At 35.8% G+C, this 288,358-nt stretch overlaps 7 protein-coding genes and 1 long non-coding RNA gene across 10 annotated transcripts; 4 read left to right on the top strand and 4 right to left on the bottom strand.

Annotated features, from left to right (window-relative positions):
• Positions 1–24,763: 24,763 nt before the first annotated feature.
• On the top strand, positions 24,764–28,560 carry LOC123307479. Its single transcript, XR_006536978.1, has 2 exons — positions 24,764–25,248; positions 28,343–28,560. It is a non-coding gene; the product is annotated as an uncharacterized LOC123307479 (long non-coding RNA).
• A 1,062-nt stretch (positions 28,561–29,622) lies between these two features.
• LOC123307342 (G-protein coupled receptor Mth2-like) lies at positions 29,623–93,105 on the bottom strand. Of its 2 annotated transcripts, none has more exons than XM_044889604.1 (8): positions 92,934–93,105; positions 46,973–47,207; positions 46,743–46,911; positions 45,488–45,672; positions 36,743–36,909; positions 36,045–36,189; positions 33,150–33,248; positions 29,623–29,924 (listed from the first exon to the last, which is right to left on the bottom strand). In XM_044889604.1, the coding sequence occupies exons 2-8, from the start codon at positions 47,203–47,205 to the stop codon at positions 29,714–29,716; spliced, it is 1,209 nt and encodes a 402-aa protein (XP_044745539.1). In that variant the 5' UTR covers positions 47,206–47,207; positions 92,934–93,105; the 3' UTR covers positions 29,623–29,713. The 2 variants fall into 2 exon arrangements, with proteins under 2 accessions (XP_044745539.1, XP_044745540.1); XM_044889605.1 differs by lacking the exon at positions 92,934–93,105 and adding an exon at positions 57,778–57,896.
• A 23,933-nt stretch (positions 93,106–117,038) lies between these two features.
• Positions 117,039–151,563, top strand: LOC123307623. Its single transcript, XM_044890009.1, has 9 exons — positions 117,039–117,783; positions 119,792–120,007; positions 122,267–122,497; positions 127,941–128,065; positions 133,868–134,059; positions 139,157–139,344; positions 141,940–142,344; positions 147,626–147,774; positions 151,207–151,563. The coding sequence occupies exons 1-9, from the start codon at positions 117,267–117,269 to the stop codon at positions 151,308–151,310; spliced, it is 2,127 nt and encodes a 708-aa protein (XP_044745944.1). The 5' UTR covers positions 117,039–117,266; the 3' UTR covers positions 151,311–151,563.
• Positions 151,564–154,170: 2,607 nt separating this feature from the next.
• Positions 154,171–155,932, bottom strand: LOC123307812 (m-AAA protease-interacting protein 1, mitochondrial). 2 transcript variants are annotated; one of them, XM_044890255.1, is made up of 4 exons: positions 155,450–155,932; positions 155,240–155,398; positions 154,400–154,496; positions 154,171–154,320 (listed from the first exon to the last, which is right to left on the bottom strand). In XM_044890255.1, exons 1-4 carry the CDS (start codon positions 155,789–155,791, stop codon positions 154,274–154,276), a joined length of 645 nt encoding a protein of 214 aa, XP_044746190.1. In that variant the 5' UTR covers positions 155,792–155,932; the 3' UTR covers positions 154,171–154,273. The 2 variants fall into 2 exon arrangements, with proteins under 2 accessions (XP_044746190.1, XP_044746188.1); XM_044890253.1 differs by having other exon boundaries at positions 154,171–154,496.
• A 145-nt stretch (positions 155,933–156,077) lies between these two features.
• LOC123307811 (probable G-protein coupled receptor Mth-like 5) lies at positions 156,078–176,214 on the top strand. The gene is made up of 7 exons (XM_044890252.1): positions 156,078–156,490; positions 156,572–156,791; positions 156,886–157,177; positions 160,800–160,878; positions 162,215–162,387; positions 167,068–167,203; positions 175,927–176,214. The coding sequence occupies exons 1-7, from the start codon at positions 156,237–156,239 to the stop codon at positions 176,207–176,209; spliced, it is 1,437 nt and encodes a 478-aa protein (XP_044746187.1). The 5' UTR covers positions 156,078–156,236; the 3' UTR covers positions 176,210–176,214.
• Positions 176,215–202,661: 26,447 nt separating this feature from the next.
• LOC123307007 lies at positions 202,662–205,649 on the top strand. The gene is made up of 8 exons (XM_044889208.1): positions 202,662–202,863; positions 202,932–203,081; positions 203,368–203,447; positions 204,437–204,530; positions 204,741–204,776; positions 204,886–205,091; positions 205,219–205,390; positions 205,489–205,649. Exons 1-8 carry the CDS (start codon positions 202,662–202,664, stop codon positions 205,605–205,607), a joined length of 1,059 nt encoding a protein of 352 aa, XP_044745143.1. The 3' UTR covers positions 205,608–205,649.
• A 2,552-nt stretch (positions 205,650–208,201) lies between these two features.
• Positions 208,202–209,834, bottom strand: LOC123308148 (WD repeat-containing protein 20). Its single transcript, XM_044890697.1, has one exon. It carries the CDS (start codon positions 209,698–209,700, stop codon positions 208,402–208,404), a length of 1,299 nt encoding a protein of 432 aa, XP_044746632.1. The 5' UTR covers positions 209,701–209,834; the 3' UTR covers positions 208,202–208,401.
• A 72,286-nt stretch (positions 209,835–282,120) lies between these two features.
• Positions 282,121–287,193, bottom strand: LOC123307008. Its single transcript, XM_044889210.1, has 4 exons — positions 287,148–287,193; positions 285,936–286,900; positions 282,548–282,602; positions 282,121–282,446 (listed from the first exon to the last, which is right to left on the bottom strand). Exons 1-4 carry the CDS (start codon positions 287,191–287,193, stop codon positions 282,121–282,123), a joined length of 1,392 nt encoding a protein of 463 aa, XP_044745145.1.
• Between the last annotated feature and the right edge of the window lie 1,165 nt (positions 287,194–288,358).

A 288,358-nucleotide genomic window follows, 5' to 3' on the forward strand; every position in this document is an offset into this window, starting at 1 on the left:
GCATTATTTTTATCTCTGAATGTGTGCCTGAATGGAACTATTTCTTGGTGAAGAGAGTCCGAGAGGACCGAGAGGTCCGAAGGATAAACTTCGGTTAGATATTCTGGTAGACCTACCAGCTCAGTCTCAGTATCACAGCAACTTTTCAGAGTCGAAGGAAATGTGACTTGAAATATTTGTACGGTTTTCTCAAATCCTCTGAACCGATGTTCTATAGCATTGAATATTAATACTCAATGTCTATAGTCATTCAAAACTGATGTCCTCACAATTAAATTGAAGTTTAAATGAAACACATTAAACACAGCACAGACCATTTCTCGATGCGGATATCTCAGAGTTCTTTGTCAATAATTTGAACACGTTTGCGTGAGGGAAAAAAACAAAAAACCGAAAACATGGGGTAAAAGTATAATATACCGATGAGGAATCCAAAAATCACAGATGGCAAAGCCCAGTACGGCAAAGCGGGTAGATAAAGAAAAATAATAAATAAATAAAATCGGACTAGCTTCTTTGGGACGTAGACGTCCCCGTGTATAGTGCAATAATGAAAGTAATCATTTTGAAAGGGATACTAAACTCATAAATCCTAAAAGAGTCCGATTTCAAGGAAGAATAAAAAGTTAACTGGTTCATTTCTGTAGAAAAATTTTCGTTCTTCGTCTTGGCGAGAAATAGGTAGGTACTGTTACTATCCATTGTACTCAATTTTCATTTATATATTATCTTTTTATTTCCACCAACAGAATCGTAACTTATAAAAAGCAAATTATTTCAATTATTCTATTCAAGGAGTGACTTTTCTCAAAAAATTCTGGCTGATTATCCATTTGTTCTGTTACCATAACATCGTAAATAAAAAAAAACCAAGCATCTATGATACTACCCTAAATAATTATTATAACTAACAACGCAAATATCTTCTAATTTCTCCTACTGATTAATCAAACTAACTAAATTATATTAAAACTCGGACCATAATACCATAACAGTACCTACTGATAAAAATTATGATCGCTCTGTTATTTTTCATATTTATGAATTTTTCGTATGCATGAATTAAATGAATGCTAATTCTCCCATGCTGAAAGGTCACGCCGGACCCCAGAAGGGCCCTGGTGCACGACACCCCTTGCGGCCCCTGTAGCTACGTCCCTGCCATCGATAATGAAATAACAGCGAAAATAGTAAAAGAGGCAATGTGGAATTTATCCCGAGAATATTATTCGTATCCGACGCATTTCAAAGGTATTTTAGTAGTTTGTTGTTAATTTGTGAAAACCCATAGTGGTAGTCATAGTGGGGATGAATTAAAGGTCTTAATCCACTATTTTAATGATAAAATATGTTTTATTTGAAGGCTTCCAATAAAACATATTTTATCGTTCCTTTAAAGAATTTAGACCTTTAATTCATGCCCAGTTATGTTGTTGATTTTTGGTTAAAAAAAGTATTAATTTTTTGCCCAAAAAAGTAGACGGGCCATTTTTTGCCATTTATTTTAGTCTATCGTGAATTTTTAAGAACTTTACACGTGTGTCAAAGCGATTGAAATTTGTAGTGGAATCAAAATGGTGTACCTATTCCGCACTTCGTACCCAAGAAGAAAGGGTGGAAATGATAAGATTATTGTTTAGAAATAACGCGAACAACAGCGGGTTTATTCAAAAAATGTATTCGCTGCTTACGTTGTGCAACTGGTTGCCAAATTTGAGTCGGAAACAAAAAGAGGGAGCATGAGAGAACGAAGCGAGGGACGTGGCTGTCTTAGGTCACGTAGCAATGGATCCCACCTTTAGTACTATGAAATTGTCCGATGTATTTGATGTTTCACGCACAACAATCATGAGAATCCTTAAACAACATGAATTCCATCTTTAAACGATTGGTTCAGGAACTGAATGAGGATGATCCCGATCGCCGACTCCAGTTCTGTGAAGTGGTCAGTGAAATGATAAATGGTGATTAAAACTTCGATATCTGTTTTTCGGACGAGTGTTCATTTCACCTTAATTAACTGCATTGTAAACCGGCGTAAGTTTCGGTATTGGTCAGATGAAATACCAGACTATTTGAGGTGCATACTCAGCTTCCGCCAAAATTGAATGTTTGTTTGGGCGGGTATTTAAGGAAATCACATAATCGGCCCTTTTTTATAGTCGGTAGTCGGTAATTCACTGAGCAAGTTAATTTAGATCTTTTGGAGAACGATAGCTATCCAGCTCTCGAGCAAGTATTGGAGAGTGATGAAAACCATCAAACGATCATTTTCCAACAAGATAGCATATCACCTCATTTCGTTAAACCGGGTGCGTCATTTCTTAGATGAAAATTTTCCACACTCCTGGACGTATTGAGTGGCCACCTAGATCACCTGATCTGGCTCCACTGGACTTTTTTCTATGAGGTCACCTGAAATCCAAGATTTGCATTACTCAACCTAAATCACTGGATGATTTGCGAACTCGTATCGTTGCCGTCAAATAACACCAGAAATCTTGAGTAATGTCTTTGAGTATTCAACCCCCACTATTTTGAGAATTAAAAATACTCAAGGGTAATGTAGAGGGTGGGCAAAATTTGTGAGACCTGAACTACAACTTTTTTAACCAATGAGATAGAAGAAAATGAATGTGCCATTCATGTCGGCTTTTTTCGAGAAACTAATAATGCCATCAACTGCATTCCTATTCCTCTATCTTCAGGGCCAAAATTGAAATTTGGGTGATTTCAACTCCGTTCCTGTTTGTTCTAGGATGTGAAATGAAAACATTATACAGACACTTTTTTATAGCAATCCAGTGGCGTACTATGATTTTTTCCAATAGGTATATTTGCTGAGCTATAACATAAAGTTGTGTTTTTTCTTATAGAAACGGTCGTTTAAAATGACCTAGAAAGAATCGCCATTTTTTTCCCGTTTCAGAAATATATAGTCCATTTAAGAATGATGGACATCCCAGTAGGTCTTGAAAATCCAGACGCGGCTTAATATCTGATCACAAAATATCTTCAATAATTTCTGTTGGTTCACTCACAGAACGGGAATATGCAAATATAACCTAGACAAGTATTTGAAAAGAAGAAATATTTGAATTCAGGGCATATTAATCAGCATTAAAAATTGAAACACTTATGTTTCCAATTTGTACGAATTAAGAACATAAATAGCAGTACAAAATTCAAATTATCGTCGGTCAGTGCATAGAGTCACACATAATAGGACTATAGATCACTGTTTATTCACAATACCAACCTGAATTTCGCAAAACAAAATCTCAAATTATGAGCTATTACCAACTTAAATTCGATTTTCCATAGCCACCGGAGATGTCAATCATTCTTGAATGGACTATATCATAAATCATACTTCGCCCTCAGATTCTTTCAGATGTTATGAGAAATATAGTTTCTATGTGAATTTTAAATGATTGTGTAGGCCGAATCACAGAATAATATGTCTCTACGCATGGTTTAGTTATTATTTTGCGTTTGACTACTTGATTCAATCCATCTCTACCTATAATTCAGCTTACATAATACTCTCCATTTTAAATTCAACATAGATACAAACTGTATTTTTCATAATATCTGAACGAATATTTCCTCGAACGTGGCTTTTGAAAGAACCAAATGCAACCAAACTTATCTGCTAACTGTTTGAAATACCTAACATTCGGTTGATTACGTTCGGGGTAAAGATGGAAATATGCATCACTTGCTACCCTATTATATATATTTCTCGTAATTTTCGAATATTTCGATAATGCCGCCAATGGCGCCAATAATGACTAACGGCCGTTTTCAATAACCCTATCTATCCATTGTTTCAGTTACTGAAGATACAAAATGCATGTGATTTCGTTTCTATGATCTATCTGCAGATATATTTTAGAATGGTTACCAATGGTTACCAATCGTCAGTAAGTGAAGTGATGGATAGATAGAAGATAGGTTTATTGAAAACTGCCGTAAATGTTCTAAACCGAGATCAAACCATGGAGGATTGAATCAAGTATTCAAACGCAAAATAATAATTGAACCATGCTTAGAGAGATATTATTCTGTGATTCAGCCTACTCAATCTGTTAAAAAATCGAGGGTGTTATGATTTTGTAATTAAAGAGTAGTGGAATGTATGAAAAGATAATTGAGTTGGAGATGGTATAAAAACATTTATTGAGTATCGTTCACAATCATAAAATGAATATGTCACCTGCATGAAGCTAATACAGTAAAAGCAACTAATATTAACCACATCTATAAACTCAGAGAGACAATATCCAACTAAAAACAAGAGATGGTCCAGAGCAGTTCAAATGAGAAGTCACTTGATGTCAGACTTAGACGTTGAGGAGTTCAATAAATTGAATATCAACACAACGGTTACACAGTGATAGGGCAATCAATTGAAAATTGATTTCGAGAGCCTCCTTTTTCTATCAGAAAACGCGAAGATTAGAATACTGAATTTTAAAGAGAAGACGCGAGAGTACAGATAAATAGGCCCGAGGTGAAACTGCAATGTCTAAGTCTGATCATCAACGAGAAATCGATACATTAAATTTGAGTTGATCAATAATGTTAATGTAAGTATGAGCAGAACAAGAGTTGCACAAGTTAAATGAGAAGCACAGAATTAATGAATTTGAGAAGCAATAGAATATTTAAACTAATATGAAAAGGGCAATAAATTCTAATGAAATGAGAAGTTCAATAATAATTAATTAAATGAAAAGGACAATCATAATTAATCTGAGAAGAACATAGTATAATTCATATACATTGAGATGATCTTGAAGAGTGCAAAAATCTATCAATGAATTCAACATTTACAGAGACGAACTGCTTACAAGTAAGCACGATTAGAACGTTCATCAGAAAAATAGAAGAAACAATTGATAAATTAAGAGAAGTCATGAGTACTGAGTTGAATAAATCTCTAATCGTAGATTTTGAGATGTGCTGAAGGCTGAGAAAACTAATATGTATGTTGAGTCCGATGAATGAATATAGAACAGAACCAACGAGAATACACATTATAAAGAGTAGACCATACCAAATGAGTAGACATGAGTATTCGAGCAGACTTTCCAGGGTGGAGCCTAGGTCGAGGTGTATCGAGCATTATCATTGATCGCTTAACTGCCAATTCACAATGATGTTAATGGTAATGGTAATGTTAAAAGTGAGCTACGATGTTAACGCTTAAATAATAATAAATTCAAGAAATATTTATCATTATCATTAACATTACGCTTGACATTAACATTGATGTGAACAGTATCGTAGAAGCTCTATTATTTATTATTATTTAAGCGTTTACATGTAGTTCACCGTTAACATTACCATAACCATTAACATCATTGTGAATTGGCAGTAACGAACGTTGAGGTGTTCATCCTGTTCTGAGAAAAACAGCTACATCCAGGGTCCACCCTGGAGAATATGAGGATTCATTCATCTGAAACTCAACACCAGTAATTAGTCATATGTATAACGAGGTGATCATAAGAGTTGTTTTTCAAAAAATGATTAAACTGATTCTAATAATAAAGAATATTACGAGAAGACAATGAATCAGATATCAATTTTATGGAGATGAACTTGAGAAGTCTCAATCCTGGTGCTACATACCCATTTTCATGTGAGAAGATCTAGAGATGTCTGAAAATCTATATAAATTATGAAATATGATAAAATATATAGGTCTGAGACGACAATGGTTCGAGTTGACTTGAGTAGACATTTCAATTGAGCAGTGCTCGCAAGGATTCGGAATCTATTTCTAGATTCTGAATCTCTTGCACGTGGACTTAATTTCTTCAGAATGAAATGGTCATGAAAATGGTGTAATTTATAATTTTGAGCAGTCTGAGAGTACTTTACCTTATGAGATGAACAATTGAGCACCAGGATTGTGCGAGAAGACTTGAAAATTAAGAATTAGAAGAGGTGAACGTGAAAATGAGGTGTTAGAAAAGCACTATGAAAGCAAAGAGAGGTTACTTCTACAGAGCTAACAAGGAGAATCTTAAGAAAATGTGTAATTGTGTAGTTTTTCACTTCGGAAAAACACTGAGAGTGGGGCCGCTGCGTCGTTCAACCAGCGCACCGCAGAATCGAGGTACCATACGTGGCCACCGGAGCTGGTCAGGAGCGTCGACAAGAGAGAGGTCGGAGGGGGGCTTCGCTCAATTTTTAACACAATCATTTAAAATTCACATACAAACTATATTTTTTAATAATCTGAACGAATCTGAGGGCGATAACTTTATGTTATAGCTCAGCAAATATACCTATTGGAAAAAATCATAGTACGCCACTAGATGGCTATAAAAAAAGTGTCTGTATAATGTTTTCATTTCAACATCCTAGCACAAACAGGAACGGAGAAAATTTCCAAAGTTGAAATCGTCCATATTTCAATTTTGGCCTATATCTCTAAAACAAAAGAAGATTATTATTATTATTATTATTATTTAATTGATAAGAGCAAAGAAAATCTCTATAAAGCTCATTTTACAGAAAAATATACACACACAAAAACATGATCAGCAATAACTGAATGGAAAAAAAAAAGTAAAGTTCATTCTCGCAAAATCATGTCCAGTCTGGCCTTGAACATATTCACATTCCCCGACATGACCACCTCCCCGGGTAACTGGTTCTAGTGGTGAAACACTCTATTTGGCAGGAAAAACTCTCGGCAGGTGCTTCTGAACAACTCTCTCTTCAGCTTTAGTTCGTGTCCCCTAAGACGATTCTCGCCAGCCAAGGAAAATAGGTGCTTGGTTGAAGTTGAGATGCCATGGAGTGCCTTATAGGTTGTGATAAGGTCACCTCTCAACTGCCTTTGGCTAACTGTCGGTATCTTCATCAAACGAAGACGCTCCTCGTAACTGGGGCGAACACGACCGAAGGGGATCCGGGTTGCTCTACGTTGTACCACAGTATAGACACCAACCAACCACACCAAGTTGGTGTCTATACTGTGGTTGTACGGACTCCAGACTCCAGTAAATTCCTGTCTCTGATGAGAACAGGATACCAAACACTGCTCGCGAACTCGAGAGTGGGGCGAACATACGACTAGTACAGCCTACACAATGTAGCCGGGTCAGGTCTTTGGAATGCAGTTAATGGCATTATTAGTTTCTCGAAAAAAGACCACATGAATGGCACATTCATTTTCCTTTATCTAGTGGGGTAAAAAAGTTGTAGTTCAGGTATCACCAATTTTGCTTACCAAGTACGTGAAGGTTTTCAACAAAACTTACATAACTGCATGGAAGTGAATGATGCTCATTTTCAGCATTTAATAGACAAATCACAAAAGTAAGTACTCTCCCACTATTTAACCTGTCATTTCGTTATCTATGAAAATTTTGAGGCGAAATTTCAGAAGCAGATAGTACTTCAACATGAGGTATCGCAACACCCCTCATCCCTATTCAAAATCAAGGGGTTATGCTCACCTCCGTTAGGAGATTGCAGTTACTGGGATGCAAAGAGCGGAAAAGTTGGCCGCCCTCGAATAAAAATTGACGGGTCCGAGCAATTTTCCACATTTTCCTTTCAAAGCCGAAAATTTGAGGTGTTCAGTTTTAGTTAGAACACACTGTATATATTGAATGCTATCATAAAGTTAAGTTTTGGCCCAATATATGGAAAAGAGTTCAGACTTCTTCATAACTCCTTCTATATAGTATAGACTGCGCTGACTGCGAAACGTTATACGAAGTTTTATCATTAAGTTTCATTTTTCTTTCATTATTGTCAGGAAACAATTCTGATTATTTGATCCTGACAAATTAGTGCAAGAATATACGCAGGAGCCAATCGATTATTTCAATTTTTTATTTGATTTTGTTTCAGAGACTGGGAGTGAAAACCCTAAAAAAAAATTCGGAAGATACAGAATCATTTCAATCGATATTAGCAAAGTCAGTCGATCGATCTGCTGAATAAAATAATGATAAGGGCTCAGCTTTCTCCATCAAATCATTAGGTATCACTCAAATGATAAGCAAGTTATAGGAACTAGAACACGAAAAACGTTCTATTGTAGTTTTCATTCCCAGAAATCTATCGTTCAGTTGCCGAATTAAAATATCCTCTGTGGAAATGGATACATTAATTTCAAAAATTTTCTCTGGGCAGCTATGAATTTCGCATCGATGATGATCAATAATCAATACGAATTTGAAAGAAATTTAACGATCATGCTCTGCGGCCAACTCATACTCCTCCAAACAGAGTATATGGTTCATTTTCCACCAGCAACTATATAAACAAGTTATTAGAAAAATCCCCATCTCCGCATTGAATAAAAAAAATTATAATTCGAAATTGGGATTTCGCAAACGATTAATTTTTATTCTAATATCCGTACCCACCCGGCAACTACATTCACTTCCCATCTTGTTCCAAAATTTCCTCCAATACTAGTATGCCATTCTAGCAAAATAGCGAAAATCATATTATTAAAATTGTCGAAGAACATTTGAGAATGAAAAATAGAAAACGCGCACAATATTAAAAACAGCAAAGTTATTAATTATAAAACTTACCTGCAATAATACAATTCGAAGTACAGAAATCCAAATAAACTAAAAAAATCAGAAAATATTGAACACTTAGACTTTGAACTCACCCTCAACGTGGTTTCGAATTCTTTAGAATGGAAATACAAATGGAAATATTCTGAAATATTATTTTCCTTCACGAAAAGAAAACCTGATTGGAGATGGGTAATCATTTTTGAAATATAGAAGATGCCGAGCCGCCTGAAGAATCCCACATCAAAAGAGCCACCAGTGGCGTAACTATACCATCTGGGGCCCGTGGCAAATTCTTTTGATGGGGCCCTATGAGTAAAAACGTCACATTTTACTTAGTTTAATATAAATAAACCACTCAAGTATTATAATTATCCATCACTAATAATATTTTCCAGAGTTTGTACATTTATATTCATTCACAATCACCAGTGGGTAGGTATACGTCCGACTGCTGGGCATAGGTCTCCTCTCTTATGGTGAGTTTATGCAGAGGTACTATAAACTAATACCTAAGAAAGGGACCAATCTAATGGCCAGATGCAAAACACGTGCACGTCATCTGTCAATTAGGTCTGTCCCTTTCTTAGGTATTATTTCTCAGTAACTCTGTATAAACTCACCATTAGGCGGGAGTTTAGAGAGGACTTTTCTATTTCGTCTCTGAAAGTGGACCGACAACTGAGAAAAATTTCCCTGGCAAATGAATCAGATATGTTTTTTTCATATATATATCAACAAATTCTAGAGCTTTTTTCAATAGATCAATTCAATAGAAGGCTGCAAAATAATGAAATTTGAAACAATTTCATTCATCGAAAGGAAACGCGATTTCAGTTGATTAATAATGATGTCCAATACTCGACAAAATATGTTCACTCGCTCATCTTCGCAAAGCTCGTCAAAATGGCGTTTTTCCTTCCTCTGCCGACTTTTAGAAAATTAGGGGTGATGGACCATGTTTCTGCTACACTATTTGTACGATTTTTAAATTTTCAAATTCATGTTGACATGGTACCTTTCCAATTCTTCTAGACAAATTTTCAAACGTTTTAAGGCATTAGCAAGATCGGTGGCCTTAGACTGAAGTGCTTTAGAGGCTGCATCGGTAGTTTGTAGAATTTCGCAATAGAAAACCAATAACATAATAAAATTGTAGTTTTCGATCTTCTTCTTGAGTGAATCAGCTTCATTTTTTTCATCTGATTTGCAATTTAACAGAATTGTTTTCGTTAGCGCTTTCTGGATTTCAATAAACCGAACTATTAAAGAAAAAACAGCATCATAACGTAAGGTACAATTCTTCACTTTTGGAGCACTGTTCACTCGAGTTTCCACTATTAAAGTCATCATTCTTCAAGTATTGGCTAATTTTAGATAGCTTTTTATTTTTTTCTACAGTCTCCCTCTTTCTCTTTCTTTTTTCACTCCCACTTAAATATGGAATGGGAACTTTCACAACCAACTTTACTTTGCTACCAACCAACAAATACGAAAAATCAGAGATACAAATGACCAATTGTCGAAACAATCACACAATGAATATGCAATCAGTAGAGCCCACAAGGCCCTCATAAAAAAATAGGGGATTCCCTTAAGTGTTGCTCATCCGCGTTGCCAACGTACCGCGACAAAAAATGTAGAAACCAATATGGATGCGTTCTAAAATTGATCAACATCTTTTATTTTAGGATGTGTTGAAATGCTCAACGATTGAGTTGAAATTGTATTATGGTCTTCACTTGTCTCACTTTATGGATTCTAAGCAGAACTATGAAAAAAAAAATTTTTCAAGTAGACTTAAATACTCAGGTACCAGGTTAAAAAATTATTTTTGAGCTCGCGGCTTCTTAGGCCGCCTGGGCCCTTTTGAGTCGGGGGCCCGTGGCATTTGGCCAGCCCTGCCACCCTATAGTTACGCCACTGGGAGCCACCTACTAATAAAACTATCATCTGGTGACGTTTAAAGACAATGCAGACACGCTTGATGAACATATAAAGAGCTGAAATTGAAAATTGACTTGCCCACTATATTTTTAAATGGAATTTTTGAAGGTTAATTCGGCTCTGGGCCCTTTGTTTGTTTATAGATGATACATTTTTTATTATAGGTTATTATCGGTCCTCTGCAGGAAAAACTTATCGTCCAGGGAAATAAAGGAGAATAGAAATAAAAACAGATCAACGGAGAGCAGAATAGGAGACTGAAGCAACCTATGAGAAAAAATAATATACTGAAAGCGCTTCTTCTCAAGAAGAATGAGAAGTTGCGTGTCTTTCATCAAAAACTTCGAAGAATGGAATCAAGAAGATGATCCATCCAATCGCCGATTAATATCTAATTGGCGAAAGCTCTGAAGGAGTTGAACTCCGCACGAAATGGTACGCAGCGGAGGGAAAAATTGGTCGATGTGCCTCCCTGTCTTTTTAATTATTTGCTGAATATACTTTGTTTTTATTCAGTGAATACTTTGAGGAGTTGCATTTGGATGATCAACCTGAGGACAGGGTTTGATACAGTTTAAAAAAAAAAAATTAAAATATAAGATGGGAACTATGGAAATATTAGAAAAGAAATGCGTGATTCTGATACAAAAAATTTCTCTGAAAAAACGATCAGACTGCGATGAAAACCTGGATTTATTAGAGGGCTTTGAAGACTACGCAAATGAAGGAGGTAGATCACAAAAAAGCCTCCTGTGCCATAGTTTTTATGGCCAGAGGATTATTCCACACCTCTCAGTTATTAGAAAATTAGAAAAGACCTTATAGTCAGTGAAAAGTATAAATAATATATGTTTCTTGGCGGGATATAAAAGCAACTTATATATCGACTCAAAAAATGCTCTTTCCCACACTCTTTTGAAGATCACCGAGAGTCATGTAAAAATCCTAAAGCATTCGAGAAAATGAAAGTCAAATTAGGTACGCAAATATTTAGCAGAACATTTGATTCCGCCATGATGAATGTTATTAACACGGGCGAACTGAAATTTGTGACTGCTGAATCAACTGCAGTTGACGCTTGGACGTTTCGAAGGAAACCAAGAGGTTTTTTCAGAAACTGGTGTCAATATGGATAACAATCCATATTGACAAAGATACCCTCGGTGAAAGAGGTTTATATATATAGGGTTAGAACTATTTAGACTATTTAGAGGGGGACTATTGGGATATCGAAAACCGTTAGAAATACAGGGTAGCGTAAATTACGAAAAAGTTGTGTTATTCAAGGATGAGTGGGTGGGTGTAAACAGTTCCCAAATATCTCTGATGGTTCTTCTTCATAACTCATTTGTTTTCGGAGATAACTACACGAAATTTGGTGTGTAGTCATAATCCTATATAGCGATTATACTGGTGTACTACTTTTTTGTAATTTAAGCCACCCTTTATTTTTAACGGTTTTCGATATTCCTATAGTCAGCCTCTAAATATTTCTAACCCTTTGTAATTATACCGAAATAATCCTCAATCCTAGCAAAAAATATAATTATATACAGGGTGTTTCATCATTAACTGGTCAAACATATATGGTGTGTAAATACACCGGGAGAATCATTTTTGCCCTATGACATATACCCCTTGCATAAGCAAGATACAGGGTGTTCAGCGTCGTCTTTGAGCAATATTCTAATGAGTGTGGTCAGTTATAAACCTCAAAGTAACGGTGTCTGGTCACATGTGAGTATTTTTTAGTGCTCAATTCAGAAAAGATGAAGAACTCCGAAAAAAATTTTACCATAATGGCGGAAAACTTGAAATGTTCGTAATTTTTTTTTTGGTTGCCAAATTGAATTTCATTTTCTGAATTAAAACAATTTTCGAATAATTTCCGTGAAGAAATTTTTTCATAAATCCAATACAACTTTTTTTCACATGTCTACAGCGAAAAAAAAATTTCATCCGAAATTGTTCAACTGTTTCCCTATTGTATTTCGTTTTATACCTAACACAAATGATTGCATGTTATTTGATTAGATTCAAATTTTGCATCACTTTGCGCATGCTTGGTTGCGCGAGTGACGGGAATCGATTCATTCAATCGATAGAGACAATCACGTAGATTACGAATTTTCCACGAGTTTCAACTTTTACGAGATTTCCTTATTTATTTTCAAAATATTGGGATTGTGTGCTGGAGGTGAATCTTCAGGCAGAAAGGGAATCCCCAGGACCACATCATTTCCATCGAGGGTAAGTGCCAGAAGGGTTATGATGATGCCTTATTGTCATTCTTTGTGTTAGCGATATTTCCAACTATCAAATACAGTCCACTAAATTTCACAGAAGCGCTAACACCGTTATTAAGGTAGTTTTTCCTGAAGTGTACGATCTGAAAGATGGACAGGGTAAGAAGGTTACCAACATCCATATTAAAGATTTAAAACCGTTTGACTCATAATAGAAGTGTTCTCACCGTTAATCCGTTAATTTAACAGGACTGTCCCACTACGACACGATGCCGTTGTCCCACACCGTTGATTCACTTTTATTTTAGCAGTCGGTTGGCCATGGAAATTTGACTCATTTCACTCTGGATAGTACGAAAATGTGGGATTATGGCGATTGTCAAAACATTTTTGGGTGTTAAATCAACGCTATGTTGCCCGTTCTACGTAAAAGTTTCTGTTATTACGTATTTTATCACAATGTAGAATCTCTTCGGAAAATATGTGACGAACATAATTGAAGTTTATACAAACTGATTGAAGGTATACCAAATCCAGTTATTTGCATGGAAAATACAAGAGATCAGTATAATATCATAATATGCACTAGCTTGAGGCAGGCCCGGATCTACGATTTTTTCTGGCCGGGGCAAAAATTCATGATGGCGCCCCACTCTAAGGTTCTCAGGAAACATATAATTGCATATTCGTCATTGCGATTTCAACCCGAGTTATTTTTTTCACTAATTCGAGGTCGTTGATTACGAATATGCAATTAGATTTTTCCTAAAATGAGTACTTTAGGAAAAAATTCACTCTTATTTTTTCCCATTGTTCCATTAAAAGTTATTTTTTTACCATCTCATCTTAGGACAAATCTAATTGCTTAGTCGTAATCTTCGACCACGAATTAGTAGAAAAAATGACTCGGGTTGAAATCGTTAGAAAAATAAAAAAGTTTGTTTTTACAAGAATGTCGTTTGCAACCTCACCTATCGTTTTTACCCGCGCTTTACGAACGAAATTATTCCGAACGAAAATAAATTTTTTCAGCGACATATATCGACCCGGGTCATTTTACTTATTAATTCGAGGTTGTAGATCACGAATATGCAATTTGATTTTTTGTAGGATCAGTATTTTGAGAAATAAATCAAAATTTCGAAGAAATTGGTCAACTTTGAGGAGGTGTAGCGGCCAGAAAAAAGCACTAGTCATATGCTGATTTTTTTGTGATAGATTGGTTCTTCGCAAATAGAAAAAATCACACTTCATTCATCTACCGCTAACAGTTTAGATTTTATAATTTTTTCCGCGAAGGTCCAAAATTTACGATTTTCCATCGACCATAACTTTTTAATGAATATCTGTTTGCATATTCGTGTACTACGCCCTCGTATTAGTGTACAGTAAGAATTTGGTTTTGATCGGAGATCAAAAATATTTTTCAAAAAATCCATACAGAATGGAAAATTTGAAAAATTTTCGATCTCTGCGATTTCCACCAATATTGGAGTATTTACTAAATCGAGGGCGTAGATTACGAATATGCGAACAGAAAAAATCTGAAATTTTGGCCCTTAGTTCCAGATGAAATGGGGAGTCGGTAATTCCCCAGGCAAAGAAATTACTGGCTCTATGCTTGCGACACATTGTAGGCATATCCTATCTTTTAACCTATTTCACCCAAGTGTGGCGGTCATTCCTAGACATTGAACTAAAGAAACTTTCTTTAGTTCAATGTTCCTAGATGACTGAATAATACATATAGGTACATATAGGCGCCCAGCTTGCCCCTCCCTTGATCCGGGCCTGGCTTGAGGAGAGTTAATGTTCGTTATCTTCTTTGGCTAAAGTTTGAATACGTAACATCAGTAGTAGATTTCAAAAATATTAACCCGAAGATGAAATGCATATGTTGCAGTGGTTGGGAATGGGTATCTCCCGAAGAAATGTACAGATAATTACAAGAATGTTAAATTCCATTAATGATAATTACCAATTCTTCAACTTAAATCTTGCATCAATATAAGTAAAAGGAATTAAAGGAAGTTTCAATCAAGATGAACTTCACCTTTGAACAAAAATTTCACATGAATAAACAATTAGTAGGACAACTGGCGCGTATTTGTGGCTGTTCATCTTAATACATTGATATAATAATAATAATAATTAGGTATTTATTGGTACCTTAAGACATTTACAATGTATAGGACAAGTCAAATGAAAAATCAATTTTCGGGAACTTATTCCATAACTTATTCTACGATGACATTCATCGAAAATCCTGTAGTAAACTTTTCGCATTAATTCACTCAAACATAAAATTCTCAAATGCCACCACTTTTTTGGGTGTCCCAATAGAATGAAATTCTTTGTCATCCTCTTCATTCACAATCTTTCTGATTGTGGAAATATTCAGCTGAAATATAAGTCGTTTAGATTCAGATGAAACATTATATAAATTCTCTTACATTGAATATGTTCGCTACCGTCTGACGTATTGTGGATTTTTGAATTTCAGGGTATAACTATTTGAATGAGCGGACCTGAATTCTAAATAGCACTTTCTACTTTCTGAAACCCAGTATCTTTTTTTAATCACTTTCGGCATTTTCTTAATATTAATTGATATAAGTTGTGGCAACGGCGTTATGACAATAACGACATTTCATGAGTGCCAACCTTACTCCGTTCTAGTTACAAAAACTTGAGAAAATTATTTCATGGCCAACCGACTGCTAAAATAAATGTGAATGCAGTATACGTCCATTTCCTTCCACCGTACAGTCAATCAGAACTATTGTTGTCCTCTAATCCGTATGTATGGCTGTATAGCAAACCGTTTCAGATGACAACTTTCCACCGTCGAGGTTGACCGGAAGCTGGCCGAAGGCCGAAGGGGGGTTTGGCCGGGTCTTCCAGAACCGGCGGAGGGGCCGGGAAGAGACGTCGCAGTAAAGATGATGCCCTTCAGCGCGGATGCGTTCAGGGTGGTAAAGCTCCTGGAGGGCATCACTCACCCAAATATGGTGAGACTGACCGAGGCCTAGGTGTCCCCACGGTCATATATATGGTGATACCACTATACCAAGGCCACCTCTGGGACCTGATTAAAGAAAAAGGACCAAGGGCGACGGTGTCGGGGGTTTACCGTATATTGCGTCAGGTGGCGAAGGAGATGGCCGCCTGTCACCGAGAGCACATTGTTCACCGAGATCTGAAACCGGAAAATGTACTCCACCGGGACGGCCGATACGTGGTGGCTGATCTGGGACAGGCCTGTAAGCTAGAACCGGGACAGGGTCTCCTAACTGATCTGGTCGGAACCAGCATATACTGTATGGAGAAGGGGTGGATATTTGGGCACTCGGGTTGGTGGACGATATGTGGACACCGATCTGATCCTACAATCAGAAGACCGATACTTCGGTGCGGAGCTAGTGAACTTAAGCTCCCCTGTCCGGTAGTTCATAGGAGGATTACTTATAACCGTTCCGATTCTTCGGCGACCCGCGGGACAATGGGATTTGGCTGCAGCCCACTGCGTATGGAGGTCCGGAAAGGCCCAGCCTCATCTCCACCGTTGGATTCCATGCCACCACCTGTAACCACTTTAGTGTTTTTCCTCTCTTCAGAGATCAAATTTTTACTAGCTTCAGTCGGAGAGGTGGTCTGGGTAAATAATAGGATATAGCTAGCTTGGGTCTTATTCAATATATTATATAAAAAATGAGTTTGAAGGCCTTGGTTATCACACAAAAACACGTTCATCCACCTTCAGAGCTTTATTCTGCCGTCCTAACATGAAAGGTCCTATCTGCAAAATTCAGGTTTTGAGAAAATCCGAGGTTTTTGTTTCTTTTCACTGTACAACACATAGTAGTTTAACAAACTCTTCATGTTTTATTTTATATATTATGTCGAAGAATAAAACTTGATTGCAAAAATTAATTTAGATTTATCTCTTCCCGGTTAGTAGATGTTTGATTATATTATATTACATTCATCACATTTTGCAGATAGGACCTTTGTTGTTAGCAAGGCAGTATTTATAAAAAATTGAATGTACGTCCAAATTGACCAGGTCTCAACTTTGAATTCATAATAATAATAATTAGTAGTGAAATAATGAAAAATAGCTGTTTACAATAGAATAACAATTATGGAAAGACTGAATAGCTTCGAAGCGAAAAGGCTTAATTCAAAAATGAAAAAGATATTACGAAATTATGAGAAATGAATATCAAAGTAGAATAATAAAGTAGCAAAATACTTCCATGAACAATCAAAATCCAGATTGTTTGCTTCTATGCAGAAAGAACCATCCAATGCCACAGCACCATACAAGGATTTCCAGAGTCTGACTGAAGATGAAATCGATCACGTTCTCAGGTGTGATGGACTCCTGGCAGATGCACACCGGCTACAGAAACTCAATCGTGGAAATTGAAAATTCCGGGCTTCACCCAAAAACTAGAAAATTAATTTCCTTCAGAGACTTGCCAGTATTGTATTGTTTCACATAGAAAGTTGTGTACTTGAGTATAAAAAATTACATATGGAAATCGACAGCCATTGTCCAAAAAAAAATTAAGAAATAAGATTGACACTGATATTAACTGTTTTACTGAATTTGAATATGAAATTGAATTGAAACGAAGTAATAATGATAAATTCAGATGCATACCACCCGATATACGATATGAATATCGACAAGTGTTACGATCTGAATTGAACTAGCCAATTTGCCATCGTCGAGGACAAGGATAAAGAAATAATTTAATTTAATAATTTCGAAGTTGAACCATTGAAAATTTCTTTGCCGGGCAAAGAGGTTGTAAACAAAAATTATATTTTAAACTATGTATTCTTCACACCTCAATATTCAATTGAGTTTTCACCACTAATAGAAACTATGAAATTTAACTAAATCTCAAAAATCAACGAATTCAATACCAAAAATATCAAGAACTTAACTCTGATGACTGATCTTGTTCTCCAGACAAAGCAGAAAGAAAGAATCAAATGTTCGAATAACCGATCAATTATCTAATCTGATTGAAAACATGCGCGAATCTTAAAATCAATAATTTGTTCAATACATGAATAAGTGCAGTGGCTGTACCCAAAGACAATTATTTAATTTATTAATTTGAAATTAAAAAAAATAGTAACGATTGTATCGTTATACACCGTTGGTGCCTCTGCCACCACTGTCCGTGTCTCCGTCTTCCCCGCTGACAACCCTGGCCGTCATAGGGCATGTGTCTAAGCCGATCTCACTAACCACCTGCGTGAAGTAACAGATTTATTACTTTACCCAGGGGTATTAACAAATCCCTTTTGTCTTCTCAGATTGACCACCGCTGGTGAGTATGGAGCTGGGATGGAAAGAACCGAAGGACTCCCTCCAAAGGACTGCACCGAAACCTATACCAAATCCATTAGGACCTTAGATTAGGGTCTAGTCTAAGGTTAGGACCCTTAGTAAGACGCACCACGAAATTTGTACCGCCGCGCCGCCACCTGATGTGTCAGCCCGACTACCGACGCCGTCGGCTAATTGGCGGAAACCTCCCTCTCCCCTACAACCGAGGTCAAGAGACCAGCCTACGAACAGGGCATTGAGAGTCTGACCAGACGACAACCTGCCCAGCGTACCGTGGGAACCATGGACCTAAATGTCTATCTGGAAATCCGTCCAGGTTTGCGCTGGCGGTGTCGACAATAGGACGGAATATACCGGTATGACAGTCTTATTTTGCAGTAGGTGCGGACGCCTAGATACTTTATCTAAAAATTTCTCCTGCCACTCAGACAACCGGACCGACCAAACCCCGTGGAAAGATCCGTCCACAACTTTTCCGACCAGTCGACTGAAGAACTGCCACTGACGTTGGAGAGATTAGGAGGCCGTTTGCCAACGAGTGAGGGGTTGGCGCTCCGCCCCTGTCACCGCTGCGGACCCAAAGCGAGACCCTGTAATAAGGAGAAAACAGACTAATATCAAAATAAACCGTTAAAATCAGAAACATGTTTTATTCCGTAACCCAACACCGTACTAAAATCAAAGCCGTAATAATAATACCGTAAAGATAATTTGTTTCTGAAAATACTGTCACCGTATATCATTTGATATCCTAATCAGTTCCCTGAACAAATCAATACCTAACCGTGTGTAATCTGACTAGAAACAGTACTTTTTTCCTATATTTTGTTCAGTGGATTGAATATAGATCCTTTCTACCGTTCAAGCTTTGCAAGTACAGTTGGAAAGAAAAAATTATTAATTGGTTGAATTCATTCAGATATTGCCAATCCGTTCAGCAACACCGACATGTCGAAATGATATAAATTGTAATATGTCTGTGTTTCTGAAAGGTACGTCCTGTAGACATGGACCTATAATACCAACTTTAGTTGTTTAGTTAGTTAGTTTAGCTTAGGTTAGTATTATACATCTAATCCTGTAGAGAGAGAAAAGCTCAGCTTGAAATCCTTCTTCTTCTTCTTCCTTTATTGTGTGCATGGCAGCGGGGCCATCTACATATAGCTTGAAATCCGTTCCATTAAGTATTCTGTGAATTCACAATGAACCGGGACAAACCGTTGCTTTAAATATGGTATTCCGAATAGTTAAGATGAATAACTATCTATTAACGAATACTAACCGTACTACATTGAAAACTTGTGAAATAATCTTAGATAGTCTGAATTGTATATAGTTCTCTACTGTTCTCCTGTGTAATTTTATATATTGAAATTTGTTCACCTACATATTGTTCTATTTTCATTTATATTGTATATTATTTATGGTGAATAAATATTATTATTATAATTGTAACACCGAAATCAGTGAAAGTGCATATCCGTGATCTGTTCAATTAATTCTACCGAAGAAAACTGGAGAAAAGCTCTGTATACTGTCTATGTTCTACTGTTATAACATAACCTATGTGGCCAATTAAGTCTGTTCTAGATTATCAATTACTCCATCAAGGTTCAGATGGAAGTTTCAGCTGTTAACCTACCTATAGTGGGGTCTATCGGATCAGGGACTCCGAATAATATTCTGGCCCATGGTGAATATCCATACCCACCTCCACTGTTATGGGATGGTCCAATTCACCGCCAATAGCCAGGCTACAGGTGTATGGTTCTTCTCACCTGAAGTACTCATCGGAAGAACTCTGGTTTGATGAAAGCTTCAATTTTTCTGAAGGAGAGGGAATGTAACGATACTTGATTTTTTTTAGCAAAGATCAAGCTTCGTTTTGGATGTCCGTTTCCTTCAATTTTCCGGATGAAACAATGCAACACCGTCTGATGGAAAGTTCACTTTCAATTTTGATATTCCGTAAAATATAATATCACTTCATTTCAGAAATATTTTTCCGAATCCTGAAAAATTATATTCAAATTCCATTAAATGAAAATTTCCATCAGTAATCCGCTGAAATAATTCAAAACAAAGAAAAAGTGTCTTTCTGCATTCGGCGTTGTTTTTCCGTCCACAAAAACACCGTTGATTCAATGGATTCAACATAAAAAAACGTCGATTGCAGATAACGACAGTTTCTTTTACCGATAAAGAGATATCCGCAACCGAGAATATTTCTTCTTGGAAGAAAATTCGAGGATACCGTGTAACGGGTTTTCCTCGGTGTACTCGAGCGCCAGCTATTCTTTAAGGGAGAAAAGCAAACCTACCCTGGTAGCTACTAGCTGAAGACAAGGTTCCGTGGTGTCTAGGGTGTTAGCGACGCCCAATGATAGTTAAAATCAACGTACACAACCTTTATTTGTCGACTCGTAAAAAGGGAACACAAATGGCACTATTATAAAATTCGTACAGTGAAAGACTCGAAATCAGTGAATTTACAGGGAAAAACGGACGGAATGAAACGGGATCCGATCTCAAAAGTTATACGGGGGTTTACGGACTTGTTCGCCAGCCAGAACCTAAGACGCACACTTAACGGACAGATATCGGACTTCAGCCAGGTTAGGGGATGAAAAATTACAACACAGAGTCACGGCGGCTCATCCTTAGACTCGTTCGGCACTCCCCGGGTATCCACACCAGCAGAATGCCTCCCTAACCGTAGGGGTGAACACAGGAACGAGGTAAAAGACGGGAACTGAGGAAAGGGTGCGCCACCCCAAAGTGTCCTCGGTACCCCCCGGGTATCCACACCAGCAGGGTACTTTAACGACAGTAGGGGTGGAACTAAGAAAGACGGGAAGGGTGAGCCACCCTAGAGTGCCTTCGGTACCCCCCGGGTATCCACACCAGCAGGGTACGTTAATGACAGTAGGGGTGGAACTCAGACTCGGGTATAAGGGGGATGTAGACGGAGACTGAAGTTCCAATGATATATAAAAAAACAGAGTGTCGTCTTATCTATCGGTCATACATACATAGTATCAACTAAAACTCTTTCTAAAATTTCCCCCAGAAAAAAACTAAAAAAATGGTAAATTTCGGCGATTATTTGAAAGTGAGTGAACACTCGGTGAATTAATCGTAAGTGAAGTGGCCTGCGGGGGAACATCTGATTTTATACCCACAGGGGGGGTGCTGAAATCAGATGTGCCCTGACAGTCGAAATTCGGTAAAATATGCGTCGATGAAGACGTCTTAATTTCGACTTATCTGTGCTAGCGAACAAAAAAAACTCGGTTATCTTCCAATTCAGGATATTTTATACGGTGCGACATCGTTTTTAGGAAATAAAAAAGGAATAAAAACGGTGCGGTATGTTTACAATTCCGAACGATGTCGGAATCCTGAATTGGAAATTGAAAATATTTTTCTCCAAAATTAATTCGAAAATAAAATTACTTAAAAATGAAAACTAAAAGATTCTTCTAAAATGAGGGGGTAGGTTTGAAAAATGATTCTCTCATTACAACCGAATTTTTGGATGCAATTGTGGTCACATGACCGTCCACATGCTGAAAAGTTAATAAATAGGGCCGCACCACCAGACGACCGTCATTCATTTGTAACGTGGTTACCTCGGAGAAAACTTATCTCGAGCGCCAGCTGTTCTTTTCACTAGGAAGAATAGCAAACCTACCAGAGTAGCTGCTAGTCGGAGACAGAGTTCGCTGTTATCTAGGGTGGTAGCGATAACGAAGTAGTCAAAATCAAATTATGTACCAGTTTATTCACACCTTCGGAAACTGATTATATATACAACGGAAATATGTGTAGGTATGAAATATAAGCGAATCTAACAGCAAACATACATTCTGGAAATTCTATCCGATCACGAGCATTTTGTAAAGTTTATACCGGGTACAGTGAAAAATCAAAGGTTGTTCAATAAAATGCGCCAACCAGAACTGATGAAATGTATACTAAGGATGACCTCGCGAAGTGAAATGACTTGCTATAAGGTATCGGGATGTAATTGATTATATTTCTCCAGAAATGAAAAGAAACACAACCGGGGCGGATCTATTCGAGCCTTTTATTCGCTACCCCAAGGGCTAACGCTCCATGACTGATAGAAAAGAAGAGATTTCGGATTCAACACTTATGACGCGGAACGCGAACAGGGGGGTTGATGGGACTTTCCCTTCAGTACCCCAAGGGCTTACGCACCATGACTGATAGCGAAGGGAAAAGTTAGACTCGCGAAACAGGGTAAAGTACGATAAAATACAGTACAGCAGTGTCAAAGAAGTAACCGGTGTAGGTCTAATTAAGAAACTGAACGGTAAAGACGGGGAACTACCTCCTTTATTTCAGGCACTCGCGGAAAACAAACGAAAACTAAAAACTCTATTACATTTAGTGGGCTGTGGGGACAGTAGGTTATTAAAACACTGATATTCTATTGCCAACGTTTCGAAATTAATTTATTTTTTTCTCAAGGCTGAAATAAAGTACGATTTTTATAGGTTAGGTGGATCTACAGTTCCAGAAAACTCTCACCTCTAAAATTTATCGTGATTTAATAAAATTCGGATGAATAAGATATTCTGACGCCTACACATTTAATACCATCATCATCTCAAACATAACAAGAAAATCCATATGACGAAAACCAACACAGAAACAAATATCAGTTCCGAACAAACACAGATCTATGATTCAAAATACAAACTTCTTGATCTTTATGTTGCAAACCTTTGAAAACAGATATACTCGCCACTTGCAACAAAATCATCTTACAATATGTCTTATAATATTAGTGTAATTTTGACTTAGGTTTTTTACGTCTGTCCTGAAATTAACACAATCTAAACTTTTTTTCATGAATATAATCTCACTAATGTTTCTCTTCCACCAATTTTGTTCATAGTCTGGTATAATTGTTTCATCAAACTTAAATGAATGTCCCGTAGAAAAATGATGCACAGCTAAAGCAGTTTTTTCTTGTTTCTCACCACTCCTACAGTCCCATTTATGCTGTGCAACACGCTTCTTAAGATATTGTCTTGTTTGTCCTATGTACTGTTCCACTGTGTGGAAAACAGTATAAAACCGTGTATTGTTGCAATGTGTTTCACCTGAATTAACCCCGTCCTCTTTAATTGAATATTTTCAATTCTGATCGGCTTGTACAGTGCATACCATTTTGGGTGAGACAGCCAGGTTTCTCGCTCGCTATTCAAGATAGAGCCTTGCAGTTTTCACGTTCCTGTCCTACTTTTTCGTGAAATTAAAGTTGGCCTAATCATATGTTGCATAACTGTGTCCGTTTATGAGATACAGGGTGATTTTGGAAATCGATACTTTTCGGACCCCTCTTTTATCTCCGAAGTTATTAAACATAATGCTGAGCTAAAAATTACCTCTGGTTCAAGATTTTGCGTAGAATCCAGTGGCGTACTCAATTTTTTTCGGGGATGGTTTTGAAGATACGACACAAACATATATTTTTTTCGATGAAACACCCTGTATTTTATTACTTCGTTGAATTCGTTTTTTTTCCCTCCAAAATGATGTATAATCTATATATGTTGGATGTTCAGAAATGCTAAAAAACACTAAAACATCACATAATGATGATTTTTCGCCTCTGTTGATGCGCGAAGTTTTTCGGGACTGTTGTGTCTGAAAGACAATAATAATTCATAGCGATGACAGCTATATCAGATATAATAATATTGTTTAATTCATTAATTTCCCTGTGTTAATTTTGAATTACTGACCGCCGTAATAGTTTAATTGTTTTATTTCTGGTTTCCTCATTTTGAACTACTGTCATAAATTCGGTTTTAAAGTAGGTACTTGTTTTCGCTACCATCTTAGATAACCCCGAACTCTGTGTCCGACTAGTAGATACCTGGGTGGGTTTTCTATTTTTCCCTTATTGAAAGAATAGCTGGCGCTCGAGATTAAACCCTTGAAAACTAAACCCGGTACAATATACTTTTGGTTTTGTGAATAGGTATGTCTGATTTCATTTGTCATTTGCGGGAAGTGCTGGTTTTCTTCTTTCATTCGAAGAAAACGGCGGCTGAAGCGCATCTAGAGCTCCAAAATGTCTACGGAGATTCTGCTCTAAGTGAAACAGCGTGCCGTGATTGGTTTCGTCGCTTCAAAGATGTTGACGACCTTCCGCGTGAAGGCAGGCCAAAAACCTTCGAAGGCGCTAAATTGGAGGTATTGCTCGATGAGGATCCATGCCAAACGCAAGAAGAGCTTTCTTCAGCATTAGGAGTTACCGGCCATGCCATTTCTAAGCGACTCTATGCGTTGGGAATGAATCAAAAAGAGGGAACTTGGGTTCCTTATGAATTTAAGCTAAGGGACGTTGGACGTCGTTCTTTTCAATCTGCGAAGGATGTGGTGTGTATTTGGTGGGACCTGGTCGGTGTTATTCATTATGAGCTATTGGAGCCGAGTGAAACCATTACTGGGGAACGGTATCGACTTCAATAAAATCGATGTGATTGAGCTGAGCACTGCGCGAAAAACGTACACAATACGGGCAGAAGCACGATAAAGTGATTTTACAACATGACAACGCTCGGCCTCACGTTGCTAAACCTGTTAAAACCATAGACAAAGGAAGGAAAGACAGACAACTCTCATTGGTCGTTTAAAACGTTGCTGGTGGCGCCTCGATGGGCAGTAGATAGAACTATTTGTTTGAAATAGCTATATAGTAGAAAAGGATGAAACATGTTTTCGTTTCGGCATAACATAACATAACCTAAGTTTTTACGCGCTTTTAGTTGTATTTTCAGCAGTGGTAAGTCATGTTGTCCTCATAGTTTTGTAATGTTTTTTAATAAATTCAACATTTGTTGTGTTTTAAATGCATCATACGTGGATTTGTTCTCTGCAGTGAATACATAATTTCTGCATCAGTTATATCAACAAGTTTTATTCATTTATTATTGGATTATAAAGGCAAACATCTTTCTTTGGGTTGAGGCACACATTCTTTGTAACATTTTAATTCAAATATGAATTTTTTAGTGCAATCGTGGAGTCTAGAAGTGGATAGGGACTGGATACAAGATACAACTTCCGTCAGTGAAAGGTAAGTATAGTTTAAGGTAAGTATTAATTCTGTAAACCTATTGTCATAATTGATTAGTATGGCATCATTAAAATTTCAATTTTCATGTTGCATCCCAAATTGTGCTAACAAAAATTACTCGGGGTCGATCTCCTCCAAGTAGAATTTCAGAATGGGAGAATGCAATCAAATCAGTTCATTCTAATTGTAGTTTTAATAAGAACAGTAGAATATGTGAGGACCATTTCAGTGTAAAAAATTTTCACAATACATTTAAATCTAGACTTCTACCTTTAGCTCTACCAGATTTTCCAAATTTTTCACTGCATTCTGATCAGGATAATTTAATTATCAACAATAATAATAATAATGATTTCGAAGTTGGAGGTTCAAATTCATCTAGTGCTTGGAGAAGATCAGATTTTCCAAATTTAAATAACAATAGTTTGCCAAGTACTAGTTCATTAAACATAAACTCAAATTCACCCAGTACAGTGACTGTTCCCTCTTTTGTGGAAAAAAGGTCAGGCATTTTAAATAATATTAATATTAAGCGTAGGAATCAGTTATCACATAGAGAAAAATATTTGTATGATATTACTAAAAACCAAAAAGAGCAGCTGTCTAGATTGAAAAAAACCATTGAAAAGTCTAAACATAAATTAAAATTAGCTGAGAAGATCAGTTCTTCAAAATTTTTTTTACAACTCGAGCAATCAATTAATAGTAATGGGGTTCAATTTATATCTTCTCAGTTCAGAAATGCTAAACAAAAAAAACATGGGGAGCGTTGGACATCCGAAGACAAAATTTTTGCATTAGCTTTATATAAACGAGGTCCGCGTTCATACAGATTTTTGTCCAGATTTTTACGATTGCCAAGTAAATCAACGTTAAATTCCGTTTTAAGTTCCTTTTCTTTTGATACTGGCATCAATAAACAAATTTTTGAGAAATTAGCTGTCAAATTTTCAAAATTAAAAACCCTTGATAAATTTTGTTGTTTAATGTTCGATGAAATGTCTTTATCTCACGACTTACATTATGACCATGCCTTAAGTAAAGTAGTAGGACATGTAGATTTAGGTTCAAATCTTGGACGATTCAAAGAAATCGAAAGTCATGCTTTAGTTTTTATGATTTCCGGACTTCATACGTCTTGGAAACAGCCAATAGCCTACTATTTTACTAAAGATCAGATAAAGACAACTCATCTCAAAATTCTTATTAAAGAAGTAATAGTTGCTTTGCAGGAAATTGGTCTTCGGGCGATTTGTACAGTTTGTGATCAAGGCACTACCAACGCAGCTGCCATTAAACAGTTGATCGATGAATGCCATACTAATCAACCAGGACCTTACTTCATTGTAAATGATCAAAAAGTTGTTGTGTTACATGATCCTCCACATTTATTGAAAAACACACGTAATGCCTTAAAGTCTTACAATATCAAATTTGAGGACAACAAAATTGCCAAATGGGAGCATATTATTCAAGGTCACAAATTAGACAATAGTAGAAGATTTCGAACCATGCCTAAAATTGATTTAGATTATGTAACTCTGCAACACTCGCATTTAAAAATGAAAGTCTCTCTGGCTGCTAAAACTATGAGCCACACAGTTGCGGCAGCATTGGAGATGATGTCATCCAATCCTGATTTCCCTTCTTCGGCAGTTCATACAGCAGAATTCATAGGGGATATTGATCAACTCTTTGACTCTTTGAATTCTGTGTGTAACTCTCGATTTGGGGGTAAGGAGTTAAGGCGATGTGTTAGTAGAAAGAGTAGACATGTCCAATTTTGGTATGCCATTTTGCAGAGGATCAAAAAATGGCAGTTTTTGCACCCTGAAACGGGATTAGAATCAAAGGCTCCCAGATGTAAGGAAGGTTGGATTACCACACTTGAAGGTATAATTATGGTGTGGGATGAATGTCGTAAAGCTGGTTTCAAATACCTGCGTACAAGAACGCTGAACCAAGATCCTGTTGAGAATCTGTGCGAATACTAATCCCACTCCATATCAATTTATATCAGCACTTAAGACCTGCATTTTGAATCGCCTTGTTACACCTAGGAGCCGTGGAAAAAATTGTGAAGACGATGGCATAGACATTCTTGAAGATTTGAAAAATTTTTTGGATTTTAAATTTGACAAAAATCAAAATTATCATAATAATTCAGTTGACCTTTCAAAATTTCAAATTATAAAGCCTACCAACAATATTGCTGAAATTGATGACCAAGCTCTTGTTTATGTAAGTGGGTATTTTATTAAAAAAATTTTTGGTATATTGTGTCATCAATGCAAAGAATGTCTTTTAAGTACTCAAGTTTTAGAGTTTCATACATTTACAATGTTTAAGGAATACGGTGATGACAAAAGGTGTTTACATTATGTATCTGAGCAATTGTGTATATACGTTGCTCATATGCATGATGTAATCGTTGCAATTTTAGAAAGTCATGGTCATTTGTTCAATATATATGAGGAAATTCTTCGGTTCGTGACAGAAAATGTTTCATTTTCATTTTTCACATGTTTTGAACATTATGAAAATGTGCAAAATATGTTGAACAAAATAATTTTGGATCTAATTTGTAATAAGTATTTCAATGATGTCAAAAAAAATTTGCGAAAAAAATATGTAACAGTAAAGTCAGTTCCAAAGAAATTTCTTCATATATAGATTTATATTATTTTTTCGTCTGTGATAGAAGTTTTATTTGTTTTTAGAAGTTGCTGTTGTTTTATCAGAGTTTTTTTTTATTTATTGTTGAATATATATTTATTTACAAACCTTTAACCTTATCTGTGATAGAAATGTGATTTTCAGTTACTAAAGAATATTTTTGTTGAATGCATTTATTTTAATTTATTTATAAGTCATTAGAACATCTTTATTTTATTTAGAATATATCTTAATTTTTTTACAATTTTAATTTTTTTTCAGTTCTGCATACATGTTTATGCTCACAGCAAATTTAGGTGTGAAACTTACAGAACTATATATTTTCACTTGAAATTGTTCTAGTTTTATAACCTTACATACATATTTCTTTCAATAAAAATCTATTCAGTATCGATTCCGATTTTTCACTCTGTTCCAGATTACGTGAATCAGATGGCTTATGCTGAAGTTCTGCCAATGAATCGAAGAATACAATTAATTATGTGTAGTCTTCACACTGGATGTTCTTTTCTTCAATAATTTGGTTATACAAAACAATATTTGATCTGACATTACTAAATTATTTCATTACTTTTTGTTTGAAAAAAATCAATATGTATTTAATTAATATAATGTTTAATAAAAAGTATTTTAATATTTGTCGAGTATCATTTCTGAAAACAAGTATTTCAAGAAGAAAACCTCACTGAAGATTGATAATAAACTGTAACTTCCAGTTTATTATCAATTTTCAGTGAAGTATTAATTCAAATTGTTTGATTGTATGATTTGTGGCGCCAAAATGCGAATTCAAAACGATCAATGCGCCACCTGGTGCCAATTTTCGTAACATGTTAGTTCGCGTCTACTGCCGATAAGGGCGCTACAATCGCGTAATTTATTTTACCACTGAGTCGGCACTCTTTTCCTTCTTTCTCTATGGTTAAAACCTATCTGGAAACGCTCACATGGGACGTCCTACCCCACCCGCTGTATTCCCCCCAGATTATCACTTGTTTCGGTCGATGGCACATGGGCTGGCTCATCAGCAGTTCTCATATGAAGACACCAGAAAATGGCTTGATTCTTGGATAGCCTCAAAAGATGAATACTTTTACCGTAACGGTATTCAAGCTCTACCAGAAAGATGAGAAAGAGTTGTAGCTAACAAGGGGCGATACACTTTGTATGATTCATTTGTGGCCTTTTTCACAATAAAGTTTTATTTTCATCAAAAAACAGCGGGAACTTAATTGCGTCCGTAATACCTACTGAAAGTTATCCACCTTTACTGAAGAGTTTTCATGTGAGTGAATACGAGGTATTAATTATGATTTTCTGAATTTCATGACATAACAAGGTTATTCCATGACAATAACACTCCATGGGCGTAGGTGATGTTAAGTCATGGACCTTATAATAATACCATCAAGTATATAGCCAAGCAGTGTTGAATTTCCGCTTTGATTATCAATTTGAACGAGCGTGAAAAAACTTCTTACTTTACGTCAGTGCTTTCCTAATTTTTTTGATTAATCAGAATCAACTGACTATTGAAGTTAGTTTTTTGGAAACTTCATACGCCACTGTTGAAACGGAAATATAAGTCGCCAATATTTCTCCTCTATTCCGGTCAAATTGAAATGACTCCTTCCTGTTATTCTATATTCTAAGGGCTCAATCGAAATAGTCATTTGTTTGGTTGCTGTACAGATACGATTATATTCAACATGATTTATTCGAAATTTTGGTAATATATTTACAAAAATTATGACTAGATTTTTGCGACATTAATTCGAAGTGTTTTTAATCATTCATCAATCACTGAGTCCAGTTTCATGTCATTAACATCTGTGCATTCTTCATCGTCCTCTTCTCCTCCTCCGATGGATCTCCAGGTTGAGGGCAAACACTGGCAGTAGGATTTTTCCGCCAGTAGACGGTATACTCGTTTGCGTAAAACAACCATTACCAGAAATATCAGGAGACCTTGTAGCGAATTAATTGTGTCGGTTATTTTCCTAGAAAAAATTTTAACATGAATGAATCAATTCGAAGTTCCCTAACTCTGGTGAGTAATAAGTAAGTAAGTAATCATGATACTGCTCAAACAAAATATATGGGTACTGCCCAGAATTTTAAGCGTACTTGTAACAATTCGGGGTGGTCTTTTGAAAACGAAACAGACGAGATAACAGGTGGAATTACCTTATTTCGAAAAAATGCTCCAGCACGTCTATTTTTGACCAACTTCTAAGATAAAATTTGAAACCGTATCGCTTCAACCCTTATTATAGATACAACCTCAATCCCTAAATTTCGAATAGGACAGATAGGCTATGTAATACCCCATTTGGAAAGCTTGACTTCTGCACGTAGAATTTTTTGTCATTTAATCTATTCGCTTTCGAAATATTCACACCGTTTTTTTCCCCTTCAAGTATGTTGTTTAGATCAATCGAATTTTTAATCATTTACTCTGTAATTTTGATTACAAATCTGCTGTACGATTTTCGAACAATAAAAAAATTATTTCAGTTTTTTCTGCCAATGAATAAACTATTTTTACCTTGATTGTTAGTAAGAAACAAACGTTAACCCTCTAATACCTAAGTCCGCCTTGAGACTGGTTGCATATAAGTGGATAAAAAATTATTCTGCCCATGTCCGCCTTCAGTATAGGTTCATTTTGTGAGTATACATGTAAATCAGTTAACTATTTGCGAAAAAAAGATGTAGATTATATAAGCTAATTTGAAACTATACGGAAATAATTTTAAAAAGGAAAAAAAAACTTGGGCATTAGAGGGTTAATTTTTCCATAACTGGTGAATGGCAGTTAACGATTATTATCGAAACCATATAATAAATTTCTGAAAAGTTGATTGATTCACACAATATAAATCGGACTGGCGGAAATCTACACTTTCAGTATACCATGGAGTACGTGTCGACATCGATGGTGAGTAGTCATGTTTGTTTCAGCTGGTCAGTATCACATAACTCAACCGAACGATGCCGACTGAATGAAGCAGAGGACCTGTTGTTGGAAGCTAATGGCGGCATCGAAGTAATAAATAAATCAATGCGACATCTGGCGTTGCACGACCTAACCTTTCTCATACATGGCTACTCAAAAGTAGCGAGCGATCCTCGCTTAAACCGGACGTTTTTCTGTAATCTGGATTGTGTGTGCTTATATATGCAAAATTTTCTTTGTGTACTTAATTCTTCTATTTTTTTCATTGTATCTGTGAATTTTACGTTCATAGACATTTTGAAATGTTGACGTTTTCTATAACATTTGTAATATGTGGTCAAATGAAAATAAAGTTATCTATCTATTTTAAAAATTGAGCGAAGCCTCCCTCCGACCTTTCTCTTGTCGACGTTCCTGACCAGCTACGGATGGCCATGTATAGTACCTCAATACGGCGGTGCGCTAATTGACCGAAGAAGCAGCCCTACTCTCAGTGTACTCTGTTGTAGTAACTTCTCATTGTTCTCATTTAGATTATCGTAACCTCTTTAACTGTTCACCTCATCAAAGTTATATTCTTTCGAGTCTTCTCAGTCAATTTTGGAGTTAATTTGTTCAATCCAAAAGGTAACGTAATCATTGTCTCCTCAAAATTATTAATTTAACCATTTTTATGTTTTTTTCATTCTGATGAAATGTGCAAGATAATTTTTCGAGACAACTCTGATGTTCACTTCCTACGTACATATGACTAATTACTGTTGTCGAGTTTTAGATGAATGAATCCTCATGTTCATAAGTAGTTTTCTTTCAGAACAAGATGAACTTCTCAAATATGGTTCAACGATCAGTGGTAAGCTATAATACTGGTTGACAGTCTCTCGTCTTGGTTCCACCCTGGAAGGTCTGCTCTGGTTATCGTGCACACTCAATTCTTACCTATGATCTACTCATTATACTTTATACTTTCATTGATACATTCCTATATTCATTCATCGTGCTCGATATACATGTTAGTTTTCAGCCTTTTGATCTTCTCGAAACCAACGATTAGTGGTTTCCCTCATTAGTACTCACGATTTGTACTTCTCATAATTTATCAATTGTAGGTACCTTCTATCTTTCTGATGGACGTTCAAATCTCTTGACTTATAAGCTGTCCGTCTCTGTAAATGTTGTATTCATTGATTTTTGCACTCTTCAAGACGTTATGTATATTAATTATAATATTTTTGCTCTTCTCAGATTAATTATTCTGGCTCTTCCCATTTAATTATAGTCAGATAGAAGAAATAACCCCTCCGCTCGTTGCGCAGACAAACGCTCATTACGAAAAATAATGCTTTTCCCAACTGGTTGCACAAATAACTACATTTTCACGTTCATTTGGTTCAATTGGTTCTGTATCACATGAAAATGATCATTCTGCATTAGTTAAAAACTATCATGTTTGATAAAAGTGGGAATATATTGAATTTACTGAAGAATTGATTTCGAAAGAATCAATTAGGTACATATTTAGTTTTTCTCATTTTGAATAATATTTTTTTCATAGAAAAAAAATTTTTTTTTTCTGCAAGCGTGCGCGTTCAACCTTTTTCCCACACGCATTTCAAGTTGCAAAGAGTCACTTTCTCAAAGGGTGCGGGAAAAACGCCTGCTATTTTAATTTTGGATTAGCAGGGGTTTTTTCCGCACGCAAATATTATAGAGTAAATTAAATTCTATCATTTCTCTATGCACAGAACGTCAACGATGAAAAACCCATAGTAACGACATGCAGAATTACGTATGTCATTATATATGAATTAATAAAATGAGATATGATCTGTTTCGTGAAATGGATATATTTATATATTTCAAGCGCTTGTAGAAAAAATATTGTTCCTAACTCTTGCGGAAAGTGTCTTGCCCGCACTCAACTGCTTACCCGAACTCTGCTTCGCATCGTTCGGGCAACGGCAGTTTCGTGCGGGCAAGTATCACTTTCCGCACTTGATAGGAAAATAACTATTCTGTCATTGCACCTGGTTTGTCAGGAGTGGTGATCTCGCTATTTTGCCTTTTATGGGAATTCTATTAAAAACCAGAATAGTTTCCCTTTTGTGTCTGTGTTTTCCTGGAAAACGACGAAGGTATCTCCACAGCGATACATAGTGCGTGGCATTAATCGAAAGAAGGGAAATTATTTTGTTCAATATCATCGAATGTTCCAAAGTTCCAATGATAATGACTGGGCCTGGTTTTTTTTGCCTTTTGTACTTACCATACGATTGATGGATGCTTATGTTCAAAAGCTGCAGAAAGTACTTCGAAGATCCATGAAATCCCCATTACAAAGAACATTTTGAAACACAACGACAACCTGAAAAATTAAGAAATGGTTCTCAAATATGTGGTGTTGCGCCGAAAATTCAACGGGTTAGATAGATATGAAGATATCATGAGTCTTTCAACAAAAAATTTTGATAATATCGAGGAAGCATTGGTTGCAATATGTGCGTTGAAAGAAACCTCCGTCAAAGCCATAACATTACCAACTTACTACATGTATTGCAGGTATATCAAGTTTGGGCAGAAAAGTGCCATTTATGATTCACCAGATTCAATCGAATTGTTGATAGTATACAAATTACATTACGTAGGTACTGATATGGTCCAGTTTCCTTTGAAATTTGATAGAAGTAATTTTTTACATAATCTAATCAAACATATATTCTTATATGAATGTTATTAGTATTCATTCAGTTATAGGCATACTAGATCAAAAAGGTTTCTCAGCTGGAAAAATTGTTTTTGTTTAGTTAAGTTTCAAAGATTATTATTGAATTGCATATAGAAAAATCTATGTGTGTGTATATATCAAAAATTGATAGTTACTTAGGCCGGTCACTCACGTACAGTTTTATCATTCAATTTGTTCCTTTAATTCGAGCAGGTCCGACGATTTGCCCGTTCTCGGTTTACTTTTGGCAATTTTATACCAAGAAGAATAAAAAGACAAAGCGTGGTGCAAGAAGTGTCTGCAAAAAGGAAATTTATCTTCGCACATAAACTTGTTAAAACAGTTAGGGGAGGGACCATTAGATTTTCTCAATTATTTGCGCATGACTCAACCAGTACGGTATACCAAAATTACTAGAGTTGGTTTCTCCTTTGATTGTGAAAAAAGATACACACATATGAAAAATTTCACATTTCTCAGTAAACTGTAGATACAGGGTGGGCAAAATTCGATGGGATTGAATGGCAGCTCTGTATCCGTAAGAGCTAGGGAAAAATGGATGGCACGTTTCCGACCTCGATTTGCCAAAACCGCATCCCTGCATCTTCTTTTGTTTTCAAGTTATAGGTGAAAACTCATTTTTCGGCTCTTCCTATGGGTGCCTCTATTTCGTAATGTTTCAGTGATATCGAAAAACAAACGTTACATTCTATAGATACTTTTTTATGTAGAATGCCATTGGCGTAGTCAAAGATTTTTTGCAGTCCGCCACTTCGGATATATATCTAGTGATAACTTTAATTTTTTCAAATATTAACCTTTTATTATTTTTACAAATTCCAGTTCCATATTATTTTCTGATTCAGAATATAATATATAATTTACGTCTCCAATTGTTCTTCCAATGAAAAAAACTCCAAAACTTGTGTGGACAAGTTTGCAAATCATTTTCATTGAAAAGTTGATAATGAACTTTATGCTTCTATATTGTGTTCAGATATTAATATTCTTAAAACTTCGTAGATTTCAAAGAATAATAAATCTCATATTATTACTAATATGAGAGACTTTGAAGATCACTTTCATTCCGGATTATATTTAAAAAAGGACGAAAAATTTTCCAGTATGGAATGCATTACTTACAGAAAATTTTGTAAACCTGAATTCAAATGAATAAATATGTTCCTAAACCTTTTCAACTAAGTAGTCGGTATTCTCAATACTAGTACTACAGCCTTTTCAAATACTTTCACAAATAAAGACGGCTGTGTTAGTACTAGTTTAGGTAAATATGAAGTAGTCATGGAAATTCTCGTAATTTTTTCCTTTTCCGAAAATCCGGACAAAAAATGACCTTCGAAGTCTCTCATAACCTGACACATCAGAGCAGCATAAAGTTCAATATCAAATTATCAATGAGAATAACCTGCCAACTTGACCGAACTTTTTTTTGAGTCGTTTCTATTGGAAAAACAATTAGATTCACGTCGTATATTATACAGGGTGTTCCTAAATTGAACGTACAAACGAAAAGGGGAGATTCCTTAAGTAAGTTTAAGGAAAAAAAGATACGACAAACTACAAGAGAGCGAACAGTTTAGTATAAGAACAAAGCTTCTTTTCACATTTTTTCAAATTAACAGTTGCTCACCAAAAAAAAATTTCTGCAGAAGAACAGGTGGCAGTGTTCCAGAAAAAATATCACCCTGTAGATCTTCTATCGAAATTGCCATGTCACGTGGTGAGAACTCTAAAATGTAATATATATGCCAAATTTCAGTTGAATATCTTGTGAAGTGTAGATAGTATGAGAAAAAAAAACTTGAAAAAAATTCAAACTTCAACACTCTGTATCTCGAAAACGAAACGTTTGCGACCCCACGTTTATGGGACTTTTTTTTCTTAAACTCACTTAAGAAATCTTCCCTTTTCGTTTGTACGTTCAATTTAGGAACACCCTGTATATTCCGAAACGTACAGTTTCAACTGTCAGTTTTAATTGTACAGTTAAAACTGTCAGTAGAAACTGACAAAACCAAAGTAAAGGAAGTGTACATGGACAAAGTGCTATAACAAACAAGACAGTGAGTAAAACTGAAAAGGACCATATTTATTAGAATAGGCCAGTTAAGTCTCTCTGAGAGTATCGGGAAATTCTGAATTGATATTGACAATTAGAGTTTTTATGTTTTTGATTATTTTCTTTTACTAAATTTATATTTAAACTAAGATAAGGAATCATTGAAATATAGTAAACGGACTCTTATAGTACCTACCTATATATCTGCGGGTAAACCTAATTTTTATTAGGCAAAAATACATCGAGAAGGGAAATCTTTCGTTTTTTAGTCAAAATCTTTTAAAATTTTTAATTCTCCACATTTTTCGCAGACTTGGCAACCTATGATAAATGAAAAGACTTGAAGATATCCTCACCTGTATCTTATTATTTTTATCCTCTTTCCATCGTATTGTTGAATTTCCTTCCACAATGCATATATTGTTAAGAAGAAGAATATAATATTGAGGGATAGCAATAGAGAAATCGGTACATACATGTAGACGAAAGAAGCTTCTAGAGCTGAAATACAAGAAATATGATCGATTATAATTGGTAAACATTTTGGATACAAACAATTCAAAAACATTCATTTAATCCCAATGAATAATAAAGAAAAATTTTATTTAAAAGTTTAAAAATTTTCAGTTAAACCATGACTATATACTATTATATATTGCAAAGCCCACTGTGATGTTGAAATCATTTATAAACACCTTTACTTTGGTTGTTTCGATTATTGAGGTAATAATAATTTTCGAAAAAGTACCTAATATATTTGTTTTCAGAAAATATTTGTCTTCTTGATGCTCCTCGTATTACAGACAAGAACTTAAATGCTGTTATTATGCTTTGGAAAAACATAGGGGGCGCCAGGCGCCGAAAATTCCCTTGACCAGGGCGCCTTCAGTGATACTAAGGCCGGCCCTGTACACAGGTACAATCAGAATTAACTTTCGCATAAAGAATAAGTATATTCGATAAAATTCGGATGAACTGATTTCTTTGGACATCATTAATTAATTATTATAATCTATTAATTTCCCACAACCCATAAGTAAAAGGAAAAACTTACTTCCGAACCAGCATATCGATTCTTCAGCCATTCTTGGGTGGGTGTATATATATAAGTTTGAAACTTGGGAAAAACAGACTACAATCAGTAATATAAGGGGACAGCCACAACTATAAAAGTGATAAATTGATTTCCAATGATTTATATTCGCGAATATCCTCGGTTGACTGAAAAAAACAATTAGTTTATAATTAATGGTTACACAAGTATTCTTAGGCCCAGTTGTTCAGTTCGGGATTAAAGTTGATCCTCGATTTCTAGATTAATTTCGACATTTCAGTTCAGTTCTGTCAGGTTAATCTAGGATCATCTTAAATCTCGGCTTAATCCTGAACTAAACAACCGGGCCTCAATAAAATAATCATGCACAAGTTCATTTCGATTAGTGATGCCCACATCGAGATAGAATAGAGAGGAGACGCTATGACATTCAATAGTGCTAAAAAAAAACGGTACCACTAGGCGTGGCTAAGTCTGGGACCAATATGGCGGATAACACAGGGTCGGATTAAGTAAACTTTCAATGAGATGTATAGGTATTTTCTTGAAAGTGAGCAGCCAAACAAAGTTTTTGAGAAATCTTAATCAAATTTGACAATATTTACTAGTATTATACCCAGATGAACAAGAGGGAAATAATAAAGATTTGTGAAAATAAATGATTTATTGGCCTTTAAACAAAATAATTTTATTATTATAATGCCTCATACTAATTTTTTCATTTCGCTTTTCTTTCATTAAATATGTCATTCTCACATTAATATATTTATAAACAACACTTTTAATTGATAAATATCTGTGACTATCAAGTACAGATTGGTTTAAACTATGTACAAGTAAATCTAAGAATACATTTGTGTTGGTGAATTCTCTCAGTATTCTGTTTGTTGAAACATCGAGTGAGATGTTCAAACCAGCAGAGGAAACATAATTTTTCAATTCCTTCTCCGTCTGCATGCAAATCCAAATAACATCTTTAGATGGATATTGCAGACCTTTTTTATTTTTTAGATCAATGAAGGAATACAAAAATGAATCTTTTTCATCACTAATTAGTGATTGAAAACATTGTTCACAAACTATTGTTTTTTTCAAATAATACACAACATATCCTGCCATGTAAGTTATGATATATTTAGCGTATGGTGACGTTAAATCTGGTAAATATTCATGATCATTTTCATTGCCTTCAGTCTGAAACGTATTTACATCAGCACCATACACCAAATATTCACTTGATGTTATGTTGATTTGATGAACAGGATTGCATTTTAAAATAGTAAGTTCTTCAAGAGGTATACAATTTCCTCTGAAGCTGTCACGTACTTCCACATGCACTAGTAATTTTTTATATGCAGACTGAAATTGCCTGGCAGTAGGATTATTATTATGCCCTCCATGGGAGCGGATTGAGCAAAAAAACAATTCTAAACTATCTTGTGACACCTTATACATAGGTAAAAATTTGAGTCTTTCATCCTTGCTGATCAAATGATTGTACAAAAATTTAGTACTTTGTATACATATTTTTAGTCCTAAAAATCCAGTGTGTCGATTACTCTCTAACATCAATGGACCATTTGCACATGTTTTCAGCCCACTAATATATGCATCTGCCCTGTCCAAAAAACTCGAAATTTTGGAAAAATTATTTTTCGAAAGTGGTTTTTTGAAGTTACATTGTAGAAGATTTCTTGAATTTAAAATATCAAATAAATTATTCATGACTTCTATGAATTCAATAGTGGCACTTGCATCCTTGAAAGTTTCCAAGAATAATACCTCTCTACAAAACTTCATAGCAGTTGCTACACTTTCACTGAAAACTTGAGTAGCAAGTCGAACCTTCATTTTCTGCTTGAAGAAGTTGATATGTCCTGCCCTCAATTTATTAGCCAGATGAAATGACTCCTCTTGTTGTAACTCATGTAGCTGCTTGAAATACCTCCATTCAATCAGTTCATTTTGACCATTCACTAATGATAATTTTTCTCCCAGTGTGTTACGTACTAACTTTATCATATGTGAAGGATCTAAAAACACAACCACCTCTTGGTCACATGAAGGGTGTTTGAAATTTGTTTTCAAACAATTATATTTTAATTTCGAACCCAATCGATTTGCCATTGTTATATTAGCTGGAGCACCATCAAATGTCAGACTCACAACATTTACTCCCACTTCAAAACACTTTTTTAGGCATTCAAGAACTAAACCTTTTTTTTGTTCCGAATTTATACCTGCTATTAAAAAATATCCAACTGGTATTTTCCAATTGGCATTTATAGCATTCAGCAAAAAAACTAAGGATTCCTTAGCTAGAATATTTTCTTGTGAACCCGTTCCCATGTCCACGTATCCGAAAGCTTTACCTTGGCTAGCTACCCATTCTTCATGTTGACGAATTGCCATTTCATCAATTATGAGTGAGCATATAATGTTACCTGAAGTACTGGCTTTCATACGTAAAGCATCAAACGCTTCTTTTGTAAAACCAGGTAAACCATTTATGCTCTGATACCATCGAGAAATGGTTCGGGTGTGAGGTAGACATGTATTGAAAGTTTTTCTCACATACTTGTAAGCAGCAGAGGAATAATAATGAAGTGTTAAGGCAAACACCTTCAGTTCCTCTGAATATTGTTTTGGTAAGGCTTTGTTGCCACTCTTCTTATACTGTCGGAGATAAAACTCCTGAGGGCCTCCTAATCTTGAAATTACTTCCAAGTTTTCTTCGTCCATGAATTTTTTTTTCTGCAAACCCCTTATTATTGCCGACATACTTGATATTTTTTTTTCCTTTCGTGCAATTTTTCTTCTCAATAAATTAAGTTTTTGTTTTCTTCTTTCACTAATTCTTTCAGATCGTTGGAGTTTTGCGAGTAGTTTTCTCTTCCTGGGAGAATTCTCTATAAGAGAGCTCATTTTTTTTGAAGTTCTTGGTGAATCGTCAGATTTTTGTTTACTAGTTTCAATAGTTGGTAGAGCAGATGTGTTTACTACTGCGTCAATAATCTCCGTTGGGGGTGAAATCACAATATTAGAAAGAATTCTTATTTTTGCTGGTCGAACTGCTTCATCCTATAATGGAAAGAAATTTAAGTATATTCCTATACAAAAGCTAGTATATATAAGTGAAATAGTAGTAATAGCCTTTACAAAAAAAGGTAGAATTCCTCATTTTCCTTACTTTCAGGCTTCAGGAAAAATTAAAATTTCACAACAACAAATTACTTCCTCAAAATCAATCATCATATAAACGTGTAGGTATTTTTCATACCTACCTCATATATTGTGGGAACCGCATTTCGTTGCAAACGAACTAAGCTTTGTGATGTCCGATCAAAACATTCTGCTGTGAAATGTTTGGAACAAAGCACCGCATAATTCGAAGGCTGCCAGGTTCCTCTGTCAACAAATTTCACCCAAGATATACGTCTTGCCGGGTCTTTAGGAAATCTGTTAAAATAAATTTAATCGAATATCAAATAAACAGTTTTAATTCATACGATAATAATATACATTACTATCAGATTATCAAGATAGAAATGAAAGAATTACGAATACGGATCTGTTTATTACTCATTCTCACCTATGAAATATTATTCCTGCGATTTTCTTTTTATCAACCTCGTCTCTGCTGGAACAACTGCGTAGAGCACATGACACCATTTTATTGTCCAATATAAATCAGAAACTAGAACGCAATTTTGAAGATTTTAACAAAATTGAACTCTTAAAAACGCAAAACTGACAGAAAATTCATGAATGTCAAAGTCTCGTACCAATATGGCGGATCTGATACCATTTAAGTGAATTAATGACTTCTCTCTATTATTCTATCTCGATGGATGCCCACGAGACGAGACTTTACTGTAGTCTCGTCTCGTTCCGCCTATAAGATCTCGTCTCATAGGCTCCGAGTCTGGTCTCGTCTCGAGTCTCGTTCGAGAGTCTCGTAAAAGCCTCGTGGTCTCGTCGTTGATAACATTTTTTTTTAAAGCGGAATATTTAAATCTAATGATTATATCGCATATTCTAGTTTATCTACCGAGTAATTATTTCCAATTATTTGCCTTTGGAAGTATAATTATAATATTATATGAAATTTATTTATTGGTTGTTGTACTTGTTTCAAGACCTATACAAGTAAATGAAGCAAAAACTTCCGTCTATCGTTCAGTATCAGAAATCAAATATCTAATTATACTTCTTTTAAATCTGGTGAATGAATCGAGTGCTTCCCGGAGCAGATTTTCGGCCTCATTCGACATATTCTGAAGTTGAAGTCTTTTATATCTTTTCACACATTGAATTTTAAACCGGTGTGAAAACAGCCGAATGAGATAGCAGAATTTGACCTTGAATTCGTCGTACGCCAAAATTGTCTTCCAAAATATCTAACTCGATCCGTAGAGTGTCCACAAATTCCAGGCTGGCATTTTACAATCTGAAGAGTGTCAGATCTCTCTTTTCCAAGTTGAAAGACAGAACTGGGACTCTTGATCGTTCTAATGTGGTGTACAAGATTCCCTGCTCAGGTTGTAATAGATGCTATATAGGACAGACGAAACAATTGCTCTCAAGTAGGGTCAGGTAACATAAAAATGATTGCCATGAGAAGTTCAGAGATAAAGAAGGTAAAACAGCACTGGCTTTGCACTCTTTCAGTACAGGACATCAATTCGACTTCCAGCAGATTTCAGTTTTGGATGGGGAGAAAAACTAAATGAAAAGAAATTTAAGCGAGATGATACATATTAATTTGCACGATACCGTCAATCATAGGAGTGATACTCAGGGATTACACCAATCTTATAATAATTTGATTTCCTTGTTCAGACAATTCAAGTGCCGTTAAGATGAACTACTGTTTAGTAGTTGTTTTGATTGATCGTTTGTGCGTCAGATGCGTGACATTGTATCTACCGTCATCCGTGTGTTATTGTTTTCTTGCGCTGTGTTATCTATGGAGAGTAGAGAGAAGGAGAACGATCGCTGCTTTGAGACCACAGATTTTTTGTCCCCTAAAATATGTACCAATATGGTAGTTCATGCTTTTGCCAACAGGCGCGCTGGCCATCACGAGAGTGCGAAATTTTGATTTACACGAATCAAATTGTAGTTGGCTCGTTGGCTGAGTGAACTGTTTCCCTGGTGACAGATGATAGGAATATTATTATTTTCGATTTTTAATAAGAGAACAACATATGACCATGGTGAAATGTTGAAGCGTGCGCTAGTATAAGAGTGTTTTGGCATCGGAAAGAAAAGGAGAAGAGATAAAATTTCCGAGAGCATTTTTGAGAGAAAATTGAAAAAAACCTTATCTCAAGAATCGACTCCGAATCAATTTGTGTGTCAAGTGCACTTTTGCGATGAAGATATCAAAAAGATGATGGATTCATTATAAACGAAATCGAAATTGTCATCCCTCGTGAGAAGTTGACTCTTCTGAATAAGAATATCTAACCAATAAAACTACATGGTTCAGAAGAGAATATTCTTGAAGAATTTTGTTGGCATAACATAATATATGGTTTATATCGGTTCTCAGCTGAGTATTGGCAACAGAATCTACTCCAATACCTGAGTGATAAATCTGAGACTGTTACCTTTTGTTGTCTTGATGTGTACTACGCCTTACTTCGGATTTATATAATTTTGACGATTACGGTAAACCAACTAACATAGCTGCTTTCAATAAACAATGATAAACAAAAGTAGGTACAATTCTTTTGTTCAGTGATTTCTTTTGAATTTCATTGATTTCGACTTGCATTTTATTGCATATAATTCAGAGAACTCATATTTAATATAGATTTGAAGAAAGGTATTTGAAAAATCATCAGAAAAACCACGATGACACATAACCTAAAATAAAATGAAGGCTGTTCATTTCAAATCATTGAACTAGTTCAATGTTTCAAATTGACGCTTGAATCCCCACCCCTTATCGACACCCGCTTTAATCGCAGCGACACCTATCCTACGTTTCCTGTTTTCGGGGACACATTTTTAGTACGTCGATAGTTCTCCTTCTCTCTACTCTCCATAGTGTTATCCTAGATGCTATGTATCAGAGTTCTTAGGATTGTTTTATTCATTGACTGTTGTTTTGAGTAAAGGTAGTTCACTTCTACTTCCTGCATATACTATGATTTTTATATATATTTTAAACAACTAACAAAACTAGGTAAGATGCAGCTTTAATAATTTGTTTGTGTTCTCGTTTCTATTATTCCTGTCTCAATTTTTAGTCTCGAGAAAGTCGAAATATATCGACGAAACGTCGACTTTGTTTTAAAAAAGTTGTTATTATTCAGTCCTAAACCCGTGAATATCCCCTGAACATTTTTATTTGACATTTCTCCAATAATAACTTTTTCCATTAATACTATCACTTTCCCATCTAGTAACTAGATAACTCATATATTACAACACACACGTCGCTCTCTATGTTTTTTTTTCATATTGCTGATAGATGCGACATTAGGATGTAAGGTTTGAAAAGATGAGGGGAGGGGATCCGAACCAGCTCATCTCGTTCTGAAATTCAATTTGAAAACACAGAAATTTATAAGTATTCAACAATATTGTTTGAAAAAACTTCTAATGACGAAAACCGCAATTACTACATACGCAGGAGCATTTCTTTCTCTAACAATTTTCGATTATTATTCTCTCAGATACTGGGAGAGAAAACCCACAGAAAGTTTCAGCTTTCAAATTATATTCTTCAACAAAAGTACTTTTATGTTCATCTTAATTTTTTTTTGTGTGAATATATGATCTTGAGTACTTCTTCCTCTAATGAACCCGCTTTGTGCCTCGTCTAGGGATTTCTCTTCATGTGCTCTCAGTGGCTGTTCGAGTATCGATTCATACACCTTCAACGCAGTATTCATTAATGTTATCCCTCTGTAATTACTACATTCTTTTTTATCTCCGCTCTTATAGATAGGAACAATCAAAGCCCTCCTCCAGTCCTCCGGTATTTCTTTCTCGTTCCACGCTTTCTGACAGATCACTCTGAAAATTTCTCTACCGATATTCCCCATATTTTTCATCATCTCTGGTGCTATCAGATCATATCCAGCTGATTTTCCACTTTTCAACTTATTTAGCGCTTCGTTAATTTCCTCTATACTTATATAAGTATATATTATATATTGATAATTGAGAAAATAAGGAAAAACAAAAGGACTGCCTATTTTGTGTTTATAGATTTGGTCAAGGCTTTCGATAAGGTCAGAAGAAAGAAGCTGTGGGAAATACTAAAGAAGCGTGGTGTTGACTCGGGAATGTTGCAGTCGATCCAGAGTATTTACAAGAGAAATGTTAACTTTGTCATAAGGCAAAACATGAGATCAGCAGAATTTGAAACAAGGGATGGACTGAGGCAGGGGGGAACACTCAGCCCTCTGCTGTTTATAATATTCTTGGATGAAATTATAAAAGAATGCAAGGAAAATATGTCTAAATTGTTTGTAGGACACTGGAGGATGGAGAGGATAGAGATATCAGAATGTGCGTTTGCAGATGATGTGGTGCTGATGTCGGGAAGTAAGAGGGGAATACAGAAAAATGTGGATATCTGGTATGAAACATTGAAAAAGTATGGTATGGAAATCAATAGAAAGAAGACAAAAATACTAAGAGTTTCAGAGGAGGAGGATGAAGTGAGGGTGGAAATAGAGGGAGAGGTGATACAGCAGGTAGAACAGTTCATCTACTTGGGGGTCAGTATCGATAGGAGGGGAAATCAGGAAGGAGAGTTGAATGATAGAATAGAAAAGACCAGCAAACTTTACCACGCCATGAATAAGAACTTCATCAGGAAGAGAGAAATAGCCGAGAAAAATAAGATGATGGTGTACAAGACAGTTATTAGACCAGTGCTAACATATGGATGCGAAACCTGGACAACAACCCTGAGAGAGAAGAGTCGATTGCAGGCTATGGAGATGAAAATTTTGAGAGGAATAAAGGGGGTGACCAGGAGAGACAGGTGGAGGAATGAAGAAGTCAGAAGTCAGTTGAGGGTGGAATCACTGAATGATTATATCGGGGAGAGACAGTTGGGTTGGTGGGGACATTTACAACGGATGGGAATAAATAGACAAGTAAGACGCATTTGGGAGGCAAGGCAAAAGTGGAGACGAAACCTAGAAGAGGAAGACCACATCTAACATGGATGGATAGCGTTAAAAAAGAGGTGAACCGGAGAAGAAAAAGTGTGGAAGAGGCCAAAGTGCTAACAGTAGATAGAAAACAATGGAAGGAATTTATTAAGAGTGTTTATTCAATCAATAATTGAAAAATTGAATTACATATACCGATTGTGAAATTGTACTGCAAGGATAACCCATACACCGCAAGGTAATTTGGGATAATGATTATATATATATATTAATTTTTTTACCGTCATCGTAATGGAAGTTCTTTGCAAAAATCCTGTTAGAAAAAACAACACGAAGGAAGCTCCATAATTATTTCTAGAGTTCGTTTTCAACAGCCGAAAATTCTCTAGAGAATTTACTCGTGAATTCATGCACCCTGAATTCTCTGCAGTTACATACGTACTTTCGGTAGAATTCAGTGTTTAGTGGCATTCAAAATAATTTCTACCGTTTTCTTGCTTTTCTGAAGAGGATTCTCCAGACAATTTTCGGCTGTTACAAGCGATCTTTAGAGTAACCGATCATTTGCTCGAAACAAAATAACTTCATTTTAGGTACTCACGTTGTAGTTCTCCATATGTGGAAGGAGTAAGTGTTCAGCCAAAAGAATGCGTAGAGAAAACAGAAGTACAATGAGTAGGCAAAGAAATGGCAGACAAATCTGGATGCTTCATCGCTCAAACGATTAACTCCCATGATAACAAATCCAAAAGCTAATCCTAAAACGGAATGGACAACACATAAGCCCTGAAAAGTTTCAAATTATTTCATTTATATTAAACTGGGAGGAAAACTTCAACATCTGTTCCTAAGCGGCGTAATTTAAATAAGATTGTTCTTCTACTGCATTATTTTTAAACAATTTTTCTTAGTATGGAGACAAAAATCTAATCGCCCAATAAACTTGTGAAATGGGTATTTATAATTCCTGAGACCCTTTACGGAATTTCAATTAATGAAAAAAGGCGACTCCAAGGTGGCAACTGATGAGTCAAGGGTCTTACAAAACTTTGATCATCTGTGTAATCTGTGACTTTGATTATATGTTTTGAAATGTCTAAAAACATGGTGTGCGCACTCGTAAATTTTTTTTTGACCAAATCGAGAATAATTGCGTCGCGGCGCAACCATGCAATTTCCTTCGTTTTATCTTTGTTATATCTAAGGAAGTCTCTCGTTTTATTTTGTTCTACAACTGGCAACTGATCTGTGATCGATAGATCACAGATAACAGTAATATGTGATCTCGATCGATCAACCAGATAGATAAGTTTTCTCAGCCGTTGATGAATATTAAATTTAAAATTAACAATTTTGTTCAAGCTGCAAATAAGCAGATTCTTATGAATAAATAGTTTGACATAGTCAGATATGTTTGAATTTTACGGTTTTTTGTTGTTGCTTTTATAATGACAATTTTCTTTTCCAACTGAATGCAACAATTTACACAGTTAACTAATTTTGGAAAAATTGGCATTTTTCTATATTGTGGAAATATTAATTTCAGACAATTTTATTGGTTTCTTCTAATTTCACATACCCTCATACCTACATCATGATAATACCTAATATTACCCTTATATTTCGGACTTAGGAATCTAAGGAATGGAGAATATCATTGCTCGCTATTAGAAAACTGGTGTACCAAATTGATCATTCTGAACATACGGAATATTTCACGAGAGAGAAAGGAGAGAAGAACGGGATGAAAATGGTGTCCTATGTGAATGGACAAAAATTATTTCTTGTCGCATACTCACAGATTAAATTCAATTATTGAAATTATTTTATCGGATTGGTTTCTTCGATATGCTTACCTGTAAATCTAGCAGTTTAGGAAGTGAAATATAAATTGCGGCAGTGATGAAAAGGAACAACGACGACATGAATCCTATGAAGATAAACACTTTCGAAGGTTCTTCAAGATCCTCTGGGTTGTAACAAACAATAAACACTTCAGAATTGTTCACATTGGTTCTACAAAAACTGGCCAAAGAAAGAAGACATTATGAGTTCAATTTACAGAGTTAATGTGGTAAATTCATACCCTTCGTTTTCTTGCACGACTTCCCCAAAGCTAATCTTTCCATTGATTTCGTCTACTTTATCAAGATCTTCAGGGTTCAAAAGGAATCTATTGGCACATTCAAGCACATTATTTATTGATCCTTCCAGACATTTTTTCGCCAACAAGATGTTCCCACCCTCGCAACAGTTTTTTATCGAACAGTTTCCGACCTGTAGAAGTGCACATATTGCGATTATCCACTGGAAGTTCATCCCTGAAAGAAAAATATAGGTGTTGTTTTTTTATGATTTCCAACAAAAAATTGAGTTTGAAAATTAAACTATACCTTCAGTTTAAATTCAATCATTTCGAAAACAATTCATTTAAAACATGGCTAAGCTTTTACGTTCATAAAACTTAGGAAACCGGTAAATTAATGAACAAATGAGTGTTTTTTTAAATGGATCACCCCTTATATTTTTGCATATTTTCAATGCTCTTCAATACCTCTACCATGATGCAAAATATTAGGAATATTTTTTCAACGGTACGGATCTTATTCAGAGAAAACTGCAAAATTTCGACGGAACAGTTAGTAGTTCGATAAAAGCCCTTTACCGATTTCCGGAAGCGATAGAATCATGAATTTGATCAGGATTTCTTTTAACTTTGCCTAGTTATCGTTCCTAAATGATCAACATCTCTTATACAGGCTGTCCGTAATCAATGTCCAAATATGAAGAATTTCAAATTTTTTTTCTCAATTTTTTCAAATGTAACACCCTGTATTTTTTTCCATTTTTTCAGAAGTAACCTTAGGATTTTTTCCACTCCTGTGTCCAGCAGAAACGAAAAATGACATTTCAACCAAAAATTTCAATCAGGAATAATGAACATAATATCTAAAGGATCCGTTATGATTATGATTATATCGATATCAAGGAGATATAGGAAAGGAGGTGCAGGTCTGACGTCATTGGACGCTTATGTCAAGCTAAATTGTCAGAACTGGTGTCGTTAGCAGTGGCGTAGATTATCCGCACGTAAATTGTTTTAGAATAAGCGAATCCAACTACCGATTCGATATATCTATGAAGGTAGTGAATAATTATGGGATTATTGATTGTGCTCGAGTTCCTCCAAAACTTTCCTGAACATGTTGGTGTCGTTTGATGAAGATTTTACAAGAACTTATGTCTAGAAAATTTCATTCTATCATCTCACTTACATGAATAATGTAATTTGTGGAAATAAATGAATGTAAATATTGGAGATAATTTATTTGGATGAAAACATATTATGCAGCTCAAAATGCCAACACAGAAAGTATTTTCCAGCAATTTTTCATTTAATGAGAAGTTACAATTGGGTTGGTATGGTTACTTTGGTTCACGTTCATTTCTGTTATCTCTCTTAATTAACCCATTTAATGATAAGCTTCTGTTTTGTCAGAAATCATCATCTAAGATACTACAGTTTTTTTTCTTTAGGTGTTCATTATGACGTTGGTCTAATATCAAACCCACTTATAGAACTGTGAAAGTTTTTCCCCGAGCCATATGATAATTTTTTCCTACTCAACATATCCATATTGATTTAAATTATAACTGCACCATTTTTTTTCTTTCACAAAGCTCATTAATGGTACTTTTCTACTAAAGTTCTAGTCGAGACACTTCTTTTGGAAGTTCCAATAATAGTTAGCCATTACAGGAATAATATTCTCCATAAACTAGCTGGCACTTCATGGGGTGCTGATGCAGCCACTCTTCGAACGGCAGCTCTAGCTTTGGTTTTTTCGGCTGCTGAATATTGTTGCCCCGTTTGGATTAATAGTGCTCATGTGCAGAAAATTGATGCACAACTGAATCTTTCCATGAGAACCATAACTGGAACTATTAGATCTTCACCTATTCAATGGTTACCAGTTCTTTCAAACATTTTACCGCCTCATATTCGTAGACAGACTGCGGTTATGAATTCCTGGAAAAAATTCCAATCCTATCCAGACTCGTTCCCAATTCTATCCTATATTCCCGAAAATACCATTCCAAGACTGAAGTCGCGTAAACCTTTATGGTCCAACTCTTTTCTTAATTCGAATATAAGGGACAAAGACCTTTGGCAGTCTGAATGGAATAGGTGCACTATTTTCAACAAAGAATTAGTAACTGATCCTTCGAATAGAGTTCCTGGTTTTGATCTTCCCAGGAAAATATGGTGTATTCTGAATCGTATAAGAACAGGTCACGGACGTTGCAATAGCATGCTTTTCAGGTGGAATTCAGTTGAAAGCCCTAGTTGTGAATGCGGGGAACCAGAAGAAACCATAAATCATCTAGTTAATCATTGTCCAATTTATAAATTTCAGGATGGTTTTAGAGCTATACATGCAGTTTCCGAATCTTTTTTGAATTGGGTTGTCAATTTTAGGTCAATCTGACATATTGAATCTAATTTTATTATTTTACGTTTCTCTGCTTTTGTTTTCTCTTTATTTCAGATAACAGTTTCTGGTATCTTGGAGAAGACCTTCTGGATTTTCCTTTTTGTTGGAGAAAGAATCAATTTTTGCAGTGCGAGATGCCCTTCAATATGGAATATTTCAGCTTATTTCGTGAACAATTACAATCCACTACACTCACGGGGAGAAAGGGTTTTTTTACTGAGGTTTTTCCCTAAGCTCTTGTATCATACACCAATTTGTATGGTACCCCGTTACGCTAACCTCTGCTAAAACTGTATCTCATACACATGCTATAATTATTGTTTGGTGTTCAAGATTGTAATGCTCTATATCAAAAGAATATATATATTACAGGATAGTGTTTTTCTAGATTATCTGGTATTGAACTCTTTCTCCAGAAACAATATACCTAAAAACAAAAATTAATTGAAAGAAATTTTCTACTAATTTTAACAATGAGAAAACATCCTTGAAACACTTTGATAAGAGAACAGGCTTGAATTATGTTGATGAACCTTTTGGATATTGTCCCCTTTTCTAGAGTGTCCTTATTTTAGAAAGTACATGCAGGTATTTGATGTGCTTCAAGTTAATTGTTGACAAATACACCAACTACGTATGTGAATTTTCTTTTGCTAAATCTTCTAGGGTATGTGTTAAACATTTCAATGGGAACTGATTATGTTACGAGATAAGTTAACAAGGAGCACATGTAGTAATGGACAATTATTTTATATACCCAGCCTTCCTGAGTTATTGAAATAATAGATTGGTTTTTATCACATTTCTGACAAGTTCCTAATATCATACTTACGAAAAACTGAATTGCTTTACACTATCATACTTGTTCATCAATTAGACATCTTATGTTTATACTAATACAGTCCTCCCACATATTTCCTGAAAGTTCATCTTTACTCATCTGTCTTTCCTATATAAATCATGATATTCAATTAATCTTTTATATTGTCATGCAGTTTTCGTTATCTCACTGCATTCATTTCCACAGGTATATTTCGGTCGGATAATCATATAGCGAAATTTTTTCTTCCTATCATATAGATCATATGCCTTCAGTACTGAACTTGCTGTTGGTTTAAATGCCCGCACTAAAACTGTTCTCGTATACTGTATCAGATATTTTTGTAATAAATTCGATTTCATAACTGGATGTAAGAGTTTCTGATCCGATATATTAAAAACCAACGTTTTCTCTACAAATCACATCATTTTGCCTAAAAATGTACATCTAACCTCTTACCTCCCATTTTGCACGCTTTCTACTAGTTTGTACTATCAAAGAGGAATATTTGATGCTATCTACGCCAATGCGCGCTAGTGTGACGTCATTGGACGCAGCCGATCCGCACTTGCGCCTCCTTTCCTATATCTCCTTGATCGATATCATCATCATGGAAAAAAATACAGGGTTGAAAAAATCGAGAAAAAACAATTTGAAATTCTTCATATTTGGACATTGATAACGGACATAAGCCTGTATAAGAGAGGTTGATCATTTAGGAACGATGACTAGGCAAATTCTTAAGTCAAAAGAAATCCTGATCAAATTCATGTTTCTATCGCTTCTGGAAATCGGTAAAGGGCTTTTACCGAACTACTGTTTCGTCGAAATTTTGCAGTGTTTTCTGAATAAGATCCATACCGTTGAAAAAATATCCCTAACAATTTGCATCATGGTAGAGATATTGAAGAGCATTGAAAATATGCAAAAATATAAGGAGTATTCCATTTAACAAATCACTCATTTGTTGAATAATTTTATTTGGGAACACCCTTTATATCAGAAAATAATTTCCTGAGATGCAGAATTGAAAGTACAAAGGGAATGCTTTTCAACTAAATTTCTAAAACGTCTGGTTTGGCAGCTATGGAAGCCTAACACACTATTGCAGGACCCTGTATGTACCTATAAGTTTTCGATTAATAAGATCACTTAGATCATAAAAATCTCTCCTCAGTTGAATCAAACTTTTTTCTAAAGCAGTTAAATGAGAGTGTCAAACAAAACTTCTTGATTACTTTGATAGTAGTCGCCAGTAAGAGGATTTCTTCTAATTTAAATATTGATACTAAATTTATTTTTCTATAAATTTTTTTACGATTAGGTTACTATCAACAGCGCACATTTTAAAACTCTTTTTAAGTAGGTATAAAACGAAGATAATGAGGGAACAATTTGAAACAAATAGAAGAAATTCAATGGACGTAACCCTCTGAGAAATATTAACCGTTTCGGGCTCTTGGACCTCATCAGTACAGTGAAAAAATGCAAAGATGAACAACACCTGGTGAAAATCACAAAAATCAACGGAGTCAAGAAACAGAACCTGCATTCTAGGTCAACAGCCAGACGTTGGCTGTTGACGATGTCTATTTGTTTCAAAATGTTTCCTCATTATCCTTCGTTTTATGTTTATAATTCTGGCCTTGGATGTCACGCAAGTAGTTATAGCTGCTTCCGTGGTAACGTTAACCGAAACCGCAAATATGCTGCTGGCTTTTTGTTTGTTGACTCCGTTCACCTCCGATGATATTTATGAGATTTTCCACAAGTGTTGTTCATCTTTGCACTTTTTCACCGTATTGATGAGGGCCAAAAGCCCGGAACACTAGTCTGCGGTTAATAATTCTCAGAAAATTACGTCCATTGATTTCTTCTCTTTTTAAATAGGCACTTCAATATTATATTATATAATTATAATTATATATATATATTATATATTGATATTGATGCAATTCTATGAAAACATTGATTGATGGGTGAGTTGATTGGAATATTTGGAATTAAGAAGTAAGTACCCATATAGAATTACTTTCCCTTGGTCGACATGAAACAATTTGTGATGGTCAATTGGTTGTGAAATATAATACACAGGGTGTTTCAACAAGAACTTTGTTTTGTAAATCAAAATAAAACAATAAATTCAGATGACAATTATTCAAACTTTTATTTTATTCAGAAAAGGATGGTTTGGCAATTATGAATGGAATATGATATCTTATAAATGTCCACCACGACCACGGCTACATCGGTGTTAAATCGCATGATCTAGCTAGCCCTTTAACGGCTGAATTTCGTGAAATTATGCGATCAGGAAATTTGGTTTGCAATAAATCCATTGTTTCGGTAGTGTGTGACTTGTGGCACCGTCTTGTTGAAACCACATATTTGTGATATCCATATCTTCAACGACAGGCCAAAATTTAGTTGCTAACATCTCTCGATTATGTTGACCGATCTGTAAAACTTTTACAGATCCACCATTTTCATAGTGAATTTTTATTATTTTGAAACGATTTTTGAGTGAAATGGAATTCATTGTAACAATTGCCCAAGTTTCTACCACAGATATGTCAAAAACCAAATGTCAAAACTTTCATGTAGTTCCGGTGGGGCCATAGTGTAAAACAAAGTTCTTGTTGAAAAACCCTATATTTGGTTATTTCTATAATATCTACAATGTTTCGGCAAGCATTCGCCCGACATCTTCAGGGATTTTCTTGTTTATAACTGCAGTTATTTATAAGTAAACATCTTTCGGAAAAAGTTCTTGAGGAGAACCTTTAGCTTCAACCGGGAATAACTCGAAATGTATTAGTTCATAAAAAAAATGCGACAACGCGTGCTCTATCTAGTAGTGTAATGCAATTAAATTATTCCTTACATCATTTAGAATATTTAGATGGTACAGCAATGAAGTGATATTTTGTGAGGTGTTTTTCTCGTCAAGGAGGTTGTCACTATACGGATAAATTTCTCCTGAAAAAATTCGTCCTGCAAAGCGGGCGCGTATAGCTAGTTTTCCTTTAAAATGCAGATATATTCTTACTATCGTATTTTACAGTCTCACAACATCAGACATACAGTAGTTATATTATTCCACTTTAATTGATAGAATAAATAAAAAAAAGTTGAATTTCCTCGAAATCATTGCAACCTAAATTCTTACCTGATTCGGAATTCCATTTATTGACCTTTCAAATTCTCTGTGGTTATTTATTCACATTCAGAATTATATCGAATAAAGCAAAGATTGATGAAAATATGAATATTCAAGGTTCATCCTCAACAGATAAGTTATGTTAATATAGAATTAATTATACTCGTATAAGTAATGGGAAACATCCACAATTGTAAAAATAAAGGAAGATCCGTGATCCGTAGTCTGTTGTGTATCTGTTTTATAAACGGATTTCCGCCCTGTTCATATGTTATATCTATATTTGGAATAAAATATCACAAGAGATATCTAATTATTAATTAATATCTTTAGTCATAATACAGAGGGATCGAATAACAAACAACGCACAAAATTCATATTTTCGTCATTCCCTTCTTTCCAGAAAAATATACAATTCTTATATTCGAATTTCGAATTACTTAACATTTCATGTATAATTGACACACCTCAAAATTTTCCGAAACTTTTTAGGGTTTTCACTCTCAATCTCTGGAACAAAATCAATTAAAAAAATTGAAATAAAAGATTTGCTCCTGGGTAAATTCTTGCACTAACTTGTCTGGAGTAAATCAAGTAGAAATATTGTTGCCTGACAATGAACTAAAAAAAAGAACTTTGAAATTATAATTATATATATAGTAACGTTTCGGAGTCTGTATCAGACTCAGATGAATTTTTTTTATTGATTTTGTTCCAGAGATTGGGAGTGAAAAACCTAAAAAGTTTCAGGAAATGCAGAATCCTCCCAGAATGAATTTCAATCGATATCTCAAAATTTTACCAATTTTTCAGAACAATGAGAAATATTCGTTGCAACGCCGGACGTAAAGTAAATCAATACGAAAAGTAGACGCCTTCAAAAATAGTCGACTTTTCTTTCGGAAATTAGAACATAAATGTCATTTTTTGTTTGCGCTTTTAGTTCGGGGGCCCAAGTAGGATATTCGGGATTTATTCGAGCTTGTCAGATTAATATAAGGGGAGATACCCTGGACCTTGTAGAGTATCTCTACCAAAAATTAGACCTGTATATAGGTGGAATTGTCTAGGACAGCCTGACAGAAGGGTCAAAAAAACGATAATTGTACATTTGTGCGTGAATAGGTAATTTAACACGCATTGAAATAAATAGAGGAATAAAGAGAGAAAGAGTACAGAGTGAAGTGATTTGCAACATTCCCAATATAACACCTCGTAGCTTGTTGGTAAAAACGTTCCTTTCAATATACCTGCATCCCTTTGCACAATAATTGTGGGCCATAAAAAAATGAAGGAATTCACAAGGAGGGACACATACGAGAAATGAAAAATAAACTTATTTTCACAAAGACCTGTTACAGAAACAACCTACCACTCTGAAGTACATTCCTTCGATATTATGAATAAATTGAACAAATCCTAATTGTAATAAGAAGGGACACATGCTAATCATGGAAGAATATCCAACCCTCCTGCGCAATATACATATATGTATACCTAACACATAATTTATTGATAAAAGTGAGAAATGTTTGAAATCGGTGAAAATTCAGAAGATTCCATCGTTTTTCCAAAAATCCTGGAAAAATCTTTCCGCTTCGGTAATACAAGCCTCAAATCAGTAGCGAAAAATATGTCGATTCGAGATCACAGGTCATCAGGATGGCTATGACTACGAGAAGGGAAGAGAGCCCAGAAAAAATAACTAGAGTGAGTTGACGAGGTCTCCCAATGTGTCCTTAAAGATAGGGAGAGAAGGAGACTAAGGAGAGATGACCAGATGAGAATCAGAAGCCACAATATAACAAATTCACTGAAGGATTTCTTTCTATAATTAGCGTAGATTGAAATTTTTTAGTTTATCTCTTTATTCTATTGCCATGATGTCAGTTCAGTCAAAATAGTAAAGCATGTTGTGAAATTGTGAAAAAGTTCTTAATATCTACTCTTAACTTTGGGTTCACGTGAGTTTATATATTTTAAATTACCACATCTCACTTTTCCATCGATGTTAAGCATGAGTAATCCAATTTCAGAATTTGATTTTTTTTTGAATAGGTGGTACAAGAAAACAACTTCGATCCTATTCGACGCAGAATTCAATGCCCAATATCTTTATAGAATTCACTAACAGGTCATTTTTGTTGATCTTTTCAGAAACCTTGTGTTAAAACAGATATTTTTCTTTATTCTGAAATAGTTTGAGGACATGGGCGCCCGCAGAAATTTTTCTCAGGGGGGGCAAAATATCATCTACGGTTAGTTCTACTGAAGAAAAATTCCTCTAACGGTGACTATCGAAAAATTTCCAAAAAGATGGAATCAATTAAATGATCGTCAAGAACGAACGGCTGCATCGAGCTCCATAAAATCTTCAGATTTTTAACTAGAGGAGTTGCTCTTTCAGAATATGTTTCACATTTCTATGTACGGTTAGTTTTATTGAAAGAAAAATTACTCTAACGGTGACTATCGAAAAATTTCCAAAAAGATGGAATCAATTAAATGATCGTCAAGAACGAACGGCTGCATCGAGCTCCATAAAATCTTCAGATTTTTAACTAGAGGAGTTGCTCTTTCAAAATATGTATCACATTTTCATTTACGGTTTGTTTTATTGAACACTTACGGTGACTATCGAAAAATTTTCAAAAAGATGGAATCAATTAAACGATCGTCAAGACCGAACGGCTGCATCGAGCTCCATAAAATCTTTAATGTTATAAATATGGCCGAACTTAGATGCGAAAGATTAAATTTCAATAATTTTGAATTCTTGGGCAAAATATTGAACAAAGAAGAAAGCATTTCATGTTCTTTTGAGAATCTCGTTTCAAGGGCTGAAATCAGATGATCTAAATATTGGATGAATATAGATTTTTTGAAGTAATCTTCAGCTGAAGATGCTTCATAATTAGATATGTACAGGGTGGGCAAAATTGGTGATACCTGAACTACAACTGTTTAACCCAACCAGATAGAGAAAAATGAATGTCTTCTTTTTTCTAGAAACTAATAATGCCATCAACTGCATTCCTCTATCTTCTTTTGTTTTTGAGTTATAGGCCAAAATTTAAATTTGGGCGATTTCAGGTCATTATCTCCGTTTCAGAAATATATTATACATCACCCTCAGTCTTCCTAAGTCATTTAAACTACTGTTTTCATAAAAAAAAATTCATCTATATGTTATAGATCAGCAAATATACCTGTTGGCAAAACTCATAGTATGCCACTGGATTGCTATCAAAAAAGTGTCTCTATAATGTTTTCATTTCAACATCCTAGCTTAAACAGAAACGGAGATAATGACCAAAGTTGAATTTTCAATTTTGACCTATAACTCGAGAACAAAAGAAGATAGAGTAATGAAGTTGATGGCATTATTAGTTTCTCGAAAAAAGACGACCGCAATGTGCCATGCATTTTCCTCTATCTCGTTGAGTTGAAAAAGTTGTAATTCAGGTATAACCAATTTTGCCCACCCTGTTCATTTGTCTACCGCAAATTCGTGGTTTTCCAATCTCTATATTTGAGCCTCTGAGCAGAAAATTATGCTTTGGAAAAAATTTCTGTGAAGCATGCATCATCGGAACGATATTTTTCACAAATATCTATAATAAAATTTATGTGACGTTGAACATCTACAAAATTGATAAAAACATCTTTTAGTGTATTTGCTATTGGTTCCTATATATTTGAATATTTACTTGCTACCGTTAAACAAACCACAAAAGTGAAAGAGTTTATTGCAGCCCATAACTGAGAAGCTCTTTTTGTTGTTGAAGAATTTATTGAAAGTTTTCAGCGAAAACTCGCAAAGATTTATATCTAGCTGACCAATGAGTTTCACAAAACAAAGGAAGGTGTGAAGATGTTTTGTGCTGAAAAAAAATAAGGCGATCAGAATCTCAGGGGGGCCATGCCCCCCCCCCCCTGCGGGCGCCCATGTTTGAGGACCTGTATAACAAAAAGTGGCAGTCCAAATTACATGTGTCTAGTCGCATTGGAAGCATAATTTAATGTTAACTCTCATCATAATAAACACTTTTTTGAAACTTTCAGTCCCACAGGAGATATGCGAAATACCTCTTCAGAGAGCACATTTAACCCCTTCTATAGCAAAACTAAGCCGAGGAGGAAGACCTAGAATATCCAACAAAATCCGTCTAATGGAACAGAAAATAAGATTGGTGATAAATAAAAATTTTGTGCCCGCTTATGCTAATGTGTTTGGACACACAGATTATCAGACAACAATGATATGCATTGGTACACCGGGTATAATTAATTCAGATCCTCTATTAAGAATGAACAATGAAAAAACTGTGGTTTGCAGTGAACTAATAATTAATAATGGCTTATTAGCTTACTATAGTACCTACTAGTTTGCGGAAAGACTTTTACTTACTTATTTTTACTCTTCTTCCACAGATTTGACACTCGCTACCATCGTCATCGCGTTAAATTTCGTGCGATTTTAAAGTTCAGACTCTGTGAATCCAAATCTGAATTCACGTCACCGCAACCTCTTCGATTTATAATCAGTCTTCATTAATATGCTTCCCATTATAGTTCTGTTTTATTATGGTAATAATAATGATGGGAGAAATAGTCAGCGAGATTGGCCGAAATCAATTACGAGTGGAAAAAATTAACATGGAATTTCCGAATTATTCAAACTAAATCTATGGATATGCATGCGGGTAAAAAAACTTGAATTGAAAAACTGAAGGTCTGTTCTCTCCAACTCATACGGAAATATCTTTCCGTAATTGTTTCTTATGTGAAACATTTTTAACCTTGAATTCATTAAGGAAACTAAGGAAATAAACAGGTCCCATAACGAAGAATTTTAGTTCCCACAGTGAAAAGAATCAGATTGAATAATACTGAAAAGATTGTCACTTTGTGAAGTGGGCTATTCTAAGAGAACACTCAAAAATTAAAGCGGCGTTACACTAGCAGGGCACCTCAAAGAATTTTTACAATTTTAATGCCCTCTCGTTTTGCTTCGTTTTGCTCACCACTCAGTTTATTTGGCTCACGTATATTGAGCTATAGACAATTCAAAGTGCCCTGATGGTGTCATATTACACTAGCAGGGCACCTCAACGGATCTTTCTAATATTGGTATTATTCGAAAGCTCTCGTTTTTCTCATGAGTCCGTTCATTTTGCTCATTTATAGTTTACGAGATTTAGGAGAAATTTTTTTCACCCTAGCGTGTGGGATATCTCCTCTCATTTAGCTCTTTTCAAATCTCCAATTAGTTTTTCTCTACCACTTACCGTTACCGAGATATAGATAATTCGAAGTGCCCTCTTGGTGTAATAAGTAGTACCCAACAAAATGTCCAATGGCTGTTGAATACACTCCTTGTTATGCAACAAAACCTCTGATATAGAGGATTTGTTTTGATCCTGCTCTTAAGGATTTGTGTAAATCACAGAGCTTTGTTGTTTGGAAGGGAAGCACTTCAAAGATAAGTTGTTTTTTTAACGTTATTGTCATTGAAACATTTTTGTATCTCTTCACGCCCAAAAATGGACTGAACAGTTGAAATATATGTGTATCTTCATTGTAGAAAAACTGCGTAAAGTATTCGATCGCCTTAGAGCAGCGAAGTTGAAAATCCAAATGGACAAATCAGAGTGTTTAAGAAAAAAGTTCAATTTTTTGGTCTTAAATCCAACCCACTGAAAATTGATGCAATTTTACGCTACCCAGTTCCCAAAACATCAACCGAGTTGAAGGGATTTCTGGGACTCACAAGATACTACCGCAAATTCATAAAAGATTGGGCCAAAATTGCAAAACCTTTGAGAAAACTTCATGAAATCATTTCACAAAGTTGAGCAAAAGGGAACAAAACGAGGGCTTTCGATTCAAACCAATATCGGAAAGATCCGTTGAGGTGCCCTGCTAGTGTGGTATTACAACAGCAGGGCACTTCGAATTATCTATATCTCAGTCTCAGTAACGGTAAGTATTAGAGAAAAACTAATTGCTGATTTAAAAAGAGCAAATGAGAGCAAAACGCAGATGTTCCATACGCTAAGGTGAAAAGAAAAAAAAATTTCTCCGAAAACTCGTAAAGTATAAATAAGCAAAATGAACGGACTATCAGCAAAACGGACCTAAACGAGAGCTTTCGAATGAAACCAATATTGGAATTATTCGTTGAGGTGCCCTGCTTGTGTAATATTACACCAGCAGGGCACTTTGAATTCTATAACTCAATGTACATAGAATTCAACGTCGACAATAAGATCTCACACTGCGTCATATGTACTGATGCTCTTGGTGCTATTCAAGCGATTACAGATCTTTTCTCCAACAACCCCATACTTAATCATGCAAAAGATCTTATAGCATGTATACAACTCCAACAACATTCATGCTCGATACTCTGGATCCCCTCACATTGTGGCATCGAAGGCAATGAGAAGGCGGACCAAGCTGCTAAGGAAGCAATTATTTCAGGACAGCCCTTTGAGCTGATCACCAACTATGACCTAGGAAATAAATATAAAAAGCAACAAGAGACAAATGGAAAAACTTTCGGCGATCCCAGTGTTCTAAACTCAACCAGATTGATTCCTCAATAACCAACTCACCACCTATAACCCTGAAAAGAAGAGAATTAGTAACCCTAAGGAGGTTGAGAATTGGTCATTGCCTATAGCCACCCACCAACATTTGATAACTAAGGAAATCATACCGAAATGTACCACATGTGACACTACAATTACTGTTCAGCTTCAGCATATTTTAATGGACTGTCAAACCTATCAGACACAAAGAACAAAATTTAATATTAGCAACACGATGAAAGAAGCCCTGGAAATCAGGACAATAGTCCGGGAGGTGGCGTCATTTTTGAACTAGTGATCGATCTTCACACGAATTTTTTAGCATGAGTAGTTCTCCACTTGTACAGGGTGGGCAAATTTCGATGTTTTAGCACTACAGTTTTTAAACCAGAGGAGATACACAAAATCTGATACCCCATTCTCGTTCTCTTTTTCTGAGAAACTAACAATAGTAGTAGTCATTTTTGGCCACTTTCTTTTGTTTTCGAGTTATAAGCAAAAATTGGAAAAATGGCGATATCGAAATAAATTTATATCTCCGCTAATACTGACGATAGAGCTCTGAAATTGAAACATTATACAGGCACTTTTTTATGTAGAATCCAGTGGCGTGCTCGCCTTTTAAGCAGGATTTTTAATTACGAAGCTATGACCCAAAGTTATGTTTTTTTAAATGGGAACACTAGTTTTCTGTGCAATTTTTTGAAAGCTTAAATTTTACTGATTTCAAAAATATATAACATCATATGGTTTGTATCAATATAAATAATAAAAAATGGTCAAAAACCTTTTTTCTCAATATTTCTATGGTTTCAACTTTTGATGAGCATAGACAAATATAGCATCGTATGATTACTAGTGTCTCCTTCTATAAGTCCTTTCATTATTATGAAAATTTATAAAATATATCTTGATTCAAATTCTGTGAAAATTGGTAAAAAGCATAGAAAGAATGACATTGCCGGAAGGAGACTGCTTTTGATATAGGAAACTCTATTTTTCTGTGCCCGTCAAAAGTTGAAACCATAGAAATATTGGGAAAAAGTGTTTTTGTCCATTTTCTAATATTTATATTGTTACAAACCATATGATGTTATATATTTTTGAAATCAGTGAAAATTAAGCTTTCAAAAAATTGCACAGAAAACTAGTGTTCCCATTTAAAAAAACATAACTTTGGGTCATAGCTTCGTAATTAAAAATCCTGCTAAAAAGGCGAACACGCCACTGGATTCTACGTAAAAAAGTGCCTGTATAATGTTTCAATTACAGAGCTCTATCATCAGTATTAGCGGAGATATAAATTTATTTCGAAATCGCAATTTTTCCAATTTTTGCATATAATTCGAAAACAAAAGAAAGTGGCCAAAAATTACTACTACTATTGTAAGTTTCTCAGAAAAAGAGAACGAGAATGGGGTATCAGATTTTGTCTATCTCCTCTGGTTTAAAAGCTGTAGTGCTAAAACATCGAAATTTGCCCACCCTGTACATATGAGGTCCGCGCGTCAGTCAGTACAATAGCGGTGAGTGGGGGCATGGGAGGCGGTGAAACTCGTCGGAAAAATCTCGCAAAAAAGTGATTCCCACGTTAAACTTTATAATAATAGAAATTATACATGATTATGAGTGAAAATGGGCGTCACTCACGTTCCCGATGGTGGAAACATCGTCAGTCAGGCGTTTGAAGTGGTCGGAAAAATCTGAAAATTGAAGTGACCGATCTTCACTTGAAATTTTGAAAAATGATTATTTTAATCCAATTGAACGTAAAAATGGCCGTCAGTCACGTTTATAGTGGTGGATTCTGCGTCAGTCAGGCTTCCAAAGTCAAGGGCAGTGACCAGCTTCCTTTGGCGAGCTGCATCTTATGCAGTTAGACTGACTCATGTTCCACCGGCATCGTGCCGGCTGACGATTTATTTATCGAGTGTACATAACAATTACTTGTTTATATATTATTTTAAGGTGATATAAATCACTATATCCAACTTTCGAATAGTGATTATCACTATTTTCTCAATAATTAATTGCTTAGTAATCAAATCGAAAATTAATGTTTCAGCACAGACTATTCATATTCATCTCGGATACCTGGACCCTCTGGACGCCAAAGGAAGTTAGTCACTGCCCTTGACTTTGGAAGCCTGACTGACTGTCTGATCTTTTTTTACGATGGAGACATAATTGAAATCTTGTATGCAAAAATTAAATAGTTTCGCAGATCAGAAGTCTATTTTCTCTGTAGTCTATATAACACTATCAGCCGTTTTCAATAAACCTATCTATCTTTCGTTTCACTTAGTGACGGTTGGAAACCATTCTAAAATATATCTACAGATAGATGATAGAAACGAAATCAGATGGTTTTTCTATCTTCAGTAACTGAAACAATGGATAGATAGGTTTATTGAAAACGGACGTATATGGTTTACTATCACTCTTAGATGTGTACTACTGCACAGCTTGCTATCTGGCGCATAGTATTCTTATGTGGGTTTGTGTCTGAACTAGATGAAGAAAAAAAAAATTAATCTATTTCACCTTCACGTTCTTCGTTCTTATTCAACCTCGAACAAGATGATGAGCCATACTTGTTTGAATATATTTCTTCTGTGGTCGTCCCGAAAATGAAACTTCCGGTATGATTAACTAAAGCAAAAGCAACATTTTACACAAACATTACTGAAAGTAGCATTTTCTGCAAGTTTTTTTCCACTTTTGGAACATTTGTGAAACCAGTAATGAAAGTAAGGCTGCAGAAAAAATATTTTTTTCTAATATGTGATACCTACTTTTTAAAATTCATTGACGTTTTGAAACTTTTGACTTTTCGTAACTGGTTACGATTTAGCAACTGATGATGAACAGATACTTGCTTTCATAGCAACGAAGTAAAAACTTAATATTTTTCTTATTTTGACATATCAGTTGACACTTTTTTTAATATAATTAAAATATTTAGCAACTAATGATGAACAGATACTTGCTTCCATAGTAACGGAGTGAAAAATTAAATATTTCCGTCACTAGACGATTTATAGAGAATCTGTGAGGCACGCTATTCAAAATAAAAAAATATTTTATTGGGAAACACTATTTTTCGTGTTCATTACGCTCATTACGAAAAATAATGCTTTTCCCAACTGGTTTCATAAATAACTTTTTTGTAACACATTCCAAAAGTAATTATACGGGACTCGCCTACGGTTCGCCTTCAGAAATCCTGCGAGTGTGTTACGTACAATATTTTTCGCTATTCCTTTCCTTTCCTTTTTTTGGATGTAAAAAGAGAAGAAATAAACACCAATGTTACATGACAAGCGCTGTCATAATTAAATACTAACTTCCAGTTTCATAATCAAATTTAAAGTCACTTTAAGCTTAAAGCCTCCTTTAATGTCATTTTTAGTAGGGTTAAAGGAAGCTTTAAAGTTAAAGCGGCTTTAGGTTTGATTATGAAACCGGCCGTAAAACTATGATGCTATGGTTATGTTAACAAGTTGTTTTGGTATATTTGTAAATAATGATACTACATACATCTAAGTGGCATTACATAAAAAACTTCACTAATTTAAGTAAGAATGATTTTTTGACTTTGGTTAACTTATGCTTCGACGGTGGTTGTTTTTCTTTTAACAATGTTCATTATAAACAAATTGAAGGTACAGCAATGGGTTCTCCAGAAAGTACCACTTTCGCAAATTTGATAATGCATGCTTTGTTTGATTTTGCGGTCTCAAGATTGGATTTTACAGTTCCACTGATTAAATTATATGTTGACGATACCTTAATCTTGGTTCCCAAAAACAAAATTGAAGAAACTTTAGACGTATTTAACTCATTTCACAGAAACATTGTGTTTACCTTAGAAAAGGAAACAAATTTTAGCATTTCCTTCTTGGACATAGTAATAATCAGAGATAAAAATGAACTCAAAACTAACTGGTACATAAAACCCATGAATTCAAATAGATGTATTAACTACTTTTCCAACCACAGTGCCTCACAAAAGAAAAACATTGCAATGAATTTAATAAACAGAGCAGTGGTGTTGATTAATGAAGAATATCATTTTGAAAATCTCCAAAAAGTCACAAAAATACTGACAAGTGATAACTATCCAATACATTATGTAAAAACATGTATCAATAACTATCGACAAACAAGAAGACCAAATATGACAACAAATGCTGACACTCAGGACAATACAGACAGACCACACCAACAAACATCATCATCACAGACCACATTGAAAAAATTTTCCAAGTTAGTATTCTACCCAATTTTGTCATATAAAATTAATAACATTTTCAGAGAACACAATTGTACTGCTGCGTTCTATAACAAAATGGATAATAAAAGATTGTTTTACACCAAATTAAAGGACAAAACACCTCTTTTGAAACAATCAGAACTGGTCTATAAGATTGAATGCTCTAATTGCCAAAAATGCTACATAGGTCAAACAAAACAACTTCTACAAGAACGAATCAGACAACATACTATTGACTCAAAGAGATTTGACAATACACAAAAGACGGCACTGACGGCACACACTCACACAGAAGGACACAGATTTGACTTTGGCGGGGTTACAATATTGGACGTAGAACAACATTACAACAGAAGGTTAATTAGTGAAATGATTCACATCAGAGCACACAATACAGTTAACTTCAGAGAGGATACTCAACACCTTAGCAAAATTTATGATAGTTCAATGAACACAAATGGTAGAACTTAGAGTAATGGTTGGTGGATGGTGTTTTGACTATATTTCTCATCAAAAGTGAAATTGTTTAAAACTAATATTCTTTAATCTTTGGAAGGTTGTAGTGCTGTAATATATTTTTTAATATTTTTAATATATATATAATAACTCCGCCTGCAGTATCGTCGGGTGGATTGAGTAACTCGATGGTACTGTTGCCGGTCCCAAGCCCGGATAAAGGAGGAGGGTTGTAGCAGCAGGCTAGCTCCCTGCTATATGTGAAAAACTCAACTTGCTAAAAAGCCTAAACATCGCCTCGGAAACATGGACGGATTCACTGGTAAACGACAAAAGCAGAAAAAAAGGATAATGAATATGGGAACATGGAACGTACAGGGAGTAAAACACAAAATCGACATGGTTGTATCAGAAGTGGAAAAACTTGGAATAGATGTGGTTACTCTCACTGAGACAAAGAAAAAAGGCAGTGGTACAGAACGAATTGGTAAATACCTTCATATTTACAGCGGTGTACCGAAAGAAGAACGAGCCAAGAGAGGAGTATCCGTTCTATTAAAGGCAACACTTAAGAACAAAGTAACCAACTACGAAATGATCAATGAGAATATATTGACGGTAAACATCAGGATTCATCAACACGATCTTACCCTGATTGCGGTATACGCTCCTTCCGATGATGAATCTATCGCTAACAAGGATTCATTTTTCGAGATCCTCAATGAAGTTATCAACAAAATTGGGAATTCAAGAGAAATTATTATGATGGGTGATTTCAACAGCCGAACAGGACGAGTATTCAACAGTGATATTGTAGGCCCATTCGGAGAAGATCAAATGAACGATAATGGACATAGACTCATACAATTATGTGAAACTAACAACATGAAAATTACCAACGGCTTTTTTCAACATAAACATATACATCGGTACACCTGGGAACAACCTACACGTAATCTTAAGTCGATAATCGATTACTTTATCATCAAACAAAATTCAAACATACAGATGAATGACGTCAGAGTACTAAGGGGAGCTTTTGGTGGCGGATCAGACCATTTTTTAGTACGGGCCAAAGTATTTTTTCCAGCAAGGCGTCAGGTAAGGAGTAGAGATGATGAATTTATTGGCTTACATAAACTGTCACATACCGAATATAATCTCGATAGCTTTATGCACGACAGCACAGTGTTATTATACCAACAACGACTAAATAGTAAGCTAGTAACAGACATTCAAAAACGAACATTCCGCGAAACCTATGATAATATCATTTCAAGTATACACGAAGCTGCTCAAGAATCGCTAGGAACAAGAAAACAATATGAAAGCAATAAATTATGGTGGAATGAAAAAATTGCCGATTTAGTAAAACTAAAGAAAGACTTATATCTGAAATGGTTAACAACAAAAAACCCTAATGATCTCGAACAGTACAGGATAATAAAACGTGAGGCAAGAAAATTAATACAAAAAGAAAAAAATCAGCTTTGGGATAAAAAATGTAATGATGTCAATGCTTACATTGGAGGACGGAAAAATGCGGAAGCTTGGAGATTTTTAAAGTCGGTTCGAACATCACATAAAGAAAAAGCCCCTCTGCAGGTAATAAAGACTGAAGCTTGGGTAAATCACTATAAAAGGTTGCTGACCGAGGACAGACAGGAATATTTGAGCAGATCAACCCCTGAAGAAATATCTATACAGGGTGAAACGATTGAAATCACGGAGGATATGGTCAAAAAGGCCATCAAAGGTTTGAAAAATGGGAGAGCTTGTGGACCTGAAGGCATATACACTGAACTCCTTAAGAATGGAACAGAGAAGTTATTCAGAATGATAACATATATATTCAACTTATGCATTAATGGACATCCTGTACCTGAGCAATGGAAATCGGCCTATATAACATCCATATATAAGAAAGGTGATAGAAAACGATGCGAAAACTACAGAGGACTATCAGTAACTAGCACATTCAGTAGACTGTACGGAAAAGTATTACGAGATCTAATAGAGGAAGAATTTAAGGATGAGGAGGAAGAAGAGCAAAGTGGATTTCGTGCAGGAAGAACATGTAATGATAATATATTCTGCCTCAAGCAGATTATTGAGAAGAAAACAGGAACTAACAGAGAAGTACACATTACATTCGTAGATTTACACCAAGCCTACGATACAATTCCAACAGAAAAACTTTGGGAAGTACTGAAAAGCACAAACATCAACCACACTCTGATTACAGCTCTACAGAATCTATACAATGGTATAAAATCGTGCATAAAAATAGGAAGATATGTTACTGATGAATTCACTGTCACTAAAGGTTTGAGGCAGGGTTGTTGTATATCACAGACATTGTTCAAAGTATATGTGGCAGCGGCCTTGAAACAATGGAAAAGAAAAGTTCATGGCATGGGAATAGAACTTAACAACACAACCCTCTATACCCTGCAGTTTGCCGATGATCAGGCAATAATATCCAATGATAAGGAAGATATGGAATATATGGTACGCAAACTAATTGAAGAGTACGAGATTTGGGGTTTGAAGGTCAACATTCAAAAAACCAAGTATCTGTGTGTCGGCGGAGAAGCAAGTGATCTCACGATGAATGATGGAAAAATAATAACACACTGCCAGAACTACAACTATCTGGGAGTTATTTTTGACTCGACCGGAACGGACAATCATGAAATAGAGAGAAGAATAACCACAGCAAAAAAGGCAATATCCTGTCTCAACGGCATATTATGGAATAAAAATATAACTAAAAGAAGAAAGTTCAACATTTATGAAACCTTAGTGAAAAGCAGTCTATTTTATGGGTCAGAGAATTGGAGACTAACTGAAAAATATAAGAGAAAATTGGAAGCAGTTGAAATGGACGCAATGAGAAGATCGCTCAGGATATCAAGGAGGGAAAGAATCAGAAATGAGACCGTTAAAGAAATGATGGGTATTGAAGGAACCCTAATGGATGACATCGAGAAAAGACAGCTGATATGGTACGGCCACATACAACGTATGTCAGAAACGAGACTCCCAAAGCAAGTAATGAACTGGCAGCCCGCAGAACGTAGGAAGAGAGGAAGACCAAAGACCAGTTGGAAACAGGGCGTCGTTAAAGCTATGAGCACAAGAAACTTGCAAGAACTGGACTGGGAAGATAGAAGAAGATGGAGGCAGGGCGTCGGACAACGTCGGAAGACGTTCTGAACCGGCATATATATATATATATATATTTTTAATATTCGAAAAACTTTGAAATGCTCGAATAACTGTGATCTGTCGAAATTATATTTGAAGATTTATGTAACATCATTGTATTTGTATTGTTGCCCAATTGATTGCTTATGTGTGTTATATTGATTTGTGGATTGTTTGTCAAATTCTTTTAGTTTCTACATTACAATGTTTTAATCATGTTGATGCAGATGGCGCTTGGAAGGGCAGGATTCGGATACCTACCCGGATCACAAACCTTGAGAAAGGAAAAAGCAAAAAAACATTATTCTATGCTCCAACCTAAAACTTTTTTGTCCGTTCACATGTTCACGTACTTCCGAAAGAAAGAGAAAAATTTCACCAAATGCGTTGCAAAGTTTTAAAATTAATGATTATTCTTCCAAAAGTTCATATGTTAAATTAATGAAAATTCGAGGTGGGTACCTGTTTGGTGCTCTTCCGGGTGAACTCTGTAATTTATACTTTGTTACATTTTAGCCTTGATAAAGGAACAAGTTTTGTGTCCGAAACGTCGGCGAAGATTTAAAGTAATTTAACATCCACAATAAAAGTCCAAATTCCCGATAATTGTTTTTTTTGTTTTTTTTTTGTTTTTTTTTGTTTTTTTTTTTTTTGTCATGTTTTAAGTTGTGACTGTAAAACACTGCTCGCGCATCGAACATATACGAACATCCACCTTCTTACCAAGCAGAAAAACAAGTAAAAGGTAAATCAGAACTACATTGTTCTATATACACTATATGAAGATCGAGAAACAATATCAACTGACCACTGGTTCAGACAAATATGTTTTATGTTTAGTAAAAGTCCTTTGGCTTTCGAAATATTGGAGATTTTCGAAAATTCAAGAAAATTACCCCCATTTGCCTCTTGTTTTGGAGGCAAGCTCCCAATGAAGGAATTTTTTCAATCTGTTTTTTGGTATTCCTGAAATTCTATCGACTGTAATTTATGATTGTTTGGACGCATGCATAGTTTTTTTTTAACAAAATCTAACTTAAATTTTCTGTTTCACTGATTTCTCACATAATATGGAAATATAAAAATGACTGTCAGCTGCGTGTCTAGCAGGGGAAAGACCGTCAGTCATAGCAAAAATGTATGAGCGCGCTCATGCATTTATACGGCGCGCGGAATTTTCAATGGCCTGACTGACGGTCTTTCCTTCGCTAGACACGCAGCTGACTTTCATTTTTATATTTCCATATATGTAAGAAATCATATGGAGGTGTTTTCATTCGAGATGAAATCACTTGATTTTCAAATTTTTTTCCCAAGTTCACGCGCTCGAGTGACGTATTTTCCACCCTCCGCCGATCGGCTGACTTCACTATTATGTTTATAATTAACATCAATATTACATATAGAAAATTTCAGCCGGGATAAAATCACTTGAAATTTTGCATTTTTTCCCAAGTTCCGCCGCCTCCCACGCCCGCACTCAACGCTTCTTGACCAGCTGACGGTCAGTTTCGTCATTTGCAATGTGACTACAACATACAGTATTAAATTCAGCCGGGATGAAATTCCTTGAAAAAAAAAGCCACTGCCTCCCAGACTATAATGTCCAAAAATTATAGAGTTAGGTATAATCTTTGATAACGTCCTTTGCCGGCAGGTATCATATTTTCCAATTTCCATTCAATACGACAATCTCTGTGCAAACTTTCGGATGCAAGTTGAGCTATCGGAGGTCCGGAAGCGATCTAGAGGGCCGTGCCATTCTCACAGCCTAGAAATGATAAATATCCGCCAGTGACACACACATCACAATGTTCTTTTTACTCTGTAATCTGTGACAATGTTCACGGTTACACGGATGGAGAACCTGTCGCAGTATCTGATAATAAACTGATTTTTTATTAATTCTAACCTACCGATCTACCAGTAGAGTAAAGGATCCAATTGTACACTGTGTGCCATTTTGGTTGAGACTGCACTATATCTCAGCTATTATTAAACATGGAGACTTGCTGTTCTCGCGACCCTGGATAACATTTTTGTAAAACTTTTAAAGCCAAAAACAGAAATATTCTAACTACTTTTGTTCCTGAAATACAGGAAGAAAACGAATATGTTCACTTTTGGAGTTATTATTTCTCCGGCCCTGTATAAGATAGAAAAAAAATGAGAACTGCTTATAATATATATTTTGACATAGAAGTCAGTGGCGTAATGAAAAATTTTTTTAGAGCACTGTTTTCAACATTGGGCATAAACTTGGTAATTTTTAAGGCCCGGTTGTTCAGTGCAGGATTAAAGTTAATTAATTTAGGGATTAATTTTGACACTTCCGTTCAATTCTGTCTTAAATCTCGGCTTAATCCTGCACTGAACAACCGGGTCTAATTGAAACACCCTGTATATTTTTGGAATTTTTTCTGAATAAATTGATATATCACAACCTAATATTTAATAAATTTTAGCTTCATAAATAGGAAAAATCCATATTCATGTTTGTTTTCAAATAGTAGGCCATGAATTCGTTCACACAATTATCACTTTCCTCAAAACGCTATATTGTTTAAACCTATTCATTTAATTATATTTCAAACATTTTTAAATTTATGTTGAAGAATGATATTTTAGTTTATGTTTGAAATATATTTAAATAAATAGGTTAAAATCACATGGCGTTTTGAAAAAGTAATAATTTAATGCATGTGAGGGAATTCATGGCCTACTATTGGAAAAACAAACAAAAATATGGATTTTTCTGATTTTTGAAGCTAATGTTCATTAGAAATTAGGTTGTGAGACATCAATGTATTCAGAAAAAAAATTACAATAATTTGACGTTAAAATAACATGGCGTTTTATTTAAAAAATACTAACTTTGTGACCAATCTGTGCTCTAAAAAAAATTCAATTATGCTGACTTTAATGTAAAAGCATATATTATACACAGTTTTCATTTTTTTCCATCTTATACAAGGCCTCAGAAATAGGTAATAACATCTCCATTGTACATTTTCGTTTTCGCCCTCTATTTCAGGAACAAAAGTAGTTATAATATTTCTATTTGTGGCTTAAAAAGTTTTACAAAAACGTGATACAGAGTCACGAGCACCGCATGTATATATCTTTTATAATAGATGAGATACATTGCAGTCCCAACTAAAATGGGACAGTGTACATATATGTACACAGAAAATTTTGATTGAAGAATGCGAAATATATTACCGAATTATTACATTTTTATTTGTTTCTTGAAAATAATAGAAATTGATATGTTCAAATATTAGATATTGGGCCATAGGTATGCATAAAGAAGTAGTAAATGCTTTCACTTCAGTTTATTGAAAGGAAATTATACATCTTATAAGCAACTGACAAAGATAGTATTATAGTAAAAGCAAATACTCTTCTTTATGCATACGACTCATTGGCTTTCAGTATCAATTCATACTCATACTTCATGTCTCACTTCAGAGTAAGAATAAGGTTGATCTGTTCCTTTATCAAACTAGGTAAATTTATATCTGTCGCAGTCTTATCACAATATCAGTCTTATTATAATACGCCTAGGCTTTTTCAATATGACTAGGCGTACTGTAAAACTATCGAAGTTAATGAAAATCGGACAATATGACTGATTTATTTGAGACGTGTTATAATACGCCTGACGCTTCTTAGTCTTATTGTTCAAGAGAATCTGTACGCGATGTTTTTAGAATTTGACTGTATAAAATACGTCGTATATTATAATATGACTGGCAGTGTACCAGGCAAATCATAGAAATCGCTTATAGGACAAAAAAAATAAATATTTATAGAATTGGATTATTTATTACAACATTGTCCACTCTTATGACATTTGCTTGAACATTTCATATTCATTCATTCATTCATTGCTGTATCCCGTTGCCGGGAATGAATCTACAAAAAGACGACAAAAGGGAAAAAACAAAAAGAAAAAAAACAAGAAAGGAAAAAAAAAGGTGCGAACAGACTTATAATTTTTCAGGGCTAATTGCGACTGTGTGCTCTCCTGTGACTGTAGAGACCCAACCGTGACTTATATATCCTACCACACTCCGGGCATGGATAGTCACCAACCAGATCTGGCCGCCGCTGTATCCTTCTCGAGTCTCCATTATAACTGTGTACCGAAGACCTCCACTGTGACCTGTCTAACGCTAGTTGTTCCCAGTTATGATTGGCATTAACTGATTTTAGGGATTGATGTAGTGTATCCTTAGAACCGCTTCTACTGGCCTCCTGGTTTCCAGGCTCCCTCAGTGAATTCGCCATATAGAGCTATTTTGGGGAGTCTTGTGTCTTGCATCCTCAGAATGTGGCCGCTCCATCTGAGTCGGGCCCTCGTTACTTGAGTCTCAATTGTTGTACAACTCGCGCGTTGCAAGACTTCTGCATTCGAAACTTTGTGGCCGCACTGGGATTCAGGTAATAGCTTTTCTAAAAGTGGAACCAGACGATTAGCCATAATCTTCGAGAGAATTTTACCGGCCACACTGAGCAACGATATACCCCTGTAGTTGTTGCAATTCGACGTATCGCCTTTGTTCTTATAGAGGTTGATAACTAAAGCGTCTCTGAAGTCTTGTGGCACATCTCCCTGTTCCCATATCTTGCGGAATAGTGTTAGGAGACTATTGACAATGTCTTCATCCAAGGTCCTGAATATCTCCGCTGGAATGCCGTCTAGACCAGGTGACTTATCATTTTTCATATTTTTAATCGCACTTATGATTTCCGATATTGAGATTTCGTCATCAAGCGATGTCATCGGACTATACGCGGGGAGCAGGTCTAAAATGGACAAATCCGAGTCGTTATTTTGATTCAAGACCTGTGAGTAATGCTCCTTCCATCTTTCGAGAATTTTTCTATCATCAATTAGAATAGCTCCATTAGTATTCTTATTTCTTGACGGACCTCGTTTTATGTTATTAAAACATTTTTGGGCTGCAACATCGCCAGGCTTGTTAATTGCTGTTTTCATCGTCATCGCTTTGTGTTTTGCCTCCAGAAGGGGTGCGATATGAGTTTCTTTCTCGGCGAACCAGTCTGGGGATTTTCGGGAGCGTTCTGTGCCCAGTATTTCTTTCGCTGAATTTGTAAGAGATGATTTGAAGCGAAGCCAATGACTCTCAATGTCGTCGTCATAATCCGGTGGTGTTAGGCTACCTTTGACGGCAGCTGTGAAGCTTTCCTTTGTAGAAGGGTTTTGTAGTTTGGAGATTTGAAGGCGCTCTCTTAGTAACTTTGGCCTGCGTTGGTATTTTGGAAGCATTGAGATCTTCATTGTCGAGATTACCAGCCTATGATCAGTCCAGTACTCCAGATCTGCTCTGGGTTTTCATATGGAATTTGAAACGTAGGCATTTATTGTTACGACACTGTGACTGGTGCTTGGTTTGCAAGAACACTTTTTGAATCCCTGTCCTTCGAATTTTGAAAGTAATAAACCTAAAGCTTCTCTTAAGGAAATTACTTTATCCTCTGGAATAAGTGGAATATTAATCACTTCATTACTGTGGCAATCAGTCATTTCATCACTCGAAAACCATCGGCTCAATAGTCCATCTATGGTACCAATTTGGTAAACATCATTGAAGATTTTTACTACCGTTCCTGAGATATTTTTGAAACCCCAGAGATCCTCTATCTACTTTAGGAACTCTGATTGCTACAGCTTAACCCATCTCAATTTCTTATTACTCACGTTCAGCATTTTTTCTTAAGATCTTTTCTTTGGTTCATGACTATTTCTTCATTTTTAAATAGATTGCACAATTAGCCTGATAAGCCGTCAGTCGTATTACCATACGGCGAGTATAACCAATCAGAATGCAGAGTACTCGCGCGCTTTTGAATTTTGTCAATAACTAATAATAAGCCTGATGAGCATCAGGCGTATTATGATACGCCTCAAATTGTCAGTCAAATTGTCAGATCCTGGATTATTTCGGTGATAGTGCAATATGCCTAGTCGTATTGAAAAAGCCTAGGCGTATTATAATATTTCTTGATTTCATTTTTAATTGATTTTGTTTCAGAGATTGGGAGTGAAAACCCTAAAAAGTTTATTAAGAAATGCAGAATCCTCCCAGAATAAATTTGAATCGACATCTGTATTATAATATGACTGATTTTACAAAAAGACTACGACATATCTACTATATTGTCAGTATCCTTACAAATGTAAAGCCTGATGTTCAGTCTTCTCATCATTATTCCTTAATAACTTGGAACTTCCGTGAAAAATACCAAAAATTTATGGTTTTTCATAATCGTTTTGGGTTTTATGATTTCCAGAAATGCAGAATATATCACTCCAAGGGCGGATGGGACCACCGGGAAACCGGGAAGATTCCCGGTGGACCGGTCGATTGTTGGGCCAGAAGGCTGGTCAGTTCGTACAAATTTTTTGTCTTCGGCGGAACATATTTGACGTCGATATTTTTATTTTTACAAATATTGAAAACCAATTCAAAATGAATGTTGGGAAAACTTCCAATAAATATATACATGTATTTCAATAAGTTTTGAAAATAATATTGATAAAAATAAATTATTCCTGAACCACTGTCATAAACAGGGTGGCTTGAAACGTAATGAAATACAGAAGCTGCAAAATACTCTACACGTGATTGTATGATTATTATGCTGAACTTGCCTTATACGAATGTTTTAAGTTGCCAGTCCATGAGACACGGGGTGTGAAAGTAAAGTTTATTAAACCTCTGTTTTTAATATCACACTACCAAACTTTACTTTATTACGTTATTTAATATTATTTGACAGAAGCTTACTCGCTATAGGAAATACAAAATCTATGTCGGCCAACAACAACAATTCAATTATGTAAAACGAAAATCTCCTAAAAAAGGTTAAGGTTATTGAGGAAATATATATTTTCTAACAGGATAGGTCTCTTCTTTGAGATCTAGCTCCTTATATAATCTACACTGAAACGAGTTATATAAGTATTCTTATTTCTCTACAAAAAACTCCTACAACTCAATTTTCTTGTTTCTACAGTCAAAATTATCATTATTATAAATTTTTGTGTTTTCCACATCACTAAACTAGCAACATTAGGCGTGTTTAGCTTAATGGCCATTTAATAGTTGCAGTATCAATAGTTTATAGATTTTATTGAAGTTTTGAATGATATGTATGAGTGTTTCTTCAAAATTTATGTAGGTACAGTGGGTGTCTTACGTAAGTGGGTCACTTGATTCGTGAATAATTAATATGATGATATTTCAAGGTATATAAAAATATGATATCGAAAAAACTATCTAACATAATCATGGAAAGGTATTATGGTAAAAAACCTGAAAACCATTTTTCAAATTAGTAAAAATTCTTCAGTGTCGCCTGACTTAGAAATTAATGGTATATATATACCTTTTTTTTTTCATTTAAGATTCCACCAATTTCACTCAAAATTACCCTAAGGAAATTTGAAATCGAAATTTGGAAACTATGCATCCATGTTGTGTATGGTTCAAGAAAGATGTCAAATGTAAGAAAATTTGAAAATTTTAACTTTTCCAACCATACCTATAGACAACATAATAGATACATTTTCCGTTGATTCTATTTACTCAGAGTTGTTTTGAATCGAATGGATTGAAATAAATATAAAACTAACATAATGCAGATTGTAAAGGAGTAGTTAATTTAAGGGTCGATTTATAGTCGAAAAACAGTGGGTGTTTCATATAATTTTTTTTTTTTTGAGTAGCCCATGTTTATATACAGCTTCCTGAAGAAGGCATATGAAAAGAAATGTTCAATTTTTTTCTTAGAAACCAGAAATCGGACAAAAATAAAATTGAGTAGTTGTTCTATATAGGGAATAAATGTGTTTCCCTATAATGTCTGCATGCTATCCGCCAACTAGGTGAAAACTTTCACTTAAAGCTTAAAGCAGGAAATCAAAAATTAATTTCTCGAAATTATTATATGAATAAGAAGAAAAAATTCTGGCGAAACGATTTTAGAGGTGGTGTTTTTTAATATCCCTTGCAATTATATGGGAACATGGCCCAATTTTTTCATCGCCTTCTCGCTCCCACAAAATGTCTGCTCAATTTTTTGACAGTTTTCTGAATTGTAAAAAAACATTTGAAAATTGCTTTTAAGGTGCCATCTTTAGTCGCTGCTCATCAAAATTTTTTTTTTCATGGCAACTGATACTACTCCACTGAACCCCCACCTTAAAAGTACTTTTTTCGTTCTTGAAGTGGGCCGGTCTGGAAGAAAATTCCCGGGCCGGTTCGAGGTAGCCCATCCGCCCCTGTATCACTCAAATATTTTGCATTATGATGAAATCTTCTCACTTCTCAACTTTCACTTTTCGATAGAGTTCTTCCTTAGCACGTGTTGAGATAAATTCATCAGAGTAAAGCAAAACCAAATCCCTTACTCATTCAGAATTCTCGACAAATATAAATATGTCAAATGCGATTGGTTTATTAGTCAACAATATTAGTGCTGGCGGTAAAAGTGTTGAATAACATACCCCAGCAGTTTTCGACTGTGATAACCATATTATGTACTTTGCTATTGGAGCCTATATACTGTATATAAGCATCTTTTAGGAATAAGATATTTCTCTCCGTTTCAGTTAGTTCTTGTTTGATATTCATTGAGAGTATAGATCGACCTCCGTTAAATCGATTGAATCAATATACAGATTGTTTCACAAAGTGCGTTTCATTGAAGAAGAATTTATCCTAAACCAACCTAATTTCCAACAGGTTATCGGCCCAGCTTGCTCTGTTAAAAATAAATTCGCCGCTGTTAATTGCGAATAAATAAAGTTAATCAGTGAGATAATAAGAAGTTTCCTTCTACTATATTGAGCATGAAAAATTTGGTAGTGAGTGAAGTGAAGTGAACTCGGTTGAAAAGCAATATGTGCGTAGTTAGCTGATGATCAACGATGAGTCCTACGAAAGACCACGAAGGTTTTTCAGTCAGTAGCAGAGTTGGATCAAGATGCAACATTCCATCACAAGGGGAATCAAGGAGCTAGAGAATGGGCATCTTCTCTTTTATATTGATCAACAGCCTGTAGGGTTTTTCAGATAAGTAAAACGAAAGCTCGTTGAATCTAGACAAAATTAATTTGTCTGTGACTGTTATAAAATTTCGTAAAAAGGAATTTTCTCAATGATAGTTATCATTGAAAGGCATTATTATTGAATTTTGATTTGAAATTCCCTAATTAAAATTCAATTGAAAAGGATTTGAATTTCGAAATTGAATTAGGTACTCAAGCGAAATATAAATCGGACTCAACCAACTTAGAGGACATTTCATCAGGTAGACAAAAAAAAAAAATCCGTTTGAATATATCTCAAGAGTAGTTTATGAACTATCTGGATATAAAATAGAATATGGAATATGGAATCAAAACACAGTAAAGATGACATTTAAGGAATTTTAAATTTTTTCTTTTTGAGGTCAGTTACATTTATATAATATGACTGATAAAAAAAAAAAAAAAAAAAAAATTCAATTCTTGTATTCTTGAAATGAAGAGCCTGAACCATAATTTATAATTTCATAAGTAATAATTGATAGTTTTCCGAAATCGGGACATTCCTTGTATATTTGAATTAAATGTTTTGAATGCATACATCGTTGCCAATATTAGATTTCGAACCAAAAATTTGTGAAATTGAGTATCATTCAATATAGGAACCAGATTCCGCATTTGCCTAAGCAAAAATATCATTTCAGGAGAAGCTGACATAAGTTGAAGTTATTTTCTTTGATTGTTGAAAGAAAAAAGTAGAAGTTCTGTTCAAGGGCATAAAAATAGGAGTTCATGATCATTATCGGAAATATAGCTTGAAAATGAATTGAGTATTCAATTTATTTTGAAATGTTCTGAAGGCTTCATAAAAAAAAAAATATTTCAATTGAGTCTTCAATTATCTGAATAAGAATTGAAATACATATATAACTTTCATGACCTAATCTACATATTATTCACACTATGATATGCTACTTTAGAAGTTCGAAAGCCAATCTCTTTAATGGTGAAAATATTATAGATTGCTGGAATAGCAAAATACCTGAATATGTCTGTCTTCTAAATTGGTTGTTGAAGTCTGATTGTTGAGGAATTTGATTTATATTTCATTACTTGGCTGTTTCGAAGAATCTGATTCTCGATGAAAAAAAAAAAAAACTATTCTTACAAAAAAGGAATTCAATTGAGTCTTGCTCATTTAAAATTATGATTCGAAATAATTATAATCATTTCAATACCCTGAAGAATAATGAAGTTGTTGAATAAAAAAAAAAAATTTGAATAATAAAGGTACTTTTCGAATGAACTAAAATCACAGCTGATGAAAAGGTGATGATGATTACTGAATTTATGAAAAAGGTGGAGTGACTCATTTCGTATCCAAATATAAATTAGAGATGTGATGATTATAAATTACAATATCATATCCACATTGACGATTCTCTCTAATATTCTATTGAATTTGAATTTTATTAAACTTTGAATAATTGCTAGTCAAGAGCTGATTAAAAAAAAAAAAATCAGTTATCTACCTTTCTGGAAAAAAAAAATCTGATAGTGAACTAAAATCCAAAATATAATGCAATAACAAACTGTTATGAACTCTATTGAATTGAAACCAGTAGGTGGTTTAAAAGAAAATATACAGCAGTCATGGAAAGTCATATAGTTTATGCAATAAGACGCAGGTACGGACTTTATTGAGTTGATAGCATGGCTTCATGTAGGAATCTGATAGTGATTGAAAATCAGATATTCGGTGAAGTGAGAAACTGGTGTGTTTGATTTTGTATCAAAACCAGTAGGTAAACCTGATAACGATAAATCAGGTAACTCGAAGGTAATTGAGAATGAAACTGGTGAGTTTGATTTCGTATCAAAACCAGTAGGTAAATCTGATAACGTTAAATCAGGTAACTCAAAGATAATTGAGAATGAAACTAGTGAGTTTGATTTTGTATCAAATCCAGTAAGTAAATCTGATAACGAGAAATCAGGTAACTCAAAGGTAACTGATAATGAAACTGGTGAATCTGATTTTGTATCAAAACCAGTAGGTAAATCTGATAATGGTAAATCAGGTGAATGAATCGATAATAATGGAGAAAGAAACTGGTGTACCAAAACCAGTAGGTAAATTTGATATCAACACTTTGTCGAAAGCGAAAGAACGTGAAAATTTATGAAATGAAATTGGTACAGTTAGTATATGAGAACAAAGTGATTGTGATGAATTGGCAATTTAAGGTGGAGGTTAATATGAATCTCACAAGAGTGAATTGGGTTGAATTTACCCAAAATAAGGACAAAGTGAAAGAATGTCCAGAGTATCGATCATGAAAATTATTAAGTTATATGTGCTTAATATGATATAGCATTCCTAAATATTTCTAGGCAATAAATGAAATGTTGAATAGACATCATTGGTATAAAGAAATAAAGTTATTATTATTGTTGATGAATAAATAATGATCTTTATTGAAGAGAATGAAAATATTGTTAATTGCAAATGGATAACAAGAATTAAAAATGATGCAATTTTTGGAAATCCATTTAAATATAAAAGCGATTTGTTTCCCGAGGCTTCAAGTAGCGATAGTTGATTAGATAACGCTCAAACTTTTGAATCGGTCGTCAGAATTTCAAGCTTCAGATACATAGTAACTCTTGCAATCGATTTAATTCATTGATACATCATATAATATTTAGATGTCTAAACTTTCCCTTCAAATAGCTGATTAGTTAAATAGTTTTCTTAGAGCAAGAAATTCTTAGGAAGGTCCCGTGAGAAAACGATTGTCAATTTCGTCAATTGAGTAAAGCCCTATACGTAGGAGTTAAAACAAACAAAAATTCGAAAAGGATCTAAAATGATTTCGGTTTTCGAAATTCATATACTCATTGATGCATATCTTATAGGTAGGCAAAATATATCGCAAAATATATAATTATGAGGTGCTTTATCCGGATGATATATTGTAGTAGTTATACAACGAATGATGAAACATTGATAAGTTCTAATTGATGGATTTTCTATGACAAAAGCAATCAAGTTTTTTTTTAGGAATCAAAGTTTATAGAAAACAAAATGAAATTATTTCTGATGAAAAAAAAAAAGAATTATTACATTATATAAGTGTTTTCAAAAGAAGATTATGAAGTACTGTGTAAAAAAAAAAAAAAAAAATCTCATAGTATAATTAAAATGGATCTATATATTTTAAGTAGATTTTTTTTAATAAAAGAAGAACAGAAGAGCTTTGGATGTTCTCACGGAGTTATCAATTAATTTAAGATTATAAAATATGTTCGAATTATTTGAATTCTAATTTTTGGAAAATAATAAGTACAATTTATTAAAAAAAAAAAAATGCAAACTTTAATCGCTGCCTCATCCACAGAAAAAGATTATATACAACATGGTTCTATAAAAAGCCGTCAGAATACGTGAGTTAAGACTATAAAAAAAAAAGGGTTTTAATTTGACTATTATGATGTCTATCATTATTATTATGAAGATAGAAATAATGGTTGTTGTAGCTTGTATTAGTTTTGGAACTAGTAGGTACTGCAAATCATACGAGATCAGAACAGATTGACATCGAATATCTTTTCTCCCGAAATAAAAAATTAGGATATATTATAAAACTCAAAAAAAAAAATTGCAGAGGTTATCAGCTCTCCGATATTTAAATCAAACCATTACCAGACTAATGTCTGTTATTTCATAGCAGGTTTAGGTTTAGTAAATTGAAGTGTTAAATGTTTATTTACTAGGTATTACTATATTTAATACTGAAGGTATTATAATATGTATCTATACAATTTCTAATAGAAATGGTCTGGTGTGGTTTTTCTGGGTTTCCCACATCCTTGCAATGAATATTGGACCATACTTATATTATATTGCCCCAGATAACAAATGGAGGGTCTTTCTATACTCAGGAATATTTTATTTTTGCATGCAATTTTGATATGTAATGATATGTATAGGTAATTGAGCATTGTATTATAAAAGATAAGAAGAGATTTGATTTTGAGGCGGCGTGTTGAGATAAATTCATCAGAGTAAAGCAAAACCAAATCCCTTACTCATTCAGAATTCTCGACAAATATAAATATGTCAAATGCGATTGGTTTATTAGTCAACAATATTAGTGCTGGCGGTAAAAGTGTTGAATAACATACCCCAGCAGTTTTCGACTGTGATAACCATATTATGTACTTTGCTATTGGAGCCTATATACTGTATATAAGCATCTTTTAGGAATAAGATATTTCTCTCCGTTTCAGTTAGTTCTTGTTTGATATTCATTGAGAGTATAGATCGACCTCCGTTAAATCGATTGAATCAATATACAGATTGTTTCACAAAGTGCGTTTCATTGAAGAAGAATTTATCCTAAACCAACCTAATTTCCAACAGCACGAAACGCTAAGGACGATTTCAGTGTCAATGGTGGAAGGGCACATAAAATTCTGAGGGGTGGTTCCAACTTATCTACGCACATGAGTTTCGTAGAAATTTAATAGTACTTATTACTATATAATGAACATATATCGCACTGTCTGCAATGTCCAAGTATCAAGGAAATAGTGCGCTAGTGCACATCCGTTATCAACACCATGTCGTGGTGGTAAAAATTAATAAATAATGTTGTTGACTAAATGAGTAAATGACTAACGTTTGACCCATCTTCTGAAAAAGTATATTGATGATGTCTTATGCATAATCACGATTCCATATTAACTAATTTATACGATTCTAGTAGGTCCTCTTTCTATAAAATATAACAAAATAGGAATGAATGCGATCAAAGACTTGGATTCGAATGCATTGATGATAAATATCTAACTATTCTTCAATTTTCCTTCTTATTTTTGTCACGAGGTCGCTTACAGATACAGGAACATACTCTCCTTCGGCATTGATCACATCTTTTTCTCCAATGCATAATGTAAAGAGGTCATTCAAAACATCTTCTACGTCTGAGATAAATATGATGTCACGGCTGATTTGGAATTTTTATCTGAACAGAATGAACTTAATTTAAAATGAATTCAAAACATGTAGTTCTGATTTAGCAAAGGTCAATGAAGTTTCCGTCAAGTTCAAAATTGTTTTCGTTGCATTCCTCTAAAAACCAATGTTATATCGCTACGGCGTGCTGGAATGAAACCAAACGAGTAAAAATAATCATTCTTTAGGCGCATAATATCAACGAAACATTTTTAGCTCGTTCTTTGGGAAAAATGCTTCATCATTTTGTTATTTTTGGATTTTATCCGAAAATAGTCTATTGGGTTTGACGTTTGATCATTGATGAACACACATAATCGAAAGGAGCACGAAAACAATAGCTTTACATATTTATCCATGCTTTTTCTCTTTCCCACTCTCTTTACGAATTGTCGAATTGGAATTTAGTTTAGAGCGAATTGAGAAGCGTCTAAATCAGCAATAATTTTGTTTTTTGAAACTCGTTACTCGTTATAGGTTTTCCTCTCAACATCTGGAAATCAATGAATAAGGATTAAAAATTGTTGTACAAATTGCTTCAAATTTCAATTTATGTCCGCGGAACGAGTCTGATATGCATATCAGACAGAAGGGATTAAGTATCGAATATCTTTGAAACTAAAGTGGCTCCCAGTACTTGAAAAATCAAGTACAGAATAGAAATTATCGACTAAACCAATGAAGTTGAAAAGGCTTTTTATAGGTCAATATACCGACAAAAACCCTGCAAAATTTCAAATTGATTCGTCCAACCGTCCATTTTTAAACAATTCAAACAGACTAAATATGAGTTTTTACTTATTACTTGAAAAAAGAAGAAGCTAGAGGAATGAGGTTTTGGTCAATATCCATCTTTTGAAATTCGAGTTCGAAAACGTGTCATCAAGTATTTCCTTTCCAAGTTCTCGCGGTTACAGAGCTTCTATTCAATCCCATCGAATTTTGCCCGCCCTGCAAATATATTTTTAAACTGTAATAATTTTCATGAATGAAATAAGAAAAAATCATTTTAAAACGCCTGGACTAGATATTCGGATGAAAATCACACCATTCAAACTCGTGAAACTTTAACATTACATCTAGCGGTCGTGGTACTATACTTCCATACTATAGGTAGATGCAGGGTGTCCCAGTTAAAGTGTCCCTATACCTTATTGTGGAGCAAGAAGAAAAAGTTGAATACAAAACTTTTCTGTAATCGATTGAACTTTGTTATGACAACCATGGTCCAATAACTTTTTCCTAAAATTTTGACAGCTGTAGGTGCTCACTAAAATAGCGGATACTAGTTTTCTAATGAATGTATCGCAACCAAATTTTGCAAAGCTCTTGTCAACATCTTGGATCATACATTACATCTCTATTTTTGGTAATCTGATATAAAGGATCTTCAAGAATTGAAGTTAAAAATTCAAACAGAAGTTCAATCAAAACTCAATTTTTTCAAATGGAAATCTATATTATTTTCTTGTTCATCATGTAGAGCAAGTTAAAATGAGCAAAAAATATATTTAAACTTTTTCTGTAAAGTGAATAGTTTCAGAAATATGGACGGAAAAGTGCATTTTCCTGTAAAAACCAACGATTACAGACAAGTTTTGTTTTCAACTTTTTCTTCTAGCTCCTTTACCTTCCACAATAAGGTGTAGACCAGTATAGGGACACTTTAACTCGGACACCCTGTACTTCATTACTAGCGTAACTCACTCGTTCGTTCACAGTTCTTCACTGCCGTCTATAGAGAGTACTTCAGAAGGTTGTGAAGCTACCGAATTAAGGAATCCAGCTGACTGATCGGGAATATCCGAACTTTCATCAAGGAGGAACCAAAGAGGATCCTCTTTGATTTCATTAGGGTCAACGGAGGCTGAGTTCCGATGGTTATACCACATTTTTAGTAGTCGAAATCATTTCCTTCGTGTCGAATTTGAATATATGTATGCACTTTTTTGATTTCCGAGAGGGATGATTTTCGCGTTGATTTCAATTTAAATTCAACGGCTTCTTAGACAACTCCAATTTTGGAATCTTTGGGATTTTGTTGTCAAGAGGTTCCTTCCTCCTCCCTGGTGGTTCAGAAACTAAAGGTAAATAAGACACACTTTCATTTAGAAGAGGTATTGATGAAATTCTTATTTCAATTCAAAATAATGCTTGGATATAGGCATTATATGTGGAATGCAACATGATGACTCGTAGGCAAATTTCGGTCAATATCTCACCAATAACTTGACGGATATTGATTTTCAGATCGCCAATGGTCTGAGGATTAACCCTACGAAAAAGAGAGCGGGTTATGCATCTGGTATGTCTTGTTGTACCATCTTGCTGGATCCACATTTCTTCCGATTCCATATTATCAATTTCAGGCTAAAAAAATCGGTAATTATTTGGCCTTAGCGATGGGAATGGAATGTATGGATTTTCAACCGCAATATTTTCGGTCGAGCGTGCATTTCGATATTGTATGGACTACCAGTAACAGATCAAGTCTCTTCGAATTTTACCAATTTAACTCTTACCAATTTTATTCTCAGATGAACCACAATCTGCCCATAATGCACGAAACGTAGGTACTTTACTATACAATCATTATTTTTATGCTTTTTCAAATCCAATCGAGAATTTTTTAAAAGAAGCGGCTCTTCCACAAAATAATCCATTGATGGCATTCAAAGTCCGAAAGCTCAGTGACAAGTGATCGCAACTAAGTCTTTAAGAGAAGAAATTGAAGATGAAAGTTTTCTGGTTCACATAGAGGTTAAAGTTAAGCTAAAAATATTTTCAAAAGTTCGTAGACAAAAAAAAAATAAAAGTGTTTAAACCTTTTGTGGCTGTATTCTCGCGAAATGCCTCCTCCGAAACCGCTAATGCTAAAAATACTGATCCAGTAACTGGACACTACAATTTCCCATTTTTTAATTTTCTTTACGACCATTTTTCTTCAAGTAACAACCTGTTGAAAATTTTCTATTTTTTTGGTGTCTTATTTTTTATCGTTAGTTTCGTGTCGTATGCTGGAATTATTTTCGACCTCAATTTATACTTTAAGCGGATTTCAAGTTGACAGTTTTATTGAGAATGTCAAAAAAGAAACATTCATCGATTATAATAATTGTTTTACTTCCGATACATATTTCTTTCTTGCTATTTGTGATCATATTGAATGTTCAAAGTAATCACTTTCGGCCGCTACACAAGAGATTAGACGTCGCGGGTCGGCCCTTAGATTTGCTTCCCCTGTCAAAAAATTTATGAATATTTTGATTAACCCTACATGAAAAAACAATGCGGTTTTGGAAGTCTTCCATATCTTGAACAGAAGTATTGTAAACCAGTGTTTTTAAATGGCCCCAGAAAGGAAAATCTGGAGGTTTTAAATCTGGGGATCGGGCAGACTAGATCGGAGGTCCCTCGATTTGGATATCTATGATTCAAATGCTTACATGCTCCAATACTGAAATGTGCGGGGGATTTATCCATAAAATATGTACATTGTCCTTCGTCTTCGGACTCGCAAACGAAGTACAGGAATTTCTTCTTCTGAAATTGAACGTATGTATTTCCATTCTATCTAGGTGGAAATTTTTTTTGACTAATTAACTGATCCCCTAATATATCTAAACCAGACAATCAGAAAAAATTGTTCTTGCTGATGAGCTACAGTGATTGGCTCATATAAGGTTATTATGAAAATTAAATAGTTATTGGAGTTCCAGAAAAATTTACTTCGTCTGCGAATATGGCCTTTTTAAGAATTGAGGATATTATTCAATTATTCCCATTGGAGATGGAGACGATTCAGAAACCCCATGGTGAGAGAGCCTATACAATTTGAATTTGATATGACTGATATGAGTGATATGGATATGAAAGTTCTTCCTTTAAGATCGCAAACACTGTCATATGGTGAATTTGTAATTGCTGAGCAGCTTTCCTAGTAATGATGTCAGGTTGCTCGTCAACAAGATTTAGTACTGCTTCTTCTACTGCTGGAATGCTAATCCCGCACTAGCGACTACAATAATTTTCATTTATTTTAAATGTACCATTTTCTTACGAAGGGGTAAAAGGGCTAAGGAATTATTTTATTTTCAATCCCGACTTATAAGTCGGTATCTCGAGATCCCGAAATATAAGTCGGGATTATATCCTATAACTTTTGAGTTCAACTTACGGCCGTTTTCAATAATCCTATCTATCCATTGTTTCAGTTACTGGAGATAGAAAATTCATGTGATTTCGTTTCTCTGATCTATCTGTAGATATATTTTAGAATGGTTACCAATGGTTACTAATCGTCAGTAAGTGAAACGATGGATAGATAGGTTTATTGAAAACGGCCGTTAGTCGTATCATGTTCGAGGTTCAATAATATAGCTATCATGAGACAGACTTGAATATATGGATTCTTTTGGGAAATGGGAGAAATATAACAGATGAAATCTAATAATCAGTCGTGTAATTTTAATTACATTGTAATTAATTTAATTCTTTTCTTCAAGAGAACTTAGTTCAAGTTTGTACGGTTCTATTGATGAGAATCTGTGCATACAGATATTCTGTATTGCAATTTCATCAAAAAATTGGTGACTTTCTTTGGAATTCACCAATATTGGATTTCCTCAACTTAATCGATGTGAAAAAATTGAATCATCAATTACTTACCAATTACCATCAGGTAAATTTATTGTATTGTATTTGGCTATTTTCATCAGTTTAGAACATTCACTACAAAGTTTCGAAAAGCATTCGCTAGGCGTATTCATCGCTGTTCTGTTATTAATTGAAGAAGTTACTCAATCACTCATCATTTGGAGATCATACGATTTTCATAAAATGAGTTTTTAAATCACGATACGTGTTTCGCTATCACAATAGCTCGAGCCTCTACACATATGGCATTTATTTTAGAATGTTCTATGTTCTATTCATAATTGTTGCAGACTGATTTTTACTTTAAACTTGAATGATGGCACTGAACAGTTTTTGGTGAAAAATTCTATATTAATTCCATCATAATCTGACTCGGCAGTCGGGGAAAATATCTTTCCCAGAATTTTCGCATATTTCTTTTTCCTCTTATTTTACCTAATACCTACACAATTCCTAATTTGAAAAATCAACATTACGGAAAACAAAGTTCTTTGGTAGGGTTGGGAACAAAAATCAAATTTCGTCCAATAACTTGAAAATCATTAATAAAAACAAACGTGGTATTCATATTCTTGGTCATTTTAAACCTTTAGGAAATGGAATCACCATTCTTCCTTCGAAATGAAATTATTTCAAACTTATAAAGTATAAGTAATTAACTCTTCATTATTTATCAGAATGCTATTCGACTACAAAATTTCTGACGATTTTTTTCTAGGTCCTTTTCCGATAGGTTCAATCGGAAATGTGAAATAACTTTTCGCGTGTTTTGTTGTGTTCATAACTTCAAGAAATGACCACTGATCGAATGTTATAGGTCATTATCCCGACTTATATCTCGGGAATTCGTGTTCCCGACTTATAACTCGGGATCTCGAGATCCTAACTTATAAGTCGGGATTGAAAATAAAATAATTCCTGGGTCCTTCTACGCCTTCGTACTTTCTCATAGTAGCTCAACTTGTTTCGAGCTAATAATAGCTCATCTTCAGGAGCCGTATCAAATAAATGAAGCTTTAATTGAAACACTATATAGAAAGAGAACACAAATGTGTTTGGATAAAAGAACTATGTCTAGAGAATAAAATGCACAAACAGACTATACTACACTACTATACAATTTGGTATTATATTATGAATGATATTGAGTCCAGAAAATAAACAAAATTACACAAACTAAACTCGGGCAAAAGTTGAACAAGTAAAAAGGTCAAAATTATTGCAATTTTATTTTAGTTTCACTTATTTGATACGTCTCCTGAAGATGAGCTATTATTAGTTCGAAACATGTTGAGCAATTAAAATATCAAGTTAGTATGTCTCTGGTATAGTTTATTGAACCTTGAGATTTATACAATGTTATTATCATTATAATAGCACTAGCTGACTCGTTCGTTTCTAAACTCGCCCACTAGCAACTTGTAAACTTACACAAAAATCGACCCTGTATACTGTCCGGTGTGAACTTCTAAACGCGGCATAAGACAATAATGATATATAGGTATTTAGGTATACATATATTTCAGAAAAGAATATGATGGCATCATTCCCATAACATCGACGAAAAGATATAAATTAATTAGTTCCGTTGTGTTTGAGAAAATAGAAAAAAAAACAATGAGTACTATTTTAATTCCTCCTGGATATATTTGATGGAAAAAATTGAATAAACAGCTGTAGAATTATGATTAGATGTCTACGGTATGTGGGAATTTCTAAGCAAGTCAATTCCAACGACGCTCTAACTACATGAAATAAATATTTATTTATCTGAAATAAAATAAATATATTTGGATGATCTGGCGAAAACTTCATTTATTTATGAGAATCTGGAAACACTCTGAACTGTTATTTTTTCTTGTCTTGATCTTATTATGAAGACAGCATTACAGATAATATTATAGCGTTTTCGACTGGCTGCTCAGTGCGCCATTTATTCGAGATTTTATCGGAATCTTTCGTATTCAACTGGAGGGTAGCCACTTACAGGCCCGGATCTAGGGGGGGGCAAGCGGGGCGCTTGCCCCGGGCGTCAGCTTAAGGGGGCGCCAAAATCAACCAGAGGTCAAAATTTTTTTTTTTTTAGTTTCTCGGAAAAAATTAATTTTTCAGTGCTAAAATCGAAACTGTAGAATGGAAACATGATAAACCATCACTATGCCAAAAATCTTCAAAATCAATAAGGGATCAATTAATTGTATATGTATTATTCAGTCATCTAGGAATGACCGCCACACATGGGTGAAATAGGTTGAGAGATAGGATATTCGTAATCTACGCCCTCGATTTAGTAAATACACCAATATTGGTGGAAATCGCAGAGATCGAAAATTTAAAAATTTTCGATACTGTATGGATTTTTTGAAAAATATTTTTGGTCTCCGATCAAAACCAAATTCGTACTGTACACTAATACGAGGGCGTAGAACACGAATATGTAAACAGATATTCTTTAAAAATTAAGTTTTCAAGTTATGGTCGATGGAAAATCGGAAATTTTGGACCTTCGCGGAAAAAATTATAAAATCTAAACTGTTAGCGGTAGATGAATGAAGTGTGGTTTTTTCTATTCGCAAAGAACCAATCTATCACAAAAGAATCAGCATATGACTAGTGCTTCTTTTCTGGCTGCTACACCTCCTCAAAGTTGACCAATTTCTTGAAAATTTTGCACTAAAAGTGATTTATTTCTCAAAATAGTGATCCTACAAAAAATCAAATTGCATATTCGCGATCTACGACCTCGAATTAATGAGTAAAATGATCCGGGTCGATATATTATGTCACTGAAAAAATTTATTTTCGTTCGGAATAATTTCGTTCGTAAAGCGCGGGTAAAAAAGATAGGTAAGCGAGGGTTGCAAACGACATTCTTGTAAAAACAAACTTTTTTATTTTTCGAACGATTTCAACCCAAGTCATTTTATCTACTAATTCGTGGTCGAAGATTACGAATAAGCAATTAGATTTTTCCTAAGATGAGTACTTTGGGAAAAAAATATGTTTTAATGGAACAATGGGAAAAAAATAAGAGTGATTTTTTTCCTAAAGTACTCATTTTAGGAGAAATCTAATTGCATATTCGTAATCAACGACCTCGAATTAGTGAAAAAATTAACTCGGGTTGAAATCGCGATGACGAATATGCAATTATATGTTTCCTAAGAACCTTAGAGGAGAGGGGGGGCGCCATAGTGAATTTTTGCCCCGGTCAGAAAAAATCGTAGATCCGGGCCTGGCCACTTATGGTATACTATACTGCTTAAAGTATACTTAAGCATTGATTGAAGTATACTAATACTTCAATCAACGAATAGAGCATATGCTCAAGGAAGTATTGTGTCATCTCAATTCAGTTGAGTTGGTTTTATCTCCAAATTCAGTTTATTTTATTTCTCTAGGTTCTTGAGATATTATAACTTCCTTTACTGGCATTCCTCTACAACGAAAAAATAAATGATCTTCTAGTGTTGTGGTTCATCACAATAGTGCCGATAGTGGTTCTATAGACTCGAAGAATACTCTCTACCCTAGTACCCTAGGCTTAACTTGATCAGAATCACGAAAATTTGGTTTGTGCAATTCGTAATTCTTATTGAGAAAATACATATCTTATAATCATCAAACATATTTTCGCTGCAAATGAACTGATGGGATATCTTTGATTGCCCGATCAACGATTTGACAGTGACAGTAACTAGATTTCCAAAATGAAATCACTGAAACCTTTTCATTTTTGAAAATATTCTGAAATCATTGACTGATGAAAGAATGATATTTTGAATGTTTATATGAGTAAATTATCGATTGAAAACAAATTGACGTTTATCCATCAATCAAGTGTTGATTATTTTTAAATGGTCTCCATGATTATAGAAAAATTAACTATTGAAGTAAAGTGTGTAAGGGAGTCACTGGATTTTGCAAAAAGTGCATTCTGCAGATTCGACTGGTTTTCGAGATTAAATGGTATATATAAAGGCAATTTCTGACCATTTTTATTATCATTTCAGCATCCGTTTTTCTCAAAAGGGTAGGTCCGAGGGAGATGGCCGTACTGGAGAGATGGCCACTTGAATTTTTTTCGAAACCAATAGGATCTAGATGCTAGATGGTGGTAGTTAAATATTAAAAAAACAGTATTCTCTCCAATTGAATATTTTTCATTTAATATTTAACACAAAACATAATATTGTAAAAATATGCCAAACACATTATACATATGTGTGTGAATTAAATTAATGTGAATGTATATAAACGAACACTATACAGGTGGGATTGTAAACAACGTCCGTAGTCCACAGCATGGACTGGAGAATAATAATCAAATACTTAATAATAATAAATTATTAAGATATAGTCCACACCATCAGTCTGAAAACAGAATGCGTCGTCACAGCCTTCTAAAGAACGTCTCTATTGACGGCTGTGGATACGCATAACAACCAACGCGATAACAAAGGCCATGTCGAGATCTACTTACAAAAAAACTGCCGAAACCTTAGCCGATTAGGGTATTTCCTTCAGAACATAGACAAAAATAGCTCCTGGAGAACTGGAAAGCTGGTAAATTATCACAGAAGAGGAAAAGAGAAGAAAAATAAAATAGCCTGGAGGAGAAGCTGATGTTGAAACATTTCAATTTCGACTAGAAGAATAAGCTGAAAAAGGACCTCATTCAAGTATTGAACTATATTTCAGTGCAACTCGAATAAAGATTCAGTGTTTTGCCAGAAGTTTCTGAAGACAGCTTTCTCGAGAGAATATGTTTGCAAGGCTTTCTACTTGGCGAATTAAACAAGAAAGCATTGAAGTATAGTCCCGATTCAGATCCATACAAATTTGTCTCCACTCAAAATATTCTTGACTTTATCAGTAACTACAGCTGCCGCAGCTACATATTAACGTTCTTTCAACAAATTGAAATTATAGTGAAAACCTATTTAAGGTCTTTAACTGGACAGGAAAAGCTGACTTATTTAGCATAGCATTCCCATCAATAGAAAAGAAAAAGAATCACGACATCATTGATATTCTTGCAGAAACCAAAGCAAGAAAAGTCAAATTATAGTTCATTTTGAATGCATGTTATTGTTATTTCGTATCCCTTTTATTTTGATTTTATTTGTATTAATTTCTTTAAAATAGGAAAGATTTTTCCGAGCAAAAAAAGCTAGGTATTCGATTATGAAAGATAAATACAAATCAACATAGGAAAGAGAATTTCTTAGGGGCGCATTATGAGAATTCGCCACAGGCGCCAGAATCCTAGTTCCGGCTCTGTAATATTGTATAAAAATAGGGGAAGTTTGATATTTATCTCACCAATTTTATTCAAAAATTACCAGGCGGATATTTAAAATCCACAATCCTAAATACTACTTCTGTCAACATCTACAACATGAATGAAAGCACTGAACCATTTACTGTTGAATATAATTCAGTGGATAAAACATCCCCAATTTCGATTTTGAATTTCCCGAGGCTAATTTCGAATAAAATTGCTGAATCAATAATCAATTATAAAAATAAATGATGCATTATGTTTATTAAATATGTATCCATGTAGGTACTGTCACGAACTTGTTGAATCCAATTTTTATTTTTATATCATTTCGTTAGTTCCACCAACAGAATCCAAAAGTTAAAATGAAAATGAACTTTTTCTTGAAAAACTGTTTTTTCCTCATATAACTGTTCATGCTCATGCGCAATAGTTTTTCCGATAGCATATTCGTATAGCCCGTTAAAACTATTATGCTAGTGATGACTTACTTTTTAATTTCGCTCAATGAATACCTAAGTCACAAAACCCAGTGACCCGCTTACGTGAAACACACTGTATAATAATTTAGTATAGAACCTCTAGGTATTACACATCTAGGTGTATCAAAGGAGAATACTCTTGGTAAATTTTGTACCTAATATTTTTCATTAATTTGTGACTCATTATTATTATGGTGAATACATAATGTTTATTTTCACTGAATGAAATTTCAATCGAAGAGCGAAATCATTCCTGCAACTATTTTTAGGTTTTCAAACATTAATTATTATGCAGAAAGTCTGGGAAAATTGTATTATTGCAATTGAATTACTATCATAAGAATCTTGAATTCGTATTATATGGTTAGTAATGCATCCCAGTATTCAATGAAAATAGAACATATTGTTATCGAAATTACTGAAAAAAGCCACAAAAATTCCAGAATTTCAACATTCATCATTGAAAATGATGTATTTATAAATATAAAAGGAGAATTTTAATCTCATAGATCGATCGTTTCTCAACATACCTGTCTATTTTAAGAATGCTCAAATTTTCACTAACTGAGACAAATAACTAAACAGAACAACAACAAGCACTTCTATTGATAAGATGCGCTAATTTGCTGATTTCTTCGGCTATCACTGTTAACCCACTCGCGATGTATCGCGCGTCTGCTGAACGAATGTTATGCATGCGTACATCCGAAATGAGTTCTAGTTCTAGTGATGAGAAATTCTGATCAAGGTCGTTATTGAAATAGGGCAGGGGTGATATTTGATTTCAATGCAAAATATCTTGTCTCTGAAATGAGAATATTGTATTTCACATGATAGAGGTAGCTTATCATATCACTCCCAAAATATACGGGATGAGTCTATAAGTTTCATATTATGATATGAAAACCTGATCTATTCTCTAATTCTATGATAAAGCTGAATTATCTCCTTTACATGGTTGATTTGAAACTTTTTCCATCAAGTAAAAACCAAATGCAACAGATACTGAAAATGGTAGCAGAATTCTCTGAAGATATAAAAATGGAGTAAAGCTTGGAAAATGTCGTCTTCTCACTAGAACGAGAGGTAAAATAGAAGAGGGTAATTCAAACAAGGAAGGTGCGGAAATCGAAGCATTGAAAGAGGGAGACATGTACAAGTATCTATAGGGATCAAACAGGCTAGAAGCTTCAATCAGAGCCAGATGAAGAAAGTATTAGCTGAGAAGTTCACTAGAAGACTGAGAAAGATAATGAAGCCTGGTCTAAACAGCAAAAATCTGATCAAATCGATTAATGCCTACGCTTGCTCGGCACTGAACTACTCATTTGGACTCATCACTTGGATCACCACCGATTTTACCTTTAAAAAAAAATCCCCCTAAAAGCTCAATAGAATGGACAGAGCTACCACAACATCTTGAGGGTCGAGATATTATTGCTTTTTCCAACCGTATGTTGAATTCCAGAACAAGGCTTCCTGATCAAGACTTCATCAAGCAGTTTGTCATGCCGATAATTTTACTCCCTTAAAGGTGTAAAAGGATTGCATAAAAATCGTTGAACACTCTTCAGAAAGCAAAATGCAGAAACTGATTGGCAAGCCTTTGCATGGGAGACACCAGAATGAGGTCAACCATTATTATGTCGACATATCTGCGTCGAACTACTGGTTGACTTCCGGAGAGTTGTTTCCTGAGACAGAGGGATTCCTCATTGCCATCCGAGATCAAGTGACTCCAACAAGGAACTATATAAAATATATCAAGGATACCTCAGTGGCGGACGATAGTTGTCGTTATGGCTGTGCGCCACATGAAACCATCCAGCACAACACCGGGGGATGGAAATTCGCAGGCACGGAGTACAAAGGAATAGACATTATGCTGTTGTCAAGATTTTACATCAAAAATTGGCTATAAAATAGAAACTTATAAGGTCACGAAAAGTCCCTTATTACAATTACCACCCATATTCTGTATTGGAAAATGAACATCAAAAACTCTACTAGGATCGCACGGTTCTCACAGATCGGAAAATTACGCACAATAGACCTGATCTCATATTACCTTTGAGTATTCAAGGATATTACTGAATAAAGATAAGAATAGAGCACTGTTCATCAACGTGGCGATTCCAAATAATAACAACCAACTAGATAGGCACATCGAAAAAATTTCAAAATACAGAGACCTCGAGGAACAAACCAGGAGACAATGGAAGTTGAAAGATATCAAGACCATTCCTATTCTCATTTCATCAACAGGCCTGATACGGAGGAAACTGGCAGAGAATCTGAAGAAACTTGAATTGGACGAAACCATCTATAGAGAGTTATGCAGAAGGCGGTACTGCTTAGATATCTGGGATAAGTGAATGTTCCTCTGGAGAGGAGTATGAAAGCCGCAAGGCTAAAGTTATTTTCTTCATCCTTTGAGACAAAATACATTTGTATAGGACAAGTTACCGAAAACCAATTGAAAAAAAATATAACAAAACCCAGTAAATTAAATGAAATAAGTAAACAGAAAAGCAGAAAAAACTGCATATTAATTTATGGCGACTGCTGAAATGCGGTGTTTTGGAATACAGAGAGTCTCTTTATGCCGTGTGTCATATTGGTGGTACTCGGAACATTTATTATTATTATTAATATTTATTGAAGATTAGAGTCAAGATTAAAAATCTATAGGACTCATGAAACACATAAGCGGAAAACTTAACTTAATAAAAAGTATGTTCCTACGACTACGAGTGTACAAGAGGCAGGCAAGACACATGATTTTATTCTGTATGAAAGTAGATTGTTGTAGACCCTACAACACTCCCCGGGCTTCAAGTTAAAAATCAAACGGATTATCCCTTCTTCTGTGCAACAAAAACATCATTACTGAATGACGAATCTCCCCAAAGTACAACATTATTGTTGAGACGGGTATACATAAGTAATCAGGGCATCTTGAGGTAATATAAGCTTTATGCCTCCCAATGCGAGTGGTGGTTTACAAACATAATCGGTATAATCTTTCCAACTAAGAATATTTTGAACATGAAGGTCAAGGAGCCTTACACTATCAGAAGGTTTCAAATCACCGGATTGAAGATTCAAGATCAACTAATGATCCGAGTCACGCATTTGAAAGTATACTAGATCTGTCTTATTCACATTCAAAAGGAAGCAGTGTTTGAAACACCAATCGGAGAAGCATTGGACATTGGACTAGTAATTCACAACTCGCCTTAAGTTAGCTTAACGTTCTTGCAGAAATGATGAAAGAAGTGTCATCTGCAGACAACACAATCTTTATATTCAATACAATGAGAAAATTGATAGCGATATAATCAGGTAAATTATTTATGAAAATGACGAATAATAGAGCTCCCAGAACCCATCCTTGCATGAGGAACACCCATTTCTGTAGGGTATCTTGCTGAGCTATGTAGACCTACTCTCGCGATAAGCCATCTATTAGTTAAAAAGTCCTAATGCACTCAAAGAAAACGCCCGTGAAACCTAAACTGAGCAATTTATCCAGCAGAAAGTTGAAGCTCAAGCAATCAAATATGCACAAGTGTTACGATCTGAATTGAACTAGCCTACTTAATACCATTGAGTATTGAGTATTAATACTCAATGTTAATACTCAACCATTTAAAATTCACATGCAAACTATATTTTTCATAATATCTGAACGAATCTCAGGGCGATGTAAGATATTTCTAAAACAGGAAAAAAATGGCGATTCTTTCTAGGTCATTTCAAACGACTGTTTCCATGAGAAAGAAAAACTTTATGTTATAGCTCAGCAAATATACCTGTTGCAAAAAATCATAGTACGCTACTGGATTGCTATCAGAAATAAATAATTCTTTTGAGAGATAGCCATTGCCTACCACGGCATCAGATGAATTTCATCTTTGGGTTGACTGTTTTGAATGCATTCTTTTGATTAGAATCAATAACTGATGTTGTAACGTCTTCAACCTTTAGTCCAAGAGGATAACCAACATTATATATAACTGCATTGAAGATTTGAGAATTAAATATTTTTAAAGGCGGAAATGTGAAATGAAAGGAATGCACTAAAATGAATTCCACTTCCACACTCAGAAAATTCGGATTGATCACAGAACATATGTCCTAAACGTTTGACCTTTTCAGATACAGGGTGGTATTATTTAGACAGGCAGTGGCACGCCACTGACTGTATTCAACATGAGCAAATTTGATCTCTTGAAGTTTTTTAGTCCGACTCACGGGTTTCATAAAAAAAAATAAAATCCACGTATGTCTCTGCATGGTGATATTGTCATATGTATGTATTAATGATATTGTTATGATCATGCAAAGAAACACTTTTTATTCTTTTAAGCGGAAACCGTGAATCGGATTGAAATAAGTCGGGTGATCAACTTTGGTAAGAAATGATTGGGAATTTCAAAAATAGTTTTTATTCCAGGAAAAATCTGTGGCGTACCCTCAATGTCTGCCAAAATATGTAGATCAAATTAAGTACGAACGCCACTGATGGAAATTAAAAAAAAGTGATACATAAAAAAATGACTCAAGTACATGAATGACAAATTTCATTAAAATATCTGAAGTGGTATTGTAGATATTGATAATAAATTATTTATTTTTGAAAACTTTACCACCCTGTATCTCAAAAGGTAAGACGTTTAGGACATATGTTCATATAAAGATTTTTCCTTAAAACGGGCCCAAAAATCATCCCCATAAATATTGACATGCAATTAGGAAACACCCTGTATAATGTTTCATCTGAATCTAAACGACTTATATTTTAGCTGAATGTTCCCACAATCAGAAAGATTGTGAATGAAGAGGATGACAAATAAATTCCTTCTATTGGGAGACCCAAAAAAGTGTTGGCATTTGAGAATTTTATTTTAGGGAACGAATGCGAAAAGTTACTACAGGATTATCGATGCGAATGTCATCGTAGAAGTTCCAAAAAAATAATTTTTCCTTTGACTTGTCCTATACATTGTAAATGAGTTAAGGGATCAATTATATCGAAGTATTAAAAATAAACAGCCATAAATACGAGCCAGTTGTCCTGTTAATTGTTAATTCATGAGAAATTTTTGTTTAAAGGTGAAATTCCTCTTGCCTTGAAACTTCCTTTAATTCTTTTGACTTCTATTGTTGCAATATGATTTTTGTTGAAGAATTTAACATTCTTGTAATTATCCGTTAATTCCTTCGAGATATACCCATTCCCTACCACTGCATCATACGTACTTCATCTTCGGGTTGACTTTTTTGAATTCAACAACTGATGTGACGTCTATTCAGATGAAGAAGATAACCAACATTTACTCTCCTCAAGCTACTGCATATTATATGTCAATAATTCTTCCATAGCAAAAATAAATATTTAAAAACTGATCTCTTGTATTTTCCATGCAAATAATTAGATTTGATATACCTTCAAATCGGTTTGTATAAATATCAATTATTTTCGTCACATATTTTCGACTTCATATTTTTCGAAGTCGAAGTGCTTCGAAATTGCGATTAAATACGTAATTACTGAGATTTTTAAGTAGAATGGACAACAAAGCGCTGATTTAAAACCCAAAAATATCTTGACAAGCTTCATAACCCCACATTTTCTTACTATTCAGTGTGGAATGTGTCAAATTTCCATGGCCAACCAAGTGCTAAAAATGTAAAAATGAATGGAGTATATACAATAAAATATGCATTGAACTCTAAAAGAAACTCTAAAAGAAGTTCTTTTAGAGTTCAATGACAATTTGACGGGCAAATTTCGTGATTATGGATTATGGCCCACTTCTATTCAAAATTGGTGTAAGGGGGTTTTTGGGGTCGGAAATCATCATTGTGAAAATTTGAAAAATGTAAATGTATTACAAAATATATGATGAAATGACAAAACTAAAATATTGTGACGAGGTCTATGATCTCGATAAATTCTTTGATGAATTCCTTTGTTAATTGACGGAAATCAGCCATGTCTTGTAATCCAATTTCGTCTCAAAAATGTACATAGAGAAGCGTAGGTACCCAGTATGGAGGGAACCCTCCGTAGTACCCAGCAATGGCGAGCGGACAAATGAGTGAAAGGGTGAGCTTGGAACGGGGTTCGCCACACCACACTCCAGATAAAATCATCTCTACTCTGTTATGTGTTATCTGTGAATCATCTCAAATCCCCTTCCGTTTGGTCGTGGCGCGTACAGCCTGTCATGCACAAACACATTCTATCGTGCCGTAAGGCATGTCATATTGAAAATCATCTCGAAAATAACGTCCGTGTATGCCCACTGCCAGCCAGGAACGGCAAAAATCAACAGTAAAGTCAAAGAGTATCTTGATATTTTTCGGTAAAGTGGTGCCATTAGGCCTGCCGCAGACATGCAATTTTTAGTTTTGCAACTGTTTAGTTGCAGAAGTGAGTACAATGCATTTATATGGGACCGCACAGACATGCAACTGAAAAGTTGCAGCGATTGCCTTTGTGTGCGCCCTCGAACCGCTTGCAATCAAACTGTTGCGCAACTGAAAAGTTGCATGTCTGCGGCAGGCCTTAAGGTTAGACCTACTGTCGGGCTAACGCACACGACCGATAGTCGGTGGAAGACTATTTCGTAATCGTCCGTAAGTCAACGCACACGGACGACAGTCTACCAATAAAATCGGTGGTCAACGCATACGAACGATCATTCAGTCGGTGATTGTAGCAGGAGATGGATAGGAATACGTTGAGATTGAGATGTTTTGCGGTTTATTTGAGGTACCGAATTGATTGAAAAGCCAAATTTTATACCCTTTTTGAATTTATCCCAGTCATCAATCAACTGAACAGACACTTCCTCCCAAAGTTTCTTCTTCAGTATTTTATTCGAGTACTCTGCTCTTGAGGTATCATATAAATGTCTACTCTTCTGTACCTCACAGATTAATTTTTCAATGTCTATATCCATTTTTGATCGTGTACCTACTATTTAAAACGCTTGCGTACTAATTCACAACAGAATAGAGATCAAGAACCGACTAAACTGTCGTTCGTGTGCGTTGAAACAAGAGAAACCTATATGCCCATCTGCTTCACCGACAATCGTGACGGGTGCAAGAATGGAGCGCGCTACGACTGTTTTGTAGGCCCGACTAAAAGTAGGTCATGTGCATTGGTACATTAAGTAGCGTATGTGCATAAGTGTTCTGCATTTCAACCGACAGAATAGTCGCCCACCGATTTTCGGTCGTGTGCGTTAGGCCTAAGTCGGCATTGTTTTATAATCGCAATGTGATGTCTACTAAAAGTGTGAAAACTTAATTTGCCACATATTTAAAAAATGACCTTCTACACCAAAAAATGGGGAAGAAAGATGCAAATGGTTCCTCCGATACCAGAAATGTTAACGACACATGCAATTTTATACGAGCTGGTATTTCTTCTCATGCGAGTATAGCTGATTTTTGCATTTATTTAATTTTTATTTATTTATTCGAACAGGAACCTCAACCGGGAACCCAATAATGGAGGTTCAGAAAATTTATATTAAATTACAAATAATAAAAACATATGTGGTTTCTTAACATCTAATAAAAAGACACACCTCTTCAACATTTTTCAGTTGAACAAATTCAATTTATCATTCAAAGGAGACAAAAAAACGAAAAAAAACATCACCACGAACTCTCGACAATATGATGACCTCAGATATATCTTTCAACCAATTTTCGGAATCAATTCATGCTGATGTTGAAGATAGACGTCTATGTACAGGATGGGCAGAATTGGTGATACCTGCAATACAACTTTTTCAACCCAACGAGATAGAGGAAAATGCATGGCACATTACGGTCGTCTTTTTTCGAGAAACTAATATGGCCATCAACTGCATTCCTCTATCTCCTTTTGTTTCCGAGTTATAGGTCAAAATTAAAATTTCAACTTTGATCATTATCTCCATTTCTGTTTGAGCTAGAATGTTGAAATGAAAACATTATGCAGACACTTTTTTGATAGCAATCCAGTGGCGTACTATGATTTTTTCCAACAGGTATATTTGCTGAGCTATAACATAAATATGTGTTTTTTCTTATGAAAATAGTAGTTTGAAATGACTTAGAAAGACTGAGGATGATGAATGATATATTTCTGAAACGTTAAAAAAATGGCGATTCTTTCTGAGCCATTTTAAACTACTGTTTTCCTAAGAAAAAACACATCCTTATGTTATAGCTCAGCAAATATAACTGTTGGAAAAAATCATAGTAGCTACTGGATTGCTATCAAAAAGTGTCTGTAAAATGTTTTCATTTCAACATCCTAGCACAAACAAGAACGGAGATAATGACCAAAGTTGAAATCACCCAAATTTAAATTTTGGCCTATAACTCAAAAACAAAAGAAGATAGAGGAATGCAGTTGATTGCATTATTAGTTTCTCGAAAAAAGACGACATGAATGCAGAGCTGTACCAAAGCATTGTGCTTAGTGCTTGTGAAAACACTTGAAGCCTTTTTGTGCTCCCGAGCATTGTGCTCCCGAGAACTTTTCAAAACCAGTGCTTAGTGCTTAGTAATTCGAGCACTTTATCGAAAGGCTTAGTGCTTAGTAATCCCTAAAGAGCTCGCGATTACTTTCGGGGATTACTAAGCACTAAGCCCTTCGGAAATCTTGTCGAAACACTAATAAGCGACCGTACGTCCTTTAAAAATTTAAAGGGATAGGGTAGACGTAGGTTAAGGGTCCATTTTGCAATTTGCTATATGATTTTATTAGAGTTGAAGGCATCTGAATTTTTTTCTGATATTTTAAAAATACCGACAAAAATTAATTGAACCAAAACAACTAGTTGTGAAGTATATCGACATGGGTAGAATTCTGTGACAATCGTTCAATTAGAAAATATGAGAAAATGCTCGGTAGCCGTTTGGCAGATGACGCCCAAATTCTGCAAAAACATTGAAAATCAAATCAATCAATGCATGTTATGTTTCTGAATTGATTCGACTTGAGTTCGATGTTTTGATAAATGATTTCAATTTTTCATGGATTCCCAACAATACCAACAAACAATTAAGTCACGGACTAATCAGGCAGTTCGAAATAGCTCTTTTCTCCGATTTCAAAATTCTTCCTTGATGATTTGCGTAAAATAGACTCGAAAACATTGTCTGATATTCATAAAAAGATTATCAGACAGGCTCTAATATTTCAAATTTAGGGCTAACAAATACAACTGGAATGCGGCACTTTTGCTGAATTGCATTATTTGTGAGGATTTGGCTTAGACACCACGGTCATCAGCTGGACTTCGTGATCGCTAAATACCATTAAGTAATTAGGTAGTTACGAAATATTAAATCCAATATAAGTAGATGTAGGAACATGAAATAAAGCATTCTTCTGTTTCTTCTTACTTAATTCACTACTGTTAATAGTCAAACCCAAAGAAGTGAGCCTTACAACCTCACTTTGTTTTACATGGTTCTTCGAGTCAAAGAAGAAATCCAGCACTGTGAACAGTCAGCGAAGAATCAGAGCTTCAACCACTCCAGACGATGAGGCATAGAAAATCCATGGAACAAAGGAAGATCCAGCTTGACGACAAAGGAGTAAATACCGGTATCCACAGTCTACAAAAGCAAAGGAGTCCAACGCCTAGTGGTTTCCCGTCCAAGGAGCAACAAAGAAGCCAACACAACCTTCGTTACGATAACCAAAGACATCTTACGGAAAACCGACGTCCACGTACGCAGACGTCCTGAACAAATGTGAGAAGATCCAATAAACAGAGGATAATTCACGGCCCACCCTTTCGTACAACTTGAGCAAAAAAATATAGCAGTATGGAATCCAAAGTCAAGCATCAGAGAGAAATCGCGCAGGACATCCACAACCTGTATAGGAACATGGAAAAGGACTTCAAGAAAAACGCTGGAGTACTTCGACGAACGAAGAAAAAATCTACAGCATCTATACGGAACATTCACTAAAATCGATGGGGAGCTCCAAGGAAAGCTTCCAGCAGACCACCAATACAACGTGGAAAAATTCCGAATGTAAATCGATGAACTTTACCAGGAAGCAGAAAACTGCATAGCTAAGAAAGTCCACGCGCTGAAAAATCCACTACTGACTAACCCAGAACCAATCGCCGAAGCCATCGAATACAACATCCAAAAATATTTCGAAATCTCTGAGAACGACATAAGCAAAGGATTGAAGTAGGGCCACATCTATATATCCATAATCCATCATTACGACAGGACTATACACATGGAATAAATGGTGTAAACAGAGAAACAATTCACAGGATACTGCTCCACATGATGCAACCAATGATGACTGGACTCTTCACCCACTAAGGTCCAGCTCAGATGAACCAGGGGATCCCAATAGCGAGTACAGCGAATCTGTCGACCGGGATAATGTGTGATATTCATAAAAAGATTATCAGACAGGCTCCAGTATTTCAAATTTAGGGCAAACAAAAACAACTGCATTGCGGCACTTTTGCTGAATTGCATTGCTTGTAAGGATTTGGCCCAGATACCACGGTCATCGGCTGGACTTCGTGATCGCTAAATATCATCAAGTAATTAGGTAGTTAGGAAATATTAGATCCAATATAAATAGATGTAGGAACATGAAATAAAGCATTCTTCAGTTTCTTCTTACTTAACTCATTATACTGTGAATAGTCAAACCCAAAGAAGTGAGCCTTACAACCTCACTATCTTTTACATACATAATTACAAAATATATTTGGGTATTAATTTGAAAATATTGAGTTTTGATGAATTCGCTACTGGCGGATTCACCATAGAGGCTGAGAAGGCTGCAGCCTAGGGCGGCAGATTTCAGGGGTCGGAAAATTTGGGGACAATTTTGTTTGCACTTATTACAGAAACTGAAATACTTGTATTTCATAGATATTTTAATATCTATCTACATCTGACTTTCCCTAAAGATAAAAAAAAACTGAACAAGTAGTGCATCATTACTATTTTCCTGTTTCCCCTCTTATTTCAGCGCATTGGACTCTATCATGAAACTTCATGAGGGTGAAAAATTTTGGTGAAACCAGATTCTGAATCGTTGGGATGTGTTTCTTCAGTTCCTACGAAAACACAATTCAAGAAATGTTTGTCCAGAAGATTTTGAGTTATAAACAAAAATTGGGATTTTGGCGATTTCGAAAAGTTCTCATAACTTTTTTGTGTTTGAAGTTACAGATCTGAAACTTAACCTTCTTAGTCATTTTTATACGTAGAGTCTACTGAGAGAATCTTTTTTTTTCAATTCAAAAATAACAAATTCAATGAAAGTTTGCATTATGCATTAAAAAAAAAACGAAAGTTCGCCTAATGTTTCGAAATAAAAAAATATTTGGTGCTCGTCAGAAGATTCTACGTAAAAGAGGGTCTGTAGAAGGTTCAAGTTTCACATCTGTAACTTCAAAGACAAAAAAGTTATGACAACTTTTCGAAATCGTCAAAATTTCATTTTTTGCTAATAACTCAAAAACGGTTTTCACCATTCTTTGTTTCTCTGAAAAAGAGCTCGAGAATGTGTCATCCGTTTTCTTCCAGCTGCCATAGTTCTAGAGTTTCCTCAGTAGACAACGAATTTTGCCCAACCTTATACACCAGCGACAAATTGTTCGGGTTAGAGAAACTTTTTTTGCTTGAAAAAGGTGAAAAGTTGGGTACCTAAGAACCACATTAAGCCAAGAAAAGCTGAACGCTTTGGCTCTTTTGTGTATAAAGTCAAAACTAATGAACAAAATTTCGTATGACGACATCGCAGAAAGATATTTTAACAGCGGGTTTCATAAATCTTTGATTGTTCGATCAACGATTTGACAGTCACTTGATTTCTAAAACAAAATCACTGACACCTTTTCATTGCTGAATATATTGAAGAAGGAGCAATTGAGAATAATTTAATGAATGTATAAACATCATAATAGTCCAAGAGCTAGTGAACCCTGGGAGTAACGGTCTCCCTGTAAGGTTAGAAATTTGTATACTTACGATTTATGACATGCTAAGAGCAATAGCCATGACCTGGCAGGCGTCAGCCCTGCACGTCATCAGCCCCTTTATTTTTTGGACTGTTAAGTAAATTGAGTTTCAAAACTTGTTTCTGTAAATTTGAAAATTTAATAGGATAAAGTTTATTTATTGTACATCTTAAAAAAAAAATTGACAGGCGATTACAATAAGCAGAAGTCTATGACAGATCAATTAGAAAACGTACAGTTGATGAGGTAAAATAAACTTTATCCTGTATACTTAAAATTTTTATATGTTTTCAAGTAAACGTCTCAGAGTAAATATGTACAATGCCAGGCGGTTTTGAACAGCATAAGACCTTGACAGGCGAGGGGACAGCTGCTAAGGGCGTGCAAATAAGAAATGTTACATGAACGAATACAGTAAATGCAATGTATTTTATTGGGTTTTATGCAATCTACATTATTTTTAACATTCATTTTCCTCAGCATCATCCGAAATTTCGCTATCACTGTTTTCATCATCATCTGATTCTTCAACAATGTTTTCCTCATCTGAAAAAAGTAAAAAAAAAAATATTTTAATGGGCATAAATCTGCGCTAACTTTTTCATAAAATTCATTATTTTCGCCAAATTCTTTCAAAACTTGCATCAAACTTGCTCTTTCTGACGAGTGAAGAGGTTGGTACCGCCCTTTCACTCGTTTATATTTATTTTGACAAAACACACATAGCCTATCAGCATGGCTAGTTTTAGTAACGGGCACTTCAGCAGATGTTGATGCTCCGCTTTCTTCAGTAGCTATTGGAGGGGCTACTGTCACTGATTCTACGTTTGTCGATGACATTTATATAAAAAAAAACCATTGAGATATTCATAATTAATAATTAATAATAATTTTTATTTTTGCGTAATTATTTTTATTTCCGTCAATAATAATTAATAAATCGTGATTTGCACATTAATATAATTATTGTTACAGTACCATTATTATGAACAATTTCCATTTAATAAATATTTAATAATGATAAAATTTGTACCACGTAATTAAATCAAAAATATAGTTACAATTAAAGAATAAAGCCTAGTAAAAAATATAGTTCATAAAATACATCATATAAGTTCATAAAAAATACCTGATGATGACGCTGGTAGATTTGAAGAAGTTGATGATTCACTTGTACGATATTTTTTCATCACAGCAAGAAAGTTTTTATAACATTTTACATGGTAACCAGTCTTTGCGTTGATTTCCTCTGGCAAAGAATGCCAGATTTAAAATTATTGTCTTTTCTTATTTTCAATATTGATTTACTTTTATTCAACGTAGTCTCTGTAAATCGTACAGTTTTTTCGTCAGTGTCTTCGTTACAAATCACACAAACCACGTGTTCCAATTCCATCTTGCACACTATTTACTGAAATGTTAATATTAAGTACAACAATACACAATATCACTGCACAATTTTTCTTATTTGCACGCCCTTAGCAGCTGTCCCCTCGCCTGTCAAGGTCTCATGCTGTTCAAAACCGCCTGGCATTGTACATATTTACTCTGAGACGATTACTTGAAAACATATAAAAATTTTAAGTATACAGGATAAAGTTTATTTTACCTCATCAACTATACGTTTTCTAATTGATCTGTCATAGACTTCTGCTTATTGTAATCGCCTGTCATTTTTTTTTAAGATGTACAATAAATAAACTTTATCCTATCAAATTTTCAAATTTACAGAAACAAGTTTTGAAACTCAATTTACTTAACAGTCCAAAAAATAAAGGGGCTGATGACGTGCAGGGCTGACGCCTGCCAGGTAATGCCTATTGCTCTTAGCATGTCATAAATCGTGAGTATACAAATTTCTAACTTTACAGGGAGATCGTTACTCCTATAGTATATCCAAATCCAAGAGGCCAGCGTAAACATTGCAGCATGCAGTGATCACGCGTCAAGAACGTGATAACGCAGAGGTGTACTAATAAATTTAATTCCGAGACCGTTATATTTTAAAACTTTTTGAGTGTTCCAGTTCCGGTGAAAAATAGGTATGTATATATGCTGAGACTGAGACTCGTAGATACGAGTCTCAGTAATGAACAATTAATCTAAAGTTCCCACTTTAATACATACATACTATGTATATAATTGTGTAACAATATTTTTTTGTAAAAGTGACTAGCCCGTAGTGTCGTCAGAAGATGCAGAACTTTCTTCTAAGTTGACAATGACTGGTGTTATATCATCCATAATATTATCCAGTTTCCACATGTCTACCTCTCTACTTTTTGTTTGACATGTTCCACGCACATGTTTCTATCTTTCGGAATTAACCCGTGAGAGAGCCTCTTGAAAAAGATTTTGGACGTCAGCCATTTCAAATGTGGTGTTTTTATCTGCCACAAAATTCTTGACATCGACACAAATCAACTCAATAGGGTTCAGTTCACTGTGGTAGGGCGGTAATCTAAGTACAGTAATATTTTGGGCCTTTGCGGTTTCATCCACGATGTATTTTTCAAAGTTTTCTTCGTTCTGCCTGACTATCTGCAACAATTGCGCTTTTATGAGGTCAGGGGTGAAATCAATATTTTTTCCCCCTCAACCATTGTTGGATATCATTCTTTCTGAATTGTGAATTAGGAATTTTTTCCATTTTCCTTGAATGGTAAGGAGCATTATCTAAAACTACTATTGAATTTTCCTCCAATTTAGGAAGTATACCCTCGAACCACTTTTCGAAGGACTGACCATCCATTTCTTCATGGTAGTCACCAGTTTTTTTGGATTGGAAAGTCCAGAGTCCTCCAGTTAAAAAACCAGTGTCACTGCCAATATGACACACTATAATTCTTTGCCCTTTGCCTAGAAAAATATATTCACTTCATTTGATAAAGAATGTTGAAATTGTTTTCCACCAAAAAGGTACTTACATCAAGTTTCACAAAACTTTGATTGCTCGATCAACGATTTGGCATTCGATTTCCCGCAGGAAATCATTAAAACTTTCATATTTCCGAATATATTGGAGGAGTAGCAGTTGAGAATCATTAAATGGGCGTGTATAGATAATTATTTGGTGCAAGAATGATATTCAGAATTCTTATGACCAACTTATCGACTGAAAATTAATTGACGTTCATCCGTCAATCGATCGTTGATTCTGTGATCAAGCTTTATGAAACCGAGGGTTAAACGAGGGTTAAACTCAAATTTCAAGACCTTAACAGACGGATTTTTTAATCCAGTAGATAGTCCAGCAAGTAACGCTTGCCGAGAAGACGTAACTGTTTCATCGGTCCACACTTTGGATTTAGTATGACCGGCATTTACCCAAGTTTCATCCAAGTAGTAAATCTTCCTGTTTTCATCACGGAAGGCCCTAATTTTCGTGAGATAGTTTCTTCTTCAACATTTAATGTCGTCACGGTCCATTAAAAAACTGTTGGGTTGGCGACGTCCATATTTGAAATTAAGTTTTTTCAATATTATAGGGAAGGTACTCTTCTTAAAATTTGGCAAGTTCGAGTCTTCATTAACTATTTTTAATACTTTCTCTATAGTCGGGTGTTCATTTCTGAAGAAAAACTCGTGAACTTTTCATTTTTATCGAAATCTGATAAGGACTCCCATTTTATTGGTTCGATTTTGATTTGTTGCCGGCTGTGATAGAACACCGGAATTTATGTATTCGGAAATAATTCTCCTAACACTTCGAGCTCCAATGCCAAGTCTCTCAGCAACTCGGAGTTCTACGTCCTTTAAACACATTCCTGCATTTTGAATAATCTCAATTTTATAAGTATTCAAAATCATTTCTTTTATCTCGGCACTGAAGTGTCGTTTCACACGTCTTTTTTTTTTGGAGGACTTAAGTCAACACGCGATTCCTCAGCAGTATCAGTACTTGACATTATCTTAAATGCTTGTAACTTGAATAACTTGCTACAACTATAAACCAATTTACCAAAGAAAAAGCAATGAATGACCTCTGCAATTCTGCACAACAATTCGCATACAATCAATGAATCAAACGTAATGCGGTTCTGCATTACTCCCACCTGCAAACATGGCGTTCCTGAAGCTTTGACCAATAAGAGGAGTACCTCAAATAAGATCACGCGTTAGTTAGTTTGTTTACGCTGGCCCCTCGGATTTGGATAGACTATAGGGTTCACTAGCTCTCCAGCTATAATTTAACGCGAGAATGATATTCTGAATGATCATGACTGAATTATCGATTGAAAACAAATTGATTGTGTGCACAAACGCAGAAGTATTCGATATGCACTTTGTTTACGTTCTTTTTTTTCTGAAAAACCGTGAATTTTCCCAAGTAACTACAAGAGACCTGACCTATTTGTTAAGAATGGATCAAGCTATCCAAAATCAATCTTTTATTGTGAAATATGGATATGAAAAAAAGTTTCTTGCAGAACAATGCTCAGAGGGGTGGCTTTTTCTAGCACTTTCAATCATAGAAGAACAGCAACGAGAATTTCTACCCCGCATAAAATATCTGCTTGATTCATTATTGTTAGTTTTTCGATTCTAAAGAAAAAAATTAAAAACTGCTTTTCGGGCTGTAACTAAGCAGGGGGGGCTGTTTTCTGACGAAGAATCACCCCCTTAATTTTTTGCAACTATTCCTATGGACCATGTTACCATGTATAGGTATATGGTGTACCATACTTAATGATAATAAATTTCGTCTTTCCGTTTGATATAGAATATATCTATTCTATTCTAAATTGTGTGACCAATAAATATGATTCACTTACGTTTACTGAATGTATATAACTGTGTGACTAATATCAATTAATATATCCATTACTTCGCCTCATTAGAAGTATTTGACTAAATTTTATTTCATTCAGAAATAAACGTTCTATTTCTTGTGAAATCTCAACTTAATCGTTGCGTTGTAAAAATGATCCTGGAACTCGGGAACTGACACATCGATTCCCTAGGCCACAATAATTATGAGTAGCTATTAGGACCACAGTGTACAAATCTCAAAGATATATTTTCACTGACACAAAAATTGTCATTAATATTTTAAAGTAAATAATTATGGTAAGGGCGGCAAAATCTGAATAGCCTACTGGCGGCAAATATGTAAATCCACCACTTGGAGCTGCACTAGATGTGCTCCTTGACAGCACGGAAATATTATTCGAGTGCACTCGATGCAGAACTAGTTTTACCAATAGATAACGCTATAACCGAATTGCACCAACACTGGCACGAGCTCTCAGACCTCGTGTCGAAAATGCGCACTGAGTGCATATAGTGCTGAACCATTTTTCCAAAAGAACATGACTTTTTGCACTCTGAACACCAATAGAACATAAAAACTGTGCAGCACTAATTTTACCAATAGAGAACGCTATGAGTGATATCGCACATTTGTCGCAGACTTAATTAATATAAAAGAGTGCTCTTTTATATTAATTAATTCGACAATCGGAATACTGAGGAATATTGAAAGTGATAAAATTTATCATAGGATAGTCAAAATAATTATTAAGAATCTGATGTAAAAACATGCAATCAAAGAGTACCTACTCTCCTCTGTTACAGACTCAAAATATTTATTATGATTGATCAGCCTTTCTCTGTATGGAACTGACGGTTGGTGACCGAATCTATAATCTTGTTATAATCGAGACTTTTAAAGAATTTTTTCTGCACCCTTTCGATTCTATCTATATATTTGTGATATTGGGGTGACCCATAGATTAATAAAACAGGAGATAGAGCATCTCGACAAAAACGCGTTCACAAAATACTGCCATAAATATGAATTTGGATATCTTGGGTGGGGGAACTGGACAGGGGCGGATTCAGAACTAGCCACACTGTGAATATTTCAGGTAGTCGGCAATAATTTTATATCGAATGGGAATATGTTTCAATGCAAAGATTTCGAGTATTTTTCTTATGACAACTTATCAAAGGGATGTAGAACTAATATGTAATACCAAAACAACTTATGTAAAAAAGAATTTATTTTGAATACAATGTTACCATACACAAATAGTCCATATGACCCTAACCTACATACAGATTATTTGAAATTTTATTCACTAAGCATAAACTGAAAACCAAAAATTACTTTCATGAAAAAAATTCCCTTTAGAATGGTTAATTCTCAAATCAATAGAAGTGGAAGCAGCTGAAGTTTATGGAATTTGTATAATGAGAATCTAAAAGAGTTTGTTCATTGAAGAAATCCTCAAGTCTTCCGTACAGATTTTGCGGAATGAAACAGTAATGTTATACTGTAAACATGAACCAATGATTGTGAAATAGGAAATTATTTTTTATTGTAAACAGTAACTCATAAAAGAATCGCTCAATTCTAGATGAAGCATCAATATTTTTTTTTACGGGCAGTTTTAAATTGAATTAAGTTATATTGCATATAAACTAAAGAGCAGTGTTTTTCAGCAACTCAAATACCTAGTTCAACAACCTGCTTCCCCCTTCAAATTTTTATACCACCTCGAAAGTGCTTTTTGGTGTTGAAGTGCATAATAATCAAGAGTTATTTTACGAAACTGTAAGCTCTAACTCAATAATAATGTAACTTTTAAGCAAAGCTTTCCAAGCTTTCATCTTGAATTTTTCTTTCCAATGAATTAGGAACTGCTTGTAGGGCAGTTTTCTTGAAGTACTGACGACTCAGTCGTAATCTTAAATCGGTTTTTTGACGTCAATTAGCTGTTTTTTAATTTCTGTTCTCCGCTTGTCTCCTGCAACAATTTTTCAACTGAAGTTTTACTTCGAAATATGAGGTATCCTGATAACAGACATTTTCATTTAATAAATCATAAAAATAATGGGAATATCCGAGCTCTAATTGAATGGTCATTATTGTAATCATAATTACAGTAGTAGCATAATTTTTACATTGAAATACGTTTTAGAAATAAAGGAAACTTTTTTGATTTTCACAAAAAGTTCCAAACATGACCTCAGCTCATTTTTATGGATTTTCATTCCTAAGACGAGTTCTATTTGTCATAGCAATGTATAAGGAATTTTGTATACCTCCCTGGGTAGGTATGTACCTCACTTGTTTTATCCTTGAACTACAAGAAGCTTTCATTTCTGCAAATCCTGAACTGGCATTCGTGTTTATTGATATTGTTCCCATTTTCCTTCCATTTTCCTCAAAAACTCCAGTACTGATAACAGGTTTGGCACAGTATTGGCTATAATTACAACATTATTGAAGCAATTAAAATCTCGTTCTACTGTTCATCTCGAAACCAGGAAGAATGTTTATACTAAAAAGCATGATATAATAAGAAAAAATCTACTATAAATTTCAAGTTCAGAAGTTGTCAGAAATCACTTGCAAAATTCCAAAGAAAGTGATAATCAGACAATAAAGCGATTTAAATAAGTGGTAAACTACCTATCTTACCTCACTCGGGATGGCATCTTTTTTCAAATTTACGGTAAAAGTCGATTACTCTCATTATACTAAAGTCTGGAGTATAAATTACAAGAGAAGTGTAAATTGTTTTCAAGACCCAGTGCAACTCTCCACTGTCGTCGTCTGGTTTCATTTCTGGGAAATCTAAAATTGAAATCAATTATTTGATTGTATAAACTCAACATTTCAATCCCATCATTAGATGGGATTCAAACTTAATTCGACCCTGGCGTGCCCTAACTCCCTCCCCTGATTTCATAAAGTCGTGAACTCAAACAAGAATAAAATATCAAAAACTTACCAGAATAAATAAATCGCTTTCCTCTTTCGTGTATAAATGCACTTTTATTTCAAACACACGTTTTTACGGCACATCGCTGCTTATTTTCCAAAATATTACGACGTGAATGATTGAAATAATATTTTGACAATTACAAATACACACGCCGTCTTAGAAATTTTAGAAGCGATCTGGAGGGGAAAACAAGCGAAAATTCATTTCATTGGTGGTTTTTGGAAGTGGGAATAATTTGAAAAATGAACAGTCTGGAAAATAGCTTATGATCCATCTATTTAATCTATGGGGTGACCAGATAGAGGTTGTATACTCCAAATTACTCCTAACAAGGGAAAAACATAAAGTTTTCAGTGCTGAAATACTTTTGAATTATTTTGTAACACGTAGAACGAAACCAAGCATCCTGAAACTTTTTGTGACTTTATGTTATCAATATGCAGGCTAAAATATAAAGCTTTATTGAGTCTAAAAAGATCCCCAAATCCCTCACATGGTCACATCAATAGATAGCGGATATCTGAAAGCGGAGACAAGTTGTCTCTGTCTGAAAGCATTGACTTTACGTGTAAATGTCAGGCCCGGATCTAGGGGGGGGCAAGCGGGGCGCTTGCCCCGGGCGTCAGCTTAAGGGGGCGCCAAAATCAACCAGAGGTCAAAATTTTTTTTTTTTTAGTTTCTCGGAAAAAATTAATTTTTCAGTGCTAAAATCGAAACTGTAGAATGGAAACATGATAAACCATCACTATGCCAAAAATCTTCAAAATCAATAAGGGATCAATTAATTGTATATGTATTATTCAGTCATCTAGGAATGACCGCCACACATGGGTGAAATAGGTTGAGAGATAGGATATTCGTAATCTACGCCCTCGATTTAGTAAATACACCAATATTGGTGGAAATCGCAGAGATCGAAAATTTAAAAATTTTCGATACTGTATGGATTTTTTGAAAAATATTTTTGGTCTCCGATCAAAACCAAATTCGTACTGTACACTAATACGAGGGCGTAGAACACGAATATGTAAACAGATATTCTTTAAAAATTAAGTTTTCAAGTTATGGTCGATGGAAAATCGGAAATTTTGGACCTTCGCGGAAAAAATTATAAAATCTAAACTGTTAGCGGTAGATGAATGAAGTGTGGTTTTTTCTATTCGCAAAGAACCAATCTATCACAAAAGAATCAGCATATGACTAGTGCTTCTTTTCTGGCTGCTACACCTCCTCAAAGTTGACCAATTTCTTGAAAATTTTGCACTAAAAGTGATTTATTTCTCAAAATAGTGATCCTACAAAAAATCAAATTGCATATTCGCGATCTACGACCTCGAATTAATGAGTAAAATGATCCGGGTCGATATATTATGTCACTGAAAAAATTTATTTTCGTTCGGAATAATTTCGTTCGTAAAGCGCGGGTAAAAAAGATAGGTAAGCGAGGGTTGCAAACGACATTCTTGTAAAAACAAACTTTTTTATTTTTCGAACGATTTCAACCCAAGTCATTTTATCTACTAATTCGTGGTCGAAGATTACGAATAAGCAATTAGATTTTTCCTAAGATGAGTACTTTGGGAAAAAAATATGTTTTAATGGAACAATGGGAAAAAAATAAGAGTGATTTTTTTCCTAAAGTACTCATTTTAGGAGAAATCTAATTGCATATTCGTAATCAACGACCTCGAATTAGTGAAAAAATTAACTCGGGTTGAAATCGCGATGACGAATATGCAATTATATGTTTCCTAAGAACCTTAGAGGAGAGGGGGGGCGCCATAGTGAATTTTTGCCCCGGTCAGAAAAAATCGTAGATCCGGGCCTGGTAAATGTAATATGGAAGCATTTTTCCAGATTCAAAACAAGATATCTTCCCGCACAAAACCTAGTCAGCCTATTCAAATCCACCTGTAAACAGAGACCCTGATCTGTCCGAACACTCTGATAAACTTTCAAATCAACCGCATACATCTCGAACAGAGCATGTAGAAAATACATTGACTTCATATACCATATGGCGTATGGTCCATATATACACTATAGGTTTGTTCGTAGACTGGTTTGCAACGGTTGTGAACTGTACATACAGAGCAAGCGCAATTCCATTTTAGACTAGCGAAAATCCATTTGCGCTTGCTCTGTACAGTTTACAACCGTGGTGAACCCAGTCTACGAACAAGCCTATTGGTTTCTTCTGGTTACTAAGTGGGCGGTCCGTAGATGTCGAATTCCTGACAATTCGGTTCAATATTTGTCACCAGAGTAACCGCTCTGGTAACTTTCGGTACCCAAATGTGTATATACGGACCATATACATGGTGTATAAAGTATAAAGTACATAAAAAAAAGTCATAGTACGCAAAGCGTATGGTCTGTATATACACATTTGGTAACCGAAAGTTACCAGAGCGGTTACTCTGGAGACAGATATTGAACAGAATTGTCAGGAATTCGACATTTACGGACCGCCCACTTACTAACCAGAAGAAACCAAAGAGCCTGTCCAGATGCAGCGAGAAACGCGCGATTCACTACGCGCGTTTCGAAACGCGCGTGTCGAGATACTAGAGCACAGTAGGTCCCGTCCACATGCATACGCGCGTGCAATAAAATCGCAAGTTCGACGCAAGCAATCGCAGGGATCTCGACTCGCGCGTTCTACGCGCGTGTCGAGATACTAGGGTCCCAATAGTAGCGTCCAGTACACATGCGTTGGTTGCTGCGTGAGGACGGATTAAGTGAAATTTCGAAATGGAACTTGATAACGATATTGAACGTTTTATCGATGAAGTTGAAAGGGAATTCTGTTGTGGGATATGGAATCACCCAAATATTTCAATCGTATTCGGAAAAAATGTTGGGAAGAAATTGTTTATAGATTTTCTGAAGAAGGTGATGCAGAAGAGAAAAAAGAGCTTTGGATAAGTAAACCATTTTTATTAGTGCGCGAAGTAGGATTATACGGAATAAAAATGTACTGCGTTACTTGGAACAATACATAAATTATTAAACCATTTGATTTTGTCAGGCAGTTGACTCGTTAACAAAATATTCAGCAAATCGGCCTCTTGTATTACGTTTCAAACGTCAATGAGTTCTAAAAAGTGCCACTTTATATGTGAGAATTGCAAAAAGATAATTCTGTTGTGGGATAAGGAATCTCCCGAATATTCCAATCGATGAATACCTACTAAAAATACATGTTGGGAAGAAATTGTTGAAATATTTTGTGAAGGAAGTAATTCAAAAGAGAAAAAACCATCCACACTGGAAACCGAAGATTCAATAATAGGGAATACTGGACTGGAAACTCGCGTTTTGACGCGTAGACAAACGCTACATGTGGACGGAACATGAAATGATACGCGCGTAGTCAATCGCGCGTTTCTCGCCGCATCTGGACAAGCTTAAAGTGTATATACGGACCACAGTCTATATTCATATGGCGTATGGTCCGTATATACACATTTGGCGTATGGTCCGTATATACACTTTGGTTTCTGTTGGTTAGTAGTGGGCGGTCCGTATATGTCGAATTTCTGACACTTCGGTGCAATTATCTGTCACCAGAGTAACCGTACTAACCGCTCTGGTAACTTTCGGTTACCAAATGTGTATATACGGGCCATACGCCTAGTAACCGAAAGTTACCAGAGCAGTTAGTACGGTTACTCTGGTGACAGATAATTGCACCCACAGAACACCCTTAGATTAGTGTTCTGTGATTGCACCGTAGTGTCAGAAATTCGACATATACGGACCGCCCACTACTAACCAACAGAAACCAAAATGTATGTACGAACCATACGCATGGTTACTATGGTGTATAAAGTCACTGTAGTAGAAAACAATCTGAAATGCTATCTATGGAATGGAGGAGTCATTGAAGCATTGAACTAAAGTTCTTTAGTTCAATGGGAGGAGTTCCCTACATGTTGGCCAACCTAGAAAAAGGTCTAAAAGGTCTACCAACGGGACATGATTGCTTTCTAACGAAACCTACTTCATTCCTTCCGCAATGATCAAATATATTTATGAAATTCTACCGAGCTTTCTAGAGTTTACTTTTAAAGAGAAAAAAGATTTTCATAACCTCGATTGCTGATTGGTTGAAATTTATGTTGGTATTACTACTTCTTGTGACAATTGACATATTTCATTGGCAAATGTCATTTTTACTGATATTTATAATATTAATATTAATATTGTCAATGTGCTGTATAGCTTACAAAATACAAGAAAACAAGAATGCGTTCAAGCAAAGATTGTGCACAGAACCAAAACTTTGCCCATAACCTAACAGATTATTTTTCCTTCTTGACATTTGCCAACGAAACATGTCAATTCATAGAGTTTGTCTATGTGTCAATTGTCACAGAAGTGACCAACATAAATTTCAACCAATCAGCAATCGAGGTTTTTCTCTTTAACAGTAAACCAGAGACAAGAGACCCTTTCTCTATGCAGTAAACTCTAGAAAGCTCGATAGAATTTCATTATTATATTTGATCATTGCGGAAAATATGAAGTAGGTTTCGTTAGGAAGCAGTCATTCCCCGTTGGTAGACCTTTTAGACCTGGAACTCCTCCATTGATTTTTGTTCATTTTTGAATGGGTTGCCTACGCTTCTCGATCTTCACAGGACGTCACAGGTAACTTTAGTTAACTATTAGTAATCGCAATTACATATCGGCATATCGCGGATTCACCACCTATGTGCCTACGTTATGTTGTTATCATTGAACTCAAAGAGTATTTTTGATTGAACTCTTTATTGAGTTTCAATGTTTGCTATTATCAAAGAGTAAGAGTACTAAGTTTGTGGTGGTAGAGTTTTTGGTTAGAACGAAGAGGTTAGAACTCGTAACGTAACTCGTCCTAACCTCAAATGTAGTTTGAAGTTTGAAAATAACATTACCGTAGATAGAGAACATTACCCATCTAACCCATCATTGAAAGACAAATGAGTTTCGTTTGAAATTCGGTTTTTAATTTAAGGCTCTGACTTGGGATGTTTAATGAAATTTCGTGAAAAGTGAGATTTTCAAACAGTCATCCGTTGGTGGAATATTATTGTTCAACAGCTACGTGATGAAAACAAAAAAACTTAAAATTTCGAAAAAAGATGGGGGTTTGAAACACGCTGGTGGAATTTCGGAGTTGCCTATTGAAAAAAGTGATCATGATACCGAGATGACAAACGTTTCAGTTGAAGAAATTGATTCTAAAAATGAAGGGACTGTTTCTATCGTTCCATCCTCAAACAAGGCTTCGCGGAGATCCAAAGAAGGTGAAAACGATAACGATGCTTCATCTGATAGGCAGTATGAAAAAAAGAAGAAGAAAAGGAAACATAATTGTAATTTGGATGATGCCAAATTCAATACTGATATCACAGAGGATAATACTAGTGAAATGCATTCTTCTGATATAAATACAAAAGCTGTTGATGGTGTAGTTGAAGTCAAGAAAACGAAAAAACTTGATGATCCTAATCCAAGAAAGAAAGCAATAAAAAATGAAGGGTCCGAGAATATTAATTCGCAAGAATGGGTTAAAGATGACTCATTTGTCTCTATATATCCTGAATCTCCAAAGAAAAGAAAAGGTTGGTATACCGCACTGATTTACGCAGGAATGGTCAGTTTAAGCTCGGTAGTATATTATTCATATTATTTCATTATCTTATATAAATCTATTCATATAAAATTTATCAACGTAGAATGCAGTAAAGGCTGAAATAACATTTAAAACTTTCAAGAGTACGAAAAAAAAATATAAAGAATTCAAAAAAATTTGACCCTCAAATTCAGACAGCATAGACGTGATTGGCAGAGTGAAATATTTCAAGTTTCCATATATCGAGGGACTTACCAACCAGATGAAGAATTTAATCAGGGGTTTTTCTGAAAATGTGAAGTTAGCATCATACACCCTTTCGGTTTGTAATTCGTTGTTTTCGAGACTGAAAGATGTTGACACTGTTCTGGACCGCAGTGAAGTAATCTATAAGATTCCCCGCATGAATTGTCACAAATGTAATATAGATCAAACGAAACAGCTTCTTGGAAATAGAAACAAACAGCACAAATATAACTGTAACGAAAGTTGTAAATCTAAAGAGAACAACACAGCCCTTGCAACCCACCATTTCAGTGAACACCACAATTTCAATTTTCGGGCAGTCTCCATTTTAGATGTAGAAAATAATTGGATGAAAAGAAATATAAGTGAAATGATATATATAAAATTGAATAATACTGTAAATTGTTGCACTGACACCCAGAACTTGAGCTTGGTATACACTGGCATTTTGGACCTATTCAAAAATAAATATTCAACTAGGTAATTTCAAAATAAGATAAAAAATGTGTTGATATCATACGGTTGATTCCACCTGTCATAAACATGATATGGGGAGTCACATCAGTTTTGGCACATTCACTGAAGGTGATGCATTGCATTTATCGATACAATATTTGTATAGAATTTTCTGACAAAGTTTTTCGAGTTTCCATGAGTCTCTGGTCTATATTGTCCATTACACTGAAGATCCATCAGGTGGAAAACATAATTTCAACTTTGGTGAGTGTTTCATGTTGGGTTTTTTCGTCCAATCTTATTTATTTTCCAAAAAGTTGATAAATTTGTGTATTTTTGATTATGTTAGTATAGTTCGTGTTTTACTCTTTTTTGAATTATCAAAAAAAAATTTTTTGTAATTTTTTAAATTTTCTTTCGTACTCTTGAAAGTTTTAAATGTTATTTCAGCCTTTATTGCATTCTACGTTAATAGATTTTGTATGAATGGATTTATATAAGATAAGATCTTTGAAAAATTGTATCTTTTGTAGCCCTGAAGAAGTGGAAATATATTCGCGAAACGTCGGCATTAGTTGGGTTTAGTTTTTGACCATCTACGTTTCCTATATCCTGAGAAAAATCTAGAATTATGATCTCAGGAAATGAAATACCAGACACATAATACCTATACTTTCATGGAACTGGAACATCGACCTTTTAAGTCCTGAGTCGAGAATCGCGGTGGATTTTTAGCTATTACCCTCAGAAGTAAAAAGTGTACAAAATACCCGTTGCTGGGGGTTTTTTTGATGGAAATAGGTTCTTCCAACATGCTGAACCAGACCTCTAGGGTGAAATATAATAGTAAAAATACCTGTTACTTGGGTTTTTTTGATGGAAATAATTTTCTACGAACATGCTGAACACGACCTACTGGGTGAAATATTTTGTCCATCAAAGTCCCCCTCCAACTATTTGAACTTGAACTATCTTGTTACAGTAAAAACTTTATAAAATACGCGTTGCTCGGAATTTTTGATGGAAATGGGTTGTTACCAATATGCTGAACACGGCCTACAGGGTTGAATATTTTGTGCATCAAAAACTACCCCCCCACAGAACACTAATATACCCCCATCAACACTCTGAAGTACCCCGAGCAAACTAACTGGTTTCAATTCAGTTGGATCGGTATTTTCTCATTTTTAGATGCCTGTAACTCCGAATGTCCGCATCCTAAACCATCGACATAACTGGCGCATTCGTTCCCTCAACGTTTTTTAGTCCGTAGTTTATACTTTTATACCTTACAGTTGCTTCTGACGATTTGCCCGAGAAAAAGGAAAGGAAAAAGAAAAAGGGGAATATGTCTCTGTTCATTTCGCCTGCTCTCCTAGCCGGTTTGACACCTGATACTAGCCACCCTGCTCAAGCATGTAAAGAAGAAGAAGAAGAATCATCAGAAAACCAACCAAAGAAGAAAAAACATGACAAATGTTTGAATTCTCAGTTCGCAGATGCACCTGAAGGTAATACCAGCAAAGATTATAGATATTACCATATACAGTGACTATATAATATATGGGGGGTATAAAGTCAGTGTATTACCATAGATAAACTAATCCCTCTAGATGGCCAACGTAAGTACTAAAGCCTGGTCGCGCTAACACCAGCGCTTCTTGTGTTTGTAGGCTGAACTAATCGTAATTTGGCGGGAATCCGAATCATTGACGACGAGATGATTGGGCTATTTCCATCCAAATGATGGAATAAGCCCGACAAATTCTTTTAGAATTCAAATATCATTATACTCATCATACAAAACGTATTTTCGGTGAAGAAATAGAGCATATTCAATATAATAAAAGATTTATTTACCAGAATGAGTTCATGAAAAAAAAATGAAATAATTATGAAAATAAATTCAGTGTTGCATTTAACATTGGAAATCTATAAACTTCCACTCAATATTTTCTATAGACATAGTTGAAGAAGTAGCAATCCAAAATTTGTCAATTATAACTGGTGAAAATTTCTTTGAACATAGTAATTATAGCAGAAAATGGACTAATTCATTTACATATCCTCAAAAAAGGAATCAGCAAAATAATAGTGTTCTTAGCTTTACCACAATAGTTAATGAGATCCCAGCATTTCTAAGTGTAACTGTCGTAGCATTAAGCATAAATAAGTGGAGGGGCAGCACTTTCTGTTACATTTTGTCGAAATCAGACACATTTGGTTGACATCGGGAACATATGGTTAGAATCTGTTAAGCAGTGGCATGGTTCCTGACATCCAGCATTAGTACCTAACAATATTACACCCCAATAAGAATTTTTAGAAGGATATGGATTGAATTCTTCATATTTCAAACCCTTTGAGAATTCAATTTCGGAATGAGCATAATCTAACAACTATCAACTATTGATAAATACTTTACTCACCTAGCTCATTCAATTACATATTTAATCCTCTACTTTTATCCTTTTCATATTAGTCCTCAATTGGCGGGAGATCCATATTAAAACTGCTTCACATAGGAATCAACTAGATGCAATATCGCTAGCTAGAAGTAAATGTTAGTATAAAGACATGCAAAATTGGGTGCCTTAATTATTAGAGCGTGTTTCCATGTACATTTTACATCACAATATACTTTTATATGTCCTAAAATCAAAATTGAAAACATTATTATATGGAAGATATTCGTATGTCGTAGATCATTTCTGCAGTACGTCAATCATAAACCGTAACAAGAAAAATGATATGCTATGCTTGCGCTTCCGGATGATTATAAGTTTGTTGAGAAAGGTTCATAGAACACATTCCAACAGAAATAAATCTTAAGAAATTCGCTAAAATATCCTAAAACAGGCGAGAAGTATGCGGCATTTTTAGTCCCATAAGAAATGCATAGGGAATTCAGCGACCAGATCCACGGATGGATCGCGATTCAAAATTCCCGTCTAACCTCACTAATATGGTCTATAAGCATTGAACTCTAAAAGAACTGGAAGGGCCTCTTAGGTACCGAAATACGACGAAAAGTGTGTCCAACTGAGAAGTAAGATGTAGAGCAACCCATCTCTTTCTAATGGTTCGGCAACCAATCGAATAACCGCATCAGACGCAGCAGTCGTCCCAACAACGCCCGGGTTTTTTTTGTTTACATCGTTATTAACCAATTGACAGAGCGCAGAGGGAGATAGGTTGCTCTACATCTTCCCTTTCAGTCTTCCTCAGTTTGCCTGCATCTAGATGCCGTTTCAGTTCTTTTAGAGTTCAATGTCTATAAGTCATAAATGAAAAAAATTACTGATTCCAAAAATATTCAATTTTCTTTTATTGATTCGTCAGATAGGAATTGTCGGAGATGAAATAGTTATTGGTGCAACCGGTTGGGAAAAGCATTTTTTTTTTTCGTAATGAGCGAATTTCTGCGCTGCACAAAAGAACGATTATCAACTTGATACTCTTTGATCTAGAGGGATTATTTGTCTATGTCATAGACATAGAGGCATGGACTGAGCAATGCCAGCATGAAATTGGCTATTTTATAGAAAGAGAGAAATGATCGTCGGGCCTTTACCTGTCTCTTTTGTGTTCACATATAGGTTAGTGCGGACCAATCAAAATTCTAGAAAAAGGCAACATAGCATGCCCGATGTTCAGTTTCTCTCTATGTCTATGGTCTATGGATATTACCTAACCTAACTCTATAATTTTTGAATACCAGTTTTGCTTGTTGATCCCGAGTGCTATAATATTTAATTTTTCTAATTCAGGAAAATCTACATCTTGTTCGGAATCGAAAACAATGTTTCAATCAAAAAAGAGCAGCAAGCTTCCCACTATACCCAATTCAGTGTTGGATAATTTATTATTAAAATTTGATAAAATTGTTGAGGAAGATAAAAAAAAACAAGAAGAGATTGAGGCAGCTAAAAACAAGTGTCTGTATGTCAAGAAAAAGGAGAAAAAATGTAGCCAGGACAGTAGTGAAGATGAAAACTTAGGTATGTGAATTTTGGGACATCTGGTAGTTTTATACATGGTGATCTTCTAGTAACTTAAGGTACAATATAGTTTCGTGGTAAATTGACAACAACTAAGAGAGCCAGAAAATTACAATTGAATGTGGGATGGGGCTCTTTGTTTTGGAGATACAGGTTGATTTATTGATCTGAGAAGAACTTTTGGTTAACTATAGCTCCAAAACTGTTCAACGAATTCTTCTCAAATTTGGCAGTTATTGTCATCTCAGACCATCAAACTGGTCAGATGAACCTCATTAAAAAAGTGGGTAAAAGTTTAGATTAGTGCCCACCTCTGATTTTGACGTCGATTTCTTCTTAGATAAAGTCTTGTATGAAAAATCGATTGGTGTATGTCTCAACCTTAGGAGACTTGTAGTTTGGGAGATATGATTTTTCAAAGTTCTTATGAAAATTGCGAAAATTCGATATAAATCAGTCGAATTGTAATATTTTCCCTGTTCAGCCCTTCAATAACTAAATCCAATCGTTTATTCGTTTAATTAATATCTTAAAATGGCATTTTCATGTACAAATATGATTTTTCACTGTCCTAACTTAAACTAACCTAACCTAACCTCAAAACCATTATTTATATTTCATCGAAAATTGAAAAATTCCCCATATTTTTCAGAATAAACTAACTGAAATCATTGACTCATCGAATTCTCTTAATGCCAACATTCGAATTCATTGAAATTGATGAAAAAAATCGAAGACAAACATCCAAGGTGGGCGCTAAAGTAAACAGGAGCCAAAAAGTGAAATATCAATTGGTCTCTAACACCATCTGATTTTTCAAGGATTTTTCTTTTGATTAATGTTTTTTTACTGAAACAACACAGACCTTTCATTGCTTTTCCTTTAAAATTAATTCAAAAAATTTGTCAGCGTCATTACGGCTCTGAATTTTGTGATGGGACCTTCCTGAAATTGAATTTATTGCTCAAAAGGTTTTAACATTTGGAATATTCAAGTTGAATTACAATCAACTCTAAAGAGACGCAACTCTCAGCACAGATTTTCTGTTAACTCTTTCCGGTGCAGGAATTCCAGTGAAAATAAAACCTTAGCGATACAAGAAAACTTTAGTTCGAAAAAATGAAGATTACTGAAACATTAATTATCAACAAAATGATTGAAACAATATGCATTTCTTGAGTAAATAATCGATAACAGGCAAAATAAATGGTGTCATGTTACTCTATAAAGCCCAATAAAGGGCCTGCTATAGCGGTGTATAATTTAAACCTGGTTCCTATTAGGTATAAGACTGAATATATGGTGGTTTAAATATTACACCATCGTACTGTACCGTACACAAAAAGCGTGCTTCAAAATTTGAACTACCGTACTTGAAAGAGTTAACATATAGTGTGGTGTTTACGACAATACATTCTTAGGTCCCGTTTTTCTGCCACCATGTAATATAATAATATTGTTTATTTGTGAAATTTTACAGAACTTAACACATCGTATTAAAAATCAATATATATTTAGGGACATGATGAATAAAGAAATAAACTGAATGAAATGTTTGAACGGGCATAATTATTTAAATTTTTTGAGAAATAGATTTCCATTACTGGTAAATGCTCTAATAATATCTTACCTGAGGGGCAACATGGGTTCATACCTACTAGATCCATCATAGCTAATTTTTGAAATGTCTCAACGTTTGGACCAGAGCTGTTGATGCCGATAGATCAGTCGATTTCGCCCGTGCCTCCGATTGTATCCCCCTGAGGAGGTTGTTACATGAACTGTGGCATGTAGGCATTCGCAGTGATTTGGTCGTTTGGGTTGAAAAGTTCCTCTCTTACACAAAGTTTTCGGTCAGTATGGGTTCAAGTAGAACTAGATCTTTCCTGAGGAATGTGTTAGGTCCCATTAGTTTTCTCATTAATATTTCCGATGTGCTGGCAACGTTATGCTTTTAGTGTTGTTCATAAGAAGATGAGAAAAAACTATTCAACATTCCCAGTACTCATCATTCTATTTTACGAGAGGATCTTGTTACCCTGGTGAAATGGTGCAAAGACTGGTTACTTCCGTTAAATATGAGAAGTAAAAAGTGTTGCATTAGGAAGGGGGAATCCAAGACAGAATTTCACCTTCAATAGGCAGTTCAAGGTTTTGAACCGACTGCCGTCGAGATTGTTTGTGCTCCTAGTTAGAACAGTTTTAAAAACAGATTTGACGAGTGAGCCGCGGAATGTTATAGTTTGAAGGTTTTTTTTGTTGTCCCTTGTTCTTTTTTTTATTATCTACTTTGTACCATTTTTTATAATAATAACTCATTTCGAAAACATAGCTGATACCTCTTCATTTTGAACGAAGAAATAACTCAATTTATGCAGCTTTTACAAAAATATGAAGAGCTTTATCGGTCGAAAGGATTCGTCAAAAATGAGATATTAATTTTTATATAAATTTTTTAACCATCATATAATTCTGGCATAATAACGAAACAATCCTCGTCCCTTTTCTATTAAGATGACTAGCTGACCCGGCAAACGTTGTTTTGCCATATAAATAATTTCCATGTTGTATCATAAAAAAATAGAAATTAAAAATTTTGTCTAAAAAATAAAAAAAAAATTTAGGGGTGGATTACCCCTAACATTTAGGGGGATGAAAAATAGATGTTGGCCGATTCTCATAGATAGCTGACCCGGCAAACGTTGTTTTGCCATATAAATAATTTCCTAATGATTAAATTACTAAAATGGCTATTAAGAAATAAGGGTTGATCGTAGAAGGGTGAAAATTGAGGATTGTATGTATTTTTGTATGTTGTATCATAAAAAAATAGAAATTAAAAATTTTGTCTAAAAAATAAGAAAAAATTTAGGGGTGGACTACCCCTAACATTTAGGGGGATGAAAAATAGATGTTGGCCGATTCTCATAGATAGCTGACCCGGCAAACGTTGTTTTGCCATATAAATAATTTCCTAATGATTAAATTACTAAAATGGCTATTAAAAAATAAGGGTTGATCGTAGAAGGGTGAAAATTGAGGATTGTATGTATTTTTGTATGTTGTATCATAAAAAAATAGAAATTAAAAATTTTGTCTAAAGAATAAAAAAAAAATTTAGGGGTGGACTACCCCTAACATTTAGGGGGATGAAAAATAGATGTTGGCCGATTCTCATAGATAGCTGACCCGGCAAACGTTGTTTTGCCATATAAATAATTTCCTAATGATTAAATTACTAAAATGGCTATTAAAAAATAAGGGTTGATCGTAGAAGGGTGAAAATTGAGGATTGTATGTATTTTTGTATGTTGTATCATAAAAAAATAGAAATTAAAAATTTTGTCTAAAAAATAAAAAATAAAATTTAGGGGTGGACTACCCCTAATATTTAGGGGGATGAAAAATAGATGTTGGCCGATTCTCATAGATAGCTGACCCGGCAAACGTTGTTTTGCCATATAAATAATTTCCTAATGATTAAATTACTAAAATGGCTATTAAAAAATAAGGGTTGATCGTAGAAGGGTGAAAATTGAGGATTGTATGTATTTTTGTATGTTGTATCATAAAAAAATAGAAATTAAAAATTTTGTCTAAAAAATACAAAAAAAAATTTAGGGGTGGACTACCCCTAACATTTAGGGGGATGAAAAATAGATGTTGGCCGATTCTCATAGATACCGGATAAGCACAAAAAATTTCATCAAAATCGGTCAAGCCGTTTCGGAGGAGTATGGTAACGAAAACTATGACACGAGAATTTTATATATTAGATAAGTACCATGGTCAGCATCTACTCTTTGTCAACGAAATGAAATTTCTGGTAATACTTCGGGCGATGGTGGTTTGTTAGTTCGATTTAGATCGTAACATTCGTTGATTTAATTATCTGCGGATGTTATGCGTCTAATTTGTTTTTATTTACCTGCCTTACTATGAAGGCATTCCTATTTAGCATTATTAAGGCGGAAACACATTATTAAAACGCGACGCGAGCTGGAACGAATGAATTGTTCGCACGTGGCGTCGCGTCGAGTGTTCATAGTATGATTCTCGTCTATAGAAAACAATACATTTGATTCGACTCAACACGCATCACGTTTCATCGAGTCGCGTCGCGTTTTAATACATAATGTGCTTCCGCCTTTAATGTTCGTTGGCGTTTGAGTTTGGTTTGGGTTTGTCGTATACCTACCAGGCAAAATTCCTCAGGTTTTTTCTGTGGCAAGCATAAAGTGAATGTCCAGCTTGGCGGATATTTTTGTCCAAATGTAATCTTCAGATATTTGCCTTTTTTCACAAGTGGAATTAATTCTCTATAAGTAGAGAATTGGGGAGATTATATTCATTCTGTGCCTTCCTGAAATAACTCCTTAGTAAGAGCCTGGATCAAAATATGTTTCAAATTAAAGTTTCTTAGCCTTCAGGAAACATCGACTTCAGACATTTAATCTGACTTTGGAGATGGATTTCAAAGTCAAGTAGATATTTTGAATATTAATCTTCGTGAAAAACAAAACGAACTCCGTCGTTTTGTCCATAAAACGAATTTCTCTCGAGATATGAAGTGGGTAATGGAAAGAGCATGGCTCCAAAAATGTTTCAGATAAAAGTCTCTAAGTCTTCGGGAGGGGGGACAGTGGGAAGAGAAGAGAAAAATAGCAAATAAAAAAAAATTCAATTGAAAGATCGAAACCAAAAACTAAATCGATCACCAGAAGTGAATACTCACTTCTTCAAATATGCTCAGTATGTTATGTGTCGAAGATTTTCATCATAACCATTCTTGGCATAAAACACGCTTCATTTTATGACAAAAAATAAACAATGTTTCTAGTTTTTCAACGAAGACTAAGATCCTGTAACAAAAATGTATATTCCCTATTTGAATTTGAAATGACCTTGAAATCAAACTGCAAGGAAATTAATGTCTGCATTCGATATTCCCCTGAAGGCTAAGAAACATTTTTTGACCCAGGCCAAGGACTTATTTCAGTGGATTTTTTGAAATCGGTCAGCCTGTATATCCAGAACATCAATCGGTATATAAGTGAAATTCTTGATGACGGTGGAGATTGAGGACTTTCTGGATAATTCTTTCGGCTGTTTTCATCTTCATTCCATTTTTATTCTGGAACAAACAAGTGAACCCTGATGACGGCATGCGAAGAATTGGCAAAACATTGGTAAAAACAAGAGTTGATGGAAGCATCCCAAATAATTATCCAGCTATATGTACAATTATGAGTATGATTCAATGAAAGTAAATTATTAAAATATCGTTGAAGTGATATAACTTTTGAAGAAAATGGTGAAATTGCTTCGTTTATGTCCATAAGGAAATGATCGTTATATTAATACCTATAATAGAGGAGCCTCAGGTGTATATGAGGTACTACCTGGCAGTTTGACATTGTACCAGTTTTCATCACTTTTACAGAAATAGCTAGAAGAGATGGTCCTACCACAAATAAAAAAAAGATTATTGAATTAATGAAGGAAACTAAATCTATTGAAAGAATAAAAGATGAACTGAATATGGAGACTGACAATGTAGAATATCAGGTAAGTACTTTTAAATATTACATTTTCAATCAGAACTAGGATTTTCATGTCTATTATTAGGTTAGTGTCACATACCAACAGGAAAATTAATCGATGGAACGATTACTGCGTTCTTTCGACGATTTACTGATATCGCATGCAAGAATTTCCCGTTAGACATTTGAGAAATGTAACTTCTTGTGTACAGGGTATGAGGTATTTCATTCAACAGCGTACATACCAGGATATATTGAACAATTCTCAGCCTACTATAGAACCAAAAAAAAATTAAATGTCAAAATATTTTATTACTCAACATAATAATAATAATAATAATGGGTATTTATTTCATGAATTGTACATAAGTGACAAAATGGAAACAGGTCAAAATTCTCTACAAAAGATATTAATTACATTCTAACAATACGATATATCTATCTACTACAAAACTCCAAGAACTCGATTACACGAGTACACATTGAACTAACATTAAAAATAATTCATTCTTGAACAGTTTAATTTCCTTTATATCTCTAATTTTTCTTGGTAAGTGATTAAACAATTTCATACTCATATAGAAGCTATTATGTTCAGTGATTGACAGTTTGTGAATAGGTAGTAAATACTCAATGATTCTCCTGGTAGCATTTACATTTCTATATTTCGCAAAATAGGAATTGTTCTTGAATAAAAATAATAAGAGTCTATATACATATAGGCCAGGCACAGTTAATATATTATGTCTCTTGAATACACCACTACACGATTCCCTATATTTCATCCCAAACATTATTCTTATAGCTAGTTTCTGGGTGATAAACACACGTTCAGCTTGGGTGCTTCCTCCCCAGAGTATAATTCCATATGAAACAACTGATTGAAAATTTGTAAAATATACTATCTTCAATGTTTCCATATCGCTTCTGTTTCTAATAGCTTTCAACGTATAAATGATTGTGTGAAGCTTTTTTGTTACTGATTCGCAGTGCAACCCCCAGCCAAGATTTTTCTCAATAACTACACCCAATAATCTCGTACATGAGTCTATCTGAACTTCTCCACTATCAAAATTAATAGTCTCAGGGAATGATAAATTGGAGCCATTAGTCGAAAACATTAGAACGTTAGTTTTGTTTCTATTGAGAAGCAAACCATTATCTAGGCACCATTTTTCAATCCGTGTCATTGATATTTTCAAGTTATTCACAACATCCTCAATGTTTCTACCTGATATTAAAACATTAGTGTCATCAGCATATAGGTATGTTTCTATGAGCTCCTCTATAGGTGCCATGTGCTCAGTAGTTGTGTCCTGTGGTTGCGATGTCTCAGTTAAGATGTCAATATGTGGAGGAAGTTCACTTTGAGGGCAGAAAATCTCATAGAAAGCTTCGGGCAGGTCGTCAATATAGACTACGAGTAGAATAGGTCCCACTATAGTACCTTGAGGTACTCTTTTAAGTATGGTCCTTTCAGATGACAGAATTCTTGTACCTTCGTGGTGTAAAAAAGTTATTTGTTTTCTGTTGGTGAGGTAACTTCTAAAAAGTCTCAGAGGTATTCCCCTTATACCACATCTTTCCAGCTTTCTCAACAGCAATTTGTGATCCACGGAGTCGAAAGCCTACGAAAAATCGACAAAAAGCCCAGCGGGACATTGACCTTCTTCAAGGATAGAAGTTATTTTCCACAGGAATTCGAATAAAGCTGTTTCAGTGCTTTTGGCCTCAGTGAAACCATGTTGAGTCTTCGATAAAACACTGAATTTCTTAAGGAACTTTACGAGGCGGTTTGAAAGAACTTTTTCGAAAATCTTTGCGAATGAGGTGATTAAACTAATTGGTCTGTAGTTAATAAAATCGTTTAAATCACCTTTTTTGTGGCATGGTCGTACGAGAGTCTTCTTTAGGGAATCTGGGAAAATACCTGATTTGAACACATGGTTCAATAGGTAACAGAGAGGTCTTATCATTAGGGAAATGTGGCGTTTAATGACATTTATTGGGACTCCGTCATATCCACTGGAAGGTTTATTTTTCATTGATCTGATCACATCTAGTAATTCAGGCTCCTGAACTTCAAAAAGGTAGAATGAGTTGGATAATTTAGCTTTAACATTGCCATAAGTACCATCAGCAACAGAATTTGGAGATGTGGTGACGGGTGGCGTTATGAAGAAATCGTTGAAAAGGTCTGCTAACCGGGACATTTTGGCACCACTGTCAGTATATCCGCAAGGGAGTTTGTTCTCGGGTGATTTTTTTATGTTACTTATATCCTTGACAACATTCCAAACTGCTTTCGATTTGTTTTGGGCATTTTTTATGATAGAAGAATAGAAACACTGCCTACCTGAACTCAAAGCCTCATCATAACGACGTTTACAGCATCTATAGGCGCCTAAATACTCTGAGTTCTGCCTTGAGACAAGAAACAATAAATCCATATTCTCCTCTTAATTGGATATATTTTGCAACGTCTCTAGACCTTTCAAAAAAAATGCTTTTTCTTGCTCTGCAAACCAGACCTCCACAGCTTTTATTACCTCCTATTGGAAAAAAATTTACGACCTTTTAAATTTTTTTTTTTCAGTTTAGGAGAAAGATGATAGTCGGATGGAGCCAAATCTGGTGAATAAGGGGGGTGTTCTAGTAATTCAAACCCTAAGGGAGAGCGCCCACCAACGTAGCGTAGCACTGACATGACACATATACTTCATTCAATTTTATTTTAGCAGTCGGTTGGCCATGGAAATTTGACACATTTCACTCTGTATAGTACGAAAATGAAGCTTGTCAAAACATTTTTGGGTTATAAATCAACGCTATGTTGCCCGTTCTACGTAAAAGTTTCTGTTATTACGTATTTTATCACAATGTCGAATCTCTTCAGAAAATATGTGACGAACATAATTGAAGTTTATACAAAATGTTTGAAGGCATATCAAATCCAGTTATTTGCATGGCAAATACAAGAGATCAGTATAATATCATAATATGCTAGCTTGAGGAGAGTTAATGTTCGATATCTTCTTTGGCTTACATCATTTGTAGATTTCAAAAATATTAACCCGAAGATGAAATGCATATATGATGCAGTGGTTGGGAATGGGTATCTCCCGAAGGAATTAACAGATAATTACAAGAATGTTAAATTCTTCAACAAAAATCATCTTGCATCAATATAAGTAAAAGGAATTGAAGGAAGTTTCAAGTTAAGATGAACTTCACCTTTGAACAAAAATTCCACATGAATAAACAAGTAACAGGGCAACTTGCGCGTATTTGTGGCTATTAATCTTAATACATTGATGTAATAATAATAATAAGGTATTTATTACTACCTTAAGACATTTACATTGTATAGGACATGCCAAATGAAAAATAGAAAAATCCATTTTAGGGAACTTATTCTCCGATGACATTTATCGAAAATCCTGTAGTAAACTTTTCGCATTAATTCACTCAAACATAAAATTCTCAAATGCCACCACTTTTTTGGGTCCCCCAATAGAAGGAAATTCTTTGTCATCCTCTTCATTAACAATCTTTCTGATTGTGGAAATATTCAGCTGAAATATAAGTCGTTTAGATTCAGATAAAACATTATATAAATTCTCTTACATTGAATATGTTCCCTACAGCCTGACGTATTGTGGATTTTAGAATATCAGGGTATAACTATTTGAATGAGCGGACCTGAATTCTAAATAGCATTTCCTGAAACCCTGTCTCTTTTTTCAATCACTTTCGACATTTTCGAATTTTCGTCATAAAAATTGATATTAGTTGTGGCAACGGCGTTATGACATTAACGACATTTCATGAGTGCCAACCTTACTCCGTTCTAGTTACAAAAACTTGAGAAAATTATTTCATGGCCAACCGACTGCTAAAATAAATTTGAATGAAGTATACATGACAAAGGCGATGCCAAATTTTCAGATATCGCACATCTCAGTGAAGTGTCAGTTGCGTGAGATATGTCGTTCTCAGTTCAAATCTGAAAATTATGCATCGCCTTTGTCATGTATGTGCTATGTCAGTGCTATGCTACTTTGGTGGGCGCTCCCACTTAATCACGAATTTTTGGCATGGAAACGTGAGATTGGTGTGCAGGGGCGTTATCCTGCAAAAACAAGACACCTTTGGATAGCTTTCCGCGATTGTAGCTTTGTTTCTGGATCGTAGAAATGTACCCAAGTCCCATCCATAGTAACAAATCCGTTAGTTTACATCGTCTTCAAATCGAGCACAGATCGAACGCGATGCTTCTACCCTTGCACGCTTTTGGTCAACATTTAAACATTTGGGGATCCATTTTGCAGCAATTTTTCTCATGTCCAAATTGACGTAAACTAAATGATGAACGCATTCGTATGAAGCATTCAGTGCTTCAGATATCCTTTTCAGCCCAATTCGACGGTCTGATTAAATCATGTCATGAACTGCATCGATATTTTCGGGGACTGACACAGAAACTGGCCTTCCCGATCGGTCATCATCTTCAATGGAAAATTTATCTCATTTGAAGCTTGCAGTCCAATTTTTCACGGTCGCATACCAAGGGTATTAAGCATATCTTCGTAAATCTTCTTACTTCTTAACCCTTTTAAATACAGGTACTTGATGATCGCTCGATACTCCAATTTTTATATTTCCACAATTTCGGTGAACATCTTCTTTCTTTTAATTTATTGCGTAACTCTGGTTTACTTTTTTGACCTCAAACTTCACACTGACACTTCTAATGAGTTATTGTTCGTTGCTATGGTAACGAAATATTTTTTTTATGCATGGAACTGGTCTAGGCTAACTAGATATCAATACATCCTCGTATATAAAAATTTAATCAAAAGTCCCAAGATCATCAGGCAAGGACACCAACACAGTTTACATGTTCGATAATAATAATAATAATACATAATCTACTGGTTACTTCCGGAAAGTTGTTTCCTGAGACAGAGATTCATCATTGCTATCCAAGATCAAGTGATTCCAACAAGGAACTATATAAAATATATCGCCCAGTGGCGGACGATAGCTGTCGTTATGGCTGTGCGCCGTGCGACACACATTGTTGGCGCTGATTGTGCACTAGGCACTAAAAGTTATGAATGCGATTAAATAAATATCAATTTGAGATATTGAGATAATTTCAACACAACAAATAGAGTTCAACATATTGGCATTAAAATTATTTCGAAACTTGAAAATGTTGGTACTGAGTGTTAACACGTTTTGCTTGAAAAGTTGATAACGCTTGAAAAGTTTTTTTCGGAACAATTCTAGTATTGAATATTGTGCTCAGTTCAGAATTTGTTCTACCACCTTTCGCGGCCCTTCTATAAGGTGTTTAAAGATTAATTTATTCTGGGATATTTCTGTATTTCTCATAAGGAAATAAATTTTAATTTCATATCCATTCAGGTACCGAATATTTCTCGCTGCAATATTCTTCGTGTTCAGTTTTGATCAATAAAATGCAACGAGAAATTTAAAAACTATAATGTTGTGTCTTTTCAACACTAACATTTTGGTAAAATAGGTTTAATGATCTTATTGACGTACGTGAATTGGCACGGCCACATTGTAAATAATAATTAATAAAATTAATTTTTTATCGAGTTCACTGAGGACAGATGGCACTTTCCACGACGTTCAGGGATACCATCCAATTCATAATGGGTACAATTACGGTGGTAGTTCACGGTTGTATGTATATGGTAGATCCTAAAAGGACATTCATACAAAGTTTTAGACTGCTAGAGGTTTATGACGATGGACCTTTCCTCAATTCAAACGATGTAACTTTTTTTTTTAGAAATTGAAAACAATCAAATTCGAAGTACCTTGGCCTCTACCTACTATACATAAAATCGCACGCCATGTCAGTGTTTCACCTACTGCCGAACAGAGGAAACAACTTGAAGGCGCAGGTATCAAATTGAAACTAGGTAAATATACTAAGGAAGAAGATGCAAAAATAAAGAAAAATTGGCAACTATTTTGTCAGGTAAGAAAAACCTCGTCATCATCATCAATATTCTAATTTTGAAAATAATTTTATGGAATATCAGCAATAAATCGCCTTCAAAAAACTCCCACATAAGTAGTTCTGATATTTGTTGGGCAGTTTGGAGACTGTTCAAGTAGGCACAATAATCAGGCTAAACCTATGAAAAATATCACTCTGAATCTTATCATTAGTGATATTTTTTATCCAGAGAAAATTGGAAATGCTTTTTTCCAATATTTTACTGAAATACATCTGCCCACTTCCGTAGTACCTTTTCAAATGTTTATTCCACCCAAAACTAACTCGTTTCTGATTTTAAATTATCTCGCACAAATCCAACGAAATATTCTCCAGCCTATATTGTTAACTGAGGAATAGCAGCCTCTGGCAAGATCTGCCAAGATTCTGAAATACAAAATCATTCTTCCCCCGTAAAAAATTTAAAATACAAAATTAACAACTTGAGCTTGCAGAATATTAATCTTCGTGATGAACTAGAAACATATTGTCCCTTTTGTTTTTTCCATAAAATGAATTTGTCTAGAAATATTTATTGTTTCATGCTTAAGATGATCATGATTAAGTTTCAAATATGGCGGACGAACTTCATTTACATTCGAAAAAACCTAGGAAATGGTTGCAGTATATCTCTGAGAGAATAAACAAGGAAATGACCTAGAAAATCTCGATGAGGCACTTACTGAACTTGTTTCTCATTTAAAAGAGAGAATAAATTATCAGAAACTCGTCATAAAATTACTACTAGAGAAGAATCAAATAATTATCAGGTGATAATAATTCTCAAATGGAAGTCCTACCTGAAAGTAATAAAGTATACAAAGTTAACACTGTTGCCAGGTCGGAAAAAAGTCCTGGAAGAGAAAGAAAGGATATCGGTAATACCAAGATTGTGGGATCTAGGAAACTCGTCTAGTGAAAAGGGCAGTTTTGCTACGGTAACAAAAAGAGCTTGGTTGCATGTAGGAACAGTTAAACCAGGAGTAACTTGTGAGCATATAAAAAATCATTTGTGCGCAAGGTTTCCAGGCGAGGAATTTCTAGTTGACAAAATAAAAGATGAAAAGGGTAATTCGTCGAGTTTGTCCTTGAGAATTGGAGCGGATTATGGGTTATTAGAATATTTGAATAAACCTGAAACTTGGCCTGTTGGGGTGGTGGCTAAAAGGTTTCGCTTTTTCCGACGATATGATCAGACGGTTTAAATATAGGTTAGTCAATTTAAATTGTCAATCCATAAACTTTCAGAAAGAACAATATTCTCAATTCAACATTCCTGGACTGAAGATTGCATCAAATTTTTCAAGAAAAATTACTGCATGTGGCGGTGTCGCTATTTTTACCAAAGACAATCACGAAGTGGAAATAATTGAAGATCTTCAATTGTATGAAGATGAAGGAAATTTTAAAGTGACAGGTATCGAATTTACAAAGTTACGAATACAGGTGATCGGTATATATAAAGCTCCAGGATCTTGATCGGTTTTTCTCCAGGATGTTGGAAAGTTTGAGGGTTATAAATGAACGAGATAGAAATAAAATCTTTTATTGGGAGAGGAAGAATTTGGCTTTAAGCCCTTGTTCCAAGAGCCGTCGAGGGTAACCCTCGATTCATTAACATGAATCGATTTCAAGCGAATAACCTGTAATAACAGCGGTTATTGCTGGTTTTGCCCTTGGTTATGTCCCTTCACAACTTCTAACCTCATTTCAATAACCAGAAGTTTAACCCAGCTCTCGAGTATGGTTATCTCCGGTTATCTGCGGTCCAAAATGATGACGTTGAAGGGCTAGTTAATGACGTCACGATATTATAACCAATAATGACCAAAAGCGCATGAATGCAATTGGTCATTGTTGGTTATTGTTGGTAATTACTAATGATGACCAGGTTATTCGCTTGAAATCGATTATGTATTGACAAAAATTTTTATCGCAACTGTTTTACAAGTAAAATTGTAAAAAGTACGTTCCAGCCCCACCTTTCTGACTATCGTGCCCAGAAAATTGAGTTCAGCACTTCTGTTGCGGAATCGAACAAAATCATATTTGAATACGTAAGAAAATTCCCTGATTATAAAATCAATAAACTAACCACTTGACTGGGTGAGATCAACTGGATGCAGGACAAGTTTATAATTGGAACACCCGAACAAATTTTTAAAAATTTTCACTCAGAAATCATAGCAGCCTTGGATATGCATTGTCCAGTCATTAGAAAGGTGGGTAAATCATCAAAAAAGTCAAGAAATGAACCTTGGTATACCGAAGAACAGGAAAAAATCAAAAATAAATTTAATACAAAAAGGAGTAGGTACTGTAAAGGAATTGTCGTTCCAATAATGTGAGTTAGTCATGAACTATCATAGGAACCCAGAGAAGTCGAAAAATTCAAGAGCAACTGTAGACCGGTTTCGGGATCATTTTCCCTCGTCTGTACAGTATAGCACTGAATCTTCCGAGAGGAGGATGGTAGTCATATGCGATCTTGGGACGCCGCTTTGAGATATTCTCATCACGATACGCCACTTGTCACGCAAAGGCTGAACCAAAACCTCACTTTCTCTGCAGACTTCTACAACAGTTCATGGCTCCCAAGTTCAACTACTTGAATTTTCCCGGACCAGGGTATGGTTATATTTAGTGAGCGAACCCCCTCAATTCGCCCGTGGTCCTTGATGAATGTTTGCACATTCGATGACTGCGGGAAGTAGTTGAACTTGGGAGCCATGAACTGTTGTAGGAGTCTGCAGAGAAAGTGAGGTTTTGGTTCAGCCTTTGCGTGACAGGTGGCGTATCGTGATGAGAATATCTCAAAGCGGCGTCCCAAGATCACATAAGACTACCAACCTCCTCTCGGAAGATTCAGTGCTACACTGTACTGACGAGGGAAAATGATCCCGAAACAGGTCTACAGTTGCACTTGAATTTTTCGACTTCTCTGGGAGTTCCTATGATAGTTCATGACTAACTCACATTATTGGAACTACAATTCCTTCGGAATTGTTGTTTCCATTAATTTTTCAAAAATAAATTTGATGCTTTACAAACAAGACTTAAGTTGAGAAAGATAATGATACAATAAAGTCGTAGAGAAATTATAGGAAGTTCTATAAGATATCATTAGAGAACGCAGAGAGGGAATATTTTTCCATGAAGATATCCCAGGATGAGCAAAAACAAGCTTGGCAAATTGTGTGACCCTCAGAGGAAGAAAAATAGCCAGGACGTTGTACTTGATTCACAAGAATATCTGAAGTTCCTTGGAAGAATAAATAATGATGTATCCAAATCTGCCGCTAAAGATGAATCGACGAAGCTCATAAAAAAGCAAAAAGTTGCAAATTATAAATCCTTCTTTTTAGAACCGACAATGTCTGATGAGGTGAAAATAATAATTAAATCTCTCAAGGGAAAACCAATCTGTGACACATATGGTTTGGAGGGTAGACAGCAACAGGTGCATATAAAGGAGAGAACAACAACCTGGATGAGGATACGTAAGGGAGTATCTCAGAGGTCCATACTAGGACCATTACTTTTCATAATATACATCAATGACCTTCCAACATGACTTGACTGTGTTTGTTACTATGCTGATGACACTTCTTTCTGGAATATCTCAAAAAACTCAAGTGCGAACGTGGAGAGGTAACTCAAAGAAGCCGAATCATGGTTCGACTCAAACGGTCTTCATTCAAATGTTGATAAAACGAAAATTCTGAGGATAGGATCAAGGACTGGAACAGATGACAGATGAAGTGCGAAGTTTCTTGGTGTACAGATTCAAGAGAATTTCAAATTTGATACTCATGTAGAGAAGCTTACCAAGAAATTATCATCAATAATATTCCTCTTGAACAGACTGAAAAGATTATGCAACGAAAAAGTGCTCTTGGACACCTACTATGCTATTTTCCACAATGCCATGTCCTATGGCATTCTCATTTGGGGAGATGCTGAGATGCACCAGAATCCAAAATCGTTTTCTTGAAACAGAAGGGAACAATAACTCTTGCAGGAATAAACAGCACCAACTCCTGCAGAGACTACTTCAGAAAGTTCAACATTATTACTTTTTACTCCCAATTCATTTATGCTTGTCTGCTACATGATCATGAGAATAGGCATGAATAAGTGATGAATTCCATCAGTTTGCCATAAGTTACAGACAAGATCTGTGTATGCCGTAGCACAGACTAAAAAGAACCCAGAAAGCTTCTAAGTACTTAGCAATTAATGGTTGTATTCTGCTTTTCATCTGTAAGTTACAAATCTGTAGCGTACGATCGATCTGTCTGTGTCCGGTTGATAGATTCGTAAATAATGCAATTCTGGAAATGTTCCTGTAACTATCTTCTTTACAGTGTTAATTTTGAACTACTTATCGTGAATAGATACGGATTCCTGTAAGCTACAGATCACTAAAAAACGTCCAGAAATGCATAATTTTCCAGTAAGCTTATGAAAAGTTTGGCTTTGGCAGATTGGCTTACAGATGAAAGCAGAATACCACCGTTAATCATATAATCGACTTCCGGAAGAAATGAAATGGACTATCGGTTTCAAAAAACTTCTCAGGCATCTTTTGACGTCTAAATGTTACTACTCGCTTCCGGTTGAGGAATTCATGTCGGATGAATTCGGGTAGTAGAAGTCTAAGATTAGTTAATTCATGTTACTGTTTTCCTTTAAGTATTTTCTTTCATGACTATTGTTTGTAATGATTTGTAGAATGAGTTTGATTTGATTTGATTACTTCGAAGTTGTTCCTCATACTGGTTTGATTTCTGTTTTTTTTCCATCAGCACACTACCCTAATTAAATCTCCCCGCAAACAAATGTTAGGATCTTACGTGAACTAGCTAACTCGGAGGATCAACAGAAAGTCTATTACATCGAGGAAGAGTAGATTTTTTTCAAATCCCTTAATTTTTGGTACTACCTACATCTATCCTCATATCATGAGTTTTATTGGTTTTCAAATCAATTCTTCCCTATTCTAATATTGCTGTTGGCTAATTTATCCGTATTTTATTGATTTCCAAGATATTTTCTAATCTATTTTTTTTTCAGTACCATGGTTGGGATGTTGATAATTACATTCCTTTCCTCCTTGGCAGCCAGCAATCCAGATATGGTTATATTCCCACTAAGAAATTCAAAAAATTCGTTCAATTCATTTCACATAATTTCGAAGATAGATTAATGTATAACATTTATATACGTTTCAAGAGAATATTTGGCCAAAAGGAACGTAGGAAGTAAGTGTAATTTCATTAAAATACTAAATCAATTGAACGAGGGCAAGTCCTCGGCATTTACATATATTTAACCAGTTGGTTTTACTTCTTAGATAAAGTGTTTTCTTATTGAGATGAGAGAGATTGTAATGCTTTCAATGGATACTCAAGCTTTTTCAGATTACCGTCCTAAAATTCTATTTCTAAAATAGTATTTCTTGAAAAAGTAACTTACTACTACCACATCATCATTCAGTATATAAAACTTTCTTCAATTCAATCCGTTTCCGTCAAAGAGGAAGTTGAGTTGTTCTAATGAGATCTAAAAGTCCAAAAACGTAGTTGCATCTCGATGGAATGGTCATTTGTTGATTTTTATGTCTATGAATGTCTTGTATCTGAATAAATTTTTATCAATATTTACCACCTAAAGGAGAAATTATCCTTTTCTCGATTCAGATATCCTGTCAATGGATAGTTCCGAATCCGAACGTTTCCGCATTCTATCGAATGCATGATGACGGCGAAATGCGGTTCCAGCAAACTGGGTTTGGAATGGATAAATGCTACCATTTTCACTCTGAGTGTTAAGAAGGAAATATAGAGTTGGCGCTAGGTCATGTCTGTTTTCAAAAAGAAAATGGAAATAACAGTATTTTCCATCTCTCACGGATAGTATTTCTACTGCGGCTTATGTACGTCTACCATTTTGGCCTGAAGGAGTTGAAAAACGACTTCTTGATTTACTCCATGACGATATTTGTATATCCAAAGATTCAATTTTAAAATTCAGCTCTTCAATAAGGTCCGTCTGCACCAATACCCCTTAAAAATATTACTTAACTAAGCGTCGTTAAAAGTTAATGGACGCTTAATTTTATTCCCAGTTGTATGACTGTGGCTTAACAGAATCTTACGTAAGGAGTGCTAATTTTTTTTTATATCTAGTGTTATTTCGTTTTTTATTTTGGTGCAACTTCATCCTAGTTCAATAAAGTTATTTAATTGGTTGGCCGGTTGCCAATGATCGTTGTCATTTCATTAACTCAACATTATTGTCCTGTCAGTCAGTTTCAAATAAATTATTATATTATTATCAAAGAGTAACAACTTTTTGTTGTTGAATCAGTGTTATTATTGATAATGATAAGGATTGTCAAATAAAAGGTACTTAAGTTTATATAAGTACCTACTACATTTTCTTTGTAAGGTCTTGTGTGAATTTGTTTTATTAATGTGAAGAAAATGTTCTTATAGTCCTTGTTTGTACCAATACGGCGAATGATTGCCAAGCACGTGGTGGTAATCTACAAAGGGCACTGAACTCTCAACAGAAGAAAAGAGTTTGTTGCTAACTATAGTATGATTTGTGACACAAAATTGACTGATGACATAACAATAAAGGCAGAAGAAAAGGCTTGAATACCAAGATAAATCTTGTTCGAATGAATACAAGATATCACCCACGTCTTCCAGTTTTCTCATTATGAACATTACGTACCATTCAAAAGCCAAAAATTCAAAGAACCCAACTCTTGAAACTGAGTTGGACGCTATCTAATGAATATTTGAACGTAAAATACATATAAGTATGTATTCCTCATATTTTCTCGCATAATGTGCAGTTTTCGAGTAGTTTTTGATGCTCAAAAATTAAAAAGTATCTGTGAAATTTGAAAAATTGGGTACTTTGGCTCGATACAACTCTGTTCGAAAGATCCACAGATGTGTAGTGTCACATATTTAGCCAGTTATTCTGAAGGTAATTTTATTTTTCCAGGGGTGGCACAGCTCATTATGAAATTTGAAATGGTTATATCTTTATATCAGGGCTGCATTTTGAGTTATCATAATGAGCTATGCCATCCTTTGGAAAAAAATTACCTTCAAAATAACTAGCTAAATCTGTGACACAGAGATCTGTGGATCTCTCAAACAGAGTTGTATTCAGCCAAAGTACCCAATTTTTCAAATTTCACTTTTTAATTTTTGAACATCAAATTACTCCAAAACGGCGCATTACACGAGAAATTTTGAAGAATACTTTTATTTTACAAAACGTTCAAATATTCATGAGTAGCGTCCTATTTAGTTTCGATTGTTGGGTTCTTTGAATTTTTGGTATTTTTATGGTACGTAATGATCATAATGAGAAAACTGGAAGACGTAGGTGATATCTAGTGTTCGAAAAAGATTCATCAAATAAATGAAAATCTAAATTCTGAAATTTATTTCATTCGATAAAATCGTTTTAAACCGAGCCGATACGGAAAAAATGGCAAGGAAAAAACATGTACCTTTTGATCTCAAGAATCTATAGTTAAAATATTTGTAAGAGTCGAAGACTCAACCTGTATATACCATACCATATTACATACCATTGCTCTGCAACTAGTTTAAACCGATTTGGAACTTTCCTGGGACTGCCTCAAGTGCAAACAAAAAAAGGCTATTATCTGGCATAATCCGACCGTAGGGCTTAAAAGCTTTTTTACGGCACAGCTGTCATAATATATGGTATACCCTCAATTGTCACCAATAGAATTTAAATTAAAATTGTTCTCTTTGTGGCGGTCCGATTGATATATTTTCTATAAGCTTCTCCTCACTTTTCAGTTTCACACCCGAAGATGATGAAATTATCCTCGAATATTTGAACACATCGAAGGCAACAAAACCATTTGCAGACCTTGCTAATTTGTTGAAAAGGCCGCGTATTGCCGTACTCAAAAGATATCAAAAACTTATCACTGACCAATTATTCGACCCTGAAAGAATTTATTGGGATAAATGTCGCACCAAAAAACTATTTCTGACAATGTTAGAAGTAACAGGTGTTAAGGAATTTTCAGATTTGAAAGAACGTCGTATAACTGGTGAAGAATGGAAAAAAATATCTACGAGAATGGACATTCCTTCCGATAAAATTAAGAGAGTATGGTACATGGATTTCTATACAAGGGTCTTTAATCCAAAATTTGATGAAGATTTTACAGAAATAAGACAGGAATTGATAGAAACGTAAGTTTTTTTCATTTATTATTTGTGCTTTTTTCATTTACAAACCTGCCTTATTTGCAGATCTTCTAATAACGAATCTCTTGTGTTATTTACTTGTGTTATGTAATGGTCTAACGGCCGTTTTCAATAAACCTATCTATCCATCGTTTCACTTACCGACGATTAGTAACCATTGGTAACCATTCTAAAATATATCTACAAATAGATCATACAAACGAAATCACATGCATTTTCTATCTTCAGTAACTGAAACAATGGATAGATAGGATTATTGAAAACGGCCGTAATAGACTGCTAATTGAACTTGATTTGATAATACTCGAATGTCATTCGAAATTGAATCATTTCAATTATTCCAGTATCTGAATTATTCTAATATTTGCATATATAGAGTGTGTCACCATAAACTAGACTAACATATATATGATGAGTCATTTCTTGTACAGGCTGGCCCGTTTAAAATTCCCCATCCTTTTATCTGAGGAATTGTAATAGCTACAAAAAATAGTTTCACATAAAACTTGTTCATGCTCTTTGGAACTTCACTTTTTTTGATAAGAAAAATTTTAAAAATTCATTACAGACAGGGTGATAACAAAAAGTTACCTTTTGTTAAATGGAACACCCCCTTTATGATTAGATATTTGAATAGTACTTGAAGAGACATTTTAAAAAACGTAGGTCAAAGAGGGTCAACGCTTTTTTGTTTTTGACTTATAAGCATTTATCTGTCATAAATTGTCCAACTTCAAAGGCCTGTAAAAAATATTCTTTGAAACCGAGAGAGACCCATGTAGTGTCAAAAAATTTTAATTTAGCCTTCTTCTCATTAATACTTCTAATCTTTGAAATTTACCAACAAGTAATCAGTGTTGCCAACATTTGGAAATTGTAGTTATTCCCATTTGTTTCAAATGGAACACCCTATACAGTACAGAGTACAGAGTACAGAGTTACAAGTAACTTTGGTAAATTTAGAATATTGGTATAATTCAGCAATGAATGAGTAAAATCGTATCTATAGCATGACATAAAAAATCTGAGTCAAAGATAGAAATGTCACCTCTAGACTGTGGAGATAATTTTTGTTGCTATAGCAACGATTTCTATATAAAAATCCACTAATAAGAATGAAATTTTTTTTTTTTCAACATAAATTGATAAGTAGCTCTTAAATTAAGACTAGGAGACCTATGATATGATACATTATCAAATAGCTCTTGAAATTCTCTATTTGAAAATAGAGTGTTTCATTTAAAAAAATTGAGAAAATCTACAATTTTCAAATATTGGCAACACTGATAACTTGTTGGTAGTATTCAAAATTTTAAAGCTTTAGTAAGTAGAAGACTAAATTACAAGTTTTTTGACACCACGTAGGACTTTTTAGGTTCAATAGAATACATTTTACAGACTTTAGAAATTGGATACTTTTTGGCAGATAAGTACTCATAAGTAAAAAACAAAAAATCACAGACCCCCTTTGATCCATATTTTTGTTAATGAATTTTCAAGCTCTATTCAAATATTTAATAATATATAGGGTATTCCATTCAACAAAACATACCTTTTTGACACCACCTTGTATATAATTGATCTCGAGAACTATAGCAACTAGAAGAAAACGGATGAGACATTTTTAGCTCTTTTTCGGAGAATAAAATAATGGTGAAAAACGCAGCCTCCTACGAGACTTCTTTTTTGAGTTTGACAATTTCTTGTCTTGACAAAAATTGAGATTTTGACGATTCCGAAAAGTTCCCATAACTTTTTTGTCTTCGAAGTTACAAATCTGAAACTTGAATTTTCTACAGGCACTTTTTAACGTAGAATCCACTGATGAGCTCAAAATATTTTTTCATTTCTAATCATTAGGTGAACTTTAATTTTTTTAAATGCGAACTTTTATTGAATTTGTTATTTTTGAATTGGAAGAAAATCTTTCGTCAGTAGGTCCTACGTATGAAAGTGCCTGAGAAGGTTCAAGTTTCAGAGCTGTAACTTCAAAGACAAAAAAGTTATGAGAACTTTTCGGAATCGTCAAAATCTCAATTTTTGTTTATAACTCGAAATTTAAAAATGAAAGGCCTATTCTGTTTTCAGATTTGGATTAGTCATGAAAAAAGAGCTCGAGAATGTGTCATCCGTTTTCTTCTAGCTACTTAAATTCTCGAGGTCTCCTCACTAGACAACGAATTTTGCCCACCCTGTACATATATTTTAACAGAAGATTTAAGAGGTTTTTTTTTCAATTCGGCACTGTTTAAAATCCATAAAAAATGTATTTTTCAGTTATATCTCATAATAGTTATTTTCCTATCAAGTGCGGAAAGTGATACTTGCCCGCACGAAACTGCCGTTGCCCGAACGATGCGAAGCAGAGTTCGGGTAAGCAGTTGAGTGCGGGCAAGACACTTTCCGCAAGAGTTAGGAACAATATTTTTTCTACAAGCGCTTGAAATATATAAATGTATCCATTTTACGAAACAGATCATATCTCATTTGATTAATTCATATATAATGACAGACGTTATTCTGCATGTTGTTACTAAGGGTTTCTCATCGTTGACGTTCAGTCCATAGAAAGATGATAGAATTTAATTTACTCTATAATATTTGCGTGCGGGAAAAACCCCTGCTAATCCATTCCCGCACGCAAATGCGTGCGGGAAAGAAATAGCAGGCGTTTTTCCCGCACTCTTTGGGAAAGTGACTCTTTGCAACTTGGAATGCGTGCGGGAAAAAGGTTGAACGCGCACGTTTGTAGAAAAACTATTTTTCCTACAAGCGTGCGCGTTCAATCCTTTTCCCGCACGCATTTCATGTTACAAAGAGTAACTTTCCCAAACGAACTGCTTGGCCCGAATGCAGCCCACGTAACCATCAATTTTAGCACAATTGTTTGTGTTTAGAATTTTATATTTTCTCTTGAATATTAGCGATACATTTTTGGTTGACAAAAAATATAGCACATGTATACTTCATTCAACTTTATTTTAGCAGTCGGTTGGCCATGGAAATTTGACACATTTCACTCTGTATAGTACGAAAATGTGGGGTTATGACGCTTGTCAAAACATTTTTGGGTTTTAAATCAACGCTATGTTGCCCGTTCTACGTAAAAGTTTCTGTTATTACGTATTTTATCACAATGTCGAATCTCTTCGGAAAATATGTGACAAACATAATTGAAGTTTATACAAACTGATTGAAGGCATACCAAATCCAGTTATTTGCATGGAAAATATAAGAGATTAGTATAATATCATAATATGCACTAGCTTGAGGAGAGTTAATGTTCGTTATCTTCTTTGGCTTACATCAGTTGTAGATTTCAAAAATATTAACTCAAAGATGAAATGCATATGATGCAGTGGTTGGGAATGGGTAGGTATTTCCTGGAGGAATTAACAGATAATTACAAGAATGTAAAATTCTTCAACAAAAATCATCTTGCATCAATATAAGTAAAAGGAGTTGAAGGAAGTTTCAAGTTAAGATGCAACTTCACCGTTGAACAAAAATTTCACATGAATAAACAGTAACAGGGCAACTTGCGTGTATTTGTGGCTATTCATCTTAATACATTGATGTAATTATAATATTTAGGTATTTATTAGTACCTTAAGACATTCACATTGTATAGGACAAGTCAAATGAAAAACAGAAAAATCCATTTTAGGGAACTCATTCTCCGATGACATTTATCGAAAATCCTGTAGTTAACTTTTCGCATTAATTCACTCAAACATAAAATTCTGCATGAAATGCCACCACTTTTTTTTCTTTGTCATACTCTTCATTCACAATCTTTCTGATTGTGGAAATATTCAGCTGAAATATAAGTCGTTTAGATTCAGATGAAACATTATATAAATTCTCTTACCTTGAATATGTTCGCTACCGTCTGACGTATTGTGGATTTTAGAATATAACTATTTGAATGAGCGGACCTGAATTCTAAATAGCACTTCCTGAAACCCTGTCTCTTTTTTCAATCACTTTCGGCATTTTCGTAATAAAAATTGATATTAGTTGTGGCAACGGCGTTATGACATTAACGACATTTCATGAGTGCCAACCTAACTTCGTTCTAGTTACAAAAACTTGAGAAAATTATTTCATGGCCAACCGACTGCTAAAATAAATTTGAATGAAGTATAGTGAGTTTTAACAGAGGTTAGTGCAACGGGGTACCATACTATTCGGCGTATGATACTTAATCTTAGGGGAAAACCTGAGTTAAAAAAAACCCTGTTTCTTTGTGAGTTGTGTAATGATGACACATTTGTTTACAGAATAAGCTTTTAATACTGAGGGCCTTTTTTTCCATTATAATAAAACGTTTCAAGTCCGTTTTAAGCCCGCGAATATAGTTTTTTGTCTATGAAGTCCTCTTCCATTGACATAACAATTTCTTTATCCTCTCCCCATCTCGAAATTATGTCTAAAACAAAAAATCCGAACAGAAAACGAGAAAGAAGTAAATAATACAGCTTTCATCAAATTGATTCGAAGAGTTGATGATAACTAAATAAAAAATGATTAATCATAGGTAGCTTGTCTTCCAATTGCGCTGTGAAGAACATCATCTCTGCGTCAAAAATTCTCTATAGATTTTGGTGAAGAATCACACTCGTCGTCAGAAATCCCTTCAGTATGGAAATTAATAATATTCAAAATCTTGCTTTTGATCGGGAGGGCCTCTCGGCCAGGTTTGGTCTTCCAAGTGATGATTTTTCTGTTCTCCAGTTATTTGAAGAACGCTACAGGACCCTCATATTGTGTTTAGTGTACCATTCTAACAGATGGCGCCATATATGGATGGCTTATCGATAGGTCCTTTCGTTTGCATAAAAAGTGTAGCACTTTTCTATACTCGATTTGAATTCCACCAGTGTAGAGGAAGTGTTATCTATGTTAACGACATTTCAAGCAAAGATTATATAATTATACAATCTTTGAGTTCAAATTTACCAACCTTACTCCGTTCTTGCTTCGAAAACTAAAGAAAATTATTTCATGGCCATCCGAGTGCTTTTATAAAAGTGAATAAAGTATATGTACAAATTAAAGACACTCTCCTCAGTCACGAACATAAAAGTCCACAAATATCAAAAACGAACATATTTTCATCAACAGAAATTTGAGTGTTCAGGATAACAAATTATATAATGAGGTAGTTTTTTCTCATATCCCATCAACGATACATGATGATTTTGCACTTAATATTTTTCTCTGTGACATAAGAAAACTATTGAATTAATAATTATTTTCACAGATTGTCCGAAAATTATAACGACTGGCGTGAAATTGATTGGAAAACGTTGGCTAAAAAGTTCGATTCATTTACATCCCCAAGATTGTACAAGATGTTCACCGACCTTGTGCGAAGTAGAGTTCCGAAAGAAAAGTTGAAGGATTTTAAAGGTAGGCTATTGATACTAATAATTACTCATTATTAGACATTACATTGTCTATGGACATGTCAATCAATATTTTGTAGAAAAAATTAACATAGAGAACTTTTATTTTGACATATAAACTGTCACTTTTTAAAATTCGTTGACGCTTTGAAACGTTTCACTTTTCGCAACCAGTTACGAGTTAACGAGTGAAAAATGAAATAATTTCCGTCACTAGACGATTTTAAAGGAATCTCTGAAAGAAGCTTTTGAGGACGTTTTTGATACTTCCAATCTGAATTCATAGCAACATCCTATTCAAAATTAGAAAAAACTATTGTGTGAAACACGTTGGGAAACACGATTTCTCGTACTTCGCATTCTTTTGCACAACTCGCTACGCTCGTTGCTCAGAAATACGCTCATTACGGCATTGCTCAGTCCATGCCTCTATGTCTATGGCATTGACAAATAATTCCTCTAGATCAAAGAGTATTAAGTTGATAATCGTTCTTTTGTGCAACTCGCTTCGCTCGATGCGCAGAAATTCGCTCATTACGAAAAAAAAATAATGCTTTTCCCAACTGGTTGCACAAATAACTATTGAAACTAATCTTGAAAATGATTTTCTATGTATGATATTTCAAGTTATTGTGCATGTGCATTTAGGGTGACCGGCCACCGAATGCGAAGTTGAGCGAAGCTGAGCGTTTTCAGTACTAATATAATTGACAAGCTACGAATCGAGTGACGTAGCTCGTGATTAATTTAGCATTGAAAATGCTCAGCTTCGCTCAACTCCGCATTCGGTGGCCGGTCACCCTTATTCAGATAAATTCTCTTCGAATATTTGATTGATGTAGCCGATATCTGATGATTTTCACTAACATGAGTTATTTAACCACGACACGTACTATATTTCGCTATCACTGTAGCATCATCATGTGGATGAAAGTAAACTGAATTATCTCGTACCGAAGGGAAAGATCGTCCCCCCTCCTAACATGTACAAATAGTAAAGTGTGAATAATATGTAGAGTGGGCCATTAAAAACGAAACAGCGGCTCCGTAGGTCGGCAGAACCGAATTATTCAAAAACGCTCGGACACGTCGATTTTTCATTCCAGGGAAACAACTTCTAAGATCGAACTCAACCCTTGGTGTTACAACCCCAACCTCTATATTTTGAACAGAGAAGATGGGTTAAATGATACCTCATTTGAAAGGCTTATTTTTAGTTCAGCATCTTGTATTTATCAGTCCATCTTGGCAAGCTATAAAGTTCCCTACCGTTTCGAACTAGGCCCTTGCCGACAGATCACGGTTTTACTCAGGAAGATTATCACGGCTATGAGTAACGAAGATCGTCTAACGGCTCTTTTCAAGGTTCTAAAACCTTTAACGGCTCTTATCGCAGTCGTCTACACCATTTCCAGTTGTAATTCAGAAATGATCAATTGAAAATTAGATTAGTCAAGTTTATTTCAGAACCCGTCAATTGTATTTCAGATTAGTCAATTAATGGTGGTATTCTGCTTTCTTCTGTAAGCCAATCTGTAACTTTTCATAAGCTTATAGGAAATTTGCAATTCTGGACGTTTTTAGTGATCTTTATAGCTTACAGGAATCCGTTACTATTTAGGTACGATTAGTAGTTCAAAAGTAACATTGTGAAGAAGATAGTAACAGGAACATTTCCAGAATTGTATTATTTACGAATCTGTCAATCGGACACTTACAGATCGATCGTACGCTACAGATTTGTAACTTACAGATGAAAAGCAGAATACAACCATTAATTTCAGAAATAGTCATTTGAAATTCAGAGTAGTCACTTTTATTTCTGAAAACATCAAATGTAATTCAGATTAGTCAATTTGTAATTCAGAAAGTAAGAAAGAGTACTCTACTAATCACATATCGCCCAAGTTCGAAAAAATACACTCCATCGCCTCTCTCTACTTCTATCGTTCTTTTAATCGAATCTTTCCCACTAAAATCGATAAAAAGAACAATAGTAGCAGAGAGAGGCGACGGAGTGTATTTTTCGAATTTAATAATCCTATTCCTATTCAAGATACACACTGTGTTCCTTGTCTCCAAGATTTATTTGATAGCTCAGTAGGTACGGGGTGATTGATTATAAATGCCCGTCCTCTATCTTTAACTGTTTTGTGTTACATTGTATAGAATGGAATTTTAAAAAAAACTTAGTTTCATATATATTTAGGGTGTTGCATAATATTGGCGTAGTCCTACTCCCTTATTTATTATCTAGGTGCCTAATCTTTCTATTCTCCTGAAAATTCTGAATCTGCATATCTGGAGAATGTTATTGACCAGGCTAAGGATACAATCTTTGGGGGTGATTGTGCTAGAGCAGCGTAGCATAGCACCAACTTCCATGCAGCTGCTATTGCCATTGATCACATGCCTGTGGGCGTTCAAATTGTTGCATTTTCTTGTTTACATACAGAGAGTTTAGTGTTTTTTAAGATGATAAAAGTTCATAAATTCAATGAATTCCTTGCTGAATTACAATAGATATTTCTTGAAATACACTTCACGATTTCTGAAATACAAATTATCAATCTGAAATACAATTGACGGTTTCTGAAATAAATGTGACTAAACTGAATTTCAAATGACCATTTTTGAAATTAAATTGACTAATCTGAATTACATTTGATGTTTTCTGAAATGAAAATGACTAATCTGAAATACAATTGATGTTTTCTGAATTTCAATTGAGTATTTCTGAATTACAACTGGAAATGGTGTAGAGCAAAAAAGCGCCATAAGAAATACACACAAGTAGTGCTCCACCGGCTCCACGACTGTCGTCGAGCGTGGCAGTCGTCTCAGGGAAGACCGGACCTTTACACGTCACTAGCACGAGTTATTTGACCACTACACGTGTTCGCTATCACAGATTTTCGAAAAACGAAGATTCTCGAAAAACGAAGGAGGCGTTGACGAATATGGATTCATTGTATACATATATAGAAAAAGAAATGGAATATGTCTACTTATTTCCGGACTTAATGGACGATGAAAGAAAGTTCTACAATTGGAATCCATAAGAGGAACCACAACTGAAGAAAAATGTTTGAAAGCAACAATTTGAAAAAGAAGACCTATACATAGTGGTTCACTCAATATTTATCGAAGGGAATAAATGAATTTTTAACCTGCCAGGTTTCCATACCCACAGTTCTCGTGAAAACTCATGTTTCTGCCTTGCTCATTCGTATGACTAACCACACAACAAATGAGTTGCTGTAGGTGAAGATTTGCAAAATAACGAAAGTTATGTTTCTGCTGGCACTAGTTGTTAAGATTGTAAATTTGAAGTAGTAGAAACCGAAAGTTTTAAACAGAAATTCATTACTTGTACTATTACCAATTCCCTGAAATCTTATTTGAACAATTCGATCAAAAACAAATTTATTTTCAGCTTGCTTGGAACATCTGAAAGAAAACAGTAAAAGAAAAAAACCAACTTGCAGATTCAAATTTATCCAAGAAGTGTTGGGAGAAATTGATGACGAAGAAAGTTAGAGTTTCAAACGATTTCGTAATGTGTGGAAAACAGTTATTTTTGTGTACATTTTACTGTTTTCTATATCGTTTCGGTTATTATTTATAATGTGTATTATATTATACAGATTTTATGATACATATATGAATCATATGGATCTTTTGTTTTGTTATAGCGTTTGAGACAATTGATTGTGTTATAATCAACTCAGTTGTTGTATTTGGATAGATCAATTTTTTGAAAATAAAACTGAAACGTGCAACTGGTACTACATCTATTGATCGATTCTTTATTCTACCTTACCAAATCATTAACCTTTGCTGTTACCCTATATTGATAAATGTTTGCCATTAGAAATGAATTGAGCACCCAGGAATTTCTAAATTTTCTTCCAATATTTTTGTTTGACTGATAAATTATTATGGATCCATTACAGTGTGCTCATGTACTACATCCTCCTAAAAAGTTTGAAGCACTTGAGATTTAAATATTAAAAAGGCTGTCTTCGAATTATTTGGCTTCAAATAATAAAAACAATAGTCACATGCCCAGGAAAGTCCATTAAGATTTGATGCCCCATCAGAATTTGAAACTGTTTTCGAAGGGAACAATGGAGGATTAACATTTTGATGGATTATTAAATTTTAATGGACTTTTAAGCACTAAAGGTTGTAGTTAGCCATTAAAGTAGGTCATCAATACCGAGGAAGCGGTAGTGAAAAAACCAAACAGAAATCGAATAAACGGACCATGTCCAGCTAACACTCTTGACCACGTCGCCTGATTGGGAATTACCGAGAAAAATATTTGGATATGGAGATTTTTTACGTTTACCAAACGTAAACAAATCGGTGACCACAAAATGAATTCACCTCTCGCTTAGCGTTTCTTATTCAGGATGACTTGGGGATGGGGGATCCCCGTCGTTTTCTATAGCTGTGTTCGGCTTTCGGACAGTCCGAGAATGGTTCTAGAACTGCGCAGGGGATTTTATACTAGGGCGCAACAGTTTTGCGCAGTTTTGGAACAATTCTCGGACCGTCCAAAAGTCGAACCCGAATACAGCCTATATGAAAATGAAACTAAGCTGGAAACGCCCTCGAATTACATGAAAATCATTCGCCATATCCATTGCTCACATTTTCCCCCACATATATTGAGGTAAGTTCTCAATTTTTCTAAATTTCGAGATAATTTCGACCCAATCGCCCAAGTCGATAAGGTGCAATATCACAAATATCTGAAGCATATGTTATAAAAGTCGCTGAGAAGCTGACATAGAACAGACTGTGGGATTAGATGGCTGCAGATACTCTGTAACAACAATTCGAATCGTTAGTAATAATTGTATGGTTAACTAATGTCAGTGCTACGCTACTTTGGTGAGCGCTTTCCCTTAGAGAACAAGATGAACTATTTAAAATTGAAAACACTGACGTGGAATTTGAGTGCTTTCCTACAATATGTTATATTTTTTTTTGGTGGTTTAGCATTGTTAATTTATGTCTCATTTGCAATGGCATTCAGTTTCTGATACATACACGACTCGCATGGTGTTTGTGAAACCTGAACCCTGCTTGGCTCCCAGGAAAAATTATTTTCCTAATATGTATTTCCAATAGTATAGATTCAATCGGGTTGATATTTATTAATTCAATATATTATTATTTTAGTAATTAGGCCTCATTTTTTTCAAGATTCGTGCAAGATTTGAGCTGAATTCTTGCAAATGAATTCTTAGATACTGATTTGTTTCTATTTTTTCATTTTCTAATTGTTACAATATAGGCACAAGTATTCGTCTCTTCAATACACTACTGTAACTGAATTTCAATTAGATTGGTATGTTTCGAAAAGAAGAAGAAATTTTGATTAATGTAAGATTTTGCTTATTAACGAACCCGACAGATATTTTTGTGCTGTGTCTATGGTGTTTTATGCTCCGTTTTATGTTAGTAATGCTGAAGCAATCCGAAAGACTCTCCTTTTACTTTTCCCTTTATAAGATACCACCAAAGAGTAACAACTTGATACTCTTTGATACCACATAGAATTTTCAAAATTCTCGTTGCTCACATGCACCATCGCGTCCTATTTCGTCGATTGACAGTGGAGCCTACCTCCAAAGAGGAACCTCTTTGCTGAAATCAGTTGATAAGATAATGAGGGCAAACTCCCTTCATCAGACATAGCCATTTTCCCAGAATTCTCAATATTATTTGTGTTTCCCAGCAAGCCACCAAGCGCAGATATGAAATGGGAGCAAAAGAGGAAGCTTGTTTTGTGATGAATAGTCAAGGGACAAATACAGGCAAGTGTCCTGCTTGAACTAAAGGTTCCTAACTCAGTAGATTTATTATAGCACTGAGCAAAATAACGGCCCACGAGACCCTGTCCTGTGAATGATCACCTTCACGCTTTTATTTGGCTTGTTCGTAGAGTGGTTCGAATGGTTGTGAACTACAGCAAGCGCAATTGCATTTTAGGGTAGCGAAAATCCATTTGCGCTTGCTCTGTACAGTTCACAACTGTTGTGAACCACTCTACGAACAAACCTATTATATTGAGGCCAGGTGAATACCTGCTTTGCGGTTATCTCACTGTCCATCGGAAAAGACTACGCTTTGTCTCTTTGGCTCGTGATCTTTCAAAGTTGAAGCATTTTCCCCACCGCTACTATCTAAATCTAGGTAATTCCTCGCCACAGTCTTCTAAAGACTATAGACGGCTGTGGCCTCGCTAAAGAATACTTATGTAGAGATAGGTTAAGTGCTATTTATTGCTTCATCATTAAAATGATGAAGGCGATTGTAGACAAACTGAAAATTTTTTGCATTATGCAATAAAAAAACTTGCTGGGCACAATTAAATATTTTAAGATAATAGAAATAAATTTAATAAATTTGAATAATTCACAATATTTTTGTAATACTAAAAATTTCATTTCAGTTCTCCTCTATTTCATCAGCTGGCTTGAAATGATTTAGTAGGTTGATTGTCCAGTCATCTTTGACTCCTTTGGTGTATTCCCTTATAAATCTATAGTTAGCAATACATATTTTATTTTGGTATTCTGGCAGGAACCCTATATTCAAAGGAATTTCTTCACCTCTTGATTTCATTTCACCCAGACCTTTTAATGAATGATGTACCATCAATATTTCAACAAAACGTTTTTGGTCATCATCATTAAACATTATGCCCACCTGGAAAAATCGAAAGCATATCAACGACTTTCTTGAATATAAAGAGACTAAAGTATTTGCTAGCATGTTCATCATGAGCCCTGCCATTACAACCAATTCACTCTATTGTGTTTTATGAACAAGCTACTGTATGAACTGAAATCCACCAGTAATTATATAGATACTTGTATATACCAAGAATTAGGTATGTTCCCAATGTAGTTCTAGAGACTTCCTGAAAAAGAATTCTTGATCTATAAGATAAAGGAAAGAAGGCTCAATAGGAGATCAGAAGTATTTGGCTATTCAGTAATTGCTCCACAGCTACGTCACACCAGCTAGCAGTTGCTTAGCTATGGAAGAGTTAGGCAGCGTATAATAATTTTAAATAATTCAATTCTCATCTGCTCACTGGTGAAAGTCTCTTCAGCACTTCCAGTTTACTTCTGAATGAGATAAAACCTTTTTTTACACTAATTTTTTCAGGTTAAGTTCTAAATTTTGCCTCATTTAGGGCCGGTTTCATAATCAAACCTAAAGTCGCTTTGATTTTAAAGCTTCCTTTAACCCTACTAAAAATTACAGTAAAGGAAGCTTTAAGCTTAAAGCGGCCGTTAGTATTGTATGAGATGGGAGCATAAAATAAGCATCTCCATGTTCACAGTAGACATAGAAAGCAACTCTTTAGTGTTGAAAGTTAGGTTCTGCTAGCAGAAAAAGAGCTAAATAACTCCAGTTATTGTTAGATCTAAGATAACATCTACCTGATATGGAAATGAGAAGTATATGTCTTCTTCATCGATGGCTAGCCATTCTCTTTGAGCAACAGACATAACTGACAATCTAGATTGTAATACAGGAATAATATCATCAGTAACCAACTCACTTAAGTCTTCGCCTGTAGAAAGCTTTTTTGAAACCACCTACAACAAGCTATTTAAAAATTTTCATTTATCCTAAAAGTAGATACTTGCATGAACAGCTTTTTTAGATCCCAATACGAATTCATTCAAATCGAAGTCATAGTCCATATTAGGTTTTATAATGACATATGATAAAATAGTATTTTTGAATGATCTTAGAATTGAGGGCCATATTACCCTTGGAAAATTCATTAAAGGAGGAAGTTTGATATTTTTAGGGGACTTTTCATCAGATTCTGTTGAGTAATTTCGACTTTCTTGAATATTCAAACATAACTTCTGTGTTTTCGAAAGAAAATAATCTTGATCCTTAGGCCTGCTCAAAAATCGGATACCGTTAGATAAAAACGTTCGTTTTTTTGAAAAAGAACAAAAACCATATCTAGCATTCATTTTCTACTGCAGGAACCATAGACCAACTAAGCTAATCTAAGAAATTGGCCCAGAATATTTTTGTTATTTTACAGATTTTCCTTTTTAATTTTAGCAAAGATAACCTCTTTGAACATACATTTTGTCTATGTCTCTCACTTCTAGACCACAGAACACTCTGAACAACAGAACACAAATAATGTACACTTTCTTCTTCTTTTTGGTGTATATTAGTGTTCTGTGGTGCATAGCAACAAAAGCACAGAAAATGATCTATGTCCTCTTTGTTTGTTAATCTATGTTCTCATCTGTACAGTTCTGTGACTTAACCCTTATTATTGAAACAATTTACACAAATAACAACTCAAATGTATGAATAATTATTTCACTACAATAGTTTTCAAAAAGTGTGCAAATTTTTGTGTATTTATCTAATGAGTTATAGGGGTATAAATCAAAAATCATCATGAAGTTAGACAAACTAATTATTAATGTGAAAGTGCTACTTTTAATTGGATTTTGTACTCGAACTGTACTAGGATACCCTCAGGAAAAACAATATTTGCAAAATACTGATTCAGTGCGCGTCAATAAATGTTGTGAACCATATGAATTACTTGTTGGTAAATCTTGTGTACATTTCAATAATACGAATGAAAGAATTTGGCAGCCTATGTTTACATCTGAAAGGGGGGAAACAAATGTGAAGGTGTCCTACAGGTAAACTCACAATGATAATTTATTTTCCTTCGTGCTATTTTCAATAAGACTATCTTATATATTAATCATGAAAAACCTCAGGTTTGTTCCAGGAACACCGGATTGTGGATCAAGGCAGGTTTTTCCTATTTATTTTAATGCTAACTCTACTGAAAAATTCCAACTTCTGCCTAATGGAGTCTTGAGACATATTTATTCTCACCCAATTCCAAACGAAGATGAATATATTGGAGAAGAAATTATTGATGGAAAGGATTTGCTATTTCATGATTTTCCTCAAGGCCAATACTGCATGGATAAGGTATAATTAGGTTTTACCACTAAGCTCTTTGTTTGTTGTTTTGCATATAATATTATTTTCCATTGATTTTATGCTTTTTTGTACTCACTTCTAGAGAATTGATGGGAATGTTGTGAGTGAATTTGCCAAAGTTTGTGTTCCCGAACATGAGAATAGTTGGACCAGATCAGAATTTATTATGCATAATATTGTTAATCCAGCTACACATGGTATTAATATTGCATGCCTGTTGATAATTGCTATAATATACTTTGTCATGCCAAACTTGAGAGATCTAGTAGGCAATATCATAACTACAATGTGTCTCTGTCTTGTACTGAGTCAAATTGGTGGCCTCCTCAGAATGCTGACAGTGTTCACTAGCCATATTAGTCTTCTAATAACAGGTACAGTATGAAGGTGCTTTTTGTTTTTTGTCAAATTACCACTAGTCACCACTGTTTTAAGGGATACTATTAGATTTTATTGCATTTTTACCATCCAACAATTTTGAAATATCTTCAAATGGGAAATTCTCCTCAATTTGGGTTCTCACTGCATATGCAAGTTTAAACTGAATAATTATGAGTTTCATTCATGATTTTTTTCAAATGCACCACGGAAACTATTCAAAATCATTCTTCAAATATGGGGTTTTAAAATTTAAATCGCTTGGTTTCGAGTTTACGATTTAGCAACAGCGCCTACTACACAATGAAAAGAACAATGTCCTTTCAGCTTGTTTATAAAATAACAGCTGTTGATTTACAGGCGCGTACTCACTGGCGAGCTTCAACTGCAACCAGCCATAAAAAAAACATAAAATTTTACGACCCTCCTCGTTCGTCGCAGACTTCATAGACAGCCATCTTTATCTATTTCATCAAGATAATGTATTTGTTGTCCTTTATTATCAAGGCATTTCAGTCGATGTTGCCAACTTGTGCAATCGAAATGAAACGCTTTAAATTTTAAATACCCATATTTATTTTTCATTTTTGGGTGCTTAAAATAATTTTTTTGGGAAACGGTTGAAATGGTTATTTCAAAATGTGACGATATTTCATAAAAATCAGATCATTTTCGTCAGAAGGAGTATTCCCTATTGTGGTAATTATGGACATTATCATACAAGCATCCAACAGGTTATCCTTAGATGTCGTCATGTTTCTTAAAAAATGATGATCAAAATATTCTTGCTGCTTCTGATCTGAAGCATTTGGTGGCTTGGATGATGCTTTGTTATATGTTTGTTGCTCGAAATGAAAGTGAATAGTACCAGATGACTGTAATAAGTTTGATTTGTCTGTGAAGAAGCATATAATCTGTCCTCCGCCAATCATTTACGTTAATTCATCGCAGCCTATTGCAAATAATATGTATATATGGGGTATTTTTAAAGATGAATATCTTTTTCTGACAGAAGGTACAACTTTTATTATATCATTTCACGAAAAATCGTGAATATAAAATATTCATCATAGAATACGACTTGTTGTCATTGTTAAAAATGGTTCAGTATGCTCTAGGGTATCTGACGTATAATTTTACCATGGGAAGAAAGATAAAAACAATGTATTGAAAGGGCTTCTTTCGTTGATAAATACTCAGTGGAGTACTTTGAACAAAAAATAGAGTGGTACTCTAAATTTGTTAATCATTTTATTAATGGTGAAATTGGCGCTCTATTGCATTAGCAATGTCCGGGCTTTGTAGCAGTGGTCTGACGTTTTCCCAACAACTCTGGTAGGCGTCTTCAGTGTCCTTAGATTTTATACCTGTTTTGGTTCGCTTGAATTGATTACACAGGCCAACACACATTTTGGTGCCTGCGATTTTTTAACTGTTCCTGAGTAATTTTTGGATGCAGAATGTAAAAAAGTTGTCAGATTTTGTCTATCAGATCTAGTTTTTGAGATTTTTTAAAAAAATTGTGTATATAATTTACGTTATAACTGTTATAATATATAATATTACTATTGACAGTTAAAAAAAACAAAGACACATGGATTTAAGTATTTATTGCAAAAACTTAATTTACATAATTACATTAGTCACTAATCACATAAAAATTTTCTTTTATACGATTTTCTAGAATGGAGTTTACTAGGGCAGTCTCGCTGAAGGCTCCAGCAGTAGTCCGCCATCATGTGGCTATCCCATCGTCCTTGATAACGATCTTCCATAGTTTTAATATCCTGATGGAATCTTTCCCCCTGTTCTTCACTACAATCACCTAAGTTTTCTGGAAAACGATCTAGGTGGCTGTGGAGGTAGTGAACTTTTATACTCATGTTACAGCCGAGAATATTAAAATTTGAAAGCATAGTTTCCACTAATTCTACGTAATTCTCTGCTTTATGATTGCCAAGAAAATTTTGTAGTACTTGAACAAATGAACTCCAAGCGTTAGATTCAGTCTCGTTCATTGATGTGGTGAATTGTGGATCTTTAACAAGTTGCCTTATTTGAGGACCATCAAATATACCAGCTTTTAGTTTTTCCGTGCTAATGCCAGGAAATTTACGTGACAAATACCCAAAACAATTTCCATCTCGATTTAAAGCCTTCACAAATTGCTTCATTAGGCCTAGCTTGATATGCAAGGGCGGAAGTAAGATTTTTTCTCTTGAAACCAAAGCTTCGTTGATCACGTTTTGTATTCCTTGAATCATGACATCTCTTGAAGGCCAATTTTTGTTAACCCAGTGCTCATTTTTAGCTCTGCTGTCCCAAAGGCACAACAAACAAGGATATTTTGTATAACCACTCTGCTGTCCAAGGAGGAAGTTAATCATTATTAAATCAACACAAATTGAGCACTGATGTTCTTCGTATTTAATTTTTCTCAAAACTAATGCTATTGTTTCATATTATTCCTTCATGGTAGTAGAATGACCAATAGGAATTGAGCCATATTTGATTAAGTACATATTTATCTCTTTATTTGTTGTCCTTTATCAGAAAAAAATATACCATTTAACCTGTAACGTGTATCTCAGAAACTAGAGCTGATAGAAAAATTTGGTGGCATTTTTGGAATCAGTACATTAAAAACATCTAAAATCAGATGTTAGATTTCCGGCACCAAATTTTTTTTTTCATTTTGTTGGCCTGTGTTATTATTATTTGTATTCTATGAACTGATTCTAAACTATCCTGGGTCTGCCTCAAATACGAACCAAATAAAGCATTTATCTCAACGGGTTATTTGCTACCTTCAGGAAGCACGTCAACGAAGCCGATGTTCCTTGGTTGACCCCTTCCACTTCACATTGCTTTTACATTCTCCTAATCGATGAGTGGCAGCCAAGTGCTTTGTACTCCAGGAGCCACACTTCGGTAGATATAAATTTGATCTTTGTAGATTACGAGAGTACAAACCTAAAAATTATAACAAAAGGAGTCAAGAGACTAGTGTATAGCGTTTAGCTCTACCAGTCGTCGATAAGACGAATGTGAAACTAATGCGAAGTGGGCGGGGCCCAACAATGGAAGCCGGATTCTCAAGCCTGCTAACCTAACTAGTGGGGATATAAAAATACAACATTGAATCAGTTTGGTGTAATAATCAGATGATATATATTCTAAACCTTATCTGAGATTTCTCTTAAGATGCCTAACGTAGTTGTGGGCAAAATGTCAGATGAAATACTAATACCACTCTTAAAAAGACAAAATTTTCTATATTCAAACAGTGTCTGTGCATCTATGCATAAGCAGTTTTATAGTTTAATTCATCAATCCATCCAGGAAATGAGCTTAACATTTTGTTTACTATTTTAATTAATGTAAAAGTAAGAAATTTATAGTGGTCGAATCTCCATGGATTTATGACGCTTTAGCTTAGCAATTTCTTTCCCTTTAATTTCATTCGATATTATCGGTATTGGTTGGTAAAATACGAGTAAAATAATTTTGATCTTGATGTGAGCCCTAAAATATTTTTTGATATCGTTATCTTAATTAAATGTATAAATTATATTTATTTAGTCGATTTTAATATTGATACACATTTTCATATTTCAGAGACAATATGCTACATTTTTTTACTTGGTTCTTTCTTCTGGTTGAACAGTTTAGCATTTTACATTTGGAGAACTTTCAAGTAAGTGTCTTTATGTTAACTTGTTTAGGTGACGCATTCAGAGTATATTTTCTTTATTTAATTCTTTTATTAGCTTTTTATCAATAATGATGCAAAACTGAACGACTAAATCACACGATTTTCTCTAACAATAAGTATTTTAGCCCTATCATCTATTTTTTTTTCATTTGCATAAACGATTATAAAAACGTCTTCTTCACAGTGGAGCAAGTTTTTATCAAGTTCATCCATCACCGAAGTATCAGGTTTACTCTCACGCACCTCGTGCTACAGTGCCAGATTGGGCAAGCTAGTATCTTCCAGATGGTTAGGTATAGAATTGTTGCGGGAAACAATCGAAGAGCGCATAATTTCGCGTAATGGACCTGTGACTTGGCGTCCACGATCGTGTGATGTCACACCTAAGGATTATTTTCTTTGAGCCAGTTCCATAAGCTTTAAAATGATACTTTTCTTCCAAGTGACAAACGAGAAATCATTCTCCTCTTCACTTCTATGTGTAGTTCTCTGGCCAGCAAGCAGTCCATTTGCCATAGCTAGAAGAGTAGCTGGGCGCAGCGGTGAAGCTGTGCCAGTGCTTGATATTCATAAATATAAAGATGCTTTGTGTAAAATTAAAATTATTCGGGATTTTACTGGGAACAAGTGATCTATGTAAGATAATTAATGTCAGTAAACAAAGGGCCATAACCTTAATATAGACATACTGATTAATGATTATTGAAACAAGAAGGATGAAGAAGCTCAAAAGTTGATCTTGCTTTCCAAGAAAACTACAGTTCAAGAGGGAAATTCGGGATTTACTCGAGCGTGTCGGATTAATATAAGGGTAGATGCCTTGAACCCTGTAGAGTACCTCTACCAGAAATTAGACCTGTATATTGGGGGGTATTGTCTATGAAAGCCTGTCAGATTAGTAAAAAAAAAAGATCATTGTACTCGAGCGTGTCAGTTGAAGATATATGTGGTTGAGTTCCAAAATGGTTGTTACACTCGCTTTACATACTCGTAAATTTGACCTGCAGTCCGACAATTCGGCAAGAAATCCCCCATTGAAATATAAGTACCCTAGGCCTCAGAATGGCCAAACAACTCGCCAATGAAAGGAAGTCTGAACAAACAGCCAGCATAGTTACCTTGGGAATCGAGACTTTTACATTAAGCTGCCTTTATGAAAAAGAAATTTAACCCGTTTATTATGTAATTGGCCGTAAAAATCATTAAGGATATTTAGTTTCCCAAATTTTCCCAACAAATATTTCCTCTTTTACCTGCTAAAGTTCAATTGAATAAGTGTTAATTACTAAATAATCTTCTCCAAATTCTATTATTTCAGGTCAAGAAATGTCTTCTTAAGAATAACAGATAAGAGAAAATACTGCTATTATTCCATGTATTCCTGGACATGCACTATTATTCTTGGAGTACTAGCCATATTTGCACATTTCACAATGGATTATCCTGAATTCAATAGATCTATAAAATTTTTTGAAGAAAGAGAAGAAATAGGTAAGATTTTTCAATACAACATTAATACTAGAATGTAGTGCAAGCTGCAATTCTTTTTATACTCACAATATCTTGCTACAACTCCCCGTGAAGCAAAAAATAGCCTGTTATGCCGTCCTTGTAGCAAAGATTATCACGAAATACGATTCAGAGTGTAATCTATTCTGGATGAGTCTCAATTTTGAAGTTTTCGAGTTCAATACCGATTATGCGAATCCACCAAGTCAAGAAACCTATTGATTCTGGTGAAAATCGGAAAAACGGTTTTTGAGTTAATCAAATTTTTCAGAAACATTGTTGTGGGCACGTTACAGTTCGCATTTTTATTCTATCTATATTAAATTTTGCACGATGACGCTCACCCGAAGCTTGACGAAGCCAATTGATTTTGTTCAGAATCAATCCAGCCGGTTTCGTTCTTTTGAAATTTACGGGAAATTCAACTACCTTTTTAGAAATGTTTTGCTCGTTAGCTATGGGGATTTTTCGAACGAATTTCAGTTCAAGTTATGAAAGAAGAAATGTTTTTTCGCAAAAAAATCGCAGCCATATTATACATAAAAGCAGTAAGTAAATTTGCGACGAAAAACTTGACGTTTCTTCGTTTTAGAAGATGCTGAAGAAGATATATTTTTCTTTTATTTAAATAAGTCTGGTAACAAGGGAAGTTGCGCATTACGACCCTAAAATCTACTGTGGCTGTGCCAGCTTTTCTGGTCGCTGTGTTGTCTAGAGCTAGCCATCCAGTTCCAGTAACTGCAGTTAGTACTTATTTGTTTATTCACATCGAGAAACTGAGAAGATTTTTGATGTTTTGATAAGAGTTTTCATGAACTCCTAAACACCGTCATAGCGCTTTCTGGAGTTGAATTCTTTGGGTCGAAGCCATTGTATTAAATGTACCGATCTTTTGATCCACGTCAAAGGTGGATCTTCTTTAAGAGGAGCTCATAGAAAGGGATTTCCTCGCCACCGTATAAGCCGTAAGGGGGAAAGACTACCAGAATGGGGTGTCAGAACACTTGAACGATCAGTAAAAGTTACGAACGTTTCCCACTACCCGCTTTACGAACGTCTTTTTTCAATTTCAGTAGGTTTCGAATTGTAGCCAATGGTAAGACTTTTCGAGAAATTTTTTTATCTGGAAATTCATTGAAAAAATCATTTTACCTCTTTGAAGCCCGTTTGTAACAGCCGAGAATTCTCTACCAAATTTTGGTAAGAAAACGACAGAGATTATTTTGTATGCAACTGAACAGTGAATTTTACCGAAAGTGCGTATGTAACGGTAAAGAATTCACGGCGCATGAATTTTCGAGTAAATTTTCTAGAGAATTCTCGGCTGTTGCAAACGGGCTTAAGTGAATAATATGAATGAATTTTTTTTCGTTTGACGAATATATCTTACTTTCCGAGACGACGAACTGATTGAATTGAATTATAATGAGAACCCCATATAAATTAATGGTTTCTGACGTAAGATATTCCTTTTCCACTAAAACGGTGTAGACCCCTCTCAAGGGCCAATTTCACCAAGGATGTAAACTGAGATTAGACGTAACTGGTGTTAAGGATAGAAGCTCTCCGATTTATGTCGATTACGCATCATAACTTTAGTTGAAATGAATCGTCTTTGTGTTTCATAGAAATATAAAACGAGAAGTCCAACTCGCTTGCTGATATTCTTTGCACTGTTTCTAGCGCAGCGATACTTAATTCGATTTGAAATTCTGAACCGAAGTAGACTTTGCGCAGTAAACGCGACGCGAGCTGACGCTTAAATTGTACGCGCGTGGCGTCGCGTCGGGTGTTCATAGTATGAATCTGGTCTATAGAAAACAATACATTTGATTCCATAATAATAATAATAAATTAGGCGATTAAAAAATGAATCGTGATTTTTTTTCAACTATTGAATTGTAGGTACAGTAACAATTAAAATTGAACACTGAAATTACCCACCATGAAACAAAAGAGGTATACCACCTAATAAAACGACTGCATTTTGGGGGGTGTTTTGAAAGTATTCGAGTACAAATAATTGGAAAATAAAATAAGAGCAGTTTAGGAAGGAGCGGCATTTTTATTAACCCTTAAATAATATCTCTAAGAAGTTCTTCTGTAGAAAACAATATTGGTTACAAATATAAATACGTAACTATTACAGTGAACCAGAAATGAATTATAGGTATTCTTGTAATTCCTCCTGTTGACTGGATCTTCTAAGTCTTCTCTTCGGTTTCTCTCTATTTCTTCTGGTAAACCCTTTTCGTGAAAAATTTGTTGAAGGAATGTTGTGTTTTCAAATATTGAAAATAGTTCCATAAATAAGTACTCAGTACGTCATCTCAAATAAGTAGGATTTTCATAAGAATAACGCTATTAACTTTGAGTATTCAACTCGGTCGTTCCAAGTTTATCGACAAGCCATAAGCAATACGTGTGGCCAAGCGGCCTGTTATGAGATCTAAAGAATAGCCACAATTGAGTTGGAGTGATTTTCGAGACCGCGGTCTCATCGAACCGCTGGCCTTAAGCTAAGTCAATGTTCAACGTGTTAAAATACAATTTTTCTTTGAAGGACTTATACTTTCTCAAGCCATCGGTGAGTAGACAAATTCCAAGCTTCATGATTACACAAACATAATTACAAAAAACCAATCACTTACCAGTAAAGCAAGCAACGGAACTAGAAGAACGTATATGTATACGTATATTCCCACTATATCGTCAAACAAATTATTGAAAGAATAAGAACATTTCCAATAATGAAAAACTTCGCCAAAATAAATCTGTCATCAGAACAGTATTGCATAGATTGAAAATCAATGCAAGATTTTTATGAAAGATATTATTTTTGATTTCTATGGTAACGCGACTCGACTCTAGCGCCTCAGCTACTCAGCTAAATCGCACCAGCTGAAGGGCGAACTAAGGCGGTTGTATATCTGCTTATACGAGTTTGCAAGGGTTGCTGTGTGGCCCTAAATTTTGTTCAATTCTGAATCAGTTCTTTAGCGCAGTAATGAATAGGATTTAGAAATAAATAAAACAATTCTGCCACCCTTGAAAGAATTGTTGTTTTATGCAATCTGGCGTACCTTTTGGAGTACCTAGGTCCTAATGAACTACCTCAACATGTATCGATAACTCTTTGTAATTTTGAAGTGACAAGTAAAATGATCATATTGGGGATCAGTTTGGACAAATTATAGAATTTATACCTGAAAAGGTACATAATATGAAACCTAAAAAAATCAATTGTAAAAACGAAAGCGCAGCTTAATTTCATAAAGTAGAAGGATCTAGAACGTCTGCCGTTGAACCTTTCACATTGTTTTCTAGAAAATAAGTAATTTGTTCAACTCCCGTTTTCCAGAAGCGACAATCGCTTTGTTGTTATGGCTATGGAAGCAAAGTATCAACAAGTAAATTTACTAAGGATTCAGAATATAACTTATTGAATAGAGTAAATGCGGAACAGACCAGGAAATGAATAGGTATTATTCTCTTTTTGACTTGATATAGTTTTCATTATCTACGGTTTTCAATCTTTGCAGTTTCCGCTGTTTTTTGAGTTTTGGATCATTTGTTGTGTTCCAGATCCAAATAGCATAACTTTAGTTTGCAGAAGAAGTTTGAAAATTTTTCCCTTTTTGTCATTATCATATTATCACAGTTCACAGAAAACGCAGACTTGAAGACAAGGCGTTTTCAAAGGACATGGGTAAAAAATGTAAAAAATCTCTATACCAAATAATTTGTTAGTTATTCTTGTTGCAATAATTTTTAAAGCGCTTTCAAGTGGCAAGGCACGCAAACATTATTATTATTATTATAATCAGATTAAGAGTTTAGGCAGGGCCTATAAACTCAAATATAAATAAAAATCATTACAAAAAAAGTAAACAATATGAGCATAAGGTAGTCAAAAGTGCACAAGAGAGATATAGAAAGAAAAAACAAACAAAAATAAATGAATAATATCAATAAACACACTAACAGATCATATAGAAATTCTATTGGGTTAAAGTGCGGTTTTAAAAAATTTCCGAGACTGGCGGAATTTGATAAACAAATTTACAGTGAGATTAACGGGTATAACAAAGCCGATTCTGTGATTTCCATGAATACATTTAATATTTGGGGAAGCCGAGTATGCACCTGACGAAAAATTGCTGGATTTTCATCTGACCAATACCGACAGTTATGATGGTTTACAATGCCTTCAAGGTAAAATGAATACTCGTCCGAAAAACAGATATCGAACATGTAGTTTTAATTACGGTGAATCATTTCATTGAGCACTCCAACAAATTGGAGTCGACGGGATCATCTTTATTCAGTTCCTGAACCAATCGTATCTTACAAGGATGAAATTCATATTGTTTAAGGATTCTCATGATTGTTGTGACAATTTCCTAATACTAGTTAGGTCGGATCCATTGCTATATGACCTAAGGCAGCCACGTCCCTCGCTTCGTTTCTTCCATGCACCCTATTTTTGTTTCCTACTGAACCAGTAGCGTCAAATTTGGCAACCAGTTGCACAAAGTAAACAGCGGAGACATTTTTTTCTAGGATGTCGTTCGTTAAATGAAGCCGCTGTTCGCGCGAGTCTACATCATGTCCTTATCCGAATTACAGTTAAGTTAGTTATCAATGATCTATTTGTTTCAGGGTCTTTAGGACTGATAATATTTTTTGTACCAGTGGCATTTGTTATAATACTGGATGTTTATTTTTTCGCTTCAACGTTGAAGGTTATAAACAGAATGCATACATATGGAAGGATCCATCATAAATTGAGACATAGGTGAGTCGCTAACAATTATTTTATTGCCCTCCAATATTTCAATAAGTTTTTATTATTACCCTTTTTTTCTTATTTGCAATGTATTCATTCAGATGAAATATATAACTCATTAATAATTTATATCATTACGAACATTTTTGATAGATGTAGAGTAAATAGTTTAATAGAATTTCCAGAACATGTGTAGGAACGAAATTTCTAGAATATACGGAATGATGCTTCAAATCTCCATTTGCGGGAACAATAACCTTCGTGGTCATAACTTTTAACAAGTTTGCAGGGAGAAATTTCGGACCAATACTCGACAGCACTTTCTACATAACCGTGTGTTCGATTCTTGGCCAACAAGCTTAACTCAGTCTTAAACAGTGAATAGTTTCAAAAACTGCTTAGATGAGTGGTTGTTTAAAGTATTTTTTCTTCGAATTTTTAATGTTACTGGCTCATGTTATTGTTTTTTTTTTGTATACCTAATATATTTTCGGTTTATAATTATTTGTTCACCTGCATAAGTATATATTTCTCGTTTTGTATATGAGTCGAAATCTTCGACTCTTATCAGAACGATTAATACTATTATTAAAACACTCTCCTGGGATCTTATAATGGATCTGCTCCACGTGATTTGAATATATATACATTTTTGATTTCAAGACATCTTTCTTGATTGAAGCATATGCTTTACCTGGTGTGCAGACAAATATTGAATTCTTGAAAATAGTATCTCACCGGGTAGGCGATCCTCAAATCCACGACCTCTTGATTACCTCTTGAACCACTAAGCTATCCAAAGGACAACTGTCATCCGCATAGGAAAACTATTTCTCACAGCATTCTGTGTAAACAGCAAACGAAGTGGGACACCTAAAAAATTGACCAAGTTTGACAAGCTATAATTTCGACATTACTTCGATGATGTTTATGCTCCGAGATGCAAAATAGGGTACGAACATACCGAAGATGCATGGATGGTGGATGGTGGAGGTCGAGGTTTACATCGATACATACATGTTGGAGATACTTTCCTTTCAGTCAAAGCTCACAAACCATCTGAAAATAAATACGTTAAACTGGCGTATGTCACGTGATTTGAAGAGCACCAATAAGCGTGCAAGGTACCTCGCGGCAACAGCTCAATCGCCATATAAAATAGGTGGCGAGGATGAACGGGTGAAGCATCCTTGGAATGTGCGGTATCATTGGAAAATAAAGGTTGGTTATGACATCGATGTAACGCTCGCGACCGCTAACACCACCGCGCTCATCCATTCATCTTCGGTATGTCCGAATGATATATGATATATGAATATATTCAAAGATTAAATCTCTATTCTTTCGATGTCTCAATGGTTTTTCCACCAACAGTGTTGAATAAATTAACATTAGTACAGAGGCCGTGAAAGTATTCAATAACTTGGGCCATCCTCTTGCATATGGATGTGGAGGCCGAAGAAATAGAGACAGTATAAGATAAGAAGTTTCACTCAAATGACTCGACACAAGAGACGACTAAAATTTTTGGATGCTATTGAAAGAGCTATTCAAATATATAGGTTATATTCTATACTCATTATATTTATGCTGTATGTGCTTTATATTTTTTTACTGGATATAATTTTATACTGTTCCTATTTCTGAACCACTTATACTTTCATATTGTTTCTGTTTTATATTTATAGTAAATACACCCTTTGTATAGAACAGTGCATCTTTTCGAGAAAATTTAATACAACCACATTACATCATATTATGTATATACATTTAAAAAAAAATATTCGATCCATGTGTAAATTGCTTGTACAAACGCTGCTGAACGAATGGTCAGGAACAATGGTCAGCCCAACACTTTCCGCATGGATCGGATCCAATATATTTCACAATCCTCATAGCAGCATTTTATCATAAAATGGTCATTATTCCCTTCTTTACATGTACACCAATTCATCTGTACTGACCCTTTTGTGAAAAACTTCTCACAGAATATTTTGTTTCAAACAGCATAACCCAGATATAAGGCGAGCAATTGTAGGCTGATAAGCGCTTGAATGCTTTCATTTACTGATTTGTGTAAAAACTTGTTGTGAAAACTAGAAAAACCACAATATCACCATATTCCATCAGGACTGTAACCTTTATCTCTTGCTTAAATGGTGTATGGATCAAAACCTCCAATCTTGTTAATTTTGTGGGAGTAACGTTCAGCTACTTTCCGATTTGTTTTGGGAATTTCAATGAAATAGGCACTTTTTGTTTTCACTGAAAGAAAATTGCAATTTAATTCAGGAAATCTTGACATATTTCTCATTTCAAAACTTGAAATTAGCTTACTTTTTATATATCTATTACGGATTGGCCAAATGAATATTCTTGGAGTATATAACAGTGAAGTCCCATGGTTTGAGGTGTAGTTGGAATATCTCAACTACAAAAGGGGCGTGTCGAGACACTTCTCGACAACCAGAAATGAAAAGGAAGGGGTCAGGGGAAGTTTTGTTTACATGCTCTGATTGGCTGGAATACTGTCGTTTGCGACACTACGAAGCTCTGAGAACAAGCCTTTATACTTCGCCTAAATGCCCCAGGCACACAATAATTTGTTTTTCGTTTCTTGCCGAAGAATTTGGCAATAGTAGAGGGCCTTACAGAGTTTTTTATGCTGAGTGTATTGTTAGTTCGACACCTCGGGACATCTTCGCCACTTTTCCGATACAATGCGTTGCTATGAGATAAAGCCATTTTATGAAATCACCTTTTTTTCTCGAAATTCTAGCTATAACTTCAACATTTCTTCGCCGATGTTGGATTTTTCGTCAGATGTGAGAAGCGCTATCCTTAATCTTCAGGTAACTGGGGTAGGGTATTTTTTTCAAGCTCCTTTTGTTGTACAGGAGCAAAAACTTTCAGTTTTTCGGCTAAGAATTTAGAAATATTGGGGATCTTATAAAGTGTTTCTTAATACTGGTGGATTGTTAGGTTAGGTCATCACCTCGGGACATTGCGTTGCCATAGAAATACCGCCTTCTTTCGTATATCAATAGCAGATATCGTTTAAACTGCATCAAGAATATCTCATAATCAAAATGATAAACTGCATTGCATAAAGGGGCTATAAATTTAATTTTAAGTTACATTTTCCCCAGTTTCTTTCAGAACTACAGCTGAAAAGGTAACATGGGGCGCGGATTTTATTTTTTTGGGCGATAATACGTTGCTTCATCTAGCATAATTAGTGCACAAGTATCGTCGAAGGCAAAATCCTTCAATCGTAGTGAAATTAAATGGATAAAGTTGGACCTTTTACTGAAAAAACATCAGTCAGAAACTCTCAGGTGAAATCGTATAGGCATGAAGAAAAAAAATTCTCGGTAATTTTTTATCACACACCTACTATATACCTACACGCCACTGGTTTTGATCAATTACGGCCGGTTTCATAATCAAACCTTAAGTCGCTTTAATTTTAAAGCTTCCTTTAATCCTCCTAAATATGACACTAAAGAAAGCTTTAAATTGGATTATGAAACTGGACGTTAATCTCTACTGTTGTTTATAAAAAAAGAATTTCCCGAGAAAAACGAAATTTCATAAAAAGCGTTATTTCCACAGCAACGTGGATGTGTAATGAGAATATGACGAAAAGTCCCGATATAATTACTTAACCGTCCATTCAACGTAAAGAAAAACAATAAGGATAAATTCAGATGCATACCACCCGACGATATGAATATCGACAAGTGTTACGATCTGAATTGAACTAGCCAATTTGCCATCGTCAAGGCCCCAAATGGAGGACGCTCCACCGAAGAAAAGCAGATGCTGACCATGGTTTCGGCCTCATTTGGCCTCATCAGAGCAACATAGCATTTTTCTACGGTGGAGAACGTTTGGAATTGATGGAACTTTATTCAATGTTGGCGTGTTCTACTGGGTAATATTTACCTAGAGCGCCACCCAACATGAAACGGTGTCCGATTCAATCCCCTCCAGATAGAAACCAAGACGAAGACAATAGCATATGTCCCATATTTTCCCTAATTCAGTACGCCGATTCGCTTTGCGAATGTCAGGCGCATGATGAATTGAGAAGTCTGGGACGCGCTTAGATCACGGCAGAAACGATGCCAGCGGTACAATAATGAAGAATGCTCACGCCTAAACGGGGAGGCAATGAATAAAATAATAAACCCGACGATCGTCGGGTGGTATGCATCTGAATTTATCCTTAATTTTATTTTATTCATTGCCTCCCCGTTTAGGCGTGAGCATTCTTCATAAAGAAAAACTTTGTAAGTTTTTTGTTTCTGATGTCTCAGTCAAAAAGATTGAATGTTTCGCTGCCTTATATTCTCATCCTGTACAACAAGAATAGCTTGAAAAAAATACCCGAGGCCAGTTGCGTAAAGACTAAAAATTGTGGCTTTGCATCAGTGACGAAAAATCGGTGAAGAAATGTCGAAGTAATAGCTAGATTTTCAAGAGAAAAAAAGGTGATTTCATAAAGTGCCAATATTTCAACATCAATACATTGTATCCGTAGATACAAGCATAAAAAAACATTGTAGAGACCTCTACTACATATTCCCAAATGCTTGGTCAAAAAAACGAAAATTTTTGGGTGCCTTACATTCACACCCTGTACAAAAAGAATAGATTGAAAAAAATTCCCTGTGCCAGTGACATATAGAATAAGGCTTTGTATATCTGGGTCAAAATAAACATCACCAAAGTTATACCTAGTCGAACTTGAGCAATTTTTCAGCTGTCCCGTTTCATTTGCTGATCATTCATTCATTCATTGCTGTATCCCGTTACCGGAAATAAATCTACAAAAAGAAGAAGAAAAAAAAAAAAATTCGAACAGACTTGTAACTTCTTAGTGCTAGTTGCGATTGTGTGCCCTCCTGTGGCTAAAGAGACCCAACCGTGACCTGCAGATCCTTCCACACTCAGGGCATGGATAGTCTCCAACCAGATCTGGCCGCCGCTGTATCCTTCTCGATTCTCCATTATAACTGTGGACCAAAGACCTCCACTGTGACCTGTCTAACGCTAGTTGTTCCCAGTTATGATTAGCATTAACTGATTTTAGGGATTGATGTAGTGTATCCTTAAACCGCTTATACTGGCCTCCTGGTTTCCGGGCTCCCTCAGTGAGTTCGCCGTATAGAGCTATTTTGGGGAGTCTTGTGTCTTGCATCCTCAGAATGTGGCCGCTCCATCTGAGTCGGGCCCTCGTTACTTGAGTCTCAATTGTTGTACAACTCGCGCGCTGCAAGACTTCTGCATTCGAAACTATGTGGAACCATCTGATGTGCATTATCTGTCTTAGATGACGTTGCTGCGTCTGTTCAAGCTGTTTAATATGTCGCCTGTAGGGAGTCCAGCTTTCGCTTCCGTAAAGAAGCGTTGGGAGGACCACTGCTCTGTAAACAGCTGTCTTGGTCTTCAGATTGAGGTCGTGATTTTGGAACACTCTGTCCTTCAGCTTCCAGAATGCCCGTGATGCCGAATTGATACGGTTGTGTATTTCCGTGTCAAGGTTAGCCCTAGTATTTATGAAGCTTCCCAAGTATTTGAACTGCTCGACCTGTTCTAGAGTTTCATTGTCCAGGCTGATATCTGTTTGAAGGCTTTCTGGCGGACTTACCAGGATTTTGGTCTTGTCAATATTGAGTCTAAGGCCTAAAGCTTCGTATATATGTTTATAGGTGTCCATCATTATCTGTAGATCCTCTGAGCTGCTAGCGATGAGTGAACAGTCGTCTGCATATTGAAGTTCCGTGATAAACTTGGTACGGGTTTTTGCTCTGAGGCGCTTCAGGTTAAACAGGCCTCCATCAAATCTGAATCTTATCCCAACACCTCTTACGGGCATGCTCATGTCAGCAATTATCGATACAGCTATGGCGAAAATATTGAACAGTAAAGGCGCTAATACGCAGCCTTGTTTTATTCCAGAGTTGGTTGAGAAATGGTCGGTTGTAGAGCCATTATGCTGTATTCTAGCGGTGTTGTTGGTATGAAGGCTTTTACACACTGCCAGGAATTTTTCGGGTACTCCTAGACGTGCCATGATTTTCCAGAGCGCTCTCCGATTCACCGAGTCGAATGCCTTGCTTAAATCGATGAAGGCTGTATAAATCCTTGATTGTTGTTCACGGGCCTTTTCTTGTAGCTGTCGCAGTGTAAAAATTAGGTCCACCGTACCTCGATTTGGTCGAAAGCCGCACTGGGATTCAGGTAAAAGCTTCTCTAAGAGTGGAACCAGACGATTAGCCATAATCTTCGAGAGAATTTTACTGGCCACATTAAGCAACGATATGCCCCTGTAATTGTTGCAATTCGACGTATCGCCTTTGTTCTTATAGAGGTTGATAACTAAAGCGTCTCTGAAGTCTTGTGGCACATCTCCCTGTTCCCAGATCTTGCGGAATAGTATTAGGAGACTATTGACAATGTCCTCATCCAAGGCTTTGAATATCTCCGCCGGAATGCCGTCTAGACCAGGTGACTTATCATTTTTCATATTTTTAATCGCGCTTATGATTTCCGACATTGAAATTTCGTCATCAAGCGATGTCATCGGACTATACGCGGGAAGCAGGTCTAAAATGGATAAATCCGAGTCGTTATTTTGATTCAAGACCTGTGAGTAATGCTCCTTCCATCTTTCGAGAATTTTTCTATCATCAGTTAGAATAGCTCCATGAGCATCTCTTATAGGAAAGCTAGCTTTTCTGCTTGGACCGTAAACAGTTTTAATAGCTTCGAAAAAACGCCTGTAGTCATGGTTATCGGCGTAAGCTTGTATTTCCCTAGCTTTTTCTTTCCACCAGCTGTCCTTGATTGTTCTTATTTTTTGACGGACCTCGCGTTTTATGTTTATGAAACCTATTTGGGCTGCAACATCGCCAGGCTTGTTAATTGCGGTTTTCATCGCTTTGTGTTTTGCGTCCAAAAGGGGTGCGATATGAGTTTCGCTGTCGGCAAACCAGTCTGGGGATTTTCGGGAGCGTTCTGAGCCCAGTATTTCTTTCGCTGTATTTGTAAGGGATGACTTGAAACGGAGCCAATGAGTCTCAATGTCGTCGCTATAATCCGGTGGTGTTAGGCTATCTTTGACGGCAGCTGTGAATCTGTCCTTTGTAGAAGGGTTTTGTAGTTTGGATATTTGAAGGCGCTCTCTTAGATACTTCGGCTTGCGTTGGTATTTTGGGCGCATTGAGATTTTCATTCTCGAGATTACCAGCCTATGATCAGTTCAGCACTCCAGATCTGCTCTGGGTTTAGTGACCAACACCTCTTTCAGATCTTTCCTTCTCACGATCACATAGTCGAGGGTATGCCAATGCCCTGAGCGCGGGTGGCGCCAGGTCCCCCTTGAATTGGGTCTCGTAATAAAATAGGTGTTCGTTATACACAGATTGTGTTCTGCACAAAGAGCCAGCAGACGTTCTCCATTCGAATTGATGCTGTCTGTGCCGTGTTTCCCTATTATTCCCGGCCATAGTTCTGAGTCTTGACCTCTGCCCACTCTAGCGTTGAAGTCTCCAAGGAGAATAATTCGTTCCCGTTTTGGGATTTTACTTAATGTAGCAACGAGTGTTTCGTAAAAAGTGTCCTTTAAGTTGTCAGAGGAGTTCAAAGTGGGTGCGTATACTGCAATGATGTTCACAAACGTGTTATTCGCTGCAGGAAAACGTAGGGTCATTAAACGTTCTGAGATACCAACTGGATTTTCGGTAAGTTTGGCGGCCAGGTCGTTTCTAATGGCAAAGCCTACGCCATGTTGTCTGATTTCGCCTTCCGGCAAGCCTTTCCAGAAAAAAGTATACGCTTGTTCTACCAAGCTACCTTCGTCCGAAAAGCGTGTTTCGCTTAAAGCAACTATTGCAATGGATGTTCGTTGCAGTTCCTTATCGATTAGGGCAGTACGCCTCTCTGGTCGGTCGGCCTTGGGGTTGTCTAGCAAGGTTCTGACGTTCCATGCTGCAAAAGCTATGTGCTTTTCATTGGTGTTTGTTCGATGATTTACTCGCTCAGGCACCCTCCCCCGGAGATCCGAATGGGAGGGTATTTTACCTCCGGATACGAATTTTGTCCTGTTCGACTGATCCATCTTTTTGTAGGAGCTGCGTTAGAAGGTGTTCAAAAGCTGCACTGGTAACGCTGTCAGTGCAACTTTGGTTGCGGCTACGACTAGATTATCTTGTGGCACAGGTATCCTGAGACGACAAGGTCTGAGACGTAACTTGAGCAACGCAGAGAGCCATTTCCTGCTCAAGCCAATGTTTAGGCTACGTAATTGTGGGAAACAGAGTTATACCGCTCATGTTCGGTCGCCAGAGCCTCGTTCGTAAGAACAGGGTGCACCGCGAGTAGGTGAGGTTGGCATTTGAGAGGAGAGGCTATAAAACGCATCCTTTCCCCTTACACCCCTCATTTCATTTCATTTGCTGATCAGTTCAGTTGAGGAGGTCGTTCCTTGTCAAAAAATAGTGTACGTCTTTCCAATACATTTTCTTCAGCAGCCCCTGCTCAGAGGCAACAGTGAATTATGGAAGGGGTGCTTGATGTTTCATGCATACAACTTTTGAAGTTGAAATAATAGGGCGGAAATCCGGCTAGTACCAAACTTATTTAGCTTCTCTCGAAATATTGGCATGCAATGCTCTCTACCTTTCGCATTCGAGACAAATATATTAAATTGTTTTTTTTTACAGCTTCCGGATGTTTTTACTGTTGCTTGTCATCAAAACTATAACATGGCTGTTCTTCTTGGCATCTTTCACAAAATATGAAAGTTTGGTTAATACATACATCATAATTAATGCTTTCCAGGGACCACTCATATTGTATGTTTGTGTGTTTAATCAAAAACATGTTTTGTATTTGGTACAAAAAACTTGTTGTTATAATACTAAAATTTGCTCCTGTTGCCGTCCAAAAACTGAACTCGAATGGGGCGATGAAATGACAGCCATGAATACTGGCTTGAATTATTAGATTCAGAATTAGTTTTTAAAATGTGATCACGAAGAAGCACCCTGAATATCCAAAAATTGACTTGAGGAGTCAGTATATCCTCATTATTTTATCAATATCGACATTTTTACATAATGAGTTAAAACCTTGAACTTTCCTCAATCACCTTAATTGCACTTTTTTGCAATGGATAAGATTATTTATTTTCTCTGAATGTTCAGGGTGTTCCACTCAGTGCCCATAGAAGTACCTATATGAAGAACCTAATAAGATATTTTATGAAAAGTAATGCATGTTTTAAACTGAAATATTCTCGAACCAGAAGTTGAGCCAAACTTTGTGGTTTGAAATTGGACGCTTTATATTTTATTCCATTTTTGGAATCCCCAAAAAATTTCGGCGTTTATGAACTTTATATCCAAACCTCAAGGTTCTGGAGATATTAATTCATTTGTCTCCTTGGAACATATGTAGATACATGAAATGGGAAATAAATATTTGTTGTTTTTCAAAGACTGGAGTGAGATAATTGCTTAGTGTCGCCAATCACAATTAAGACAGTTGACTCGGACATTGGTGTCAAATCAATTTTCGATGAGAAAGATAGAAAAGTATATAAATTTATCCATGTACCGCCACTGCCTTAGTATCGCGCTAGTTAGAGAAGTATCGAATGTGTGAACGACAGCAAAAGCGATCGTAGCATCTACGTTCCAAGTTTGTCTCAAATTTGACGTGAAGATAGTCTTGAATGAACTTCTCGTGAATCTTCAGATTCAATTATAGAGTGTGAAACATTGTTAGATGAAGATTTTTACGATTGTGGTCTATTAAAATAGAGGGTGTTTATTTGAAAATGAACTTAAACATTCTGATTAAAGTAGACAACAAGTAGAATTTAGATATTCTTCTCAAATTTGAAACGAATGAATTAATATCTCCAGAACCTAGGGGTTTGGGAATGGAGGAACTTCAAATAAACCGTAGTTAAATTTTGAATCAAGAAGGTAATAAAATATAGGCTGTCCTAATTGTAATATCAACGTTTGGTTCAACTTCCGGTACAAAGAGGAGTACCATCCACAAATTTTCTGAAAAAAATCTCATTCCGTTTTTAAGATATTTCTTGTGGACAATTTGCGTGAAACACCCTCTAGGTATGTTGTGATATGATTTTGGAAAGAATTTTACTCATTTTTTTCAGCTTTCTAGAATTAAAATGTTCCAGTATGTTCAATTCGGAACTTCATTCTCATGGATTTTCAGAATAGTCTTATAATATTTTGATTAAAATCCTCTCTGGTAATTGTTTTCGGGAGCTACAATTGGGATTCTATGAATCTCTAATTCGTAAACGAATTTTTTCAGGGGGGATTATTTTGAATCAATGTTTTTTATCTCTTGAGTGTTTTCTCAGAATTTAATGTGATCTCTAAAATTAATTCAGTATTTACAGTTAAGGCCAAAACACTCATGACAACACCGTGCTCGTGCAGCATCATCGTGAAAAATTAAACAAAGCTTAACTGTCACGGAAATTTTAGGGCCATTTCACGAGTTTGGGCCCACATGTGGCCACCAACACCAGGTGATGCTTCAAGGGCACAGTGCGTCACGATATTTAGGTCAAACGCACACGAATGACTGTTGCCGGACGACTAATTTCTAGGTTGAAATACAGATACAGAACACGGCTGTATCTGACACATCGCACATGACTGACTAAAAAGTCGGATCGAAAAGTGTGCTTCATTCGTAGATTGTCGGCCATACTTTATATCCCGACAAATAAGTCTTCCGAGTGCGTTCGACCTTAGTAGACATTCAAGGCAGCTCACCACACCATTTTAGTATTGCAAATTAGGAGGAAGATAATCTCAATACTCAGTTTCATTATATTATGAATATATTTTATTGAATGTATTCCTTGTAAATTTGACGGCAACAAACAATTTCCCTTCTAAAAAATGCGGAAATGAAAGCGGAATTGAATACATACTTGAAATTATTCAAGACGAAGATACCTGATGTTAGTACTCCAAAATTAATAATTTAATTAAATAATAAAGCGATAAAGATAAAAACAACGTGAAAGAAATTCATACTTAGTACTTATGAAATTATCATTCAAAGCATACCATACCTAATTATTGTTTACTTCATTTGAAAATAATTTTTCTGGATTTTGTTTTGACGATTGATTGCTCATTGATAAAGAATGGTTGATTTCACCAAATCTAATGAAGAGAACATTATTCTTTAAAATAAAATAATCTCAATTCTATTGTAGTCAACTGTGATTTTTCTAGTTAAGGTCGATAATTTGTTAGCAATAGTTCTATTACAATCTTCTTGATTTTTTGACACATTATATACTAATGAAACAAATACTATTTTATATACTTGTGTTTGCATATTCACTCAATTCTTAATGAAATATTTGGGCACAAGTTTTGTTAGGTACTTAAGGCAGAGATATATTAAGCACTAATTTATACATTTTTTGTACATTTATATTTTTTATAATAAAAAATTATATTTCATTTTATTAAATGCTTTTTCTTCCAAACTTCGTCTATATATAGTTGCTCCCAGCGAATATAATTTTCATTTTTGTTTGTTTGTTTGTAACAATCAAATGGAGAAACTCTAAGACTGGATATTCTCTACCAAGCTCAATCAATTTAATTATTCATTTTCCTTTCATCAAAAATTGAAGCTAGGTACTAAATTCATCAAAAAAAGGGCTATTGCATTGACTTTGGACATAAATGTACCCTTAAATAAGACGGAAAGGGAAATTAATATCATTGCAAAGCAGCAAAATTACTGGAATTTAATGACAAATAAGAATATGTCATAGGAAAATATGTTCGATTGTAAAATAACTTAAGTTAGCAGAATATTCTTCAAGTCACTCGGAAATTCGTTGGTATATCTTTATTTTGACTGTGGAGTCTTTTCAGTCATCTCGAGAAACAGTTCTTTTGACCTCCGGTAAAAGAATTCCAACTTTACTGGGTGTCTATGCAGTTCCTTTTTTATTTGAACCAATATATTTCTGTAGAATTTCTTCTTTTTCGTGAGCTAATGACATCAACTTGATAACATTATTTACTGACCTGAATGTAGAAAGCAGGTTGTAGAACAACGTACTACCCCATGAGATTTTCTTATGTCAAAGTGAAAGGGTATCGTTGTTGAGTAGCTTTGGTACAACAAGGCCTTCAAGCTGCTTTAATATTTTGTGTTTGATGACGGAAAAGGATATCAGCGAAAAAAGGTTGTGTACAGTTGCTTTGGCAACTTCTTTGGAAGTAATCGTAAACTGTACAAACTCATAAGTAAAACAATGTCTTTATTTTCAACTTTTCATTGCCAAGGTAATCGTAGGAAGTACATTGAAATGAATTGACTCCCAAGGTTCATAGGTAACCCAGTTGACCAGTAACATATCTGTTATGTTTTCTACGGAGACCTAATAAGGAACTTTGTTATGTAGTATTTTTTCGTAACCATTACGTAACCGATCCGCGATTTAGGATGTGCCCGCGCTGTATTCAGAACATGTGAAATTTCTGTAAACGCCATATGCCGGCTATGTGGTATTCACGTAACATATCTAGAAACTTGTTCTATATTTGTGATGTACCAATTTTAGATCAAGAAGGGAGTATGACTATGAAGCTGTGCTCTATCCCAGATACATAAATGTTTCATGTTGGTGATATAGCTACTCTATCGAGGGTATATAGGTGAAAGGACAAACTTTCAATATTATTATTCTTTTTGCAACAAAATGAAGAAGTTAGTACAGCATTTCAGCTGACATCTTGGTGGTTTTATAAAATACCTGCTTATATTTCCTAATACACTGTTCGAACAATTTGGGTAAGTCCCCTACGAATACGTAACATTTTCATTTGAAATTGAGAAAATTAATTCGATGTGTGTGGTAGACACACTTATTTATTGAAAAAAAGATTGTGACTTCTAACTAAATATTATGAAGAACGTGTTGAAAAATTATTTTATTATTACATATCTCTATGTTCAAGTGTTTCCCCGCCAATTCCTGAAACGCTGAAACGACGGTTTTTATCGATCGCTTTTATTCGCGCCAATTCCTGAAAGAACCAAAGAACGGCGAACGGCAACGGGCATAATCATATAACCGCTTATTCCACACACGAGACGAGTACTCGCGCTAGTGCTATAAGGTTGTTATCAATAATTTCTACTCAAAGATTTTTGGATATCTGAAATCAAGTAAGTATACCACTAATTTTGTTCTGTTTTTTTACTAACTTCAGATTATTTTTTGCTAGTTTGTTCAAATTGAAATTGAAACTATGCCAAAATATCGCAAAAGTTTCTCGACTATATCTAAAAGGCATCAACGAAGAATAACTTCCCGATTTCTTCGAAGTTTTGAAAATGATCCCCCGTTATCAGCACCCAATTGTCCTCAGCGGTGTGAAGTTGGCTGACAATTTCTAGCTGACAGAATCCCGAAGATACCCGAAGCGGCGACGGCCGCCAGTGGCGTACCCCTACTATTATTTTCGCCGAAAAATCGCTTCTGCATTACGAAATGAGATTAGTAGTGGAAATAATATAAATATTTGATGTTTGGCATATATAAATTTGATAATTCGAACAATTCGTTGGAAAAATGAATTTGTTCGATATAATTTTTCGATCAATTGAACTGAAATCGTCTAGGCGCGAAGTTTAATCTATATAACTTCTATGTTTTTATCAGTTTCAAGATAAGATTTTCACTCAGATGATGGTCAACTATTCAGGATTCATAATCCGTAAAAAACTTTACTCGCACCCCTTGCAAACTACCCTTTTTCGACCCTTTTCCGTATAAAACACCGAATTCGCGATATAAAGCGACGCAGTCAGCTGACCATAACTTCTATGTTTTTATCAGTTTCAAGATGAGATTTTCACTCAGATGATGGTCAACTATTCAGGATTCATAATCCGTAAAAAACTTTACTTGCACCCCTTGGAGACTACCCTTTTTCGACCCTTTTCCGTATAAAACACCGAATTCGCGATATAAAGCGGCGCAGTCAGCTGACCATAACTTCTATGTTTTTATCAGTTTCAAGATGAGATTTTCACTCAGATGATGGTCAACTATTCAGGATTCATAATCCGTAAAAAACTTTACTTGCACCTCTTGGAGACTACCCTTTTTCGACCCTTTTCCGTATAAAACAGCGAATTCGCGATATAAAGCGGCGCAGTCAGCTGACCATAACTTCTATCTTTTTATCAGTTTCAAGATGAGATTTTCACTCAGATGATGGTCAACTATTCAGGATTCATAATCCGTAAAAAACTTTACTTGCACCTCTTGCAAACTACCCTTTTTCGACCCTTTTCCGTATAAAACACCGAATTCGCGATATAAAGCGGCGCAGTCAGCTGACCATAACTTCTATCTTTTTATCAGTTTCAAGATGAGATTTTCACTCAGATGATGGTCAACTATTCGGGATTCATAATCCGTAAAAAACTTTACTTGCACCCCTTGGAGACTACCCTTTTTCGACCCTTTTCCGTATAAAACACCGAATTTGCGCTAGGGAGCGCGCAGTCAGCTGACCATAACTTCTATGATTTTATCAGTTTCAAGATGAGATTTTCACTCAGATGATGGTCAACTATTCAGGATTCATAATCCGTAAAAAACTTTACTTGCACCCCTTGGAGACTACCCTTTTTCGACCCTTTTCCGTATAAAACACCGAATTTGCGCTAGGGAGCGCGCAGTCAGCTGACCATAACTTCTATGTTTTTATCAGTTTCAAGATGAGATTTTAACTCAGATGATGATCAACTATTCAGGATTCATAATCCGTAAAAAACTTTACTTGCACCCCTTGCAAACTACCCTTTTTTGACCCTTTTCCGTATAAAACAACGAATTCGCGCTAGGAAGCGCGCAGTCAGCTGACCATAACTTCTATGTTTTTATCAGTTTCAAGATGAGATTTTCACTCAGATGATGGTCAACTATTCAGGATTCATAATCCGTAAAAAACTTTACTTGCACCCCTTGGAGACTACCCTTTTTCGACCCTTTTCCGTATAAAACACCGAATTCGCGATATAAAGCGACGCAGTCAGCTGACCATAACGTCTATGTTTTTATCAGTTTCAAGATGAGATTTTCACTCAGATAATGGTCAACTATTCAGGATTCATAATCCGTAAAAGACTTTACTTGCACCCCTTGCAAACTACCCTTTTTCGACCCTTTTCCGTATAAAACACCGAATTCGCGATATAAAGCGGCGCAGTCAGCTGACCATAACTTCTATGTTTTTATCAGTTTCAAGATGAAATTTTCACTCAGAAGAAGGTTGACTATTCAGGATTCATAATCCGTAAAAAACTTTACTTGCACCCCTTGCAAACTACCCTTTTTCGACCCTTTTCCGTATAAAACACCGAATTCGCGATATAAAGCGGCGCAGTCAGCTGACCATAAATTCTATCTTTTTATCAGTTTCAAGATGAGATTTTCACTCAGATGATGGTCAACTATTCGGGATTCATAATCCGTAAAAAACTTCACTTGCACCCCTTGAAGACTACCCTTTTTCGACCCTTTTCCGTATAAAACACCGAATTTGCGCTAGGGAGCGCGCAGTCAGCTGACCATAACTTCTATGTTTTTATCAGTTTCAAGATGAGATTTTCACTCAGATGATGGTCAACTATTCAGGATTCATAATCCGTAAAAAACTTTACTTGCACCCCTTGGAGACTACCCTTTTTCGACCCTTTTCCGTATAAAACACCGAATTCGCGATATAAAGCGGCGCAGTCAGCTGACCATAACTTCTATGTTTTTATCAGTTTCAAGATGAGATTTTCACTCAGATGATGGTCAACTATTCAGGATTCATAATCCGTAAAAAACTTTACTTGCACCTCTTGGAGACTACCCTTTTTCGACCCTTTTCCGTATAAAACAGCGAATTCGCGATATAAAGCGGCGCAGTCAGCTGACCATAACTTCTATCTTTTTATCAGTTTCAAGATGAGATTTTCACTCAGATGATGGTCAACTATTCAGGATTCATAATCCGTAAAAAACTTTACTTGCACCCCTTGCAAACTACCCTTTTTCGACCCTTTTCCGTATAAAACACCGAATTCGCGATATAAAGCGGCGCAGTCAGCTGACCATAACTTCTATCTTTTTATCAGTTTCAAGATGAGATTTTCACTCAGATGATGGTCAACTATTCGGGATTCATAATCCGTAAAAAACTTTACTTGCACCCCTTGGAGACTACCCTTTTTCGACCCTTTTCCGTATAAAACACCGAATTTGCGCTAGGGAGCGCGCAGTCAGCTGACCATAACTTCTATGATTTTATCAGTTTCAAGATGAGATTTTCACTCAGATGATGGTCAACTATTCAGGATTCATAATCCGTAAAAAACTTTACTTGCACCCCTTGGAGACTACCCTTTTTCGACCCTTTTCCGTATAAAACACCGAATTTGCGCTAGGGAGCGCGCAGTCAGCTGACCATAACTTCTATGTTTTTATCAGTTTCAAGATGAGATTTTAACTCAGATGATGATCAACTATTCAGGATTCATAATCCGTAAAAAACTTTACTTGCACCCCTTGCAAACTACCCTTTTTTGACCCTTTTCCGTATAAAACAACGAATTCGCGCTAGGAAGCGCGCAGTCAGCTGACCATAACTTCTATGTTTTTATCAGTTTCAAGATGAGATTTTCACTCAGATGATGGTCAACTATTCAGGATTCATAATCCGTAAAAAACTTTACTTGCACCCCTTGGAGACTACCCTTTTTCGACCCTTTTCCGTATAAAACAGCGAATTCGCGATATAAAGCGACGCAGTCAGCTGACCATAACTTCTATCTTTTTATCAGTTTCAAGATGAGATTTTCACTCAGATGATGGTCAACTATTCAGGATTCATAATCCGTAAAAAACTTTACTTGCACCCCTTGCAAACTACCCTTTTTCGACCCTTTTCCGTATAAAACACCGAATTCGCGATATAAAGCGGCGCAGTCAGCTGACCATAACTTCTATGTTTTTATCAGTTTCAAGATGAAATTTTCACTCAGAAGAAGGTTGACTATTCAGGATTCATAATCCGTAAAAAACTTTACTTGCACCCCTTGCAAACTACCCTTTTTCGACCCTTTTCCGTATAAAACACCGAATTCGCGATATAAAGCGGCGCAGTCAGCTGACCATAAATTTTATCTTTTTATCAGTTTCAAGATGAGATTTTCACTCAGGTGATGGTCAACTATTCGGGATTCATAATCCGTAAAAAACTTTACTTGCACCCCTTGAAGACTACCCTTTTTCGACCCTTTTCCGTATAAAACACCGAATTTGCGCTAGGGAGCGCGCAGTCAGCTGACCATAACTTCTATGTTTTTATCAGTTTCAAGATGAGATTTTCACTCAGAAGAAGGTTGACTATTCAGGATTCATAATCCGTAAAAAACTTTACTTGCACCCCTTGCAAACTACCCTTTTTCGACCCTTTTCCGTATAAAACACCGAATTCGCGATATAAAGCGACGCAGTCAGCTGACCATAACTTCTATGTTTTTATCAGTTTCAAGATGAGATTTTCACTCAGATGATGGTCAACTATTCGGGATTCATAATCCGTAAAAAACTTTACTTGCACCCCTTGCAAACTACCCTTTTTCGACCCTTTTCCGTATAAAACACCGAATTCGCGATATAAAGCGACGCAGTCAGCTGACCATAACTTCTATGTTTTTATCAGTTTCAAGATGGGATTTTCACTCAGATGATGGTCAACTATTCAGGATTCATAATCCGTAAAAAACTTTACTTGCACCCCTTGCAAACTACCCTTTTTCGACCCTTTTCCGTATAAAACACCGAATTCGCGATATAAAGCGACGCAGTTAGCTGACCATAACTTCTATGTTTTTATTAGTTTCAAGATGAGATTTTCACTCAGATGATGATCAACTATTCAGGATTCATAATCCGTAAAAAACTTTTCTTGCACCCCTTGGAGACTACCCTTTTTCGACCCTTTTCCGTATAAAACACCGAATTTGCGCTAGGGAGCGCGCAGTCAGCTGACCATAACTTCTATCTTTTTATCAGTTTCAAGATGAGATTTTCACTCAGATGATGGTCAACTATTCAGGATTCATAATCCGTAAAAAACTTTACTTGCACCCCTTGAAGACTACCCTTTTTCGACCCTTTTCCGTATAAAACACCGAATTTGCGCTAGGGAGCGCGCAGTCAGCTGACCATAACTTCTATGTTTTTATCAGTTTCAAGATGAGATTTTCACTCAGATGATGGTCAACTATTCAGGATTCATAATCCGTAAAAAACTTTACTTGCACCCCTTGGAGACTACCCTTTTTCGACCCTTTTCCGTATAAAACACCGAATTCGCGATATAAAGCGGCGCAGTCAGCTGACCATAACTTCTATCTTTTAATCAGTTTCAAGATGGGATTTTCACTCAGATGATGGTCAACTATTCAGGATTCATAATCCGTAAAAAACTTTACTTGCACCCCTTGCAAACTACCCTTTTTCGACCCGTTTCCGTATAAAACACCGAATTCGCGATATAAAGCGACGCAGTTAGCTGACCATAACTTCTATGTTTTTATTAGTTTCAAGATGAGATTTTCACTCAGATGATGATCAACTATTCAGGATTCATAATCCGTAAAAAACTTTTCTTGCACCCCTTGGAGACTACCCTTTTTCGACCCTTTTCCGTATAAAACACCGAATTTACGCTAGGGAGCGCGCAGTCAGCTGACCATAACTTCTATCTTTTAATCAGTTTCAAGATGGGATTTTCACTCAGATGATGGTCAACTATTCAGGATTCATAATCCGTAAAAAACTTTACTTGCACCCCTTGCAAACTACCCTTTTTCGACCCGTTTCCGTATAAAACACCGAATTCGCGATATAAAGCGACGCAGTTAGCTGACCATAACTTCTATGTTTTTATTAGTTTCAAGATGAGATTTTCACTCAGATGATGGTCAACTATTCAGGATTCATAATCCGTAAAAAACTTTACTTGCACCCCTTGGAGACTACCCTTTTTCGACCCTTTTCCGTATAAAACACCGAATTCGCGATATAAAGCGGCGCAGTCAGCTGACCATAACTTCTATCTTTTAATCAGTTTCAAGATGGGATTTTCACTCAGATGATGGTCAACTATTCAGGATTCATAATCCGTAAAAAACTTTACTTGCACCCCTTGCAAACTACCCTTTTTCGACCCGTTTCCGTATAAAACACCGAATTCGCGATATAAAGCGACGCAGTTAGCTGACCATAACTTCTATGTTTTTATTAGTTTCAAGATGAGATTTTCACTCAGATGATGATCAACTATTCAGGATTCATAATCCGTAAAAAACTTTACTTGCACCCCTTGCAAACTACCCTTTTTCGACCCTTTTCCGTATAAAACACCGAATTCGCGATATAAAGCGGCGCAGTCAGCTGACCATAACTTCTATCTTTTTATCAGTTTCAAGATGAGATTTTCACTCAGATGATGGTCAACTATTCGGGATTCATAATCCGTAAAAAACTTTACTTGCACCCCTTGAAGACTACCCTTTTTCGACCCTTTTCCGTATAAAACACCGAATTTGCGCTAGGGAGCGCGCAGTCAGCTGACCATAACTTCTATCTTTTTATCAGTTTCAAGATGAGATTTTCACTCAGATGATGGTCAACTATTCGGGATTCATAATCCGTAAAAAACTTCACTTGCACCCCTTGAAGACTACCCTTTTTCGACCCTTTTCCGTATAAAACACCGAATTTGCGCTAGGGAGCGCGCAGTCAGCTGACCATAACTTCTATGTTTTTATCAGTTTCAAGATGAGATTTTCACTCAGATGATGGTCAACTATTCAGGATTCATAATCCGTAAAAAACTTTACTTGCACCCCTTGGAGACTACCCTTTTTCGACCCTTTTCCGTATAAAACACCGAATTCGCGATATAAAGCGGCGCAGTCAGCTGACCATAACTTCTATGTTTTTATCAGTTTCAAGATGAGATTTTCACTCAGATGATGGTCAACTATTCAGGATTCATAATCCGTAAAAAACTTTACTTGCACCTCTTGGAGACTACCCTTTTTCGACCCTTTTCCGTATAAAACAGCGAATTCGCGATATAAAGCGGCGCAGTCAGCTGACCATAACTTCTATCTTTTTATCAGTTTCAAGATGAGATTTTCACTCAGATGATGGTCAACTATTCGGGATTCATAATCCGTAAAAAACTTTACTTGCACCCCTTGGAGACTACCCTTTTTCGACCCTTTTCCGTATAAAACACCGAATTTGCGCTAGGGAGCGCGCAGTCAGCTGACCATAACTTCTATGATTTTATCAGTTTCAAGATGAGATTTTCACTCAGATGATGGTCAACTATTCAGGATTCATAATCCGTAAAAAACTTTACTTGCACCCCTTGGAGACTACCCTTTTTCGACCCTTTTCCGTATAAAACACCGAATTTGCGCTAGGGAGCGCGCAGTCAGCTGACCATAACTTCTATGTTTTTATCAGTTTCAAGATGAGATTTTAACTCAGATGATGATCAACTATTCAGGATTCATAATCCGTAAAAAACTTTACTTGCACCCCTTGCAAACTACCCTTTTTTGACCCTTTTCCGTATAAAACAACGAATTCGCGCTAGGAAGCGCGCAGTCAGCTGACCATAACTTCTATGTTTTTATCAGTTTCAAGATGAGATTTTCACTCAGATGAAGGTTGACTATTCAGGATTCATAATCCGTAAAAAACTTTCCTTGCACCCCTTGCGGACTAACATTCTTCGACCCATTTCTGTATAAAACTCTGATATATACAGATTCGATAATAAAATTGGTGCGTTATGAATTAATCAATTAATTTATATTACAATATCTCTAGATGACCACCTGCGAACTAGGGAAGTTGCAAAACACGTGTGCGCCTTCTTCCTATTGGATAGAAAGGGGCAATCGCTTGCTTTGAAGATGCCGCCGTTTGGAAGAAAGCTTGTCGTTTTCATGAGGATGGGTAAAACCATAGAGAAAGGGAAAGAGTCTCTTGTCTCTGGGTAAAACCCTATACAGGATGGGCAAAATTCTTTGTTTACTGAGGGAAACTCGAAAACTATGGCAGCTAGAATATAACGGATGACTCATTCTCGAGCTCTTTTTCAGAGAAACAAAGAATAGTGAAAACCGTTTTTTTTTCGAGAAATTATTATAAATGGACTTTTCGTGTGAAGGGTCTTGAATTTTTCCCCAATCTCGTTCATATTTCTCAATTCATAATGCTTTTTATAAAGAAACTCCTGGTTTTTTACTTCTGTATAAAGTTGAAACATATTCTTGCGAAGTCATCCGTCATTCACGAACGGGTTCAATGAATGAACAGAAAAATGATGAAACCATTATTCAGCTTCAAAGTTCATAGCCCTAGCTATATGGAGGGTAGTCTCTACCCTCAATACCTAGCTATTAGATCTTTACTTTGAAAGAAGTTGCCTGTATTTCTATCTTCAGCGTGTTTACTAATAACTTTAATGAAATGCAATGAAATGTCAACACAAATGAATAGTTATGCATGAATCCGGAAAATCTTCCTAACCTGTACATATGACGAAACACTTCTGGAGATATTCTAGGATATAAATATCAATAAATTAAATTTATTGATTTGACAATCAAACGGCTATCGACCGGAGTCTTCCAGCCAATTAAATACAGTATTGTTTCACATGAAGCTTATTGTAAAATATTGGGAGGTAATGATTATTTTTATGGTAATGATTTCAGATGTTCGAAAAGTGGCAAAGCTGGTAACTTTGCCTTTGGTGCAAACTCTCTATTGTAATGGTGTATCAATGGTTCGATTATGTTGATATTGTGTTGGTTAGCGATGAATTTTTTGTCGAGTCTTTGCATTCTTTCCAGTATTGGTTCTACTTCTGTTATCTGGTATAAAAATTCATTGGGTGGGTTGCGGAGTGTGTTGTTGGGATGTCTTAGTTTTGTAATTTTTCTAGGAGGGTGTATTTATATTGCAAGATTTGCTCATTACATGTAAATTAGCATAACTGAAGTCGGTCACGACTACTTTAAATACTGGCCACCTATTATGTTCTTCACAAAATACTCTAAAATCAGAGCCGCCGCCAGACATTTTGCCGCCCCGGCAAAATAAAACTTCGCCGCCCATGCAAAATGTTATTTTGGCACCTTGCTGTGACTATATTGAGTTTAAGTACATAATTCTTTATGGAATAACGTACAACCTGTTCAAAGTGTAGATATTTAGAGATCAGTCTTTTTTATAAATTGAGTAAATGTTGAATCTAAAAAAAGGATAAGAAAAAAGGAATACAAAAGAGTGGGCTATATATCTACTAACAACGCCGGCGCCGGTATCATACAGTAAAATATATACAGTGAAACGTTTGAAAATTTTAAATTATAAACTACACAGATATAGAGATATATGAAAATCTACAACAGTCTCAATTCTTATAAACACGATGTACTATTGTAAAGGGTTATTTATGAGTAGAATGCGGCATCTTTGATCGTTTTCCGGTATTCCCCTTGTTTCTGGTTGAAATGCATTTCATTCGGTACTTGTTTGGCGACCAAGCGCAAAAAGCCGCGTTTTCGGTTTCACTCTAATAATTAATAATGTTCTTCTTTTCGATTTTGAAGAAAAATTTTTTTTTATTAAAAATTGTTATCGTTAAAGAACTGTTTTGCCGCCCCCAGAATGTGCCGCTCCGGCAGGGTGCCTGGTTTTCCGGTCCTGACGGCGGCCCTGTCTAAAATCATTGAAGATTTGAAAATATTTTTTCACGAAATGATGCGAAGATATCATTTCGAAAACGATAAATATAATACAAAAATACTCTCTTCATTCTTTCAAGAAATTTGGGCTTTCTAACAACGACGAACATATAAAATTGGGAGTTCATTTTTCGACTCGCTTTCAATTACGCCGAACAATTCTTTGCTCTAAAGTTTTACGTTGAATGGCAAACAAACTTCTTGAATGTATTCTCCGTGATCTATTTGCCTTTCTATCAAATCTATTATATCATGTTATAATCTATCCTTGTATGCAATCGCTTCGGATTTAATTTTCTTCACAGTTGCATCCGATTTTTAGACTCCAAGTTCACTGATTTTATTGGAGATTTTTTTGATTCAAAAATAGTTTTCCTTTTATACTTCAAAGTTTGTTAAAAAATTCTCTTTTTTGCATCTCTCTCTACTCTACTCCTCTGACACACAAAATTATTGGCTAAAATTAAACGAAGAATGACTTTGTAATTCTCTAAATGAGGTTAATGAATTATTTGCAACCATAATTGTTTCCTTCGCATATGGCCTAGATTTTAACGCAGCTTTTTTTCCTTTTTCCTATACTTGGTATATCTGACTACTACGCTGCCAACATTATTGACATATCGGTTTATACGATTTTTTTAATGATAGGGATAAAATAATTTGTCTAGCTTATTAGCCACGAAAACTATCTCAGATATATTTGTCTTAGCGAAGACCTTTGAAATGTCTATTCCGTTGTTCCATCATTAGAAATTTTTGAATTATTCACAATCTACAGGATGGGCAAAATTCGTTGTTTACTGAGGGTATCTAGAGAACTGTAGCAGCTAGAAGAAACGGATGCCACATTTTCTAGATCTTTTTTCATAACTCATCCAAATCTGAAAACAGAACCGGCCTATCTATTCTAGATTTTGAGTTATGAACAAAAATTGGGATTTTGTCGATTTAGTAAAGTTCTCATAACTTCTTTGTGTTTGAAGATACAGATCTGAAACTTGAACCTTCTTAGTCACTTTCATACGTAGACTCTACTGCCTGAACCTTTTTTCCCATTCAAAAATGACAAATTCATTGAAGGTTTGCATTTAAAAAAACGAAAGTTCGCGAAATGAAAAAATATTTGGTGCTTGTCAGTGCATGGATTCTGCTTAACAAAAGGCCTGTAAATGGTTCAAGTTTCAGATCTGTAACTTCAAAGACAAAAAAGTTATGAGAACTTTTCGACATCGTCAAAATTTAATTTTTTGCTAATAACTGAAAAACGGTTTTCACTATTCTTTGTTTCTCTGAAAAAGAGCTCGAGAATGAGTCATCCGTTATCTTCTAGCTGCCATAGTTTTGAGTTTCCCTCAGTAGACAAAGAATTTTGCCCACCCTGTATATGGTTTTACCCATCCTCATGAAAACGACAAGCTTTCTTCCAAACGGCGGCATCTTCAAAGCAAGCGCATTATGTCGTAAATCAGATATGTCAAGATTGCCCCTTTCTATCCAATAGGAAGAAGGCGCACACGTGTTTTGCAACTTCCCTAGTTCGCAGGTGGTCATCTAGAGATATTGTAATATAAATTAATTGATTAATTGATAACGCACCAATTTTATTATCGAATCTGTATATATCAGAGCTTTATACAGAAATGGGTCGAAAAATGTTAGTCTGCAAGGGGTGCAAGGAAAGTTTTTTACGGATTATGAATCCTGAATAGTCAACCTTCTTCTGAGTGAAAATCTCATCTTGACAGTGATAAAAACATAGAAGTTATGGTCAGCTGACTGCGCCGCTTTATATCGCGAATTCGGTGTTTTATACGGAAAAGGGTCGAAAAAGGGTAGTCTCCAAGGGGTGCAAGTAAAGTTTTTTACGGATTATGAATCCTGAATAGTTGACCATCATCTGAGTGAAAATCTCATCTTGAAACTGATAAAAACATAGAAGTTATGGTCAGCTGACTGCGCCGCTTTATATCGCGAATTCGGTGTTTTATACGGAAAAGGGTCGAAAAAGGGTAGTCTCCAAGGGGTGCAAGTAAAGTTTTTTACGGATTATGAATCCTGAATAGTTGACCATCATCTGAGTGAAAATCTCATCTTGAAACTGATAAAAACATAGAAGTTATGGTCAGCTGACTGCGCGCTCCCTAGCGCAAATTCGGTGTTTTATACGGAAAAGGGTCGAAAAAGGGTAGTCTTCAAGGGGTGCAAGTAAAGTTTTATACGGATTATGAATCCCGAATAGTTGACCATCATCTGAGTGAAAATCTCATCTTGAAACTGATAAAAAGATAGAAGTTATGGTCAGCTGACTGCGCCGCTTTATATCGCGAATTCGGTGTTTTATACGGAAAAGGGTCGAAAAAGGGTAGTTTGCAAGGGGTGCAAGTAAAGTTTTTTACGGATTATGAATCCTGAATAGTTGACCATCATCTGAGTGAAAATCTCATCTTGAAACTGATAAAAACATAGAAGTTATGGTCAGCTGACTGCGTCGCTTTATATCGCGAATTCGGTGTTTTATACGGAAAAGGGTCGAAAAAGGGTAGTCTCCAAGGGGTGCAAGTAAAGTTTTTTACGGATTATGAATCCTGAATAGTTGACCATCATCTGAGTGAAAATCTCATCTTGAAACTGATAAAAAGATAGAAGTTATGGTCAGCTGACTGCGCCGCTTTATATCGCGAATTCGCTGTTTTATACGGAAAAGGGTCGAAAAAGGGTAGTCTCCAAGAGGTGCAAGTAAAGTTTTTTACGGATTATGAATCCTGAATAGTTGACCATCATCTGAGTGAAAATCTCATCTTGAAACTGATAAAAACATAGAAGTTATGGTCAGCTGACTGCGCCGCTTTATATCGCGAATTCGGTGTTTTATACGGAAAAGGGTCGAAAAAGGGTAGTCTCCAAGGGGTGCAAGAAAAGTTTTTTACGGATTATGAATCCTGAATAGTTGATCATCATCTGAGTGAAAATCTCATCTTGAAACTGATAAAAACATAGAAGTTATGGTCAGCTGACTGCGTCGCTTTATATCGCGAATTCGGTGTTTTATACGGAAAAGGGTCGAAAAAGGGTAGTTTGCAAGGGGTGCAAGTAAAGTTTTTTACGGATTATGAATCCTGAATAGTTGACCATCATCTGAGTGAAAATCCCATCTTGAAACTGATAAAAAGATAGAAGTTATGGTCAGCTGACTGCGCCGCTTTATATCGCGAATTCGGTGTTTTATACGGAAAAGGGTCGAAAAAGGGTAGTCTCCAAGGGGTGCAAGTAAAGTTTTTTACGGATTATGAATCCTGAATAGTTGACCATCATCTGAGTGAAAATCTCATCTTGAAACTGATAAAAACATAGAAGTTATGGTCAGCTGACTGCGTCGCTTTATATCGCGAATTCGGTGTTTTATACGGTAAAGGGTCGAAAAAGGGTAGTTTGCAAGGGGTGCAAGTAAAGTTTTTTACGGATTATGAATCCTGAATAGTCAGCCTTCTTCTGAGTGAACATCTCATCTTGAAACTGATAAAAACATAGAAGTTATGGTCAGCTGACTGCGCGCTCCCTAGCGCAAATTCGGTGTTTTATACGGAAAAGGGTCGAAAAAGGGTAGTCTCCAAGGGGTGCAAGTAAAGTTTTTTACGGATTATGAATCCTGAATAGTTGACCATCATCTGAGTGAAAATCTCATCTTGAAACTGATAAAAAGATAGAAGTTATGGTCAGCTGACTGCGCCGCTTTATATCGCAAATTCGCTGTTTTATACGGAAAAGGGTCGAAAAAGGGTAGTCTCCAAGGGGTGCAAGTAAAGTTTTTTACGGATTATGAATCCTGAATAGTTGACCATCATCTGAGTGAAAATCTCATCTTGAAACTGATAAAAACATAGAAGTTATGGTCAGCTGACTGCGCCGCTTTATATCGCGAATTCGGTGTTTTATACGGAAAAGGGTCGAAAAAGGGTAGTCTCCAAGGGGTGCAAGTAAAGTTTTTTACGGATTATGAATCCTGAATAGTTGACCATCATCTGAGTGAAAATCTCATCTTGAAACTGATAAAAACATAGAAGTTATGGTCAGCTGACTGCGCGCTCCCTAGCGCAAATTCGGTGTTTTATACGGAAAAGGGTCGAAAAAGGGTAGTCTCCAAGGGGTGCAAGAAAAGTTTTTTACGGATTATGAATCCTGAATAGTTGATCATCATCTGAGTGAAAATCTCATCTTGAAACTGATAAAAACATAGAAGTTATGGTCAGCTGACTGCGTCGCTTTATATCGCGAATTCGGTGTTTTATACGGAAAAGGGTCGAAAAAGGGTAGTCTCCAAGGGGTGCAAGTAAAGTTTTTTACGGATTATGAATTCTGAATAGTTGACCATCATCTGAGTGAAAATCTCATCTTGAAACTGATAAAAAGATAGAAGTTATGGTCAGCTGACTGCGCCGCTTTATATCGCGAATTCGCTGTTTTATATGGAAAAGGGTCGAAAAAGGGTAGTCTCCAAGGGGTGCAAGTAAAGTTTTTTACGGATTATGAATCCTGAATAGTTGACCATCATCTGAGTGAAAATCTCATCTTGAAACTGATAAAAACATAGAAGTTATGGTCAGCTGACTGCGCCGCTTTATATCGCGAATTCGGTGTTTTATACGGAAAAGGGTCGAAAAAGGGTAGTCTCCAAGGGGTGCAAGTAAAGTTTTTTACGGATTATGAATCCTGAATAGTTGACCATCATCTGAGTGAAAATCTCATCTTGAAACTGATAAAAACATAGAAGTTATGGTCAGCTGACTGCGCGCTCCCTAGCGCAAATTCGGTGTTTTATACGGAAAAGGGTCGAAAAAGGGTAGTCTCCAAGGGGTGCAAGAAAAGTTTTTTACGGATTATGAATCCTGAATAGTTGATCATCATCTGAGTGAAAATCTCATCTTGAAACTGATAAAAACATAGAAGTTATGGTCAGCTGACTGCGTCGCTTTATATCGCGAATTCGGTGTTTTATACGGAAAAGGGTCGAAAAAGGGTAGAAAAAGGGTAGTTTGCAAGGGGTGCAAGTAAAGTTTTTTACGGATTATGAATCCTGAATAGTTGACCATCATCTGAGTGAAAATCTCATCTTGAAACTGATAAAAACATAGAAGTTATGGTCAGCTGACTGCGCGCTCCCTAGCGCAAATTCGGTGTTTTATACGGAAAAGGGTCGAAAAAGGGTAGTCTCCAAGGGGTGCAAGAAAAGTTTTTTACGGATTATGAATCCTGAATAGTTGATCATCATCTGAGTGAAAATCTCATCTTGAAACTGATAAAAACATAGAAGTTATGGTCAGCTGACTGCGTCGCTTTATATCGCGAATTCGGTGTTTTATACGGAAAAGGGTCGAAAAAGGGTAGTCTCCAAGGGGTGCAAGTAAAGTTTTTTACGCATTATGAATTCTGAATAGTTGACCATCATCTGAGTGAAATTCTCATCTTGAAACTGATAAAAAGATAGAAGTTATGGTCAGCTGACTGCGCCGCTTTATATCGCGAATTCGGTGTTTTATACGGAAAAGGGTCGAAAAAGGGTAGTTTGCAAGGGGTGCAAGTAAAGTTTTTTACGGATTATGAATCCTGAATAGTTGACCATCATCTGAGTGAAAATCTCATCTTGAAACTGATAAAAACATAGAAGTTATGGTCAGCTGACTGCGCCGCTTTATATCGCGAATTCGGTGTTTTATACGGAAAAGGGTCGAAAAAGGGTAGTCTCCAAGGGGTGCAAGAAAAGTTTTTTACGGATTATGAATCCTGAATAGTTGATCATCATCTGAGTGAAAATCTCATCTTGAAACTGATAAAAAAATAGAAGTTATGGTCAGCTGACTGCGTCGCTTTATATCGCGAATTCGGTGTTTTATACGGAAAAGGGTCGAAAAAGGGTAGTTTGCAAGGGGTGCAAGTAAAGTTTTTTACGGATTATGAATCCTGAATAGTTGACCATCATCTGAGTGAAAATCCCATCTTGAAACTGATAAAAAGATAGAAGTTATGGTCAGCTGACTGCGCCGCTTTATATCGCGAATTCGGTGTTTTATACGGAAAAGGGACGAAAAAGGGTAGTCTCCAAGGGGTGCAAGTAAAGTTTTTTACGGATTATGAATCCTGAATAGTTGACCATCATCTGAGTGAAAATCTCATCTTGAAACTGATAAAAACATAGAAGTTATGGTCAGCTGACTGCGTCGCTTTATATCGCGAATTCGGTGTTTTATACGGTAAAGGGTCGAAAAAGGGTAGTTTGCAAGGGGTGCAAGTAAAGTTTTTTACGGATTATGAATCCTGAATAGTCAACCTTCTTCTGAGTGAAAATCTCATCTTGAAACTGATAAAAACATAGAAGTTATGGTCAGCTGACTGCGCGCTCCCTAGCGCAAATTCGGTGTTTTATACGGAAAAGGGTCGAAAAAGGGTAGTCTCCAAGGGGTGCAAGTAAAGTTTTTTACGGATTATGAATCCTGAATAGTTGACCATCATCTGAGTGAAAATCTCATCTTGAAACTGATAAAAAGATAGAAGTTATGGTCAGCTGACTGCGCCGCTTTATATCGCAAATTCGCTGTTTTATACGGAAAAGGGTCGAAAAAGGGTAGTCTCCAAGGGGTGCAAGTAAAGTTTTTTACGGATTATGAATCCTGAATAGTTGACCATCATCTGAGTGAAAATCTCATCTTGAAACTGATAAAAACATAGAAGTTATGGTCAGCTGACTGCGCGCTCCCTAGCGCAAATTCGGTGTTTTATACGGAAAAGGGTCGAAAAAGGGTAGTCTCCAAGGGGTGCAAGAAAAGTTTTTTACGGATTATGAATCCTGAATAGTTGATCATCATCTGAGTGAAAATCTCATCTTGAAACTGATAAAAACATAGAAGTTATGGTCAGCTGACTGCGTCGCTTTATATCGCGAATTCGGTGTTTTATACGGAAAAGGGTCGAAAAAGGGTAGTCTCCAAGGGGTGCAAGTAAAGTTATTTACGGATTATGAATTCTGAATAGTTGACCATCATCTGAGTGAAAATCTCATCTTGAAACTGATGAAAAGATAGAAGTTATGGTCAGCTGACTGCGCCGCTTTATATCGCGAATTCGCTGTTTTATACGGAAAAGGGTCGAAAAAGGGTAGTCTCCAAGGGGTGCAAGTAAAGTTTTTTACGGATTATGAATCCTGAATAGTTGACCATCATCTGAGTGAAAATCTCATCTTGAAACTGATAAAAACATAGAAGTTATGGTCAGCTGACTGCGCCGCTTTATATCGCGAATTCGGTGTTTTATACGGAAAAGGGTCGAAAAAGGGTAGTCTCCAAGGGGTGCAAGTAAAGTTTTTTACGGATTATGAATCCTGAATAGTTGACCATCATCTGAGTGAAAATCTCATCTTGAAACTGATAAAAACATAGAAGTTATGGTCAGCTGACTGCGCCGCTTTATATCGCGAATTCGCTGTTTTATACGGAAAAGGGTCGAAAAAGGGTAGTCTCCAAGGGGTGCAAGTAAAGTTTTTTACGGATTATGAATCCTGAATAGTTGACCATCATCTGAGTGAAAATCTCATCTTGAAACTGATAAAAACATAGAAGTTATGGTCAGCTGACTGCGCCGCTTTATATCGCGAATTCGGTGTTTTATACGGAAAAGGGTCGAAAAAGGGTAGTCTCCAAGGGGTGCAAGTAAAGTTTTTTACGGATTATGAATCCTGAATAGTTGACCATCATCTGAGTGAAAATCTCATCTTGAAACTGATAAAAACATAGAAGTTATGGTCAGCTGACTGCGCGCTCCCTAGCGCAAATTCGGTGTTTTATACGGAAAAGGGTCGAAAAAGGGTAGTCTCCAAGGGGTGCAAGTAAAGTTTTTTACGGATTATGAATCCTGAATAGTTGATCATCATCTGAGTGAAAATCTCATCTTGAAACTGATAAAAACATAGAAGTTATGGTCAGCTGACTGCGTCGCTTTATATCGCGAATTCGGTGTTTTATACGGAAAAGGGTCGAAAAAGGGTAGTCTCCAAGGGGTGCAAGTAAAGTTTTTTACGGATTATGAATTCTGAATAGTTGACCATCATCTGAGTGAAAATCTCATCTTGAAACTGATAAAAAGATAGAAGTTATGGTCAGCTGACTGCGCCGCTTTATATCGCGAATTCGCTGTTTTATACGGAAAAGGGTCGAAAAAGGGTAGTCTCCAAGGGGTGCAAGTAAAGTTTTTTACGGATTATGAATCCTGAATAGTTGACCATCATCTGAGTGAAAATCTCATCTTGAAACTGATAAAAACATAGAAGTTATGGTCAGCTGACTGCGCCGCTTTATATCGCGAATTCGGTGTTTTATACGGAAAAGGGTCGAAAAAGGGTAGTCTCCAAGGGGTGCAAGTAAAGTTTTTTACGGATTATGAATCCTGAATAGTTGACCATCATCTGAGTGAAAATCTCATCTTGAAACTGATAAAAACATAGAAGTTATGGTCAGCTGACTGCGCCGCTTTATATCGCGAATTCGCTGTTTTATACGGAAAAGGGTCGAAAAAGGGTAGTCTCCAAGGGGTGCAAGTAAAGTTTTTTACGGATTATGAATCCTGAATAGTTGACCATCATCTGAGTGAAAATCTCATCTTGAAACTGATAAAAACATAGAAGTTATGGTCAGCTGACTGCGCCGCTTTATATCGCGAATTCGGTGTTTTATACGGAAAAGGGTCGAAAAAGGGTAGTCTCCAAGGGGTGCAAGTAAAGTTTTTTACGGATTATGAATCCTGAATAGTTGACCATCATCTGAGTGAAAATCTCATCTTGAAACTGATAAAAACATAGAAGTTATGGTCAGCTGACTGCGCCGCTTTATATCGCGAATTCGCTGTTTTATACGGAAAAGGGTCGAAAAAGGGTAGTCTCCAAGGGGTGCAAGTAAAGTTTTTTACGGATTATGAATCCTGAATAGTTGACCATCATCTGAGTGAAAATCTCATCTTGAAACTGATAAAAACATAGAAGTTATGGTCAGCTGACTGCGCCGCTTTATATCGCGAATTCGGTGTTTTATACGGAAAAGGGTCGAAAAAGGGTAGTCTCCAAGGGGTGCAAGTAAAGTTTTTTACGGATTATGAATCCTGAATAGTTGACCATCATCTGAGTGAAAATCTCATCTTGAAACTGATAAAAACATAGAAGTTATGGTCAGCTGACTGCGCGCTCCCTAGCGCAAATTCGGTGTTTTATACGGAAAAGGGTCGAAAAAGGGTAGTCTCCAAGGGGTGCAAGAAAAGTTTTTTACGGATTATGAATCCTGAATAGTTGATCATCATCTGAGTGAAAATCTCATCTTGAAACTGATAAAAACATAGAAGTTATGGTCAGCTGACTGCGTCGCTTTATATCGCGAATTCGGTGTTTTATACGGAAAAGGGTCGAAAAAGGGTAGTTTGCAAGGGGTGCAAGTAAAGTTTTTTACGGATTATGAATCCTGAATAGTTGACCATCATCTGAGTGAAAATCTCATCTTGAAACTGATAAAAACATAGAAGTTATGGTCAGCTGACTGCGCGCTCCCTAGCGCAAATTCGGTGTTTTATACGGAAAAGGGTCGAAAAAGGGTAGTCTCCAAGGGGTGCAAGAAAAGTTTTTTACGGATTATGAATCCTGAATAGTTGATCATCATCTGAGTGAAAATCTCATCTTGAAACTGATAAAAACATAGAAGTTATGGTCAGCTGACTGCGTCGCTTTATATCGCGAATTCGGTGTTTTATACGGATAAGGGTCGAAAAAGGGTAGTCTCCAAGGGGTGCAAGTAAAGTTTTTTACGGATTATGAATCCTGAATAGTTGACCATCATCTGAGTGAAAATCTCATCTTGAAACTGATAAAAAGATAGAAGTTATGGTCAGCTGACTGCGCCGCTTTATATCGCGAATTCGGTGTTTTATACGGAAAAGGGTCGAAAAAGGGTAGTTTGCAAGGGGTGCAAGTAAAGTTTTTTACGGATTATGAATCCTGAATAGTTGACCATCATCTGAGTGAAAATCTTATCTTGAAACTGATAAAAACATAGAAGTTATATAGATTAAACTTCGCGCCTAGACGATTTCAGTTCAATTGATCGAAAAATTATATCGAACAAATTCATTTTTCCAACGAATTGTTCGAATTATCAAATTTATATATGCCAAACATCAAATATTTATATTATTTCCACTACTAATCTCATTTCGTAATGCAGAAGCGATTTTTCGGCGAAAATAATAGTAGGGGTACGCCACTGGCGGCCGTCGCCGCTTCGGGTATCTTCGGGATTCTGTCAGCTAGAAATTGTCAGCCAACTTCACACCGCTATTGTCCTCCTCCAACAACTTCAAATATAAATTTCAGCGCTAGTTCGTTTATTGTTGATACTGGGAATGATTCAGTTCCTATTTCCTCTGAATTTTCTGGAAATCCTGATACAAGTGTATCATGGAAATCTTCTCATTTTCAAAATGATCACACCCTCACTCCTGGTTGTTCTCATTGGACATCAAGCACTGATAATATTTTACCCAGTATTCAATCAAATGAAAGTTTTCAACAAGAAAGAGTAAATATTCAGAAACCCCCTTTCAAAGATGCATTGCAGAATTGGGCTCTCAATTCCTCCATAAGTAGGATCCACTTGAATAAACTTCTTCGATTGTTGATTTCCTATGGTCATGATGATCTACCGACTGATGCTCGATCTTTACTACATACTCCTAGGGATAAAGATATAATATCTATCAGTCCAGGTTCTTATTTCCACTTTGGTTTAGAAACGTCCTTGCTCAATTCCATGAGCAAATCATTCAATACGAATGATTCTATTCCTAAAATTATAGAACTTAAAGTAAATGTTGATGGACTTCCTATTTCTAAGAGTTCCGGAAGCCAATTCTGGCCCATACTTGGACAAATATGTTGCATAACTAAATATGTGGAACCTTTCCCTATTGGCATTTACCATGGAATGACAAAACCTAAAGATCACAATGAGTTTCTCCGTCTATTTGTTCATGATTTCAAAGAAATTTCAAAAAAAGGTATCATTTTTAGGAATATTCACTATCAGGTCAAAATAAAGTCCATAATCTGTGATGCACCTGCACGTGCCTTCATCACAGGTGTTAAAAATCACACAGGATATTTTGGGTGTCATAAATGTTCACAAGAAGGTGAATATATTGATCATCGTATGACCTTTCCTGAAATGAATGCCCCTCTTCGAACTGATCATAGTTTTCTTAACCGACTTCAAGAAGAACATCATAGATGTGATACAATTTTAGAATCCCTTGAGATTGGTATGGTATCACAGTTCCCCCATGATTACCTTCATTTGATCTGCCTTGGTGTTGCGAAAAAACTTCTCCAACTCTGGACTAAAGGTAACAAATCATGCAGAATGAACCCAGTTCAACAAAGTAATGTTTCTGAAATGTTAGTTTCTTTTTCCCCCTTTATTTCCAGTGAGTTTTCTAGGAAACCTCGAAGTCTTAGTGAACTTGATAGATGGAAAGGAACAGAATTTAGAACTTTTTTATTGTATACAGGACCTATAGTTATGAGAAATAATTTGTCTCACGCAAAATACATTCATTTTTTAAGTCTGCATGTGGCAATCCGTATTTTGACTAGTAGAAACCTTCATTTGAGCTTTTTAAATTATGCACAATCTCTTCTTGAATATTTTGTTTCAAACTTCAGTATTTTGTATGGTGCAGAACATTTAACTTATAACGTTCATAATTTGATTCATATTTGTGATGATGTTAAAATCCATGGCCCTTTAGATGATTTCAGTGCTTTTTCGTTTGAAAATTATTTAGGAAAAATAAAATTCAAAACAAAAACAGCAAATCGACCTTTGAGTCAAATAGTTAATAGAGTTCTTGAAAGCCAAGCTAAAGAAAAACCAGAAGGTGAATTGTATCCTGCATTAAAATATTCAAATTCTGAACTTGTATCTGTGCAAGTGTCTGATGAGTTATTCCTAAGTTGCGAGCGGCCAAATAATATTTGTATGTTGAAAAACTCGAATATCATAATGATAAACTCAATGTACCTAAACCGTGTGAATGAAATCATGTTGAGAGGTCATGTATTAGATATCACTGTGCCATTGTTCGAGAAACCACAAGTCGATCATTCAGTGAACATCTTTAAAATAGATCATACGGCAATATCGGTTTTAAATGATGTTCCTATTTCATCTGTCAAGGCCAAATGTCTTATGCTGCCCTTAGACACCAAACAGAGTGCTATTATTCCTATCATTCATACTTTGAATGGGACTGCCTGATTTATTTTCTTTTTGTGTGCTATTCCTACAATTCATTTTTTCTATGTAAAAGCTGGATTTATTTTTTTTTGTGAAAGGTTTAAATTCTGGAGAAGGCCATATTAGGTTTCATTTGATTTTTGCTTAATTTTGAACCGTGTTCCGCAATTTTCTTCTGCGTGTTTTCTTTATAGATTCTAAGAATGGCCTACACAGTGGTGAAATTTATGGAGGAAAATGATGATGAGGAGGTCATTTCAGAAGTGCCATCCTCATGGGTGGAAAATGGATTATGTTGGTGGCCTTCCACCAAAAATGTTGGCAATTTGATATGCAAACGGGCAGTGCCGGATAAAAATAATGGGAAGTGGAAGCAATATCCAGCAACCATTTTATATATTACTGGTAAGTAGAAATAGAGGGGATGATATGAATCTTTTTGTGCGTATAGGCTCTACTGATTTTATTTGTAGATGATTACAAAAAAGCCAGGAGGAAGGCAGATGACAGCGAAACAGAGGCAGAAAAGGGAAGAGGCAAAAGGAGGAAGAGGAAGTCAAAGCTCCAAACAGTGTATGAACCAGAATCCACAAGTGGTTCTGAACTTGATGAAATCGAGAGGGGTATGGTTTTATGGAGAATAATTTATTTCATTAGTTCAATGTCTTCAAAATTTGTCACCATCTATTTCCACTGGAAAATAATGCTTCACCTTATTATTCACACATCTGAATTGAGATTTTTATTCTATTTTAACTCATGCAAATAGTTTACATTTTTATTAGAAATACTGATATCAAATAATCTAGCTGCAGGATTATTCAATTGATGTTTTCAATTATTTCAAATCAATATTCACAAATATGAAATACAAACTGCTTGACTAAAATACATTTTTATAAATTTTAGTACTTGCGGGATTACCAACATTCCCGAGTCCCGAAAAGGATGGGATAAGTAATGAGACAAACTCATACATGACTTCAAATGTGAGTGTATCTTGCATCGTATTTACGAATATATATATACTTTATGTACAGGGTGTTTCCTAATTAGACTTGAGTCTTGGAGGAGGTGTTAGTATCACAGTAGTAGCTGTCGTTACAGCAATAATTATTGATAACCAAAAATCAATAGTTTCCGACTTGTCCCATACATAAGTGTATATCTGAAGGGATTGATAAATTATGACTTATGACTTATTTGAGTTCTTGTGTTCATTTTTTGTCAATTTTTTCTATGTTGACCAAGATCGATTATAATTTTGGATTATTTTCATCAGAAAAGATATGATACGTATGAAAAAAAGCAAAACTATCCTGTATTAAACGTTGAAAAATAATTAGTAGGATTTGAAAGTTGATCCATTTTTATACTCATTTACTGTTTTTCATATTGGACATTCAAAAGGTTGTTTATAAAAAAATCTACTGAAACAAAACTAGTGACTGCATTCTAACGAAAACTTTTTTAGTGAATGAAGAAGTATTCGGCAAGTTTTTAAAATAATTTTTTCACACATGGATTGTGGAATTCAAAAGTTGCAGGCAAATTGATTTTTCTTTGCTTCATATACTAAATTTTGATTCATACTAATTCTTTTTCAACATCTAATACGGAAAAGTTTTGCTTCTAATACGTGAAAGTTTTGCTTTTTTCATATGAATCATATATATCTTTTTCTGATGAAAATAATCCAGAGGTATGATCAAACTTGGTCAGCGTAAAAAAAATTGACGAAAAATTAATTAAGGTGAGAAATTTTTTGAAAACACATGAACTCAAATATTTCGGAAACTGTTGATTTTTAATATCAATAAATATGGCTCTAACGGCAGCAAATGAGTGATACTAACATCTCTAAGGTTCTCACGACTAATTTGGAAACACTCTATATAAATTGTAAATATGTGATTTTTTACATTTACTGTTATTATATTTTTTTCACCAATTCGACAAAAAATTTTTTTTTTGGCAGCTTTATTCTGATGAAGGAACATCGGTGCTGGCCGTAGGTGGAGAACCTGATGAAGAAGTAAATCTCGATATGACCATAGTCAACGTCTCAACAGGTATGTATTACTGTAGTGACAACCATTCAAAGTTGAATTTATTTAATTGTGATTACTTCACATTTCAAGTATTTATGCATTATTTTCAGCTATAATGTAAGATTTGAAAAAAAACTGATGCATATTGCATAAAAAAATTTGTTTCTTATACACTCATTAATATTATAATCAGATATGAAATATTAACATATAAGATTTGTTTTTCTGCAGATCAACTTGTGAAAGACTTGCAGGTATATGTCAAAGGTGAGTGTATATAGTATAAGTTTGCTTCAATTGTGGTTATTTCTTTTCCACCCTGTTTAATTTTCATCCATATTATCGATCAAACTAATTGAAATTCATTTAATTCTAGGAGAGTTTGAGAAAACGAATAAAATGTTGGCGCAAGTCCTCCTGCACTTAGAAAGACTGAATATTGGGAGTTCTTCAGCTTCCTCTAATGCTCCAAGAGAGGATGAGGAGTTAAGAAGCATTTTGTCAGCGTTCCCAATCGAAGATTTCGAAACAACGTCGTCAATAGAAATGGCAATCCAGAACCCAGGATTGTACAGAAAACTGGTAAGTTTTAAGTGCCAGCTCTCTAAATGAAATTATATTCTTCAATGAAAACCTTTGAATTCTGGTGTTTTTTGTAAAATTGTTAAATACACTTTGTAATTAAGTTTACCAACATTTTCTGCTTTAGGTTATTTACTTGAAAACAATTGGGGGAGCCTGCTTGAAGGAAAAAATCAATAGGATTCTGAAAAGAATTTTTTCAGTTGATTTGATAGCCCAGTCCAGCTGGTTGGGGCAAAGCAGAGGGGAAAAAAAGAATTTTCGGCTGAGTAGCCTGAAACTGATAAATGCAGTGAAAGGTATAGTATTTTCCTGTTGTCAATTATCAAAATATTCATATAATAAATATACACATGTGAGTGTGGGATCTGTAATAGAAATATTCCTTACATTGTAGAGGCTGTGTGGGATGACCCAGCTTTTAATGAAAAAACTTTCGAAACAATAGCTAGTGAATGGACGAGACAGGGAAAGCAGAGAAAAATTCGCTCTGAAAAGAAGAATGTTCAAAATTAGGTCTTTGGGATTTTTCGATTTTTTCCTTTTTTTTAATTGTGTTGTAGGTGTTTTTTGTTAATTTTTTGTTTGTGATGCCTGTGATATGTTTTTATTCATTTCATTTTATTCATTTATTGCCCCAGAACTGAGTTTTTATGTAAGTTTTTTTTTGTTTTTGTGAGATTTATATTTATTCATTTATTATCTTTATTATGGTTTATGTCAGAATGTTTTTTAATTTATTTATTTCCTCAGAACTGAGTTTTTATTTGTGAAAGGTTTTTTCTGTTTTTAGTGAGATTTATATTAATTCATTTATTACTTTTATTATTTATTATAGTTTATATCAGAATAAATTTTTTTTTATTTATATATTTATACTTTGTTTGCGAATAAAACTATTCATAAATTCAATCTTTACTCATATTTTAGACAAACGTGTAATAATCTTTATATTTCCTCTGTATCTATAAATATATATAGGTATATAATAAATATATTTTCATGATTTCTTCTTAATATTCTAGATATCACCCATCCTTTTTTTCTATTACTTTCATGGATCTCTACAGAGTAAGTAAAAATGTATTAACGGATTTTACCAGTTGTACTTTAATTTCATTACCTTCAGAAAGCACTATTGAATTATCTACAAAACTAAACATTAGAAAATCTTTTTTTTTTCAGTTAACACGGTTTCACACGCGTTGCACCTAAACCATGAATATTTTGAAATCAACACTACCTTTCAACAAATCAAATCACACAAACATTGCTATTCAAATCTTTGTTTGTGGCACCAAGATGGGATAAGCAAGGATAGACTAGTGCACATCTCGCCGAACCGGTACCGGTACCACAGAGTTTGACTACCCACTTAGCACCAGAGACAACCCTTTATATGCTTAGCACCAACTGTAGGTAGTCTGTGGTACCGACCATTTTGGAACTGATATTCAGTGTGCAGTTCAATGTGCTTTTTTATGGAGGTGATGAAAAAGAAATAACTGATAAAATTTTCATCATCAATACATTTTGACCACAAATATATTAATTTTATGTTTTCCATATGGTTCAATTATGTATATGGAATATTGAAAACATGAAATTTAAATAGTTATTAAACAGATATACCAAATATATCTGATAAAATATTTATATATTTGAAACATCATTTTAATAGAACAAATATTTAGTTTCAATATCACTTAAATGTATTAGCCATAGAAATAATATGGAACAGATACTTTTATGTTCCATATTTCATCTATTACTATTCTTTTAGAAAGGAGCTGTGTTCCTAGTTTGAGGCGGACATAGGAGCATAGCTGCTACATAAGAGCTCTGTATTTGTACTCTTAGTGTGATATATCTGTTATAAAACAAGGAGCGCGGGATACATTTCTGCTTCATAACGGTTATGAGATATGGTCACCTGGGAAGCTTCATTTGATGACATTAATAGATAATAATTGTTATTTTGTTTGTTTATTTCGTCCAGCGTCTATTATTATATTATCCTGACTCCCTGACTACCCCTCAGAAGCTTTGTGAGTTTGTACGATTTCGGAGAACCAGTTGTGTTCTGTGATATATAATGTAACATTCTCTAGGTTGATCAAATTGTCTTCTTTCCAGAACGTCTAGTTTATTTACAAAACTATTACAGTAATTTATGTACAAGGAATCAGTCGTATTTATTAACATACTCACTAATTCACCCGCTCTTTTTAGAACACTAACTGCCCTGGGGTCTATCATACATATCTTTCATACCGATACGCCCCGGTCCGAGAGTTTTCAGGCACAAGCGAAAATCGTAGCGGTGTTCCCAATGTTTTCGAGCGGCGACAGGGGCGTATTCAGCAGATTTCGCTTACAATAATTATAAAACTGCTGAAGATGAGCAGGAGAGCTCTGAATATGTCGAGTTGAATTAAAGATCATAAAAATATTCAATTGTGAATAAAATTGTTCGCCTATTTATACATTGTCCAAATGTCAGTACTTTTCATCCCAACTATCCGACAAGCCTATCAGCTGATATTTCAATCCTTTGAATCAAATATTAGTGAGCCTAACTCACTAATCCTCGTCATTAAAGAAGTCCAAATCACCTTTCATTTCTCGACATTCAGCGATTTGAATAATGGTAGAACTGTGAACCCAAAAAGTATCTCATGGAATAAGACCTGCGCAGTGGTTAAATCTCTAGCGGTATATTTGAAAAAAATTCTGATTAAAAAAAATTGTTCTCTTATGTTCGGTGAAGATAGCTTAAGTGAAGTTCACTTACCATATGGTAGTTGTTTTGAATAATTTTTCATACATAATATGCATAATTAATTTTGTGTTAACTTTTTCTGCTCAATTATGCAACGTCTCGCAACAAAATATTGCATCCGGTGCGTTTCCAGCTTAATTCACACAAGAAATACGGGATTTTCATTAACATTTTTCCTAATGCTTAAAACAAAAAGCAAGGTGCATGGGAATAGGGAGGAAAATGTCATAAGTTCCTGAACTGAAACTCGCAATGTTATAATACATAGTTACAAAGTTGATTGAAAAAAGATGAGAAATTTGGTTTTCAATATATTAATTTCAAATGTTATTTTATCTTTGTTTATTTACCACTAGAAAACTTAAAGAATCAGAATAATTCAAATCAGTATTTACATCTAATCATGTTGAATTAAATCCAATGTACATACATGGATAGCATTTTTATTTATTAGAAATGGTCAACATCAATTCATCTGAAAATATAATAATTTATATATAAATAATTACTGATACATTGATAATACATTCAAGAAGGTGGGCGTGCCCAAGTATACACATATCCATCTTGGCACGCAGTTATAATACAATCTGGTCGAAACATAAGCGAAGTCAGTCTTTCATGAGCAATTTTTTTACAGACTAAGGGTTCAAGTGTAGGACATTCATCCAATCTAGGACATGCAGGTGTACCAACAAGTTGCAATGGATCCACTCTTTTCTTAGCAGCTCTTGGCCTTGGAGGAGCAAGGGCTTCTTCTGGAAGTTCCCAAAGGCATATTTGTGTATCATGTCCTACAGAGCCAAATCTATAACAAGCCTCAGTTTCCAAGTACCAATCAAAAGAAACTGCAGAAACCCAGGACCTATGTCCTTGAGCTCTTGCTATTACCCTCTTTTCCTCCATAGAAAAAACAGTCACTAAATCATCTTCGCCTCCAACTGCAATTAACCTACAGTCATTTGACCATGCTACACATAACAAACCACCGAAGTAAGATCTTGCAGTTCCGAGTAAATCCATACTATCATATTGAAATACTCTCAAGAGTCCATCTTGAGATACAACCGCTAGTTTGCCACCATCAGGACTGAAAGCTAACTCATTAATAGCAGCTCCTGTACCAAGCAACCATCGAAATAATGGATTTCGAGTTGACTTTGTTTTACATGTACTTATAGTAAAGCCTTCCCCTGCCTTGAATGGTTGGTAATGAGGAATAGTCGATCCACAAGGTAATTCTTCATTGTATACATACAACTGACCAGAAGTATGAGCAGATAAGAACAAAGATTTACTTCCGGGAACCCAACGTAAACAAGTAACTCTACTTTTATCGATGAGTCTCTCTTCATTAAACAATTTATTAACTTCTTTTTTGAATGGATCAATAAGTTGTATTTGGCCTGTACTAAAACCAATAAGCAAACTCAAATTATCACCAGTTGCAGAAAAAGAATTGAAATCATGACAAGTAGGATTTGTTCCTTTATAAATTTTTTTTTCTAAAGGCTTGCTGAGATCAGCTGCTTTCTTGATTCCTTTGTAAACGTAAACATATAATTCTCTACCATGATTGAAGCATATTTTTTCACTTTGATCTGGCAAAGTTATTAATGAAACTCTAACTTGGGGTGGTGTTTGCCCTTGTTGCTGATAACCTACACGATTTGGACGAGAGTATTCACTGAGCGTCATAAGTCTGTAAGTTCCTTCTCTAGTAGCAAACTGTGTCTTGACATCCCCAGGTTCACTGAGTGAACGATCAAGAGGTCTATCTCCTGCTTCCAACAGGGACTGTGTACACATTGTATCAGACCTCGACATTTTGAAATTGATTCACAGTATGCTTTCATTTGAATTATGAAGTCGCATTACCCCATTGAATTTTATGAGTTCAATGGAAAAATCTAACCAAGAGGTTAGCAATGTAAACATTAAATGGCGTTTAGAACAATAGGGTTATATCAATAAATCATAGAAAAATAACAACTAGTTTCTATGTACATCCACAGGTGTAATAAAAAACTAGCAGTGGCGTAACTATAGAGTGGCACGGCTTGCCAAATGCCACGGGCCCCCGACCCTAGGGCCCCGGCGGCCTAAGAGGCCAGGAGATCAGAAATAATTTCTTAACAGTTCATTCTACTTGAAAAGTGTTTTTCTCATTTTTTTTAAATTCTGTTTAGACTCTGTAAAGTGGAAAAACAATACAATTTCAAGTTGATCGTTAACCTTTTTAACATAAATTGCTGAGGTTTTTGGCTTTCCGGAACAATTTCGAAATTTTAAATCATGACTATTCAGAGGCCCAATTGAAATACAATTTGATTAGTTTGGAAAATCGTAGGAAAATAAACGACATGTGTCTGCTATATAAAATTTTGAATAATATTTTTTCGGTTCCATCTATTCTTGGCTCAATTGGGTTGAGGGTCCCTGAGAGAAGGCTCAGATCAAGGGAAATGTTTGCCGTGCCTTTTCGCAGATTAAATGTCACGCAGAATTCGCCTCTATGTAGATTGATGAATGGTTTCAACACCGAGTCCCTCGATGTCGATGTTTTCAACGTATCTTTTATTCGTTTCAAGCGCTGTTTGAGGCATGGGTTAGCTGCACGTTCCATCTCTTAGTTGCATTTTTTTTTATTTGGTTACATATGTTCATAAATGTATTTATGCGTGTGTATTTAGTTTTTAAGTAGAAAATTAATTAGAATATATATATTTACCGCATAAATTTGGATTGATTTTGTTGTTGAACTTTGTTCTCTTTTTAGGTTCTTATATTGTAATGTATATAAATTGAAACGTTTTCTTGCTTGATGTGCTATGGATTGTATGAATACTTTTTTTTTGACTTGTGAGTACTCTTGTTGGGTTGAAATACCCGTTAGTATTCTCTTTGGTAAATAAATAAATAAATAAACACATCCTCAACCAAAACGTGTTGAACTATAGGGTTTGATGATTTGTCAAACTCAGCTGAGCATTTGTTGTCGTGGGGCACACAAAGCTTTTTATTATCATTATTATATTAATTTATAGTTTAATCACTCTAATACTCTAATCAAAAGCCGGGAAGAACATTTTCTCTAAGAACAGGCACAACATACAATACTCGACCAAAACAGCATGCGAATCAATGGAGGGAAAAGCTTGTGTGCCCCAGGGCAACGATCGCTTAGCTGATTTTAACAAATCGTTAGAGTTCCCTATTGATTTCTACATTTTTTGTTACGGTTCGTTGGCAGCGCGGATGAGCATTGACGATCGGGGAATTCCCAAGAAAGCAAAGTATAAAAGTACACCAGAATTACCAGATGCAACACCCAAAACTCAGATCAATAAAAATTGATCTGAGACCCAACACCAGTGTCTTTCCAGATCCAGGACAACCACAACAAGGTTCTAGCAAAAATCAAAGATAATATTATATTTAATAAATAAATAAATGTGCGACTGTTTTGAACCGATTTGGAAGCATCCTAAAATCCTTTGGGAGAGATCACCAGTAAAGATCAAGAAAATATAATGAACAATATACCAAAAACAATCAAACATCATATAGTACATCAAGATCAAAACGATTCTTTAACACATTGACACTGGGTGAGTTCACTACTTCATTTGGCAACGCATTCCAACTTTGGAAAACTCGGTTTTGGTGAGCTTTAAATTATGTCTTCTCAGGTTGTTATGACTAAATGTATATAGCTGCGATAAATCAAAAGACCAAGATCACTGTGCAAATATCTCAGAGAAGTATTTTTAGAATATAATATAGGCACAAAAGTTTCACCCATACCACGTATAATTACATCAGGAGCTTCATGATAATTTTGAAAATCGAATGACATTCTGTAAGTGAGCACGTGCGAAATCGAGAACTTCTTTCGAAGAGTATTATTTTCTGATCAATCAGAAAACTTATCAACCCACATTTATTCTTGTTGCCGAGTCGTGGTTGCACTCGGGAATTCCGGACAGTTTGGTGTCGATATCGGGTTACTCGATCGGGTTGCTCGGGGGCCTGAGCACCCCCTAGATTTAATGTGGGGGTGCGGAGTACAGTGGCTAGGTGCATTTTATTCCAGTTGAACACTGTTATCATCAATCTCAAAGCACCCCCCGTGATTTACAAAACCCGGCGCCCCTGTATGTATTTTATGTATTGAATGAAATTTCCAGCTCTTTCTCTGTACGACCTTTCAGTCCAGGTTTACCTGGTGTCGACAGTATTTTCATTGACCTTTTCAACGGGCAGTCTCCTAGCTTCACTATTGGATGTGTCTACCGACCTCGACCTTCTCAATCCGACATCGAAATGGAAAATTTTCTGAGCGATCTATCAACGACGAAAAGAAACCCTTTTGTTACGGGGTATTTCAACATGGCTGATGTCGACTGGCCACTTTCCCCTAAGGTCTACAACTCGCCATCCGCTCCTTACGTTGACGCCATCCATGATTCTAATCTCGTTCAGTTGGTGGATAGACCCACACGTTTTCGAAACATTCAGATCTCATCTTTGTCAGATCTTGTATTAGTGAACGATGCCGACCTAGTCTCCAATGTTGAGCATCATCCTCCCCTGGAAAATCAGACCATGCTCTACTTCTTTCAAAACTACAACTCCAGTTATCAGCCTCAGCAAAAAATCGAAGAAGACAATAAAGGTTATGAATTACGAAAAGTTGCAGAGCAGGATCGCTGGTGTTGATTGGGACGCTATACTCGAGTCCACGACTGATGTTGACATCATGTGGAGTCGTTTCGTGGAAGCGAAAGAAAGAAAGAACTTGACTGACGAATGTTCAATGTTGAAAAATGTTGTCGCAGTGGATTCGTGACCCTGGTTTGACCGTAATATGCTCAAGATCATTAGACACAAAAAGTCGATATGGCAACGCTACACTCGACGAAGACAACAAAGAAACTACGATGCCCATCGCACATACTCGAATATCCTCTCCACTATTATCTCTGCTGCCAAGGAAGAATTCGAGTCAAAACTAGTCCAGTCCAAAGACCGAAAACGCTTTTTCAAATATGTCAGATTATCGCTGAATTCCAAAGTCGATACGACACTGGTTTCTAACTCTAACAATCAACCTTGCAGAAACCGCGAAGAAGCTGCAGATGTTTTATCAGACACATTCCTTGCAGACTTCACCATCGAGACCGGTTCATCCCCCCGGGTGCTCAGAAATCGCGTCAACTCTGACTTAAGAAGCAGGACCTTTTCCCAGCTCTGGTCTAAAAACATCTCTCAGCCCTCGATGTACTTTCTGCACCTGGAGGCGATGGTCTTCCATCGAAGCTCTTCAAGAAGTGTGCTCATTCCGTAGCCACCTTCCTATCTAAAATGTTCTCAAGATGTTTCGAAACATCTTATCTGCCTACTTCCTGGCAGAGTGCTAGATGCATCCAACAATCGTCTCATCGCAGCAAAATTTTTTTGTTTGCCCTGGAAAAAAAAGTCAGCCCCGATTGTCAACAAGGCTTTATTCCCGGTCGTTCAGTGACCTACTGGAATACGCCAACAACTGGTCGAAAGCACTTGATAACAAGGTTCCCGTAGACGTGATTTACCTCGACGTTTTTTTACTGAGGTTTTTCCCTAAGCTCTTGTAGCATACTCCAAATTGTATGGTACCCCGTTACACTAACCTTTGCTCAAACTCATACATATGCTATACTGTTTGTCAACTAAAAATGTAATGCTGACATTCAAAAGAATATATATATACCTCGACGTTTCCCGCGCTTTCGATCTCGTACCCCAGAGACAACCAGACACCCCCCAGACCAGACCAGACACCCCCCAGACCAGACCAGACACCCCCAGACAACCGGAGAGGTTGTCTCTGGCGTACCCCACAAACGGCTTTTACAAGTGTTTGATCATCTAGGATTTCGCATATCAAAAGGATGAAGCTCTTAGATTATTAAAAGAAGCTCTGTTTTCGGGCTCGTGGTGGTGGTTGGGTTCGGGCCGCTCCTCGGCTTCTTGGTGTCGGCTTGATTCCTGATCTACCCGCACTTCCTGTCGAAGTATACAGTGTTCTTCATTTCCCATGTACCTACTTGCGGACCTTTCTCGCCAGCAGTACCGCTTTCTGAATGACTAGTTTATTCGGTATCAGGCCTGTAGATGAAGTGACACAAGGGATGGTCTTGATATCTTTCAACTTCACTGTCTCCTTGTTTGTTCCAAGAGATCTGTGTATTTTGAAATGTTTTCAGTATGCCAAACTAGAAGATTGTTATTATTTGGAATCGCCACTTCTGTTAATAGTGCTCTGTTCTTATCCTTATTCAGCAGTTTGAGGTCAGGTCTATTGTGAGTTATTATCCGGTCTGTGAGAACCGTGCGATCCCAGTAGAGCTTATGATTATCATTTTCCAATATATCATTCGGATGGTTATTGTAATAGGGAACCTTTTTAGAAGTTGGTATTTTATTATCTTGGTGAAGAATCTTGGCAACGGCATCATGTCTATTCTTGTACTCCGTGCCTGCGAACTTTTTACATTCCCCGATGATGTGCTGGATAGTTTCTTGTGTCGCACAGACATAACAACAGCTATCGTCCGCCACTGAGGCATCCTTGGCGATATATTTCATGTAGTTCCTTGTTGGAATCACTTGATCTTGGATGGCGAGGATGAAGCCCTTTGTCGTGGGAAACAACCTTTCCCACGGAAATTAACCAGTAGTTCGAGGCAGATATGTCGACGTACCTAATTATGGTTGATCTCGATCTGGTGCCATGCAAAGGTTTGTCAATCAGTTTCTGCATTTTGCTTTCTGCAGAGTGTTCGACGGTTGACAAGTCGTCCTGCTGTAGATTTAATGGAGTAGAATTATCAGCATCGCAAACTACTCGATGAAGTTCTAACGGAGCAGCCTTGTTCAGGAAATATTTCAATTTCCTGAGATATACCGTTGGACAAATCAACAATTCCTCTACCCCCAAGGTGTCGTGGCAGCTCTGTCCGTTCTGTTGAGATTTTGGGGTAATGTTTATAATGTTTTGTCAGCATTGTTCTTATTTTTCTCTGTAAGGCGGCTACATTGGCAGTGGTCCAAGAGATGATACCAAATTAGTAGCTCAGTGCTGTGCAAGCTTAGGTAACAAATAACAATAACAAACCTGTTGCTGATTATTATTTAATCTTGATTGTTGTAATTGTTTGAATATGATCATGATATTTATGAAAAACAGGAGAGTTGGCAGTTGTTGTTTCTGACAAGAGGACAAGAATAATAAAAAAATATAATTGGAACGTGAGTTGTAAGTTCTTGAAAAAAGGTATAATCAAGGTAGAAAATCAGGTTTCTACCGATTATATTCGGTATACTGTGAGCATCTAGGGTTTACAAAACCTTTATTCACCAAAAATTATCGTTACAGTCTATTCACAATGAAGTTGTGAAATGTCAAGAAGGAGAAACAGAAAATATAAAACAGTGAATTATATCAAGTTGGACTCATTGCCGTAAAAAATCAATAATAGTGTATAGGGTTCATGCTGTATCAAAAGTTCGTGAATCTCTCTTCGAATTTTTTTAAATTTGTCAATCTCTCGTATGGGTCTTTTGGTAGTGCATTGTATAATTTGATGCACATATAGGTACAAGATTTTTCGGTGGAAGAAAGATTTTGATGAGGATAAATAAAGTAATCATTTTTTGTATTAGATGAATGGGTCTTTCTGAAGTTTGTGAGGTATTGCGGTTGTTTGTACACAAATTGTAGACATTTAAGGGCAGGTAGAGTTACTATATTATTATTTTTTTAATACACCTTTACTGTATTTTATTTTGAATATACTTCTAATGGCAAATTTCTGTTCTCTAAATATAGATAGGTATAGCATGTGGGGTATTTCCCCAGAACATAACGCCGTAACTTAGAAGAGACTGGAAGTTGGACAAATACTCTTTAAAAAAAAATTCGGGAGTACACTCAGTTCCTAGTACTCGCAGTGTGTACACCACTTTGTTCGTTTTTTTTTTTTTTGAAGTTCAGCAATGTGTTCGGCCCAGTCGAGGTGTTTGTCAATGATTATGCCAAGGAATTTGGTATGATCTTGCAATTGGATCACCATTGAGAGTAATCGACCAGTTCTCAGATTTTCTGAGTTTGTGGGACAAAAGAACTAGTTCAGTTTTATTATGGTGAAGCATAAGATTATGCGATCGACACCACAACTCAACTGACTCCGATGTGGCATTCAGAAGTTCCTGTAGAGCCACCTGGCCTTTCTCGCGAATTACAATATGTTGGTGTCATCCGCGTAGTTATAAAAGAAATCATATAACAGATGAACTACTTCTGGCATATCATTAACGTAAATAAGGTAATAAAGTAGTGGACCTAGAATACTACCCTGAGGCAGGCCTCTTATTATTTCGGTCATTATGAATCTATGGTCTATTCCATCCATGTTCAACTCAACATATTGAAAGCGTCCCCGCAAATACCTCCCAATCAGATCCAGTTGTTTATCTCTAATGCCATAGACTTCAAGTTTCATCATTACTATATCATGAATAACCGAATCAAAAGCCTTAGAGAAGTCAATTAAATATCCCAGCAAAAAATCATTTCCCTCCAGGCCCTCTCTTCATCGTGAGGCACAGATTACAGATACAGAGTAGTTGCGAATTGACTGAGGGCCTGGAGAGACGAACAACGAGTCACTAGTCTTCAGTTCCATAGACAATTCAGTTCAGCCCAATGAGGCACCTCACGATCAGGGGCTTGACACTTCCTTACCCCCACCCCAAAACTACTGAACGTATTTTCATGAAATTCAGCACTTATAAGTATTTCACGATGCTAATGAAATCTAAAATATTTTTAAGGCATGAGCACCTCCGGTTTTACCGGAAATTCAAATTAAAACACCATTTTTTATTGCAGAAATAGATTCCTTAGAAAATTTCAAGTTATTTTGATGTAAGATTTTTCAGTTTTGGTTGGAAAATTCTCTCTGAGCGGGAAAATTCGAAAAAAAAATCGAAAATAGAGCTCCGCTGAAACAAAAATAACTTCGAGGTTTTTGGATGGAAAATTTTCATTTTTGGGATTTTTCAAGATGTAAGATTGATGTATTCACTTTAAAAATCGAAATCGCGATTCATGATACAGGGGGTGAAAAAATCGCTTTGAAAGTTAGGGATGACAAAATCGTGAAAAATCAATTTTTTCAAATTAGAACCCCATTTTTTTATGGCAGATATTGAATTTACGTTAAAAAATAATGTGAGTGTATGCATCACACCCTTGCCCTAAAGTGGATATTTTCTGAGTTATTCACAAAAAACTGTTTTTCGTTTTGAATTTTCAGCTATTTCTTTTCCCCTTCACGCCAAAAAGATGATATTTTCAGGAACTGTTATTTGAACCATGCTGTAGATTTTTCACCCCTTCTTGAAACCGACTTCAAGTTACTATTAGGAGAACCATGGCAAACTCTCGCAGTTATAACTAGAGAAGATGCTCAAAGTTTTGACCGTTAATTTCTAGACATTTATTTATACGTCTCAGGAATGCTTCGTGCGTTGCTCTTCTTATTTCATCGGGAGGTAGAGATCTGCAAAAGTGTTTAAAAACCAAATTGAGTTTCAAAACTATGAATCTAAAAATCTAAACAAACCTGAACGCATTTCTGACTCGTTCTATGCGGTCCTCTTTATCAGTCATGGGAGTTGAGTAGACAATGTTTTTTATCCTACCCCAAACATAATACTCTAAAGGAGTTAAATCGGAAGAACGTGGTGGCCAAAGATGTGGACCATTGTTCGCCAACCATCGATCTTCAAATAGCCTGTAGAGGATATTTGACACATTGAGTGAATTGTGTGGAGGCGCGCCATCTTGTTGATACCATAAGTCATTATGGTTCTGTACTAGCGGCTCAATTATTTGAGTCAATATGTCAGAATATCTATCTCCTAAGGGAGAACATTCTTTAAATAATGCAAACATGTGTAGTGTTCTATCTTACCAGTTAAAGTCCCATCATAAATGTGAACATCGAGAATTGCATTATTTTTGATGGCGCAAAAAACATTGAAACTCCAGGTCTCTTGAAAGTTCCATTGTCTGTGCATTTTATGTTTTTTTAATATTCTCCAAACATTCGATTGAGATAATCCCAGATCAATCTCGGCATCTTTGAGAGAATTTTGAGGATTCACACGAAAATATGCAAGAACTGTAATTTCGTTGTTCTCATCTTCTACTACACTTTTTTCTCTGTGTATAGTTTTCTTAACGAAAAATCCGACATTTCTCAAGTTTGTCATGGTTCTGTTAATGGTATCTCTCGTTGGTCTGGGTCGGTCAGGAAACCTCTCAATGAACAGTCGAATCGTTCTATCTACAACTTTATTACATTCTCCATGAAGTAGAATGAGATTTAAATAATCTTCATTGGTAAAATTAGGCATAGTGATCGATTTTATAACTTAATACGAATTATCACCAAATTAATAGTAAACCCAAAATGCTACTGAATAAAGAGGAATTTGGCAGATGTAATTAATGATATCTATCATTAAAAAAAAAGAATGTAAAACATGGAAAGTTTTTCAATATGGTTCATAAGGAATTATTTATTTATCACTGGAGAGAAAACCGATGCCGATGGCCGATTAGTTGAAATAAAGAGGCTTCCGATACAAATTCGAATCAAAATTCGCCATCTATTTAGGAACAACCTGTAACTTTTTTCTCTTGCATATTAGGGTAGTAAAATCTAAAACATGGTTTAAGTAACAGTTCCTGAAAATTTCATCTTTTTGGCGTGAAGGGAGAAGAAATAGCTGAAAATTCAAGACGAAAAACAGTTTTTTGTGAATAACTCAGAAAATATCCACTTTAGGGCAAGGGTGTGATGCATACACTCACATTATTTTTTAACGTAGATTCAATATCTGCCATAAAAAAATGGGGTTCTAATTTGAAAAAATTGATTTTTCACGATTTTGTCATCCCTAACTTTTAAAGCGATTTTTCACCCCCCGTATCATGAATCGCGATTTCGATTTTTAGAGTGGATACATCAATCCTACATCTTGAAAAATCCCAAAAATGAAAATTTTCCATCCAAAAACCTCGAAGTTATTCTTGTTTCAGCGGAGCTCTATTTTCGATTTTTTTTTCGAATTTTCCCGCTCAGAGAGAATTTTCCAACCAAAACTGAAAAATGTGACATCAAAATAACTTGAAATTTTCTGAGGAATCTATTTCTGCAATAAAAAAATGGTGTTCTAATTTGAAAAATGGAAGTTGACGTCATTTCCGGAAAAACCGGAGGTGCTCATGCCTTGAAAATATTTTAGATTTCATCAGCATCGTGAAATACGTATAAGTGCTGAATTTCATGAAAATACGTTCAGTAGTTTCCCGTATAAATATGGGTGAGGTTCCTCGTGAAAGACCCTGTATTGTCGAAATTTGTTATTATATTATCGATGCATGATGTCTTTCGTGTAGGTTTGCTAATAAGTAGTTTATCATTGAATGATTCAACGATCATTAAGAACTTGTATTAGGATATGAATCTTTGGAGGATATGAATATTGAAATCGTCTGCTATTAGATATAGTACGTTCATATCAGATAACATTTGCAAGAGGATTGTCAATTTTTAATGCTCCAAATTCTTCACCTTCCTTGAGTTTGAATGTACCATCTTTTATGTTCAGAAGTCGACATTTTTCTTCCGAGAATCCTTCTACCATTTTCAGCATCTGTTGCAATTTTTTAGTAGATGCGAAGAGTTTCAAATCCTCCATCCATGTAAAGGAGATGGTTCAGTTTCATTATACTTCTACTGCTACTCTCGATGGCAAATCCGTAGTCCGTAGAATTCAATTTATGAGACAAGGGATTCAGGGTCATGCAGAACCAGAGAGGGCTGAGCGAGTGCCCTTGGAAAATTCCTCGTCTTATTGGAATAGGACCAGTTGTGATGGTGCCATATCTGGTGCTTTCATCTGTAGACTGGTGCGCCAGGTTGAAATGGCGTTTTCCATGAACATAACAATATTGGGATCAATTTTGATCTTCTTCAATTTTGATTATGTCGTATGGCATCGGTTCGTTATTCAAAGCTTCAGATTCCTCTTCAATGGGAAACTGAGGTTTCGTAGATAATTGTTCTTTCCAAAATTGTTCCATGGCTTCCTTTTATCCACCAGGCGATGTGAGTGAACGGTAAAAAGTTTCTTCCCACTTTCCAAATAAATTGTTTCCCCTTTTCCGGCTATTATTGCTTTTTATCTCCTTAGACGTTCCGCATATAGAGTTAGATAGGCGGTATTGGTCTGCTACCCGTTGTTCAGTAACATTGAGATATGGGTAGGCATTGCAAAATTGTTCATGGAGACTTTTCCTATAGTTGTTCGTGTTCCGCCCTAGTCTCGGGATGGTTTTATATATGCGCACAATAGTTTCATTCATGGACGTTATCCACTTCATGCTACTAACCCCGCTTGGGTGAGCACTGGCTCAATAACCTGCGCAGCACGTTCATCGGTTCGAGTCGGTGAGTTTTACAAGCTGGTTGTTGGTTCTGATTTGGAGCTGTAGCTTCTTTAGCGACAGAAGCCCGCTTTCTCAGCATCCTGCCACCGACATCCCGCATGCTGTTATGCCATCTACGGCTCCAGACATGCCCTGACGTTCCCCAGGTAGCGACTTCTTTCCAAGGCTTCTCATAATCACCATTTTCATGGGTTTGTGCTCCTCTTTCTCGGTTTGGGTGAGGGGGAGGGAAATGAGAAGAGAAGGAGCACCCCTATAAAGGATGTGTGACATTGTGTGAGAGGAAGGAGAGAGGGACGGGAATGCGGAGAACAGACGGGGCTGGCTGCACCGTCTACGTAGTTATGGTGGCTACCTAGATATACCACTAGATATACCTGCCAGGCAGGCCAGACAATTATTACAATTATTATTATTTATTGTATCCTGATTCTCCTGTAGGTGTCGAAGCAATAATTTCCGAGGCGAAGTGGTGAAAAGCTGAAAAGAAGATTTGAGAGTCACATGATCAGATTTTCCGAATGGAGGAGAATAGTCAAGTTGGATAAAGATTGAACTGTGAAGATGCTGCACCATGTTCCATGGACAAGTGGTTCTTATAGGCCATGGGAGGTCATGTAGCTTGAAATCACCAGCAAAAAGGATGTTGCTTAGTTTGTATCATATGAGATTTTCTTTACATTTCTATCAACATAATTGTTTACAACCCTCAAAGCATATCACACCTAGTTGAGTTTGTTATATATATTGACCATTTCAGAAACTAATCGATTATGATTCCAAAGAATCTCGTATCTCCTGCGATTTTGAATGCTTACACATTTATATTAATCTCTGACGGTTTTTCTTGATTTTACTATCTTGAAATATAATTAAACTTATTAGTTCTCTTTTCATTGATTCTCGAGTTATTTTGATTGAAACATTCCTCAGCTGATGTGTAGGTATAGTTTAGAGTACTTAATTTTTGTGTTATTGATGTCACTATCTGCAACTAAGAAATTAGTATCATCAGCAAAATTTGTCAGCTCTATGCCTTCCTTCTTGTCAGATACATCGTCAAGATCATTTATCATTATTAGGAATAATAATACCCCTAAAAATCTTTCCCTACACTTTACTTAGCAGCCACTTTGAAAACTGCTGTTTGGGTTGATTTTCCATGCAAGTAGGCATGTTGTGAGGGACTAAGCAAGTTTATAGCTCTCAAAATATGCAAGAATACGTTTGGCCATTGTAAGCTCAAAAATCTTGGAGAAGCTGCTTAGGATACAGACAGTCCCTTAGTCTGTCATTTTCCATATTCTCAAAATCACCTGATTTGAATACAGGGTGTATTTAAAGGTGAGGCTTTTTTTCAACACAAGGTAGAACTGGTCAATGACTTAATATGATGGCTTCTACCTGCTGTCAAAAAAAAGCATCACCTTTGAAAACACCCTGTATTCAAATCAGGTGATTCTGAGAATATGTATTGTTATGATAACTGATAACCTAGCCTTTTTCTTTCCAACTTTATATGGACTGCTATATTTATCGTCTTGATTTTTCAACATGAACAGTAAATCTTATTTCAGTGAGCATTCTACACTGTGTCCGTAAAGTATGAAACAAAGTCATTTTTAGCTGAACAGACCGTTTTAAGAAATAATCTTGAAACACGTCGATTTTTGATTTTAATTTACCGAATTTTAAAATAATAATCTAATATACAGGGTGAATTACTTTCGAGTAATGACGTCACCGTCATTTTTTTTTAGTAACAGTAACTCAAACGGTGTTGCACTTAAACCAATTGCCGCTAGACAATAAGTATTTTTGATAATATTGTTAGTTTGACTAATAAAGAATGTTACGCGTTACTTTATGGACACATACACAAAACTATTGTGATACATTTTTGGAATCAGCTCAGCTAGAGTGATGCGAAAATTGAGATAAAATGGGGGTATTCCATTTGGAAAAAATGAAGGTGACGTCATTACTCGAAAGTAATTCACCCTGTATATTAGATTATTATTTTAGAATACGGTAAAATAAAATCAAAAATCTTTCTTGAAACGGTCTGTTCAGCTAAAAATGACTTTGTACCATACTTTACGGACACAGTGTATAACCATAGGATTATTGAGCATGCAGGCATTAGTTTCTTTTATCCCACAGAATATCAGCTCCTTTGGTCTGTAAACGTTCGGTGCGGAATTATTGGTGACAAACTAATTGGTCCCTATTTTCTTGATGGCACGCTATGTGCCAAGCAACATTCCACTCTGAAAAGAAAAACATTCAATCTGTGCATTCCACCAGTCATGACTTATGGGGCAGAGACTGTAATTTTTACCAAAGCATCGGTAGCAAAACTGGAAGTTGCCCCAAGAAAAATGGAAAGATCCATGGTTGGTTCTGAAAGATTAGGTAAGAAATGGAGATATTCGCCGAAGAACGAATTATGTGACATTACAGCAGGCTGAAATAGAACCTGGCAGGTTATATCACGAGAATGCGGGGCGGAAGAATTTCCCCCCTCCCCCGATATAATATAGGTAAATAATATCAGTTTCAAAGAGTCTCACTTTATATGTGAAAATAAAAAAAATTTCATTTCAAACCCCTCCCCTCCTTCGAAATTCAATCCTGGCTACGCCCATGCTGATTATTATTATTTCCATATAAACCAAACAGAAAACAATTGATCCCAATAAATCAAATCAGGTACCACTTTCGGCTGAAAACCTGATTGCCTATAATTAAGTCTAGAGTGGTGGCTGACCTATTCTCAAAGGTGCGCGTTGTTAATTGGACCAGGGCCTTCTTGTAGACATCCTGTAATTAAACAGAGACTGTGCTAATGAACGTTCGCGTTTTGTTTACCCTGGCCTTCCTCGGCATCCCCGATACGCTCCAGGCATAAGTCATTTCAGCACCTCCTAGAGCGACCACAAACTTTAATATCAACTTTTCCCATAAATTCGTATCGTCTGAATGAAGGTATTCCAGAGACTTGATACGATACACGAATTACGTAATGAATTTCATCACGGTACAATATGAGTCGAAATGTTTACTGTCTTATGTGTTACAGCGCAGATTCCTAAAACATATTATGACTAGTTTTTGCTACCGGCGAATTTTTTAAATCGATTTTGATAGAATTTTGTTCTTTCAAGATTTATTTCGAAATCAAAAATTCTCCTTTTATTTATTGTCGTTATAACTTTACCCTATAGGTACCCTCAGCTGGCATTTGTTTTGGGTGGTTAATATTGTCCATTATTTTTGTTCGATACTCCTGTTATATCATTGTGAATTTGTTAGTTATGATAAATTAGTTAATACAGTATAGTGTTATGATTTGCGACATTCACTGTGGTTATGGCACTATTCAACTATTCACCAGTGAATTTTCATAATTACGTGACCTTAACTGCTTCTTTCAGTTCCGGCATTATTGACAAATATACTATGAAGAAAACTTCATATCAACTTAGGTACTATAAAATGCACCCACTGGCGCTAGAGCCTTTCAACAAGACCTCAAAAATCCAAGAAATGTGCGATAGCTTTGTCAAAATTCGGCGGATTCAAATGAACTTTAATATATAGAAGTTTTTGGATGAAATGAATACTCCGGTGATAAAAAAATTTATTTTCATGAGTGGTAGGGATAATAAGAGGGGCTTTCATAGAATTTATTTATTTAACAGGGGAACATAAACAGGTAAACAAATACCCATAAGAATGTTCACAAATAAATTAATCAGTTACAGAGGTACATAACAATAATTCAAACTAAACTATTATAAATTCGATATTATAGAAAGATAAAAAAAGAAAAAAACATACACATTGCATTGTCCACTACATGCTTTCCCCCTCCCTATCATTTGAAAATCCCAAAAAGCAATGTCTCAAACACTTCTTAACTTTTTTCTCATCATGATGAAATATATCAACTACAGCCCTGAAATGGTTACACTGTTCAAGTACCCTCACAATGGGGGAATTTCTGGTGCTGTTGGTACCCCTCAAGGGCAGGACGAAGATGTCCAACTGTCTTAACCTCCTCAATGGAGCGTGAAGGCACATCAGCGAGATAAGCCTCGGCGATTCCACCGATTATTAAGCAACTTATGAGCAAACAGTACTTCACTCATCCTTCGGCGGTTTTCCAAACTTATCATACTGAAATTTCTCAACCTTATATCATAATTTCCAGGGTCACCCCTATTGAAACGTAAACCACACCTAAACGCCATACTGCGGTGAAATTTCTTTTGGACTCTTTCAAGTCGTTCTATATAGGTCTTATAGTGGGGATTCCATACAACCGAAGCAAAGTTCAATTTGCTGTAGACATATGAATAATAGAGAGTAAAAATGGATCTAATGCTGGAAAATGATCGACTCTGTCACTTTTAATTTTTCAGTAAGTGAACTAAATGAAATTTCAATGAAAGAAATAGATTCCTCAATCCTTTTTGAACAAATTTCAACCCTTAGTTGAAAGTGTTACGGAGCATCATTAACATTCTTCAAGAATAACGTTATATTTACTTCTTCTAAAAGGACTCAACATCAACTGTCTTCCTGTTTATACACACACAGTCGGGCTACTTGCGACTGTGTGCCCTCCTTATTGAGTTGCAGAAGGGCACACAGTCGTCCTAAGATAGTTTTGTTTTTGAGTCTTCTAGTAGATTTATTCTCGGTACCGGGATACAGCAATGATGATGATGATGATATAAACGGTACCGTCAAACGGGGTGAAGTGTATCAAAAATCGAGGTTTTTTAGCAATAAGATTCAAAGTATCAGTGCGAGCAGGCTGGCGTTTATAATATAGATTCTATGATCCTTTTGCTCTCGATTGCTCTATTTACCAAAATTTTTGGCTGCACAGTTTTGGAAATTTTTTTGGTTAAAGTGCGATCCACTTCACCTCGTACTTTGGGGTGAAGTGGATCAAATTTTAAAAATCAATGGATATTAACTTTAACTATACGAGGGTGGAAGTGGATCAGATGAAATGAAAAAAAATCTATTTTGAGTCCTAAGACCAACACGTCTTGTGAAATCAGAACTAGAACCATTGAAAAACTAAAAAATTAAATTATTCCTACATGTGAAACTAAACATGTTTTGTTTCAAAACAAAATACAATTAACAACGAAAATAAATTTCTAACGAACATAAAAACAGTCTTTTGAATGAAAGCACTGGCGCAGCTAGGGAAGTGGACAACTCCCCCAAAGATACCAACAATTCAAATTTTTTTCTAGTACAAACATTGAACGATCGTTCGGTGTAAAGCCCCCCCCCCAAATAAAATCTTGGCTGCGCCACTGAATGAAGGTATATTAATGTACTCTATACTCTAGTCAGTCTTCATATAGGTAGAGATTCAATTCTCTCTTCTTTGGCTTCCAGAGTAAAGATGTGCCGGCCACGTGTAACTTGCTTCAGGTGGATTTTGCGAATTATTTGGTGCTTTTTCACAAGAGCTATATCCTCTGCATGCGGATATACTAAAAGGGTATTTTTGCGACATGGGCCTATACGCAACATGGTCAAACATGACTAAATCATTGGTGATCGACTTCACTGCTCATTTTTGAGTGATGTAACAAATAATTTTTTTCCTTAAGAACTGTAGTGATACATTTGATTTCAAAATGGGGAATAACATTCCAACTAGTTTATACGTAACTTGTTTAGGTGAGAATAACTATCGTAGTTATTGCCAAATATATAATTGAAGTTGAACAATTGAGAAACTGTTTATTCGAGAGAGTACGAAACTTTTTTTTGTGAGAAAACTGACCATCCAGAATTGTATCCAAGGCACGAGTTAGCAATCTTAGGAGGTAACAGTAGACACACATTTTTTTGTCGCGGCCATTTAGGGTCTTGTTTATGAATTACGCTATAAAATATGCTGGTAAACAGGCCTGGATCTAGGGGGGGGCAAGCGGGGCGCTTACCCCGGGCGTCAGCTTAAGGGGGCGCCAAAATCAACCAGAGGTTAGAATATTAATTTCCTAGTGCTAAAATCGAAACTGTAGAATGGAAACATGATAAACCATTCCAATGCCAAAAATCTTCAAAATCAAAGAGGGATCAATTAACTGTATATGTATTATTCAGTCATCTAGGAATAGCCGCCACACTTGGGTGAAATAGGTTAAAAGATAGGATATGTACAATGTACAATGTGTCGCAAGCATAAAGCCAGTAATTTCTTTGCCTGGGGAATTACCGACTCATCCCGTTCATATGGAACTAAGGGCCAAAATTTCCGATTTTTTATGGACTACAACTTCAAAACTGATCCTTTCAGCAAAATTCTCTTCGCATATTCGTAATCTACGATCTCGATTTAGTGAATACACCAATATTGGTGGAAATCGCAGAGATCGAAATTTTTCAAATTTTCCATACCGAATGGATTTTTTGAAAAATATTTTTGATATCCGATCAAAACCAAATTCGTACTGTACACTAATACGAGGGCGCAGAACACGAATATGCAAACAGATATTTTTTAAAAATTAAGTTTTCAAGTTATGGTCGATGGAAAATCGGAAATTTTGGACCTCCGCGGAAAAAATTATAAAATCTAAACTGTTAGCGGTAGATGAATGAAGTGTGCTCTTTTCTATTCGCAAAAAACCAATCTATCACAAAAGAATCAGCATATGACTAGTGTTTTTTTTCTGGCTGCTACACCCCCTCAAAGTTGACAAATTTCTTCGAAATTTTGCACTAAGAGTAATTTATTTCTCAAAATACTGATCCTACAAAAAAACAAATTGCATATTCGTGATCTTCGACTTCGAATTAATAAGTAAAATGACCCAGGTCGATATATGTCGCTGAAAAAATTAATTTTCGTTCGGAATAATTTCGTTCGTAAAGCGCGGGTAAAAATGATAGGTGAGCGAGGGTTGCAAACGACATTCTTGTAAAAACAAACTTTTTTATTTTTCGAACGATTTCAACCCGAGTCATTTTTTTTACTAATTCGTGGTCGAAGATTACGAACAAGCCATTAGATTTTTCCTAAGATGAGTACTTTGGGAAAAAAATAACTTTTAATGGAACAATGGGAAAAAAATAAGAGTGATTTTTTTCCTAAAGTACTCATTTTAGGAAAAATGTAATTGCATATTCGTAATCAACGACCTCGAATTAGTGAAAAAAATAACTCGGGTTGAAATCGCGATGACGAATATGCAATTATATGTTTCCATTGAACCTCAGAGGGGAGGGGGGGGCGCCATCATGAATTTTTGCCCCGGTCAGAAAAAATCGTAGATCCGGGCCTGCTGGTAAACACGGTTAATCCACTTCCACCCCGCTATATCCACTTCACCCCGTTTGACGGTATTGAAAAATAATTCTTATCTGAAATAAATAATCCAACAAAATGAATAAAAAATATTCGAACATAATCCTAATCGACGAGTTCAATTGAACGATATAAAATAAATTCACAGTAAATAGTCATAATGCCCACCATTTATACTATTCTAATTCCACCATTCATTACACGTTGCTCAATTTCTTGAATCTTTTGAACTGGAGTTGGGTATCTACACGTATTCCTTTAAATAATATTCCCCATTAAAAAAGTCTAGGGAATTTAAATCAGAAGACTGAGCTGGCCAAATTTCCAAAGTCGATGCTCTATATGAGAGCATCTTGAGAACTTCAAGAAGTCTCGATCTCTTTTATCGAAATAATAACATACCTGTCAGGAAGAGGATCGTTAATATTTTGTTTTGTTCACCAATTATAAGAAGTTTCTGCAAAATTACAGTTTCATAAAAATATATCTTATTCTTGATTTCTGTTTGAGATATTCGACTTACTCCACTGCTCTTTCGAGTTGTCCTACGTTGGGTTCCTATCGAAGTTTCGATTAAATTTACAATTTTATAATTGAATGGTTCCAATTTTCAACTATTGAATTTTTAATTTTCGGTTTTCCCGAAAACGGCAATATATTTTGAAAACTCATATTTCGAAATTTTCCTACTTACATTTGAAATGGAAATTTGGAAAATATATCCATATTGTCTATGCTTCAATGAATACTTCATGTCGAAAGTGATTAAATGGATAAAATTTCAGTATTTGATTCCAATTATTTATTGAACCATAGAAAACAAGGATATGAATGATGATTTCTGTGGTTCAATAAATAATTAGAATCAAATATTGAAATTTTATCCATTTAATCAGTTTCGACATGAAGTATTTATTGAAGCAAAGACAATATGATGGATATATTTTTCGCATTTCGATTTCCAATTTAAATAGGCAAATTTTGCATTGAATTACTCGAAATGAATATATAATAACTATTTTATTCATACATATGAATTGAGAATGGATAAAGTTTTCAGGAAATATAATTTTTCAAAATATATTGTCGTTTGCGGAAAACCGAAAATTAAAAATTTAATAGTTAAAAAATGCAATAATTCAATTTTGAAAACCAGTACAATCATCAACTTCTTATTCTTTCAGCGACGTTTCGGAAATTTAATTATCTACTTCAGGCTACAAAAACAGAACACCACATTAACAAAAGCATTCAAGAACAGTCATAAGGATCATAAACACAATTGCAAACAAATAATTGGAAAATATTAAACACTGCAGTGATCAAACACATCATATGAACAAATATTTATATAATTATAATATATTATAAAATTTCAATGAATTGAAGAATGATGAAATTTCAACATAATTGAAAAATGATGAAAAACCTTATAACAATAAAAAAACATATTTTATCATGAAACACCTATTTCAACTTATTGCACACATTTTTTGCTGAAAAAATTCGAATTGAAATCAATTGATGATAATCTTGTTGAAACACCAGTTGGAAGTCAGATTTGCATGATAAACTCCTCAATTATACATGAGAAGTCGCGTAATTCATCTGACTATTTTTATAATGAACAACGAACGTATGAATACTGTGCCCTTCTTTTTGATCACCCTGTTTAATGATTCTCTCTTAAGGGCTTTTCACAATATTTCTTACGTGGAATTTGGACCACTAAGAATCTATCTGCTGAAAATGTTAATCGAATAATTCTCCCTTCGTTGGAGTTGGAACTCTCCATCGCCAGTATTGCAAACAATTTCAACAAGCTTGTACTGAGTAATTAAGTGGCTGCCTAATGCACTACGCTGAAATTTGGAGAAAGCATATTACTGAACAAATCATTTCCGCTTCCCCACAAAGACTATGGCGTTTACGTGTTATTTCGCTTCCTCTGTTTCATGCGCGGATATTGCAGACTTGTATTTCACAGGTCTTTAATGGAGGCCTCTATATTTTCATGCGCCAAGCAACATTTATTCAGAATAATTTTCATTTGGCGCTGTTTCAGTTGCGGTTCGAATGAATCTCATTTTCTTGATACGTTCGGAGTGATACATGGAAATTGTTCTACTTTGGCAGATTGAATTCGACCTTCAGACTAACAGACTGGCAGTTGATCAAAATTTCATATTGTTATATTAGGAGTAAAAGTATGACTTTTGTGTCGAGTCTGAATATTTGACGGCCGAAAGTGTGGTGAGGGGCCACTTCGTGGTTTCTGTGTCCCACGGTGGGTGGTCTATTAGACGTTTACGAAGAACCTATCATATGATTGTTCTGAAAATTTGGCTAAACTAAGATTTACGCTTCTGATCTATCTGGCAAAAATATTTTGTATGGAGGATTGAGATGTAGTGGACTGTATTAATTTTAAATGATGTTCAAAAATACCTTCAAATCCTACCTTTTTTGCTGGACCTAACACCTACGTTGTTGGCGTTGTCTGGAGTCGATGTAACTTACACTCTGGCCAGAGTTCCACTACCACTGTTCTTTATGCCGGAAAAATCTTTAAGTTTGAAATCTTTGAAAATATGAAAATATTGAAAATGTGCAAAAAAGAAATTATATCGCACTGGAATACAGGGGAGATGCAGTCAAGATTTCGCGATGAATTTTATTTTTTAATATGCTGTTTTTGCACATATGAATTCTGTGCACACATATTAAGGAGAAATTTGTAGGCAAGTACGGGGGCAGATTGAACGAAAACGATACTCCACATTAGGTGAATGTGACTTGAAAATAATTGAAAACTATGTATGAAACTTTAATCTGAAATATATAAAATTATAATATTTTATTGAGAGAAAAGGTTGAAATGAATTGTTGCCGCTTATACGAAAAAGTACTACAAAGTTCGTAATTTCAAATGGGACACACTATTTATTAAAACTATTCCTATTCCTGATACTTTCGGGGATATTCAATGTTTTCCAAAAAATTGCCCAAAACATGGTGTAACGGATCTAGTTTGCAAGGGTTCAATCTCGAGCGCCAGCTATTCTTTCAATAAGGGAGAAATAGCAAACCCACCCAGGTACCTACTAGTCGGAGACAGAGTTCGGGGTTATCTTAGGTGGTAGTAACAAGTACTCCAATACCGAATTTATTAAAAGAATCTAAATTATAGTGAACCATACAATGATTTCCAAGTCAAGAATATATAACTAATGACATAGCTAATGACCAAATTAAAAAAATGGAGAAAACAGAAATGAAACAATTAATCTGTCACGGTGATCAGAAATTCAAAATCAACACAGTGAAATTAATGAATCAAACAATATTCTAATTAACTAGACTCATTCAGAATATCAGGTATAAAAAAGCCAGTAATCAATAGCGGTCACTTTAATTCCTTCTGAGACAATAAAGGATGTACGGGGTTTATACAAAGTTTATAGTAACAGGGTGTCTCAGAAAGATCCAAGTCCCTGTAATCGGTTAGTTCAGAAATGGGTTTGATCCCGAGCACTCTCAGTGGTTTTCAGTGTACGGGCCAATCAGAATTGAAACTATTCAATAAACGGGACGGGGTTGATTCAGGTGAATCACAATGCAACAATTTACAGGATAACGGGGTAGTTTATCGCGGTCTCTCCGTCGCAACCGTGGATGTACACGCCAAGCATTACCAGCGGTAAGACTTCCAGACTTCCGTCGATTGGTCTTGGTTCACCAGAGAGCCAGGCGACAGAAGTCTGCGTCAAACAGGGGGATTAAATATAAGGACTAACACAATTAAACAAATGAAAGAATGCAACCTTGAATCACTAAGTATGCGGTATCAAGAGAAGACTTACGGTTTGATCCGGTACGGCCACACCACTAGATCGAAAGCAACAAGAAAAAATCGAATTGCAAGAATCCTGCATAATGAATATTGACAATCGAGAATCAAGCAAAGACTAATGAAAATCAAGAGCTGAATAATGAATAATTGTCGTACGGTGGTGCGGCCCTATTTATCAACTTTCCAACAAGTGGACGGTCATGTGATCAAAATTGCATCTCAAAATTCGGTATTCTCGAATATTCATCAAAAATGCCTTGTCAGTCTATATAAAAGCGCCAAGAAGTTGATTTTTTTCACTACACCTTACTTTCTACCAGACATTTTCAGGGAAAATTAGAATAAGCATCTAATGATATATCATGTTCCCAAAACCTCATGGTTTAAGAAATAAAGTCAAATTTCAGAATGCGTCTTGCTGATTTTATCTAGTTATAGTTAAAATAAGAATGGGTCACAGTTCACTGCAACCTTAAGGTCTATTGTGCCCCCTAAACAGAGCTGTTTTCATCGCGCCCTTAATTTTATCTAACAAACACAATTCCTTGTGTGAATGAGACAAAAACCGTCAGTCGAGTTTTCAATGATTTTAGAATCTCAAGAAATTAACGTGGTACCTAGTAATTCTACGGCAGCATCAGAAGTCGTACGCTGAAATCTCTCACTTACGGAAACAATGAGGTTTTCCTGTAGGATCATAATACATCATAAGATGCGTATTTTGATTTTGAAAATATTGAATGAAAAGTATAGTGTTTCATTTGAAAAAATCAAGTTTTTGCCGTTTTTGTATAAAGTGACAAGACCAAGAATTTTGGAACACCCTGTATATCACAAACCGGGGTTTTCTCTTCAAGAAACCCATCCCCAGTGACCTATTTTTGTAATTTCAGACATTATAAAATGTCTATTCTATGCTTATATCATTGATCCATGGTTTTGGCAATTTTTGTGGAAAACAGTTTAATATCTCCCAAAGTATCAGGAATAGGGATTGAGGAATACAAGACAAAAATACTCAGATGCGGATAGAGAAGCGAAAAAAGTTATAATAACTGTGGTGTCCCATATGAAATAACGAAGTTTGTAGTATTATTTTATATAAACGGCAACGCCGTAACATTGAAAATATTTTAGTTCGATAGATCAGAAACCTAGATCTTAGTACCTACCCAAATTTTCAGATCAATCCTATGATCCGTTCTCCGTAAAAATCTAATAGAAGTCATAGGCCATCCACCGTGGGACACCCTATTTATTTACCTAATGTATATTGTACGCCACTGCTAAGCTAACGAACCCAGTTCTGCCAATTGAGGTTGACCACTGCCATCTAGAAAACTGTTTTCACGATTGGTGCCAATAAGGGCGCATCCAAGAGGGGTATTGGGACTAATTGACTCCCCCCCCCCTCGCCACAGAAATGAATTTTCTCACTAAATCTAGGTAGCTTTTGCTTGCCAATCCATACGTCATCACTCCTTCCAGTTGCGCCTCTTTTCTATATCTGGAAAAGGGCTCCTGCTGTGATCATTATAGATTCGTGGTTGTTATATACAGGAAAAAATTTCTGACAGCAACATAATAATTGTGCAGAAATTCGAAGCTTTATACAAAGACTGAGCAAATATGGTGAATAAATCATTAAATTTTTTTTTTCAAGTAAAATGGACTGAAAAACCCTTCTTGTAAACAATGGAATGTCGAAGTCGGAAACAAACTATACGCCGCCCGAAGTTTTCCAATTATGCTTATGAAAGAACACGTAAAATTATTCTAAAACTGATGGTTAGGTGTCGCTGCATTCGGAGCTAGCATACGCATTGACTCTAACGAGACAGTGGCGACAATTGTGGTCTCGTTTTTCATCGTTTTTGCAATTGTGCAATAATATGGCGGATTTGGTCATGCGGCTTCTAAGTTCTAAGAGGCTGTCCAGATGCAGCGAGAAAGGCGCTTGTCGAGATATTAGGGCCACAGCCTTCTAAATAGTAGACTCCAAAGATTATAGAGTCTATAATCTTTGCCTAGAGACGGCTGTGCTAGGTCACACTAGATCACATGCACACGCGCTTGCAATAAAATCGCGAGTTCGACGCAAGCAATCGCAGGGATAGTCTAAGATCCCACTGCAGAATTACTACGTTCATTACGTACAGAGACAAACACACATTTTCACATACGTTTATGGATAGGAGAATACACTGTTAACACCGCAGCCTGTCAAAAGTGGCCGCAAGTAATTTTAATTAAATTAATGTTAATCAATTTTCCAAGAGAAATTTCGTTCACTCCGTTTTGAAATAAAATATCATCCACATCATAACAATGCATGTAAAGAATACTGAAATCCATAGCTGCTGTTGCACACTCGGCCGCAACTTCCTCGCAGCCAGGTGTAAGCAGGTAACATTTCGATGTATTTCTACGTTCATGACGTACACCGATGTTTTTGATATCAAATTGAAGCTAATTTTTTTTCGAATAGGATGATGTATGGCTGCCTGTGAAAAAATAGCCGCAAGTTAGGTCTGCCATCTGTTAAAATAGCGAAATATCCGAAATTAAGTAAGAGAGAGTTAGACTCATTTCGCACCATCAGGTTTTTACCCGATGTTCCGAATTATATCTACTGATATAATGGGATCTTTCACAAGTGTTCCGGTTTAGTTTCGCACTGGAAAACAACCGGATTGCACTTTCGGCGGCGCTTATCGCCACGAGATTCGAGAGCTGGATGTGCCTACCGTACGGATAAAACCCGATGAATAATTTTTCATTCGGTTGTTTTCCGGTAAAAACCTGACGGTAAGAATCCGTGGTGTGAAAGGAATCTTTGGGTTCTCAACAGTGCATCTGAATTATTCTGATATTATAACCACGTGTTGGAGCTGGTTCTACACAACGCTGTTGATATTATTTATGTAATCACCCTTCTACGGGCGCTATACGAATATTGAGTGTTCGGGAGCAATGCAGATAATAGATTCTAATAAGAATAAGGTCCAAATAAATTAATATCGAAACATAAGAAGAATTTTTTTAAAAGATGATAAGTCTCACCAAAGTTCATTCCAAAGACACTGGACGATTTATCATGTTCAACAAGATGTATGCGGCAAAAAAGAGTGATGAAAAATTCATTAAAAAAAATCAAAGGGTTTGTTTCAACCCAAATTTTATCGTTTTGGAAGTCATTAAAACAAAAGGTGCTACGGACGATTTTCGTCAATTCGATATTGCTCAATGCTACTAAGTACCACTGTTTAAAGTTTAGTGCGGAGAATAAATGGTTGGCTTCTTCTGGATGGTGCCCTGAAACCAACATGATTTCTGGGAAGTTCAACTCCGATACAAGTAGAAAATGTATTATGTAATTGAGCTAACACAATTTCAGATGATGAAAAAAACTCTGATTGCGACGACGATAGTGACAACTGCGATTGTGAAAGCAGCAAGGAATCGGACTTGGACTAGAAAATGTAATACACTGATATAAAATATAACTTAATTCAAGAGACTGATTTTGAAGAAACACGAAAAAAAATTCTTCAGATTTAATTACATTTGTACTTGATGAATAAATTATTTTTTATTATAAAATAAATCTCTTAATACTTTAAGTTTTTTTCATAATATTCATTACGTAATTATAATTTTGTAAATGTTAAGTCGGCTTGCATCCATCATCCTCATCTAACAAGTGGTGTTGCGCGCCATCTCTTTCACTTTATTTCAGATATCTCGCTATTTTAACAGATGGCAGACCTAACTTGCGGCTATTTTTCACAGGCAGCCATACATCATCCAATTCGAAAAAAAATTAGCTTAAATTTGATATCAAAAACATCCGTGTACGTCATGAACGTAGAAATACATCGAAATGTTACCTGCTTACACCTGTCTGCGAGGTAGTTGCGGCCGCGTGTGCAACGGCAGCTATGGATTTCAGTATTTTTTACATGCATTGGTATGATGTGGATGATATTTTATTTCAAAACGGAGTGAACGAAATTTCTCTTGGAATATTGATTAATATTAATTTAATTAAAATTACTTGCGGCCACTATTGACAGGCTGAGGTGTTATCAGTGTATTCTCCTATCCATAAACGTATGTAAAAATGTGTGTTTGTCTCTGTACGTAATGAACGTAAGCAGCGGGATCTCGTACTAGGATCTCGCGTGTCTATACTAGGGTGCCAATAGTGGAGTAACGTTAGACTGTAAAATGATAAAATGTAGGAACCCACGAAACATGCATCGATTTCGAAGAAAACTTTTTTATCTGAATCTTCATATTCCCTATAAAAATGTTTACCCATCAGAAATCGTTGCTTCTTTCGAAATACATCAATTTTTTCAAAAATATACAGGGTATCACAAAAGTATCGGAATTGTAAGAATAACTTGGCGGGAGAGCATTTTAGAGAAAAAGTTTTCCAACAAAAGTTGTAGGGTTTTTCTCTGGCTATCAGATGGTGACTATGGTTTCGACCATATCCTTGATATTCAAGGTCAATTGCGTTTTTTTCGTGGAAAACCTCGTACAGTGGACACCCAAAATGAAAATAGCGAGAAATTTCGAAATATGACCTTAATTTATGCCTTCCTTCTGACCTTGAAGCCTTCGCAACTTGAAACAAGCAAAAGTAATGGATCGGCACAAAAAATACAGAACATTTCTAGAGAAAATATTGACCAAAAAAGATTCAAGGTTTTTTCTCCACTATGCCATGATGAATTCGGCCGTGGCGCTGACCTTGAAAGCCTTTTATTCAACGAGATCTTATGATTTTGGAAATATTCGTTGATTTTATTTTTGGGGTCAGAAGAAATATGTCCCTTGTAGAAGAGCGCTTTTGACCTTGATGATCGCGGAATGAGTTAAAGATAATATAGGATAGTCAACATGAAACTGACATATCCTTCTGGAGTTCTGAAATGCTTTCCTGGCAGGTTATTCTGCCTCTTTAGCACGTTTGCAGGATAAAAGTGCCAGACGGATATAACGATCGTCATTTATGTTACTATCATGGCCTATCCCTGAGAGTTTTAGAAGTAATTATCGTTCATTTGTAATTGTTTGAAACGAAGGTTATAATAGTAAAAATAATAGTTTATTTTCCTGTCAAAGTATATGAATAAATATTATATTGATGCTAAATTAGTTCTAATCAATCATCCTCAACCTCGTCAACTTACTTTTAAGGTTGGTTTCTTTGAATTTTTGGTATTCTTATGTCGATGAAGAAACTGGAAGAAGTTGGTGGAATTTTGTGTTCGGAGAAGATTCATCACATCAATGAAAAACTATATTCCGAAAATTACTGCAAATTTTTTGTTTGTTTTTTGACGATAACTCGGTCAATTTTCGAGGTATGGAATCAATCTTTGGACCATTTTGTAGAAAATTTTCAAAACTATGATCTCCCGTAAAGAAAATTTTTTAAAGAACTATACTTGTAAAATAATTATCTTCAAATGCATAGGAAAAGCGAACTTTTACTCTAAGATGCAAACTTCAAAGGTTTATAACTCAATAATTTTTGATGCTACATAAAAGAAACGAAAACCGTTTTATAGTAAATGGAAAATATTTCATTTTTGCATTCTTGCTGTGTTCTCGTATATGCTTCAGTTTTTGAGTATTTTGAGAAATAATTAAATTTTTCGTTCAATTCTAAAAATGTTTTCTCACTTGATTTCATTTTTCTTCCAAACCGGACATACCAGACGGTCCGAACTACTGGATAACCTTGACAGTACTAAATTCTCTATACTGGTGGTAACGATGAGGGAATTGTTAAAAAATATTATGCTGAAAAATAACGATATTGAAGTTTTGAATGTTATAGCTCCGTCCATATTTGCACAATTCATTTTTGATAGAGCTCTTCTCAAGTACTTCAAAAAAGGTTCCATAAATTTTTCCCGAATTGGTCTTTGTTCTTCTACTATTTGATGCTGAAAGTTTAACATTCAGTAGTTTGCGAATTCATACTCAACATGGATAAGTCATATCCCGTTTCATATTGCATTCAGATTGTTTGTTAACAGCTAGTTTTTTTTGTTTTTTATTAGGCTACAATTTTGTTTATAACAAGTTTTTCGATAAAGCTCATAGTTTTTCAGTTATTCGTGAAAAGTCGTTTGAAAACGTGGCTTTTTCAGGTGAAAAATCTTAGGTTTCAATCGCAAATAACTCGAAAACTATTGATTTTACAGAAAAACTTTTCGATACATTTTTGCTCGAATTCAATCCCCCTTACTACTTCTGAGGGTTATTTCAACTTCTGCTTTAGTAATTTAGTTTGTTTATAAATAAATAAATAATAAGAAGCAACAATTATTTTTGGGTAAACTTTGTCAAAAAACGCACAAAAAATAATTCGCCACAAAAATTTATTTTTTTCATAAATGTTCCCTGGGTTCCGAGGTATAAACCTTACGGCGCTCCGTTACGATGGTAGCGTCCAGTATGCAAGCATTGATGTTGATGGCTGCGTGAGGACGGAATAAGTGTAGTTTTCGATATGGAACGCAATAATATCGATATGGAATTTTTCATCGATGTAGGGGAAATAGTGTTGGAGTTATCGTATTATTTAGGAAATTCTTCCATCACACAAGGGATATAAGAATAACCCAATACATTCTTAAACTTCTTTATCAGCTCTAAGCTAGCACCTCTGAACTTTTAAAACCTCTTAAGTGTATTCGTAGACTTCCAACTCCAACAGCAGAGCAGAATAGGCCGAACTTTCATCAGCTAGTCGAATTTATCCATAGAATCGATGTTAACCATCGATCGGGAGTTTTATATCTAACAATATTACATCTCAATCCTCCATGACCTCTAAACATGAAGCATGAAGGGTGTATTGTTGATTATCGTCCATCGATATTCAGGCGGAGCTTACTTCTAACAAATAGTTATTTGTGCAACCAACTAGAGAAAGCATTATTTTTCGTAATAACGAAAGGTTTCCTAACTTGTTTCACACAATAATTTTTCAAATTTTGAATGGGATGTGACTATTTGAATTCGAATTAAGAGTACCAAATAGTCCAAATACGTCTATATACAAGCGTCCCTCGAAGATTCCTTTTATCGGCTAGTCAATTCGCAGATATTTATTTTAACTTCGTTGCTATGGCAGAAAGTATCGTTACATCACCAGAAATATTTCAATTTTCGTGCTAGTTACTCAAAGTAAAACGTTTCAAAACGTCAATGAGTTCTAAAAAAAGCTACTTATATGTCAGAATTAAAAAAAAAAATTTTTTTTGGGACATGGAATTTCCCGAACAAGTTTTCCATTCTAATCTATGAATACCTACTAAAAATACATGTTGGGAGGAAATTTTTGAAATATTTTGTGAAGGAAGTGATTCAAAAGAGAAAAAAACAACCAAGCTGGAAATCGAAGATTCAATAAAAGGGGAAACTGCACAGGATACATGACATAATATAATATAATGCACGCGTTTCTCGCATCTGGACAAGCTCTTGTAAGCCTCCATATTCTTGCAAAATTTTGCAAGTTAGATTATGAATTTTAAGGAATTGCCTAATACTAATTCGTTTGCACCAACCTCAATTTCTATTGACTTATATAGCCTAGTTTCGAATATTGACGACAAAGCTGCAGAAAAAGTTAGGATGACAACATAATTCAACTTCGAACTTCAATAAATCAATTAATCATTTGAAAATTACAAAATTCATTTAAGTTTTTATGTTAAATACTGACAATGAAATGGATTTGATTGAATATGATCGAGTGAAGAGATAGGGTAATGATACTCAATCACTTACGTCCAGTTGCAGAAAAATCCATTAAAATTTAAATATAGTCCATCAAAATGTTAATTCTTCATTTTCCCTTCAAAAATGGTAGTTAGGTAAAAATTTTAATAGAGCATCAAATCTTAATGGACTTTCCTGCAACTGGTCCTTCGTCACAAAGAAGACACAAGAAAATACAGCTGCTTTGAATATCGCACCTCGTACCTAATACTCGAGAAAAGGACAGAACATTAGCTAAAGTTTCATATTCTATTCTAGTTCGAATATTTTTTTCTGATTTGGGACTTCAGGTTTATAGAACAAATACCACCTGCTAAACAAGGCCAACTAGTTTCAATTTTATTCCAAAATCATCTTTAGAGCTCTACAATAAAACAACAAGGTTTAAGAAAAAAAGATTCACGCTGGATTTATTTTGAGACAGGTAGTTGAGAAAATCAAATGTGTTTTGAGGACTCTAAACAAGCTTTCGATAGAGTACGACTGAAATACGTTCATAGGTTGCTCAAGAAACGGCGAATCGACCAAAGAGTTATAAACATAATTGAAGATCTAAACACCAGCAACATGACAACAATCAGATGGCTCATAGAGATCATCCACCAAATCCAAATCCGCGACGCGCCCACCTTGAATGATGTCTCTTGAAAAACCCGATATCATTGTAACCTTTGTCAACTGGCTTTTCATTTCTGCTGCTGATATTGTTGACGCCGGGGTACCTGAAACTCATAACTGCCTGATCGTAGATAGCTAATTTACAACGATTTGATTTCTTAGATGTTGTGAGGAATTCAGTTTTCTGAACAGATATGCTCAGGTTGAAGGTCGTTGATACTTGCTTAAATTTGTATAGCATTCTCTGCAGGACGTCCTCATTCTCGGTTATGAGAACAGCATCGTCAGCGTACCAGATAATTTTTGCAGCTTGATGACCCATTGTGTATCTTCTACCTGCGGTTTTAACTGGTGTGATTATTTCGTCCATGATCAAGTTGAAGAGGATTGGGCTAAGGCTATCTACTCGTCTTTTTCCATCTGCAATTGGTATATCCTTCGACATTTGATTACCTAAAATGTTGAAGGATATACCACTTGCAAGTTATCTTTGAAATTAGGAGTACTACAGGGATCCATCCTAGGACCCCTGTTGTTCCTTCTTTTTATCCTGTAAGTCTGATAGATGCATTGTTCAGTTTCTGTTCGCAAAACGGTTTACCATCATTTTCAAAGACGTGTTTGATAGTCTTATTTGCTGATGACACGTTGTTTGCTATTAGGGCTTCTTCTTTCGAAGAGTTTCAAATATTGTGCGAGTTTCTACTTGATTGTTTTGTGAAATGGTGCCGTACAAATAATCTTGTGATTAATATCGATAAGACTGAATGTATTCATTTTTCAGTGGGTAAACGACTCAATCTATCTAGCCACTTGTCCTTCCGGGTTTTCAAAACTCAGGAGCCTTTTTAAAGCAGCATGGTCCGTTCTTAATAAGAATTTTCTTCCGTACAAATATTTGTAGGAATGTTCTACGGACATGATGACTGCTGAAAGTTCTCTCCTAGTCACGCAACACCTTGCTGAAGTACCCGATAACTCTTTCCTGTCCATCCTGAACTTGCGATAGGACGCCCCCAATGGCTGTATTACTGGGATCGGTGTTGAGCACAAAGGACCCCGCACACTTACTTAGGAAAAGCGGGTCCAGTGAATTTTCCCATTTTTACATATTATATTTATATCATATAAGAACAATATATTAGATTTTCACGGAGGTCTTACATACGGTTTGTTCTATAGGGCGTTCCAAAATTTCAGCTACGGAAAAATGAATCTTTAAATTTTTATGATAATTCTTCTAATTTTCAAAATTTCATCATGATGCCTTGGGTTCTGAATAACAAGATATCACAGATATCCAAACACCGCCCACCACGTTAAGTTTCGTTATACAGGCTGTTCCATGAAGCTGTATAAGTAACTGAATGTAACTTTGTTAGTGACTTTGGGACAACCCTGAGTTTTTCAAAATATGATACCATGATGTATGTCCACCTCTGTAGGAAGTTTCATTAATGTACAAAGAACAGTTGCAAAATTATTCAGGTTTAAATTCGGATTTCATACAATTTTTCTTTAAAACTTATCTGTAGTTGAGATTGCTGTCAAGGAATATAGGTTTTCATTCATTATAATTATTATGATAGGTATTGACGGTCGGTCCAAAGGTGTTTTTATTCGGGAATGTACAGGGTGGACATTATTCGGTGTCACTAATCTCCTCATTTCGCTATCTCAAAATCTGTTCATATAGAAAAACAGTATTATCATTCCAGGTTGATACCATGATGTATGTACAAAGAACAGTTGTAAAATTATTCAGGTTTAAATTCGGATTTCATACAATTTTACTTCTAAACTTATCTGTAGTTGAGATTATTGTCAATTATTTGATTTTATATGAATTTTGTAGGCTGCTCTACGACCTTTCAAAGTGACGTTTGGTGTGATTGTTTAAACGGTTGGTTAGCTTTCCTTCTGTTAAGTAGTTTTCAGTTAGTTTTTTTTTATCGTTGTGACCATTATTGGTATAGAGTTATAGAAAGTAAATGTGAAAAGACAGCAATGAATGCGCGAAATAGATATGCATGTTTCCTATGTGATCATGAGTTTCCATTAAATAACCTCAGACCAATAGATAGAGAAGATGATGTAGATAAAAGAAATCTGGCTATTTTGAAGCGTGAAGTATTAGAATTACATTTTTATGTAAATTGTTGATAATTATTATTTCAAGTAATGGTGTATATTGAACTAAAACCTGAATGATTTGGCAACAATCTTTTTTTTTAATTATTTATACACGAGTGAAATTTTTCACAAAGGTCGACATACTTTTATGGTATAATATTTAAAAAAATATGCATCCTTAGAGTGCTCATAGATACAAGAACCTGGAATGATAATACTGTTTTTCTATATAAACAGATTTTGAGATAACGAAATGAGGAGATTAGTGACACCGAATAATGTCCATCCTGTAGATTCCTGAATAAAAACACCTTTGGACCGACCGTCAATACCTATCATAATAATTATAATGAATGAAAACCTATATTCCTTGACAGCAATCTCAACTACAGATAAGTTTTGAAGAAAAATTGTTTGAAATACGAATGTAAACCTGAATAATTTTGCAACTGTTCTTTGTACATTAATGAAACTTCCTACAGAGGTGGACATACATCATGGTATCATATTTTGAAAAACTCAGGCTGGTCCCAAAGTCACTAACAAAGTTGCATACAGCTTCATGGAACAGCCTGTATAACGAAATTTAACGTGGTGGGCGGTGTTTGGATATCTGTGATATCTTGTTATTCAGAACCCAAGGCATCATGATGAAATTCTGAAAATTAGAAGAATTATCATCAAAATTTAAAGATTCATTTTTCCGTAGCTGCAATTTTGGAACGCCCTATAGAACAAACCGGATGTAAGACCTCCGTGAAAATCTAATATATTGTTCTTAAGGTTGATATAAATAAACTATGTAAAAATCTGGAAAATTCACTGGACCCGCTTTTCCTAAGTAAGTGTGCGGGGTCCTTTACCTTCAGCCCTTGCGTAGCTCAGAACTGGAACTGTGACCATAGCCTTTTTCAATCGTTCGAAGGCTTCAGCGCAATCATCGGACCACATGTACTCCTGCCCATTTTCCGTCAGAGGCTCGGCAACTTTGGAAAAACCAGATACAAATCTTCTATAATAAGTGCAAAGGCCTAAGAATCTTCGTAACTCACTCTTGACTTTCCGTATAGGCCATTTCTGCACTGCCTTGATCTTATCCAGATCAACTTTCACACCTCCAGGTGAAACTACGTGTCCTAAATATTTCACTTCTGTTCGGAACAGATTGCATTTTTTAGGACTTAGCTTAGGTTGCCATCACGAAGTCGCTGGAAAACCTCGGATAGGTTGTGTAAGTGATCTTGGAATGATTTTCCCTCTACTATCACATCATCCACATATACCAGACAAGTTTTCCAGGAGAGCCCTCTCATTATTGTCTCCATCAGACGTTCGAATGTGGCAGGAGCATTGCATAGACCGAAAGGCATAACTTTAAATTGCCACTACTGAAGGCAGTTTTTTCTTTGTCCTTTGGATCCAAGCCAACCTGCCAATATCCACTCTTCAGATCCGAGGTGGAAAACCAACGTGATCTCGAGAGTGTGTCCAGGGTATCATCAATTCTCGGTAAGGGATAGCTGTTCTTTTTCGTGGCCTGATTGAGCTGCCTATAGTCTACGCAGAATCTAGTGGTTCCATCCTTCATCTTCACTAATACAACGGGCGATGTCCAGGGGCTATCGGCCATGTCTTCAATAATCAGCCTCTTCTCTTTTGCCAGAGGAAGGATGCTGTTGGATAGGTTTTGCATCAACAGTATTGATTTTATGCTGCACAACATCGGTCTTCCGTCAGTGGCAAAAACATCGGACAACGTTTGAACCAATTTTCTCACTTCGTGTAGTTGGTATCGGTCGAGCTCTTGACACTTTGAAGTGAGGAGGGATACCAGTTCTTCAGAATTTCTTTGTGACTTTGAGACTTCTGCAGTACTTATCCCACTCGAAATATGGTACACTGGTACACCATGTCCAAACAAGGTATTCTTCTTCAGGGTGACTGGAAACATGTTGACATTAAGCAATCGGATGGGAATACTGTCTTACCCGTATCGAGGTCTTCCCAAGTAATAGTCTTTCAACTAAGGTTGTAAGGGCTCAATTACTCTCACGCAGCCACTCCTCGTTACATCGTCACATCTACGAGTCACTATGCCTTTAGTTCGTCCTGGCAACGTGATGTCCTCGGTCAGTCGAATCTAATATATCTTGTTCTACACATCATTGAATGGAATCTCTTCACTTCGTAGACGAAGTACCTACATCACTCTTCAAAGCCAATTGACATCTAAGTTTCTCAATGAGGTCCAATCCCAGAATAACTTTTTCCGTGATTCCAGCAGCCAGAACTTCGTGTCTAACTGTTGTGTTTTCGAATTCAATAGTGGAGACGATCGATCCATAAGTCGGCATTTCTTGTCCAGACACAGTTCGAAGTTTGATCCTAACTGGGCGAATCTTGGATCCATCAGCAATTTCTGGACAAACAATGGTTTTGGTCGAGCTAGTGTCTACCAGTATTTTCACATTTCGATCATTTATCTTTCCAGGGATAACTATGGTTGATAAATCCTTAGACATTATTCCTCGGATTATCACTTCGGGGGCAGTTTTGGCTTGCGTCGATTTATGCCCCTTATCACCGACCCCTTTAAGTTTCCCTGCTGTGGCTCTTTCTCCAATTCTGGACAGTTTCGCTTGAAATGCCCACTTTTGTTGCAGTTCCAGCAAACAGCATTCTTTTTCCTAACTTGTGATATTCTTCGGATCCCTACACGAAGGTGTAGCCTCTATGTGACGCTTGCTTTGCTGCCTCAATTTCCAAAGCCTGGGCTAAGGCATCATCTATGGTTCTAGGGCAAGCTAGTCTCAGGGCTTGATGTATTTCACTATCCTTGATCCCATCCACGAATGTCTGGATTGATAGCTGTTCGAGGAAGCTATCTTGAGCAGATGGATAAGCCAGTCTGACCAATCTCGCCACATCAGCTTCAAACTCCTGAAGATTTTCCTCTCTTTTCTGCACTCGGTTCTTTATTTGTGCATGGTAAACTTGTTGTAGATGAGCATCGTCATATCTCATCTGAAGTTTCGATGTTAGAACTTCGTAACAGGCTTGTTGACTCTCCGGAATCGTTTGCAGAATGTCGAGTACCTCTCCTCGTAGAGCTATTAATAATGCCATGGCTTTTTCGTTGTCGCCAACGCAGCAGCTTCAAACTGTTTTTGATATGTCGACCAGGGTATTTTTTTTTAAAGTTGAAGGCTTGATCTTCATTCTACTACCTTCGCCGTCATTTTCCGCTTTCGCTGTGCTGTAGGGTGTTGAAGCCAGAATATTTGTTCTGTTTGACATTATTTTCAAGGAATCTGTCAATTTGGAATGATGTTCAGTTATTCCTGCCATTTCTTCAAATTTTCTATTAACGTCATAATAAACTTTGTCAAATTTTTCATCAACTCTTTCATAAACTTCGTCGAATTTTCCGTTCACTTTATCAAACTTCTCGTCTACTTCATCAAATTTTTCATTTTCAAGTTGACTCACCACATCATTACCATTTTCCTTGATCTGGTGCGTTTTCTCATTTAACTTATAAGAGTTCTCGTCCATTTTCTCATTCAATTTTCGAGAATTTTCTTCCATTTGGATCATTTGTTCATAATGAAAATGAGAAAATGTAGAAGGCTCAAAAGAAATCATCTCTAGGATAGGATACAAGCTGATGGTGTCTGTATGCAAAGCATGAACTCCTGATGTCCAGACATCTGACGTGGGCGACCAAAATCTCTATATATAAGACCATTATCAGACCAGCAGTGGTGTATGGCTGTGAGACGTGGACCCTGATGGTGGCAAATGAATAACAGCTACGGACTTTTGAGCGAAAAGTACTCCGGAAAATTGTAACGCGGTTCTTCTTCTTCTTCTTAGTCAGCCTTCCGTTATCCACTGCTGGACATAGGCCTCCCTCATGCTTCTCCATACTGATCTGTCCTGCGCTATCTGAAACCACCTCCTACCCGCATATTGCTTGATGTCATCTAGCCATCTTCTCTGTGGTCTTCCTAAGCTACGCTTTGTCAATCTTGGTCTCCAGTGTACGAGCTTGTATGTCCATCTCGACTGATCTTGTCGTGCGACATGACCCACCCATTGCCACTTCAAGTCTGCAATACGGGCTATAATATCTACGACCTTAGTTCTTCGTCGGATTTCTTCATTTCTTATTCTGTCCCTTAGACTAATGTTGAGCATTGTTCTTTCCATGGCTCGTTGCATTACCCTCAGTTGATTAGTTGTGGTTTTTGTCATCGCCATTGTTTCCAGGCCATAAGTCGCTACTGGCCATATGCATGTCTCGAAAACTCTTCTTTTTAGGTTTATAGGAATTTCGCTGTTTCTAAATATATATTTCAGTTTTCCGAAGGCTATCCAAGTTAGTCTTATCCTTCTCTTAATCTCTGCTGTTTGGTTTTCGTTTCCTATTCTCATTGCGTGTCCCAAGTATATATATTCCTCCACATTCTCGAGTTTTTCACCGTCTATATATATTTGTTCTGTTGTGTTGTTATTTAAGGTTTTGGTCTTCGAAATGTTTATTTTCAGCCCGATCTTTTTAGAGGCATCATTTAGTTGATTCACCATCTCCCTCAGCTCCTGTATGCTGCTACTTATAATGACGATGTCATCGGCGAAACGTAGGTGACTCAAGCACGATCCATCTATATTTATGCCTTTAGTTTTCCACTCCAATGATCTAAATACATTCTCTAGCGCTAGTGTGAACAGTTTTGGAGATATGGTATCTCCCTGTCGAACTCCCCTATTTATTTTAATTTTTTCTGTCTTTGTATCCTCGTTGATTCTTACATGGAGTGAGGCATTTTCATATATATTTTTCAGTAAGTTGGTGTAACGAGAATCTATTCTGGCATCGTCCATTGCCTGTGTAAATGCCCACGTTTCAATGGAATCAAACGCCTTATGGAAATCTATGAATGCCATATACAGTGGTACATTGTACTCGGTTGATTTTTCTATTAGTGTTCTCATAGTTTGTAGGTGGTCAATGGTGCTGAACCCTCTGCGAAACCCCGCCTGCTCCACCGGCTGATACTCATCGAATTTGTTACTAAGCCTATTGGTAATAATCTTGGTGAGTAACTTGTACATGTGTGACAGAAGGCTGATGGGCCGGTAATTCTCAATATTGCCACTGTCCCCCTTTTTGAAAAGAAGAATAACCTCTGCTTTCTGCCACCCATCTGGGATTTGGCCCTCTTGAAGACATTTGTTCAGAGGAATCTGTAGAGGCCTTTCGATTACTGCATCCCCTAACTTAAGCATTTCACAAGTGATTCTGTCTTCACCCGGGCTCTTTCGGTTTTTCATCATCTTTAGAGCAGCCTTTATTTCTTGACGGGTAATTTCTGGAATATCCTCAGATCCCACATTGCACACAGTGACACTTTTCGTTGCTGAAGCAGGTCGGATGGAAGTATAAAGGGTTGTATAGAATTTTTGGATGTGGTCAGCAATACTCCGGTTGTCCGACACTACATTACCATGTTGGTCATTCATTTTCGTGATCTTGCGACTGCCTGGGGATAGTTTCGATCTTAAAACCCTCATATTTGCGTTATTCTCAATAGTGGCCTCGATAATTTTGGTGTTATATACTAGGATGTCTTTCCTAACCTCTTTATGTATCCTTTTGTTTAATTCATTATAATCCGGTGTACTCCTAGGAGTGTTTCTTCTTTGTTCCATGAGCCTCAAAGTGTCTGGGCTCAACTTGGGATCACTCTTTTTCTTGGGTTTCGAGCAAATCTTTTTGACTGAGGAGTAGATGTCATTCGTTATTTTGTGATGCAGTTCATTGATATCCATTTGATCATAGGTATTGACTGATCCCAATCTCCTTGCCAGCTCAGTCTGATATTCCTCCTTTCTTTGTTCAAGTTCTTCTGCTGCAGAAAATTTACCTCTATGAATAAGCTTGTTCCTTTCGATTTTTAGCCTGAACCTAAGAGTCGCCCTCACCAACCTGTGATCGCTCCCCGTGTCAAACCGGCTTAGCACTGAGACGTCTGTGCATATTTTTTGTTTGTCTGCGAGAATGTAATCGATCTCGTTTTTCGTTTTGCCGTCGGGGCTTTTCCAAGTCCACTTCCTATGTGGAGGTTTCTTGAAATGAGTGTTAAGGCAGTATAAACGTTCCCTACCTAAGAAATCGACCAACATTTCTCCTCTGTGATTTCTCGTACCCAAACCAAAAGTTCCGATGTTATCAGAGTCAGTTGTGCTTTTTTGCCCGATCTTACTGTTGAAATCGCCACTTATGACCGTGTAGTGGGTTTTGCATGCGTCAATCGCTTTGGATAGGTCCTCAAGAAAAGTCTCCATTTCCTCATCGTCTGATTTACTTGTTGGTGCATATCCTTGGATGAACTGTACACTGTACCGCTCGTTGAGTCTGAGCACTATGTAAATGACTCTGTCAGAGATTGACTTCATCTCGGTTATCAAATGTTTCAGCTTTCTATTTATGAGAAATGCCACTCCTCCTTGACCTTTTTGACTAGTGCCATTATTCTGATAAAGTAAGTGGCCTGATTTTAGGACAGTGGTTTCCTCATCTGGTAGTCGAGTCTCGCAGAGACCGACGATATCCCATTTTATATGTTCAAGTTCTTCTTCTAGCTTGACGAGATGTTCGGGATCCCTCATTGTTCTGATGTTGTATGTAGCCAAGTAGATCTTTGGGATATTATGTGATTTGTGTGGTTTACTCCGATAAATCGAATTTTTGCCTCCCCCAGAATCCGAAATGAGGTAGACTGATTTTCCATCAGTGTGAGATTCCGTGCTTTTAGCACTACTCACCTGGGGTCTTCTTTTCAAATTCACATTCAACACGCGGTTACCTCGGAGAAAACTTATCTCGAGCGCCAGCTACTCTTTTCACTAGGAAGAATAGCAAACCTACCAGAGTAGCTGCTAGTCGGAGACAGAGTTCGCTGTTATCTAGGGTGGTAGCGATAACGAAGCAGTCAAAATCAAATTGTGTACCAGTTTATTCACACCTTCGGAAACTGATTATGTATACAACGGAAATATGTGTAGGTATGAAATATGAGCGAATCTATCAGCAAACATACATTCTGGAAATTCTATCCGATCACGAGCACTTTGTAAAGTTTATACCGGGTACAGTGAAAAAATCAAACGTTGTTCAATAAAATGCGCCAACCAGAACTGACGAAATGGATACTAAGGATGACCTCTCGAAGTGAAATGACTTGCTTTACGGTATCGGGATGTAATTAATTGTATTTCTCCAGAACTGAAAGAAACACAACCAGTGCGGATCTACTCGAGACTTTTACTCGCTACCCCAAGGGCCATGACTGATAGCGAAGAAAAGGTCTATTTTGAGCGCAATTACGGGATTTCACTGACGACGAGCGGTATCTCTTATTCTCTACCCCAAGGGCTTACGCACCATGACTGATAGAAAAGAAGAGATTTCGATTTCAACACTTATGACGCGGAACGCGAACAGGGGGGTTGACGGGACTTTCTCTTCAATACCCCAAGGGCTTACGCACCATGACTGATAGCGAAGGGAAAAGTCAGACACGCGAAGCAGGGTAAAGTACGATAAAATATAACAGAAAGCGATACAGTACAGCAGTGTCAAAGAAGTAACCGGTGTAGGTCTAATTAAGAAACTGAACGGTAAAGACGGGGACCTACCTCCTTTATTTCGGGCACTCGCGGAAAACAAACGAAAACTAAAAATTAATTCCTAAGAGCACTAACCCTCGCAACACAAAATTATTTCTAAATTCGTTGAACGGCTTGTCGTGCACACAATTAAAGTCGAATCGCAGAGATAAGAGAGTACGGAGCGTAAAAATGACTAAAGAGTAAAAGAGTCAAAGTAAAAAAGACCGTCGCGGGGGAAAATCTGCTTTTTATAGGCAAATCCCCCCACACGTTAAAACTCTGAAAATTCCAGAATGCGACAAGAATGAAAAACGTCGTCAGCTCCGGTTTATCGCATATCAAGATCAGAGAAACGTCAAAATCTTTAACGGCATGCAAGAAAAACAACGTTAAACACAGATAAACGGTTTTTTACATTTACTCTGCCTATCGGAATGAATGCATTGAAGATTTGAGAATTAAATATTTTCAAAGGCGGAAATGTGAAATGAAAGGAATGCACTAAAATGAACTACTATTTTTCTCTCAGAAAACTGGAGATCATTACAAAATATATGGTCCTATTTTTGATAGAGCAGCAGATCGCTGGAGAATTCGCAACAACAGAGAGCTAGAGGAACTTTACGCGAGCTCTAACATCATTAGGGAGATCAAGTCTAGAAGACTACAAACAGTGGGCCGGACATGTGCGATGACTCCCGAATGAACGGTTGACCAAACTGGCTTTCGGGGAGGCCTCCAGAGGAAAGCGACCACTAGGACCTCCACAAAGACCTCAGAGATATGGACATCGATTGGGTGGATGTCATGTATATCGAAAGAGATGGAGACGTGTAGTCGGTTGTAAGCCACGGAGTAAGAGTAAGTAAGTAATGTTCCCATATTTATGATGAATTGATGATGATGGACATAGGGTGTTTTTTGATATTATTTGAGTTTTCTTCTATGAGAGGTCTTAACGATGTTATGACAATCTTTTACCATAACGACACGGTTCTTTTTTTTGGTGTATTCCGGATGTTTTATGAAAAAACTTGTTTCCCGTATGTACAAGATGATCGTGAGGCTATTCCAATGGTCAAGGTATACTATGTTCTTTGATGGTTCTTTAGATTTCTTACATGAAGAGGTCATTACAAACGAAATTTAACGCGAAAAATATTTTAAAAATATTATGTGGCCCTTCTACTCCTTCATACTTCAACCTGCAATTTCTCTTACGCAATAATGAAAGTAATAGTTATTTATACAAAAAGTGGGTTACGAATATTCATTTCACGTGTTGTACACAAAACTTCATTCCATTTTGATAAGGATTCAAATGATAAAAACACTTTTCAGAGAATTATGTAATTTCTGAGATGAAATAATTTGTGAGAATACATGAAAGGTAAAGATTGATTGTTGCTGTGGCATTAGTCAATTCATAGCAACAAAAGTGAAATGATATGCACTCATGCTCATGTTATTTCAATTCACTTCAGAATAGAATAGTCATTTTCCTATCAAGTGTAGAAATTGCGGGCAAGACACTATCCGCAAGAGTTAGGAACAATATTTTTTCTACAAGCGCTGGAAATATATCCATTTCACGAAACAGATCATATCTCATTTGATTAATTCATATTGTATAATGACAGACGTAATTGTGCATGTCGTTACCATGGGTTTCTCTTCGTTGGCGTTCGGTGAATAGAGGCATCACAGAATTTCATTTATTCTATAATATTTGCGTGCGGGAAAGTGACTTAATGCGTGCGGAAAAGGGTTGAACGCGCACCCTTGTAGAAAAAAAGGTTTATTCACCGAATGGATAAACGTCAACTCATCATTGTTGCTCTGAGTTGAATTATGTCGTATTTTAATGTTATACAATGATGTATAATATTATACATCATTTTGAACGAATTAAACTAAGTAATAAAAGGGGTTTCCATTGAAAAAAATATAGGTTTGTGTCGTATTTTCAAAATTATACCTCGAAAAAAAAAATTGAGTACGCCCCTGGATTCTACGCAGAATTCTGTATCAGACGCAGCTTTAGCTCAGCATGATTTCTGATAACTTCGGAGATAAAGGAAGGGTCCGAAAAGTATCAATTTCCAAAATCGACCTGTATGTCATAAACGGAAAAGTTATGCAAAATCTGATTAGACCAACTAGGACAGGAACGTGAAAACGGCAAGGCTCTATCTTGAATAACAAGCGAGAAATCTGGCTGTCATTCATTCATTCATTCATTCATTGCTGTATCCCGTTACCGGGAATAAATCTACAAAAAGAAGGAGAAAAAAAAAAAAAAAATGGGATGCACTGTACAGGACACTAGAAAGTATGAGGGCCATAAAAAAACGCGCTTTTACTCTCCTGAATTCGTAAATTTTTCCTGTCAATTCAAACGCTCTGGTCATGGCAAACTCAACAGGAATTAAGTTTGTCCCTTCACTCATAAATGGTAAGAAACAAAGAAATCTGCAAAGGGGGTAATTGTCCCAAGTTACAGGACTGTCCCAAGTCACCCGAATCTACCCGTAATGAGAAACATATCGAAAGAATAATTTTTAGTGGGCTTCTTGCTAATGTGAAAAGTAATATATTTGGCTGCCGTAGATATTTGTGCAACAAAATGGTACACTCTTTCTCCTATAAATATTCGAGAATTTTTTTCTCTATCAAATATTCCATTAGTTTGATCAGCTTTCGATAATAAATCATAATTAGTGGGACCTTTCGAACTATGCAAAAAGACCCTGGGCTATGGAGCAATGAAAAATTCAAAGCAATTATGAAAGTTGATGTAGAATTTTTCACGCATCATCAATTATTTCATCCAGAAATGCCTAGAATTCAGGTGATGTTATCGATATTAATGTGTCAACAAATACCTGCTAAAATTAGGGGTTCTAATTTATTCATAGACCGATTCATTACTATGCATCTTGTAATCTCGAATGAAATGGACAAGCGTATTTCTATCTAACACGTATTATAAACGCATGTAAATTGAAGGGTAAACATATTATCGGCTATAAAGCATATAATCTTAGATACTTTATTATTTTTTCCGGATGAGTTAAATCATTTTCGAGAGCTTGTTACAATAATATAAACGTTAAGCTCCCGTTCAATCACTGTAATCAAATTATTAGTTCTTAGGCTATCTTCAATCTGTTTTTTATAGAGGTGGTGGCGCAATTTGCATAACAATAGTGTGAATTAATCGAAGAATTCCACTCGAGTTGCAGCAGGTACTTTTTGGCCTGTGTAATTATCACGTTTTGTGTTTGGTCACCTCGAGCTATGTGAGTTATGTGCAGGTTAAATTATGGTGCTTTCGACTTTTCGAATACATAATCAGGTACTAGTTTTATGCATTACTGGCGGGTTTAACAAAACTTTGATTGCCTGACTAACGATTTGACAGCCATTCGGTTTTCAGATTTAAAATAGTTTTCATTCATGAATCTGTAAATTTAGCAATTGGGAATCATCGAACTGACGGATGTATATAGATCAAAATTTGATGTTGGTATGATATTCTGCATGGCTATAACTGGATTATGGATTGAAAAATCGATATGTTTTTATGAATCTGGAATGAAATTAATATTTCTTCAATCAATAACTCAAGATGAAAATGCTGAAACATTGAGTTCCAAATATAATTATTTTTTTGATAATAAAATTGAATATTTTTCTCCAACCTCTTAGTCGCCACCTCATCCAATTTCCGTTCTTCAAATGGAAACATACCATGTGTGCATGGGCTCATACGAAAGTTCACAGAAAATGGCATCCCTCAATAGTCTTGTTTTTTTTTACTCTGTAGTTTTCAGAAGGAACTCAACAGTTTTTTGAAAAAAAATAAAATTATTAATTCTTCAATCAATTACTTCGAATTGTAAGATGAAACACAACAAGTGTTCTTGTTATCAATGCAATAAATATGTTTTTCTTCTTTTAACATATACCTGGTAGATATCATAGGAGATGAATTTTTGTCAGAAAAATGTTTGTCTGGTATGAACATTTTCAGAGCTGAAGAAATGAAGAAAATATTCAGTGTCAATGCCAAAAAATTAGTAGAGCACGATGGGGGAATTGCGGACGCTGAAGGGAAATTAAAAATAACACTTATAGATAAAACTTATTATTAATTTATCAATCTTTAGTGAATCAACTATCGAATTATCATTTATAATTTCACGGGATTGAACAACATTGTTTTTTACAGTAAATACAAAACCCTTTCCGTCCGTATTTACCCGTATAATTTGGGGTGTTGATAATTGCAGAGGTCCCGGATAAAACCTTCCATCTGCACATTTTTGGTGTACCACTTCTATTGAAATATTCTATTGACATCACTTTTTCGATATACACCACAAGCAAAGTCAAAAATCCTCAAAATTAGATCACAAATAAAAAAATTTTTCGAAATGACTCACTTTGAAATCTATGAATGGTCACCGGTGGTAAATTTTATTTATTTATAAATTTGCCGCTTCGACATCGAGGTCATTAGCGGGGTAAATGTTTATATTCACATTAAATTTGGATGTATTACCCCAGATTACGAGTAGGTAACTCAGTACACTATTGATATATGCATTATAAAAGATTCACACGTTGAATGCATTGAATGTTTTTGATGTGTATTGTATTGCATAACCTTTTCCTGTTCTTCAAACTACTGAACAACATATAGACTGTGTTTTCCTCATTAATAATTAGATTGTTGTCACATAACCACTTGTGAAAAATGAGACGTGCGTTATTAACGAGTATTTCCAGTTGATCTAGATTTTTATGGCAGAATATGAGTATAGTGTCATCAGCAAGCATATAATAATGTCCAGGTAGATCGGCCAGAGACAGGCTTTCCACATAGAGTAGATACAAAAGAGGTCCGTCCAACCAAGGACCGATCCTTGGGGTATTTCAGTTTTAACTTTCTTTCTTTGACTGTTTACCCCATTGACTGTAACATATTGAGATCTATCTATGTAAAAGGAATGATTCGATCAGTTTTAAAGCCAGCACTTGTATTCCAAGTTGATTCCAATTGTATCGAAGGCTTTTTTACGATCGATGAAAACTATAGCTACAATATAACCTTTGCTACGAGAAACTTAAAAGATTCATTAGTCTTTTTTTGATACTTTTTTTCAAAATTTTAGAAAATGTGGAGATAGCAGATTTGAGAGCTAAGTAGATTGTTTCCAGTAGTTCGTCTTCCACAATGTTGTAAATCTCCACAATATCTCTAGCGGTCAAGTCATCTTTCTCCAGAAGAATGAATTTTAAGTGAGTTTACTATTTCTTCAATTCCTCTTTATCACATTTTGTCATATTATTCCTTGTGTTTCAGAAATTATTCAAGATAAATGCAAGCACCTCACCTCAACCAATATAGAAAAAACATTCTTCAATAATTTATTTCCAAACACTACATTATAGTGTGGGAAAGATCGGATTAGGCACTCGTCGTCTGGTTTGGTTCAACAATAACCTGAGTTTCGTATTTCCAACTTGAAAGAACAATATCATTGACTGAAAAAATCAGTTTCGTTTTATCAGTTGAATGTCCTCAAATTTTCATGTCTACATGCAGATGGCGTTGAGGCGTTCCAGGAGATTTACTATGTTTCGGACCAGGCTTCATTAGCTTTATTGAAAGCAACTATAAATTTCCCGATACCCAGTATCCACAACACACAATAACAGTTACTCGGTCAATGAGGTTAAATAAAATGCATTAGGAAAAACCGGGAATGGAAAAGTTCCTTGCAATTTGTCTTCTGTGGACGTGTTGTTTATAGGACAAATTGAATTCGGAGAGAAACTTGCGAGACTGTTAAATTCCCGGATTAGTGAGATATTGATGGTCTGAGGTACATCGGTAAAGATCTGAACAGAAAAGAACCTGTCTAAACAAAAGATCTCCTTCAGCATTTGGTTGAACCTTGTGCGCCGGAGCACCGTAAATTTCGAATTGAATTCGTGTGATCGATACTTGATGAAAATCCATGAATTGTCAATCATGTCATTTAACTACGACACGTGTTTCGCTATCTCGGAAGCATCTTCAGGTGGAAGAGGTAAACTGTTCACCTTTACTCACCTGAAGATGCTACTGTGATAGCGAGACGCGGATGGTGGTTAAATAACTCATGGAAATAAAAAACATATTATTCAGTCCCAAGTTCACTGTGATTTTCTGTTTGTTTCGCCGAGTCGCAAAAGCATCGAAAGACAAGAGCTGCAATGATGAAAAGTTGCCACAAAAGTCAAGAATCTCATATCACTCAGAAAAATAACAACAAAGTCCGAGAAACGTTGATTGCATGATCTGAACCCTTCGGTTTTTAGAATAAAACCAATCAAACTTTTTTGAATAAAATGATAATATAGCAAATGCAAATCAATAGATGAATATAAACCGATCATGATTTTCTTCAACAATGATATTTGGAAATAGAATATATGTAATATAATGAAATATAATTATTATACATTAATCTACCCGAAAATGCTATTGATAGATACATAATTCGGTTAGTGCTGTATTACACTCAATAAAGCAACTTCAGATCAAAAGCCTTTCAAAAATACTCTGCTGAACTATACGATTCAAGCGTAATTAGTAGATTTAAATTTTTTTTCTGAATATTTTACAATCTAACGGATATTAGATTTCATTTGGTTATTTTGGTCATTGTCATTATACAGGGAGAAACAAAAGTTGTTGATTTATCCTGGAATTTTTATATTGACAATATTGTAATATCCTGTGGAACAATTCAGCGGCGAAATTGATCTTTTTTTTTTGTTCTGTTTTGACGAGCGATTTTTATTGATTCATGGCAATACCTTGATTTCGAGAGAAAATACAAATATTTCAATGAAATGCTGAAATTGTTTCATTCCGTGAAAAAGTGAGTGAAAATATATTCTTATAGACTAGCGTCAACAGATATGTTACCTCGTGTCCTTATAACTCCTGTCATTTGACGAGGCATGCTTTCAATGAATTGCCTATTGACGGATATTTTCCCATTTTTCGAAAAGCGCTTCTCTCAAATTATGCAAGATCTATTGCGAACACGCCTGCCTAGCATATATCCTTCGTATTGCTACATATTGCGGTCAACGTCATTCAATGGATCTTCTTCGTATTCTGCAATAGCAGTAGTATTCCGATACTTTGGTGAACAATACTTATTGAGCTACTAAGCAACGAAAGGCTTCTGGTTTGAAAAAATGCTCTGGATCCTCAAAACTAACAAACTACAGTTGTTGCGTAATTGGCAATATTAGCCCGTACAAGGTGACTGAACCTAATGCCAACTGTTCATCTATGTTTTCAGTTGAAATTGTACAAGATTTTTTTTTTGATGAATCATACTCTGGTTTATTATTATTATTATAAAGTCTTCTAGAATTTTTTTTAAATAACACTATGGATCCGCAAATAGTGGTTTGAGGTTTTTTGACATGTCGGGACCATTCTTTGAATTTAATCAGACAGGAAATATTCAATTAATGAATTACTATCGACTGAATCCTATCAGGTAGCCATGAGCCGTTAATAAATTTAGTGAGCAATGCGACGTATGTTGCTCTCATGTTCCACTTCAATATTTTCGATCGTTTTGAATACATAATCAGAGTAACATATCAGCAGATTAATGCATACCGATTAAGTAAAAGGGCGATCAAGAAGAATCCATATTCAGGGTACGAGTCGGATAATATATTTTCAATTTTGGTATTCACACGCATGGGGTAGCATGCTGTGGATGTTGAAGTTATTTATTGCCTCATACTTCATCGAAGTAACATGGAAGTTTCAGAAGTATCTCATCATAAAATATCTCGAGGACTTTCCACCATAATTTACTATTAATTCTGTCCTCCAAGCCTGCCGCTCGGTAGGCTGAAACAATTCGGGAAATCTGTTGAACGTTTGGTAATGAAAAGGGGGTATTCTGAAAAAGATTTACGCTCATTTTGAGGGAATTTTCGAAAGGAATGGAAGTTAATGATTACAATAGAATCTAAGAATACTGACGGCAGACTGTACAACATTACTTATGCTTATTTGCCACTTGACAGCTCTTAAGAATGGAATGACATAAAACTTTTTGGATTAAGAATAAAAATGAAAATGTAGAAAATTGAAATGAATGAATAAATTTCAGTTTGCGACACAACAGGCATAAATTATGGACCTTCGAATTGATTTATTGATCGAAAACGAATCGATATGGATTCGTCAATCAAGCTATTGATTCTCGATCAAGTTCAGTATCTCTCTTTAAGTGAGGAAAGGGGGAAGACCAATTCATTAAAGTGCCTTCCACAGTAAGCGATGTTTACTGTGCGTCTTGCCCCACATTTAATGATTTTTAAGAAAAAATTATTGGAAAATTAAAAAAAAAAACATGAAATTCATTCAGATAATTTTTATGCCTTAGTATAAAATATTTTGAAACATGGAACAAGGCAAAGTCCTGTTCTGCAATCGGGACACCAATATCTTGACTCCTTTCGAACATTTTTCTGGTAACATAGAGCACAGCGTTTGTTTGGGTTCTCCTTAGTTGTCTGTGGTATCAATTCAGGAAAATGGCATTTGACTAATAATGAAGGCTTTGGCGTACGTGCTCGACGATTTGTAGCTTGCCTACCCTTTGCGTATTTTTTCTCCAAGTTGTATGATCAAATTGTTTATTGTCTCCAGGTTTCCTGTATCAATTCTGTTATATCAAGAAAAAACGAGAAATTTTCATATAATATTTCTTGTTGACGAATAGAAGTGTAAGTAATTGTCTGCCAACAACAACAACACCTCCCATATTTTTATTATGATCAATTATTACTTTAGGCTTTTCTACTTAAGTTCCTCTTCTGGATTTCACTTATTCTTTGCTGTCAGTAAAGTGAAGGAAACTTATAGGCGCGTACTCACTGGCGAGCAGCAACAACAACGGGCCATAAAAATCCCATAAAATTTTACGATTTCCTCGTTCGTCGCAGACTTCGAAGCGATCCTAGCACGTTGACTGTCCCAATTCTAATTTTTTTTTCACCCCCCACGTCCAACACATTTATCGAAAGAGAAGGGTTACTTTTGAGTGATAAAATATATATTCTATGAAAAATTAATTCTGCAGCCATTTACCTAAGGAAGTGTTCTTGTTCAAAATCTTCAAGTCCAATGGAAGGCTTGATGCTGACGTTTCTTGAATCACGTATGATTAATTATGATTGAGGTTATCAATACATATTTCTACAAAACGTTAAGCCCATATGAACCGATCAAACTGCAGCGTTCATGAAAAGTAACCATATTTATCTTGTACGTCAAATGAATCAATGAATCACATACGACTCATGGACTCCTGGCGAAAATTTTTATGTATCATATGTGATTCATGGGACAGTCAACGTGCTAGAGTTGTCGGTCTTCGCCACTCTCAAAGAAAAGTAAAACCGTGCTTCGCAACGAAGAACGGGACGTACTCACTGGTACAACATGCAACGTCGTTAAATTTTATAGGAATTTTATGGCCGTTGCTGTTGCTGCTCGCCAGTGAGTACGCCTTATCATTGCAATGTCCTTTTTATCTCTCCATTATCTACTTTTTCCTGAACATTGCGATTACTCCTAATCTTGTAGTTTTGATTGTTGATGGGATACCTACCTTTTCTGTTTAGTCTTACGGTCCCAACATAGTCAGTTCTTCGTTTAGCAAGTTTATCTGAGAGGTCAATTCTATTATAACAATCGTCAAGATATAGACAATATCCCTTGTCAAGAAGTGAATGTGCCAATTCCAAGACGACTCTTTATGTGATGGGCTCATCAGTATAATTTGAGTATGCGTTATTAAACGTAAATAACACTAAGGGAGATCGGCCACCGAATGCGAAGTTGAGCGAAGCTGTGCTTTTTCAATGCTAAATCACGAGTTACGTCACTCGATTCGTAGCTTGTCAATTATATTGGTACTGAAAATGCTCAGCTTCGCGCAACTTCGCATTCGGTGGCCGATCCGCCTTATAGTGCAAGGATCGATTGATGATAAAGTCAATGTACCTACTGACCAATAATATGATTCAATTAATTGATCTGCATGCGTCGACGAAAACTTGTATTCACTCGAGTAGAAAGCAGTGCTCTCCTTGGATCACTGACAATATTATATACTTACAGAAATTGCGGGATAATGCAATACATTTTCGTAAATGTAAATCTAGGGACACTCCAAAAAATGGGCATATTATAGGTAACTACGAAACTATACGAACACAGCTATAAAAGCAGAAAAGAAAGCCCATTTGAGGAGTAAATTCGTATTCTTGTTCGGTCAAGGAGAAGTGGAATGAGTTGAGGAAATTGAATGCGTCAAAATCGAAACCTACCGCACTGCCTACAACTTTACCTAATGTTGATGAAGTCAATACATATTTTACGAGTTTTTCTAAGTCTCAAATTCGTCCTAGGTATGATATACTCAATTTTCACTAAAATTATACTTATAAAACCTTTAACGAACCCTTTTCATTTTCCGTTGTTACTGACGACAGTGGCGGCCCTAGGGCGGTGCGAGCGGTGCGATCGCAGAGGGCGCCGCCATGAAGGAGGCGCCGAACTACAGATCTCTCCCTATAAGCACTGGCAACTGGCACACTCACCAGCGCGAATCGCGATAAATGGGCGATCGTTTTGGTACGGAATAACATTTTGTCAATGCTGCAATATGAAGAAAACGTGTGAGAGTCTTTTGTTGCTTATAAACCGACTGTTAAGGAGCAGAACTTACTGGCATTTTCCTTGACACATGAGTGATATAATTCATGTCGAAGTCAATATTGTTTACTTGTCGAGGTTGAGGGTACGATAATGGAGCGAACACGTTGGGAGTCAAAAAAAATATCCAAACAAGAATTTAAAAAAATATCTTCATGCATTTTTCAAGCATTTTTTCTTGTAACAACTTAAATTTAGTTGATGGATCAAAAACTTCAGTTAAATCGGTTTCTCTGTTTGGATTTTGTTGGACTCGATATACTCTCTTCGGCTCAACGAAACGATGGGACATGACATCGGAGTATATTGAAGGATCATCCATGAAAAAACTTTGCGAAACTCGCTAGGAGAGTAAGGTTACAAGCATTGCTTCTGTTCGCTTCGTCTTCGCATAAGTTCATGATGCCGTTTTTGAATCTTCCTGAAGAAACAAATGACTCAGTTGCAGCATTAGAGGCCTTGTTTTTACATCGACATATGGAGCAATTTGAGTTCATAGTTACGATGGTGGCTTGGTACGACATATTGTTTCAAGTTAACCTTGTTAGTGAAGCTATCCATGGATTTACCGAAGACGTCGCAGTTGCTGAAAAATTGCTCAGAATTACCTGGTTTTCTAAACTGCTTTAATAAATTAGCTACAGCTAGGAAAGAGCTCTGAAAACTGGAATAAATCCGATTATCAAATTTATCCGATCAAGAAGAAAAAAGACAATTATTTGATTAAGAAGCCGCAGATAGACACCGAGTTATCCAGAAGAGTTCTTCAAAATAATCCAATGCTTGACACAATCAAAAGTGCATTCGATAATAGAAGAAGCCTGTGTTGATCTAAAAATCGATTTAGCAGATAGAGAACAATATGACGTGTCTGTTCGCCAATTTGTTGAAAAACTCTTGAGCTTGAATCCATTACTGAAAGAACTTGAACCAGCAGGGCCAGTTTAAGTTCTACAAGTTATCAAGGAAAATGATTGGTAGGATTTTCCCGAATTTGTGGAAGGCGCTTCGTATATTACTAACTATACACCTAATACCTACTGTCGCTAAAAGTGAACGGAGCATAAGGGACCGCCCCTGACTGACGAAGTTGTTTCTAACGTATCTGGATCCGACAATGTGAACATAAAAACAACTCATCTTTTTTGTCAATTTATAATACCGTTTATAACGCTTTTAGTTAATGAGTGTATTCAGAAATCATATTTTCCAAAATCCTGGAGGTTTGCTGAAGTTATTCCTCTTACTAAAATCTGTCATCCAACTGAGCTGAGTCATTTGAGATCTATCAGTATCTTATCTACTCTTTCAAAGGTTCTTGAAAAAATAATGGAGACACAGATTATAATATAATTTATTTCCATCAAAACAATCGGGATTTCGTCAGGGTTACAGTTGCACATCAGTTCTCTCAGATATTGTTGAAGGCACATGAATGGGGTGAGATAGCTCTGTTGATTTTGCTGGATTATACCAAGGTCTTTAATATGATCGATCATGAAATACTAGTACCAATTTCTCATTTTGTGGGTTTTACGGTGGATGCGTCCGCAGTCATATTTTCCGATAGGTTTCAGTGGGTTCTAGATGGAGAGGTTTCATCGAGAAGACGAATTTATTCTGGTGTTTCTCAGGGGCCCACTTCTATATATAATATATACGATAGGATTTCGGAATTCCCTCAGATTTTGCAACTATCACTTTTACGCTGATGATACACAGCTGTACTCCTTCAAGTTCAAAGAACACATGTGATTTGCTCCACTTATTGGCAACCTCTAGCGACCATCTCTAAAGCCGGCCACAGACATCGGAATTTTTCATCGGTTCGTACTGCATCGGTTCGATCTGACGGTTCGAACCGCCGAACTGTTTGCCCACACACTTCAGTAAATCCTATTAGCTATTTCTCGAATTTAAATGTCATGAAGAGGAAACATCTTTTAGCAGTGGCGGCCGCGGTTTATTTGCTCAATGCCGGCTATGCATAGGACTCGACTTGTACTACGCTAATGAAAGATAACCGTCGGCTCTAAACGAAGTCCCCACACACTGTCGGTTCGGACCGACAACCGATGGACCGACGGAACAAAAATCAAGCGCCGACAGATTTTTAGACCGAAGGATCGACCCGACGGTTTTTCACCACACATCGGTTTTTGGTAAATGATTCCAGCTACTCAGTTTCCTACAACGTATGGCGATAAAAAAAATAGTTCATTGAAAATAGGGGAATAATAAAAGTTCATCACAACACAAAAACGAAAATTTAATAATATTAATAAAATGGTTGTGCATTACACTGTGGAATGATAAGAGGACATCAGGCGTTGCTGAAGAAGCTTCTTCATCCCCAATTCCCAAAATTTGAATGTCGCAAATATTTGGTCAGGGAGGAAGACGCTGCTGCATTAAACATTTTTTATGTTCGTAACTTGAAACATGCCGTACAATATCTCTTCTTCCGCCAAATGCAATCTGAATTGACCCAAACACTTCGTACATTGGACTTCAGAATCAAGTTTTGTGTTGTGTTTGTTAAAAAATGGAAATTCTTTTGAAAGATCTTCCATAAATTTGCACTTTCTTTTCTTAATATCCATCTCAAATAATCTTGAGAAAAATACTGAATTAAATTTAAGATTTTGACGGACATTTTGACGGACGTTTTCCAGTGACGGACTTCTTGGACGATTGACGGACTGTCCGTCACAATGACGGACGTCTGGTCACCCTACATGAGTGCCAACCTTACTCCGTTCTAGTTACAAAAACTTGAGAAAATTATTTCATGGCCAACCAACTGCAAAAATAAATGTGAATGGAGTATACATACATAAATTTTCAGGGAAAAATGTCACTGGATTTCCTATATAAAACTAGTGAATACACATGTAAATATAGCATATATAGTATAGTAAATATTGATTAGTTGATTAGTTTCCTCAATTTCTCTTCCCCCGTCACTCATTTGATTTCAACAGAAATATTCGTACATACTGTGGGGAGGTAATTCTTTATTTGACTCCATGAGGTCTTTGAACCCCCGTAAGGCCATTGTTTCGACTCACCCTCTAGTTGTAGGGAAACTCTCTACTTTCATCATCAGTGTCTTCTAATTAATGTACAGAGAACTTTACGTACGTGCGAGATGAACCTCATTCAAGTTGTTCAATTATTCGCGCTCCAACGTCTAGCCTCAAGATATACCTACTATCGTGAATATTAAGAGCATTTTAATTATACTTGTTTTTTGAAAACTTCAACTACACAATTCTAGCAAATGTGATTATCACTTGTAGATTACTTATTCCTATATCACTTAATAAATCTACATAATTTTTTTATGTAACCTGTTTTTTTTCAACTATTATATGATGGAATTGCAAATTTGAGAATTAATGATTTAAAGGGAATTTTTGTTCATTCCCTCAGTTCGAAGTGACGCCCATTGCCCATGAGCTTAATAAATTTCATTTTCGCACCTGGTATACCACCAATTATAAATTTTGTAGTGACTGATTTATTTCGAATTATTATTCCAATTGTTACTTAGGATTCGTAACTTTGTTGGAAATTAATGAATTCACAAAATTTTTCCTACCCTTCATGTCGTATGATATAAGTCGATTTTCTCTTCATAATCTCTCACCAGTATACAGAGGGTGGTCCATTGGGAAAAGCGCATAAAACCACAATAGATACAAAATATAGAGTTGCTTCTGAATGATCCATTTTTTTATTTTGATAACTGTTGAGAGGGTCCTTGTTGGTCTGGGTTAAAGATACTCAATTTAATAAAATGCTGACGTTTCGATTTATTTAAAATCGTCTTCAGGGCTCTACAATAGATGGTACACATTAAGACGCTATTTAAAGAAGGTAGCATTACAAATCAACAAGAAAAATATCAGAACAATTGGGAAGGAAACATATATAGAAAGTTTTGTATACGAACAAACCACTAAAGCAAGCAAACATTAAGGAAGGTAAGGGAAAAAAAAAGATCGAACAAATTAACAACTTGGTTACATATATATAAATATAAAAAGAGTATTTATTATTGACCCTTCAATGAAATAAATTGAAGCTACTCACATTGTCAGTTGGTCTCTATTGTCTTCAGTAATAAATAATTGAGGGATGTTATGATAACAGGCATACTACGGAATTTGACTCGAATTAATCGGAAATGAAAATGAAATATATTCAACGTGAATAATCATATGTCAAGAAGGGAAGGAAACAATATGTAGACACACGAACATGACTAATGTTACGTTAAGATGTGAGATTTCTTATTCTTTGGATTATATTGAAATAGGCCGTCTTTAAATAGCGTCTTAATGTGTACCATCTATTGTAGAGCCCTGAAGACGATTTTAAATAAATCGAAACGTCGGCATTTTGTTAGATTGAGTATCTTTAACCCAGACCAACAAGGACCCTCTCAACAGTTATCAAATTAAAATAAGGTCTTTAAAAATACACCATTTTTTTATGTTTCCGTTCTTTTTAAACAGGATTCAACAATTTTCTCCATTTTTCCAATTACATAATTGAAATATATGAACCACCGTATGCTTTTTTGTAAATTTTATTCACATATACTTTGTCTGGATTGCTATCGATCAACATAATGGAAAAAATCTTAGTCTAGGTTCGACCTAGAAAACTCAATAATTAGAAGTCTCAACAGTATATTGCAAAATTTCATCTGAGAATTTGGAAAAAGCAGAAAATACGGAGTAGGATCAAATGTATTTGGTGTTTCCGCAGTTTGAGCTAAATCAACAACATTTTTTGTTCCTAATTTCAGGATCCCAACCTCATTGAAATACGATAAGTTATGTCCGTAATTGGGACGAATGTATTAAAATTGATGACTAACTTTCAACCACCTTGTAAATTAATTATCGCATTGCGCCATATCCAGAAAAATTAAAAATGAGGAAAACCGTTCATTCTGGAGGCAGCATAGCTTCATCTTAAAACAAAAATAACGTTGCAGAAAATCTACATTTCAAATTTTAAAGGTTAAACATCTGAAAATTTATCTTGACTAGAATAAGAACATTATCATCTCTCAACTATTGTAGTGTATGCTAGATGATAATAATAAAAGTAAAGCAGTGTATTATTAAATTCAGTAAATAATACACTTTATGCACTTTGGGGGATAAAGTTTACTTTCCTGAGGGATTAAAACTATCAAAAGTGGAAAGGTGTTTATAATTTTTTCAAATATAATGCAAAATCCATATCCTACATTTTTTTTGTATTTACGGTTATGCTCCCTCCACTACAATTTGTCATGCTGAAAAGAGTCTCGAGTACAGCTACGTGTACGAGATTACTATGTTTTTATTTTTTCCAGTTGCTAAAGTGCATACAATAATTTAGCGGGTTCGACAATGTGGTGTGGTGTTCTTGTAAAAATTGACACACTTTCATTTTTAAACATACATCAAAATTTATGCGAAAAATTACATCCGATAGGTGGCATCCATTCTTGTCGATGCATTCTTGGAGACGGATAACAAAATCGTCTACACTCTTTTCGAGCATGGCACAAGGAATCCTTTCAATTTCGTGCGTTATGGTTTCCAAAAGTGCCCCAAGCTTTAAATACCGCATGTTCAAAATCGAGGGTGGTATGATTTTGTCAAAAAATAGTAGTGGACTGTATGATAAGATTATTGAGTTAGAGATGGTATACAAACATTTATTTTATATCGCTCACAATCATAAAACGAACAAGTCACCTGCATGAATCTAATACAGTAATAAAAAACAAATATCAATAACATCTATAGACTCAGAGAGACATTATTCAACTAAATTAAAGAGATAATCCAGAGCAGTTCAAATAAGAAGTCACTTGAGGTCAGACTTAAACAAGTTTAATAAATTCAAAATTAACTCAGCGTTCACAGCCTCTTTATTCCATCAGAAAAACAGAAGGTTAGAATAATGAATTTTAATGAGAAGACTGAGAGTAACAGTGAAATAGGCCAGAAATGAAACTACATCGTCTAAGTCTGATCAACAAGGAGAGATAAATACATTAAATGTGAGTTGGCCAATAATTATGATGTAAGTAGGAGCAGTGCATTTATCGTACAAGTTAAAATGAGGAATGCAAAATTATTTAATCTGAGAAGTGCTAGAATATTACAATGAAATGAGAAGATCCAAATTTATTTATGAAATGAAAAGAACAATCATAATTAATCTAAGAAGGCAATCATAGTACCTAGAATTAATATAGATCACGTTGGTCTTGAAGGGAGCTAAAATTTATCATTGAATGCAACATTTACAGAGATGGACCGCTTACAAGTAAGCACGATTAGAACGTCCATCAGAAAAACAGAAGATACAATTGATAAATTATGAGGAGTGCCAAACGAGAGAACTGAGATAACCACTAATCGTTGGTTTCGAGGGGTGCAGAAGGCTGAGAACTAACATGTATATCGAGCAAGATGAATGAACGTGAGAATGTATCATGAGAGTACAAATGTATAATGAGAGTACAAATGTATTATATAATGAGAGTACAAATGTATAATGAGTAGATCATACCAATTGAGTGTGCACGATTACCAGACCAGGCATTTCCAGGGTGGAGCCAGGGACGAGAATGTATTAACTTGTATCATGGTTTACCATTGATCGTTGAACCATAGGTGAGATGTTCTCATCGTGCTCTGAAGAAAAACTACTGAATCCAGGGTCCACCCCGGAGAACATGAGGATTCATTCATCTGAAACTCAACAACAGTAATTAGTCATAAGTAATTGAGCAGGAGACATGCTGGTTCACCATCTAAATGAAGAAAATTTATACTGTCTGAACACCTTATTCAAAAAAAAAACCTATACAAAGAAAATGGACGTGAAAGAGCCCTAATCACCTCACAAAAAAATGAGATCGATTACATACTCTCCAACAACAAAAAAATATGTACAGATATCTCCGTACTGAACAGGTTTGACCAAAAATAGCGATCATAGGCTGCTTAGAGCATGTCTCTGTGTTAATCTCAAAATAGAGAGAAATGAGCTTGTACACGGGGGCAGGTTTCCTACTGCTGAAGAATTATAACGAAAAACTACGGAGTATGAGAAAGAACTCAAAAAAAAAAATAGGATCAACCAACACTCTTGAAAATATGAACATCAACCAACTCAACACTAAGATAACCACTGCCATTTGTACAGCGGAGCTCAAAGGATACCAGGTAGCAACCAGAAACACTGGAGCTCATGGAGCAAAGAAAAAGAACACTCAGAGATACACCTGCCTATAGAGAACTGAATAAGAAAATGCACAAAGAAGTGAGGAAAGACATCAGAACTTACAACACCGAAGTTATTGAAAACGAAATTAATTAAATCATTACAGTGGAAAACTAAGGGTATAAATGTGGACGCTTCCTACTTGAACTATCTCCGCTTTGCCGATGACATCGTCTTAATAAGTGGCAACCTGCAGGAGTTGGGCATTGTGCTAAACAAACTAAACGATGCCCTTAGAAAAGTCGGCTTAAAAATGAACATCTCAAAGAAGAAAATCATCAGCAATACCACAGAGCACATATACATTGACGGCACAAGACTTGAAAATGTTGAAGAATATGTTTATTGAGGACACTCAATGCAATATTCATATGTATGTATATATTGTTTTACTATTGGTATTATAGCCAAAATATTTGCGGGACAGATTTGATAGTATATACATGCAAGATGGTTGTCAATAAAATGTCAGAAGTTTTTTGAACTTCTTCCCCGTTTTTTAGATACGTTGCAGTTAAATTCAGAATGGTTCCGAGAAATCAATATTGAAACCGTTAGTAAACTAGAGATTTTATTAAACGCAAATTGACTCTTTGATCCTATAGGATTTTCTTGTCCGGGAGTCTTTGCCTTAAAATATTGTTGCAGAAGATTTGGAACTTGAAAATCGACTAGGATACCGATGTTCGAGACTACGTCAAAAGTAGTTTTTTGTGTTGGGTCGAAAAAATTCCCACACTTCTAGGCTTGAAAATTCCCAGATGGTTTTTCAGATCTATAGATGGAAAAGACCATTTCAGTTTGCATATTTTCTGTGATGCTAGTCAAGAGGCCTATGACACCGTTATATTTTTGAAATCTGAAACATGTGCCGGCGTGAATGTTCAACTAGTTCAAGCCAAATCCAGAGTTTCTCCTCTTAAACGAATGACTATTCCTCGTCTCGAATTGTTAGCAGCTACCATAGGAGCCAGATTATCCGAAAGTGTTACTGACACCATCGATCCTACCATGTTGGTTTATTGTGGTCTGATTCGACAACAGTTTTATCCTGGAGAAAAGAACCTAGCAGACCTCCCTTCCCTCGGATGTTCACCAAAACAGCTGATAGATTCAAAATGGCGGGAGAGACCTGAATGGTCCCTGAAGAAACTGAAGAAAAACAGGAAGATCATAATGAAGAAGTTTCGGAATCACTTCCAAATAATTCTTGCTATGGTAGAACAGTCAAACCTATTCATAAATTAGGAATGTAGCGGATTGAGTTTTTATGAATTGAGTTCGATAAACTCAAGGTGGGAGGATGTTGTAGTTGCAGATTGTTATATTTTGCATTGTGAAAATGATTGTTATTTTTTGAAAATTGATTCAAGTTCAATGTCATAAGAATTTGTCAAGTGAAAAGATATAAAAATTGTATTGAACTTTCTTTGTAGTGCTGCTCCATATTACTCAGTCCTTCATTGAGATATTCAGTCACCGGGCAGGTGATTTTCGAATATTTAACACCACCTATTTTACGCATGTTGTTTGATATCATCGATCCATCTCCTCTGTTGTCTCCCTACACTACGTTTTGTTGTCCTCGGTCGCCAGTTTGTTATTTGTATGATCACCTCGCTTTGTTCAGTCGGGCCACGTGTCCCGCCCACTGCTACTTCAATTCTGCTATCCGTGCTATGACATCTACGACTTTTGTTTTTTGTCGGATTTCTTCATTTCTTTTTCTGTTTGAGGCTGATATTGAGCATAGCTCTTTCCATCGCTCTCTGCATCACTCTCAGCTGGTTCGCACTCTTCTTGGTTATTGCCATCGTTTCCAAGCCATATGTAACCACTGGTAATAAGCAGGTGTCAAAAACCTTTTTTTTTGAGGTTAATAGGGATGTCATTATTTCTAAATATATAGCTCATCTTCCCGAAACCTATCCAAGTCAGCCGTATTTTCCTCTAATACCGTTGTTTGATTCTCCTTGCCAATTCGCATTGAGCGTCCTCAATAAACATATTCTTCAACATTTTCAAGTCTTGTACCGTCAATGTATATGTGCTCTGTGGTATTGCTGATGATTTTCTTCTTTGAGATGTTCATTTTTAAGCCGACTTTTCTAAAGGCATCGTTTAGTTTGTTTAGCATAATGCCCAACTCGTGCAGGTTACCACTGATTAAGACGATGTCCACATTTATATCAGTTTTTTAAATTTTTTTAAATCATTACAGTTTCTCACTGTAATGATTTAAAGTTGTTTTCCAGGGCCAAGTTTTGACGATATAGTGTCACCCTGACGTACTCCCCTACCTATCCTGATCTTATCCGTCCTTAAGTCCTCGTTTATTTTGACATGAAATGTGGCTTCTATATATATTCTGCAATAAGTTTGTGTATCGGGAGTCTATTCTTGCATCATACATAGCTTGTGTGAACGACCAAGTCTCTATAGAGTCGAACGCCTTATGGAAATCGACAAATGCCATGTATAGGGGTACATTGTATTCAGTTTACTTTTCTATTAATGTTCTTACGGTCTGTGTACTAAACTCACGGCGAAATTCTGCTTGTTCTACAGATTGGTATTCGTCAAACTTGTTGGTGGGCCTATTAGTAATAATTTTGGTGAGAAGTTTGTACATGTGGTACAAAAGGCGAATCGGTCGACAGTTTTCTATATTGTCACTCTTTCCTTTTTTAAGCAGCAGAACAAAACCTCTTCGTTTTTCCACGTTTCCGGTATATTACCTTCTAGTAGACAATTATTCAGAAAAATTTGCAGAGGTTTCTCTAATACTTCTTCTCCCAGTTTAAACATTCCACATGTAATTTTGTCTTCGCCGGGACATTTCCTCTTCTTCGTTTTCCTTAGTGCTGCCCTTATTTCCTCTCTGGATATCTCTGGAATATCCTCAGCACCCACATTTCGAACAGTAACACGTTCAATTGTTGGAACAGATTCGATGGAAGTGTAGAGAGTTGTGTAAAATGTTCTAATGTGCAATACATTTGCTATCTGATATTACATTTCCTCGCTGGTCTTTCATTTTGTTGATCAATTGTTTACCTTGGGATAGTTTTGACCTCAAAACCCGCATATTCTAATTGTCTTCTATTTCGTTTTCAATAACTTTGGTGTTGTGAGTTCTGATGTCTTTCCTCACTTCTTTGTGCATTTTCTTATTCAGTTCTCTATAGGCAGGTGTATCTCTGGGTGTTCTTTTTTTTTGCTCCATGAGCTCCAGTGTTTCTGATTGCTACCTGGTATCTTTTAAGCTCCGCTGTACTAATGGCAGTGGTTATCTTAATGTTGAGTTGGTTGACGTTCATATTTTCAAGAGTGTTGGTTGATTCTATTTTTTTTTGAGTTCTCCCTCATACTCCGCAGTTTTTCGTTCTAATTATTCAGCAGTAGGAAACCTGCCCCCGTGTACAAGCTCATTTCTCTCTATTTTGAGATTAAAACAGAGACATGCTCTAAGCAGCCTATGATCGCTCTTTGTGTCAAACCTGAACGCAGTACCTTGCGGTTGCGAAATACTGAGCCGACGCTTCTAACCACGATGCTACGGACGCAATAGAGAAAATGAATAGTTTCACAAAAATTGCTCAAAGTTGGTACCACATATTGAAGGCTTCCAGAAGCCAGAAGTATAGCATTATGGTTTTCTTCAAGACGTGAATGTGCTAATTTTATTGTTCATTCCAAATTTAGATAACTTATGAATAAATCTTATCGTTTTCGGTAGTAAAATTCTTGAAATAATGGCAGATTTATTCAAATATATATCTGTTCATTCGTTGTGTTTCAAGTTTTTTCTCTTAGGGCCTGATAAGAGGATGAAGATTCAATTAAATCAGGAAAATTAATAAATACAGAATGAAATTGTGTTTTATAAAATATTGGTTACTGTGTTGTTTTGAGTAATTGTAAAATCGCATGCAGAAGTTCTAGAATCACCATGTTTCCTTTGGTTTTTTCTCCTTTTTTTTTGAATTTCATATCAAATTCGAGGAATTTTGATATACAGGTTTTTTTGTGGGTTGCATGTTATTTATCGGGTTTACCTAATTGGAACCTGAAAAAAATTCAGTAACTATGTCAGCCTGAAATAGTAGTTGCGGAGAATAAAGGTACCAAATTATCTTCAAAATAAATATTACAGATATAGCACATTTTGAATTGTAACACACAAACAAACGCAATTTTTTACTAAAATGCAACTCGAACACCACTAGATTCAATGCAACCATAATGTTTACAATTATGTAGCGTCTTATCCTCTGTAACGCATGACAATACTGTTGATCAAATTTTTCATTTTTACTATAAGCCAAATATCCCAATCTGCACATCACTGCAACACGCATAGGTACTTTCATAACAAGGCTTGGGACAGTTAATACCGCATAAACATATTTATTGTTTCATCAGAAAAGACTATTTTCAAGAGAAATTCAGAATTTAATGAGATATTTCCATAACAACGCAATGTATCGAAAAAATGGCGAAAACGTCCCGAGGTATTGATCCAACAATCCACCCAAAATAAAATAAAACTCCGAAAAAGCTCCTATTTCTTAAAATTCGTTGCGTGGTAATAAAAATTTTTCTCTTTTTCATATTCATACCCAATAAAACGAGAAGAGATTGAGAAAAAAAGCCTGCTTCAGTTACGTGATTCAACATCGGTGGAGAAGCGATAAAGTTAAAGCTGAAATTTTGAGAATAAACAAACAAAACAAACTTTCGTAAAATTATGGTTTTTCCATAGCGAAGCAATTTATTGGAAAAATGGCCAAAACGTACAAGGTTTCAACCTAATAATCCACCCAACATCAGAAAAAGACTCTGTAATTACCTCCACTATCTCCAAATTCTTCGTCAAAAGGTGAACATTTTTTGTTGACTTACATTCACACCCTGTACAAGAAAAGGCAATGAAGAAAAAATACCCTGTGCCAATGACACCCAGAAAAAAGATACAGTCTTGCATCTTTGCTCAAACTCAGGCAATTTTCAAGCTGTTCAACTTCATTCGCTACTTAGTTTATGTAGGGTGGTTAGAAAGTTATGGGTAATTGAAGAAATTGAGAAAATCAATAAAACACTCTGTATCTTGATTAGAGAGAAATACACCCTTGAATATCACTCGCCTCAATGTCCTCTATCTTCCCGTAGTTTCCGCCCATTTACAAATGAATCACCTTGTATACAAGCTGGATATTATGTAAAAACGCAACACACAATAAAGTTACCGCCGGATCTTCTTGGTCTTTTTCCGATTGATATAATCGAGAATTTGTAACACCGCCAAAAGCGTGTTCTGTTGTGCTTACAAACTCGAAGAAAGGACGAATGAATTAAATTCAGAGATAATAACCAAAATTTCAGGTTATTTCTTCAAGCGGCGTTACTCTAGCAGGGAACCTCGAAGGATTTATACGATTATGTGCCCTCGTTTTGCTAGGTGTTGCTTACCATTCAGTATATTTTGCTCATCCATATACCTTGAGCTATAGACAATTCACAGTGCCCTGCTGGTGTAATATCACCCTGTCTATCTGGGCTCCTCAACGGATCTTTCCTTTTGCTCATCAGTGCTTTCGTTTTGCTCATTTATACTTTACACGTTTTCGGGGTTTTCGAAGAAAATAAAAAAAGAATTTCACCCTAGCGAGTGTAATATCTCCGGCCTGCTCTCGTTTTGCTCTTTTCAAATCTGCAATTAGTTTTTCTCTAGCATTCTAGTACCGTTACCGAGAGATAGATAATTCAAAGTGCCCTTCTGGTGAGGCTGAGCTGTTTTCTACTAATTATAACATTTAAAGACACGATCGCAACCTGATTGCTAGTAATTGTAACACTGGCGGTGGAGTAATGTTGGCGATTCATGATAGACTTAACTCAGAACGTGTTGATCTAACAACTGTAGAAAGACTAGTTCCTTGTATTGATGTGGTGGGTTGCAAGATAGTACTTCCAGGGATTGTATATTGTATAATTATTCTTTACATACCACCAAATATTGACAGCATTTCTTTTGAATTGTTTTTGGACTCATAACAATGTCTGAATGAATTACTCGAAACCAAACTTGTTTAGATTGGAGATTTCAATACACCTTCATACGTTAACCCCGAGTCTGTGGACGGTAGAAGCACGGCTGTACGGGCGTTCGCCAGAACTCTTGATTTGCGACAATTCAACGATATTGCGAGTGTTAATAGTAGAATGCTTGACTTTTAGTTTTCTAACTTGGATTGTAATGTGTGGGGGGATCAGTTCTCTACCGTGCCTGCTGACCCTCACCACCCGCCGGTTCACTTCAGTTTCCATGGTGTGAAACCGAACATGAGGCCTACGTCATTTAGTACAAATATAAACTTCGAATATAACTTCAGAAAGGCTGATTTTCCTACACTTTATCGATTGATATTTGAGACTGATAGGGATTTGATACTTGAGGGTGTTGATCACTCGTAAGAAGCTTGCAGTGTGCTGTATGCTGCAATCAATGAGATTTTTGAAAGGTGCATTCTCAAATAAGTGGTCAAAAAACGCCAGTTCCCCTTGTGGTTCACACCGGAAATTATCAACTACCTACATACATCTCAAGGAATAAGCATTCAAGAATTTCAAAGCGTTCAAGACTGAATTTCACCACAGTAGATTCAGGTCCTTGCGTAGTATCGTCAAATCCAAAATAAATAACGCATACCGTGATTTTCTTTTGAAGTCCGAGCAAGGGATATATGAGGACCCCAAAAGTTTTTGGGCGTTCATACAGGCCAAACAAGGTTCGTCCAGGATACCAGGGCGTATGCGGGATCATGAACAAAGCTATGAGAATCCGCAGGAAATAGTGAATGCTTTCTCGAGGTATTTCCGGTCGGTGTATGATGAACCTGATGCGATCAGTGATGTTGACCAGCCAGCTGATTCCAGTATAGTTGTTGGTGTCATAAGTGAAGATGATGTAATGAATGCTACCAAGAAACTTAAGGGTGGACCAACGGCGGGACCAGATGGTATTCCCGGTTTTTTTGTGAAGGACACTATCGGTAGGTTGGCTAAACCTCTTGCGACAATATTCAACTTGATTGTCGCTACACCAGTTTTCCCCGCAGTCTGGAAAGTTGCAAAGATCATACCCATACTAAAGACTGGCGATAGAACCATTATATCTAATTATCGACCGATTGCATTGTTATGCAACTTCTACAAGATATTCGAGATCGTAATATACAATAAAATTTATCCATTCACTAGGGACATGATTAACCAAGAACAACATGGTTTCATGTCCGGAAGATCTTGCGTCACGAATTTGGCCTCATTTTCTCAGTTCCTGCTCGAGGTATTGGATGATTCTGGAGAAGTTGATGTGATATACACTGATTTCCAGAAGGCCTTTGATAAGGTGAACCATCGCAATCTGCTCAGAAAGCTGAGGAATGAATATGGATTCAGCTCGGAGTTGACACGTCTTCTGGAGTCCTACTTGATTCATAGTAGGCAGTATATGATGATCTCGGGATTTCGTTCGGTTGAGTATGTGTCTACCTCCGTTGTACCCCAAGGATCTAACATTGGGCCGTTCCTATTTCTGTTATTTGTGAATGTGTCATTCACACGTTTGGGCTGATGTTTGCAGATGACTTAAAATTTTATCTGCGAATTATGTGTATGCAGGACTGTTTTGTTTTACAAGGTGCCTTGGATGCTTTATTGGATTGGTGTGTGACGAACGGTTTGTCTTTGAATGTTTCTAAATGTAGTGTCGTCTCTTTTACAAGAAAGCGGAGTCCATTCATGTTTGATTATTCTGTTTGTGGGATCAGCTTGAACAGGTCCAAAGCGATTAAAGATTTAGGAGTGCTCTTTGATAGTGAGCTGTGACAGCTTGTTGAATACCACTTCCATATTGTATGGTTTCATACTCCGTAATGGAAGACACTTTTCAAATTCGAGAACGCTGATTCTCCTGTTCAACGCCTTAGTGAGAACTAAACTTGAATATGCCTCTTTCATCTGGCAGCCTATTTACTCATGCCACGGGCAGCGCTTGGAATCTGTTCAGCGAAGATTCTATAAGTTCATTGCTTATAGAGAGGATGGCACTTATCCTCCTAGAGGATCCGACCATAGTGAACTGTTGCGGAGATTTGGTGGCAATTTCCTTCCTGTATAATATTCTTCACAATTCGATTGATTGTCCTTATTTACTAAGAAAAGTTAATTTTTATGTACCTAGATCCAATATACTAGCCGGACTAATTATATGATGCGAACACTTTTGAATTTTATGTGTACATTGTTCAATTCCATATGTGAAGTTTGTGAAATTTTTGATGATTCATTGAAAACTATTAGGGAAACATACCTGCAAAATTTATGAATTGATGAAATTTTTTTTTATACTATATAGTAGTTATTTTGTGAATTTTTTTTGTAATTGGGTTTTTTTACCTGTAGGGCTTATTATTATTATTATATTACACTAGCAGGGCACCTCAACGGATCTTTTCGATATTGGTAGCGGCGTTATACTAATAGGGCACCTAGAAGGATTTCAACAATTCTTTGCCCTCGTTTTGCTCCCGTTTTGGTCCGTTTTGCTCACCACTCAGTTAATTTTGCTCACCTAGTACATAAAGCTATAGACAATTCCCCGGCCGGTGTTGTTTGATATTACACCAGCAGGGCACCTCAATGGATCTTTCTGATATTGATGTAATTCGAAAGCTCTCGTTTTGCTACGTTTTTCTCATCAGTCCGTTCGTTTTGCTCATTTATACTTAATGCGTTTTAAAAAAAAACTTTTTTTTTCTCACCATTACCCTAGCGAGTGAGATATCTGCCATTTGCTCTCGTTTTGCTCTATCTTTATATTGATACGGATTAGGACACATCCATATCGTGGGTTATACATTACTTTGAAACTGATTACTTGTGTTGTACCTTGTAGGTACATCCTTTATGTACGTAAACGTTGTATAGGGTGGGCAAAATTGGTGATACCTGAATTACAGCTTTCTCAACCCAACGAGGTAGAGAAAAATTAATTGCACATTACGATTGTTTTTTCCGAGAAACTTATAATGCTATCAACTGCATTCCTCTATCTTCGTTTGATTTCGAGTTATAGGCCAAAATTAAAATTTCCACTTTGGTCATTATCTCCGTTTCTGTTTGTGCTAGGATGTTAAAATGAAAACATTATAGAGACACTTTTTTGATAGCAATCCAGTGGCGTAATATGATTTTTTCCAACAGGTATGTTTGCTGAGCTATCACACAAAGATATGTTTTTTCTTATGAAGAGAATAGTTGAAAATGACTTAGAAAGACGAAGAAAGATTGCGATGTATGATATATTCCTGGAACGGGAAAAAATGGTGATTCTTTTCAAATCATTCTAAACTACTAGGTATTTTCATACGAAAAAACATAACTCTGTGTTATAGCTCAGCAAATAAACCTGTTGGAGAAAACCTTAGCACAAATAGAAACGGAGATAATGACCAAAGTTGGAATCACCCAAATTTTAATTTTGTCCTATAACGCGAAAACAAAAGAACATAGAGGAATGCAGTTGATGGCATTATTAGTTTCTCGAAAAAAGACGAACGTAATGTGCCATCATTTTCCTCTATCTCGTTGGGTTAAAAAGTTGTAGTTCAGGAATTACGTCCATAGGATGTTAAATCCAGTGAGATTCGGACATTTTATGAACATATTATTGTACATACTAATTGCTGGGTGTGTTGGACGGATAAACCAAACCTGCCACCGCGACCAAGCGGTCTATTGTGTAGCACACAGGCAAGCTCGTATAGAGCTAGATCTCTCCCTCCAGTACCATCCTACAGAAAAAGGAAATGATGTCGGAGGGGAAGTGATTCTTGAGTTCCTCTAGGACCATATTCGGAGAACCAAATACTCTAAGTCTGACACTGCCTGCCGCCGGGCAGTCACAGAGGATGTATTCAATCGTTTCGTCCTCCTCTAAGCAGTGTCTTCAGAGCGATGCTAAGCTTTTAAAGATGGGCTCTGAGTCTACAATGTCCCGTGAAAACCGCCATGATATGTGTCAGATTGGTTCTAGAAAATCCTAGCCAACGACTGGTGGAGGCACTGAAAAAGCCCTATGCGAGTGACGGTCAGGACGGTTGCGACAGTACTCCAGGACCTTTTGCCTTATCTAGCTGTTGTTCCGTTCGCTGATTGAAGAATTGGAAATTCCTATACTTGGTTCCGGGCCAATAAGCGCTGATGTTGCTCCTTCTCTGGCTAGAGCATCCGATACTTCGTTGCCTCTGAAGCCAGAGCGTATAGGTACCCAATTCAGTTGCAGTCTGTTTAAAGTTCCCAAATTGGAGAGTTTAGATCTGCATTCAAATACCTGTGCCGAGTTGCATTTGTTTACTGCAAGAGATTAAATCACAGCTTGACTATCCGTTAGCATTTTTATTGACCTATCCGCCCAACCCATGCAAATGGTTGGCGCATAGATCAATGGCGAAGATTTCTGCCTGAAATGCTGTCGCCGACTTCCCCAGACTGGCACTGAGTTCAGTCAGCGGTCTACGACTGTAGACTCCGGCTCCAGATCCCTGACTGGTTCTGGAGCCATCAGTGAACCATCAAGGTCCTTGTAGAAAGAGTTCCTTGTGACGGAGCCATTCGTCTCTGCTTGGAATCAGAGAACTGAAGGTTCTATCCGTGCTGGTTCTTGTGATTATCTGATCAGTTCTCATGCCCATCACCTCGTCTGCCTGAACTGAAAGACGATTGGGCACGAAAATAAGTTTGCCAGGCTCATTCACAGTAAGGTGGTGGAGCCTGTGGGTTGCTAGTCTTGCCTCTCCCTGGACAAAAATGTGAAGGAGAGGGAGGTCTAATAGCATCTCCATGACGCAGTTGGAGTAGATCGGAATGCCCCCGAAATCATGAGGCATGCCGTTCTCTGGAGTTTCGAAATTTTGTTTTGGGTTTGAGCGCGTTCTATGCAGATCAATGGTCTGATCACCATGACGTACAGCCAGCGGAGCTGCTTTGGCGCTATCCCCCAAGTTTTTCCACAAATCCTTTGATAGGCCTGGCTTTGTGGATGACTCCTTCCACATAGGAGTTCCAGTGAAGCTTCCTATCCAGGGTATCCAGTGGAATAGTCTTACCATAGAGAATTGAAGGAGACATTTGGAACTTTCTTCTCATGGTGAAGGGTACGATCAAGGTTTTGCAAGGTTCACACCTAACTGCTCCCCCTCACACCAATCTTGAATTGCCGTTAGTGTTTCCTGAAGAGCAGCTGAGATGATTACATCGTCATTGCCCGACAGTAAAACAATTATATCATCCGCGTAAGCCTGAACATATACGTCAAGCGAGCTGATGATACCAATTAGATCGTCAACCAGAAGTGACCAGAGAAGGGGTGATAGTACACCACCCTGCGGGCAACCTCTGCCTGCTTTGAATCTAAGCGCTTCGCCGCAAAGCGTGGTTATAATGTTTCTTGAGCTCAGCATTGTGCTGATCCAATTCGATATGGTAGGAGGGACACCTCTAACCGTGGCAGCCCCCACCAGAGATTCAGTGAGGGCAGCATTGAAGGCTCCCTCAATGTCCAGGAAGGCAGCCACCGAAATCTCCCTGGAGGTGAGAGATTCATTGATACTACCGACAAGGTTGTCGAGGGCAAGATCCGTGGATTTGCCTTTCTGCTAGGCATACTGCTGAGCCTTCAGGGGATGCTTCCGTAGGATCACCTCCCTGATGTGCTCATCCAGTATCTTCTCAAGAGTTTTCATCACGAACGAAATTAGACTGATCGGTCGGAATGATTTAGGCTGTGAGTCCGTTTTTTCCGCCTTGGGAATATACACAACTTTAACCTTCCTTCAGTTGGATGGTATGAAGTTCCATGCCAAGCTGGATCTGAAGAGCCTAATAAGGTAAGACATTAAGTATTCCAGTCCGTGCTGAAGTAGAGCTGGAAATATTTCATCGTCACCCGGCGCTTTCTATGGAAGAAAGGATAAAACTGCCCTTCTCACCGCGCTCGCAGTAAGAAGTTTATTAACAAATGTCCAGCATTCTTTGCTGGGTCGCTTCGCTTGAAGCGACTAGTGAAGTTTCCTTCTTCTGTATCTGCGGAATTAATCAGCACGTGATCTGGAAAGTGTGTGTTAGCCATTATTTTAAAGGATTCCGCCCCAGAGACCGTATAAGATCTTTTAACGGATCCCAGCGTCAAAGACGCCTCCCTGGAGAGAATTTTGTGGAGTCTGGTTACATGCAGCATCCTCGATGCTGCTGCAGTAGTTTTCTCATGACTCCCTTTTGGCCTTCTTCACTTCCTTGTTATACAAGGTGAGGATTTGACGGTACACTTTCTGAACTTCTTTACGAAGTGTCTCTAGTTCCACCAAGATACTTTCCTATTGTCGGATTTCTTTCTTAATGGACAGTTTTCATGATATGTCGAGACTATGACTTGGCCAATTAAGTTGGTCAGCCTCTCTAGGTCTTCATGATTGTTAACGTTAACGTTAATGGATCCCAGATCCCAGATTCCAGTGAGGGGATTGTTTATAACCATCCTAGTCGGTCAGTCTGGGATTGCGATATTCCTGAATGGGTGTACCGCCTAGTTCAAAATTAAATTGAATATTTCTATGGTCTAAGCCAGAGGGAGTGTCGGAAACCCTCCAGTCAGTGATTTTAGTGCTCAGGTATTGCGAGCAGAGCGTGATGTCTAGTACCTCAGCCTGATTTTTCTTAACAAAGGTCGGAACAGAGCCCCGATTCAATACAAAGAGCGCTTCTTCTAAAATGAAGTCGAATAGGTACTCACCTCTTTCGTTGATGTCCGTGCTACACCTCGTGGGTGGTGGGAGTTGGCATCACAAGCAACGAGGAGTTGAAGGTTTTTCCCCCTGCAGTAGGCAACTAATTTTCGCGCTTCGTTTGGGAGGGGGCGAAATGGTATCACCAGGGAAATAGGTAGAACAGATAACCAGTTCTTTAGTGCCCGTTTCCATCGAAAGTTTTACCAGGATGGAAGTGACAACTCTGGAACCTGTAAGGACAGAAATGTCAATAGTGCTCCTGACAAAGATACAGGATCTGGGTAATTCCCCAGATCCAAGTGCTATTACCTTGCCAGGAAGGTTACTGAGGCCGTTAATTCTGCCTGGGAAAGTAAGCCAAGGTTCCTGGATGAGGGCGATATGTATCCTCTCATCCAGGATGCGTTTTCCAAGGAGGTAGGATCCAGCCTTGGGATGCTGAACATTTGCTTGTAGGTATCTATAGAGCTGAGCCATCGCTGGATGTCACAGCTCTCTTCTTCCCCCACCACTGGCCCTTTCCTAGCCATTTTACCAGCCTTGGGAAGAGCCCCGGCGGGAAGGACTCACCTTCAACGGGCTCACCTTTGGTGGTGCCGGCGGAGGAGGAGGGATTAACCCCTCCTTCTTCTTTCTTGGTTTGGGTGTCCGACTCCTTGTCGACACCCATGCTCTTTTCTCTGGTTCAGAAGGTGACCCTTCCAAACCATAGGAGGGCGTCATGTCCAGGGCTTCCAGCCTAGACATAGAGCTCTCATCAACAGAAAAGGTTCATGTCCGGCCCAGCCCTGAAACCTGGTGGTGTAATATCGCACAGTTCTCTGCTTCCAGGCCTGGGTTCATCACACACAGGCCTGTCAGCACCTCATCTTGTGAGGGTCGATCTCCTAGCGGAGGGTCAGGGATGTACGCTAAGCATACATAGGGCTTTGGCAGCTCCGATTCTTGGACAATGCGGAGGTTGGGCCCATCCCACTGCTGCAACAAATAGTTGCCAAGCCACGAGACGCTAGCCTCGTCCGCACATCTAATACTAAGCCAACCTGACTAATGAGTACAACTCAAGAAGCGGATCCCTGCTCCTTTTTCCTCCTTCCTGAGGGTATGCCTCAGGATGGCGATCTGGAGCAGATCCAGCTGCTTGGCTGTCAGTTTGGTGTCGGGGTTCTTGTCTTGCTTTTACGCACTGGCGCTAGGAGTACTGCCATCAGAGCGCAACCTCTTTGGAGTTTTGGCAGCAGGTGTAGGGAGGTTTGGTTTTCTCTACTTTTCTGCCGCCTTTTGGGCGCCATCACTCAGGACTGTCGCAAGTGCCGACTTGCAATCGACACCCGACTGCAGCAAGCGTTTCAGGCGCCAGTTGGCTGCTCCCGCCATTCGCCTGCGTTTGATGGTGAGATTAATTTTCTCAACCTCCATCTCGACGTCAGCGATCGCAGCCTCGGGGGTACCCTCTCCTAGGGCGGTTCCGGATTTCTCCTCCGCACCTGGCGTTGGGTTGGTAATGGCAGAATCAGGATCCACCCCGATTTCTGCACATTCCTTTTTCGAGGTTTTAGGCACCAAGAAATGATTAATCCCCGTCTCGACTGGTTTTTCAGAAGTGTTTTTTAGTTTCGGTGTCCATATACGGTCCCACGACAAGGGAAGAGATAAAAGTCCGCCAGGGCAGTGGTCCCTTACTCCTTACCCTTACCCTGGTAAGCTTTATTGAAACCCGAGGGCGGCAGGTGTCCGGAGTTCACCTATGAGGAGCTCATCTTAACCCAATGAGCTACTCAAAGAGGAAGTTCTTCAGCATAGGATGTTCCATCTTGAACTTGGGGGTGCTTGATGATGATGAGGTTAGCTCCTCTCGATCCTTCCAATTTGGGCAAGATCCCTGGCAAACAAATTTGCATGGTTTGTCAACTGCCGCCAGTCCTTGACTGTCCGGTCAAGTTGGTGCCGTTATTCCTGTGCAGGCCCATAGCCACGACACTACAGCTGGGCAGGAGAAGTTGGTCCACGGAGGGATTCTAGAAGGTTGAAGAGCCAACTTATAGTCCCACATCCTATGATAGGCACTGCGAATTATTTGGGAGTGACTTTGGATTCCAACGTTCGCTAGGATATTCAGCTTGTCAGACATTGTGAATAAAAATTGGACACCTTATTTATATGTTATTGATTCATAAAAAGCGCCTTTAGAAGATTTGCAAAATTCATTATGGCGTTTCTTGAAAAATATCCATTTTTCGTAAAAACGAGTGGAGTTTTATTGGTCTTCGGGAGGCGATTCGAATCGATAATATACAGGGTGTTATATTTGAAATAAGAGTTTTCAATTTATTCACATAAATTATTAGGCACGCTGTTTTTTCCTAATTGTATATCTCAGTTCTGATAAATTTTTGATGTCACTCTTGTGAGCAATATTTGACCGTATTTCAATTGTAATAGTAATCTGCACAACTTCAGATTTACCTATGATAGGAGTGACGAATATTGTATGAAAACAGCTGTTATACCGAAAATCTCGGGAACTGTCACTAATTTCATAGAAATTGAGGTTTTAAATATGGCTATATTCTTACATAGGCTACATGATCTAAACACGGAAAACCACAAAGCATAGAATGAGGTCTATCGATCAATACGCAAAAATAGAATATAAGATGTGTAATAGTAGCATTGGTTAGGCAGGAATTAATAATCAAATAAGAGAAAAAACCACGCAACAAAAAAACTGAAAGGAGCCTTTTAGAGTTCACAAATTAAACATCCCATGAAATAAGATCAGAATTACAAGACTATTGTAGAAAGTATAACTTATTTGAAGTTTGTAAGTAAGATGTTTGAGCGCACCACCTTTTTTTTCTTCGCATAACAAGTACCGTTCTTCGATGAAACTCACTGTTCACGAAAGGTCGTTTCAAATTCGACAATACTAGCTCATTTCTCATAAAATCTTTGAAAATGCGAGCTGGATGCGGATCTGAAATTTCGTTGATAGGTATAGGAAAATGGCCAAACCCCCTCTGGTTCTATCACTGTTCTGTATTGACTTACTGGAAGATTATGAAAAATTCAAGTCATCTCTCTCGATGTTTCGAATGAGAAATGGCAATGTATGTCGGTATGCATAAGTTGCCATCTTGAGTTTCCGAATTCCTTATTTGCATACCACTCATAAATCAGGAACTCCCAGTAGATATCGTCGTAAGTTCGATAGTTTCGAATGAAGTATTCTGTTTTCCTCGAATAAAATATGAGGAAAAATGTATCTTGCATAAACAAAAGACAGTTCAGCCTCATTACGTAGCGGGCTTTTTAATTTCTTAGGTAAAAAAATTTCTTTGGCTATTAAAGAAAAATTGATGTTTTATTGATCATTGGTCATACCTACTTAAGAAGCTGTGTATAATAAAGTTCAGAACTTCATTTATTCTTCACAAAAGTCAGTGTTTTCCACTATTTTCTTGAGGCTATACAGGGTGTCTGTGTTGACAAATTTTAGTTAGAAATTACAAATTCAAACTTACATACATGCTTGGGAAGAGTTAATATCGTTGAATTAAAAAAAATGTGTCAAATTTCCATGACCAACCGAGTGTTTTCATGAAGGTGAATGGAGTTTATGAACTGAATCAATTTGCATAAACGTTAATTCTGTTCATCACAGGTTTTCGAATTTATTTACTTTCTGACGTAAATTCGCATTGCGTACCTACAATGCTGAACTTCTAGATATTTGCATGCAAAAGGCAGATCAGTTTTTGAATATGTATATTCATTTTTGCTATGAAAGAAAATCAAATTATCTATACATAATATGGAGTTGCTTGGGAAGAGATGATATTGGTTATATTATTTGGTTAAAGGTTGAAGACGTTACATATCACTTGTTGAATTAAAATAAAATCAACCCAAACATGAAATGCGTCCGATGAGTATTTGAAAATAGGTATCTCCCAAAGGAATTGATGAATAATTACAAAAATGTTGAATTCTTCAACAAAAATTATCTTGCATTAATGGAAGTCAAAATAGTTGAAGGCAAGATGAGGAACTTCCCATTTAAAAAAATATTCAAATAAATTAACAATTGATTAGATCACTGGCTCATATTCATGGCTGTTTATTTTTAATACTTCAATATAATAATATATTCATTGATCGCTTAAGACATGTACTGTAGGGGACAAATCGAATAAAAAATATAAAAATTAATTTTCTGGGACTTATTTTACGATAACATTCATTGAAAATCCTTAACACTCTAGTTACACTTTTTGATGTTTTTTTCAATTGTATATTACTGAACAACTTAGCAGTGCTAGGAGGATAATCGTAAAATATTATGGCCTGATACACCAAAGAAGTGTCATTTTCAGATATTGAAGTATTATAGTAAACATATGTTACGGGCAATGTAAATAATTGGGCATTGTTTATAATTCCCGGTCAATTTGAAAAGTGCCCAAAAGGATATGACAAAATGAAAAATTATGTTGCAAATATTACATTGCCCGGTCATTATGTATAATGCTAAGAGTCAAGTGGGCAATTTGAAAATCATTTTTATTCATATTTCTTATAAAAAATGACAAATTTTTACATACCTAACTGATAAAGAAACAAACAAAAAATAACAAATAAAATTCCACATGCTCACAAACAAACGGGTGGCGATGAAATAAGTACAAACAAAACTTAAGTCCAAATAAAAATAATGTATTACATATGTACGTACTTACAAATTTATATTTACACAAAATGTCAATATGAAGCAATACAAAGAGGGTCTATTTATTAGAGCAGCTTCCACTTTGGTGACATTTCGAGTTACATAGCTTTTTTTCTTTACGACACTTGCACTTGTCGGATTTACAGCCACCTTTACAGCCACATCGACTATAGCCTTGGCCCCGTGTCTTGGATGACAATCTTACACATTCTCTTAGTGAAATCTCTGTCTGTGGAATATCTTCGCCATATATAAACTTCTCATTACATATTGTAAATTGGTTCCTGGCATAATGTTGATTTAGAATTCCGTGTTTCGTGCCTAATTTATACAGATTAGTATCTATTACTTCAAGAACAAATGCCAAAATATTTCTTCCATCGGTGCGACCTCTTTCGACATCTGGGACTCGAACTCTAACCGTTTCACCTTTTTTAGCATCAGGGTATTTTGAATTAGAAGTTTGAACCATTTTTTCAGCTTGTTTTTTTAGATTGTTTGCTGATATCTGCCTAATTTTCAATATGTCGGCTTTCCTTTTTTTCACATAGGGTTCTTCCGAGGAATCTTCATGCCCGAAAGATTCTTGAAATTCTTTATTATGCAAATCAGGACTTGGTTTAGCTACCAAAGTTGAAGTTTGAACATAACTATCTAGAGAAAGTTCTTCCTCCTCATCATGTTGACTTGGACCCGGTAGCTTCGCTAACACATGTGATTCAGGTTTATTTTGCAGTGGACCTTCTTCTACAGACTGTAAATTGTTCTGATCTTTTACTAGAACTTCTAAGTCCTCTTCACAATGTATATTATGCAGAACGTCTGTGGGTAAAAAACTTTTTAGGCCAAATTTTAACTTTGTCCCAAACATGGCCTCATACGGAGTACAGTTGATGCCACTATGATGAGCTCTGTTCTTCATTAGCTGTACAAAACGTAAGCCTTCCGACCATTTACTGGTGCTATTGTCTTCTAGCCACGAACAAAGCATATTTTCCACGTCCTGATTCGCACGTTCTACGGAACCCTGACTTTGAGAGTGTCTGGGCTTCCCATGCACCATCTTCAACTCGGGCCACATGCTACATAGTTCTCTGATAGTACTGTTAGCAAATTCTCTCCCATTATCACTTTGCAAAATACTGGGCGCACCAAAAATTGAAAAAATATCCAAAAGCACATAAGCTACTTCTTCTGCTCTTTTGCTTTTAAGAGGTCGAAGTTGAATAAATTTAGTAAGATGGTCTTGGTATACAAGTATGAATTTATATTGATCATCTGCTTGTGACTGCATGTCAATTAAATCGACTTGAACTTGAATTCATATTCTTACTTAGTATCGGTCTAACAACTAAGCCTTTTTTTGGCACACTGTGTTTTTTTTCGCAGGTCATACATAAATTTAGATATGTAACAATCATTTCGCTTGTAATGTTTTTATACTTTGAATTTAGCTCTTTTTCCATACGGTTTCGACCACCGTGCCCAATTGCTATATGTGCATCATGTAAGAGTTGAAATATCTCTTCCCGATGTACGTAAAATCTTATCTGTTCTTTACCTTCCTCTACAGGAACTATCAACTTTTCCTTCTCTCCAATAGTCATTACGTCAAATCTACGTAAACGCTGATAATCCTCGGGTTTTTTATTTACCACTTTGCTCCTAGATGTTTTAACCTTTTCTATTAACTCCAAGTATTGTGGCTTTGTGAGAATTTGTGTATTCTGAGCTTTTGACGAACATAATTCATCCAGACGTTCATTAAAACGATGCTTCATGACACTGACATCAGTTACTAACTGTTCTTGCATTTTATTTTATAGAAAAATCACTAACCCTAAATAAACAGAACCCAAAGTCAATTTAAGACAAACATCAATAAGCATTGGTCGCACATAAGCTAAATAGCATTCAAAAACAAAAATAAAGCGACGCAAGCCACAGGTACCGGCGCAGGCGACAAGCGACTGAAAGAGCAAGCGCAAATAGATTGTCGCTACCCTAAAATGGAATAGCGCTTGCTCTGTACAGTTCACAACCGTTGCAAACCACTCTACGAACAAACCTAATGAATGCTGATTAGCCAGCCAGAATCACACCACACGCACGTGGTTGTCCCATTGCTGTCAATTAATCAAAGTGCCCAAAGAAGTAATAGCGGTATTTATAATGACCGGGCAATGTGAGAAATTATCGTGAAGTAATGCAAATTTATCAAATTGCCCAATTTTAATGGTCATTATTCATAATAACCAAGCATTATGAATACTGACCTAAATAATTACATTGCCCGTAACATATATAATATCTGTTTTAACCGTAGTTTATATATTTTTTTTGGGCAAGTTGAATGAAAATGTTCTTGTATAATAATTCGTTCTGACATTAAGATGATTCGAAAACAAATATTTGTGTTTAGACAGAAATATCAAACATTTTTGAATGTATGAGGCATATAGTGTTAAAATGCCATTTCTTCTGAAGTGTCCTCTTCACTCTACACGATTCCCTGAACGTTAACATATCCATTATTCTAATGGCTTTCTTCCGGAGGATGGACGATTTCAAAATTTCCTGTGCATATGATTCAAGATCCATAAGCATAATTGAGTAGTGTGTCAATACTTGAAGTGTTCATTCTTCAAATTAAAATTCTAAATTTGCCGTTGCAAGTCTTTTTTTTAAATAAAGTCTTCTAATGCCACCACCTTTTTGGGTCTCCCAATCTTTCTGATTTTGGACACATTCAGATAAAATATATTAGTTGTT

Source organism: Coccinella septempunctata, chromosome 2, assembly GCF_907165205.1.
Source record: "Coccinella septempunctata chromosome 2, icCocSept1.1, whole genome shotgun sequence".
NCBI lineage: Eukaryota > Metazoa > Arthropoda > Insecta > Coleoptera > Coccinellidae > Coccinella > Coccinella septempunctata.

Excerpts from the sequence above, each read along its gene's own strand:
- LOC123307342 (XM_044889604.1), bottom strand. The coding sequence starts at position 47,205 with ATGAACTTCCAGTGGATAATCGCAATATGTGCACTTCTACAGGTCGGA. Across the intron at positions 46,912-46,972 it reads GTCGTGCAAGAAAACGAAGG|TTTTTGTAGAACCAATGTGA; the intron begins GTATGAATTTAC and ends TTCTTTGGCCAG. Across the intron at positions 36,190-36,742 it reads ATCGATATGCTGGTTCGGAA|CTCTAGAAGCTTCTTTCGTC; the intron begins GTAAGTTTTTCC and ends CTTGTATTTCAG.
- LOC123307623 (XM_044890009.1), top strand. The coding sequence starts at position 117,267 with ATGAAAACAAAAAAACTTAAAATTTCGAAAAAAGATGGGGGTTTGAAA. Across the intron at positions 122,498-127,940 it reads TAGTGAAGATGAAAACTTAG|AAATAGCTAGAAGAGATGGT; the intron begins GTATGTGAATTT and ends TCACTTTTACAG. Across the intron at positions 147,775-151,206 it reads AAAGTTGAAGGATTTTAAAG|CTTGCTTGGAACATCTGAAA; the intron begins GTAGGCTATTGA and ends ATTTATTTTCAG.
- LOC123307812 (XM_044890253.1), bottom strand. The coding sequence starts at position 155,791 with ATGAATGCTAGATATGGTTTTTGTTCTTTTTCAAAAAAACGAACGTTT. Across the intron at positions 155,399-155,449 it reads GATCTAAAAAAGCTGTTCAT|GTGGTTTCAAAAAAGCTTTC; the intron begins GCAAGTATCTAC and ends AGCTTGTTGTAG. Across the intron at positions 154,497-155,239 it reads ACTTCTCATTTCCATATCAG|GTGGGCATAATGTTTAATGA; the intron begins GTAGATGTTATC and ends CGATTTTTCCAG.
- LOC123307811 (XM_044890252.1), top strand. The coding sequence starts at position 156,237 with ATGAAGTTAGACAAACTAATTATTAATGTGAAAGTGCTACTTTTAATT. Across the intron at positions 156,491-156,571 it reads AATGTGAAGGTGTCCTACAG|GTTTGTTCCAGGAACACCGG; the intron begins GTAAACTCACAA and ends GAAAAACCTCAG. Across the intron at positions 162,388-167,067 it reads TGAAGAAAGAGAAGAAATAG|GGTCTTTAGGACTGATAATA; the intron begins GTAAGATTTTTC and ends TATTTGTTTCAG.
- LOC123307007 (XM_044889208.1), top strand. The coding sequence starts at position 202,662 with ATGGCCTACACAGTGGTGAAATTTATGGAGGAAAATGATGATGAGGAG. Across the intron at positions 202,864-202,931 it reads AACCATTTTATATATTACTG|ATGATTACAAAAAAGCCAGG; the intron begins GTAAGTAGAAAT and ends TTTTATTTGTAG. Across the intron at positions 205,391-205,488 it reads ACTGATAAATGCAGTGAAAG|AGGCTGTGTGGGATGACCCA; the intron begins GTATAGTATTTT and ends CTTACATTGTAG.
- LOC123308148 (XM_044890697.1), bottom strand. The coding sequence starts at position 209,700 with ATGTCGAGGTCTGATACAATGTGTACACAGTCCCTGTTGGAAGCAGGA.
- LOC123307008 (XM_044889210.1), bottom strand. The coding sequence starts at position 287,193 with ATGACTATTGGAGAGAAGGAAAAGTTGATAGTTCCTGTAGAGGAAG. Across the intron at positions 282,603-285,935 it reads TTTTGGCATTTGTTCTTGAA|GTGAACTCCGGACACCTGCC; the intron begins GTAATAGATACT and ends AGCTCCTCATAG. Across the intron at positions 282,447-282,547 it reads TAAAGCTTACCAGGGTAAGG|TCGAGACGGGGATTAATCAT; the intron begins GTAAGGAGTAAG and ends CTGAAAAACCAG.